The following is a 265680-nucleotide window of genomic DNA, read 5'->3' as shown; positions in this document are numbered from 1 at the left end:
CTTTAGACACACACCCCCCTCAGATACCACCCCCACAAGATACCCCTAAACCAGCGATTCCTCTCAGACACCCTGCTTCCCAGAGACCCCCCTCAGACCCCTGGAGCCCCACTGACACCCCATTCCTCCATCAACCTTGCCTCACCCTTTGGACACTAAACAAGACTTTTTAGCTACCTCATTACCCTTCAGGCTTGTCCAGTCTCCCCACAGACACCTCAAGTTTCCTTCAGCTCCCAAAACCAACTAGCACCCTGGCCCCCTCTACAAGATGTTCCAGCCCTCACCCAGGTCCCAGTGTCTCTTGAGGGTCTCCCCCACACACTCCTCTCCAGCACTCAGGCCCCAGCTGGGGGCCAGCACCCCCTCACCCCCTTAGCCCTGCCCACCCGGCTCTCCTGCCCCAGGCACAGCGCTCCTCCACGACTTCTCTCCCCACACCCCTCTGTCTCCCAGCTGTCTCACCCCATCTTCTCATCTCTCTTCTATCTCTCTGGCTCTCTCCACCTCTCCCTGTCTCTGTATTTCTCTCTTTATCTGTCTCTTCTCTGTCTCCATCACTCAGTCTCTCTCTTTTTTCTTCTGTCTCCTCCCACCAATTCTCTTCCATCTCTGTCTCACTCCTCTCTCTTTCCTACTCTGTCTTCGACCCCACCATGGTGTCTCTCTCCCCATCTTTCCACACCCCTGACCTCCACCCGTCTCCCTCCCCATCATCTCTCTGTCTCTATCTCCTTCACCTCAGTCTCTTTTCCTAGTTTTCTGTTTCCCACTCCATCCCCAGTTCCATCTCTCTCTTTCTTTCTCCCCACAATCTCTTATCTCTTTCTATCTCCCCAGTTCTCCCATCTCTAAGTCTCTTTCCCCATCTCTGCTATCTCTGGCTCTCTCACCCAACCATTTGTCTCTGCCTTTTCCTCCACTCTCTCACATCTCTCCGTCCCCGCACCCTGTCCCCCATATATGGGTCTTTCTCCACCACTCAGTCTCCCTCTTTCATCTCTCTCCATCCCTCTTGGGCCCTTGTCTCTCTGTCTCTGCCCCTCTCTCCCATCTCCCCACCTCTCTCTCCACCGTCCCTGCTCCCCACACCTCTCCCCCCACCGTCCCTGCTCCCCACACCTCTCCCCCATCTGCCTCTCTCCCACCTCCCCCTTTCTCTGCCTCTCTGGGTTCTCCTCCCTCCTTCCTCCCCTACCCCGCCCCCACCCCCCATTGGCCCCTCTCATTTCCGTGTTGGTTTTGATTTCTCTTCCCGATGCTTTCAACTCCCCGCCGCCTCCTCCGGACACGTTATAACGAGGAGCCGTGGGATCGGCGCTCCGGGCCCTGCTCCCACGCTCCCCCCGCCGTCTCTTGCACGCGTCTCTGCCTTCTCACAGTCTCTGCCACCACTTCTCCATCTCTGTCCCCTGCCTCTGTCCTTGTCCGGGCCCCCACAGGGACCTGGTCCCTGCCCCTCCTTCCCGGCTGATGTGGTCCACTTCCCCATCCTGCCCATTCCTGCCATGACAGTCTGAGCCCACTACCCCTCTCTGTGTCTCTCTGCTGCCCTGTCTCCACTTCTCTGTGTCCCCACGTCTCCACATCTCTGTTTTTACGTCTCCGGGTCTCCACATCTCTGCTTCTCCGTGTCTCTGTTTCCGTGTCTCCACGACTTATCATCCCACACCCGTCTCCACATCTCTCTGTCTGTCTCCACGTCTCTCCGTCTATCTCCACGTCTCTGTTTCAGTCCCAGTGTTTGTCTCTCGGGGCCCCTTTGATCTCGCCCTGCCCCTGGCTTCCCCCTGGCACCATTGATCGCTGATCGACTGATGGAGGGAGCAGGCGCCCAAGGGGCCCTGGGCTGCAGGGCTGGACAGGGGCCTGGCAGGACCACCAGACAGATGGACACACAGCCGCAGCTTCAGTGGCTGCGGCGGGGGAGCTGCTGCAACCCCCGCCCAGCCCCTCCCCACCCCGGCCAGCGCGGTGCGGATGGGGACTCCGGGCAAGCTTTAATTTTTAATTTTATTTTGCTTCCTCAACCCCCCCGCCCCCCATCTCCACTGCCCGCAGCCATGGCACCGAACCGAGTGTGTGTGTGCGAGCGCGTGTGTGCATGTAGCAGTGTGGAAAGGGGCCGGGCAGGCTGAGAGCTGCCTCCCTCCTCTCTTCCCTGAGCAGTCAGCCATAGGCCCACACACCAGGCCAGGCACACGCGGCTCCACTGTCACGGGCAACACACATCAGCCAAGCACACGTATCACCACGTCACACACAACACACATCTCACAGGTGCACGTCACAGCAGTCACATACACACACCACTGCTTGTACACACACATCATATGTAGACACATCAGCACAGTCACATTCACCCAGAAACACACCAAATTGTGGTACACACACCAATGACACACACCAATTCAATCCCACACAGAAACAGACACACAACCACAAGTCGGAGACAGACACACCAGCATCAACCACAACCACACACTGAGGCTCGCAATCAAATACAGAAACACAGACCTACAAGCATACAAACACATAATGGCACGCTGACACAGTGCCACACAGAAACCGAAACACACCCAGACGCACACACCAACACTGCCAGTCACATGTAAGCGACCCCAAAGCATGCGGAGTCACACAGACTGGCCCGAGACCCTCGAGTGGATGTAGACCCTGTCATGTGTGGAGACAGAGGGACACTCACACTGGCACCAGCACAGACAACCACATCCAGATAGCACACGCACACAGCCTCACGCACGCACTGTCACAGACACACACCCACACAGGAAGAGCACAGTCCCTAACCTGTGGACCTGCAGCCCAGCGTGGAGTCACACCAGGCCCACCACAGAGCACACTCGGCCACTCAGGCCAACTGGAGGCTAGGGGGGACTCAGAGGGAACCCCACCCCAGGTTCCCCACTGCTCCTGCTGCAGTCTTTCCATCTGTCTGTCTGTCTTCGCACCTCTTAAGTGCCTGCATATGTGTGTGTGTGTGTGTGATGCACGAACCTCCTGCTGCAGCTCACTCTCAGTCTCTGTCTCTCTCAGCACGCCTCTGGGTATCCGTGTCTCTCTCTTTCTCACTGAGGGTCTCTGTCCCACCATCTCTCTGCCTCTATCTCTGAACATCTCCGTTTGTCTATGTCTCTGTCCCTCTCCATCTCTGGACACCTCTATCTTTCCATGTGTCTGTCCCTGTCTCTGTCCGTGTCTCTGAATGTCTCTGTCTCTCCATGTCTCTGTCCTTCTCTGTCTCTGAACGTCTGTCTCTCTATGTCTCTGTCTCTCTCTGTCTCTGGATATCTCTGTCTCTCCGTGTTTCCTCCCCTCTCTGTCTCTGGGCATCTCTGTCTGTCTCTCCATGTCTCTGTCCCTCTCTGTCTCTGGACGTCTGTCTCTCCATGTCTCTGTCGCTCTCTGCCTCTGGACGTCTGTCTTTCCATGTGTCTGCTCCTCTCTGTCTCTGGACATCTCTGCCTGTCTCTCCATGTCTCTGTCCTTCTCTGTCTCTGAGTGCCTCTGTCTCTCTATGTCTCTGGGCATCTTTGACTGCCCATGCCTCCCTCTGCCTCCATCTCCTCGCCCCCCATCACCCCAGCCCCCTGGGCTGGGGTTTAACCAGTTGTTTTGATTTCTCTAAGCTGCACTGGCCGCCTCAGGAGCTGCCTCGGGCCGCACAACCCCCGCCCCAGCCCCTTCATCCCTCACCCGGCCCCCCACCCCCACCTCCCCTTAACACAATCTGCACAAGTGGAATGAAAATTGATTTTTTTTTTAAATTTCATATCTTCTCCGGGGCTCTGTCTAAAGAGGAGAGAGACGCAGCCCAAGACCCTTCTCCCTCGCTGCCCTGCACACACGTACGCACCTCACACTCAGGACACACACACACACACACACCCTGTCGCTCATTTGCAGCCGCCATGCTCACACATTCAGGCACCGTCTGTAACACGTCCAGGGAGAACACATCTGTGCACACGGGATACACACAGCAGCCACTGCACATTCCCCTGGACACCCACAGTGGGCACACACCAACACGGCACACCACATACCCCTGGACCACGGGCTCGCTCCGGCCCCTGCCATCAGCCTCCGCACAAATGAGCTCCCGCCCTGTCCCATCTTCGTCACACACAGTCTGCCTGCATGCCCACACATACTCCTGTCCACACAGATTATGGCCATGTCTGTGGGTACACAACCCAGGCTCAGAGACAGGTCACCGTGGCTGTCCTGGGAGGAGGGGTGATGAAGGGGACTTTCCTGCCTGGATGTGCCCCTCCCACCCCAGAGGCCACCTCACCCCTGCCCCTGCCCACATCAACCAAGGCTCAGGCCTGATCCCAGGTGGGGGGTGTCTCTGGTGCCTGGGATGTGTGCACGCGTGCTCACACACACACACCTTACCACTTCTCTCAGTGCCCATACAGTCCCCCTGACAACAGGCACACAAAACACACAGCCACCCATAACACTCCCAGAGGCACAGACACACGGTCCCAGAGAACACAACTAGAAGTACACACAGTGACAAGAGACACACAAAAACGCTCATGCCCTGTCACAGAAGCACAGCCTCACACATACATGTGGGCAGGCACTCACACAAGTTGCACATACATGCGCCATCCAACAGTCACACATAAGTATAAAATGTCACACATACAGCCACACACCCACACAGCCATCAGCACTGTTTAGGGTTGGGCACACACACTATTGCTCACCTAATTGTTATGAACCAACATCGCTTCTCCAGCCCATTATATTCAGCTCCCCACAACAACCACACACACACACACACAGAGGCCACAGATTCAGGGCCGTGTAGCAGTGGTTAAGAGCTCGGCTGCTAACCAAAAGGTTGGCAGTTTGAATTCACCAGCTGCTCCTTGGAAGCCCTGTGGGGTGGTTCTATGCTGTCCTATAGGGTCGCTATGAGTCAGAATCAACTCCACGGCAACAGGTAGAACTGGACCACACAGCCAAAGCAGAACACGCTGGGTGGAGCGCACACTTGTGTGTGTGTGTTTGTGTGTGGCCATGTGTGTGCTGTCTTGGTCACACACAGGCAAGCGTGAGCACATGCTTCACACCAACACACACCCACACAGGACACTGTCCACATTGAAACCTAGGCTCAGACAGAGCCCATGGGCTCAGACTCACAGCAACTCCTTAACACAAACATATGGCCACGCAAACCCCCACAGTCTGACGCACTGCCTGGGCAGGTTGGGGACCATGTCCCTCCCGTAGATCCTCCTTCACTGTGTTCCTCACTCCACACTCCCTACCTGGCTCCTGGGTTCCTGTCTGGGTGGCACACATGCCGTCCTCCCACCTTGTGTCTCCTGGAGGGAGCCTTCTCATCTCCTCACCCAACTCAGAGATGTAAGCCCTTTTGTCTGGGCCACACAGACACATCCTGTGTGGTCCCACCACATGGAAACACACAGAGATGGCACAACTTCAGGGTCCTGGACAGTCACCCAGGCGCATCCACACAACTGAGTGTCACACACGCGTGGACATGCTCCCAAATATGACACGTGTGCCTTTACTGGGCCCCATAGTCTCAGGCAGCCATGCTTAGTCCATTGAGCCCAGGTGTGCACACTCATTAACACAGCGTGTTCACATACGCTGCCACCCAAGTCACATGGTCACCGAAGAGACAGCCAAACCAGACACAGCACCACAAGCCACAGACACACACGTGCACAGTGTTACAAAACACACACACACACGTGCACACAGCGCCACAAACCACAAACACACGCATGCGCACAGTGCCACAAACCACACACGTGCATGCAGCACCTCAGCCACACACACGTGCACACAGCGCCACAAACCATACGCACACACGCACACAGTGCCACAAGCCACACACACGCATGCACACAGAGCCACAGACACAGACACGTGCACACAGAGCCACAAGCCACACATGCACACAGTGCCACAAGCCACACACACACGTGCACACAGAGCCACAGACACAGACACACGTGCACACAGAGCCACAAGCTACGGACACACACACACGTGCACACAGCACCATAAGCCACGGACACACTTATGCACACAGTGCCATAAGCCATGGACATACACATGCACACAGCACCACAAACCATACACACAAATATGCACACAGAGCCACAAGTCACAGGCACACACATGCATACTGTGCCACAAGTCACAGACACACACAAGCACAAAGCACCACAAGCTGGAGACATACACACACGTACACAATGCCATAAGCCACAGACACACACATATCCACAGCACCACAAACCACACACACATGCACACAGCACCACAAGCCACGGACACGCACATGCACACAATGCCACAAGCCACACACACGTGCACATAGCACAAGCCACAGACACACACATGCATGCAATGCCACAAGCCATACACATGCACACATGGCTATAAGCCACAGACATCCACACATAATGTCACAAGCCACAGCCACACATACATAATACCACAATCTACACACGTGAGTCACTATAATGCATGCATGCACACACACACAGTCACTACAGCACACAGTCACTATACACACACACAATCACTATAGCACACATACATACCATCACTATAGTACACACACAGTCACTATAGCACGCCAGTCACTACAGCACACACACACAGTCACTACAGCACACACACAGTCACTATAGCGCACACACACCATCACTATAGCACACACATACACACAGTCACTATAGCATACATGCACGTGCACACACACACACAGGAACCTCTGCTGTGGCTGCACTGTACAAGACAGAGGGACAGACTGACAGACAGATGGGGCAGTGGCTCTCTGGCCTGGAGAAGGTGTGTCTGTGACACCAGGCTTGGGTGGTTGGGAGGGACCAGTCCAAGAAGGCCCAGCAGAGGGCAGTGATGGAGACCCCACACCCACCCTCTCTCTGTCTCTCCCTCTCAGTGAGCGTCTCTGTCTGAGGCATGTGTCTCTCCAGGTATCTGTCTCTCCCTCCAAGTCCCTATCTCAGCCTGGAATGTCCCTGGGGCTGCGGCTGGCAAGTGGAACAGTGTCAGTAGGGGTGGTGGCGAGGGAGCGTCCCCAGGGAGGTGGGAGCTGCAGTGCCACGCACCCCGCCTACCAAACAGTGCTGGGGGAGGGGAGATGCAGGGCAGGAGGTACAACCTGCGGACTGGGCCCAGCGCTCAGCCCCATGCCCCCCAGAGGCCCGGAGAGATGGAGGGGGACACAGAGACACAGAGAGAAGGAGAGACACATGGAGAGGGAGAGAGACAGAGGAGGAGAGTGAGACAGATGGAGAGACAGACAGACGGAGAGGGAGGCAGCTACAGAGACAGAAGGGGGATAGATCAACAGACATAAATGGAGACAGACAGACACCAGAGCCAGAGACACAGGGAGATAGAGAGAGACATGCAGAGGTATAGACACAGAGAGACAGAGAGTGAGAGACTCAGAGAGACAAAAAGAGCGAGAAAGACATGGAGAGAAACACACACACACACACAAGAAAAGGAGAGAGGAAGAGACAGTGGGCCACCAAGAGGCAGAAACAGTAAATTAGAGAGATGGAGGTTATGGGGAGAGAACGCTGGAGCAGAGAAGGGCAGGGCAGGCCGGCAGTGAGACCCTGGGTCAGCGAGGAAGGAGAGGAGGGGGCAGAGATGCGGAAAATTGAGGGATTACAGAACAGGCAAGAGTGAATGAGGGCAGTGGAGGTGGGAAGGGAACGGGCCAGGTCTGGGCTGTCAGGGCAGATCTAGTGGGTTGATTCACCCTCACTGGGATGGCCATCTCTGCCCTTCTTCAGTCCTGGGGGAGGTCAGTGTCCTCTGGGGGGCCTGACTAGCCTTTTAGCTGCCACCCTGAGTCCAAAACCCACCCCAACCCTCTTCTTCCTCCTCTTTTTTACCCTGACCTGGCCCCAACCCAAACTGACCCCCTCTCCATATCCAATGTCCATCTCACCAACCCCTACCTCATCCTGAACCCCACCCTCTTCTCAACTCCACATCCCTCCTGATTCCAGCTCTGTTCCCAATGTCAACCTCACTCCATCCTCAATCCCAGCTCCTTTCTTATCTCGATTCCCCCATCTCTGCCCCAACCCCTCCCCTCACCCCCAAATCCACCCCCATCCTCATCCCCAATCCCCCCTCATCTCATTCTCACACCCTTTTGTTCCCAGCCCTTATTATCAGAAGGTCAGAGAGACAGAGGTGTAGGAGGACGACTGCCATTTTGTGGTGCTGGAGGTGTGGAGAAACAGGCCAGGGGAAGGACAGGAAGCTGAAGGAAAGCATCCACAGTACAGAGTACCAGCTGACCCTGGGAAGGGAGAGACCTAGAGGATCCTTCTAGACTGTAATGTCCAAAGGCAGGGCCTATCACCAAGTATGTCCTTCTTGTTGTTGTTGTTAGGTGCCTTTGAGTCAATTCCTATTCATAGCGACCCTATAGGACAGAGTAGAACTGCCTCATAGGGCTTCCAAGGAACAGCTGGTGGATTCAAACTGCTGACCTTTTGGTTAGCAGTCATAGCTCTTAACCACTATGCCACCAAACCTGTTGCCATCGAGTCGATTCCAACTCATAGCAACCCTATAGGACAAAGTAGAACTGCCTTATAGAGTTTCCAAGGGGCACCTGGTGGATTCGAACTGCCAGCCTTTTGGTCAGCAGCCGTAGCACTTAACCACCATGCCACCAGGGCTCCAGTATGTGTTTAGGAAATATTATTTATATGGAATTCGGACTGAACCAAGGGACAGCAAAACAGAGAGATGGTGAGTCAACAGGAAAAAAAAAGCCAGAAATCAAAGGGCAGAGAGATGGAAGAGGGGCTGCAAGGCCTGGGCAGAGAGACAGGGAACCAGAGAAGCAGGGGACAGAGGGACACAGGGGTGAGGAGGTGGGGATGGGGCAGAGAAACAGAGGGACAGATGAATGGGGAGCTGAGACACAGGTACAGAGAGAGACAAGCCGGAAATTAAAGGACAAGGAAATGGAGACAAAAACTGGGGAGAAATGGGGTGATTGAGGGTCAGAGAAAATGAGGAACAGAAAAATAGGGTTCAGAGGTGCTAAGAAATGGGGTCAAAGACTCAGGAGGGCAAAATGAGAAGAAAGAGGGGCAGAGAGTCAGGAGACGGGGAGAGAGGCACAGAGGAACAAGAAGCAGTGAGACAGAGGGCAGGCCTGAGTGCCCAGGGTGAGAGTTGGGCCTGGGGCTTGCAGGAGCTGGGTGCCTGGGCTTCCCGGGATGCCACAAGGGCCGGAGAAGGGCCAGAGTCCAGCCAGCCTGGGGGAGTCTCAGGGCTCCAGGGGCATCAGGCACAGTGCTAATTCAGCGCCATCGATCACATGGGATGAGAGCAATAAATTATTGTGACAAGATGCAATCCTGGCCTGTGTACTGCCGCCGAGCCGGATCGATCCCTGTCCCCAGCCCCACACCGGGTCCCATGCCCAGGCCTCGGCCAGGACCCCTCTGCCCACCTCTCCCATTCCCTCCCACCGCACACACTGACGCTGACAGCGGCGTGGGAAGGCAGCCCTTGGGGAGAGATGGAAACAGGGTGAGACCCATGGAAGAAGCTCAGCGCCAATCTGTCCCAGGCTCTCTCACTACCCTCAGCACTCATCCTCACCATGGCCTGCGAGCTAGCAACTGTCAGGATGCCCATTTCACAGATGTAGCAACTGAGGCTCAGACAGGGAAAGTAACTTGGCCAAAGTCAAGGAGACTTTGAGCCTCCTATTATTTGCACTGTCAGAGGAGAAAGCAAGGGACAGAGACAGACAAAGAGAAACAGAGACTGCAGGACAGAGACATAGAGAGTTAGAGAAAAGAGATATGGAGAGATACAGAGACCCAGAAAGACAGAGATGGAGAAATACAGAGAACAGAGAGATAGAGAAAAAGAGAGGTAGAGACGGAGAAAAAGAGGGAAGAAAGAGAGAGGAGGAGAGAGTGAGAAACCAAGAAATAGATATCGAGAAAAACAGAGACAGGCAGAGGGGCAGATAGGCAGATGGAGGCAAAGATGGAGGTAGAGAAAGGAAATCAAGGGTGGAGAAGAGGCAATGTGAGCTGGAGAACCAGGTGCGTGCAGAGATGGGTAGTTCAGGAGGCTCAGGGGCCTGGGAAGACGGGTGTGTTGGGATGGGCTGTGCTGGCTCCACCAGGCCGGAAGCTTAGGGGGTGGGTGGGAGCGAGGATACAGGATGAGAAGTCTGCCCTGGAATCAACGTCAGCAGGAGACAGGTGTGTGAGCAGGGAAGCTGGGATGTGCCTGAGGGCTGGGCAGGTTGGGTGAGTGTGCAAAGGACAGGGTGTGGGGGAAGGCAAGCATCATGTAGGAGGAGAAACAGGGTCCAAAGTGCAATAGGAAAGCCCCTTGCTTCGTACTGTTGAGGGTGCTGGGTATAAAAATGTGCACTCCCAGGCACCACTCCAGAATGACTGACTGAGTGGGGCCCAGGAATCAGAATATAACAGGCATTCCAAGAGTGTCTGGAACCCAGGTTTCATGGTGGGGCTGGGTGTTGGCCAAGAAGGCAGGAGTGGAGGGTGAGAAGGTGAGGCTGAGGTGAAGGGGGGACTGGAGGGGGTGGAGGAGCAAGCGTTGCCCCAGTGAACAGGTGGACAGATATGTCTGTAGGGGAGAGAGCTCACCTGAGGGGCATGTGTGGGAGGCAAGGAAACCCAGGTTACTAGGAGGGCAGGCTCTGAGGTCAGATGGCCTCGGTTTGACTCCAATATCTACCAGTTTCTGGGACCTCAAGAGAATTCCTTCACCTCTCTGGGCTGTTTCCATCTCTGTAAAATGGGGATAAAAGTACCTACCCCGTAAGGTCCTTATGAGGATTAAATGAACCAATATAAGGAGCTCAGAGCAGTGCCTGTTTAATGAATGATAGCTGTCATTATCTTCCTCCTCCTCCTCAGTATATATGGGGGAGGGCAGGGATAATACGGTCCAACAGATAATATGCTCCCACCCTCCCATGGACCACGCCCACATCTGAGTGCCCCAAGAGAGCAGAACGAGGACCAGCAGCATGAATGTACCCTGGAGCTTCTTAGAAATACAGATTCTCAGGCTCCGCCCCAGACTTCTGGGGCAGGGCCCAGGAATCTGTGTGTCAACAAGCCCTCCAGGTGTTTCTTATGTACGCTAAAGAACCTCTGACTTGAGGGGTTATGTGTGAGGCAAGCTGGAGGTATACAGATGGCTGGAAACAGGTGTCACATGTGTTTAACAAATGCTACAGGTGTTACTGAGGCCCACTGACAAAGGTGTTCCCTGAGGAAATAGACGGCCGGAGACATGGGCTATGAAAAGGGACAGGTGTTTCCAGAGAGAAGCAGGCTGGAGACAGGTGTGAGGGATCTAAAGGTTTGGTTCTAAAGGCATGCCTGTTGTGTGGACAGGTGGCAGAGCTCAGCATAACTGAGAAGGAGGTGGTTGGGAGGTGTGGAGTGGGTGGACGGATGTTTGCAAAAGGTGTGAAGGAACGAGGGTAACACGGATGTCTGGATGGAGATGGGGGGAAGCAGTGTTGGAGTCAGGTGCATGTCTGTGGGACAGGGTGTATCCAGGACCAGGTGTCCCGTTTGGGGACAGGTTGGGGAGGCCAGCGGTGTGGCAGAGACCCCTTTGAAGAGCTGTAAAGCAGAGCGATATTACGAGCAGGTGTGGGTGGGTGTATGGCGCTCTCAGAACCTGTTTGCTGAAGAAATGAGTGAATGTGGTACAGGTGGCCTCAGGTGAACAGGTAAGAAGCAGGCAGGTGTGTGAAACGATTGGGATCATCTTGTAGGACAAGAGAAGAGGGAGTGAGAAACATGGGAAATTATGTGTGTGAGAAAAGAGGAGTGGATATATATTACTTGAGGGACTGGTGTGGGGAAACAGGTATACAGGTGAGGCAGATACCTGTGGCCAAGGATAGACTTCCCGCCCAAACGTGTGTGTGAACGGGTGTGTTGTGAGAAATAGTGAGAGACAAAGTGAGAAGGAGTCAGACACCAGGTGAGCTGCAAGTATGTAGGTGGGACTTTTAGAGGACAGGGGCTTATGGGAAGGCACTATGGTAGGGGAAGGATATGAGGAAGAAGTAGACACATGATCAGGGCGAATTACCCAGTAAGCAAGGTAAGCACAGGCTTACTTGTGCTTACTAATCTGTAGTGAACAATTACTTGTGTTTATTTACTAATCTGTAGTGAACAATTTCACATGGGTTTCACCACATCTTTGATGTATTGAAAAACGTGAAATTGTTCACTACAGATTAGTAAGTAAACACAAGTAAACCTGTGCTTACCTTGCTTACTGGGTAATCTACCCCTGTCGGGGAGCGTAAATTTGAAAACAGGCTTGGATTCTGTAGGAAGGTGCTGTGGGGTTGGGACAGAGACAGGTGCCAGCCATACCTAGAAGCAGAATCTTTGTTGTGGTGGAAAAGTGTGACATTGTTTACTCCAGATGACCTGGTAAGCAAGGTAAGCACTGTGCTTACGTTGTCTATTGGATAATCAGCCCCTGCACATGATACTCAGGGGACCAACGTATGTGTGAGAGGGCAGACAGTGTTTGGGGCTAGGAGACAGGCGGAGCTGATATGTCTGTTCTCAGGGAGGAGTTACCTGAAGTGAGAAAGGTAGGTATGGGAGAATAAGCTGGAAGTAGGTGTACTTATGTAAAATGGTGGGATAGAACATGAGGGAGCCAGGTCTAGCAGAGTGGTGTGAGAGGCAGGTGTGTTCTTCAGGGACACGCTGTGTAGGAAACTCACCTGGACAGGACAGGTGTGGGAGTGGACAAGGAGGTGTAGCATTATAAAAGAAGTACGGATAAGAGCCAGCAGGTTAGGAGGAGACAGGCATCACCTGAGGGGACAGGTTAGAAGAATGGAAATGTGAGTGATTATGGGCAAGGGAAGGGGTGTGAGTTTGTGAGTTAGTGTGTGTATGTGTGAAGATGTGGGGAACACGTGCTGCTTGAGGGGAGGTAGAGGTGAAGCAATGTGAGTGTGTGAGGAACAAGTGTGTTTAAAGCTTTGAGGGACAGGTGGAATGGTGCAGGTGCGAGTAGAAAGGGAACAAGGTGGTAGGAAATGGAGCAGATGCAGGGGTTCAGGTGTAAAGGGTAGGTTTTGGGAAAGAGGTGTTACCTGGAGGGGCAAGTAGGGAGAACATGTGTTACCTGAGAGATCAGGGGCATCTCTGAGGGCAGGTTTCAGGGGGACAGGTGTTACCTGGAGAGGCAGGTGAGAGAAAACAGATGTTACCTGCAGGGACAGATGAAGGGAACAGGTGCAGAAGGCAGGTGTTACCTGCAGGGGACAGGTATAAGGAGACAAATGTTACCTGGAGGTCCAGATATGAGGACCTAAAGAAAGAACAAAAGTAACTGGTGGGACAGGTGTGTTGATAGACAGGTATGGGTGAAAGCTGTTACCTGAGGCCAGAGGTGTGTGCAGGGTGACTCTGCAGGGTGGTTTGCTGGCTCGGTTTCTCTCACTCCCCTCTCTTTCCTTCCCCAGGGGCCAGTTCCAGCTGTCAGATCCCTCCCAGGGCTCTGGCCCTCAGCACCGGCATGCATTTTGCTCTGTGAGGCCAGTCCTGCCCAGCAGCCCCAGGCTCCAGAGACTGCTTGGTGATGCGGAGCGCATCTGGGCCTCACAGGCCAGGCGGGTGGGGGGAGCGGGCGGGGCGGGGGGGGCCGTTTAGCCGTGATAGATCCGCGCGCCGCTTGTCTCTTAATCTCCGGAGCGACCGATCGATTCGCTATTTCCCTTTGTTGCCAGAAAATTCGATCCTGGGCCTGGAATTAGGTCCCGGGCTTAATCTGAGCGGAAACCAGCGAGGGGGAGACAGAGACAGAGATGCTGGGAGAGACCGAGACAGAGAGATAGTAAGAGCCGGAGAGAGGCAGAGACAGAGAGAAAGACAGAGAGATGCTGAGAGAGAGACACCGGGAAAGGCACAGAGATTCCGGGAGACACAGTCTAAGTTCAACCCAGTGAGGTAGAGAGAGATGCTTCTAGAGACAGAGTTAAAGAATCAGAGAGAGAGATACAGAGTGAGAGGGCCAGGTTCTGGGACACAGAGACACTAATAAAGAGACAGAGAGACAGTGAGGAGAAACCCAGCCAGGAAGAGAAGGCAGCCCAGCACTCGGACGTTTGTGCAATGAGGGGAACAGAAGAGGTATGCCACACACTAGGCCTCCTGTTCCCCAGGGGGACATGGCCTGATGAAGGTCAGGGCAAAGCCTATGCTCCCAGCCAACCTCACGCTGTGCAGACCCCAGACCTGGCCCAAATGTCCTTCCCATAGCCCCGATGACCCTGTGCACCAACTTCCCAGACCCCAAGTGTCCAGGCCCCAAATATCCCGATCCTCGCCATCCAAATGTGCAGATGTTAGGCTTGAACTCCAGCTCAAAATCCAGACCTCCCAGGCCCCATATCCAAACCCAGATGCTGACCCCGGGTTCCCAATGTCTGCCCCCCTCAGCCCTGACCCTCCGCCCCAAGTAGTCAGCTCCCAACCCAAAATAGCTAGATCTTCAGCCCCAACTACCCAATCTCTAGGTTCTGAGCCCTCTGGCCCCAAATATTCAACCCCCAGCCCTGACTTCCAAAGCCTATGGGACTCTAGTTGGAGATATGCAGACCTACCCTCAGTTGGGCCTGCCGCAGCCATCATTCCCAAATAGTCAGACCCAGGCTCTCACCGCCCGCGACTCGGCCCCTCGTCATCCCTCACATCTCGACCCCCGGCCCCGCGGCCGCACCTCCAGTCCTCTCCCGCTCCCACCTCGCCATAGTTGGGCTCACCCCCTCCCGCTCCCACCGCCGGGGCAGCGACCCCATCCACCTCCCTCCCGCCTCGGGCTCTGGGAGCCCAGCGCCGAAGGCCTCCGGGGACCACCTCCGTGCCCCGGCCCCCGCCTCGGGCAGGAATCCCCGCCCCCCATCCCCGCCCCTGTGCCGGCCCGCGGCTCTCACTCACTTTCTTGGCTTGGTGTATCCGCTTCGGTCCGGGAAGAAGTGTTTAAAGTTCGGATCCCGCAGCCATGGCCCCCGCGGCGTCCTGAGGAGGGGGCACCGGCGCGGGGGAACGGGGCGGGGGAGGTTCCCAGAGCCCCAGGGGGACGCAGAGACCGAAAGGGCGCGCGCAGGGAGCGGGAGTCACTGAGAGACCGTGACCGAGAGAGACGCAGGGACAGAGACAGAGACGAGCAGAGAGATAGGGAGACGGAGAGAGAGTCACCGAAACAGAAACGCGCAGAGAGACAGAGGCACCGACTGATGGGCACGGAGCTCCGAGCGGGTGGCCGGCGGCGCAGCGAGCAAGTCGCGGGGGCGCCGGGGCCGGCGCGGAGGGCGCGGGGGGCGCAGGGCCGCCCTGCCTCTCCGCCTCCTCTTCTGCCTCCTCTTCTTCCTCCTCCTCCTCCTCCCTCTGCTCCTCCTCGGCGCGCCCTGCGCCTCCCGCCCTTGCGGCCGCCGGGCCCCGCTCCGCGCGCAGATATATGGAGGCGGCGGCGGCGGCGGCGGCGGCGGCGGGCGGTGCGGGGGAGGGGGCGGGAGGCGCGATCGATGGAATATAATTTTCCTCAAACTCGGAAAATAAAGTTCAGAGCTGATCAAATTTGAAAACAGATGTCGAATCGCGACTCTAAATAAGGTTCGATCCCGGGGCTGAGGGAGTGAGGGTGGGGGGTGTGGGTGAGTGGAGAGGTGGAGAGCCCCCCCTCCCCCCTCCCCGCCCCCCGCCCTTCCCAAGAGGGACGCGCGGACAAACCGACAGCCTCAAGGTAGAGGTAGCAGCTACACGGTCAGGACCCTGGCTGGACACACCAAATTGGACTGGGACTGGAACAGGGACCCGCTGACACACTGTGCACACAGACCTGCAGACGGACACACATCCTGGGTGGCAGAGACAGGGACACACAGCCTGTCCACAGAGACATAGGGACACATGGGTACAGTAACACAGACCGTAGAAACACAAACACAGGACACATAGACTCATGGGCACATGGACACACAGCCATACACAGAGACACAAATACACATACACAGACACACAATCTGTTCACAGCACACACATGGATCTGGGACACAGACCTGTGAACACATACACAATCTATACACACACACACACACACAGAGGCACACACCCAAGCAGAAGGACACACAGCCTGCACACACACATCTACTGTGACCCACAGCCACTCCCTGATCCATTGACTCACAGACAGGACACATACACAGACACACGGATCCATGCTGACATATAGCCTGTACACACAAACCCTCGTTGACACATAAGTATATACCCCCACATGCAAGCCTAGGGCATGTGGACAGACACACGGACAATCACAGACAGAGCCCAGGGGGGACACACTGACACCTTCTTTCACATGCCGACATGGTCACAGGTACACAAGGCACACCTGCAGTGACGGGATGGGCCCAGCTCAGCCAGTTCTGCTACAGTTGAAATAACAAGTAAATATTACCCAACCTCAGGATCCTGAGAGCAGCATCTCCCCAGAACCAGTGCTCGGCACCCCTCCCTGGTCCCCTGGCCCAGGCTGACCCTCAACCTCTTCTCTTCCCCCTATTATTCCCTGTCTTGCCCCTTTCCCCTCACCCTTTCTCTCCCCCTTTCTGCTTCCCTCCCCCACTTTTCTCTCCCACTCCCAGGTCAGGCTTCATCCCCCAAGCCCACCTTCTAGGGGAACTACAGCTCTCTGGGGGACAGCCCCTGGAGCCTTCTGCCTTAGGAGGGGAAAGTATGTTTCAGGGCAAGAGAACAGTCCCCAAGTGGATACGCGGTGTCTGCACAGCTCTGTGGGACTTCACCAACCTCAGGGATCCCCAGGGGCTGAGATCCCAGTGCTGGAGGGATGGAAGAGAACTCCAGCCCCAGAACAGACAGGATCCAGCTCTACCCTCGCCACTCACCACTCATTTGGGCAAGTTGCCAAACACCCTTGAGCCTCATTTCTCATCTGCAAAATGGGCCAATAATGACAATTACCTCCTAGGGTTGTTGGGAGGCTCAATGGCAAGGGCACATGTAGAGCACGTGGCATCATGCCAAGCACCAAATAAACACGTTTGCTACTAGCATTGCTACTTAATCATATTTAAAATGCTTAATATTCCTCTAGAAAACTAGAATATCCTCACCTGTCTCTTCCTTCTCTCATTAGACTGCAGGGAACATTCTTTTGAGGAGCCGGCAAGAAGCCCTTACGCTGGGTGTCTATAGCATCTCCCTAGGTTGTACTTAAGGTCCCTAAAAAAACAGAGTCTAAATCCTCTGGGTGCCTATAACAACCCCTGAACTGTGCACAGCATCCTTGCTGTGGATATAGCCCACCAGCTAGACTGCCTTTAAGACTCCTGCCCCCTGGGTGTCTGTAACACCCACCAGACTGCAGAGGACACCCTCCCCGTTCCTTCCCAGTGGGTGGCCCCAAATGCCAAGAAGGAGGAATGGAACAGCCTCTGTGGAGTAGGATTCCTTTGCCTGCATGTGCCAGCCTTTGGGAGAGAGACTACAACCTCTAGGTGGCTATGGTTCCTTCGCCTGTTCACAACACCCTTCAAGAGAGCCAGAACACCGTCTGCATCGAGAACACCAACTAGAATATATTTTGTGGGCATTAAATGTGCAAGAGGACTCCTGCAAAGAAAGAACACCTTCTGAGAATCAAGAATCCAATTGACTGTTTATAACACCCTTCAGGACGATAGAACACCCTCTGAAAAAATACAGTTTATTACACTGTAGACAACATTCTTCTGGAAAATAGGACATCTTTGAAGTGTTAGTGGCACCCATAAGACAGCAAAGAACATCAGCCAAGGGGGCTTTAACACTCTTTATCTCTTAAACCACCTCCCCCCAGAGAAATGAATGCACCAGGAAGGCAGGAACACCCACGAGATTGTGTGTCACACCTTTGGGGGGCTTCCATTGCCCAGCAGAGAGCATAGAGAACCCCAAAGAGAGTGCTCACTTCCTTGGTGGCCAGGACCCCTTGGACTGTACATCGCATCCATGGGGAAGTGAACAATACCCATCTGACTGTTCAGAACGTCCCCAAACAGATGCCTACCTGGCGTCTGTAACACCGTTTGGACTTTGCACATTAGGGCAATTCACATCCCCTCTCTGAGCCCTAGGTTGTGGGAAAGATAAATGAAAGGCAGACCCCAGAGTGTGAAGTGTTGGGTGAGGCACACAGTAGGTGCTCAATATAGGCAAGCGTTCTTGCAGTCAAACACTTGGGAGGAGGGAGGGGTGTCACACCCACCAGGGGTTGTAGATCCGCTTGTTAGCCGTGTTGCCGACACCTACCTGACTGAGGGAACGGGCTCACCTGAGGGGGATCATTACACTGTAGTTAACAACCTCAGAAGGCTGCATAGCACAAGATTGTAGTTAACAGCCCACTGAGAGAGATCACCCTTGGGGTGTTTAATGCCCCCAAAAGGAGAGAGAACCTCTCACCAGCCCATAACACCCAACAGACTGAATTTATTGCCTTGAAGGAGGGTACCTCTCTGGGGTCTGTAACATCCATTAGAGACTTTCTAAAGCCCCAAGGAGCCAGAGGACCCCTCTGTGAAGGCCAGTACCCCCAGGGCATCTGCAATACCTTAGATTTTTTTAAACACCCTTGGAAGGACCCTTCAGTGCAGCTAACACCACTAAAGGTGACGTAAGGTGAAAGTAGGGTGGGTGCAAGCCAAGCCCCTCATCCCAAGAATTCATCTTCTTCTCCCCTGTTCCCCATGACTGCCCTCCCCGCTCTTCCCCCATCCTCCGCCCCACAGTCTTCCCTAAGCCACAAGAGTTGGGGGGAGAGCTGAATGTTGCAGGCATTACAATAGTCATGACAATTAACACTTAAATGGCATTTGCTGTCTGCCAGGCACTGGCTTAAGCCTATGGCTAGATGAGCTCATTCAATCCTCACAAGCCTAGGAGGTAGGCGTTATCATTAGCATCATCCCCATTTGACTGATGAGAAAACTGAGGCACAGCGAGGTGAGATCACTTGCTTACTTATACACAGCTAGTTAGCGTTGGAAGTAGGGGGAGGTCTGTGTTCTTAACCACCAGGCTATACTACCCAGCTGTATACCCACCTCCATCCCCCCTCACTAGACCTTGAGCTGGCTGTGGACAAGGACCATGCTGGACCCAGCTCTTCATCCCCAGTTCTGAACACACCCCACAGTAGAATCCTGCATGCAAATTCTCTGACCAGAGGGGGGTTGGAGGGGCCTTGCCTAGCTATCCCCCAGACTCAAGGCTCCCTGAGGGTAGGACCTGTGTCGGATTCACCTCTGGGTCTCCCCCAAGGGCAGAGCCCACCACAAAGGGGCCTGGGGGCGAAGGGAGGGAGGGAGTTGAGAAATGGAGCGATGAGGGATTGAGAGAAGGGCTCCTTGGGAGGTGGCTGAAGGAGGGCTGGGGGTGCTGGATTGGCCGTGGATGTTGGGGGACTCGATGAGGGGACTCGGGGGCAGTCAAGTCTGCTGCAGGAAGGGTAAAAGACCCCTAAAGAAGACCCAGACAGAGAGCGCCCACAGAAAATGGTGGAAGGATGAAGGTAGAGAAGGAAGGGCGGCCCAGCTTCGGAGAGAACAGACAGACAGCCACAGGGCAGACAGGAACCACGAGAAAGCAGGGGAAGGCAGCCACCTAAGATACCAAGCATGGGGAAAGGGTGGGGTCGGACAGATGGACAAAGGTGGGGCGGGTAGTTTCCAGGGAAAGGAGAAGCTGAGGGTGTTGGGAAGACCAATGGACAGATGGGGGGAGGGGAGTCCCAGGAAAAGGACAGACGGACAGACTTAGGACTTGGGGTTGGGGCCGGGAGGATAGACAGATAGCAGGGGTGAGTGGGCACGTGTGAGGGGAGGACGAACAGCGGGCATCCTGGGAATTGGTGGACAGATGGATGGACGATGGGCATGCAGGCACGGCCCACGAGGCCAGGGCCAGGCTGAGGGCGCTCGGTGGCGGCCGGCGCGGGGAGGCGGAGGCTGAGCGAGCGGGTGGTGTTTGTGGAGCTGTCGGCTGCGGTGGAATTATGAAAAATAGCAGGCATCGGAGCCGGCCTTCAGCTTCGATTAGGGGAGATGGGACATGACAGGTGCGATCAATACGCAGCCGTTCTATAAAGTGTCAAGTAATGAATCAATTTCGACTAAATTTTCCATTTTTCAGAGGCCGTTCTCCGAGAGAAGAATATCCTCTTTTGTAAAGATATTATTATCGATTTCGGCGGCAATTTGACATCAGGGGTAGTTAATTCCACTCAGAATAAAATTGAAAACACTTGAGAGAGAAAAGAGAGAGGCGAAGAGTGAGACAGAGAGGGAGAGAGGGGGAGGGAGGGAGGGGCAGGGTGGGAGAGAGAGATGGATGGACAAAGAGACAGAGACAGAGAGACGGGCAGACAGTGAGAGAGAGGCTGAGATAGATAGAGAGGCACAGAGATACAGAGACAGAGACATGCAGAGAGAAACTCAGGATGAAAAGGCTGGAGTTAGAGAAGCAGAGACTGAGAGACATTCAGAAAGAGACTCCGAGTTAGAGACCGGATGACAGCGGGGGAGAGAGAAGGCCAGACACTGAGAAAGTAACGACCAACCGAGAGACGCACTGAGAGTATCTCACTCGCGACAGAGGTGCCAAGAAATGAGCACAGACAAATTTCAGAGAAAGATGGAGCGAGAGGCAGGAGAAACTGACAGATAGAGGCAAGAGGCCCAAAAAAGTCAGAGAGGAAGAATGAGACGTGTAGGGAGTTGGGGAGAGACAGTGAGGGGAGGGTGAGCGACCCAGGGAAGGAGAGAAGGAGAGAGAGGCTGCTGAGCGCCGAGATGGAGAGAGGGGAGGTGCCCAGGAGAAGGGCAGAGGCTGAGGGTCCCAGGGAGAGTGCAGCAAGGGCAGAGACACAGAAGGGGGCCTGGGGAGACCCTCCTGCCTTTCCTGTGCTGTCCCCAAAGTCCCTCTAAAAGGGCTCAGTGTGTATGTTTGTGCACGCGTGTGCATGTGTGTATGTGTGACACAGCCCATACTGCAGGGCTGAGGCTGGACACGGTGGGAGTATGTGTGTGGTGTACCGATGAGCTTCCGAGCTACAGGGCAAGGGCCTGACCTAGGGCTCCTGGAGCAGAATGGGTTATGGTTTAGGGTAGGTGTATATGTGAGTGTGTCCCTGGGCATGTGAGACTGAGCTCTGTCACTGCAGTGTCCCCTGGACCTGTGTGTGTGTGTCTGTGTGTCTGTGTGTGTGGCTGAGTCATGGTATGCATGTGTGTTAACTGATGTCTGTGTGTGTCCCTGTGTGTTATGACTGGTCACTTGTGCCCCCTGGATTCCATCTCTGTGTGTCCCCATCGTGTGCCTGTACATACTGTGGGTCCCTGGCCTTATAGCCCCATGGGTTTCAGCAGCAGACAGTGGTGACAACAGCTCTGGATAGTGCCTGTCAGTCCCACAGCTAAAATCTTCATTTATCCCCCAGTAGGTCACATGCTGCCTGGGAGGACAAGAGGGAGGAGAGGGCTGTAGGATAGGACCCCTGGGTTCAGAGACAGAAAGGAGTTAGGGGCCTGACTCCTGGGTCCAAGAGAGAGGGGAGGGCTGGAGACCTGGACTCCTGGGGGGTCTGAGGAAGAAGACAGCTGGGGATCAGGACTCCTGGGCCTGAGGGAGGAGGGGCCTGGGAGCTTGGACTTTGGGGTTTGAGGGAAAAGGGGTCTGGGGGACTGGACTCCTGGAGAATCCAAGGGAGGAGGGGGCTGGGAACCAGGACTCCTGGGTCTGAGGGAGGATGGGATTGGGGGCCTGGACTGACTCCTGGGTCTGAGGGAGGAGGGGCCTGGGGACCTGGACTCCTGGATCTCAGGGTTAAGGAGTCTGGGGGCCTGACTCCTGGAGAGTTTAAGGGAGGAGGGGACTGGGGACCAGGACTCCTGGGTCTGAGGGAGGAGGGGAGTGGGGGCCTGGGCACTCCAAGAGTGAGGTGGTCTGCAAACAGGCAGTGGGGCTGGCTGGTAAGCTCCTCAGCCATCCTCTCCATCCACCTCCTCCTCAGAAAAGCCTGGACCTGCTGCCCTCTAGTGGACATGGAAGATCGGGCAGGCCCAGGGTCTGGGAGCTGAGGACCAAGGAACCCGGGGAGGAAAGCCAGAGGGACAGAGCAGACACAGGGGGACAGAAAGAGAGAGAGATGGGGCAGAGACATAGCAGAGAGAGAGAGAGAGCGATGGAGGGAGGTGCACAGAGAGGCAGGTGGACACAGACAGGGACAGAGATGAATACAGAACAGGGAAGTGGGCAGACAAAGGGGCAGAGGTCAGACAGACTGGACTGAGAGCCTAGTGAAAACGAAGAGACACGGGCACAGAGACAGGGACAGAATGAGAGAAAGGGAAAGGGAGTCAGACAGGGTCTGTACACAGACAGTGGTAGAGGGTGAGGGCAACAGGACACTGTTGTTGGACAGAGAGACTCGGGCCATGAGACAGGGGTACAGATAGTGCCAGAGAGGGAAAGAGGCATCAGGTAGTTACAGGTAGAAGGGCAGTTAGTGAGACAGAGCAATGGGGGTAGATTTAGAGAAAGGGAAAGAGAAAACCCAGGGAACAGACAGGCCGACAGAGAGAAGACCAGTGGATACACGGAGAGACAGGCAGACACAGAGAGGCAGGTGGGCAGGGGGCTACAGAGGAGCCCGGGTGCAAACAGCCGGGTGGACACCCCGAGGTGGAGCAGAGAGCGGTATGTGGGGAGGAGGCTGGCCCGGGGGAAACCAGGGTCTGGTGGGGGGTGTCCCAACCTGAAGGGCGTCCCCACGCGCAGCTCTCAGGAGAAGAGCTGGGGACCCGGGCTCCCCCCAGCCGGGGTCTCTGCCTGCCACCCTTTCCCAGCCCCCCCACCCGGCGGGCTGCCCGGCGGAGGCGACAGATTGAGCGATGAGACGCATTACGCACTTAATCCGCCTGATTGAATGTTTTGCTTTCGCCCAAATTGAAACATTAAACAACACGGGACGAGAAGAGGCGGCCGCAAATCACTCATGAAAGATTCATCTTCTCCCCGGCAGCCGCCACCGCCCGCCTCCGCTGCCGCCCGCCCCAGCCGGGAAGCCGCGGGGTGGGGGTAGGGGCTGGGGCGGTACCCCTGCCCACTCTGCGGGCCCCAGCGCTCATGGCCTAGAGAAGTTCTTTCCGCTGTCTGCCCTCCATCCCACAGGTGGTCTCAGAAACAAGGACCCCAGATCCCTGGCCAGACCTAGAGGCATGACCTTGGCCACATCTCTGTCCCTCTCTGGGTGGGGAGCCCTTTTGCCCTCTCTGGGGTCCACCTCCCCACCTCCCTTCTTGGACCCATCCTTTGGGATGGGGAGGGGCCTGCTCAATGCTGGAGTGGGTGAGGATTGGGAGTTTCCTCCCTGTGCAGGGGGCCACCCTGGGCTGTGGATCCAGGAGTGGAGGTGGAGCCTAGGAGGTGAATCAGGGGATCTGGCCCTTATGCTGGGCCAAGTGGAAATGGGGAAACAGGGAGTATGTGTGCATTCCCTAGGGCTCATTGTGTGTCTGTGCAACTTTCTGTCCTGTCTCCCTCTGTCTGTGGTAGTGTAACTTGCTTTGTGACTGTGCCTGTCTCTTTCTGCATGTCTTCCTCCCCTCTTAGGTGTGGCCGGGTATGTGACTATAACTCTGTGGCCTGTGAATGTCTGCCTGCCTGCCTGCCTGTCTGTGTCTGAGTGTGTAACTTTCTCCGTGTGCACCCTGTGTGTGCAACTTTCTCCGTGTGCACCCTGTGTGTGCGTCTGTCATTGTGACTTTCAGTGTGTGTGTAACTTCCTGTGCATCTGTGGGTCTCTGTGTACCTGTGTCTGTCCTTCTGCCTGCTTGGGTTTGTGTCCATGTGTCAGTTGCCCTGGGTCTGTCTGCGGGTCTGTGTTTAACTATTTCTGGGTTGGATGTGTTTGGTGCCTCAGTGTGTCTCTGTGCCTCTCAGTCTCTGGGTATCACTCAGTCTCTGGCTGAGAAGGCACTTGCTGGGTCCAGGGATGAGTGGCCAGGAGAAGGGGGCCGGGGTGAGGAGAAGCTGGGGAGAGAAAGACAGACAGAAAGAGAGACAGGACAGCGGTGTCGCCTGAGAGCAGGGGAGCAGGGAGCAAGTGCGCGCGGGAGCTGGGGGGGCCGTCGTGGGCACCACGGCCAGAGAGAGTGATCAATATTCGATTTAGGTTTTAATTCCGGGGCTTTCGGAGCCTGTCAGCCCTGATGTATGAGCTCACACCGGGGCCGCCCAGCCAGCCACCCCACTGATGCCCATGGCCTGGTGGCCTATCCTGGCTCCAGCTCCCTTGCCCCGCTGGCTGGCCGTGGAGGAGGGGGAAGGGAGGTGGACTGCGAAGGTGGAGAGGAGGAGGAGGCCCTGTCAGGGGCAGAGGGAGGAGTTCACTTGAGTTCTCAGTTGAGTTCAAGCCTGGTCACTGTTTATCTAGTTAGCCTGCAGCCCCTGCTCCTGCCTAATCTGCCGGTGCCCCTGCCATGTGGGATGGACACCAGAAAGGCACCCAGGGCCTGTCCCCAGGGGCCCCCAGAGATCCTCAAACTCAGACTTAGGGACACAGACACCCTGGTAGGGCCCCACAGCCTGCTTGCCAGCAGTGGCCACACACATCTAGACACACATATGTCCACACACGTACCCCCTGAGGCACACGCAAACCCTGACACACGTTTCTATACACATACCCCGACACACATACCCACATGTGTCCACACATAGGCCCACCCAAATATGTACCCCCAGGCTCAAAATATATAAAAAAAACACCCACAAATCCTGACACACACATGTCCACACACAGATCACAGTACACACATGTCTACACATGTGCCCCTGACACACATGTCAATACATTTATCCCCGGACTCACATATGTGTCCAAACATATACCCTTGTATTCAAACACACATGTACACTCTGGCACGTGTCCACACCCATATCATCTGACACACATGTCCACATACTTACCCTCTGATAGACACATCCACACATGTACCCTCTGGCACACACATGGGCACACAATACCCTGACACACGTATGTCATTAACGGGAGGTAGAAGCAACATGAGAGACAGCTCTCTGGCAAGAGACAGCCAGAGAGACACAGAAACTGAGAGGCAGAGACTGACTTAGTGGTAGATGAAGAGACACAGACAGGAGTATAAAGGGCAAAAAAGGGGGAAAAAACTCAGTAGAGAGAGGTGGGGAGAGAAATGAGGGGAGGCAGCTGGGAGAGTGGGGCAAAGCGGGGGACAGCCACTGGCTGTGTGAGGGGGTGGGGTGCTCTGCCTTCTCCAGATGCCCCCCCAAATCCCCTCTCTCTCTCAGGAAGATGGATCCACCGCCCTCCCTGATGACAATGCTGTCTGCGCAAACTTTAATTAACACTTTGAGTTAATTAGTTCGAGATCATTTAGGAGTAAAATGTTTTTATTAGGGAGGCTGCGAGCCTGTTGATGGATGGGGCGCGATTCGCTCTTCCGCCCGCAGGGACAGCCAGTAAACAGAAATCAATCAGAGGCCTCCCAACCCAGCCCCGCAGTGCCAAGCTCCCAGCCTAGGGCCCAGGAGTCCAGGCCCCCAGCCCCCTCCTCCCTCAGACCCAGGAGTCCAGGCCCCCAGCCCCCTCCTCCCTCAGACCCAGGAATCCAGGCCCCCAGCCCCCTCCTCCCTCAGACCAAGAACCCCGCCCCCAGCCCCCTCCTCCTCAGACCCAGGAGTCCAGGCCCCAGCCCCCTCCTCCCTCAGACCAAGAACCCCGCCCCCAGCCCCCTCCTCCTCAGACCCAGGAGTCCAGCCACCAGGCCCCTCCTCCCTCAGACCAAGAACCCCGCCCCCAGCCCCCTCCTCCTCAGACCCAGGAGTCCAGTCACCAGGCCCCTCCTCCCTCAGACCCAGGAGTCCAGGCCCCCAGCCCTCTCCTCCCTCAGACCAAGAACCCCACCCCCAGCCCCCTCCTCCTCAGACCCAGGAGTCCAGGCCCCCAGCCCCCTCCTCCCTCAGACCAAGAACCCCGCCCCCAGCCCCCTCCTCCTCAGACCCAGGAGTCCAGCCACCAGGCCCCTCCTCCCTCAGACCAAGAACCCCGCCCCCAGCCCCCTCCTCCTCAGACCCAGAAGTCCAGCCACCAGGCCCCTCCTCCCTCAGACCAAGAACCCCGCCCCCAGCCCCCTCCTCCTCAGACCAAGGAGTCCAGGCCCCCAGCCCCCTCCTCCCTCAGACCCAGGAGTTCAGGCCCCCAGCCCCCTCCTCCCTCAGACCCAGGAGTCCAGGCCCCCAGCCCCCTCCTCCTCCAGGACCTTGAAGTTCAAGCCCCACCAGTCCCCTTCTCCCTCAGACCGAGGACCTCGCTCCCAGCTCCATCCTCCGTCAGGACCCAGAAGTTCAGATCCCGAGTTCACGTCTCCCTCAGAACCAGATTTCCACACCCCGAGCTCCAGATTCCCTCTCAGGCCCCTCAAGACCCTGACTCATTCAGCCTCGGTCGGAACCCCCCACTCCCACTCCCGTCTCGGGCTCTTGGGGCACAGAATGAAGGGCAGATTCACTGTTGGGGGGCTCCCTAGCCTGTCGGCCAGACCCTTCCCTCAACTCCTCCCCCCAGGGTCTCTGACTCCGCGTCTCCGGGCCTTTCTCCCTGTCGTCTCTCGTCTCGCAGCGTCTCTGTGTGGCTGTCTCGCTCGGTCTCTGCCGAGGGCCGTGGCGGTCGCGCTCCGCAGCCCCTCCCGCCGCGGTGACGGCTTCATCAGGTGTCCGGGCGGGGCGGGGGGGAGGCCCGGGACGGGGGCGGGCCGGGGTTCCGGGGCCGATAAATCTTCATCAGGCGGCGGCGGGGGGGCCATTAGGCGCTAATGGGAAGATGGAGGGGCCTGTCGGCCGCGCGGGCCGGGCCTCATTTGTCCTGCTTCCCGCTCCATTGGCCGCCGCCCCCGCCGCCGCCGCGCGCCCCATTTCCGCTTCGAACCTTTGGAGGGGACGGGGTTGGGGGGGCGAGGAGAGAAGAAAGAGGGAGTTGAAATGCGGGGACAGACTTAAAAGCGGGGAGTCTGGGACATGGAGGGGAAGGGGGCTAGGGAGCCGAGCTGAGTTTAGAATGTCCGCGACTCAGACAGAACGCGGGGGTGGGGGGGGGGGCGCCCTGCCAGGGGGAGGGGTCAGGCGGCGAGAAAAGTAAACAGAAGTGCCCCGAGGGAGAAAGGCAGCGCGAGGGGGCAGATAGGACGCGGGAGGGACCTGGGATGCGGGAGGGGTGGGGACTGGCACAAGCCGGGGCGCGGGATTGAAATTAGGGGAGGGGGTCGGATCACCGGCCCCGGGCCTCGAGGGCGGGGTCCCGGGAAGGCGCGCAGGCGGCGTCCCTCGAGGCCGAGGCGCGGCCCCCGCCCTTCGCCGCCGCCGCCGGCTCCCGGACTCGCGCGCCCCGCGCGTCCACTCTGATTTCTCGGCCCATTTTTCTTCCTCTCCTGTCACTCCAGCGCTCGCCCTCCCGCCGCCGGCCGCCCCGCCGCGCTCCGCTTCCCGCGGGAACCTCCGCCACAGCCAGCACCCCCCCGCCCCCGAGCCAAAGCCGGGCTCGGTGCCGCGCCCCCCCCCGGGAACCCCCAGGCCCCACCAGAGCCGCGTATTTCAGGCGTGTGACCCCCGAGTCAGTGAGTCAGTGGTCACCAAAATGGGCCATCTTCCTGAAAACCCCCAGGAGGCGCCCAGTCTTGGGCTAGCAGAGCTAGAGCTGTGCTCGCCAGATCTGGGGGCCAGTCTCAAGGACTTTTGGACCCCAGTCTCAGATTCCACCAAAACAGGTGCCTAGATACCCACAAACCAGGCATGTGAACACTACCCCCCCTCAGGAACGCCACCCTCTGTCAGAAACCTCCATGCAGACTGGAGACCCCACGATCAGTCCCAGACCTTAGGGCTTGGTCACTCCAGGCCACATCAGTGGACTGGACCCCATCCCCAGATAACCGAAAATGAGGATTCTGGGTCCCATCCCTATTCATCCCCAAACAAAGCCCCCAGCCTAAGATACTCATAGAACAAGGGAAACGGGCCTTAGTTCAGTCACCCCCAAATAAACCTCAGTAACTCAACAACTCACCCCAGAATTAGGCATTTATTCCTGTAGTCAGTTACCCAGAAATTAGGCACCGGGGCCCCGAAGTTAGTACACCTAAGCTAGGCTTACCTCACTAAACCCCAAAGAAACATCAGGACCCCAAGGTAAATCACCCACGATCTGGATAAATGGACCCCAGCTGCTTTCACCCCACTCAGCATGTGACCCCCATTCTCTGTCACACTCAAAGTAGGAAATAGGACTGGAACTTAGTCACCTCTAAACCGAGCATTTAGGACTCTGTTGCCCTTACGCTTGACAACTAGATCCCCAAGACTCAATCAGCTCAAAATTGGGGTGTGGGCCCCAACTAGCTTAAAACTCCCACAAACTAGACATCTGAGCGCCTAGACTCAGTTCCCACTATATCAATGTGAGGAACCCCCTAGAAAATCACCCTGAAACTAATTAACTATGTCTATCATCGCCTCCAAATCTCGCAACAAGATCCAATTATTGGTTACCTTAACATAGGTATTTGGACATCCAGCTTAATAGTGTTCCGAGGCCTTGAGACTTAGCCCCAAATTATATGTAAGTACCAGGACCTCATAATCAGTAACCCCCAAACTAAGCATCTAGTCACCCCCTCTCAAATGTCCTCCCAAAACAAGGCTTCTGATACTCAAGAATGACGAACTCCCCAAGGGGAACATCAGAGGACCCACCCGGATGGGTGCCACCAAACTTGACTTTGGGGGTGTATTAGTGTCCTACCGAAAAAAACTAAACCCATTGTATCGATTCCGACTCACAGTGACCCCACAGGCAGAGTACAACTGCCCCACAGGTTTCCAAAGAACAACTGGTGGATTTGAACTGCCAACCTTCTGGTTAGCAGCCAAGCTCTTAACCACAGCGCCACCAGGGCTCCATTGGTGTTGTAGGGCTGCTGTAATAAAGTCCCACAGATTGGTGGCTTAAAACAACAGAAATTTATATTCTTACAGTTCTGGAGGTTAAAGGTGTTCGTGGGGCTTTGCTGCCTCTCTGAAGGCCCTGGGGGAGGATCCTCCCTTGCCTTTTCTTAGCTTCTGGTGGTTCCTGGCAATCCTTGGCGTTCCTTGACTTGTAGATGCATCACTCCAGTCCCTGCATCCATCATCACATGGTCTTCTTCCTCTGTCTCTTCTCTTTATAAGGACACCAGCCATATTGGATTAGGGCCCACCCAACTCCTTGTAAACTTAACTGATAACATCTTCAAAGACCCTGGTTTCCAAACAAGGTCACACTCACAGTACCAGGGTTAGGACTTCAACATATCTTGTTGAGGGGAGCAATTCAATCCATAACATGGGCCCCAGATGTCACCCCGAAACCTGGCATTTGGACTTCCAATTGGTCAATTCAACTTCAGCATCTGGGTGGCCCATATTGTTGTTGTTGTTGTTAGGTGTGGTCGAGTTGGTTCTGACTCATAGCAACCCTATGTACAACAGAATGACACACTGCCTGGTCCTTCACCATCCTCACAATCATTGCTATGTTTGAGCCCATTGTTTCAGCCACTGTGTCAATCCATCTTGTTAAGGGTCTTGATCTTTTCCTCTGACCCTCGATTTTACCATATTAAAAAAATTTTTTTTTTTTTTACCATATTAGGCACCCCAAACTAGACATCTGAGTGGTTCATCTCACCCACCCACAAACTAGAGCATCTGGGAATCTGTGCCCCAAATTTAGTCACCCCCAAACTAGGGCACTGGGCCTCCAACCTCAGGAATTCCCATCTAGACATCATGGTAAGTCACCTCTCATTTGGCTTTAGGGACTTGGCCTCAACCTCCCCAATTTGCAATACAGGCCCACAGTCTCACTCATCCCTAAATTAACCTTTAGGAACCCACAGTTAGTAAAGCCACAGCAAGGCATTCCCAAAATATGCACCTGAACCCCACAGCTAGTCACCCATCAACTCAGCATCTAGCCTGCCAGTCTTAGATAACCCCAAAACCAGGGCCTGGGACACTCAGGCTCAGTGATCCCCAGGCTAGGCATTTGGACCCCAAACCTCAGTTAGCCCTAAATTAATCAATTAAAAACAAACAGTTACCATTGAGTTGATTCCAAGTCTTGCAACCCCATGTGTAGCAAAGTAGAGCTGTGCTCCACAGGGTTTTCAAGGCTGGGACTTTTTGGAAGCAGACTGCCAGGCCTTTCTTCCAAGGCACCTCTGGGTGGGTTCAAGATCATGTGACGAACTGTCTACAAGCCAAGGAATGTCAAGGAATGCCTGGGGCTGCTGACTAGGAAGGACCCTCTCCTAGGACCAATCCCCTGATTTGGAGATCTCCAGAACTGTGAGAAAATAAATTTCTGTTCTTTTAATGCCACCCACTTTGTGGTATTTTATCATGGAAGCCCTAGCAAACTAAGACACACCCCAAAATGAAAAAGGAGACCCTCTGTCTCATCACCCTAAATTTTGTAAGCACAGTGCAAGTCTCTGTCCCCCAAGCAAGACAGTGCCCCCCATGTTGCCTCACACTACATAGCCAGACTCCTGGTCTAACATCTCAAACTAGGTTCTGAGACCCTACTCTCTGTCATATGAAACTAGGCTCCTAGACCCCCCATCATAGCCACCCCAAATCAGACAGCTAGATCCTCAGTAGGAAATCCTAAACAGGCTCTACAACACCATGTGTCACCACTTATTGGGCCATCAGATCCCCAGTTTATGTTCCCCCAACTTAGACAACTAGACTCACAGTCTGTCACCCCCAAAGTAGACTACCTGAGCCCTAGTAGCTGTGCTACTAAACAAGACACCTCTAGTCTCTGTCATTCACAAGAGACAAATAGACCCCCATTTCCTTCAAACTATCCACCAGGACCTCCAATCTCTGTCAATCCCATCCCATCACCCTCAAATACGCATATGATGAGAACCCCAACTCTATCATCCCACACTTGATGGCTGACCTCATGGTCTCTATCACCCCAAACTGAACCACTTGCTGTTGACACAAAAAACTGGCCCCAGGATCAAAGGAAAGGGAGTCTTAATCACCTGGAACTGGGAGACTGCGTCCCTTGTCTATGTCACCGCATAGCAGAGCCCTTGACATCTTGTCTCACCCCAGTCTAGTCTAGTCTGGATAGAGTCTCTCCCAATAGACAACTGAACCCCAGTCACTATCAGCTGAAATTAGGAAAAGAATCCCAGTCATTGTCATCCCAAACTAGAAAACACAATTGATGGATAATGCCTGCGATATCAAACTAGACAACCAGACCCCAACCTGTCACTACAAATTAGCGAGCTGAGCACCCAGTCCCCAACGCAGATGATACCCGGATACTGGGGACCAAACTTCCACTCTTAACCAGTTCGTCATCCCCAAAACATCCTGGGACACCAGTTTTTGTCCAAAAAACTAGACAACTAGACCCCTTGTCTTTTTTATCCCAAATATGCTGAAGGACTAATCTTTGTCACACAAACGTAGACAACCAGACCTCCAGTCTCTACCACTACAGACTCACCTGGGACCCCAACACTCACCCTGGGACACAGCATCAGACAGCGAGACCTTCAGCTTCTGACACCACAAATAGGTGCCTAGACTTCAGTCCCTGTTCCACAGACTAGACCCAGACCCCAACCTGTGCCGCCTCAAATTTTCTCTTGGACCCCAGTCTCTGTCTCACAAAACAGAGACTCCCTAATCTCTGTTACCCCAAATATACTCTGGAACCCCAGTTTCTATCCCACAAAACTACACAACCAGACCCCCAGCCTCTGTCACCTCAAGTAGTTCCAGACCCTAGTCTCTGTCATACAATACTAGAGCCAGATTCTTAGTCTCTGTTACCCAAAATACACCCTGGAGTCCAGTCTCTGTTCCCCAACCAGACCGCCAAATTCTGCCACCCTAAACAAGACAACTATACCTCTGTCTCTATCATGCCCACTGAGAAACAATGTACAAAATGTCACCTCAAACTGCAGACCTGCACCCATGGTCCCTTTAACTTTGATGTAGACAACCAGACCCCCATCTGTCATCCTAAACTATACAACCAGACCCCAAGCACCACTCACCCCAAACTAGATAAGCAAACTCCCATTCTATGTTACCCTAGACTAGACCTTGGAATTCCAGTCATTTCATCCCAAACTGGACAATAGATCCCTAATCTGTCATCACAAACTAGACAACTCTAATCTCCTAGTCCCTGTCACCCAAAACTCAATTTCCTAGTCTCTGTCGCTCTAAGGGGAGCCCTGGTGGTGCAGTGGTTAAGAGCCAGGCTGCTAATCTGAAGGTTGGCAGTTTGAATCCACCAGCCACTATTTGGAAACCCTATGGGGCAGTTCCACTCTGTCCTATAGGGTAGCTATGAGTCGGAATCGACTCGACGGCAATGGATGTCACTCTAAGCTAGGTCCTGGGGTCCCAGTCTCTGTCACATAAAATTAGAAACCAGAACCCCTAGTCTCTGCCATTCTAAGCTAGACAAGTGAAGTCCCACTTCTGATGTCCTAAACTAGACACCTGGACCCCCAGTCTCTGGTATCTCAGACAAAGAAACCCCAGAGTCTCTGAAATATCAATCATCATAGTCACACCCCTCATCTCTCTGGTTCAAGCCAGACTATAGGAATCCAGTCTCTGGCACCCCAAACTATTAAACCAGACCCCAGTCACCTGTCACCCCAGGCAGTCCACCAGAATTCCAGTCTCTATCATTTTCACTAGGAACCAGACCCATAGTGTCGACAGCCTCAGCCTAGCCAACTGGTCACCCAATATCTACCACTCCTAATCAAAACCACCTGCCCCACAGTGTCATTAGCCCAAACTAGATAATCAGTCTCCTTGTCTCTATTGCCCTAAGCTAGAAATTGGCTGCGTGGTCTCCGGCACCCCAAATAAGATAACCGGATCATAAATCTCTAATGTCCCAAAGGAGTCCACCAGACCACCAGTTTCTGTTGCTCCAAACTAGCCATTGAATTCTCAACTCAGCACCCCAAACTTGAATTTTTGATGTAAAAAAAAAAATTTTTTTTTTCTAACCTAGCAGCTAGACTGCCGTTCTATCACCCCAAAAAGACCATATCCCAAACCTGATGCCCCTAACAAGGCTCCCAGTCTTGGTCACCCAAATCTAGACAACCAGACCCCCAGCCTGTCACCCCAGACTGGACCTTAGAATCTCAGCCTTCATTACCCCAACTTAAACAAGAACCCCAGTCTCTGACACCCCAAACAACCCCAGCCCATCACTCCCAACCAGATAAAAGAATCCCTAATCTGTCACTTCAGACTTGAGGATTAGATCTACCATGTCTTCAACCACAAACTAAATAAGCAGACATTCCTCAAACTGGAAGACTGGACCCCCAGTTTCTAGATACTTGGACCTCCAGTCACTGTCACTAAGCAATAAGACCCCCAATTGTTTTCTCAGTTAGGCAACAGGACCTCCAGGCTCTGTAACCACCAACTAGACCTCCAAACCTTCCAGCCTCCAAAATAAACAGCATCCCATCTCTGCTGCCTTGAGGTATACAACCAGACCCCAATAGGGTTGCCTCCAGCCAACAGACACCCTACATTCCCAACCCAAACTAGGGCCCTGGATTCCAATATGATCACCCCAAATTTTTCACCTAGACATCCAGGTTTTGGGAAGCTCAATCTTGACACCCAAACCTGGCTAATCAGACCACTTCGTCTCTGTCACCTAAAAGTTAGTGACAGATCTCCAACTTCTACTTCCTTGAACCACATGCCTAGTCGGAAACCCAAAAGGAGGTCCAAGGATTCCCAGGCCCTGCCACCTTGCACCAGACCACTGAATCCTTTGTCCCTGTCACCTCAGACTGATACCTGGGCCCATAAGCTCCTTAACCACGAACTAGACAACCAGGTCCCCAATCTGTCCCTCCCAACTAGGCAACTGGACCCCCAGGCTCTGTCACCAAAAGAGACAACCATACCCTTGGTCTCTGTTCCCCAGTGAGACACAAAGCTCCCCAGTTTCTGTCACCCCAAAGCAAACCTCTCATTCCCATCGTTATTCAGGAGGGAATGGGGAAATACGCCCCCAGTCTTGTCATCCCCAGTGGAAGCTTCTGGTCTCAGCATCTCAATAACTTGATATCAGAATTAGGGACCTGTAGTCAGTCACCCCCAGTTTAGGCATCTGACCTGAGTCTAAACCTCCCCCCCACCTACTAGACCAGGCTGCTGACCACCTGCCTTAGTGATCTTAGTCCTGGGTGTCTGGGCCCTTGGCTTCAGTCACCTCCAAACAAGGCACCTGACCATATTCACTCCAGGTCCAGAATGTAGATGGATTCAGTGAGCACCTCACCCCCATCCCCATGTGAACCAAGACTCAGTCTCCCCTGGGAATGCTGGTAACTATGTCAACAAACAAAACTCCCTGGGGGTACCCCCAAGGTGAAACTGAGTAGACCCAGGTGACCTGACTCTGGGCCTCAGGTCTCCCAGGTCCCTGGTCTCCCCCTCCGGCTAGATAAAGTCCAGAGGAAGCACTTGTCCGCCCTCTGGTGGCAGCTTCTGGAAGTGCACCCGAGTGACTTGGTCAGGGGCCAGTGTGACCAGGCCCCCTGTTCTTCCCATCTTGCTAGAAGCCTTCTTTGAGGGTTTCTGCCTCCTCTCTCCCACTCCAGTCCCCCCAAAAGGTCAGCCACCAAGCCTTATCCCTCGTCTCCATCTTCACTGTCCCTGTCTTGGCCTCAGGCCTCATCTTCTCCAGCTTGGATCCTCCTCCCTGATCTGACCATTCTTATCCCCTGCACTGCCCCAGAGGGATATTTCTAATGTTCACACCTGACCCTGTCCTTCCCTGCTCAGAACCCTTCCGTGGCTCCACATCCGGGTCCCTTGTGATCTCACCCCCAATGATCTCCCCAACATCATCTCCCACGGCTGTTCCTTTCACTCACTTCACCCCAGCCACGACGGCTGCCTTGGGATGGAGCAGGTCTGACCTCATTTGCACTTGCTGTTTCCTCTGGCTGGAATACTCTTCCCCCAGACCTTCAAGGGGCAATCTCCTCCTCCCTTCCCAGCAAGGCTCTGCCTGACCACGCCCCTCCCCCCAAGCTCCCTCCCTCCTGTCCTGGCCCCTCCAGTCTAGTCCAGTCTTCTGTTTTATCAGCTTCCAAGTGTTAGCACTCTTGGAGAATTTCTGGCTTATCAGTTGTTTTGCTTGCGTATCGTGTGCCTCTCCTATGAATGTGAACTCAGAGAAGGCAGGGCCTTCCCTTTGCAACAGCGCCCTTCCCCAGCACCAGGCCGGTGTGCTCTACAGAAACAGAATAGGAGCTGTAGATGTAACTTTAAATTTTCTGCTAACCGTGTTTAAAAAAAAAAAAAGGTGAAATTAATTTTAATAATAATAATAATTTAACACAATGTTGTTGTTCCCGCTAAAACCCGCTGCCAATGTTGTTGTTAGGTGCCATCAAGTTGGCGCCGACTCATAGCAACCCTATATGCAGCAGAACGAAACACTGCGGGGTCCTGTCCCATCCTCACAATTGTTGTTATGCTTGAGCCCATTGTTGGCAGCCACTGTGTCAATCCATCTCATTGAGGGTCTTCCTCTTTTCGCTGACCCTCTACTTTACCAAGCATGATGTCCTTCTCCAGGGAGTGGTCCCTCCTGATAACATGTCCAAAATGTGTGAGACGAAGTCTCAACATCCTTGCTTCTAAGGAACATTCTGGCTGTACTTCTTCCAAGACAGATTTGTTTGTTCTTTTGCAGTCCATGTTCAATGTTCTTCGCCAACACAATTCAAAGGTATCAATTCTTTTTCTGGTCATCCTTATTCATTGTCCACCGTTTGCATACATATGAGGTGATTGAAAACACCATGGCTTGGGTCAGGTGCACCTTAGTGTTCAAGGTGACACCTTTGCTTTTTAACACTTTAAAGAGGTCTTGCAGCAGATTTGCCCAAAGCAGTGCATCATTTGATTTCTTGACTGCTGCTTCCATGGATGTTGATTGTGGATCCAAGTAAAATGAAATCCTTGACAACCTCAATCTTTTCTCCATTTATCATGATGTTGCTTATTGGTCCAACTGTGGGGATTTTTGTTTTCTTTATGTTGAGGTGTAATCCGTACTGAAGGCTGTAGTCTTTGATCTTCATCAGTAAGAGCTTCAAGTCCTCTTCACATTCAGCAAGGAAGGTTGTGTCATCTGTATAACGCAAGCTGTTAATGAGTCTTCCTCCAATCCTGATGCCCTGCTCTTCTTCATATAGTCCAGCTTCTTGGATTATTTCCTCAGTGTACAGATTGAGTAAGTATGGTGAAAAGATACAATGCTGATGCACACCTTTCCTGACTTTAAACCATGTCGTATGCCCTTGTTCCGTTCGAATGACGGTCTCTTGATCTATATGTACAGCTTCCTCATGAGCCCAGATAAGTGTTCTGGAATTCCCATCCTTCACAATGTTATCCAATTTAACCCAATATATCAAAAATATTATCCTTTTCATCCAGAATCAATATGAAAATTATTACTGAGAGATTTTACACCCTTTGCATGCTAAGCCTTGGAAACCTGGTGTATATTTTGCGCTCACAGCACCTCTCAATTTGGACTAGCCACCCTTCAAATGCTCAGCAGCCACATGTGACTGGTGGCCACCAGATGTGATGGCAGACTTCTAGCACAACGCTGGGTACTCAGTGGACACTTGATAAATGTGTGCTGAAAGAACAATGGATGGGCAAGTTTGGACAATGAGACACAAGGTGAGGAGGCTGGGGATCCCATATGGAGGCCCTTGCACCTGTTGTTCCTTTGCTTAGCACATTCAATGTCCCTCAGGGCTCCGCCTAGACCAGCGCCATCTAAAGGAGCTTCTCTGGCCCTCTCCATTAGCTTCCTTGGCTGTCATTATCACACAGCACTTTTCTCATCAGGCATGTTTTTCCCTGGCCCATCTGTTCCCACATGGTAGATAGTCTTTGTCTTCAAATAAAAATCAGACATACCCACAAGACTTAAAAGCAGGGGCTTGAACGGATACATGTACACCGGTGTGCACTGCAGCACTATTCACAGTGGCCAAAAGGTGGAAACAGCCCAAGTGGCCATCAACAGATGAATGGATAAACAAGGTGTGGTATATACTCACGAGGGAATGTTACTCAGCCATAAAGAGAAATGAAGTTCTGGTACGTGCTACGACAAACCTTGAAAACATTACACTTAAGGGAGTGAAGCCAGACACAAAAGTAGAAATATTGTACGATTTCATTTACATGAAACGTCTAGAATAGCAAATGCATAGAGACAGAAGGTAGATGAGAGGTTACCAGGGACTAGGGGAAGGGAGAATGGGTACAGAGTTTCTGTTTGGGGTGATGAAAAAGTTCTGGAAATAGATAGTGGTGATGTTAGCACAACATGGTGAATGTAATTAATGCCACTGAATTGTACACTTGAAATACTTAAAATTGCAAATTTGATTTTAGTACGTATTTTGTTGTTGTTAGGTGCCGGCGAGTCAGTTCCAACTCACAGCGACCTTACATACAAGAGAATGAAACACTGCCTGGTCCTGCACCATCCTCACAATCCTTGTTATGCTTGAGCCCATTGTTGCAGCCACTGTGTCAATCCGTCTCCTTGAGGGTCTTCCTCTTTTTCAATGACCCTCTGCTTTACTAGGCATGATGTCCTTCTCCAGGGACTGATCCCTCCTGGTAACATGTCCAAAGAATGTGAAATGAAGTCTGATAATCCTTGCTTCTAAGGAGCACTCTGGCTGTACTTCTTCCAGGACAGATTTGTTCATTCTTCTGGCAGTTCATGGTATGTTCAATATTCTTTGCCAACACCATCATTCAAAGGGGCAATTCTTCTTTGGTCTTCCTTATTCATTATTCAACTTTTGCATGGATGAGGAGACTGGAAACTCCGTGGCTTGGGTCAGGAGCACCTTAGTCCTTAAAGCAACATCTTTGCTTTTTTACCACAATAAAATAAAAATCAAATTGTGTCACTTTCACCTCACTCAGAGTAAAAGCTAAAGTCCTCACCATAGCCTGCGAGGTGTAAAAAAAAATATATATATATATATATGTTTTTTAAAATATCATCTTGACCCAGTTTTGAGGCCCTGGCTGGAGGCCAGTCAGTTCCCCTTCTGGAGCAGCTGATTTAGCCCATGCCCCAACCACTCCCCCTTAAGGATCTCTTACACTCCTAGACCACTACGCCCCTGTCCTAATGGCCCTGGGACCAGGTACCAGCCAGGGACAACACTTCAAATGAGCCAATCCACAGGGAGCCCTCAGAACCTAGATAATGCCATCTCGCTTGGTATACTTAAGCCACCTCCTACATCCCCAGCTTGCTGTCAGCCTGTCCCCAAATTCAACTCTCTGTGGGGCCCTACGTGGTAGCCTCTTCTGTTTAGGGCTGTACGTTACAAAGAGCTCTCCCTTTCACCTCCCCAAGTGTCTTTGTGTTGTGTCCCACCATCAAAGATACCTGTGACTGTACCTAGTATGACATGATTACAGAACACCAGGCTATGTGATCTGGCCCCTCTACCTCACTCCCACTCTTTATCTTACTCATCAGCTCCGGTCGTGGCCTCCCGGCCTTTGACCTATCTCCTGACCTTTGCACCTGCTGCTTCCTCTGCCCAGAAAGCTCTTCTTCCAAAGGACCCTATAGCTGCTTCTTGCCTCGATTCAGGTCTTTGCTCAGTGTCTCTCAGGGAGGCCTTTTCTGGCCACCTCCTTAAACCTGCAGCCCATCTCCAGTACTTTCTCTGTGCTGAAAAGTTATGTGGCAGGCCTGCTTGCAAGGCTGGCTCTTGGCTGGCATCTGGGAACAGGATTTCAGGGGTGGGGTTCCCACTGTTGCCCGATAAGAGTGGCTCACTGTGTCTAAACTGTGCAAATTGTATGGTTTATGCTGAACACCTGCTTTCCTTCAGGGAGTCTCGAGTATTAGTACCTGGTAGGCAGAGTGCCTATGTGGCCAACCCCCAATGAATTCCTGGGTTGAGTCTCTAATGAGCTTCCCTGGTAGACAACATTTCACACTTGTTGTCACAATTCTCTGCGGGAGGAGCAAAACGTGTCTCGTGTGACTCCAGGGAGAAGACTCTGGAAGCTTGTGCCTGGTCTCCTCTGGTGATTGCGGTGTGTGCTTTCACTGCAATGCATCTTAGTACAGCTGTAAGCCACATCGCGGGAAGTCTTCCCAGACAATCATCGAACCTGGGGGTGGCCACGGGGACCCCCTACGCTCTCCTTTCCCAATGTGTTCTTCCTCCTCAGCACCTGTCACCATCTGACATCCTATATCTTGCTTGTACATCTTTCTATTGTCTCCCCCACACCCTGAGCCCTGTCTGTCTTGGATCCTCAGTATGCCCAGCGTTACTCTGTACAGACCCACAGAAGACACTGGGACAATGTCTGCAGGACAACAACTGTAACAGCTTTATTTCCAAAGCTGGGAGGCCTCCCTGGGCTTGTGATGTGGGAGGGAGCTTTGTCCCCAGCAGGAGAGCCTTGCAGGATGGGGGTGAACCGGGGCAGAGCGGCAGGCCTGGGAGGCCCGCAGGTTCTTGAGGCCACTTCACACAGGCTCCATCTGCAGCTCTTCCCCATCCACTGCCTCGATCTGGTGGAAGGCGGCATGGGAGCCGATGACCACGAGGGTGGCTCCTGCAGGAAACGGGCAGCTCAGGGCCACGCTTCCTCACCTGGCCTGCACTGCCCACCCGCCACCCAGACCCTGTACTCACCCAGAACCCAGAAGACAGCCGAGCCTGCACCAGCCAGCCAGAAGAAAGGGAAGGAGACGCCTCCAGCCAGAGCGTACTGATGGGCTGGGCTCACCTCTCGGCCTGGGGGACAGACGCATTGGGCAGCTTTTCCAACACTCCATGCCCTCTCTCAGAGTACCCCCCCCACCACGCAACTGGTATCACAAGCTCCACGACCCTCAAGATCAAATCTAAACTCAAACCAAGCCCCTCTGAGCCCTGGCCCCAACTTCTTTCTCCCAGGTCCCCACTGTCTTCCAGAACACAGCACTCTCCTCAGGCCCCTGCCCTTCAACCCCGCTTCTGCTGCTCCAGACTAGGCCTCTGCTACTCCAGCCTGCATTCATGTAGACCAGGGGTCTCCAAGTGGTGGCCCACAGACCAAGTCTGACCAGCAGATGTGTGTTGTTTTTTTTTTTGAGTTTGCACAGTGTTTCACAAGAATTTGATTTGTGGCTGGCAAGTGAACTGAATGGTTTCCCAGAAAAACAGACTTCTGGCTTCTCATGGAAGACTGGAAGGTTGGGTCACACTGGCCTGCATTCTCTGGTGACACCAGTCAGCTGAAGCCAAGTTGTAGCTCTGTCTTAGATGCACCCTGGGTTGCCCAGCATGTCCCTCCCCCAGTCCACTTTTGTCAGGTATGTGACTTGTAGGCTTCTGAAAGAATTTCAATTGGAGCCCCATGAACAACTTTGTCTTAGAGCTTTCTGATTGTCTGATCCCAACTCCCCTCTGGCTCCACTCCAAACTTTGAGCTTCCCCTGGGTGGGGACCCAGGCCCCCCTTGTCATCCCAAAGGTGCATGGTACCAGGCTGGGACCACACGAGGTATTCTACAAAAGCCACAGGCCTCAGTTTCCCTCTCTCAGAAATCCTAACTTCCAGCTTCCACCGCAGGAAGGAGGAAAGCGAAGGGCGCAAGATCTAGGCCATGTACGGCTGCCACCTTGTGGCCAATGTGGGTACCTGCAGTTGATGCTTTCCAGCAGACAGGCTAGAGGAGGGTGTAGGGAGGGGAGATTTCAGGGACAGGAGAAGCCAGGTGGAGAATGAGTTCTGGGGTATCTCATTTTGCAGTTTAGGGGGCTGAGATGGGTGGGAGCATCTGGGATGTCCGGGATCTTAAGCCATCAGGCTTGAGGGACATAGTATAGTGGAAACCCTGGTGGCGTAGAGTTCCACTGCTAACCAAAATGTCAGCAGTCGGAATCCACCAGGCCCTCCTTGGAAACCCTATGGGGAGGTTCTGCTCAGTCCTGTAGGGTCGCTCTGAGTTGGAAAAGACCAGAACAGGTTTTTTTTTTTTTTTTTTTAAGTATAGATCTAGGCCCCGGGCGGACTTAGGTTCAGAAAGGCTTGGATTTGGGGGTCTGATGCTCAAGTTCCAAGAGACAGGACTAGAGGGCCGGGGCTCCGTCTAGGCAGGGGGCTTCTCACCAAAGAGCACGAGCTTGGACTGCAACGTGCGCTGATAGAGGATGTAACAGGCACCAAAGAAGACGGCCAGAGCTACCAACAGCATGGGGGATGTCACCCTGGAGAGAAGTGCGGGGAGACAGGGGTCAGGCAGCTGGGCTTGTCCAGCCAGGGGCCCTGATCCTTCTACACTGGGAGATGGCAGAATGGTTCCTTGACGGTACGCAAAGACGGGTCACCTCTGGTCACACTGTCCTGGCCAAGCCGATAAGGAAGTAGGGGTCTGGGCCTCTGGGAATAAGGTCTGGCCGGGCTGCCCCACAGAGGTGGGGCGTGGCCAGTGGGGGGCGGGAGGCGGCCAGAGAAGAGCGGGATCGACCAAGCAGGGCCACCTGGAGGGGCGATGCCGGGCCCGCGAGGCAAGGGCGGCGTCCCGTCCCCGGAGGCACTCACACGCAGTACAGGATGAGGCCCAGGAACACGAACACGTAGTTGCTCTGGTAGTGCTCCACATTGCGAACGAGGCGCTGGCACAGCTCGCCCAGGTTGCGGGGCCGCGAGAAGCGCCGCTGATCTACGAAGGGGCCCCAGGGCCGGATGGTCGCGCGGCGCCGCTCCAGCCACTCACGGCCCGCGCCGGATGGAATCAGCTTCGGCAGCAGGGTCCTGGCGGGCAGGGCTGGGTCAGCGGTGTACGGGGATGGCCGGGAGCCCCGAAGGAGGAGGCTGAGAGGGCGGGACTCCCGGGTTCTGGGCGGGGGGGCTCGGGAGGGGGCCCAAATCCCGGACCCCAAAGGAGGCCCAAACTCCAGAGTCCTAGAAAAGAAGGGGACCCGGGGTCTAGGCTCCCGTGTCTGAGAGAAGGAGGGCTGGGACCTGGACTCCTGGGACCCGAGGGAGGGGGAAGTTGGGGACCCTCACTCCTGAGTCCTGGGTTAGGGGGCTAAACCGGATCGCTCACGTGGCGCTCAGCCCTTCTCCCTGAGCATCCTTCTGCTGGTCCTTCTCCGCCGCCATGTCTGCGCGGTTAGGGGTAGAACCGCTGTAACGAGCTCCGGGCCCGGTAGACGCTGTCCGCCCGTCCCGAGCCCGGCCTCACCCAGCGGAGCGGACGTGGCGAGGCTCCGGAGCCGCGGGGGGCAGGAGTTCTGTCGCTAAGCATCGTGGGAGTTGTAGTCCTGATCGTGTCTGGTGCGATGGACGCCATGATGGCAGGGTCACTCGCAAAGCACCTTGGGAAATGTAGTCCAAATACGGCGACGGCGGGTGTCCTTCGAGCGTTCCGGAAGTTCTATGTTCAGAAGCTAGGCGTGTGGGAGTCAGGGTCGGGAAACAGGCTACTGGAAGTGGGCGTTATAGGAGCTCTAATGGTAGAAGCAGGTGTCCTGTACTCCCCCGCGGACAGTGCAATGACACTGTATAACGCGGTCATTCTCAGACTCTAAACCCACCCCCCCCCCCAAAATCAAACCCGTTGCTGCGAGTGATTCCAACTCAAAGTGACTCTATATGACAGGGTAGAACTGCCCAATCAGGCTACCAAGGAGCTACTGGTCGAACTGCCCACCTTTTGGTTGGCAGCCGAGCTCTAAAACACTATGCCGCCAGGGCGGGGTTGATTCCAACTCACAGCGAACCTCTACGGCAGAGTATAACTGCCCCTAGGGTTTCCAAGGGGCGGCTGGTGGATTCGAACTGCTGATCTTTTGGTTAGCAGCCAACCTCTTAACCACTTCTCCAAGTTGTTGTTAGGTGCCGTCCAGTCCGTTTCGACTCATAGCGACCCCTATGTACAACAGAACCGAACACTGCCTGGTCCTGCGCCATTTTCACAATCCTTCTTATGGTTGAGCCCATTTTTGCAGCCACTGTGTCAATCCATCTCATTGAGGGTCCTCCTCTTTTTCGATGACCCTGTACTTACCCAAACATGATGTCCTTCTCCGGGAACTGATCCCTCCTGATAACATGTCCAAAGTATGTGAGACGCAGTCTCGGCATCCTTGCTTCCAAGGAGCATTCTGGTTGTGCCTCTTCCAAGACAGATTTTTTTTTTTTTAGCAGTCCATTATATACTCAGTATTCTCCGCCAACATCACAATTCAAAGGTGTCAATTCTTCAGTCTTCCTTATTCATTGTCCAGCTTTTGAATGCATATAAGGTAGTTGAAACACCATGGCTTGGGTCAGGCGCACCTTAGTCTTCAAGGTGACATCTCTGCTTTTCAACACTTTAAAGAGGTCTTTTGGGGCAGATTTGCCCAATGCAATGCATTTTTTTTGATTGTTCAACAACTGCTGCTTCTATGGGTGTTGATCGTGGATCCAAATAAAATAAAATCCTTGACAACTTCAATCTTTTCTCCATTTATCATGATGTTGCTTATTGGTCCAACAGTGAGGATTTTTGTTTCCTTTATGTTAAAGTGTAATCCATAATGAAGGCTGTGGTCTTTGATCTTCATCAATAAGTGCTTCAAGTCCTCTTCACTTTCAGCAAGTAAGGTTGTGTCGTCTGCTTAGTGCAGGTTGTTAATGAGTCTTCCTCCAATATTGATGCCCCTTTCTTCTTCTTGTAGTCCAGCTTCTTGAATTATTTGCTCAGCATACAGATTGAATAGTATGGTGAAAGGATACAACCCTGACACACACATTTCCTTACCTTAAACCAGGCAGTATTCCCCTGTTCTGGTTTGAACTGCCTCTTGATCTATGTCCAGGTTCCTCATGAGCACAATTAAGTGTTCTGGAATTCCCATTCTTCTCAATGTTATCCGTAATTTGTTATGGTCCACAGAGTTGAATACCTTTGCGTAGTCAATAAAACACAGGTAAACATCTTTCTGGTATTCTCTGCCTTCAGCCAGGATCCGTCTGACATTAGTAATCCCTTGTTCTACATCCTCTTCTGAATCCCACTTGAATTTCTGGCTTTCTTGTCCATATCCTGCGGCAGCCACTTTTTTTTTTATTTTTATTTTTTATTGTGCTTTAAGTGAAAGTTTACAAATCAAGTCAGTCTCTCACAGATAAAGTTATATACACCGTACTACATACTCCCATTGAGTCAGCCCACTCCCTCCTTCCAGTCTCTCCTTTCATGACCGTTTTGCCAGTTTCTAACCCCCTCTACCCTCCTATCTCCCCTCCAGACAGGAGATGCCAACATAGTCTCAAGTGTCCCCCTGATACAAGTAGCTCACTCCTCATCAGCATCTCTCTCCAACCCATTGTCGAGACCATTCCATGTCTGATGAGCTGTCTTTGGGAATGGTTACTGTCCTGGGCCAACAGAAGGTTTGGGGACCATGACTGCCGGGATTCCTCTAGTCTCAGTCAGACCATCAAGTCTGGTCTTTTTATGAGAATTTGGGGTCTGCATCCCACTGACCTCCTGCTCTCTCAGGGGTTCTCTGTTGTGCTCCCTGTCAGGGCAGTCATCGGTTGTGGCCGGGCACCATCTAGTTCTTCTGGTCTCAGGATGATGTAAGTCTCTAGTTCATGTGGCCCTTTCTGTCTCTTGGGGTCGTAATGATCTTGTGACCTTGGTGTTCTTCATTCTCCTTTGATCCAGGTGGGTTGAGACCAATTGATGCATCTTAGATGGCCGCTTGTTAGTATTTAAGACCCCAGACACCACAGTTCAAAGTGGGATGCAGAATGTTTTCTTAATAGAATTTATTTTGCCAATTGACTTACATGTCTCCTGAAGCCATAGTCCCCAAACCCCCACCCTTGCTCTGCTGACCTTCAAAGCATTCAGTTTATCCCGGAAACTTCTTTGCTTTTGGTCCAGTCCAGTTGAGCTGACCTTCCCTGTATTGAGTGTTGTCCTTCCCTTTACCTAAAGTAGTTCTTATCTACTATCTAATCAGTAAATAACCCTCTCCCACCCTCCCTCCCTCCCCCATCTCCTAACCACAAAAGAATGTGTTCTTCTCAGTTTAAACTATTTCTCAAGATCTTATACAATATTTGTCCTTTTGCATCTGACTAATTTCACTCAGCATAATGCCTTCCAGGTTCCTCCATGTTATGAAATGTTTCGCAGATTCATCACTGTTCTTTATCGATGCGTAGTATTTCATTGAGTCAGAATCGACTCGATGGCAGTGGGTTTGGCTAGTATTCCATTGTGTGAATATACCATAATTTATTTATCCATTCATCCGTTGATGGACACCTTGGTTGCTTCCAGCTTTTTGCTATTGTAAACAGTGCTGCAGTAAACATGGGTGTGCATATATCTGTTCGTGTAAAGGCTCTTATTTCTCTAGGGTATATTCCGAGGAGTGGGATTTCTGGGTTGTGTGGTAGTTCTATTTCTAACTTTTTAAGAAAACGCCAGATAGATTTCCAAAGTGGTTGTACCATTTTACATTCCCACCAGCAGTGTATAAGAGTTCCCATCTCTCCGCAGCCTCTCCAACATTTATTATTTTGTGTTTTTTGGATTAATGCCAGCCTTATTGGAGTGAGATGGAATCTCATCATAGTTTTAATTTGCATTTCTCTAATGGCTAATGATCGAGAGCATTTTCTCATGTATCTGTTAGCTGCCTGAATATCTTCTTTAGTGAAGTGCGTGTTCATATCCTTTGCCCACTTTTTGATTGGGTTGTTTGTCTTTTTTTTTTTTTTTTATTAACTTTTATTGAGCTTCAAGTGAACATTTACAAATCAAGTCAGACTGTCACATATAAGTTTATATACATCTTACTCCGTACTCCCACTTGCTCTCCCCCAATGAGTCAGCCCCTCCAGTCTCTCCTTTCGTGACAATTTTGCCAGCTTCCAACTCTCTCTATCCTCCCCTCCCCGCTGCAGACAGGAGATGCCAACAGAGTCTCAAGTGTCCACCTGATATAATTAGCTCACTCTTCATCAGCATCTCTCTCCTACCCACTGTCCAGTCCCTTTCATGCCTGATGAGTTGTGTTTGGGAATGGTTACTGTCCTGGGCCAACAGAAGGTTTGGGGACCATGACTGCCAGGATTCCTCTAGTCTCAGTCAGACCATTAAGTATGGTCTTTTTGTAAGAATTTGGGGTCTGCATCCCACTGATCTCCTGCTCCCTCAGGGGTTCTCTGTTGTGCTCCCTGTCAGGGCAGTCATCGATTGTGGCCGGGCACCAACTAGTTCTTCTGGTCTCAGGATGATGTAGGTCTCTGGTTCATGTGGCCCTTTCTGTCTCTTGGGCTCTTAGTTATCATGTGACCTTGGTGTTCTTCACTCTCCTTTGATCTAGGTGGGTTGAGACCAATTGATGCATCTTAGATGGCCGCTTGTTAGCATTTAAGACCCCAGACACCACATTTCAAAGTGGGATGCAGAATGTTTTCATAATAGAATTATTTTGCCAATTGACTTAGAAGTCCCCTCAAACCATGGTCCCCAAACCCCTGCCCTTGCTCCACTGACCTTCAAAGCATTCAGTTTATCCCGGAAACTTCTTTGCTTTGGGTCCAGTCCAGTTGAGCTGACCTTCCCTGTATTGAGTATTGTCCTTCCCTTCACCTGAAGCAGTTCTTATCTACTAATTAATCAGTAAAAAACCCTCTCCCACCCTCCCTCCCTCCCTCCCCGCCTCATAACCACAAAAGTATGTGTTCTTCTCAGTTTATACTATTTCTCAAGATCTTAGAATAGTGGTCTTATACAATATTTGTCCTTTTGCCTCTGACTAATTTCGCTCAGCATAATGCCTTCCAGGTTCCTCCATGTTATGAAATGTTTCACAGATTCATCACTGTTCTTTATCGATGCATAGTATTCCATTGTGTGAATATACCACAATTTATTTAAACATTCATCCATTGATGGACACCTTGGTTGCTTCCAGCTTTTTGCTGTTGTAAACAGAGCTGCAATAAACATGGGTGTGCATATATCTGTTTGTGTGAAGGCTCTTATTTCTCTAGGGTATATTCCGAGGAGTGGGATTTCTGGGTTGTATGATAGTTCTATTTCTAACTTTTTAAGAAAACGCCAGATAGATTTCCAAAGTGGTTGTACCATTTTACATTCTCACCAGCAGTGTATAAGAGTTCCCATCTCTCCGCAGCCTCTCCAACATTTATTATTTTGTGTTTTTTGGATTAATGCCAGCCTTGTTGGAGTGAGATGGAATCTCATTGTAGTTTTAATTTGCATTTCTCTAATGGCTAATGATTGAGAGCATTTTCTCATGTATCTGTTAGCTGCCTGAATATCTTCTTTAGTGAAGTGTGTGTTCATATCGTTTGCCCATTTCTTGATTGGGTTGTCTTTTTGTGGTTGAGTTTTGACAGAATCATATAGATTTTAGAGATCAGGCGCTGGTTGGAGATGTCATAGCTGAAAATTCTTTCCCAGTCTGTAGGTGGTCTTTTTACTCTTTTGGTGAAGTCTTTAGATGAGCATAGGTGTTTGATTTTTAGGAGCTCCCAGTTATCTGGTTTCTCTTCGTCATTTTTCGTAATGTTTTGTATTCTGTTTATGCCTTGTATTAGTGCTCCTAACGTTGTCCCTATTTTTTCTTCCATGATCTTTATCGTTTTAGTCTTTATGTTTAGGTCTTTGATCCACTTGGAGTTAGTTTTTGTGCATGGTGTGAGGTATGGGTCCTGTTTCATTTTTTTGCAAATGGATATCCTGTTATGCCAGCAACATTTGTTAAAAAGACTATCTTTTCCCCATTTAACTGTCACTGGGCCTTTGTCAAATATTGGCTGCTCATATGTGGATGGATTTATATCTGGGTTCTCAATTCTGTTCCGTTGGTCTATGTGCCTGTTGTTGTACCAGTACCAGGCTGTTTTGACTACTGTGGCTGTATAATAGGTTCTAAAATCAGGTAGAGTGAGGCCTCCCACTTTCTTCTTCTTTTTCAGTAATGCTTTACTTACCTGAGGCTTCTTTCCCTTCCATATGAAGTTGGTGATTTGTTTCTCCATCACATTAAAAAATGTCGTTGGAATTTGGATCGGAAGTGGATTGTACATATAGATGGCTTTTGGTAGAATAGACATTTTTGCTATGTTAAGTCTTCCTATCCATGAGCAAGGTATGTTTTTCCACTTACGTAGGTCCCTTTTAGTTTCTTGCACTAGTACTTTGTAGTTTTCTTTGATAGGTCTTTTACATCTTTGGTAAGATTTATTCCTAAGTATTTTATCTTCTTGGGGGCTACTGTGAATGGTATTGATTTGGTTATTTCCTCTTCGATGTTCTTTTTGTTGATGTAGAGGAATCCAAGTGATTTTTGTATGTTTATCTTGTAAACTGAAACTCTGGAGGCCGCTTTTGAATGATCTTGTGATGCTTCCTGTGTCATTTAGTATTTTCCCCGTAGAATCCTTCATCATTGGAACTTGAAGCTTGAATTTTTTCTTCAGTTCTTTCAGCTTGAGATATGCTGAGCATGTTCTTCTCTTTTGGGAAGATGCGCCCCCACATGTCTGTCAGTTTGTTGTACTGTGGAAGCTTGCGTGTTGCTGTGATGCTGGAAGCTATGCCACCAGTATACAAATGCCAGCTGGGTCACTTCACCATAGTTGGCATAAAAAAACACCTGGAGGGCTTGATAAAACAGGATTCCTGGGTCCCAATTTCAGATGTTCTGATTCAGCAGGTTAGGGATGGGATCCGTTAATTTGCACTTCTATCAAGTTCCCACGTGATGCTGATGCTGCTTGTCCATGGACCATATTCTGAGTAGTGAGCTTGTAGAGAATTTGTGGAAATCTGTTCCTTCTCTCCTCAAGGGACAAAGGCTAGTGAGAGGGCCATGATTGCTGGAGAGGGTGTCTGAGATTCCAAACAGAGCCCACTCCCTCACTCCTTGGGCTCCCAGGAATGAATAGGTTAGGACTAGTCCCCCACTTTCACCCCCATGCTCTTTGGCTAGGAAGGAGGGAAGTTGGGAAAAAGAAAGAGTTGAGATTTTTTTTTTTTTTTTTTTTTTAAGAGGGAGCTGGTATAACTACGAGAGCTGGGGTTCTGAAGTCAGATTCAAATCTGGGTGCAAATCCAGACTGTGTGGCTTTGAGTAAGTCACCTCCCTGAATCATTGTCTTCATCTGGTCAAGGAGGATCCTAAGGGTACCACACTCATGGGATTGTAATGATTCATTTAAATGATACATATAAAGTGCTTAAAAGTCTTGACATTTATAGCTGCTCAATAAACTGTGTTGCCATTGTGTGCCGTTGAGTCGATTCTGACTCATACTGACCCCATGGACAGAGCACAACTGCCCTGTAGAGTTTTCTTGGTTGTAATCTTTACAGGAGAAAATCACCAGGTCTTTCTCCCATAGGGCTGCTGGCTGGGTTTGAACTGCCAACCTTTTGGTCAGCAGCAGAGCTCTTAACCATTGTGCCACCAGGGCCCCTTTCAATAAATTGTAGCTGTTGCTATTTACATGTCTGTCAGTTTGTCATACTGTGGTGGCTTGCGTGTTGGTGTGATACTGGAAGCTTTGCCACCAGTATTTCAAATACTAGCTTGGTCACTCTTGGTAGACAGGTTTCAGTGGAGTTTCCAGACTAAGACAGACTAGGAAGAAGGACCTGGCAGTCTACTTCTGAAAAAAATTAGCCAGCAAAAACCTTATGAATAGCAGCAGAACATTGTCTTATATAATGTTGGGAGGTGAGGCCCTCAGGTTGGAAGGCACTCAATAGATGACTGGGCAAGAGCTGCCTCCTCAAAGTAGAGTTGACCTTAATGAAGTGGATGGAGTCAAACTTCCGGGACTTCCATTTGCTGATGTGGCACAACTCAAAATGAGAAGAAACAGGCTGAAAACATCCATTAATAATCAGAACGTGGAATGTACAAAGTATGAATCTAGGAAAATTGGAAGTCATCAAAAAAGAAATGGAATGCATAAAGATTGATATCCTAAGCATTAGTGAGCTGAAATGGACTGGTATTGGCCATTTTGAATCAGACAATCATGCAGTTTTCTATATCGGGAATGGCAAATTGAAGAAGAATGGCATCACATTCATTGTCAAAAAGAACATTTCAAGATCTATCCTGAAGTACAACACTGTCAGTGATAGGACATTATCCATACACCTACAAGGAAGACCAGTTAATATGACTATTATTAAAATTTATGCACCAACCACTAAGGCCAAAGATGAAGAAATTAAAGATTTTTTACCAACTTCTGCAGTCTGAAATTGATCAAACATGCAGTCAAGATGCATTGATAATAACTGGTGACTGGAGTGTGAAAGTTGAAAACAAGGAAGAAGGAACAGTTGTTGGGAAATATGGCCTTGGTGACAGAAATAACGCCGGAGATTGCATGATAGAATTTTGCAAGACCAACTACTTCTTCATTGCAAATACCTTTTTCAACAACATAAATAGTGATTATACATGTGGGCCTTGCCAGATGGAATACACAGGAATCAAATTGACTACAGCTGTGGAAAGAGACAATGGAAAAGCTCAATATCATCAGTCAGAACAAGGCCGGGGCTGACTGTGGAACAGACCATCAACTGCTCCTATGCAAGTTAAGTTGAAGAAAATTAGAACAAGCCCACGAGAGCCAAAGTACAACCTTGAGTATATCCCACCTGAATTTAGAGACCATCTCAAGAATAGATTTGATGCATTGAACACTAATGACCAAAGACCAGGTGAGTTGTGGGATGACATCAAGGATACCACACATGAAGAAAGCAAGGGTCATTAAAAAGACAGGAAAGGAAGAAAAGACCAAAATGGAAGTCAGAAGAGATTCTGAAACTTGCTCTTGAAAGCCCAGCTGCTAAAGCAAAAGGAAGAAATGATGAAGCAAAAGAGCTGAACAGATTTCAAAGGGAGACTGGAGAAGACAAAATAAAGTATTGTAATGAAATGTGCAAATATCTGGAGATAGAAAACCAAAGGGAAGAACATGTTCTGCATTTCTCAAGCTGAAAGAACTGAAGAAAAAATTCAAGCCTCAAGATGCAATATTGAAGGATTCAATGGGGAAGATATTAAATGACACAGGAAGCATCAAAAGAAGATGGAAGGAATATACACAGTCAGTGTACCAAAAAGAATTGGCTGACATTCAAACATTTCAAGAGGTAGCATATGATCAAGGACTGATGATACTGAAGGAAGAGGTCCGAGCTTCACTGATGGCATTGGTGAAAAACAAGGGTCCAGGAATTGATCAGAATACCAGTTGAGATGTTTCAACAAATGGATGCAGCAATGGATGTGCTCACTCGTCTATGCCAAGAAATTTGGAAGACAGTTACCTGACCAACCAGCTGGAAGAGATCCATTTTTTGTACCCATTCCAAAGAAAGTTGATCCAACAGAATGCAGAAATTATGGAACAATATCACTAACATCACACACAAGTAAAATTTTGCTGAAGATAATTCGAAAGTGGTTGTAGCAGTACCTCAACAAGAAACTGTCAGAAATTCAAGCTGGATTCAGAAAAGGATGTGGAACAAGGGATGTCTTTACTGATATCAGACGGATCCTGGCTGAAAGCAGAGAATACCAGAAAGATATTTACTTGTGTTTTATTGACTATGCAAAGGCATTTGACTGTGTGGATCATAACAAATTATGGATAACATTGGGAAGAATGGAAATTCCAGAACACTTAATTGTGCTCATGAGGAACCTGTACATAGATCAAGAGGCAGTCATTCAAACAGAACAAGGGGATACTGCCTGGTTTAAAGCCAAGAAAATTATGTGTCAGGGTTGTATCCTTTCACCATACTTATTCAATCTGTATGCTGAGCAAATAATCCGAGAAGCTGGACTACATGAAGAAGGACTCAGCATCAGGATTGGAGGAAGACTCATTAACAACCTGCGTTATGCAGATGACACAACCTTGCTTGTTGAAAGTGAAGAGGACCTGAAGCACTTACTGATGAAGATCAAAGACCACAGCCTTCATTTTGGATTACACATTGACATAAAGAAAACAAAAATCCTCACAACTGGACCAATAAGCAACATCATGACAAATGGAGGAAAGATTGACGTTGTCAAGGAATTCATTTTACTTGGATCCACAATCAACAGCCATGGAAGCAGCAGTCAAGAAATCAAAAGATGCCTTGCAGTGGGCAAATCTGCTGCAAAATACTTCTTTAAAGTGTTAAAACACAAAGATGTCACTTTAAGGACTAAGGTGCAACTGACACAAGCCATGATATTTTCAGTTGTCTCATATGCATGTGAAAGGTAGACAAGGAATAAGGAAGGCTGAAGAAAAATTGGTGCCTTTAAATTATGGTGTTGTTGCTGGTGGGGATGTAAAATGGTTGGTGGGGATGTAAAATGTTACAACCACTTTGGAAATCGATTTAGCGCTTCCTTAAAAAGCTAGAAAAAGAACTACCATAGGATCCAGCAATCCCACTCCTTGGAATGTATCCTAGAGAAGTAAGAGCTGTCACACGACCAGATACATGCACACCCATGTTCGTTGCAGCACTGTTTACAATAGCAAAAAGATGGAAGGAACCAAGGTGCCCATCAACAGAAGAATGAATAAATAAGTTATGGTATACTCACACAATGGAATACTATGCATCTATAAAGAACAATGATGAATTTGTGAAACATTTCATAACGTGGAGGAACCTGGAAGGCATTATTGCTGAGTGAAATTAGTTAGATGCAAAAGAACAAATATTGTATGAGACCACTATTATAAGAACTCAAGAAATAGTCTAAACAGAGAAGAAAATATTCTTTGATAGTTAGGAGAGTAGGGAGGGAGAGAGGGAGGGAGAGAGGGAGGGAGAGAGGGAGGGAGAGAGGGAGGGAGAGGTGGACTCATTAATTAGGTAGTAGACAAGAACTAATTTAGGATACAGGATAGGTCAGCACAACTGGACTATACCAAAAGAAAAGAAGTTTCCTGAATAAACCAAATGCTTCGAAGGCCAGAGTAGCAGGGGCCGGGGTTTGGGAACCATGGTTTCAGGGGACATCTATCAATCAGCATAATAAAAACTATTAAGAAAATATTCTGCATCCCATTTTGGAGAGTGGTTTCTGGGGTCTTAAACACTAGCAAGTGGCCATCTAAGATGCACCAGTTGGTCTCAACCCACTTGGAGCAAAGGAGAATGAAGAACTCCAAAGACACAAGATAATTATGAGCCCAAGAGTTAGAATAGGCCACATAAATCGAAGACTACATCAGCCTGAGACCAGAAGAACTAGATGGTGCCCAGCCACAACTGATGACTACCATGACAGGTAGCACAACAGAGACTCCATGAAGGAGCAGAAGACCAGTGGGATGCAGACCCCAAATTCTAGTAAAAAGACCAGACTTATTGGTCTGAGACCAGAGGGGTCCCAGTGGTCATGGTCCCCAGGCCTTCTGTTAGCCCAAGACAAGAACCATTCTAGAAGCCAATTCTCCAGACAATGATTGGACTGGACTACAAGACAGAAAATGATACTGGTGAGGAGTTGGCTTCTTGGATCAAGTAGACACATGAGACTGTCTGGGCAGCTCCTCTCTGGAGGGGAGATATGAAGGCCGAGGGGGACAGAAGCTGGTTGAATGGACACAGAAACACAGGATGGAGGGAAGGAGTGTGCTGTCTCATTAGGGGAGAGCAACTAGGAGTATATAGTAAGACGTATGTAAGGTTTTGTATGAGAGACTGACTTGATGTGTAAACTTTCACTTAAAATAAAAAGAAAAAAAATTATGGTGTTGACGAAGAATATTGAATATACCATTGTTATGGATTGAACTGTGTCCCCCCAAAATGTGTGTCAACTTGGCTAGGCCATAATTCCCAGTATTGTGTGATTCTCCACCATTTTGTCATCTGGTGTGATTTTCCTTTGTGTTGTAAATTCTGTCTCTGTGATGTTAATGAGACAGGATTAGAGGCAGTTATGTAAATGAGGCAGGACTCAATCTACAAAATTAGGTTGTGTCTTGAGTTAATCTCTATTGAGATATAAAAGAGAAGCAAGCAGAGAGACAAGGGGACCTCATACCATCAAGAAAGTAGTGCCATGAGCAGAGTGCGTCACTTGGACCCAAGATCCCTGTGCTGAGATACTCCTAGACCAAGGGAAGATTGATAACAAGAGCCTTCCTCCAGAGCTGAGAAAGCCTGAAGCTGGCTCCCTGAATTTGGAGTTCTAGCCAACCAGGCTGTGAGAGAATAAACTTTTGTTTGTTCAAGCCATCCACTTGTGGTATTTCTGCAGCACTAGATGACTAAGACAACCATAGACTGCCAGAAGAAAGAACAAATATGTCTTGGAAGAAGTATGGCCAGAATGCTCCTTAGAAGCAAGGATGGCAAGACAGTCTCACATACTTTGGACATATTATTGGGAGGGATCAGTCTCTGGAGAAGGACATCATGCTTGGCAAAGTAGAGAGTCAGCAAAAAAGAGGAAGACTCTTGACTGAGACTAGAAGGACCCCGGAGGTCATGGTCCCCAGACCTTCTGTTAGCCAAAGGCAGGAACCATTCCCAAAGCCAACTCTTCAGACAGGGATTGGACTGGACTATGGGATAGAAAATGATACTGGTGAGAAATGAGCTTCTTGGATCAAGTAGACACATGGGACTATGTGGGCATCTCCTGCCTGGAGGGGAGATGGGGGGCAGAGAGGGTCGGAATAGACACGAAAATATAGAGTGGAGAGAAGGAGTGTGCTGTCTCATTAGGGGGAAGAGCAACTAGGAGTATATAGCAAAGTGTATAATTTTTTGTATGAGAGACTGACTTGATTTGTAGACTTTCACTTAAAGCACAATTAAAAAAAAACCTGAATAGCTCTATATAAAAAAAAAAAAAAAGAGGAAGACCCTCAAGGAGATGGATTGACTCAGTGGCTGTAACAAGGAGCTAAAGCTTAAGAACAATTGTAAACATGGCGAAAGACTGGGCACTGTTTTGTTCTGTTGTACATGGGGTTGCTATGAGTTGGAACTGATTGGACAGCACCTAACAACAGCAGCAACAACAACATTATGAACGTTATGATAATTATAATATCTGGAGTTCAGCCTCTTCAAACTTAACAGCAGCATATTAGCAGCTGAAGGGTGTGGGACTTTGAATTGGGGCATTTCAGGAGATGGGGCAGTGTGGGAGAGGGGACTCTAAGGCTGCAGGTTGGTGGGCAGGGAGTCTTTAATCAGAGGGATTATGGGAGATGGGGCCCAGAGACAGAGGGATTGTGGGAGCCAAAGCTCTGAGTCTGGGGTTTGTCAGGACCCCAAATAAGGGGGAACATTGGGACATGAACCCTTGAGTTAAAAGAGTGGGTTAGATGGGGTCCAGAGACAAAAGAGATTGTGACAGAGGGATTCCAAATACAGATACTAAGGGAGAGAGGCTCTAGGGCAGAGGAATTATGGGAGATGGGAGGATCCCTGAGACAGGAGGATTGTGGGAGATGGGAGGATCCCTGAGAAAAGGGGTTGATGGAGATGAATCCTGAATCATGGCAACTGTGAGATGTGGAACCTGAATTAGGGGTATGGTGGGAGATGAGGTGGTCCCTGAGAAGATCATGGGAGATGGGCCCTGGACCCTCCAACTTGAGGCTTCCTTCCTGCCTCTTGGATTCCTAGAGTAAGTAGAACTGGGAGGGTCAGGAAACCTTAACACAGACAATCAGAAAGCTGGGTTATAGTCCATTGTCATGGATTGAATTGTGTCCCCCAAAAATACCTGTCAACTTGGCTAAGTCATGATTCTCTTGTACGATTGTCTCCCATTTTATCATCTGATGTGTTTTCCCTATGTGTTGTAAATTCTATCACTACAATGTAATAGGATGGATTATCAGCAGTTATATTGATGAGGTCTACAAGGTTAAATAGTGTCTTAAGCCAATCTATTTTGAGATATAAAAGAGAGAAGTGAGCAGAAAGTCACGGGGACCTCATACTACCAAGAAAGCAAAGTGCGTCCTTTGGACCTGAGGTTCCTGCGCTGAGATACTCCCAGACCAAGGGAAGGCTGATAACAAGGACTTTCCTCCAGAGCTGACAGAGAGAGAAAGCCTTCCCCTGGAGCTGATGGCCTAAACTTGGACTTGTAGACTACTAGACAGTGAGAGAATAAATTTCTCTTTGTTAAAGACATCCACTTGTATTTCTGTCATAGCAGCACTAGATGACTAAGACATCCTTCCTGTGTGACCTCAGGGAAGTCTCTCCCCTCTTTGAGACTCTGTTTGCCCATCTGTAAAAAAAATGGGAGTAATTCTTACCTTGCACCAGATGAATAAACTGGCTTCACTGGCTTCCCTATGAGAGGTCCAGACTCATGTAGCCAGGACCAGGCTCTGTTCTGGATGTCAGGGGGCTGTCCAGTGCACACGGCGCCTGCCTTCCAAGCTGTCTTCCCATCCCCCCAGACTCAGGTGTCTCCGTTTCAGCTGTTGACTTGCTTCAGCGGGCACTGCACACACTCACCCTCACTCACATGAGCATTCCAGCCACTGAGTCGAGTCTGGCCCCAGCCTCTCCTCTGATTTGCATCTCTGACCTGTGTTAGAGACTGCCTCAAGGGAAGTGGTATAGCTGCCCCACCAGAAGGGCTAAAATTCAAAGACTGACAATACTGAGTGTTGGCGAGGATGTGGAGCAACTGGAACTTTCACACACTGCTGGTGGGAATGCAAAATGGTACAAGAACTTTGAAAATGGTCCGGCAGTTTCTATTAAAGCTAGTCTGTGCTATGACCCAGGAATTCCACTTAGTATATACCCAACAGAGAGGCATACGTGTGTCACTATTAACAGAATGTTCCTGTTCTTAGCTGCACCCATTGTAATAGCCAAACAACTGGAAACAATCCAATATCCATCAACAGGTGACTGGATTAACAAATTGTGTTATACTCCAGTATTGAAATTGTGTTTCTTTTCTTTTTTTTGGGGGGGGGGTTAGTGTTATGGTTGTTGTTGTTGTTAGGTTTTGTCGAGTTGGCTGCTACTTATAAAGACCCTAAGTACAACAAAATGAAATAGGGTTAAAGTTATGTTTTGGTTTAGGGTTAGGAATAGCTTTAACGCTAGGTTTAGGCTTCTTGTTAGGTTTATGTTTAAAGTTGGATTTTGGTTTTGGTTTAGGGTTATGGTTAGGTTTTAGTTTTGAGTTTAGGTTTTTTGTTAGGTTTAGGATTAGGGTTAGTGTTTAGGATTAGAGTTAGTGTTAGAGTTGCATTTAGGGTTAGAGTTAGGGTTGGGTTAATTTTCCATTAAAGTTCAATGTTAGGGTTACCTTTAGGGTTAAGTTTTTGTTTGGTATTAGGCTTAGGTTTAGGATTGGTATTTGGGTAAAGTTTAGGGTTAGGGTAAGTGTTTTAGGTTTGGATTTCAGGTGTAGGGTTAGGTTTAGGGCTAGGGTTCATGTTAGAGTTAAAATTGTTTTCCAATACTAGACAGCAGTGAAAAAGAATGGACTGCTGATACACGTGACAATGTGGCTGAATCTCACAGATGTAATGTTGAGAGCAAGAGGCCAGACACACAAGAGGACATGCTGTAAGATTTCATTTATATCAAGTTGAAGAACAGGCACAACTAACGTGTGGTAACAGAAGTGAAATCAGCAGTTGCCTCTGGAGGGGGGCTGACTGGGATGGGATGACAAGGAACTTTCCAGAGGGTTGGAAATGTGCTGGGTGGTGCGATATAGGAGTAATTTATGTAAAAAGTCACTGAGCTCAACACATAAGATTTGTGCACTTCACTGCATGAAAGTTTACCTCAATAAAAAGGGAGAAAGGGAAACAGAGACAGATAGAGATGGGAGGGGCAAGAGAGAATAGTACACAGGTGCAGCGGTTAAGAGCTTGGCTGCTAACCAAAAGGTTGGCAGTTGTAATCCACCAGCTGCCCCTTGGAAACCCTATGGGGCAGTTCCACTCTGCCCTATAGGGTCGCTGTGAGTCAGAATTGACTCAACGGCAATGGCTTTGGTTTGGCTTGGTTTAGTCCCTGACTTACAACAAGATTCGGTTCTGATGACTCCATTGTAAGTTGGTTCTGACATAAGTAGAATACCTCACTTCAAATTAACAACTGATGCTTCTTATGGTAGAAAATACTGAATAAGATCACTCTACAGGCCCGGTCTACAATGAAGTCAACGTCAGTGTTGTAACAATGAAGTTGGAGTTGTAATGGCTGTAGGATGCACGTGCAGTTCAATTGTTGTGTGTCGACAGAGTTGAACATTGCTCATCTTTCTATCCCTTACGACTCCCGACTCTGACTTCATTGTAGACCAGGCCATAGTCTGGTACACAGGAGTGTTTTGAACAGTAAATCATAAAATTGAACATCTGAAAGTGAACAAGTGAGAATGATACCACCAGCAAATTACATGCTGCAACATCATATATAGTACATATTACTAACAATAAGACAGACACTCTCACAGAAAAAAAGGGTAGTCGTAAGTGCAGTTGGTAGTAACTCAAATACGTTGTAATTCAGGGACTAGAGTGGTTTAGAGCTCTGACAGTCTGGCTTCAAATCCCAGCTTTGTCACCTCCCAGCTATGCGGTCTTGAGTAAGTCACTTCCCCTCTCTGAGCCTCACACCTTGTAAGGGGTAAATGAGCTAATGGATGGACACAGAGTGCTTTAGAAGACAGCAGGTCATCTTGTGGGAGCTCAGTCACCGTCATTATCATCATCACCATCATCATCGTCATCACCTCAATGGACCCTCCTCCAATACCAGAAGATCCTGAGTTTGATTCCCAAGTCTGAGTTCCTTCTTCTCCCCACCATCCCATCCCCTGAGGCATTCAAGCTGCTCTTGCTTTAACATCAGTTGAGTCTAAACCTCCGTGATTTGACCACTTGGAGATTCTCACCATTGAGCCAGGCTCAGTTCCTGGGGCTGCATGACCCACCCAGCAGCACGCCAGCCCAGGGAATGCCCACCAACCCACCTGTCCACCTGCCATCCTGCCCACACCCCCGGAGCAGAAAGCAAGCACAACACGCACACAGCTTCTCTCTGCCCACTGATATATTTGATAATTGTCCAGAATCAGAGATGGCATCAGCCGAGGGGTGAGGGGAGTAAAAAAGAGCCCTGGGAGGGGGCTGGGAGGGGAGGTAGGGATGGAAGGGCAAGGAGAGGGGGAGAAGCAGACAGGAGCAGAGAGAAAGAAACAGAGACATAGGAAAGAGCGAGGGAAGGGGGCGGGGAGAAGCCAGCAGAGGGAGGAGGGAGGGAGAGAGACAGGAGATCACTTGAGGGGTGGGGGCCAGGTGGGGCCACAGGAGAGAGGGCCCCTTCCCCAAGAATACAAAATGGGGGGACTGGAAGGGGCTGTCCTGGGCAGGGTGGGCAGGGAAGAGACGGCGATGAGGCAGGGATGAGGTCAGTAGTAGGTTTCTTTCTCCACCCAACCTGGAGAGACAAAGAGAGAGGCAGAGAGACAGTCAGAGACACAGAGAGGGACAAATCAAAGGAGACAGAGACACAGTCAAAGACGAGGAGAGGAGGCCCAGAGACACAGAGAAGGGTGAAGGGGAGACAGGAAAGAGGGAAAGAGACAACAGAAGCAGGTTGAGAGGGGGAGACAGAGAGTGAGGTTAGCATCACACAAGGCACCCACAAAGCTTCTTCCCGCCTCCCCACTCCAGCTGTCCTGGCCCTATCCCCCCAATCTTCCCCTTTCACCCTGTGATGCCCCTCACCCCCGGGGTTCCTGCGCAGAATGAGTTTGCGGATTTCGTCGTAGACAAAGATGAGGAAACTGTAGGGGAAGGCACAGAACCACCAGCTGGGCCTGCAGAGAGGGGGAGCGAGAGGGCGTCAGTGTGGGGGCCGAAGTAGAAGGCACAGAGGCAAAGTCCCCAAGGATGGGAGGGGCTTCTCTGTGAGAATTCCCCCAGGACCCCCCAGAAGATGAGTGAGGGGGGCCATGGCTGGGCATGGGGTCTGTAGAGTGACCCACTGTGAGGACATCCCATGGGGAAGGCTTGGTGGCATCAGAACAGGGGCTACAATAGGATCCAGAGAGGCGTGGGGAAGCATGGGGCCTGAGATCCATGGCTGAGGCCTGGGGGTTGCAAGGTGGGCCCAGCCTGAGAGGATGTTCTAAAGGGAAGGCTCTGTAGAGGACGTTGGAGTGGGTGGTAGGGCTGGCCCCAGTGTGGGGGGTCCCGGGGGTAGTGAGGGTCCCAGGTCACTCACTTGAGAGGGTACATGCGGAGGGCCACATCCATGCCAGGGCAGTAGGACAGGAAGGCAGCAAGGGCTGTCTCCTCAAACAAGCCGAAGATCAGGATCTTGTTCCTGGAGGCATAGGTGAGGCAGCTCTGGGCCCAACTAACCCCACCCGGCATCGCCCTCCCCACAGACAGACCCAGTGACACACCCAAAGGCAAACAGAGAGAGATGAAGGCAGAGAGACACACACAAAGATAGAGCCAGAGATACACAGAGACAGCAATCCATACACAGAGATAGTGAGAAAGACAGAGAGGCAAAGACAGGATAGAGACAGAGATACAGAAAGAGAGAGATGGGGACAGACATCCAGAGAGGCAGTGGTATAAAAAAAAGGGACCACTAAAATGGAAATAATGAGAATGTTCATACATTGTGAAGAATGTAACCAATGTCATTGAACTACTTGTGTAGAAATTGTTGAATGGAAACCTAAACTGCTGTGTAAACCTTTACAGAAAACACAATAAAATATTATTGAAAAAAAAGAAAATAATACAGTAGATCTGGACAGAGAAACCCAGACCTTCACACCCTTCCCCTCCCCATACACACAGGCAGGGGTAGAGACAAAGAGGCCGACAGAGACTACAAGACAGGCAGGAGTGACCATCAATTCAGAGGCAAAAAACCGAAAGCAGAGCCCAGCCCAAGTGGAAGAACCCAGACAGACACACAACAGCCCACTGCCAGCGCTCACTTCATGCCCTGCTGGAAGACTGAGTTCCTTCGGGTCTTGCAGATGATGAGGTCGGCCCACTGAACGACCACAATGCTCACAAAGAAGGCCGTGTGGCATGTGAACTCCACCACTTTCCTCTGCTCGTATGTCTGCAGGAGAGACCGCGGGGCCGACATCAGTGGGCCCGCAGCACCCCCAGACGTCTTTGCTAACCCCTCCCCACCACGGGCAGCCCAGAGCAAAGCAAGGCCTTCTTTTTTTGACTTTTTTTCCTTTTATTGTGGTAAAACATAAAAAAGCAAACGAGTAGCCTTTGAGTTGATTCTAATTAACAGCAGCCCCATGTGTGTCAGAGTAGAACTGCTCCATAGGGTTTTCAATGGCTGCTTTTTCTTCCAAGGTGCCCCTGGGTGGACTTGAACCTCCAACCCTGCAGTTAGCAGGTATAACCATTTGCACCACCCAGGGCCTCCGTGGTAAAATATACATAATACAAAATTTACCATTTTAACCTTTTTCTGATTCAGTGGCATTGAGTACATTCACAATGTGGTGTTGTCATCACCACTATTTAGTCCCAGGACATTCGTATCTCCCCAAACAGAAACCCTGAATGCATTAAACAATCACTCACTTCCCATTCCCCCTCACCACAGCCCCTGAACCTCTATTCTATTTTAAGCAGGGCCTCTTTACAGTTGGGGTCTCTCAGGCCCTCAGATGTGGCCTCCTTTTGGGACTCATAGCCCAGCGGGAAGAGTCAGGAGATATACTAGAACAAAGTCCCTGGTGTGGATGGAGCTGTGAGGAGGACAAGGAGGATGGATGCCAGCCAGGCTTTGAAGGGACAGGCAGAGTGGGGGAACAGAGACAAGAAAGAAGGCAGAGAAGGCATCTTGCCTGGCTGGGCTAGAGAGCCTGGGTGGTGGAATAAGAGGCCCACATGGGCTGGACACTGTGTGAGGAGGCCCCAGGCAGAAGGGAGCCAGCGAGGGCTTTGATGCTGCCCCTGGGGGCAGAGGCAGCATATGTATAACTGGGACACCTTGACCTCTGGCTCTTTTTCAGGCCAGACACTGATTCCGAGGCCCGCTTGCAGCTGCAGACCCCCTAGTCTTACTCACCCACTGCTGCCCGTAGCTGTCCTCCAGGTCATTGACAGTGCGGTCATCCCAGTTCAGTCGGATGCCCACCAGGTTGCCGGGCAAGAAGCCATTTTCTGCCAGGATCACAAAGTAGGAGAAAAAGCCACCAAGCGCCTGGATCATTCCTGGGGGGAGGAGAGAATGGAGATGAGAAGAGGCTCAAGTGGGGGGGCGGCAGCCAGCCCAAGCACTTCTGAGGTCTCTTGAGACCTCTACTGGGTGGAGGGGGGGCCACCTCAGTCTTCCTGCCTGAGACCTGTCATCCCGAGATGGCCTCCCAGATTGGTTACCTGAGGGTGCAACCTGGTGGCGAGCACCTGAGATAAGCACTGGGACAGGGGCCTTGCGGCGGGAGCTCTGCCAAGAAGGGCAGCCTGGTGGCTCTCTCCCACCTGACCCAGGTCACCTGAGAACAATACCTGGAGGACCACCTGGTTTGGTCTGACAGGCCCCCAACACAGGAATGAGCTCCCCCAGGACCCTGACCACGGGCACAAAGTCTTCACTTGCTGGGATACTCCCAGCGACAGGGAGCTTACCACATCTAAGGCTCTGTGCACATCACCTCCAGCACCATGGGGAGGAGGAGGTGGAGAGGGATGGGGCCCAGCCCTGGCCTCAGAAAGCTCCCAGCTGATCTTGTCCTTCTCATTATGGAGGTGGGCAGGGCAGTGGGCTCTGGAACTGACCAGCCCTGGTTACTCCACTCAATGTTCTACGTGCTCCCTCCAACAACAAGCAAGACGACTCATCCATCCTGAGGCCTGTCCTCACCAGTGCCAACCCCATCCCAGTGACCACCACCCATCTGTGGGTCAGCCTCAGCTCCTCTCAAACCTCCAACACCAAGTCCTATTTTTGTTCCAGTCATTCAACACATGTTTTCTGAGTGTCTGCTACGGGCCAGGCAGTGGGCATTCAGCCATAAGCCAGACAGACAAGAACACTGTCCATGGGGGAAGGGTTCCAGTCCCTCAAAGTTATACATTAAATTGTATCTTCCCAAAATAAGTGTTGGAATCCTAACCCTCTATACCTGTGGAGAAGTCCTGGTGGCGCAGTGCTTAAGAGCTTGGCTGTTAACTTAAAGGTCAGCAGTTTGAATCCACCAGCCGCTTTTTGGAAACCTTGCGGGGTAGTTCTACTCTATCCTACAGGGTCAGTAGGAGTCGGAATTGACTCGACGGCAACGAGTTTTTTTTTTTTTTTAAAACACCTATGGATATAATCCCATTTGGAAATAGGGTTTTCTTTGTTATATTAATGACGCTCTACTGGATCAGTGTAAGGAATAAGGAAGACCAAAGAAGAATTGATGCCTTTGAGTTTTGGTGTTGTCAAAGAATACTGAATATAGCATGGACTGTCTTGGAAGAGGTACAACCAGACTGCTCCTTAGAAGCCAGGATGGCGAGACTCCGTCTCACATACTTTGGACACGTTATCAGGAGGGACCAGTCCCTGAAGGACATCATGCTTTGTAAAGTAGAGGGTCATCAGAAAAGAGGAAGACCCTCAATGAGATGGACTGACACAGAGGCTGCAACAATGGGCTCAAGCATAACAATTGTGAGGGTAGCACAGCACCAGGCAGTGTTTCATTCTGTTGTACACAGGGTTGCTAGGAGTTGGAACCACCTCAACGGCACCTAACAACAACAATATCAGTGTAGGGTGTGTCCTAAACCTAATCACTGGCGAGTTATAAAGAGCAGCACAGATACAGTGACGAGTGAGCACAAACAGGGGAAGAGAGATGCCATATGAACGTGGCCAAGCAACCGAAGAATAGAAGCTGAAAGAGACAAGGATCTTCCCCCAGAGCCGACAGAGAGCCTTCCCCTAGAGCCGGCACCCTGAATTCGGACTTCCGGCCTCCTGAACCATGAGAAAATAAAGTTCTGTTCTTTAAAGCCACCTCCTTGTGGTATTGCAGTTACAGCCGCACTAGGAAACTAAGACCCTCACCAATCTGCCCGTAAGCCATGCTGATGAGCCTCTCATTGACCAGCTTGTCGGTCCGTGGGTTCCTGGGCTGTCTCTTCATGATGTCACTCTCAGCAGCCTCGTATGCCAGTGAGATGGCGGGGACCTGGCAGGAGAGACCAGGTGAGCCGGGGAGGGGAAGGCGCTGCCCTCCCAGGGCCCAGGCATGGCTGTGGCTCACCATGTCAGTGCCCAGGTCGATGCAGAGGATGGTGATGGTGCCCAGGGGCAGTGGGATGTTGGCCATGATGAACAGCAGGAAGGGCGTGATCTCGGGGATGTTGCTGGTCAGGGTGTAGGCGATGGACTTCTTCAGGTTGTCGAAGATCAGGCGGCCTGCGGCAGGGCAGAGTCAGACGTCGGAGCCCCGTTGCCTCTGCTCGTCCCTGCTCAGCCCACACGTCCTTTCCAACCCACCCCACACCTGCCCACCTCTCTACACACACGTCTCACCACGTTGCTCCCCGTTCAAACGTTCTTGGAATACAACCATTTTGAAAAACAGTTTGGCTGTTTCTATTAAAGTGAAAGAATTCCTGGGTGGTGCAAAGGGTTAATGCGCTCAGCTGATAACAGAAAGGTTGAAGGTTTGAGTTCACCCAGAGGCATCTCAGGAGCCCTGGTGGTGCAATGGTTAAGAGCTCAGCTGCTAACCAAAAGGTTGGCAGTTCAAATCCTCCAGCCGCTCCTTGGAAACCCCATGGGGCAGTGCCAACCTGTCCTCTAGGGTCTCTTTAAGTAGGAATCGACTCGAGGGCAAGGGGTTTTGGTTCTGAAAAAGCAGCCACTGAAAACCCTGCAGAGCACAGCTCTACTCTGACACACATGGGGTTGCCACGAGTGGGAACTGGCTCGGTAACAACTGGTATCCAAGTTAAACATCCCTCTACCCTGTTGAGCCAGTAATCCCACTCCTAGGTTTATACTCAAGAGCAGTGGGGGCTTATGTCCACCAAAAAACGTGTACAAGTATGTTCTCAGCTGTGTTACTCATAATAGCCAAAGCTGGAACCAAACCCGCTACCCAGCAATAAGTGAGTGGAGATAGAAACCACTATCTCCACACCATGGAAGGCCACTCACCCACCTCCATGGAAAACCTCACAAATGTCACATTGTATGAGAAAGCCAGACACAAAAGAGTTCACTCCAAATGACTCCATTTATATGAGGTTCAGAACTAATCTATGGTGCTGAAAGTCTGAGTAGTGGTTATTTCTGGGAGGGGGCTATATATTGGGAGAGGGCCTGAAGAAATCCTACTTGGGGGGAGGTTCTGGGAATGTTCTCATTCTTAGTCTGGGTGTGGTGGTTGCTTGAAAGTATTTAAAAAAAAAAAAAAAACCTTGGCTGTCAGGTCGATTCCAACTCATAGTGACCTTATAGGACAGAGTAGAACTGCCCCATAGGGTTTCCAAGGAGCGGCTGGTGGATTTGAACTGCCAACCTTTTGGTTAGCAGCCAAGTTCTTAACCACTACACCACCAGTGATCTGCATGGAAATATACAAGTGTAGAAATACATCGAGCTTCCCACTTACTGTCTATATGTCATAAAACCAAAAAACCAAACCCAGTGCCGTCAAGTCGATTCCGACTCATAGCAACCTTATAGGACAGAGTAGAACTGCCCCATAGAGTTTCCAAGGAGCGCCTGGTGGATTCGAACTGCCAACCCTTTGGTTAGCAGCCATAGCACTTAACCACTACGCCACGTCACACTCAATAAAAATTCAGGCAGTATAGTTTGAAGTTCCTGGGCGTAACAAAACAGTTAAAGTGCTTGGCTGCTAACCAAAAGGTTGGCGGTTCAAGTCCACCCAGAGGTACCTCAGAAGGAAGGTCTGGTGATCTATTTCCCAAAAACCGGGCGTTGAAAACTCTGTGGAACACAGTTCTACTCTGACACACATGAGTTGGAGTCAATTTGACAACTGTTTTTTTTTTTTTTTAAATGGTATGGATAAAGTTAAAAAAAAAAAGTAAACATTAACCCAGCCTGCCCCGCCCTCTACTTTCCCCCATGTCCTGAGAGGCCATGAGCAAAAAGGAAAATGCAAGGTGCATGGTGGTATGGATGGTTTGATCTCCTTTGTGTAAAAATAAGACCCCATTCCAAGGTCGGAGCCCTGGTAGTTCAGTGGTTAAGAGCTCGGCTGCTAACCAAAACAAAGTTTGGTGGTTCGAATTCATCTGCCATTCCTTGGAAGCTCTATGGGACAGTTCTACTCTGCCACCTATAGGGTCACTATGAGTCGGAATTGACTCGATGGCAACGGGTATGGGTATCCCAAAGTAAAAAAAGGGGAGAGTGTTGACATATCCTGGGGTTGGCAACCAATGCACAAAAACAATGTGTATTAATTGTTTAACGAGAAACTTAATTCATCTAAAGTACAATTGAAAAAAAGACCCCTATGTGTTCACCGAGCCCTGGTGGTGCAGTAGTTCATAGCTGGGCTGCTAATCGAAAGGTCAGCAGTTCTGCTCTGCCCTACAGGGTCGCTATGGGTCGGCATCGACTCCCCAGCAACGGATTTGTTTGTTTGTTTTGAGGAGTTCATACCTGCTCTTCACTTTCCCTGTGATGTGCTGTCCACACACTACTCCTAACTAGTTCTTCCTCACGCAAAAATCTTTGTGGAGGAAACGAAATGGTGAGTGTGTGGCAGAGGGTAGAGATGAAACAAGGTGAGTCGCGAGCTGATCACTGTTTGGGTGAGCGTAGCATGGGGGCTCACTTTGGGGCATGTGTCTAAAATTTTCCCGTAATAAAAAGTTAAACTTTATTTTTTTTGGAAACCCTGGTGGTGTAGTAGTTAAGAGCTACGGCTGCTAACCAAGGGGTCAGCAGTTTGAATTCGCAAGGCACTCCTTGGAAACAGGCGCTGCTTGGAAACTCTATGGGGCAGTTCTAGTCTGTCCTGTAGAGTTGGAATCGACTCGACAGCAGTGTCTTTTTTTTTTTTTTTTTTAACTTCAGAGAGGCCTGCCTGGTCCATCTTGTCTGAGTAGCACCTCCTATTATCTATCATAAGGGGCCCTAGTGGCACAACCGTTAAGTGCTCAGCTGAAAAGTTGGAGGTTCGAAATTTCTTTGCAGGAGAAAGACCTGGCAATCTCCTTCTGTAAAGATCACAACCTAGAAAACCCGATGGAGCAATTCTACTGTGTCACACGGGGTCACTCTGAGCCGGAACCGGCTCAATGGCACCCAACAACATTACCTATCATGATGCCCTATTTATTTTCTTCCTAGTCTCACAGTTTGTAATTTTGTATTTATTTGCTCTGTGAGGGCAGGGGCCATGTCTGCTCTACTCCCAGCCTTATATCCAGCCCCTGGCATGAGGCACAAGGTAAACAACAACAAGACAGGTGCCCTTTAGTTGATTCTGACTCATGGCAACCCCGTGTGTGTCAGAGTAGAACTGTGTGTGCTCTACAGGTTTTCAGTGGCTGATTTTTTGGAAGCAGACTACCAGGCCTCTCTTCCGTGGTACCTCTGGATAGATCTGAATTGCCAACGTTTCAGTTAGCAGCTGAGTGCATTAATCATTTGCATCACCTAGGACTGCTGGTGCACGAGGTAGGGGCCCAGCCAATGTTTGGAAGGAAGGAACACATGTATCCCCGAGAGTGTGTGCACGGTACAGGCACAGAGGACGTCTTGGGGGTAAGAAAGTGTTAACAACCGTTTCTTCTGGAAAATAGGAGACAAGGAATAAATAAGGGCATTTAATTTGTCACTTTCGGCTCTGCTTTGCTGTTTGAATTTTTTTTTAAAATCATGATTTATTTTTTTATCCTATTGTGATTTAGAAAGGGAGTGAGAATCTAGAAGAAAAAGTACCAAAACATGAACAGAAATTATTTTGCAGCTGTGTGATTGTGGGTGAGTCCAACTTTCTTCTCACTGCTTTTCTGAATTTTCTAGAGTGATCCCGAATTGTTTTGATGATCAGCATGACATTAAATACGGACAAGCCCCTTCTCTGGCTGCCTCCGAGGCTGGTCAGGAGGGGCTGCCTGCCGGCTCTGCAGTCTGGGTCTTGGCTCACCTCCCGACAGCTCCTCCCTCACACCTCCTTGCCTTTGCACACACAGCTTCCTGTCCCTGGGACTCCCTTCCCTTCACTCCTCTGCCTGCAAGTTCCTTCCGGCCCTCAGGGCTCAGCTCAGCTATTTCTGTCCTAGTCTACTGGACTACATGCGGGGTCAGCGGCCTCCTGAGCGTCCCACAGACCCTCTGCTTCCCCATGGTTGCACTCATGAGTATTTTAAAAAGGTTTCCAGGTCAGCCTCACCCACCAGACGGGGCCTGCGCTGGATGCTCAGGGAAGCCAGAAGTGGGTCAAGCCTGGCCCTGCCTGCAGGAGCCTCCAGCCCCAGGGAAGAAAGACTGAAGAGGACGAGGCTCAGGCCCCATCAGGGACCAGTGGGGCCCAGTAGTCTCCCTGCTGTGCACCCTGCCACAGTCCTGGCCTGCTTCCCTCACCCTTCTCAGGCCTCATGCAGTGGCCCCAGTCTCAAGGGCCACCCCATCCAACTCACCCTCCTCCACACCCGTGACAATGGAGGCAAAGTTGTCATCCAGCAGAATCATGTCGGCTGCCTGCTTAGAGACGTCTGAGCCAGCAATACCCATTGCCACCCCGATGTCAGCCTTCTTCAGAGCAGGGGAGTCGTTCACACCATCTCCAGTCACGGCCACAATTGCTCCCTGGAGGGATTGGGGGTGAGGATGACACCACAGACCAGGCCCTGGCCCCCTTCTCCCAAAAACACAGGAGTCCGGGCCCCCAGCCCCCTCCTCCCTCAGACCCAGGAGTCCAGGTCCCCAGCCCCCTCCTCCCTCAGACCCAGGACACCAGGCCCCCAGCCCCCTCCTCCCTCAGACCCAGGAGTCCTAGCCCCAACCCCTCCTTCCTCAGACCCAGGTATCAGGCCCCCAGCCCCACCTCGAAGGCCTCCACCCAGCCTACCTGTCTCTGACAGCCCTCTACAATGATGAGTTTCTGCTGGGGGGACGTGCGGGCAAACACGATCTCAGTGTGGTTCTGCAGAATCTCATCAATTTGCTCGGAGGTGAAGTCCTTGAGGTCGGTGCCGTGGATCACACAGGCCTTGGCGTCCCTGAGAAGGGCAGAGGGCAGATGGGAAAGGCTAGGATGTGTAAGGGATGGTGCAGCACGCCAGTGGACAGAGAGCCAGATAGGCCAGACCCAGAGTCAGGAGGACCAGGGTTAAGACGTTGGAGAGGCTGTGGCACCAGAGACAAAAGGAAACAGGGAAAGAGGGGGCTGCAGCAGGACAGAGAGAGGGCAGACCTCAGGAAGGACTAGGGGCAGTGGATTTAGAGGGACAGACATGTACAAACAACCAGGAAAGGGAGAAAAGTACAGAGAGGCAAAGCGGTGGGGAAGCTGAGGAAGTCAGAAAAACAAAGAGATGAGAGAGAGAAACAGACAGATAGGCAGACAGGTGCACAAGGACAGGCAGGAAAAGCGAGGGATAGACACAGAGAATATGGAATTTCACCTAATCCTCTGAGGTGGCGGGTATTCATAGCCCCATTTTAGAGAAATGGAAACTGAGTCTCAGGGAGGCTAAACGACTTGTGCAAGCTCACATAACTGGCGAGTGGCAGAGCCGGGATGTGAACCCATGCCTTGATGACTCTAAACCCCATACGCCTGCAACACCAGCTAGCCATCCTCACATGTGGAGGAGGAACGAGATCCAGGGGCTGGGTAAACACAGAAGGCACTGAGCTCCAGACTGGGAATCCCAGGGAGGCTGGACAGAGGTTGACACCCACTGTGATGCCCTGGCTGGGCAGGGCTCACCGGGGGTTGACTTGGCTGACGGGGATGTTGAGCCTGGCAGCGATGTCCTCCACCGTCTCGTTGCCCTCTGAGATGATGCCCACACCCTTGGCAATGGCCTTGGCGGTGATGGGGTGATCCCCCGTGACCATGATAACCTGCAGGCATTGTTGGGAGAAGGCTCAGCCTCATTCACTGGCCCCTGGGGCCCCAGCCCTGCCTCCCCGAGCTGTCCCAGGCCGCACCTTGATGCCTGCACTTCGGCACTTGCCAACTGCATCGGGGACAGCTGCCCGGGGTGGGTCGATCATGGACATGAGGCCCACAAAGCAGAGGTTGTCCGTGGTGAAGTTCACGTCGTCGCAGTCGAAGGCAAAGCCCTTGGGGAACTGTTCCTCAGGCAGGTAGTAATGGCAGAAGCCTAGGGGCAGAGACGAGGTGGGGGCATGAGGACTCCACCTGGGGACCGCCACAGCTCCCAGCCACAAGCGTCCCCGCAGTCAGCCAGACCATCTGGTCAGCATTCATTTTCTAAAGCTGTCTTCCCCCTCACTCATTCATTCATTCATTCACTCATTCCCAATGCACTGTGGGAGTCCCTGCTCTGAGCCAGGCCCTGCTCACGTCACACCCAACCTTGCTTTCAAGGGGCCCCCAGAGCTGGCCTGGCCCTCTTCCCCAGTGCCCTTGTCCCAGCCCAGCTCCAGCCAAGATGCACACCAAGCACGCGCTCGCCCAGGCCGCCGAGTTCGAGGTAGGCATTCTGGAAGGCCTCCTTCATCTCCTCATCTAGCGGCTGCTCCTTGCCCTGCAGCAGGATGGTGGAGCAGCGGTCCAGGATGCGCTCAGGGGCACCCTTCATCACCAGCAGGTACCGATTGTCGTTGGGGTCCTCGGTCTCGTGGATGGACAGCTGAGGACAGAGCAGAGGATGAGCGCGCCTGAGAGAACTGCCCCTACCCACCTGGAGCCAGGGGTGCAGGACAGACCGCTGCTGGGCTCCCCCAGAGAGCTCTGCCCAAGTCTCTCCATCCCAGGAGGATCGGTTGTCTTTTTTTAATTGTGGTAGAATATATATGGAGTCCTTGGGTGGTACAAATGGCTAACACTCCTGGCTGCTAACTGAAAGGTGGGATGTTCGAGTCCACCCAGAAGTGCCTTGTAAGAAAGCCTGTTGATCTACTTCTGAACAGTCAGCCATTGAAAACCCTGTGGAGCCCAGTTCTACTCTGACACACATGGGGTCACCATGAGTCAGAGTTGACTCAATGGCAGTTGATTTAAAAAATATATATATATAACAAAACAGCTGGGACTTCAGCCATTTGTCCATGTACACTTCAGTGCCATTCATTACGTTCATCATGTTATATAACCACCACCACCGTCCGTTTCCAAATTGTTCAGTCACCGTTAAAAGCAACACAGTGCCCCAGGGAGCTCCTTATCTGTGTCTCTGGCTCTCTCACAGAGATCTCTGCCCATCTCTGCCCCCTCGGGCTCTTTATCTCACAGATAATTTCTGTCCCTTTTGTGTCTCTCCCACAGAAACCTCTGCTGTTCTGAGGAGGCATGCCTCTCTCTCTCATCTCATATCTGACCCACGTTCAAATCAGGCCAGCTCACTTCTGAAACACACCCAGGATCTGACCCCTTCCCAGCCCTGCACGGCTTCCTTGGGTGCAGCCACTACCATCTGGCATAGGGAATATGCTGCAGCTCCACACACACATTCCGTTGCCGTCGGGTCGATTCTGACTCATAGCAACCCTATAGGACAAAGCAGAGCTGCCCCACAGCGTCTCCAGGGAGCGCCTGGCAGACTGGAGCTGCAGACCCTTGGGTTAGCAGCCTTAGCACCAGGATTTCCCAGCTCCACACAGGAATCATGTTTCCCCACGTAGAGTACTTCCTTCCACGGCCGCCAGGGGGCGCCTTCAAAAAAGTGAGGCCGTTGAAAACCGTGCAGCCACTTTGGAAAACACCGGCGGTTCCTCAAAAGGTTAAACGGTGAGTGACCATAAAGCCAAAAAACTAAACCTGTTACGGTCGAGTCAATTCCGACTCATAACAACCCTATAGGACAGGATAGAACTGCCCCATGGGGTTTCCAAGGTGGAAATCTTTAAGGAAGCAGACTGCTATGTATTTCTCCCTTGGAGTGGCTGGTGGGTTTGAACCACCAAACTTTTGGGTAGCAGCTGAGCGCTTTAACCACTGTGCAACCATGGCTCCTGTGACTGGCCACTAAAAAACAAAACAAACAAACAGACAAAACCCATAGCCCTCAAGTGGATTCTAACTCATAGTGGATCCCGACTCATAGTGACCAGAGTAGAACTGCTCCATTGGGTTTCCAAGGAGCACCTGGCGAATTTGAACTACCAACCTTTTAGTTAGCAGTGTAGCTCTTAACCACTACACTACCAGGGTTTCCATAGGACCCAGCAATTCCACTCCTAGGTGTATACCCAAGAGAAAACATACATCCACACAAAAACATGTACGTGAATGTTCATAACAGCACCATTCATTCTGGCCCAAAGGTGGAAATAACCCAAATGCCCATAAATAGAAAAATGGATAAACAGAACGTGGTGTATCCATACAATGGGATATTATCCACCCACAGTGAAACGAAGTTCTGAAATATGTTGTGACATGGATGAACCTTGAAAACATTATGCTGAGTGCAATAAGCCAGACACAAAAGGGCAAACATTGCATGACTCAACTTCTGCGGAATCTCCGGAGTAGGTAAATGCGTAGAGACAGAAAGTAGGATAGAGGTTACCAGGGGCTGGGGAGAGGTGAAGGGGGTACAGAGTTTCTGTCTGGGATGATGAAAACGTTCTGGAAATAAATAGTAGCAATGGTTATGCAACATTGTGAATGTAGTTCATTTAATGCCATTGAATCGTATGGTTAAAATGATAATATTTTATGTTATGGATGTTTTACCACTTTAAAAACAATTTTTTAAAGGAATCAAGTACTGATAGATGTTGCAACATAGATGAACCCTGAAAACGTCATGCTAAACGAAAGAAGCCATTCACAAAAGGCTGTATAGTATATGATTCCATTTCTATGAAATGTCAAAATAGGCAAATCCAGAAAGTACATTAGCTTAGGGTTGGGGTAGGGGAAAGGGGTTGAGGGATCTTTTTTTTGTCTGAGGTGATGAAAATGCTCTAAAATTGACTATAGTGATGGTTGCCCAGTTCTGTGGCTATATTAAAAACCAGTGAACTACATACTCTAAATGGATGATCATACGTTAAGTGAACTGTATCTCAGTAAAACTTAAAAAAAAAAAGTGTGAGTTGGGTTCTGCTTCTCTGCTCAGAGCCCTCCCGCGGCCCGTGTCTCCCTCAGAGTAACAGCCAAGTCCTCTCCACGCCCCTGAGGCCCGCCATGATCTAGCCTGCCACCGTGGCCCTCATTTCCCATCACCCTCCCTCAGCTCACTGCCTTGCTGTTTTTCAGGTGTGCCAACACATTCCTGCCACCGGGCCTTTGCACATGCTGCCTGGAACACTTTCCCCAGTCACCGGCATGGCTTCCTCCCTCAGCACTATGACCTGCAGACGTATTGTGTTTCCTTGTTTGTTTTTGTATCTTCTAGCACTAGAGCGTTAAGTTCTATGAGAGGAGGGACTTCACTGTTTTACTCACTGCCATATCTCCAGCCCCTAAAACAGGGCCTGAGACATGGTAGCTTGTTGAATGGATGGATGTCGCTGTCTCTGCCCCCAGAGATCTCTGGCTGTCTCCCACTCTCTGCTGTAGGAAGACCTGGACTCCCCTGCCTCTCTCTCCAACAGAGATCTCTCTCTGACTCCGGGTTCTGCCTCTTCCTCTTCTCATACCAGATGGGTATTACCAGTCCCATTTTATAGGTGGAGTAACTGAGGCTCTGAGATTAGTAACTTGCCCAAAGCTGGAGGGCAGTGGGGCAGAGGTGACAACTTTACAGACATCATAGATGGGAGAAACTGAGGTCCGGGAACAGGTCAGTTTTTCCAGAGAGCCCAGGATACCTGGTATTTGTTGGTGGAGTTGAAAGGAATCTCAGCCACCTTCTTGTTGCGTTCGCGCATCAGCTTCACAGAGCCAGAGGACAGCTCAATGCACTTCAGCAGGGCAGACTCAGAGGCATCCCCGGCCACATCCCTCTGGGAGGAGAGAGGGCCATGAGAGCAGGCGGCGCAGAGGCAGGCACAGGCAGGGCTCAGGCGAGGCCGGCGGCCAGACCCACCTTCAGCACAGGGATGTTATCTTGGCCACCCTTGAAGACGGCGCGATTGCAAAGGCCGGCGATGTGGGACAGGGCCACCCATGTGTGTGAGCTCTTGTCAAAGGAGGTTCCTGAAGGAGGCAGATGTCAGGGCTCTGGACACCTGGGACCAGGCCCCTGTCCCAGCCTCTGTGATCCTACCCTGGGCCCTGCCCTCACCTGACTGGTCCTCGGTGGTGTCGGCCTCGTGGATTTGGTTGTCAAACCACATGTGGGCAACCGTCATGCGGTTCTGGGTGAGGGTCCCTGTCTTGTCTGAGCAGATGGTGGACGTGGAGCCCAGGGTCTCAACAGCCTCCAGGTTTTTCACAAGGCAGTTCTTCCGGGCCATGCGCTTGGCGGTCAGCGTCAGACACACCTGGGGGCAGAGGAAGGCCAGGTAAGTTACGGGTAGGAGCCGGCAGCAAGGTTGGATGAACAACCTGAGTGTCAACAACCCAGAGAGAACCCTTGCTGGCCTGGAGAAAATGGGGTACCACCCCACAATTCAAACTCTAGGGACAGACCTACAGAAACAGATTCAGATACGTCCCCAAAGGCATGTACTAGAATGTACATCCGCCACCCGCCTGTCAGCGTGTCATACTGTGGTGGTTCGCATATTGCTGTGATGCTGGAAAGGAGCCCTGGTGGTGCAATGGTTAAGCACTAGTCTGATAACCAAAAGGTTGGTGATTCAAACCCACCAGCCCGTTTGAGGGGGAAAAGACCTGGCCATCTGCTCCTGTAAAAATTACAGCCTAGGAAACCCTATAGGGCAGTTCTACTCTGTCATACAGGCTCGCTGTAAGTCAGCATCAACTCAGTGGCGCCCGACAACAACATGATGTTGCAAGCTATGCCACCGGTATTTCAAATACCAGCAGGGTCACCCAGAGTGAACAGGCTTCAGCAGAACTTCCAGACTAAGACAGACTAGAGAGAAAGGCCTGGTGATCTACTTTAAAAAATGAACCGGTGAAACCTTATGGATGACAACAGAACACTGTCCAATATAGAGCTGGAAGAGGGCACAGGACTGAGCAATGTTTCCTTCTGTTATACGTAAAGGTCGACTCGATAGCAATTAACAACAGCAGAATGTACACAGCAGCAACACTGATAATCGTCTAACGCTGAAAACAGCCCGGAGTCCACTAAGAGCAGAATAGGTAAATAAACTGCAGAATGATTATAAAACCCGTTGCCATCGAGTCAATTCCGATTCATAACAACCCTATGAGGACGGAACAGAACTGCCCCCTAGGGTTTCCAAGGCTGAAATCTTTATGGAAGCAGACTGCCACATCCTTCTCCCAAAGAGCAGCTGGTGGGTTCAAACCACCAACCATTTACTTAGCAGCCAAATGCTTAACCACCGAGCTACCAGGGCTCCTCACTTATGATATGGAGTACTATACAGCAAAGAAAAAAGAAATTATTGCTGCCTGCAACTGTACACATGAATTTCAAAAACATAATGTTGGGCAAAAAAAAAAAAAATAGGAAACAAAAGACCTCATACTGACCTATTCCCTTGATGTGAAGTCCCAACATAGGCAAAATCTATGCTGTGAGAAGCCAGGAAGGGGTTACCCTTGGGCTGGGGGTAGGCACTGAATGTAGTCATGAGGGGGTTTCTGGGGGACCCAGCCTGGTACAACTGACACAGGTGTGTTCAGTTTGTCCAAATTCATCAGGCTGTACCTTAGCAATATGTTCGGCCCTGTGTGTATTATACCTGAATGAACAGCCGTTAAAAATAAGGTAGCTTTGAGCATGCTAATATGGAAACGTTTGCAGAATAATTTAAAAAACAAGGAGCAGAATAGTATCCCCAGTGGGGGCCTCCTGGGTCCCCCGAAAAGGACATTATGTACACACAGCTGCTATGTGCACACCTTCCTCAGGAGGTGTGAGGAGAGGGGGCTTCTGGAGAGGAGCTAAGGGCCCCCCTTGCATTTGAATTTAAGGTATTCTTTAGACTTTTCACCATGAGTGTGTACCACTTAATTGTGTAAGTTAACTTAAAAAAGTGATAGTGTTATTAGCCCTGTATGTCCTTCAGTGTTTTTTGAGGTTTTCATGTGTTCATTTCATACGTGAGGGCCTCCGAGTTCCAGGACCCTCCTCGTTGAAGATCTAGCAGGCTCAGCCCTCAATGCCCACGTTGTCCTTGTGAAGAACACTGGAGTCCTGGGCCCCCAGCTCCCTCCTGCTTCAGACCCAGGGCTCTGCACCCCCAGCCCCCTCCTCCCTCAGACCCAGGGCTCTGCACCCCAGCTCCCTCCTCCTTCAGACCCAGGGCTCTGCACCCCCAGCCCCCTCCTCCCTCAGACCCAGGGCTCTGCACTCCCAACCCCTCCTCCTTCAGACCTAGGCGTTGAGCCTTACAGTGACAGTGGCCAGCAGACCCTCTGGTACATTGGCCACGATGATGCCGATGAGGAAGATGACGGCCTCGAGCCAGCTGTACCCCAGAATGAGGGAGAGGATGAAGAAGGAGACGCCCAGGAAGACGGCCACGCCGGTGATGAGCTGGATGAAGTGCTCGATTTCGATGGCAATGGGTGTCTTGCCCACCTCCAGCCCCGAAGCCAGGGTGGCTATGCGTCCCATGACAGTGCGGTCCCCGGTTGCCACCACCACACCCCGAGCGGTGCCTGTGAGCCAGAGAGGATGAGGCCTGAGGTGCGGGTGCGGGCCCACTGCGTGGACTGAGGCTGGGGTCAGGGGACGGGGTCAACGAGGCCCTGCAGGCCCCCTGTGCCCCACGAACTTCAGAAGGCAGCAGGCCCCCATTTCTGGACCTGCCCAGGCCCACTCTCCCCTCCCTGAGTGCCTCCACCAGGCCCACCTCACCTTCCACACAGTTTGTGGAAAAGAAGGTGATGTTTCGAGTCTCCAAGGGGTTGTCATGCGTGCAGTCGGGAGAGCGGGTCTGGGGCTCTGATTCGCCAGTCAGGGAGGAGTTGTCCACCTGGGGTGGGGGTGGAGGAGGGAGGGCTCAAGTGGGGCCAGGGACACTTGTCCAGGGGAGACAGGCTAGAAGCCTAGGGTGCCCAGGTGTTAAGTGATGTTTGGGAGGCAGAGGCTGGGATCTCAAAGTTGGGAGAGAGGGGGAGTGCAGGGCTTCCTGCCAAGGTCTAAAGGATCTGTGGGTCTCTGAAAGGTGAGAGGTAGTGACTCTGACTCCTAAGTCCTGGTGGGGTCTGAGGGAGGAGGGGGCTGGGGGTAGGACTCCTGGGTCTGAGGGAGGAGGGGGCTGAGGGTTGGACTCCTGGGTCTGAGGGAAGAGGGACTGAGGGACAGGACTCCTGGGTCTGAGGGAAGAGGGACTGAGGGACAGGACTCCTGGGTCTGAGGGAAGAGGGACTGAGGGACAGGACTCCTGGGTCTGAGGGAGGAGGGGGCTGGGGGCTGGACTCCTGGGTCTGAGGGAAGAGGGACTGAGGGACAGGACTCCTGGGTCTGAGGGAGGAGGGGGCTGGGGGCTGGACTCCTGGGTCTGAGGGAAGAGGGACTGAGGGACAGGACTCCTGGGTCTGAGGGAGGAGGGGGCTGAGGGTTGGACTCCTGGGTCTGAGGGAAGAGGGACTGAGGGACAGGACTCCTGGGTCTGAGGGAAGAGGGACTGAGGGACAGGACTCCTGGGTCTGAGGGAGGAGGGGGCTGGGGGCTGGACTCCTGGGTCTGAGGGAAGAGGGACTGAGGGACAGGACTCCTGGGTCTGAGGGAGGAGGGGGCTGGGGGCTGGACTCCTGGGTCTGAGGGAAGAGGGACTGAGGGACAGGACTCCTGGGTCTGAGGGAGGAGGGGACTAGGGGCTGGACTCCTGGGTCTGGGGGAGGCCAGAGCCGGGACCCCAGGCCACAGACGCACTTTGCAGCCGTGGGCTGAGATGATGCGCAGGTCGGCAGGAACTCGGTCTCCACCCTTGATCTCCACCAGGTCGCCAACCACCACCTCCTCAGCATTCACCTGCATCTTCTCACCTTCCCGGATCACCAAGGCTTGCTGGGAGTGGGTGAGAAAAGTGTCACCTCTGCCCAGGGGTCACTTGGCACAGCCCCCTACTGTCCATCCCCACCTGACCCATCCCTGAGCGCCCCTCACCTGGGGAACCATGTTCTTGAAGGATTCCATGATCTTGGAGCTCTTGGCCTCCTGGTAGTAGGAGAAGCAGCCGGTGATGATTACCACGGCCGCGAGCACGATGCCCAGGTACAGCTGCGGGGGACAGCAGGTCTCTCAGGCCCTGCCCAGAGCCGCTCTCCACCAGCCCCACCCTGAGTTTCATGGACTCTGGGAAGGGGACCTTTGTGTCAATGGGGGTCTGTCTTTGTCTGTGTTTGAGCCCAGGGTTGTGTCCACATAAGGGTCTGTGCATCTACTTAAGCATTTCTGTCTGTCTGTCTGCTTGCCCATGGTCAAGTCCCTCTTTCTGTACATGGGCGTGTTTGAGTCTCTGGGGCTATCTCTCACTCTCTCTATTATGTATGTGTGTCTGTCTGTCTGTCTTCCTGCCTGTGTTAGAGAATCTGGGTATAGGTTATTGTCTGTCCATGTGTCTGTCTGCATGCCTGGCTTTTTTACCGGTCTGTTTGTGCTTAAGTTTCTGGGTGTACATCTGTCTCTGTCGGTCTACTATGCATGAGACTCTGGGTCGGTCTGTCTGTCTGTCTGCCTGTTCAGGTTTTAATTTCTAAGAATACTGTCTGTGTTTGATTCTCCTGTCCCTCTGTCATCTGGTATGTCTGCAACTCCTCATGTGTTTGTCAGTCCATGTGTGAGTGCCTGTGTCTGTCTGTCTACCAGTCTCTGTGTGACAGTCTGTCTGCCTGCATCTGTGTGTCTCTCTGTGCCTATGTGTGGGAACTAGGTGGCCATATTGGAATTGTGCCCATGAGTGGCTGTCTGCTGACTCTCGGCATGTGTGCGTGCATGTGAGGCTCTGTGTGTAGCTGGGGTGTGGGTCTGTGTTTATTGGCATGGGAGTGCTGAGACCGTGTGTCCATGTGTGTCAGTGGGTCCTGACATAGGAACAGGTGGGCGTGCTTGGGTCTCTCATGAGTACACTCACTCTTCAGGTACCCTTCAGGCCATGACTGCCTGGGGGTGTCTGTCCCCAAGGCCACTGATGCCATACAGCTCTAGGTCAGAACCCCAGCTCACCCATCCTGCTGTGTGACCTTAGGCAAATTACTTGCCTTTTCTGAGCCTCAGTTTCCTCATAGCTGCTCTGATTCTCTCGCTGGGTGATTGTGAAACTTGGATGAGAAAAGGGAGGGGAGTGGGCCATGGACAGCATAGAGAGATGGGGAAACATGAGTGTGCATGTATCCCTAAATGTATGGTGCAGGACAGGTGGGTAGAGAGCCCTCACATTATCACGAGATGGGTCGTCCTCAGTGCCAGCCTGGATACCATAAGCCAGGAAGCAGAGGATGGCTCCAATCCACAGCAGGATGGAGAAGCCCCCAAAGAGCTGGCGGCAGAACTTGACCCACTCTGGGGTGGTAGGTGGTGGTGTGAGCGCGTTGGGCCCATCTCGGGCCAGGATCTCCTGGGCTTTGCTGTGGGTCAAACCCTGGGGGACACAGGATTCACACAGAACCGTCCTTGAGGAACCTCGGCATTCCACCCCTTCACAAGTGTCCCCAGGCACCCAGCCCCTCCTCCCTCAGACCTAGGAGTCCGGGCCTCCAGACCCTTCCTCCCTCAGACCCCGGAGTCCAGCCCCCAGCCCCCTCCTCCTTCAGACCTAGGGGTCCAGGCCCCAAACCCTTCCTTCCTCAGACCTAGGAGTCCAGGCCCCCAGCCCTAGTCAGGCCTGGCCGCACCTGCACACAGTCCGTGTTGTACTTTCGGCAGACCTCTTCCACGGACATCTTGTGCTCTGTCTGAAGGACAGGAGTTTGGGGGAAGTGTGGTGAGTGCTGAGGCCCTGCAAGAGGCAGGGCGGGGGCTGATCTGGGAGGGTGTGATGGTGTGGGAGGGTGGGCTTACCATTGCCACCTCCTTCTTGAGGTCATCCAGATCCCTGCGGTCTTTGGTGCCCTTGCCCTTCTTGGGCGAGCCCTTGTCATCTTTCTTGTCCTGCGAGGTGGCGACACGATAGCTGTCAGAGCGACCAGACTGCGGGCGAGAAGGGGTTAAAGGGGGACACCGGCCCTCCATGCCCCTGGCTGTAGCTCTCCTCTCTGTGTCTGCTCCTAGCATGTCTCTGGGCAGGCGGCTATCTCTGTGGATCTCTGTCTCTCCCTGTGTCTCTTGGTGAGTTTCCATCCGGCTCTGGGTGTCTCTGAGAACCTGAGAGTGTGTCTCTGGCTCCCAGTCAGTCTCACTGCCTCGGACTCTGTATCTCTGGGTCTCTGGCCCTGAGAGTCTCTGTCGGGGTCTGTCTCTCTCTGTTTCTGTGCTTGTCTCTGCCCGTCCCTCCCATTTAGTCTTTAAAAGTCTTTTTAACTCTGTCTCTCTGTTTCTCTCTCTCTCTGGGCCTGTCCGATCTCTCTCTGTGCCTGCCTTTTGCTCTTTCTCTCTGTCCTTATCTTTCTCTTTCTCCGTCTGTCTCTCTCGGTCTCTCTATCTGTGTGTCTCTGTCTTATTGCTCTGTTTTGTCTATCTTTATCTCTCTATCTCTGTCTCTCTCTGAGTCTCCCTTTCTCTCTCTGTGCCTGTTTCTCTCTCATCACTTTATTTGTCTCTGTCTCTGCGTGTGTCTCTTTGAGCTCTAGCTCTTTATGTCTCTCTGTCTCATATGATGTCTGTCTCCATCTCTTGGACTCTCTCCCCAAGTCTGGCTGAATTTCTCACCACCCCTCTGGGCTCCTATCTCTCCCCCCTGAGTTAGCGTCTGTTGAGATTGAAGGCTGTCTCCAAGTGCCATTGTTTTCTCTCTCTGTCTTCCTCCATCTTTATCTGTGTCTCTCTCTGTCATTATGTCTCTATCTTCATCTCTTGGGTTCTTGCCTTCTCTGTGATGCTCTGTGTGTGTCTTTCTCTATCTAGCTCTGCCTCTCTCCTGTCGCTTATCTGTCTGCCAGTCTGTCTCTCTCTCACTGGGATCTTTCTCTTTTTGTGGGTGTGTCTTTCTCTCTGGGTCCATCTCAGTGTGTCATCTCTGCCCAGGTTTCTGTCCTTCCAGCCCCAGGTCTTCCTGGGCCCCTCTCTCTGGCCCTGCCTTCTCAGCCCAGCTTGTTCTTCCTGGGTCTCCCCACAGCCCTACAGATGTCTGAGTCACTGTCTTGCAAAAGACTCAGCAAATCTTTGCAGACTCCACAGGCCTGGCAGGAAAGGAGGAGAAAGGGCTCTCCAGGTGGGGGTCACAGCTGGGACAGAGGCCTGGGAGGAGCCAAGTGCACAGGGCAGTGGCCTGGCTGGAGCACAGGCCAGTCCTGAGGGCCTTGGCCTCTCTGCTGGGTGCTGGTGGGATCTGTGGGCACATGAGGAGGTGGGTGCAGTCAGATTGGAACCAGGCAGGAATTGGGGTGCAGAACAGCAAGAGGCAGGACCCTGGACCTGGTCTGAACTGACCCCAGGAAAGGGAGTGACTGGCACTGCGGTTTTGGGGCCTGGGCCTGGGCAGAAGAGGTGAGATGAGGTTGGGTGCTGTCAGGGGCCGCTGACCGATCCTGCAGGCCCAGGGCCAAGCTGTGATCCAAGGCTCAGCGCAGCTCAGCGCTAATCCCCTCGTGACCTTGTCCAGGGACTGAGCTGCCTGCTGCCTGCCCCCAGAACCAGGGGCAGATGGGTGGGCACAGGGAAGGGCTGCAGCCAGGAGACCTGGGAGCAGGACAAGGGGTGCAGGGTGGGCGGGAGGCCTGGCCCCGGGCCAGCCCTGCGGCAACACTGCGTCTCAGACAGGAGACAGGCTGGGGATAGGAAGCCCCTCCACCTGTACCTCCACATAGGGAAGTTTCCACCTCTGCTGATGGCCAGACTCACAGATGGTAGGATGTGGAGACAGAAAGTCCTGGGGTCAAGGCTGAGAACTGAGGGGGAGAGGAGGCAGGAGAGTGGGCCTGGGAGGAGTGAGCATTGGCTGCCCACCTCTGAAACCTTAGGGAAAGTTGGGAAGCTGAGGCTAGGGTCCCCAGCAGGGATAAGGGTGGAGGCCCTGACTCCTGGGTCTGATGGAGGAGGAGGCTGGGGGCCTGGACTCCTGGGTCTGAGGGAGGAGGGGGCTGGGGTCTTAAACTCTTGGGTCTGAGGGAAGAGGTGGCTGGGGACTGGACTCCTGGGTCTGAGGATGGAGGGGACTGGGGTTTTAAGCTCCTGGGTCTGAGGGAGGTGGGGGTGGGGACACCCCAGTCTCTGGCAGGTTCCTGCTTGCCCTTGCCATGACCAGACCTCTTGGGGGCAGGTTTCCATCTGGCAGAGTGTGGAGCTGAGGCTTCTCCAGTTTAGGCAGGAGGCCCAGATGGGTGCACTGTGGGGTGGAGGCATCTCCAAATGTGGGGGATATGCCTGTCTTGCTGTCGCCCGCCTCTGCGGCTCCTCGCCATTTCCACGCTGTCTGCCTCTCCCTGATGCCCGCACGCCAGCTCACGCAGCCTCTGCACCTCCCTCCCTCTCAGGGTATCTGGGTCTGTCATCTCTGAGTATCTCTCCCTCAACCGTCCCTGTACCCCCAGCCTCCTGTTCCTGTCATTCAGGCTGGCTTGGTTGTCTCTGGAGAAGAAATCTCTGTCTGTGTCTCTTCCTCTCAGCCTCAGTTTCTCTCTTTGTCTCTATGTCTTCCCATGTCTGTGTCTCACTCACGTCTCTTTCTCTGTCTCTGCGTATGTCTCTTTGTCTCTATCCATTTCTCCTTCAGAATCTCTATCTCTCTCTGTGTGTCTCTGCCCATTTCTATCTTTCCATGTGTCTCTGTCTCTGTCTGCCTCCCATGTCTAAAGCACCTTTGCTGCTCCCCCGGCTCTTCTTTTCCTAACTGCCCCCCCTTCCTTTTTTCTCTAAGGCATTTGGCTTCACCCCCCTTCCCCAATCTGCCCACAGCTTCTCCTTCTCCATTCCACTTACCTGGAAGCCATCACTGATTCTCTCATCCACCTTCTCTCCCTAGTCCTCCCCCTCCCAATTCTTCTCCCCATTCCCCCTCATCACCACGGTCCACAGATCTGCAGCCCCACCCCCATCTCCATCCCTAGGCCCATCAACCTTCCTCTGCCACCTTTCTCCCCTCCCTCTTCATCCAGCTACCCCAACCCACCGCCTCCTTCCCCTTCCCACTCCCCACCCCAGACACACAGGGAGGAATCCAGGGCTGCAGTGGGGGTCAGGTGGTCAGCCAGGGAAGGAGGTGGCATCTGCTGGAGAGACCCACAGACAGACAAGGACACATGGACACGGAAGCAAGGGCATAGCCAGGCATGCATGCTCTCCCCTCAAACATGCACTTGCACACGTATACTCTCAGCCACACTCTGTCTCCCTGCCATTGCTCTGTGCTTCCTTCTCCCTCAGCACCCTGTCTTTGTCTGCTCCCCCCATTAGGGGCTAGACACATACCCTGCAGCCCCAGGCTGCACTGCACTGCAGAGCCCCCCCCCCCCCCCGCCAGCTTGGAAGGAGAAAGATAGGTCACCTGGCTGTCCATCTTACAGCCTGGACCTGTCCCCACCCTGGCTAACACCCCAGACACACAAACACAGGCTCACAGACACACCCAGATACTGCAAATGCAGACAGACACACAACTGCAGTCACACAACCACAGGCAGAATGTGCTGACAGGGCCTAGCAGAGCCAGTACTGCACACATGCACACGCACATGCACACATGCACCCAGGCACACGCGCACAGGCGCACACACGCACACAGGACTGAGCACGGAACCGCACAAGGTCAGATTGAAGTACTGAGGGCTGGGCCATGTTCCCGCGGACCCCGCACACAAAGCCAACATACGCAACAGACCCCCGCAGGCCCAGGCGGCCTGCACACCCTCCCGTCAGCGGCACAGTCACACGGACGGCCCGGTCAGCCGGCTCACAAAGTCCCGCAGGCCTGGCTCCGGAGTGCAGAGTCCCCGGAGCCCCCCACCCCCGCAGACACCCAATGTCATCGGACCCACAATGTCACACACACGCACTGCCCAGCCTGCCCGAGCACCTACCCCCATCTTGGCGGCTCCGCGGGGAGAGGGGCGGGCGGGCGGGGGGGGGGGCCGGGGCAGGGGCCTCAGGGCGGGCTCAGGCGCGGGCTCTAGCTGGGGCCTCTGCAGCGCCCGCGCCGCGATCCGTCCGTCCGTCCGTCCCTCCGCACAGAGGCTGCGGCGGCCGCCGCCTCCGCCTCCTCATATGCCCGCGCCCGCGGGGGGGCCGGCGCGGACCAATCAGCGGCGCCGCCGCGCTGACAGATGGCCCGCAGCCCCGCCCCCGGTACTGCAGCTGTCTTGCCCCCAGTCTCCGCAAAGTGGCGGTGCCGCGGAGAAGGGGGAGCGCTGCGGGAGGTGAGAATCCCCGAGACCCCGCAATAGGGGACCCGAAGACCCCCGCAGTGCGGAATGGTGCCTCCATGGAGGGGCACCGAGGGAGTAAGAGCTCCGGAAATACCCTCGCTGCGGGGGTGTGCCACCACAGCACACCACGGGGTGGGAAGAAAGACTAGTAAATCTCTGCAATGAATCAGGGGGCCCAGAGAACCCGCTCAGTGAGACAGGGGGCCCTGGAGACTGTGGGGAAGATGCTGTCCAGGAGGAAGATGTTATGGGAGGGGGAGTCAGAAAGGGGCAAGAGAGAACAGTGAAGACCACCAAAATGAGGAGGGGTACTGCAGAGCAGGGAGGAGCCCCAAGACCACTCATTGTGTGCATCCCTTCACATATACTATGGTAGAGCCACCCAGTGAGTCAAAACTACACAGGGACACATCACAGCCAGAGGGTCTCACCGGGAGGCCCAGGAAAAGCTGAACATGGTGATTATACATGACCATAGCCCAGATGTTCATGGACACACAGACCACCACAGACTCACAATCACATTCCACCACACCATCTTGTACACACACCCACTCACCCACACACACACACTACACGGCCCATCTCACAACCCCACTGCCCATTACATATACATGTGTAATGAAACACACAGAGAGCACACACCTCACACACCCCATCACACACTACAACAGACTCATTATCACAGGCATAAAGTGCTGTATAGATTAGCACAACCCTACATCACAGGCTTCCAAATCGCATACTCCATCACACCTGGCTTGTACTGCCTTGTGCCGCCTCACATGGTGACCCACATCATGAAACCCATTCACCAACGCACATCCTCACTCAATGCCATTGCACTCACACAGGTCTCACATTGTCCCCGCACATACCACAAGGGCCTTGTGGACACTGTTGCACAGTCACACAGCAGCCTAGACACTGTCATACACGCTCCTCTGCAATATATCTGGGCATGAGCGAAGGCCCACAGTGCAAACTTACTCAATGGTTGCTAATTGTGAATGACAGACCAAAAGTTGCACACAGGCTTACACACACCATGATCATTCTCAGACACAAATCACATGACACCATCCCACACACCTCCCACACATGCACACAGCGCGTATTGCAACACTATCACATACCCCTTGTCACTCCTCTGTGCTCACCCCAATGACCCCACACATCATACACCCATCACAGTATGTGGATGGACATACACAGAGTGACAGCTGGCACCCACACCCCAGGCCTGCCGCATTCACACAACTCCCCATCAGCCTCACTGGAGCCTGAGGAGTTGGGGGCTCCCACCCATACCCCAACACCAGTATGGTCCACAAGGAACACTCCTTAGGCATGGTAGAAGGAGCAAAGTGAGAAGTTGTCCGTATAGTTTTCTCCAATTGTGGATGTCCTCCCCACCTATGGGAGTGGAGGTGTGGGGGGCACAGGCAAGGGATGGGGGTGATCTTGGTGTTGCAGGGTGGGTGAAGGCTAAGAATCTGGTCAGGGAAATGTGTGAAAGGCTGAAGGCTAGGGTGAAAGACATAAAAACAGAGGGAGAGAGAGAGGTTGACCCAGAGCCACAGAGAGATGGCCAGGAACAGAGACAGTGCCAGAGAGCAGAGGAAGGCAGGGAGTCTTGGGTTCCCTGGCTTCCCCCAGAGCCCAGAGCCTCATCGCCTGCCAGCCTGCACTCTGACTGTCCTCATCCCTTCCGCTGTCCCTCGTTGCCATGGTAACAAGGAGGCCAGGCTGTGCAGCAAAGGCGGCTGGGCCTGCAGATAGGGCCTGTTACCATGGAGACTGGGGGAAGGGGAGGAGCAACATTGTCTAACACAGGTGCAAAGCCCCCAGGGGCCCCCCTTCCCAACTCCGCCCACTTCCCATGGAAGGGAGGGCCTGACAACTTATCATCCCTCTCCTCTCCCAACACCTTGGCCTGGAGGGAGGGGCCCAGGCCAGGGAGAAGGGAGTTGGGGAGACAGAGAAACCTGGGCACAGGTCTGGGCCCCAGGAGATTCTAGGGTCTCTCTCTCCTGCTTTCCGTCTGGGCTGTGGAAGGCCTCAGCTCCCACAACCCACCCACCACAAACCCAGGCTCACGTCCTCTCTCAGGCACTCCCTCTTCAGACACCAGCCGGTGAGACTGATGACTGAGCATTGCAAGGCCCTGCAGAAATGGCAGGGAGGGAGGGAAGACTTAGGAAGGTCACAGGGATGGATGGGGACAGGGGAGCTCAGAGTAGGAGACAGAAGGAGAGACATGAAAGGAAAAACAGACACATTGTCCAGAATCAGAAAGAGGCAGATAGAGACAGACACGGAAAAAGACAGGCGGGCGAAAGTGGAGATGAGAAGAAAGAGATAGAGCAGCAGAAGTACTTAGTGAAGGTGACAGAGACACAGGGACACGGAGAGTCAGGCAGAGAGACAGGGCTGGCAAATTAGGGAAACAAATAAAAATGAGGCAGAAACTAAGAGCAGAAGTGGGCGGGGGGGGGAGGACTCAGAAATGGGGACAGACCCCAGAAAGAGATCAGGACAGAAACCAGGAATGCCTGCAATGACATTCTAGCCATGCTGGCAGGCAGAGTCCAGCCCAAGGGCAGAGACGTTGATGGAAGTCTGTAAAAGGGACCTGAAACCAACAGAGAAATGCTGAGAGAAGCTTGCCCCTATGCCTGTCCCTGAGGGGCACACACACAGAAGTGTGTGAGGCACAGAGGAGGCCCATGTGAAGACCCTGGCGCTGTTTGAAGCGATCCGGAGTCGGGGGACACTGTGTACCAGTAGTGCTCTCGGGGCGTGGGCCACCGAGGGCCGCGGAAGTCCCTCGAGGGAAGGGGAAAAGAGACGGAGCTGCTGCGCGCAGGCCCTGCAGGCCGGTGCTGAACGGACAGCTCCCTGCGCTGAGCCCCTACCGGAGAGCCGGCCGAGCCTCTTTCCCACCTCTCCCGCTGTCCCTCCTCCTCAGTCCGGCTTTCCTTATCTCTCCAGGCCCCTCCGGTCTCCATCTAGCTTTCTATGGCTTCTCGTTTCTCACCTGTCTCTTCCTGTTCCATTTCCATTTCTGCTTCTCAGTCCCCAGCCCAACTCTCCTGTCTCTTCTCGTCTCTGCTCCATTATCTCTCACCCTCAGCCCCATCCCTCTTGACCTTCTTCATTTTCTCACCCTTCTCTGACCTCAACACGGTATTTCTCCGTCTCTCCCCCTTTGCCTAAAACTCTTTCTCTCCCCATCCCTCTCTGCCCCTATCATTGTCTCTCCTCCACTCCGCCCCGTCCTTCTCACTTCTCCCCCTTCTACTCGGCCTCCTTTTGGCTCTTGCTGTGTGACCTTCACTCGTCCTTTCTCAGCAGCAGTTTCCACAGAAACCTCCAGCGGGGCGGGGGAGGGCGGAGACAGAAGGCATACCCACTCTTCTCCCTGCTTCACCAGCCCTTCAGCCTCTCCCTCCCCTTTGGCTCCCTCCCTCTACTGGGATTCCTCACTTTCTCTCATGGGGGTGGGGGAGCTACGTTTTCAGCAGAAACTCAGGGTCCCAGTCAGACAGCTGAAGAATGCCTTGCGGATGCACGCACACATACATGCAGGCAATCAAAGTCCTGAATCACCCTCGCCCAGGCACACACGCCACCATCCGTGCCACCCCAGACACCACCACACTGGCGGTTCACTAGCCCTCCCCTCACCCAGCCCCATCTGGTCTCCCTCTTTCTGTGTCTCCATTTCTCCGTGTCTCCACCTCTCCAGGTCCCTCCATCTCTTTCCATCTGTTTCAGGGTCTCTGTTGTGAGCCTCCCTCTGTCCTGAAACAAGGTCAGCGGGGAGGGGCCAGCTGCAGGGACCTGGGCTGACCTCCTAGCTGTGGGCAGGTTTGAGGGTGCAGAGACTGCGGGAGTGGCCACGGATGCTGCGCGTTGTCTGGGCCCCAGCTCCCAGGAAATGAGACCCGGGTATCCCCGGATTTGGGGTTTTGTTCTTTTTTTATTCCAACAGGGACTGGGGTGTGGCAGGGGGAGGAATGGGGGCCCAACTGACCCCCTCCCTGGGGGGCTCATAGAAATTCCGAGGTTTCTCCCCAAAAAAAAGAGAGAGAGAAGAGTCAAGGAGTGCCAGGAGACACCCATCCGCCCGGAGGCCCTCCCCTCCTCCGGAAGTGGGGAGGGCTGCATCAAGTCTTGGGGGCCTGCGCGGTCCCAGGATGGGGTCCTCCCCGCGGACTGCTTTCGGTGTCGGGCTCGGCTCTTGGAGTCCTAGGTCCAGCGCTCCTCTCGCCCGCAGTGGAAGGGCAGAGTGCGGGCGTTTGCGGCACCTTCTCGCAAATCCACCAGGGGGCGCAGGCAGGCTCCGGAGCCGGGCCTCCGGCTTCCCCCGGAACCAAAGGCAAAGTCGCGGCGTTTCGCGCACCGCGACGTAAGTTCTGTTCCCCGCCTGACGGGGGCGGCCGAGGCCTGGGCCCTGGCCCTGCGGTCAGTTCGGGCGTCCGCCCGTGGTCACTCGTGCTCCGCTAGCTCGCGGGGGCCGGCGGGGCCGGGCCGCTGCCGGGGCGGACTGGTGGCCTCGGCGGGGGCGCCCAGGCCGCGGGGGGGCGCGCCGGCCCCGGAGCCCCGCAGCGCCTGGATGCGCCGGCACTCCTGGCAGACGCGCACGTGGGTGCAGGGCGTGGGGGCGGCGGGCCGGGGGCCACCGGGGGGCCCCGGGTCGTCCAGGAGGCGCTGGGGGCCCCCGTGCGCGCCGCCGGGATCCCCGCCCGCGCCGGCCGAGTAGAGCTTGCCGTTGCTGAGGCGCATTTCGCGGACTGCGCGCAGCGACAGCAGGGCCCGGCTCGGACCGCCCGCACGCCGGCGCCGGCGGGAACGCGACGTCTTGCGGCAAGACACGGCGTGGCGCAGCTCCTGCAGCATCTCCTGGCACACCGACACCTGCGGGCGGCGCGGGGGGGCGCGGCAGGCAGTCAGCGGCCGCGCTCCTCGCCCGGCTTCCGCACCCGTCTGTGACCTCCTGCCTCATCCCTCTACCCCTCCCCTCGCTCACCTCCTTTCTTCACCTCCTGACTTGCTCCTTCCCCACGTGTCCTTTCTCCTCTCTGCCTCCACCCTCTCCTCATTTCCCACTTCTCTTCCCTCATACCCCCACCCCCTTCTCTCTCACGGCTCTTTTCTTGGATTTTTTCCTCAATCTGCCTATCTGGGCTCCTCTCTTCCTTGTCTTTCCACTCCCTCTCAGTTTCTAACGCCCTCTAGTCCTTCCTACCTACTCGTTTCTCCTCTTCAGCCTCTCATTCATGCAAGTCATTATTTCAAGACACAGTCATTGAGCACCTACTGTATGCCGAGTACTGTCCTGGACACTGGGCTTACAGCTGTGAACCAAACAGACCAAAGTCCCTGCCCTCATGGAGGTTATATTTGTGCACAGACAGTAATATGTAAATATATAGAGTATGTTAGATGGTGTGGAGTTTACAATTAACTTGACCCAAAGAATTTGGTCTTTGTCCTTAGTTCCTGAGAGATGACCTCTAAAACCTTGGAATTTGCCCGTGATTGGAGTCCATTATCCATGAGGGATTCAGACCACACTTGGGCATTTATGGTAATAAGGCGGGGAGGCGGGGAGAAAGACCCACCCTGTGATTGCAGCTTGACCTCAGAGAGGGGATGGGTGTTTGAGATTGAACTCAATCAGTGATCCAATCAATTCAATCACTCATGCCTACATAATGAGACTCCAGGATAAAAACGCTGGTTGGTGACAGGCATCGATGCATGCGGGAGGGCAGTGCATCCTTCCCGGACATGGAAGCTTCCTGTTGGAAGCCCTTCCAGACCTTGCCCTACACATCTCTGATTTTATATCCTTTTTGCTCTAGGACAATTGTAAGCAGCAACTTCCTGAGTTCTGTGGGTCATTCTGGCAAGTTTTCAAACCTGAGGGGGTAATGGAAACCTCCAGCCAGCAGTTCAGAAGTGGGGGTGTCATGGGAACCCCCGTGTCTGAGGTCTGGGGCAGACTTGGAAATTGGAGGACTGTGCCCTTTAACTTGTGAGGTCTGACCTAGCTCTGGTGGTTGAGTCAGAGGAAGAAGTGCTGCACTTGTGGATGGTGTCAGAGAGTTAGAGTCAGCCTTGGAGAAGGCAGGCAGAGAGACACCCCTTACAGACAGTGATGGATTCATTGGAGAAATACAAAGTAGGGAAGCGAGGTAGGGAAGTGAGCTGGGGGCATGCTGAATTTTGAGACAGGGTGGTCGAAGAAGACCTCATTAAGAACAGGACCTTTAGGTAAAGACAGAAAGGAAGTGCTGGGTTACCCACATGGAGACCTGGGAGAAGAGCATGCTGGGTAGATACAGCAGGGGCAATGGTGTGGTTCTGGATTGAATTCTGTCCCCCCAAAATATGTGTTGGAATCCTATCCCCTATACCTGTGGATGCGATCCCATTTGGAAATAGGATTTTCTTTGTTGTGTTAATGAGGCCAAAATAGATATAAGGTGTGTCTTAAGCTTAGTCACTTTTGAGATATAAAAAGAGCAGATTAGGTACAGAGATAAGCAAGCACAAAAGGGGAAAGACAGATGCCATGTGGAGATTGCCAAGGAACTGACAGAATATGGCTAGGTCATAAATGACATTCTGGCTTCTGCCTTGTTTCTCTTGGGTCACTTGCTCTGGGGGAAGTCAGCTGCCATGTCATGAGGACACCCAGGCAGTCCTATGGAGAGGTCCGTGTGGCAAAGAACTGAGGCCTCCTGCCAACCACCATGTAAGCGAGCCATCTTGGCATGGATCCTCCAACTCCACTCAAGCCTTCAGACAAAAGGAGCCAACAACTTGACTGCAACTTCATCAGGGACCCTGAGCAGCCTGACCCACTCAGCTAGGCTGCTCCTGGATATCTGACCCACAGAAACTATGATATGTTTGTGGTTTTAAGCTGCTGGGTCTTGGGATAATCTGTTACACAGCACTAGATAACCAATATAGGAGTCATCAGCATATTAAAAAAAACAAAAACCTGGTGCCATGGAGTTGATTCCAACTCATAGCAACCCTACAGGACAGGGTAGAACTTCCCCATATGGTTTCCAAGGAGAAGCTGGTGGATTCAAGCTGCCAACCTTTTGGTTAGCAGCCGTAGCTCTTAACCACTATGCCACCACGGTTTCCCATCAGCATATAGTTGGTCTTAAAAGCCATTAGTCTGGCTGGCATCACCAAGGAATGGTGAAACGCAGAGAAGTAGTCCAAAGACTGAGCTCAGGAGCCCTCCAACAAATAGAGATTGGGGAGAAAGAGGGACCCAACAAAGAAGACTGGGGAGGAGTGGCCAGAGAGGTAGGAGGACAACAAGGACAGCGCGGTGTCCTGGAACCCAGGGGAAAAAGGGTTTTGAGCTGTGCTATTGATACTTCTGCGTGTGAAAGCTGGACAAGGAATAAGGAAGACCGAAGAAGAGTTGACGCCTTCGAATTGTGGTGTTGGCGAAGAATATTGAATATACCATGGACTGCCAAAAGAACGAACAAATCTGTCTTGGAAGAAGTACAGCCAGAATGCTCCTCAGAAGCCAGGATGGCGAGACTGCATCTTACATACTTTGGACATGTTGTCAGGAGGGATCAGTCCCTGGAGAAGGACATCATGCTTGGCAGAGTACAGGGTCAGCAGAAAAGAGGATGACCCTCAACGAGGTGGATTGACACAGTGGCTGCAACAATGAGCTCAAGCATAACAACGACTGTAAGGATGGCACAGGACTGGGCAGTGTTTCGTTCTGTTGTGCGTAGGGTTGTTATGAGTCGGTACCGACTTGATGGCACCTAACAACAACCTAACAACAATTGATACTTCACATACAATGAGGACTGAGACTTGGCCTTGGATTTCAGAACAGGGAGGTCACTGGTGACAAGGGTAGCTTCAGTGGAGTGGGTGGGTAGGGGGGACAGAGCTGGATTGGAGTGGGCCCAAGATTGGTTCGGAAGCAGCAGGGAGAGACAAACCTTTCAAGGAGTAGCTGTAAAGGGAAGGAGAGAAGTGGGTGGTAGCTAGAAGGGGAAACAGACCAAGAGAGGGTTTCTTTAAGACAGGAGAAATAGAAGCACATTTGTATGCTGATGGGATTGAGCCAATGAGGAGAGGAAGACTGGTGTCCTTGGGAAGGAGAGAGAGGAGGGAATCTACCGCTTGGTTGGGGGTGCCCTTGGCCAGAAGCATGGATGGATCCTTCAGAGCAACTAGCAGGGGCAGCAGAGTGGCAGGGGACAGATGAGGAGTAGGATGCTGGACCATGCTCTCTTCTGACTCCTTTACTTTTCTCGGGGCATTAGGAAGTGATTTCATTGGGTGAGAGTCAAGAGGGGAAAAGGGGATGGAGGTTGGCCGAGAGAGAAGGTAGGAAGGAGCTGTCTAGGGGCCCCCGAGCTCAAATGGGCAGGGAGATGCAGTGTGACTGCTGGGAACATGGAGGGCCCCCTTGAAGGCAGTGATCCTGAATATGGCGGGAGACAGCAAGTCTGTTTTCTTCCAGCTTTGTCCACCTGCATTTGCACCGCACCCCACCCTTGTTTCTCCTCCTTGCTTCTCTCTTTGCCACTTCTGTCACTCCCTACATCCCCTTCTTACCTCCTTCCGGCACCATCATCTCTCCCTGTGCCCTCTATCTTTCCTCCTCCTTCCTTATGCCCCTGGATTCTCTCTGCCCTTCCTGTTTGCCTCTCACCTTTCTGGAACCTCCTTTATCTTCCAGATCCTCTTTCACCTCCCTGGGTCTCCAGGCCCCTCCTTACCTCTTGTATTTGTCCTCCACCCCAGTTATGGCTCCAAATGCCACCACCTCCACACCCCTTAGCCCCAGGGATCCCACTCCACCCATTTCCTCCAACCCACTGCCAACCTCCTCACCTCTTCGGACTCTGCTGACCTTCGTGTGGACCATATGAACTCCATGACCGCCACGAAGACAGCAATGATGAGGCCACAGATGAGCACGACAAAAATGCCGCCAATGTTCTCCATGCCCAAACCTGGGGGCGAGGGGGACAGTCACGTGATCGGGGCTCTGTGGGCACAGGGCTGCAAGGGGAGGTTCTCAAGAATGCGCACATGATGGGGGCTGACCTTTAGCTCGATGGTCTTCCTCCTTGGGGCACCGGCCCCCCTCCCACCACTTGCGCTTCAGGATCTCCAGCCGGTTGTTCTCCTGCAGCTGCAGGATGGCCAGCGTGATCTCGTCCCGGAATGGGGAGCCTGGGCCGGGCAGAGGATGGGGGATGGACCATCAGGGCCCCAGAGCCTCACCGACACCTCCCTCAAACTTCCCCTCACCATGGCCATTCTTCCCACCTCAGCTGCTTCTCCAGGGTCTTGCTGGTCCAACCTCCTCAAGTCGGACCACTGCTTGCCACCTCCCCTGCAGCCCCTTGGGGCAGGCTCCCACTACACTGCAGCCTCACCCTGCTACTGCCTCCTTGTCACGTACCACATCCCCCACCCCAGCTCTTCTCAACATGGCAGCTAGAGGTACGGCTTCAGACACACAGTCATAGCTCACGCCACCCCTGTGCTTAAAACTCTCCAGTGGCCTCCGCTGCAGCACACAAGATCCTGCAGCCACTGCCGGTAACCCCTTTGGTTTCTCCCCGCCCCTCACCACTCTCTCAGCTCTAGCCACACTGGCCTCCTGGCTCTTCCTTGAATTCACCAAGCACGATCCCAATTGAGGACCTTCGCGCTCAGCCTGGAACATTCCTCCCCTCACTTCATTCAGGTCTATGCTTAAATGGGGGTCTTCTCTGATGACTTTATTTAAAATAGCACCAACCAACCCTTACTCCCCGTAAGTCTCTGCCCCTTAATTTACTTCAGAGCAGTTGTCACACCTGACATTATATCTCTAAGTGTTTATTGCCTGTTTGCTGTCTGTCTACTAGAAGGTAGAGGCGGGTACTTGGCAGCATGTCCACTGTGGTATCCCCAGCATCTAGTGCAATACCTGGCACCCAGTAGGGCATCAGACATAGCTGTTAAGTGAATGAATCCCCATCCACACGTCTCCTCTGCTTGGCCCCAAGCCTGGACCACCTCTCTCCTGCCTACCCTCAGATCTGCCCTTTGAAACCATTCTCAGGCCCTGGCCCCCCAACAACATATCGCCTTTTATACTCATTTCTTCATTCACTAAGATACTTGATGGGCATGTACCACAGGCCAGGAACTAGGGATATGGTCAAGTGAGGGTGATCAGTATTTATCGGGCATCTACTATGTGACAGACCTTAGTTTACAAAAATTTATTCAGGTCTCACAGTGATCCTGTGAGGCAAGGATTAAAAAAACCAAACCTGTAGCCTCCAGTCGATTCCAACTCATAGTAACCCATTAGGACAGAGTAGAACTGCCCCATAGGGTTTCCAAGGAGCAGCTGGTGGATCTGAACTGCTGACTTTTAGGTGAGCAGCCTAGCTCTTAACCACTGTGCCACCAGGGCTCCGAGGCAAGGATTACCATCCTTATTTTCTGGATGAAGAAGGTGACACTCTTGCCTGAGGTCACAGAGTGAGTCAGGGAGGACCTGGGATTTGAATCCAGGTTGGGGTGACTCCAGAGCCTGCCCCCCAAAGCACCAGGCTGTACTGTTCCCCTGACATAGCACTGATTCTACTGCAAAGCTGATAAGTTTTAAGGTAGTTTGTTATGTAGGAATAGTTAATTAGCACAGGAATCATTCACATATAGATGGTTTTCAAAGCCCAAGTGCCGTTGCCAAAATTTCATGACAAAATTTGATAATTGGTTTCCGACACTGAACCCTGGACAGCATGTCCTGAAGTATAAATAGGCACGTCCACATCTCCATGGCAGATCTGGCCATCCACTCATCCAACCACCATTCATCCATCCACTCGTCCATTCATCAATCCATCCATCCATCCATGCACCCACACACCCATCCATCCACCTGTCCACTAATCCAAGTACCCATCCACCCATCAACCCATCTATCCACCATCCATCCATCAACCCACCCATCATCCATCCATCCATCCATCATCAATCCATCTACCCAGCCACCCACCCATCAATCAGTCCATCCACTCATCCACCCATCCACCAATCCATGCACCCATCCATCTATCCGCTCATTCGTCTACCCATCCATCCACCCACCCCTCAATCCGTCCATCCACCCATATGACCACCAATCCATCAACCCCCTTATCCATCCACCAATCTACCCATCCACCTACCCATCCAACAAATATTTACTGAGTCCCTACTATGTCCGCTCATATACGCATCTACCCATCCACCCACTCATGCAACAAATATTTACCAAGTCCTACTACGTCCATCCACCTACCCACCCATCCATCCACTGACCCATCCATCCATTCACCCACCCATCCATCCACCCACCCACCAAGCACTTTCTGAGCACCTGCATTGAGGCGGGCTATGGGTTTGGTGCAGAGAATATAAAGGAAAGAAAACCAGGTCCTCACCATCAGGAGGCCCTCAGGCCAGTGGGAAAAGACTGCAAGTATCATAGCCCACAGGCACTGAATTTTACACTGGATTCTCCCAACAGACCCCCAAGGCTGGGAATGATTGCTCTTAGGCCCATTTTCACAGGTTGAGGGTACAGAGACTCAGGGTGGTGAAATCACCTGCCTGAGGCCAAATACAAACGCACAGACACAGAGTTTGCCTCAGAGAGGGCCTGGCCCAGTCCCTAGCCTGCTCCCACGTCTTGGTTTCTGATGCACGGGGCCCCACCCCCTTCCACACGAGCTGCCATACCAAGCGGCATGCCGATGCCATAGCCCTTGGTATCGAGGAGGCCCCCGATCTGGGTGAGGTTGCAGTTGAGGCGCCGGTGGTACTCATTCATGGTGGACTCAAGCAGGAAGGCATAGCGGGAGTTGAGGACACGGGCGATGCCCTCTTCCGTGCTCTTGACGAACACACTGGGCTGCTTCGACTGCATGTAGTTCCACATACGCTGGTACGTCTGGTACCGCGAATTCTGTGCAGAGTGAACACGGATGAAGAAACGTGAGGGTCTCTGTACCCTCTTCCTTTCCCTTAGCCTGTCCCCTGCCCTTCAAGAAGCCTCCCTCAACTCAAGAAAGAGATGAGAGAAAGACAGAAAGAGCCAAAGACAGAGCAAATTAACGACGGTCCAAGGCCAGATCTAAGTCATGCTCACACCCACCAGCCTGGCGTGGACCCCAAGAACTCAAGGCTTGGGAAAGAAGGGTCCATGGTCTATTTCACAATCTTTCCTGTCTTCACCCCAAGCCTGGCTCAGCCTGACACCAGCCCTATCTTCCCAGCACTCCCAGGCCGTAGTCACAGAAGATGGGAGCAGATGCTCAACCCCAAAATCTACTCAGGGCCTAGCATGATTCAGGGAGACCCACATCCATACCAAACAGGGCAGCTCACTTCCCACAGGCTCAGTGGAAACTTCCTACATAACACTCAACCCCAACACCAGCTATAGTCCCAGGGTTTTGCAAGCCCTAAGGAGTAAGGGGTGTGGAGGCCAGGCTGGAAATGACTACTCCACACGCCCTCTTCCACCTGCCTCTCCCTGCTTGACTTGAGGTCCAGACGTTACTCTTCCTAGATGCCCTAGAGGTCCCTCACAGTTGTTCAGCAACTTCCCAAACCCATTCCCACCTAGTGATGGTCTCAACACCCTACTGGGAGACCTGAGAGTTCACCTGCTCTCCCTTAACCCTTCAACCAGCAGTCCCTGCCCAGCGCCAGCCTCCTCTAGACTGATCCACACCCAGCCTAGACCCAGAGGGAACTTCCAGCTCCAAGCAGGTCACCTCTCTGCTCAAAAACTATTCACATTTCCCCACTTGTTGGGGGCCATCGAGTTGATTCCAACTAATAGAGACCCTACAGGACAGAGCAGAACTGCCCTATAGGGTTTCCTAGGCTGTAATCTTTACAGGACCAGATCACCAGGTCTTTTCTCCTGTGGAGCTGCTGGTGGTTTGAGCTGTCAACTTTTCGGTTAGCAACCAAGCACTTAACCATTGCACCACCAAGGTTCCTCTTCCCATACTTACAGGGTCCAGTCTAAGTGTCCTACGCCCTGGCATTTGAGGTTTCTGTAGTTTTTGACCCAAACTTCCTTGCCAGCCTTGTTTTCCTGTTTTCTCCCCAATACCCCAAAATACACAGGGACAAGCTCCTTTCACCTTGAAGGGTTTCCCTTCCTCGCTGCTGGCCTATTCTCCCAGACCTGACCTCCCAGAAGCCTGCTTGACCCTCACTGGCCTATATGGCACTGATTTGACATTGGATACCACACCTCCTCCTTTCTCCCATCTTCTGAGTGAAAAAGTCCACTTTCTCTAGACAGACATCAGCACTACAAGAGTGAGAATGTGTCTTCTGCTCACAGCCTCCCTGGCTGTCACTGACAACTAGTCCCTCTGGCCCAGGAGCTGTGTCCAGTCACAGCCAGAGCTTCATAGGAATCCCAACACCAAGCCTGAGAGGTTCCGGGTGGCCCCACCTGGAAGAAGGTCATGGTGGAGCCAGCATGGATGGTCCCATACTCAATGTTGGTCTGATCTGCCAGGTCGTCGGCCGACTCCACAGGCACCTCCATGCGCTGCACGGTGAGGAAGGCGGCCAGGTTGGCCGTGTAGGAGGAGATGATGATCAAGGTGAAGGCCCACCTGAGGGGTGGGAGGGGTGAGCTACACGCTGGAGCCACCCTTCCTCCCTGCCCCAGTGGCCATGCATCTAGTTAGTGGTGCTCCCCGCTCAGTGACCCCAGTATCCAGAAGGCTCAGTGATTGCTGACTAGTGGAGAGGCCAGAACATAGATTCTGGAGTGGGACTTCCTGGGTTTAAATCTTGCCCCGAGAGACTTCTACTTCCAGCTACAAGAGAATAAGATGGTCTGGAAATACCCTGCCACTGGAAACAACTAGAAAACTGGACAAAATATAGGAAACAACTATTTAAAGATATAGAGCAACAGGCATTGCAGGACTGTGATCTCTGAGAAAAGGAAAACAAATGACGTGTATTCTAACACTATCCAGGCTATCTGGGGATTTAATGCACAAGGGTTGGAAAGGATTTTACAGTACAAGGACGGCAAACCCAAATGGAGGCCAACAATTGTGCTGAGTTGCAGAGGTGGAGATCAGAATTCAAAGAAGTCAAGATGGCTGAAATCTGTGGGACAGAGTACTCAAGAGGAGGGAGCTGCACATACAGAGAGTTTCAGAAATCTGCATGGTGTTCTCTTGAGTACTTGGCTAAATATCAATCTGTCACGCTTTAGGTGAAACTCCGTAGGGCTAAACAAGAACAACTTTCAGGGAAAGAATAATTCTAGGGCTCACACTGGACTAGAAATATTTTGAGCTCCTTCCAGCCAGAGTAGAGAGACTGCACTCAATACATGAGGCATTTAGTAGAGATTCAAAAGAGCAAGACCTTAGAAATGGGCCTAATTAGCCCTCAAATAAAAGCTATGCTAGACCTGCCCTAAAATAACTTAAAAACAGACCAGGAAAGGACAAAAAAATAATCCATAAGTAACTTAAGTGATTGCCACAAAAAGTCCAAGACTCATTAAAGTAATTCACTCCAAACGATGTAAAATCCAATGTGAACAATGTAAAATTCACAATGCCTGTCATCCAATAAAAAATTACCAGACATACAAAGAAGCAAGAAAATATGACTAATAACCAAGAGAAAAATCACTCAAACAAAACAGACCCATAATTGACAAAGATGATGGAATTAGCAGAAGAGGACATTAAAACAGCTGTTATAAATATATTCAGAATGCTTAGGGATGCAAAGGAAAACATGAATACAATGAGGAGAAAAATGGAAGAGCAAACGGAACTTCTGGAATGAAAAGAACAACATCTAAAACAGAAACCGTACTAGAAGGAATTACATAGATTAGACACCACAAGAGAAAAATCATGGAATTTGAAGACAGCAACAGAAATCAACCAAAATGATGGACCCTCTGAAAATGAACACAGGGCCTCGATGACCTGAGGAATACTATTAAGTGGTTTTACGTACATGTGATTGGAATCTCAGAAGGAGAAAGAGAATGGGGTAGAAGAAAAATACTCAAAATATATGTATTTTAAGTAATGGCTGAAAAACGTTCAAACTTGATGAAAAGTATAAATCCATAATCAAAGAAACTCAGTGAATCTCAAGCAGAATAAACACACATATACACCAGGGCACATCATAATCAATTGCTGAAAGCCATAAAAAGAAAATCTCAAACACAGATAAGAGTGACAGTAGACTTCATGTTGGAAAGTATAAAAGCTACAAGACAATGCAACAAAGTTTTGGAAGAAAAACTAAATCTTCAATCTAGATAGGAGAATTAACTTCCAGCAGACTGGAAATGTTAAAGGAAATCCTTCAGGCAAAAGGAAAATAATACTAGATGGAAATTCAGATGTAAAGAATGAAGGGGACCAGAAATGGTAAATGTGTGTGTAAGTATAAAAAACATTATTCCTCATTTAAAAATTTCTTTAAAAGACATTGATTTTTTAAAGTACACACACACACAAATTCACAAAAAGAACCTAATGTATCGAGGCGTTCATAAGACATGTAGAACTAAAATATATGATAACAATAGCTCAAAGGATGGAAGGGAGAGATGGAAGTATATTATTGTAAGCGTCTTACATTTTATGTGAAATGGTATAGTATTGAAAGTATTTCGTAATGAATTAAAGATGCATACTATAAACCTAGCACAACTACTAAGAAAAATATAACAAAGAAGTCCAGCTAATAAGCCAATAGTAGAGATAAAAATGGAACTTGAAAAATCTCAATAAACTCAAAAGAGGGTAGGAAAAGAGGAAAAGGGAACAAAGAACAGATGGGACAAATAGAAAACAAATAGCAAGATTGCAGATTTAAATCCAACCACATTAATAATTACATTGAGGGCAAATGGTCTAAACCAGGGATTGGCAAACTATAGTCCATAGGCCAAACCTGGCCCATTGCCTATTTTTTTTCATAGCTCTCAAGCTGAGACTGGCTTTTACATTTTTAAATGGTTGAAGAAATCATAAAAAGAATCACATTTCATGACACATGAAAATTATATGAAATTCAAATTTCAGTGTCTACAAATAAAGTTTTATTGGAATACAGGCATACTCATTCGTTTATGTATTATCTACAGCTGCTTTTTCGCTACAATGGCAGAGTGAGTAGTTGCGATAGAGACTGTATGGCCAGCAAAGTCTAAAAATATTTACTATCTGGCCTCATATAGAAAAAGTTTGCCAACCTCTGATCTAAACACTCCAACTTAAAGATTATCAGAATCGATTAAAAAGCAAGACCCAACTATGTGCTGTCTATAAGAAACCCAATTAAACGTAATCATGTAGGTAGGCTGAAAGCAAAAAGATAGGAAAAACCTAGGCTATGGGGAAATTCAGCAGAAGAAAGCTGGAGTACCTATATTAATACCAGACAAATTAACTTCAGAACAAAGGAAAGTTACCAGGAACAAAGAGGGACGTTTACATAATCATACAGGGGTCAATTCATCAAAGGCACCTATTAGTCCTAAACATTTGTGTGTCTAATTACAGTGCTTTCAAATTCATGAAGTAAAAACTTATAGAGCTGAAAGGAGAAACAGACAAATCTACAATTGTAGGAGATTTCAACACTCCTCTCTCAATAACTGGTAGGACAAGTAGACAGAAAATCAGAACGGATATAGAAGACCTGAACAACATCATGAACCTCCAGGACCTAGCTGACACTGTAGACTACTGCACCCACCACCAGCAGAACACACATTCTTCGCAAGTGCACGTGGAACATTCTCCAGGACAGATCCTATGCTGAGTCCTTAAACAAGGCTCAATAAATTTAAAAGGATTAAAATCCTACAGAATTAAAGTAGAAATCAATAATAAAAAGGTCCTTGGAAAATCTCCAAATCCTGGCTCCATCCATGTGACCGTGGACTTCATGTCTGTTTCCTCACCTGTGAAATAATTATGGCCCCTTCCTCATAGGCTGTTGTGAAGAGTAAGTAAATCTGTGAAAAGGGCTCAGAACAGGGCATAGCACAGCCTAAATGCCACGCTAATGTCTGCTCTCATTCTCTTGGTGACAGGGCTGGCTCAGGAAATGAGGCACCCATCCAGCCCGGCTTTAGGGCCCCAGGGTGGCCACTTGTCACACCCTGGCCCTCTCTGTCTTCCCTAGCAATTACAACTTTTCAGACAGGGATTGGACTGGACCATAACACAGAAAACGATACTGGTGAGCAGTGAGCTTCTTGGGTCAAGTAGACACATGAGACTGTGGGCAGCTCGTGTCTGGAGGCGAGATGAGAAGGCAGAGGGTGACAGGAGCTGGTTGAATGGACATGGGAATACAGGGTGTCTCATTAGGGGGAAAGCAGCTAGGGTTACATAGCAAGGTGTGTATAAGTTTTTGTATGAGAGACTGACTTGATTTGTAAACTTTCACTTAAACCACAATTAAAAAAAAAAAAAGTGATTTGGAGCCCTGGTAGGGCAGTGAAGAGCTCAGCTACTATCTAAAAAGTTGGCAGGTCAAATCCACCAGGCACTCCTTGGAAACCCTATGGGCCAGTTCTACTCTTGTCGTATACGGTCGCTATGAGTCAGATTCGACTCCATGGCAACAGGTGCTTTTTTTTTGGCTCCCTGCAGATCACAGAGATCTGTGGGACATGAAGAGATGCTTAGAGGACTTCCCAGGACCCTTACCACAAGCAGATGCTGAGTGCGTGTGAAAGCACTGTGCTAGTCCTTGGAGAGGGGGTGGGGGCGGATAGAGGGATGAATGATACAGCCTTCTACAAAATAAAACCAAAACCACAATACCCAAAGACCCAGGGTCTGACATAACCCCTCTGGAAACCAACTCTCTCCAAATCCACCTTATGAATCAATGTTGTCATTCACTCTTGCCAAAAGCATGCATGCACGGCACACACCAGGCCCCACCTTAGGCCCTGGGGATACAGCAGGGAGCGAGACTCAGTCCTCAGCCTCCAAGAACCACCTTCAGCTGAGTTGGGGGAGGTGGGACAGACATGCAGGTGACCTAGTATGGCGAGTGTCTAAGAGCAGAGGGCCATGGGAACACTTGGACCCAAGGTAGTTTGAACCAGCCTTGGAGCATCACGGGAAGCTTCCTGGAGGAAGTCTTGTCTATTTAAGCTTAGGAAAGGGAGGAAGCTGGTGGGGTGGAAGAGTATGGCAGGAGATACATTTGGGAAGAGGAAAGGCATATGGGAAAGCCTGGGAAGTAGGAAGAAGCGTGCTGCCTTTCAGTAACTGCAGAGCGTGGCCTGATCAGGCCACAGCAAAATAAGGGGACGGACCACGGGCTGAAGAGAGATTGGGACTTGAGATGCCAGCTGTGGCCAGACCATGCAGGCTGGAAGCCTTGTTGAGGAGCGTGGACTTGATCCTGAGGTCACTGGGGAACCAATACAGGGCTGAAGCAGGGAGGGATGGAAACCAGATGTGGGTGTTTAGAAGACCCCTCTGGCTGTTGTGTGGAGAAGACACTGACAACGATGAGAGTGGGGCACGGGGAGGCCGGTGAGGAGCCTGCTGTAGTGACCCGGGGCTGTGGGAGTGTGGGCCAGCCAGGTGGGCAGTGGGTGCAGAGAGAAGTGGGTGAATCCATCTTGGAGGCAGAATACATCAGATGGGATGACGGATGGGATGACGGATGGGATGTGGGCAGGGGGAGAGGATGCACTCTCGGTCAACTTCGGGTGTGACACAACGCCTCCCAAAACCAGCTGTCTCCAAACCCGCTCCATGGATCAGTGCCCCATTTGCTCCTGAAAGAAGTATGCCTGGTACACACCAGATCCCCCTCCAGGCCCTGAGAATATGGCGAGGCTGACTGGGTGGGGAGGGAACCACTCACTGAGTGCAGAAGAACACAGCGAGAGCCAGATGTGGGAGTAAAGATGACGGGCTCCCATGTGGACAAGTTGAGTTTGGGATGCCTGTCGGCCACCCAAAACGGGCAGCCCAACCAGGCTGGAAATTCAGATGCCTGGATACCAGGCTTTGGGAAGTGTCAGTATGTGAACAGCAAGGAGAGCCTGGGCAAGGAGAGGGCCCCGAGGGTAAGGAGTATTGGTCTCCCAGCAGGGAGTGCCCCTAGGAGGTGTTTGGGGGAAGATGCTCGGGAAGGTGTGGGGCGTTATGTTGGCCAGAGTGATTGAGGGGTACTACGGATTCCAGTGGCAGGGCAGGTACCCAGCACAGTCTGAACGACAGTGACCCCAGTGTATGAATGGTTAACACACTCAGCTGCTGACCCAAAGGTTGGAGGTTTCAGTCCACCCAGAGGTACGTCAGAAGGTCTGGTGGCCTACTTTCAGAAAGTCAGCCACCGAAAACCCTTCGGACACCCAAAACTATGGTCCCCGGATGCTCTGTTAACTCAGAACTAAAACCGTTCCCAAAGCCCACTCTTCAGACAAAGATTAGATTGGGCTATAAAACAAAACAATACTTGTGAGGAATGTGCCTCTTAGTTCAGACAGATACGCAAGACCAAACAGAGGCAGGATAGAAGGCAAGAAGGGACAGGAGCTGGTTGAATGGACACAAGAAACCTGGAGTGGAAAGGGGGAGTGTGCTGTCACATTGTGGGGACTGCAATTAATGTCTCATAGCAATACGTGTATAAATTTTTGAACAAGAAATTAACTTGAGCTGTAAACTTTGACCTAAAGCACCATTTAAAAACAAAAACAAAAAAAGCTCTACAGAGCTATAAGGGAGGAGGGAAACTAGTTTAATGGAAATAGAACAACCAGAACATAAATAATGAGAAAGCTGACCATTGTAAAGAATGTAACCAATGTCACTGAACAATTTGCATAGAAATTGTTGAATTGTTAAACTGCTGTGTAAACCTTCACGGAAAAGACAATATTACTAAAAAAGAAGAAAACCCTAGAAGCACAGTTCTACTCTGACACACATGGGGTCGCCATGAGTCAGAGTCAATTTGAAGGGAAATGTTTTGTTTTTTTTATGGTTCTAATATAAGCTGAAATATCCAGAAATGTACCTATCGTTTAAATGACGAATGACTGGATTTTGTTTTGTTTGAAACTTTGCCAAGAGCTGTTCACCATTTTGGGAAACCAAGTCTCTGACAGCAACTCCACTCATGGTATTTGAGCCACTAAGTCGAGGCACCTGGAGGAGTCTACATTAGTAAGTTGTCATGTTCACCACTCATGGTGATTTGTATTTATATAAACATACTCATTTACCAACTATTTTAAAATGTCAAATATGAAGTGTCAACCAAATTCTATTAAATAGTCTTACTTCTTAAAATTCCAACCGTATTCGTTAAGAGTAGGTGCACCACCTGAATGTTGAACCACGTCTTCCAGCACAGGCCTGCCCAAGCATTTACGTATGGATTGCATATTATTTCACCATAAACCACTGCCCTTCTTTTTCTCTTCTGTCTTGCAATTAGGGCATTATATTGATTCGTTGTAAATTGATTTCTGTGTAGGTAGACTATATTACCCTTGAATTTTCACCTCAGGGGGATAAAAGGGGAGTGCTACAAACTATATTTGTTATAAAAAGAGGGTGTTAGGGGAAAATGCAGAACAGAATTTCAAATTCTCATGGAATCCAGACTTTCTGGGGCCATGGAGGTTGGACAAACCCCTGAAACTACTGCACTGAGATAATCTTTAAACCTTAAATCAAAAATGTCCCCTGAAGTCTCCTTAAAAACCCAACAACAGTTTAGCTTAACTAGTAAAAAATGTCTGCCTTGAGCATTATGCTCTTTTAAGAACTATCTATATGGGATCAAATTGACAACAGCAACTCAAAAAATTAGATAGGAAGCTTAGGGGGCAGTGAGTTTTATGTTAATGGGGAGCCAGAATGGCTGCACAACTCAAAGAATGTAATCAATGTCAATGAATTGTACGTGTAGGAACGGTTGAATTGGTGTATGTTTTGCTGTGTATATTCTCAACAACAAAAACAAAAGATTTTTTAAAAAGGTGGTGTAGTGTCTGTGGATGCTGAAAATCACTGGGGTGGAGGAGTGGGTACCACCATTTGGGGGATGGCAAGGCAAGGGAAGCCAAAGAAAAATGAAACAGAAGATCCAAAGAGGTGAGAGGAAACCAGAAGGACACAGTGGCCTGGAGGCAAGGGAGAGCTTCCAGATGAGGGTGGCTAACAGGGCGCGTGCTGCTAACAAGGTAAGACAGGGATGGATTTACCAACAAGGAGGCCACATGTCACCTTGGTGGACCTGGGGGCTGGGGAGAAGGGTGAGCAAAGAATAGCCTGGGGAGGAGTTGAGGACATTGGTCTAAAGAGCTCTGGAGATGGACAGAAGTGAAAGCAGGCAGGGCTCCAAGAACAGGAGAGGAGCTCAAAGGGATCACTGCCCAGAAGTGACTGCGGGAGAGCCTGGGAGGGACAGTGGCTGTGGTCAGAGGGAAACCTCGGAAACTTGCACCTCAGAGCCAGAGCTCTCCTGAATGATGACCGACCACAGATGTGGCAGCCAGAGGCTGTGGCCGCAGTAGACACTGGAGCTGAGGGGCCAGGAAGCAGGTTCTTGCCAGGCTGCTGCTGTTCATACGGCAGCCGAGTTCCCTAAGATGATGGCGCCTAACCCCCCGCCGCCCCACCACTGGAGCTTGAGTCCCATGAGCGTGGGGGCTTTGCCTGCTGAAGCTCGGTGCCTGGGTCACATTTGGAGATTAATAAACATCTGTTGAAATATTTGTTGAATGAGCAAATGTGGGGGGACTTGGGGTACAGGAGAGAGAATCACAGGTGCCAAAGGCTCAAAGGAGGAGGGGGCATAGTCAGGCTGCACAGATGGCAGTGATGAGAACTGGCAGAGACCACCAGTTGGACAGCATGATCCCAGAGGAAGAGGGTCTCTGACTGAGGTATAGAAGGGGTGGCCTGCAGAGAAGCAATCACTGGTCCCCCCAACTGACACGGGGACTTGGCCAGATTTGTAAAGGCAGGTCTCCTCAGAGCCCTCTCAGCCACCTCCTCACACCTGAGCTCTGTCTCCTCTTCCTGGAATACCCCTCTCTCTCCTTGGCATGTTTTAGGCTTTGGGAAGCAGCCTAAATGTCACCCCACCCCATTCTCTGTCACTGCACCCTGTTGTCTTCAATAGCACATTTTACATGCATCTGATCTATCATTCAGCCCAAGCCGACTGCTGTCGAGTCAATTTCGACTCATAGCAACCCTATAGGACAGAGTAGATCTGCCCCATACAGTTTCCAAGGAGCACCTGGTAGATTCGAACTGCCAATCTTTTTGGTTAGCAGCTGTAGCACTTAACCACTAGGTTGAAAATATTAATAAGTTTCATTTGGGGTGTGTGGTAGAGAGAATAATGCCCCCCCAATGTACACACCCTAACCCCTGAAATGTGTGAATATGTTGCCTCATGTGGCAAAAGGGCATGGCAGATGTCATGGATCGAATTGTGTCCCCCCAAGTATGTGTCAACTTAATTAGGCCATGATTCCCAGTATTGTGTGGTTGTCCTCCATTTTGTGATCTGATGGAATTATGTTCTACATGTTGTAAATTCTAACCTCTATGATGTTAATGAGGCCGGATTAGAGGCAGTTACATTAATGAGGCAAGACACAATCTACAGGATTAGGTTGTATCTTTAGTCAAACTCCTTTGAGATATAAAAGAAAGATGTGAACAGAGAGAGAGAGGGACCTCCTACCACCAAGAAAGAAGGATTAGGAGTAGGGCACGTCCTTTGGATCCAGGGTCCCTACACTGAGAAACTCCTAGAGCAGGGGAAGACTGATGACAAGGATCTTCCCCCAGAGCCAACAGAAAGAAAGCCCTTCCCTGGAGCTGACACCCTGAATTCGGATTTCTAGCTTCCTAAACTGTGAGAGAATAAATTTCTCTTTGTTAAAGCCATTCACTTGTGCTATTTCTGTTACAGCAGACTAGATGACTGAAACAGCAGATGTGAATAAATTAAGGATTTTGAGATGAGGAGACTATCCTGGGTTATTTGGATTGGTCTGGTGTAATCACAAGGATCGTTATAAGTAGAAAAAGGAGATCAGAGTCAGACAGAGAAGATTCGAATATGCTACATGGATGACTCTGAAGAAGGAGGAAGGGGCCATGATCCAAAGAATGTGGGCAGTCTCTAGACGCTGGAAAAGGCTAGGAAACCACAAGGAACCGGATGCTCCCCTACAGTCTCCAGAAGAAACACAGCCCTGCCAACACCTTGATTATAGCCCATTGAGAGCCACTTTGGACTTCTGACCTCCATAATGGTTAAGTTAAAGACCAGAGCCTTCAGTATGGATTACACCTCAGCATAAAGAAAACAAAAATCCTCACAACTGGACAAATGAGCAACATCATGATAAATGGAGAAAAGACTGAAGTTGTCAAGGATTTCATTTTACTTGGATCCACAATCAACACCCATGGAAGCAGCAGTCAAGAAATCAAATGATGCATTGCATTGGGTAAACCTGCTGCAAAAGACCTCTTTAAAGTATTGAAAAGTAAAGATGTCACCTTGAAGACTAAGATTAGCCTGACCCAAGCCATGGTATTTTCAACCGCATCATATGCATGTGAAAGCTGGACAAGGAATAAGGAAGACCGAAGAAGAACCGACGCCGTTAAATTGTGGTGTTGGCGAAGAATATTGAATATACCATGGACTGCCAAAAGAATGAACAAATCTGTCTTGGGAGAAGTACAACCAGAATGCTCCTTAGAAGCACGGATGGCGAGACTGCGTCTTACATATTTTGGACATGTTGTCAGGAGGGATCAGTCCCTGGAGAAGGACATCATGCTTGGCAAAGTACAGGGTCAGTGGAAAAGAGAAAGACCCTCAGCGAGGTGGACTGACACAGTGGCTGCAACGATGGACTCAAGCATAACAACGATTGTGGGGATGGCGCAGGACCAGGCCGTGTTTCATTCCGTTGTGCATACAGTCGCTATGAGTCAGAACTGACTTGACGGCACCTAACACCAACAACAACATAACTATTAAGATAATAAATCTGTGTTGTTTCAAGCCACTGAACTTGTGGTAATTTGTTACGGCAGCAATTGAAAACCAATACAGTTGAAATGATGCAAATCACAAATGGTAAAAGAAAAATCATCGAGAATCTAGAATTTGAAGCCAGTGCACCATCTGAATTGCCAATGATTACCACATGGCAGATAGTTCCACTCACCGGGAAAGAGAAAAACCTGCCACCCATTAAGGTTAGCCTTGACGTCAACAAATTTTGAAAGAGACAGTGTCTTCGGGAATAAAACTTGACGTCCCTGTATTTATTTGTTTCCTTGTCTGTTCTTGGCCCCTCTGCCTCTTGAGGGCAGGGACAGGGCTGGTTTTCTTCACCCTCATGGCACATGGAGGGCTCCATAAGCATCTGTTGGATGAATGTTCGGACTCAAGAACTCTGATGGGGTGGAGGCAAGGAGGAAGCGCTCCTTAACGGGAGGATTAACCAGGAAGCGAGGTACACACGGGAGTTTCTCAGAGCAAGGTATGCCCGGGCTTACTTGTGCTTACTTACTAATCTGTAAGATTACACTACAGATTAATAAGTAAACCTGTGCATACCTTGCTTATTGGGTAATCTGTCCCTGCTCCTCAAGAGCACCAAATGCCTGAGATTGCTATGCAGAGGTTACCAGGGCCTCAGGAGCAGGCAGGGCTGGGCTCCAGCTGGGTGCATGGCATGGGAGAGGGAGCCCCAATTCTGGTCACGTCCTGCCTCTAACTGAATGCATGCTTGTAGGCAAATCACCCGCTCTCCGGGTCTCAGTCTTCTAATGGATAAAGTGAGGAGAATGTTCTCTGTCTGAAGTATTCTCCTGAGCTTTCTGTGGTTCTAATGAGGAAAGAATGTGAAAACGGCTGTATGAACTGCAGTTCAAGCCTGGGGGTTATTTAAAAGACCGGGGTAGTGTTACTGGTTGAATTGCGTGTCCCAAAAAGATAAGTTCAATTCCTAACCCCCAGTACCTATGAATGTGACCTTGTTTGGAAATAGCATTTCTGCGGATATAATTACTATCACACGCCGCCTAATGTCCGTTCGGGGAATGTCCAACCACGTATACAACCGTGGTCCCAATCCTTGTGAAGCCTATTATGTTAATAATTTGAGGTACATACAATGGTTCCTAATAACAAACGGGCACTCACATCAAAACGTTATGTTGTTATTACCGTATTATTACGTTAAAGATGTTCCAGTGTATCTGCAAGTGTTTCTTCAATATTTTTGATGCATAGAAAGGTACACTATCTACTATATACTAAAACAAACATTTGACTGACGTTAGACACGAACTGTACTTAGCTGTTCTGACTTACGTACGAATTCGACTTAAAGACAGACCTGGAACCGAACTTGTTCATAACCCAGGGACTGCCTGGATGTAATATGGTGTGCACACAACAGCCAAATCACGTAACTTCCTATTTCACAGAAATATCGCGGACATCAATCGACACATGACTGTATTTAAGCAAGCATGAGGTCATACTGGAGTAGGGCGGGCCCTAATCCACTATGACTAGTGTCCTTTCTAGAAAAGGAAAGGAGACACAGAGGGCAGAACATCTTGTGACGATGGAGGCAGAGACCAAAATGATGTGTCTATAAACCAAGGCCTGCCAAGGATTGCAGGAAACCACCAACCGGAAGCTGGGAAAGAGGCATGGAACAGACTCCCCCTGAGAGCCTCCAGAAGGAATCAGTGTTGCCCACATTTATGAACTGAATTGTGTCCTCCAAAAATATGTGTTGTAAATCCTAACCTCCACACCTGTGGTTATAATTCCATTTGGGAATCAGTTGTCTTTGCTATGTTAATGAGGCTGGATTAATGTAGGGAGTGTCTTGAGTCACTCTCTTCCGAGATATAAAAGGAGCCGATTAAGCAAGCAGGGACAGAAGAAGATAGATGCCAAGCCACATGGAGATCTCCAAGGAACCAGGAACAGAAGCTGAAGAGACAAGGACCTTACCCCAGAGACAACAGAGGGAGAAAGCCTTCCCCTAGAGCTGGCACCCTGAATTTGGACTGATAACCTTCTAAACTGCGAGAAAATAAATTTCTGTTTGTGAAAGCCACCAGCTTGTGGTATTTCTGTTATAGAAGCACTAGATGACTAAGACACTCACACCTTGATTTTGGACTCCCAGCCTCCAGAACTGTGAGACTAGAAATCTCGGTTGTTTCAAGCCACCTAGTTTATGGTACTTCATAACAACATCCCTGGGACACCTCGTTAGTAAATGCAAATGGTACAGTGGCCAGGTCGGAAAGTGACTGAAGTGAGTGAGAGGCATCAGGTGTGTGGGGACTGAGGCCAACGGATAGGCACGCCCACAGAGGGGGCAGCTCAGCTCCAAACACGGGTGGACGCCAGGTGGCAATGCAGGCCGAGTGTTAGCAGATCTGAACTTTCAAGAAGGGCAAGAAACTTGGGTCCATGAGTAAATCTGCCCACTTTTTAAATGTCAGCAACTGATTCAAAATTTTCAAAACCTGTGGGCCAGGCGCCAAATGAGGTGGGTGGCTTTTCTCTGACAAGTGGCTTCTTAGGGCTTGTCTCAGGGGCAAAATAAGTTCTGTCCAAGATTCAGGTCCCTCTGAGGCTTCCAGGGAGCCCGTGTTCCTGTCTGGGCCTCAGTGTCAACCTCTGGACAGTGGAGGCTCTCCCAGACTGAGGATGCTAAGTTGTTGTCACCACCAAGGCCATGACCCAAGAGAGCAAGAGCAACATGGATCCTGTTATGATTATAACCCTTTGAGCCAGCAGAAAGCTGTTGTGGGCACAGAGCACTTCCCATACATAACTTCACTGAATTCTTCCAGCCCTGAGTCACAGGCCCTTTTATCCCTGTTTTTTAGATGAAGACACTGAGGCATAGAGGGGAGACGGCAGGTCACCAAGGTTTCATGGCTGACTGCCCTATTCCCTGTCACACAGGTAACAGTTGGGACAGGGAACCTCCCAGAGGACCATAGCAGCCCCTACCCTGTCCACCCCGAGGCAGTGGGCTGACCGCTGGGCCTCTCACCAGACTCCGCTGACGCAGCGCGTGGACAGCGCCCGGGGCATGATCTCCGAGCCCTGCTGCATGAAGCCCCCCACGGGAAACCAGAGGCTGTTGCCCAGCGTGTACTGGTTCTCCAGGATGTGGGGGCGCGCCCGCAGACACGGATGCGGGTTATACCACTCGTAGGGGCTCAGCCTGTGGGGAGACGCAGGGTGGGAGGTGATGAGGTAGGGAGGAAAAGGAGAGAAAGAGAGGCTAGAGACAGAGCCACTGTGAATGGAAGCAACGGAGAGAGAGAAAAAGGAGGGGAAAAGAGAGATGGACACGCACAGAGAGACGGATACATAGCAGAGGCAGAAAGAGACACAGAGGAGCCCGTGGGGTCAAAAGTTGCGAGAGACAGAAAGAAAGGAAAGGCCCAGAGAGAGAGGGCCACAGAACACGAGTCAGAGCCACAGGGGGAGAGAAGAAGGCCCTGAGACAGAGCAAGAAAGGGAGAGAGGAGGGTGTGGGGAATCTGAGGTCCCGTAGCAGAGGTAAGCCGGCCAGGCCAGGAGACAGAACATGCTGGTTAACCATAGAGGCTCCTGGCTCATGGGCCCCCACTCTCCTTCCCAGGCAGCCAGTCAGGACTCACCTGGCGGCCAGGAATAGTACACAGCTGACAGCCAGGTAGGCGAGAAGCATGAAGAGCCACACAGCAGGGGAGAAGGGGTCCAGGAAGGAGAAGTAACCAGGCTTGCGGCCCTGTGAAGAGAGGGGGTGAGACCCAGAGCAACCCTGACCTGAGCTGCAATCCCAGCCCCTGGCCCCACCCGGGATCCAGGAGCCTGACTCGCCCTTCCCAGGTCCCTGAAGAGCAAGGCCATCAAGCCTGCAGTCCTCATCATGCCCTTGGGAGCACAGGAACCAGCCCCCTACCATACACTTGTCGGCTCCCAGCCCGGCCTCCATGCCAGCCAATGGCCGAAGTTTCCAGGGGTGACTGACCATGTGCACGCGGTAGAGGATGCTGATCCCCAGGGTCATGAAGGGCTTAGAGAAGTCGATGACCTTCTCCCGCTCGGCCGTGATGGTGAACGCAGCCACAGCCAGGTCTGCCTTCTGCTGGAGGGGAAGCAGGGCAGAGGCAGGGAGTGGGCCGGGGAGACAGAGATGGGTAGTTAGAGGAAGACGGACCAAGAAGAGAGGGACAGAGAACAGATGGGGACAGAGCCTGGACTGATACCAGGAGCCCACTCAGGCCTGAAACCAGCTGTCATCTTCTCCGTCTGCTGTAAGAGGCCTTTTTGGCCGTCCTCCTGCCCAGCTGCCTTGCCCCATCCAATCCTCCCTGTCCTCCCGTCAAGTCAGCATTAAGGCCCAGTTTTGATCCGGACACAGCCCTCCCCCTGCCCCACCCCCTGGCCCCATGCAGAAAGCCTGAATTGGAATGCCTGGCCCGGACCCACTCTGAGGTCCTCTACAGGCCTTGGCTTTCTCGTCTGACTTCAGTAATCCCCCCCTTATCTGAGGTATCGCTTTCCATGGTTTCAGTTACCCACGGTCAGTCGTGGCCTGTATCAAGTGTGTACGTAGTGTGATGAAATTGCTCACTGTCCTGCTCTGTCATTCACATAACTTTTATTACAGTGTATTGTTACAATCGTTCTATTTTATTACTAGTTATTGTTGTTAATCTCTTACTGTGCCTAATTTATAAACTAAACTTTATCATACATATGTACGCATAGTACAAAACAGTACATATATGGTTCGGTACCATCCGCGGTTTCAGGCACCCATGTGGGGTCTTGGAACATATTCCCCTCAGATAAGGGGGACTACTGTACCAACAGGTAACATGCATTAAGGTGGTACCAACAGTTCAGCACTTGACTCAGTTACTAACCAAAAGGTTGGTGGTTCAAACCCACCGTCCTCTCTGAAATGAAGATTTGGGCCACCCACCATGGAGGGCTTTGCCAGGACAGACCTTCTGTGAGTCCACAAACACACCAGGGTTCCTGTATTAGCTGTGATTAGTCCTAACACAATTCACATATTAGTCGTAACAGTGGCGGAAGTCAGGCCTGACAATCTGCTTCTAAAAGGTCACAACCATTGAAAACCCGGTGGATCATAGCTCTACTCCACAACACGCGGGTCACCATGAGCCGACGGGAACTGGTTGGTTGCTAGTAACATTCATTAAGCGCCTACTGTGTGCCGGGCCTCATGCTATACAGCACTTTACGTAATCTCCTATACTTTTCCCAACAGCTCTGGAGGGTTACTATGCTACCCCTACTTTATACATGGGGAAACAGTCTCAGAGAGGAGGGGTAAAGACACTAGCCAGTAATGGCAGAAGCTGGGGACCGTAAAGTGGGGATCTGACCTGCACTCTGAAAAGACTCAAACAAGCAGTGAGATATGTGGGTGAAGGTACCCCCAGCTCACAGCATGGGGTGTATGGTTCACCTGGGAGAATGGCCTCAGGGAGGTCCGGGGTCCAGGTCTCAGGTGGGAAAGGGCAGGGAGTAGGTGAGGAGGGAGAGAGAAAGGTTTGGACTGGGGCTGGCAGGCACACCCAGAATCCTTTTCTGAATGCACTGCCTGATCCATAAGGGCCATCTCAGCTCTGGCCCAGTGGACATGAGCTGGCCTCTAGCTGTGGGCTGGACACAAGGCTGGGAGTTCTCCCAGTGTGTGCACTGCACACACACACCACACAGATGCATATACACAGCACACCACCACCGATGGTCACAGCCACATCTACACCAACACCGGAGGCCATGACCACACACACACACACCAAGACCCAGGCTGCCCACGACACATGCCATCTGTGCAGAGGCAGATGGGACACACGCATCAGCACATGCGTGTGCAGAGGAGCAGACACATGAGAGGTACGGTACACTCACCCACGCATTTGTACAGGCATGACAGAGGAGGCAGGCCAGGGAGTGGGAGCCCTGGCAGCTAGCCCCCACTCCCCCTGAGTGCATGGGTGACCTCGGGCAGTGGCTTTTCCATCTCAGGGCCTTGGTTTACTCATCTGTACAATGCGGTGGATGGGGACGAGGTCTCCCAGCTCTCGGGGCCCTGGTGTTGGAGCCCAGCTGCTAGAGTGCCCCCTGCAGGTATGCTGACTCCATCCCCCAGGGCTCCAATGGGCCCCAGCATCAGGGGCTGGGGGTGGAGGGGACCCCCAAGCCCAAATTCAAGCAGAGGCCTCCCCATGGGGCTGACATAAGAAGCCAAGGCCGTAGAACTGCCATACAATCCAGCAATCCCACTCCCTGGAATATATCCTAGAGAAATAAGAGCCTTTATGCGAATAGATATGTGCATACCCGTGTTCACTGCAGCACTGTTTACAACCGCAAAAAGATGGAAGCAACCAAAGTGCCCATCAATCGATGAATGGATAAATAAATTATGGTATATTCACACCATGGAATACTTTACATTGATAAAGAACAGTGAGGAATCTGTGAAACATTTCATAACATGGAGGAACCTGGAAAGCATTACGCTGAGCGAAATTAGTCATTTGCAAAAGGACAAATATTGTATGAGACCACTATTATAAGAACTCGAGAAATACGTTAAACGGAGAAGAAAATATTCTTTGATGGTTACAAGAGAGGGGAGGGAGGGAGAGGAGCACTCACCAATTAGATGGTAGGTAAGAACTACTTTAGGTGAAGGGAAAAACACACAATACGGGTGAGGTCAGCACAACTGGACTAAAGCTAAGAAGTTTCCTGAATAAACTGAATGCTTTGAAGGCCAGCGTAGCAGGGGTGGGGGTTTGGGGACCATGGTTTCAGGGGAAATCTAAGTCAATTGGCAAAATAAAATCTATTAAGAAATCATTCTGCGTCCCACTTTGGAGAGTGGCATCTGGGGTCTTAAATGCTAGCAAGCGTCCATCTAAGATGCATCAATTGATCTCAATCCACCTGGATCAAAGGCGAATGAAGAACACCAAGGACACAAGGTAATTACGAGCCCGAGAGACAGAAAGGGCCACATAAACCAGAGACTACATCAGCCTGAGACCAGAAGGGCTAGATGGTACCCAGCTACAACCGATGACTGCCCTGACAGGGAATGCAACAGAGAACCCCTGAGGGAGCAGGAGAGCAATGGGATACAGACCTCAAATTCCCATAAAAAGAACAGACTTAATGGTCTGACTGAGACTAGAAGGACCCCGGTGGTCATGGCCCCTAGAACATCTGTTGGCCCAGGACAGGAACCATTCCCAAAGTCAATTCTTTGGACAGGGATTGGACTGGACAATGGGTTGGAGAGGGATGCTGGTGAGGAGTGAGCTTCTTGGATCAGGTGGACACTTGAGACTATGTTGGCATCTCCTGCCTGCAGGGGAGATGAGAGGATAGAAGGGGTTAGAAGCTGGCAAAATGGACACGAAAAGAGAGAGTAGAGGGAGGGAGCAGGCTGTCTTATTAGCGGGAGAGGAATTGGGGGTATGTAGCAAGGTGTATATAAGTTTTTGTGTGAGAGACTGACTTGATTTGTAAACTTTCACTTAAAGTGCAATAAAAATTAAAAAAAAAAAGAAGAAGAAGCCAAGGCCCTGGATCACTTGCCAGTAGGAGACACACAGCTGCCATGAAGGGGTTGAGACAAGAGCACACAAGGTAACCAGGCCCGTAAAGGACCTGCGCAGGGAGAAGGGGCGCAGGATCAGAGCACGTCCCCAGCTAGTGGAGAGGTAATCCACACCTAGACCCAATCTAGGATCCGGTAGAAGGCACAAGCCCAAGACAGAACCCATGTTGGGAGATGACACAGCTTATCAGGGTACAACCTGGGTCAAGGAGAGATGCCACAGGCCCAAAAGACATCCAAAAGGGAGAGAGAAGTGGCCCAGGTCAAGGAGAAGTCATGAGGGCACAGAAGGAAATCCAGGGTCAGGTAGAGAAGAAACAGACCCCAGAGAAAACTCAATGTCAGGAGAGAGGACATAGGCCCTGAAGACAACCAAGAGCAGAGAGAGATGGGCTAGGATGGAAAAACTAGCCCAGGTGAATAAAACCAAAGTCACGGGGAAAATATGAGTCCAAAGGGCTAATGGACTACATGAATCAGAGCCACCACCAGCCTGAGCTCAGAAGAACTAGACGGTGCCCGGCTACCACTGCCAACCGCTCTGACAGGGATCACAAGAGAGGGTCCTGGACAGAGTGGGAGAAAAATGTAGACCAAAAATTCAAACTCACACAAAAAAGACTGGACTTAACTCATCTGACAGAAACTGGAGGAACCCCCGAGACTATGGCCCTAGACACCCCGCTAACTCAGAACTGAAGCCACTCTTGAAGTTCACCTTGCAGCCAAAGATTAGACAGGCCTATAAAACAAACAAACAATAACACACGTGAGGAACGTGCTTCTTGGTTAACCCACGTATATGAGAACAAATGGACAATGCCTGCCCAAAAGCAAGACGAAAGGGCAGGAAGGGACAAGAAAACTTGACGAATGGACACAGGGAACCCAGGGTGGAAAGGGGGAGAGTGCTGACACATTACAGGTATTGCAACCAACGTCACAGAACAATTTGTGTATAAATTTTTGAATGAGAAACTAATTTGCCCTGTAAACTTTCACCTAAAGCACATTTAAAAAAAAAAAAAAAAACTAGCTCAGGGTGGCAAGTGCTGTCCCAGCCCCAAAGCAGAATCCAGAGGCTGTGATGCGGGCAGGTCCAGACCAGGGCTGGATTCAGGGAACAGCCCAGGAATCCCTAGGTGTTGAGAGAAAGGAATTTTTTCCCTTCAGCCAATTTAAGACTAGTAAGTGAACTGTATTAGGACTAATAGCTAATACAGGAACCTCGGTACTCTTATGGACTCACAGAGGTCTGTCCTGGCAAGGCCCTCCACGGTGGCCCAAGTCCCTATTTCAGAGAGGAGGGAGCAGTGGCCTTTCAGGTGGGCTTGGGAGGGCCCTTTTGGCTAAAGGTCAGACCCCACCTCCTGCCCAAAGCCTGCGGTCTGCCCTGTGCCTTTCCCTCTACCCCTGCTCCACACACCAGCCTCCTCACCTACTCCTGAGGCCAACCGCAGCCACGAGCCCTGCTTCTTCTCTGGGTATTCTCTGCACCTCCCCCGGGAGTAGGGACAAGACACTCAAGTCTGCCCACCCCTCTCCACCTCCACCACCTAGGCCCAGCCACAGGTATCTCTCTAGCAACTGCACTAGCCTCCTCACTGGCCTCCCTGCCTCCTCTGGCCCCCACTGCACAGCCCCCCAATCCCTCCCCACATATAAGCCAAAGGGATGTAATTCCCCTGTTTAAAACCCATCCATGGCTTTCCACTGCACCTGACAAGCCCTTTCGTGGCTGAAGCGGTCCTACATGATCTGAAAGCCACGCACCTTGTGGCCTCACTTCATGCCCACTCCCTTCCCCAGTTGGCTCCAGCCACAATGGGAGGCTTATTCCATACCTCAGGGCCTTTGCACTTGCTGTCCCCTTGCTCTTCCTCACCACTGGAGGCTTCGCTTATGTGCCACCTCCTTAGAGAAGCCCACCCCAAAGTAGCTCCCAGGCCCATCCGACCACCACCCTAGGGTCCTCTCTCTCACGTTGTTATTGTTGTTAGCTGCTTTGGAGTCAGTCCCTGACTCATGGTGACCCCATGCATAACAGAGCGAAAAGCTGTGTGAATCATAGGGTTTTCATTGACTGATTTTTGAAAGTAGATTGCCAGGCCTTTCTTCATAGTCCATCTTAGTCTGGACGCTCCACTGAAACCTGTTCAGCATCATAGCAACACACAAGCTCCACTGAAGACAGGTGGTGGCTCCTCATGACGTGCATTGGCCAGGAATCGAAACTGGGTCTCCTTCGTGGAAGGTGAGAATTCTACCACTGAACCACCCAGCAACCCACTTCTCCACATTACCCTGTTTTAAATATCCTTAGCACTGTTGGGGAGTCCCTGGGTGGTGCAAATGGTTAATGTACTTGGCTGCTAACCAAAAGGTTGGTGGTTCAAGCCCACCCAGAGGTGCCTCGGAAGAAAGGCCTGGCAGACTACTTCCAAAAAATCAGGCATTGAAAACCCCATGAAGCAGAGTTCTGTTCTGACACACATGGGATCACCATGAGCTGGAGTCGACTCAACAGCCAATTAGTTTTGGTAAGCACTACTGGAGATTCTCTTGCTTATTTCCAGGCTGTCTTCGCTACTAAATTACAAGCTCCTTGTCTGCCTGGATTGAGGTACATCCCGAGCACACACAGTAAAGGCTCCCAACAAATGCTGGTTGAACAAATAAAAGAATGACTGCATCGTTCACTGCCTTCAATGGCTTCCCGTCGCCCAGGGTTTGCACCAAGTCCAGCCTCTCTAAAAGGCCTTTAAGCCTGCCTCGGCCTCTCTGGCCTTGCCCCCACAGCACCCCGAGGCCACCTGCTGCCCCTCCCTCCAGCTTCTCCGCACCTCTGTGCACCTATGCCCTGTGTCAAGGCCCCCACTCCACTCTGCTGAGCTGGATCCATACATCCCCCAGGGCCCCCTGCACCGTCCCTACTCTGAAGTTGCTTCCCTGGACATCCCTTGATCTCAGCACTTGGCTCAACTTGGGAATGATCTGTTTGTTTCTGTTCCTGCCACTAAACATGGGCCCTTCAAGGGCAGGGACCAGCGAGCAAGGGCAGGGACCAGTGGGCAAGGGCAGGGACCAGTGGGCAAGGGCAGGGACCAGCGGGCCTCTCATACGTCCCCGGCATTGCCCGGCACAGACAGGCTCAGAGGAGATCTGCCGAGCACTCTGTCCCATCCTCCCTGTGAAAGCCTGGAATGATGGCCTTTTCTCTGGTGGCCACACAGACGTTTCCCAGACACACAGACTCCCTCTCTGGTGCCACAATGGAACCTTTCACAGGTCCACACACTTCCTCTGTGCAACTGCTGGTCAGAGGCTTTGCATGGATGAGCTCCTTGGTCCTCAGAGCAACCCTCTGCGGAGGGCCCTCATTCTCACTGTTCACACATAATGAAACCAAGGCACAGAGAGGGTAAGTGCCTCATTCTGGGTGACCCCGGGATGCAAGCCCAAGCAGCCAAGCTTCAGGGTCTATTTTGTAACTACTCCCTCTCTGAGATGGCTATACCTGTCCGTTGGCCTCTCTCCATGGCTGGGGGCATCTGAGGTCATGGACCAGGGTGTGACTCATCTCTGGGCCCCAGGTTCTCACCACGTGGGCCTGGTGCAGGGCAGGGGGTTCAGGAAATGAGTGCTGAGAGAGTCCTTGAACACCCAATAACAACAAACTCGGCCTCCACTCTCTTCCCCAACACTGCTTTGCTGGCCTGCGCCCTTTCCCCACCCCAGGTTCTGTCTGGGGCTGCGTCCTCTCCCTATCCTGGGGGCTGTGTGCCCTCTCCCTGCCCCGGGTTCAGTGTGGCACTGCGTCCTCTCCCCACTCTGGGTTCTGTGTGGAGCTGCGCCCTCTCCACACCCTGGGTTCTGTGCAGGGCTGCGCCCTCTCCCCACCCTGGGTTCTGTGCAGGGCTGCGCCTTCTCCCCACCCTGGATTCTATGTGGGGCTGCGTCCTCTCCCCACCCCGGGTTCTGTGTGGGGCTGCATCCTCTCCCCACCCCAGGTTCTGTATGGGGCTGCGTCCTCTCCCCAGCCCGGGAGCTGCACCCTCTCCTGACCCCAGGTTCTGTATGGGGCTGTGTCCTCTCTCCTCAACATCATGCCAAGCAGAAACCTGGTGGTTATCCTTGATACCTCCCTCACTCTGACTGTACTCATTCCCAAGCCCTCCTGACTCTGCCCCCGAGCATCTCTGGAACAGATCCAGTTCTCTCTGCTGCACTGACCCTGCCCCAGCCCAGCTTACCACTGTCCCTCAGGCCTGGGAAGCCTATCCCCGGGGCCCCACCTTTGGGGATCATCTGCTTAGCAGCCAGATGGATCCCAAACCTGTGTTTGCAAACCTGGTCATATTACCCCCTGCTTAGAGCCTACAAAGACTTCTCATTGATATTAACTATCACCCCCAATTCCTCACCTGGCCCCCAGGAGGCCCAGCCCCGTCTCGCCCTACTATCCCACTGCCTTACCCTGTCATCTCGCCACATTTCAGCTGCACCGTCCTTTCATCCATTTGCCACTCAACAGATATCTAGTAGCATAAAAAACCAAACCTGTTGCTGTTTAGTCAATTCCAACTCATAGCGACCCTATAGGACAGGGCAGAACTGCCCCATAGGGTTTCCAAGAAGCTGCTGGTGGATTCTAATTGGCCAGCAGCCGAGCTCTTAACCACTGCGCCACCAGGGCTCCATGTGGTACCATAAAGCCAAGCATAATTCTAGCCCTGGGGATACGATGGTGAATAAACATATAATGTCAGGTAGTGACAAGTGGGGACATTAGCGGTTCAGTGGTAGAATTCTCACCTTCCATGCGGGAGATCCAGGTTCAATTCCTGGCCAACACACGTCATACGCAGCCACCACCCACCTGTCAGCGGAGGCTTGGGTGTTGGCTATGATGCTGAACAGGGGTCAGTGGAGCTCCCAGACTAAGATGGACTAGGAAGAAAGGCCTGGTGACCTAATTCCAAAAATCAGCCAATGAAAACCCTAGGCCACCAGGCTCCTCTATCTGGGATAGACAGATGTATGAGAGGGCACTATGGTGGCTATTGTTAGTTGCTGTTGAGTCGGTTCTGACTCATGGTGGCACGTGTAACAGAGCAAAATACGGTCCTGTCCTGCGCTAGCTTAGTGATTGCTGGTATGTCTGAGTCCATTGTTTCTGCTATTTTGTCAATCCATTTCATTAAGAGTTTACCAAACATGATGTATTTTCCAGTAGTTGGTTTTTTCCTGATAATCTGTCCAAAATAAGGAAAATACCAGCAGGATCAGCCATGGTGGACAGTTTCAGCAGAGTTTCCAGACAGAGAACAACCAGGAGAAAAGACCTGGTTATCTACTTCTGAAAACTGGCCAATGAAAACCCTGTGTATAACAACTGTGATGGTACAATCAGGTAAATCCAGAATTGGAAGTTCTATAGGATAAATGACTTGATTTCCTAAAACCATAAAAAATGGTATGAGATAAAAAAGGGAGTAAAAGCTGTTATATATTAAAAGCGACTTAAGAGCTGAATTGAACAAATTTATATAAAAGACTTTTTTTGATGCCAATTAGTGACATTTAAATGAAGACAAGTAATGGATGTTACTGAAGAAAAAGTTCTTAATTGTTAGAAATACATACTAACGTACTTATGTGACATAACAGACTGAGATATGCTTTAAAATACTCCACAGGTGGTGGGTACGGGTGAGTCTGTGTGTGTGTGTGCACCCACTTGTGTGTACAGGTAAAACAAGACTGGCAAAGTGCTCATGATCATTTAAATTTGTGTTGAGTACATGGGGACTCATTATACTCTACTCTCTACTTCTGAATATACTGGAAATTTTCCAGAATAAAAAGTTAAAAAAAAACCCTATGGATCACAATAGTCTGATCTCCAATGGATCGTGGGGATGACACAGGACCGGGCAGTGTTTTGTTCCATTGTACAAGAGGTCACCATAAGTCAGGGGCCTACTTCATGGCAGCTAACAAACACAACCGTGACAAGTAAAACGAAGAAAAAGAAAGTTGGGCAATGGGATAAAATGGGACAAAAATACTGCTTTGGACACACCCTGCTGTGAGGAGGTCTTCTCTGAGGTATGGGAGTGAGGCATGAGAAGACCTGGGGTACAGCTCCCGGCTGAGGGGCCGGCAGGTCCGTCCCTGAGGGAGAAGTGGCTGGCCGTGTCCAGGCGGCCTGGAACAGAAGGGGAGCAGTGGGAAATCAGGAGAGAGGGACCAGGCCATGGTCAGGAGGTAGATTCTGTGTGCAAAGGTCAACAGAAGACATCCGGGGTGTGAGCAGGGCAGTGACATGTCCGAGGAGAGCAGACCTCCAGGGCAAGAGTGGATGCCAGAGCCAGGGAGACCAGCGAAGACATCGTGGAGATGCTGTGGTGGAACTAGGTGATGCCGAGAGGCGATCAGACTTGGGGTTCACTCTGAAGGTGGGGCAGACAGTTACCTGAACACTGAAGGCTCCTTCTAGGATCCTCTCAGGAGCCCCTTCCCTCTCCTCCTCCTCCCCTTCATACCTCAGTAGACACATTTAGTTCTTAGAGAAGATTGTGCCGCTCCTTGACATACCCCACCACCCCGCACAGGCACCTGACAGAGATTTCAATCTCTGGAATGAAATCAGAAGAATTCAAATGATGAGCTGCCTGAAGAGGTGAAGGGGGTTGCCTCAATTCCTTGAAGCTAATAAAAACACCTGTGGTTGCAACTGACGGCACTGGGGTTGGGGTTGTCTCTCAGCTCCAAACTCACCCTTCTGCACCCACTTTGTGATGCGGGGACGGCTCTGCAAACCACACTTCGGCTTCACCAGCTGCTCCCAGTGAGGCTCTGCCAATAGGGGGAGCCAGAGGGGAGGCCGCAGGCTTGGGGAGGGAGGATGGATTTGCTCCTTCCCGTGGGCTGTAGGTCCCCAGCCACGCTCTGCACCCCTGACAGGGGCAGTTTCTCCCCATGGCCTCAGATGCCTCTAGTTCGCAGCTTCCCAGCACCTGAAGAATGGGTGTCATGGCACTGCTCCCAAGGGACCAGCACCAGCCGGCAAGCGTCCCCTCCTCAGGACCTGAGTTTCAGCCCCAAAGGGCCCTTCCTCTAAGTTTTCAGTAATTTCAGTTCTTCCTTTTGATTCTTCAGAAGTAGGGATGTAGTCACTTCTTGCCTTGCTACCTCTGTGAAACCTTAGAGCAAGGGCAGGCGGACTACAGCTCTTGGGCCTAATCCAGCCCATCTGCCTAACTTTGTAAGTAAAGTTTTCCTGGAACACAGCCGCTTGTCTACTGATCGTCTGTGGCTGTTTTCCAAATAACAGCAGAGTTGAGTGGCTGTGACCGTGTGGCCCAAAAGCTAAAAACATTTACTATCTGACTCTTTACGGAAAAAGTTTGCTGGTTGATCCCTGCCTTGGAGTTCTCCTTTCGTCCTTTAGTTACCTGGTTAACAACCTTATATCTAGTAAACAATTCTTTCCATTCAAATGGTTGGCTTATCTCCCAGCAGGGCCCTGAGACCCAGAAATACATCATTCGTAATAGGAAGCTCAGGCCACGTCGTCACCTGCTGTACCACAGGCAGATACTCTGCCTAGCCAGGGCCCAGTAATGAGCCAGGAGCTATTTCTCAAAAGGAGAATAGTTATCTCAGAGGTGGGCATGGATTTGCTCCAAAGTCCTCAAGGTCTGCGCTGTGAGTCACCTCTTGGTGCCTGCCCAGGGCTCCATACGGCACCCCTATTGGCCACCAACACTTCTCGAGTCACTGATCTGCTGGGTCACGGGGCAGGAAAAGGAGGTGGGCCAGCCTGCACACAGCCTGGACTTGCCACAGAGTTTTCTCATGCTCTGGACCACACTCAAAATGAAAAGCCTTCCGAGGTGTTTGACAAATGGGTTGAAACCGCACACTTCAATGTGGTATAAGTTGCCTCCAAAAAGCCACCAAATGTCACCAGTACCAGCCAGACAAGGGCCCCTCCTCAGAGGCCTGAGTTTCAGCTCTGTGGGGCCCCACCTCTGAGTTTCTCGGTTTTAATCATTCAAAGCTCTTTCCATTGTCCCTTTGGTGCCAGCAGAGGGTGCTATCTCCAGCCCCCGCCCCCCTACCGCCTCAATTCTCGTATGTCTTACTAAGGTAACTAGAAGTCCTGCACCATGGAAGCAGCCAGCAGGAAATCAAACGATGCACTGCATTGAGCAAATCTGCAGCCAAAGACCTCTTTGAAGTTTTTAAAAAGCAAAGCTGTCATTTTGATGACTACGGTGCACCTGACCCAAGCCATAGTCTTTTCAGTCCCCTCATATGCATACAGAAGTAGTGAAAAAGGAAGAGAGAAGAACTGATGCATTTGAACTGAGGTTTTGATGAAGGATACTGAATATACTGCTAACTGCCAAAAGAATGAACAAACCAGTCTTAGCAGAAATATAGCCAGAATGCTCCTTAGAAACAAGGATGGTGAGAACTTCGTCTTGCTTACTTTGCACACATCATGAGGAAAGGCCAATCGCTAGGAAAGGGCATCACGTTTGAGATAATGACACTGGTGAGGAGTGAGCTTCTTGGCTCAAGTAGACACATGAAACTATGTGGGCAACTCCTGTCTGAAGGCAAGATGAGAAGGCAGAGGGGGCAAGAATTGGCTGAATGGACACGGGAAATGCAGGGTGGAGAGGAAGAGTGTGCTGTCTCATTAGTGAGCGGGCAGCTAGGAGTACACAGCAAGGCGTGTATAACTTTTTGTATGAGAGACTGACTTGATTTGCAAACTTTCACTTAAAGCACAATCAATCAATAAAAGATTACAGCCAAGAAAACCCTACGGAGCAGTTCTACTCTGTAACACATGGGGTTGCCATAAATCGGAATCAACTCGATGGCAACTGCTAACGGCAACAATGTGGTTCAATGCAATTGGGCATCTACCACAAGCCAGGTGCTGGGGGTATAAGGATGAGTTGGGCATAGGCCTTGTCTACTGGGAACTTCCAGTTCATATAATAGAAAGGACAGGCATCTAAACAGAATTTTAATATAGAATGGTAATTAGTGTACGGAGGGTGCTGTGGGAAGACAGAAGTGGGCTATCCTGAGGAATGAAGATATGGTTGTCTGAACCTTAGAAATGTTTGTTCAATAAAAATGTGCCATCATGTATTCTTAAAAAAAAGGACATCATGTGTGGTAGAGGGTCAGCAAACATGACGGAAATCTTCAGTGAGATGGACTGACACAATTGCCCAACAATGGACTCAGACATACCAATGATCATGAAGACGGTGCAGGACCAGGCAATGATTTGTTCTGTCATACATTAGTTCACCATGAACTAGAGTCAACTCAATGGTGACTAACAGCAACAACACTTCAGATCCAACTAGCATCATGCCGTCAGTGTAGTGGACCGACATGATGCTGTGAGGACCGTCAAGACGATCAAGTTCTCTGTGGCCTGTATCATGGCAGAAAGGGGGACAGCTGATGCTGCCCAGAGGCAAGACTATGAAGGTGTGTGCTTTTGGCTTCTGGTGGTCCTCGCAAACTGGTATGGAGACAAAAGCATTTGTCAGGTCAGTAGCTCATACCAGGTGCCAGGGGCTATGTTGATTTGCTTCAGTAAAGATACTTCATGTGGGACGGCAGCTGCAATTGGAGTCATCACCTAGCTAGGTTTAATATAACCCAGTCATTCTCCAAGATCCCCCTGCTTTCTGCACAGATCAAACAGGCGAGTCGAATAGGGATTGGACCACTAGTCATGCTTCTTTCAAGCAGTTAATGGTGGCACTAATCTCTGCAATTCCCTCAGAGGATGTGCTATTGCTATTTAATTACTGTCCTGAGAAAGACAGGGAGGTCATAGAGCCTCCACTTGGCTCTTTCTACCATAATGGCCCTCACTCCATGGGTCAGCGAGCCAATGTGGGATTCCACCAGCTGCCATATGAGTCTATTCCAATTATACAGTCAGGAACTGGGGAAACGCAGAGGAGGTCTGTGGCCCTGTCAGGCTCATTCCAAGTTGAACTTGGGCTAAGGCTCCATCTTCTACCTGACCACATAATCCCCCACTGTAGCCCAGCAGCCAAAGCAGGAAGAATCACAATGATTAGCCATCTGTGAAAATGACACAGGGTTGTCTAAATACCTAAAAGCCAGTCAAAACTGGTGTAGTCATTCTGCAATGCAATTCACCAATATACAACAAAAGAACCAAACCCGTTGCTGTCGAGTTGATTCCAACTCATAGCGACCCTATAGGATAGAGTAGAACCGCCCCATAGAGTTCCCAAGGATTGGTTGGTGGATTCCAACTGCCGACCTTTTGGTTAGCAGCCATAGCTCTCAACCACTGTGCCACCAGGGCTCCAATAAGAGCTGTGAAAAGGCTCTTCCTCTTTCCCTCAGCCATTCCGTTCAGAGAATGACCCTAAGAAAATAAACTGCAATGCAGGCAAAGCTTTTTGCGTAAAGATATTTGTTTATGGTTGTTGATAACAGCACGAACAACAAATCTAAGAACACCAGAAACAACTAAGGAGTCCTGTTGGCGCAGTGGTTAAAGTGTATGACTGCTAATCGAAAGGCCAGTGGTTCGAAAACCACCAGCAGCTCCACAGGAGAAGGATGTGGCAGTCTGCTTCTGTAGAGATTTATAGCCTTGGAAACCCTATGGGGCAGTTCACTCTGTCCTATAGGGTCGCTATGAGTCAAAATTGACTTGGGGGCAGTGGGTTTGGAAACAATTAACAATAAAAATGGCTAAATGCAGTACTGCACATCCACCTGGGGATTAATATGCAGCTGGGTAACATTCTCTTTAGGTTAAAACAATAAGATATTAGTTTTGGCCTTTCGGATTGGCAAAGAGATCTTTTAAAGATTGATAATATCCATTGTTGGCAAGTGTGTGGGAAATTTGACATTCTCGTGCACTTTCGGTGGGAATATAAACGGGTAGAACCTTTTTGAACAGCCATTTGGCAGTATATACTTAAAAAAAAACTGTACCCTTCGACCCAGCACTTCCACTTCTTAGAATTTATCCCTCCGGAACACTCGGGCAAATCCACAGGCCAGGTTTATGGGGGCATTGTCTACACTGGCAAAGAACTGGAAACCACCCAAATATCCATCAACAGGGGATGAGCTAAATAATTTATGCTTCAGCCACACAATGAAATACGTACATCTCTACCTGGATTTCAAACAGGCATCACAAAGACCCCAGGTCCAGAGAGAATTTTCTGTCCCTACCAAGCTGCTCCCCCAACAAACTCCCCATGGTGGAAACCAGCCTCACCATTCACTCAGCTGCTCAAGCCAAGCCTGAAGTTACCTTTGATCCCTCTCTCCCCCTCACCCACCCCCCACCCTGTGGCACACTTGATGCAGCTACCATCCAAGCCTAAGCCCCATCACCTCCATCCGCATCCTCCAACAGCCTCCTAAATGGACCGTCCTGTTTGTACACTTGCCCGTCTACAGTTATTTCTCAAGAGAGCAGCCAGGGTAATCATTCTCAAAGGATTAACATTAGCTCAAGGTGGTGTATCCGTCCACACAATGGAATATTATTCAGCCATAAAAAGGAATGAAATGCTCTCATTCTCTAGATAATACACTTTTTGTTTATGGTGATTGGAAAGGTGGCATCAGGTGTGAGTGAGGCTTACACAGCTTGACTCATGTAACTGATGCCCCTAAGTTGTCCACAAAAAAACAGATGAACTGGTCAATGCTATGTTATATATAATTTCGCAACAGCAACAACAACCAAAATATGTAGGCATAGATATAGGTATAAGTACAGATACAGGTATAGATAACCTGTAGTGGCACAATGGTTAAGCACTTAGCTGCTGACTGAAAGGTTGGTGGTTCAAACCCACCAGTGGGAATTTCTGTGGGAGGAAAGACCTGGCAATCTGCTCCCATCAAGATTTTAGCCTGGGAAGCCCTATAAGATAGTTCTGCTCTGTCATACAGGGTCTCCATCGACTCGACAGCACACACAACAGCAACATATAGATAGATACTTATCTATATTAAAAAACAAACAAATGGGCTACAGATGTGGATACTTCTTAGATATAACCAATCATCTCAAAAGATTAGTCGTTTTGGTTTGAAGTTTAAGGGTTATAATCTCATGGGTCAATTCAGACAATCAGCATAACAAAGTTCATAAATTCAAGCTCTACATCCTAGCATGGTATCATCTGGGGTCCTGAAAGCTTATGAATGGCCATCTAAGATACAATTATTGGTCTCTCTTCATCTGGAGCAAAAGACTATGAAGAAAAAACAAGAATCAGAGAAGGAACCAGAATAAAGGACTAATTCCCCCATGAACCATAGCCTCTTTCACCTTGAGACAGAAGAATCATATGGTGCCCGGCTACCACTGTCAAACATTCTGATTTGGGTCACAAGAGATGAATCTTGATAGAAAGGGGGAAAAATGTGGAATGGAACTACATATTCTCAAAGAATCCCGACTTACTGGACCCACTGAGACTGGACGAATCCCCAAGACTATCGTCCTGGGATACTCTTTAAACCTTGAACAGAAATTATTCCCTGAAGTCACCTTTTAACTAAATACCAGGTTAGTAAAGAGTAAAGAATTTCGCCCTTGAGAACTGTGCTCTTTAAAAAGTGATCCACGTGAGACCAAATGGACAACAGTTACTCTAAAGCACAGATGAGACATATAGGGGGCAGTGAGAATTAATGAGAGTGGAACAATTTGATTGGAAATAATGAGAGTGTTAACACAAACCGAAGAACGTAACTAATGTCACTGAACGTTATGTGCAGAACTTGTTGAACGGAAACCTGTTTTGCTGCGTATACTTTCACCAAAAATACAATACCTTTTCAAAAAAAGGAATTTAGTACTGATACATGCTACAACCCGCGTTATGCAGATGACACAACCTTGCTTGCTGAAAGTGAAGAGGACTTGAAGCACTTAATGATGAAGGTCAAAGACCACAGCCTTCAGTATGGATTGCACCTCAACATAAAGAAAACAAAAATCCTCACGACGGGACCAATAAGCAACATCATGATAAACGGAGAAAAGATCGAAGTTGTCGAGGATTTCATTTTACTTGGATCCACAATCAACAACCATGGAAGCAGCAGTCAGAAAATCAAAAGACACATCACATTAGGCAAATCTGCTGCAAAAGACCTCTTTAAAGTGTTGAAAAGCAAAAAAAAAAAAAAAAAAAGGCAAGGACTAAGGTGCACCTGACCCACGCCGTGGTGTTTTCAATCATGTCATATGCATGGGAAAGCTGGACGATGAATAAGGAAGGCAGAAGAATTGACGCCTTTGAATTGTGGTGTTGGCGAAGAATATTGAATATACCATGGACACGCAAAAGAACGAACAAATCTGTCTCGGAAGAAGTACAACCAGAATGTTCCTTAGAAGCAAGGATGGCAAGGCTATATCTCACATACTTTGGACATATTATCAGGAGGGATCAGTCCCTGGAGAAGGACATCATGCTTGGTGAAGTAGAGGGTCAGTGAAAAAGAGGAAGATACTCAACGAGATGGACTGACACAGTGACTGCAACAATGGGCCCAAGTATAATGATTGTAAGGATGGCGCAGGACCGGGCAGTGTTTCGTTCTGTTGTACACAGGGTTATCATGAGTCAGAACTGACTCGATGGCACCTAACAACAACAAAGTTAATATCACCTCAACAAAAGAAAAAAAACTAGTGAACATCATCTAGTGGCTTCACAGCACACAAAAATAAAATTCAAACTCATTACTGGGGTCTGCAAAGCCCTACTCTCAGGCCCTCCACCTGGAAAGTATGCCTCCACAGACCTATTGCTACTCAGCTGGTACTCATTGAGGGCTGCGGTATGGCATGCCCTGTTCTGGGCACTGGAGACCCAGCAGTGAACAAAACAAACCCCTGCTCTCATGAGGCGGCTCTCCAGTTGGGCACCTTCTCAGCCTGTCTTCCTGGCCTCACCCAGCCCTCTTCTCCCACAGGCCAGACAGATGAACTGAATGGAGCTGGCAGCACGATCCCTGCTTCTTCCAAGCCTTCGATGGTGGCACTAATCTCAGCGACTCCCCCAAAGGGTGAAGAATTGTGTTTGAATTGCTATGCTGGGAAAGACAGAGTTCTAGGGGCTCCGGCTTGGCTCTTTCTACTATAATGGCGCTTGCTCTACGGGTCAGCGAGCCAATGTGGGATTCTGCCAGCTGCCTCTCAGTGGAGAGACCTTCCCTGACCATTTTGTCTAAAATAGCACCTGCGTCTCAGGCGTGTCTTATAGTCTTACCCTGCTTTGCTTCCATCCACAACGCTGACTGCCTCCTGCCGTGAAATTAATGTATATGCTGTTGGTTTCCCCAATTGGACGATCAGCTCCCCGTGGATAGGGCATGTCTGCTCTGTCCCCTGGAACAGAGCCAGGCACATAGTAGGTGCTCAATGAATATTTACAGACTAGGTGAATAGCTCAACTCTGCGCCAACAGGTTTGGTTTTTGGTTTAGGGGAACAGCTAAATGCAGCTGTTTTAAAAAATGAGGTAGGTCTATGTGCACTAATAGGGAAAGGGGTCAGGATACACGTGGAAAAAAAAAGCACACTGCATAGTGGTATCACGAGTATAAAAAGGAGCCCTGGTGGCGCAGTGGTTAAAGTGCTCAGCCACTCTGAGAGAGAAAGATGTGGCAGTGTGCTTCCATAAGGTTCACAGCCTTGGGAACCCTATAGAGCAGTTCTACTCTGTTCTATAGGGTCGCTTTGAGTCGGAATTGACTCGGTGGCAGTGGGTTGGTTTGGCTTATTATATATCACAGGATGCCATTTGTCCAAAAATAAAGTTAAACTAAATATGCATATAAGCATAGCAATATATGTTCTATACCGATCTGTAGAAAATCAGCTGGAGGAACTTGCCCCACACGCATCACCACGGTCATCTCTGAGATGTCAGGCTACAGGGGACTTCTGTGTCCGGTGCTCTGACCATCCGTACTGCTGGACTTTGTGTCACATTATATTGCATATGCAATCAGAGACAATAAAGCAGATATTTTTAAATTGCTCTGAAAGATTTAATGGCTTGCAGAAATCCTTATCACTTTTCTTTGAACACACATACACATATGCACGCTATTTTTGTACAAGGCAGGATTATCCTTAGGCCAGACACTGTTTTATAACCTAAAACACTTCCAATAGACTGCAGAATTTGAAAAATCAAGATTCAAAATTCTATGTACAAAATGAGGTTAATTTTTTCAAGCATGAATAGAAGTATCCTGTAGCGATATCCCCCTTCTTCTCTGCATCTATCTGTGTTGCTCATAATGAGCAAAAATGAGCACTTTTAGAATTGGAAAACAAATCCCACATGCCATTTTTGAAATGCCAATCTGGGGAACTTGGTGCAACCCCAGGAGAGAGGACTGGGATCCAAGAAAGCTGGAATCCAACCAGCCGCTTGTGCTCACTGAAGGAAAACTGCACTAATGGTTGTGTGTGTGTCTGTGTTAGTGTGTGTCAACGCAAGTATGTGTCTGTGTGTGTGTCTGTGTGTGTCTGTGTGAGTGCGTGTCTGTGTCTGAGTATGTATGTCTGTGTGAGTGTGTGTGTCTGTGTGAGTGTGTGTGTCTGTGTGAGTGTGTGTGTCTGGGTATCTGTGTGTGTCTGCATGTCTGTGTATTTGTCCTTGTGTGTGTCTGTGTCTGCATAAGTGTGTCTTTGTGTGAGTGTGTGTCTGGGTGTCTGTGTGAGTATATGTCTATGTGAGTGTTGTGTGTCTTTCACTAGATGGAGAGAATTGGGGTACATTTCTGCAGAACCCTTGACAGAATCACTCAATAATCCCTCAATCATTCCTTCAACACTCATTTATTGGGCACCTACTATGGAGTTCCTGGGTGGAGCAAACGGTTAAGTGTTCAGCTACTAACTGAAAGGTTGGAGAGTCAAGTCCACCTAGAGGCACCTCAGAAGAAAGGCCTGGTGATCTACTTCTGAAAAATCAGCCACTGAAGACCCTATGGAGCACAGTTCTATTCTAACACACACGGGGTCGCCATGAGTCAGACTTGGAACTGGTTTGGCTGGTTTGGCAACTGGTCGGGCTTTTTTGGTTTCTAAAACCCTGGTGGTGTAGTGGCTAAGTGCTACAGCTGTTAACCAAAGGGTCGGCAGTTCGAATCCACCAGGCGCTCCTTGGAAACTCTATGGGGCAGTTCTACTCTGTCCTATAGGGTCGCTATGAGTCAGAATCGACTCGACGGCACGGGGTTTGGTTTGGTTTTTTTATGTGCTGGGCCCTGTGCTAAAAAGACAAGGGTCCCACCCCAGGGTGAGCATGCCACAGGTGAGGTGAGTGGGCTTGCTCTTGGACATGAGGGCACCTGTATCCTGGGCATGCTATGCTGATCTCATCTGTCCCTCAGGACAGCCCTCCAAACCAGGGGTCATTACTCCCCATCTTAGGGGACACTGAGACTCGGAGGACAGCCACCTGCCCACAGGTCACACAGCTAGTGAGAAGCAAGTCCAAATTCAGACTGGGCTCTCTGACTCCAAAGCTCTGACCACGCTTCTAGACTGCCTGGCTACGACATCCATCATAGCAATCACCTGGGCACCACCTAATTCTCACAAAAACCCCGGGAGGGAGGTAATATCATCCCCATTTCAACAGGGGAGATGGAGGTTCAGACAGATAAAGGGACTGGCCAGGGATCATGTGGAAACACGAGGAATCGGAAATTCTGGCTGACCTTTATTCAGTGTGCTGCTGGGCTGGACGCTGCGGTGGCCCAAGACCCTCCGTCAGGGTTGGGGTCCTCATTGCCCCGGCTGCCAAGTGTTGGCACCTAATCGCCTTAGTTTCATCAGTGGGAGAAAGCTCACTTGCCCAAAGTTCCGACCCTCCCCAAGGATAGCCCACATCCAGCAATGGGTTGGTGGAGGGCATAAAGGCCTGGCATCTTTACCTCAGGGGGATGACTTTGGTGGCCATCGCAGCTCCCAAGCTCCCTGTGGGTCAGCCAAAGCCCAGTTATGACTACACTGCAGCTCAACACCTCCCTCTGCCCAAGCCTGTCCTTCATTCTGTCACAGGAGTGGCTTCTGAGGGTACCCCATACACAGTTCCTGCCTGCAAATCTCTATCTCAGGGTCTGTTTCTTGGGAACCCTATCTAAGACACTTGCTCTGCTCTTGGGCGCCAGGCCAGAGTGAAGACTTTATCCTAAGGGCCCTGGGGGGCTGCAGCTAAAGCACGTGAGTGACAGGCCAGACTGGCACCTGAGAAAGAGCCTCCTGGGACAGACCAGTGGCCAGGAGAGCAGTGAGGAGGCTGGTGGGAGGGGGCGGGGCCTGTGTTCTCACCAGTTCCAGCAGTGACCACTGGGTGGAACAAATGGGTCAAAATTAGACTGCTGGCCAGCCACGCCTGCCCAGGAGGGACTGGGGACAGAGGCACCTCAGGCTGTCTTCCATCTGGAAGGCTCTCCAGCTCCAGGGCCAGGCTGTTGGGTGCCAGCATTGGCTCTGCCCCACACTAGTGGTGTGGCCTGACTATGGCGCCTCCCTCAGGGCCTCACGTTGTTCATTCAAGAAAGCAGGGCTAATCCCAGTGCCTCATGGGGTGGCTGCGAGGCCTCAGGAATTAACGTTGTTGTTGTTGTTGGGTGACGTCAAGTCAATTGTTACTCAAAATGATCCTACAGGACAGAGTAGAACTGTCCTATAGGCTGTAACCTTGACAGAAGCAGATCGCCAGGTCTCTTCTCCTGTGGAGCTGCTGGGTGGGTTCAAGCCGCTAACCTTTCGGTTAGCAGCTGAGTGCTTAACCATTGGGCCACCACGGCTTCTCAAGAATTAAGTTCCAAAAGTCTGGACCAGCTCCTGGCACCAGACTTCGGAGTAACCTGCCGGGGTATGGACAGGGCGGGGCCTGGGCACAGACACACCAGCTGCAGCCCCGTGTGCTGGGGGCAGGTGCCTCCACCACCAAACCCAGGCCTCTCCTCTGTAGAAGGGAGATGGCACTCTGGGCCATGGAGGAGTGCCATGAGGCTTAAACTAAACGACATTTGGAAAGCTCCTGGCACGTGGTGGGAATCCAACAAATGGCAGCTGCGGTGGTGGTGGTGGTGCTGACAATCCCATGAAGATCAGTATGCTGCGGCTGCTCAGACTTGGCAAGGCCAAGCCCCAGCCCCTGCCTGTGTTGGTGCTCCCAGCCTGCTCCTCCTCCACTGTTCCCTTCCGAAATGTCATCGCCATTACCCAGCTGCCTGTGCCAGAAACAGGAGGACATGGCCTCTCCTGTGTCCCATCCTAGGCAGTTGCCAAACCTGGGCGTCCTCCAGCACCTTCCCTTGTCACCATCTCTGCTGTCTCCCAAGACCCACACCTGCCAGCTCTCCCCTTGCTGCCCTGCCGCCACTGTTGCCCCTGGCTGATTCTTTGTCCTCACTTGAGCCGGCTTGGAACCTCTCGGAGGAGCCAACTCTTCAGACAGAATTGGACTGGACTATAAGTTAGATAATGATACTGGTGAGGAGTGAGCTTTTTGGCTCAAGTAGACACATGAGATTATGCGGGCAACTCCTGTCTAGAGGCGAGATGACAAGGCAGAGGGGGACAGGAGCTGGCTGAATGGACACGGGGAATACAGGGTGGAGGGAAGGAGTGTGCTGCCTCTTTAGGGGGAGAGCAGCTAGGAGTATATAGCAAAGTGTATATAAGTTTTTGTATGAGAGACTGACTTGATTTGTAAACTTTCACTTAAAGCACAATAAATAATTAATTAAAAAAAAAACTTTTGTGGGGGTGGGGTATACCACCAGACCTCCTGCTGTGGCCCAAACTCTTTGATCCGTGCTCAGTAAAAGCAAGGCCAAGTCTGGCTTGTTCGCGACCGCAAACACAGGGGCTAGCATAGGACCTGGTATACAGTAGGTGCTCAATATATACTGGGTGGATGGAGAATGAATGAACGCTGACAGGAATGATAATAATAAGAGAAAGAGAGCGCACAAATATAACACTCACTGCAAGCCAGGCTGGGTACTGAGCCCGAGACACAGATCCCCCCGTTTCATGTTCACAATCACCGTACACGCTAAACCAGTTAACCGGTTGCTGGGTAGTTGATTCTAACTCAAGGTGACCCCATGCGTGTCAGAGTAGAACTGTGCTCCATAGGGTTTTCAATGGCTGACTTTTCAGAAGTAGATTGCCAGGCCTTTCCTCTGAGGCACCTCTGGGTGGACTTAAAACTCCAGCCTTTAGGTTAGCAGCTGAGCTCATTAACTATTTGCACCACCCATGGATCTACCCTATGCGCTATTTCCCTAACTTTACAGTTGAAGAAGGTATGTTACAGGGAGGTGAAGTAACTTCCCCAAGGTCACACAGCTAGTGAGTGACCAAGTCAAGATTCCAGGAGAACCTGAGAAGGACCCTAATCACCAGCAACTGGCCCAAACCTGGCTCGTCCCAGGTATCATCTAGTGGGAGTTAAGACTCTTGCCCAAGGTCATGCAACTGTAACTAAGACTATTCTAGACAGTCCCCTTCTCTTTATGGGCCAACAGCTTGACATGGCCCAGTTTACAGTGACCTTCATTGGGGGCTATTCCTTGAAAAAAACCCAAACCAAACCCGTTGCTGTTGAGTCAATTCTGACTCACAGAGACCCTATAAACTAACACTTGTTGCCATAGAGTCGATTCCGACGCATGGCAACCCAGGAAAGATCACTTCTTTCTTGACTACTGTGCCACCAGGGCTCCTTGCTACTGCCCTCGAGCCTGCTTATTTCTGAGAGCCTTGATGTGGTTAAGAGATCGGCAGCTGACCCGAAAGGTCAGCTGTTCGAACCCACCAGCTTCTCTGTGGGAGAAAGAAGTGGCAGTCTGCTTCCATAACGATTACAGCCTTGGAAACCCTATGGGGCAGTTCTACTTAGTCCTACATGGTCACTATGAGTCCAAATCGACGTATGGCAATGTATGTTTTTGGGTTTTTGATGAAAAAAGACTTCCTGTGTCTCCGTGGCTGAGAAACAGAGGCCATGGGGAACGCTGACAGTCAGTGGGGTGGCGCCGGGGCACCAGCTCTGGTTCTCCTCTCCTCCTGTCTCATTAGGGATCTTTTCAGGCATCAGGCCCTTACAACCCATCCCAAGGCAGAAGCTTTCAAACCAGCAGGTGGCCTTCTGGGGCAGAGCCTCAGGGCCTGACCGTGGGGTGAAGTGGCAGAGACCAAGCAGCCAGGACTCAAGGGACCCCCTGCCTCCACTGAAGTGGCTCTGTCTCTGTTTCAGGGTTCTGAGGCAGACTTCAATCGGAAAAAAAGGTTGTGCTGTCAAAACCGTTTCTGAAAATCAGTGCCCTAAGGGATAAACGTCCTTGTCAAGAAAAGCAGCCTTTTTGTGTCTACCCTGGTGACATTCAGGGGCTTGGATGTAGTGATCACTAGGGTGGGAGAGACAAGAGGGTGAGAACTCCAGTACACCAGCCAAGTCCAAACTCAAAGTTGCCGAGACTGCTCCTGGCCATGGCTCCCTGCTCCGCACACCTGCTCTGTGTGGGGCCGAACCTGGCGGCCTGTCTCCCTCAGCACAGTCCTGCCTTGGGGCATTTGTCCACATGGTTTCTCTGAAGAACTGCATATCGGACCCCTGATCCCCCACAAGCAATGTGCTAGCTACTTGCCCTGTTCTCTGTAGCCCTCACTATAAACCTATAAGAGATTATCATCTTCATTGTGAAAAAGCCAGTTGATGTAGAACTGTGCTCCATAGGGTTTTCAATGGCTGATTTTTCAGAAGTAGATTGCCAGGCCTTTCTTCTGAGGCACCTCTAGGTGAACTTGAACCTCCAGCCTTTCAGTTAGCGGCCGAGCACATCAACTCTTTATACCACCCTGTGACACCCCATCTCAGGGTAGGGGGAAATTGAGGCTCAGAGAGGAGAAATGTCACACTTAAGATTCAAACCCAGCTTGGTCAGACTCCAAAATATTCTTTCCACTGCACCCCTGCCCACCTCCTCTCAGGCCCCCCTGCCTCCATCCAGACCCTGCCCACGCCCGGGGCCCAGCTGGTTCTTCTAGAACATTCCACTCTCTCTTACGCACATCTTTGTAAATGTTGTTCTCTGCTCGGATTGTATTCCCCTCCTCCCAGGCCCCCTTCACATTGCTGACTCCTTTGCCCCATTTGGGAGCCAGCTTGAGTGTCACCTCTCCTGCGGAGCCCTCCCTGGATGCCCCAGATGGGCCAGGAGCCTTCTTTGGGCCCCTCCTCTGAGCTGCCCCCCTCACGGCTCGGAATGCTCTGTGCTGTGATCATTTGCTTTTTAGCATCCTAAGGAGGCTAGACTCTTGGGGGCAGGGTCCAGGCCTGCTGTGCTCACTGCTGTATCCCACACCCAGCATGGCACAAGGCACCTAGCAGGAGCTCAATAAGCACCTCCTGTGTGAGTGAACAGAGGGGCCCTGGTGACACAGCGGTTAAGCACTTGGCTACCAACAGAAAAGTCGGTGGTTCGAGCCCAGTAGCCACTCCCTAGGAGAAAAGACCTGGTGATCTGCTCCCATAAAGACTGAAACCCCATTGACCATTGCCATCGAGTCAATTCTGACTCATAGTGACCCTACAGGACTGAGCAGAACTGCCCTGTGGGTTTGCAAGGCTGTGATCTTTAAAGAAACAGACTGCCACATCTTTCTCCCTCAGACCAGTTGTGGGTTAGCAGCTCAGCGCTGAACCACTGTGCCCCCGGGGCTTCTTCTGAAAAGCCTTGGAAGCCCAATGGGGCAGTTCTTCTCTGTCCTATTGAGTCGCTGTGAGTCGGAACCAACTTGACGGCAATGGGCATGAGTGAACGTGTGAGTTCAACGGGCACCGTGTGACAGCTGCACTTGTGCCCTCCCTGGCAGGTGCTGGGTACAGGGCACAAAAAAGGTGCAGTCCCTGGGCTCCTCACCCTAGCCCTGCCTCCTGCAGGAAGCCTCCCTTGACCACCTCGGGCTGTGCCCGATTTCCACTCCACGTCTCATTCCCACACTCAATAAATCTTGGAGCACTAAGTGCCAGATGCTGGGGCCAGGTGGTGTGAGGGGAGGGTTTGGCAAAGCTGGACATAGGAGGTGGTGGGTCACCTCTCCCCTCCTCTTCCCACCTCACGGCACTCGCCAGGCGCAGGCTCGCGGTGCACCATCAGTGTGGCTGGTGTGAGGAGCCCTGAAAGAACCCTTCCTCCTTTACCCTGTGCCAGATCGATCCTGAGGCTGGACTGGCTGCCTGCCCGCCTCAGCCGTGTGCTATGTGACCCACCCCCTCCAGTCCTGACGCAGCCGTACCCGGTTGATGAGCTCGCCAACCATGCCCGTCCAGGAGCCATTGGGCTCGGGCGCTCCGTACAGCCCGTCCTCTACCAGCCGCAGGCGGTAGCGAAAGCGCAGCAGCTCCGCCAGCTCCCGCAGCATGTCCACGCAGAAGCCCTCGAAGCGCTCGTTCCCCGACAGGGCCTGGAAGTTGGGCCGGCGCATGACGTAGGGGTTCTCCTGGTGGGGGCAGAGGGGACAGGGTCAGAGGCTGGGCGTGTGGGGACGGAGCCCCAGACAGGGCGGCTAGGTCAGAACGCAAGCAGCTCGCAGGGTGGGGACAGCGGATTCACTGCACACACTCCCCGACCTTGTGCAGTGCAGGAAGCCAGGGAGAAGCCCATGGACCTACCGGCCACGCACAGATCAGAGGGTGTCATTTTCACCTCACCAGCTAACTCGTTGTTCATTAGTCTCAAGCTCAGATGCCTCTGATGGAGACAGTAACTGAGGAGTGAGTCAGACCGGTTGGGGACTGTGCCAACCTGGAACAGGGGCTTTCACATCTTTTGACTATGACCTACGGTAAGAGATACCTTTTGGTTTGTAGCCCAAGTCACACACAGGTATGCATGTACTTAACTGGAATTACTTCCACAAAGGTCCTTACCCTTAGCGACTATGGTCAACATACTCTGATGTTTTCTGTTCTGCCGGACTTTGTTTTTTTACATGGTGGGGAGCAACCCACTAACCTGACTTCCTGAGCCACCCATATGTCTACCATTTGACAAGCACTGAAGAAAGTGTCCCCTACCCTGATGTACTTCCAGCCGAGAGCTGCCACGAGGGAAGTGGGCCTGGGATGCCAGATGGTCCAATCTTAAGGGAATTTGAAAACCTGGATTGTTTTATAAAATCTGATTATAAATGTTAGTTACTAACTCAAATTCCAATACCAATTTTTTTTATTTTTTATTTTCAGGCTTTGCAGGCCAAACAAATATATCTGTCAGTTTGCCATCACTGGTCTCTAGCCTATGGTTTGCTATGTTGACGCTTACTTCTGAGGGGTTTGGGCAAATCTGACTGACCCCGCTGTGCCAAGGAAGCACAAAAGCAGAGAGAGCATTCAAAGAGCAGTAAGGGGAGGCATCTGAAGATGATGGAGACAGAAGGGAAACTTAACTTGGCATAGTTATTGCCTAAACGATCGTTTGTGTTACTTTGGATTTATGAACAGAAGGACTTAAGAGACAGCCTTGCAGAAGCCAGAGGAGAAGAACTTGGATACCAACGATCACAACAGTGATGGACGCTGAGCACCGGCTGAGGGTCAGGCTCTGCCCTGTGTGTATCCTCTCAATTGTATCACTTACATCCTCATAATGACCTGAACTGGGAGATATTAGACTCACTGTGCAGACACGGAAACTGAGGCTCACATGATGTCTCTTTCCAGAGTCCTCTGATTCATTCGGCACATAACTTACTAAGCTCCGTGGTAGATACATGGTCCCTGAGTGGCACAAATGGTTTCCTCCCGACTACTAACCTTAAGGCTTGAACTCACCCAGCTGTGCTGTAGAAGAAAGGCCTGACACTCTGCTGCCATAAAGATTACAGCTAAGAGAACAGTATGGGGCAGTTCTACTCTGTAACACAAGGGGTTGCTGTGAGTCAGAATCAACTCGAAGATAACAGGTTTGGGGTGCGTGTGTCTGTGTGTCTGTGTGTGTGTGTGTGTGTGGTAGACAGGCTTGGCCTCAATATATTGCAGCTCCTCCCATCAAAAGGTAGAGTCGATGGAACTATTCCCAAAGCCAACTCTTCAGACAGGGATTGGACTGGGCTATAAGATAGAAAATGATACTGGTGAGGAATGAGCTTCTTGACTCAAGTAGACACATGAGGCTATGTGGGCAGCTCCTGTCTGGTGGGGAGATAAGAGGGCAGAGGGGGACAGAAGCTGGCTGAATGGACACGGGAATACAGGGTGAAGAGTAGGAGTGTGCTGTCTCATTAGGGGAAGAGCAACTAGGATTACATAGCAAGGTGTATATAAGATTTTATATGAGAGACTGACTTGATTTGCAAACTTTCACTTAAAGCAAAAAAAAAAGTAGAGTCGACTTCCCCACCCCTTGGATCTAAGCCAACCTTGTGGCTTGCTTTGGCCAACAAAATGTAGTGGAAGAGATGCTGTGTGGATTGCAGAGCCCAGGCCTCCAGAGCAACCTCTACTCTTGTCCTTTTGAATTCTTCCCAGAGACCACCATGCAAGGAAGCCTAGGCTAGCCTCCTGGAGGATGAGTGAACTGTGGCATGCCAACCAACAGCCGCACCAACACCATTCTGGGCCTTCCAGCCTAGCCTAGCTACCAGCTGAATGTAGCCACATGGGTGAGCCCAGGCAAGGCCAGTAAAGAACTCTTCGGCCAACCCATGGAACACTTGTGAAAAAGAATAAACTGATACTGTTTTAAGCCACCAGGTTTTGGGGTGGTTTGTCACACAGCAAAAGATAACTGATAGGATCTGCTACCATGAGGCCAGGTCCTGTTAAAGGCCCTGGCCTCCAGGGCCCTGCAGAGCCCCCAGCTGAGGGGCAATGGGATGGGGGAAAATCAGAGTTTTCTCTTTCTACCAAGCTGCCTTTCCAAATCCAAAACTGTGGAGCTGGGAGCAGGAATGTGAGACAATACTAATAATAGCAGCATCAGCTAGCATTTCTCGTGGGCTTGCTGTGTGACAGCTATTGTCAGCGTGGGAGGCCAGTATTATTACCTCTCTTCTCAAGATGAGGACCCTGAGGTACAAAGAAGAGAAGTATTAAGTGGTGAGATGGACAGGTCTGACTCCAAAGCTAGGTTCTTAAGGGCTGTACAGGACTGAGCTCAAGTGGACGGAACCAGAGGGCAGACATTGGAAGAGCCAGAAACAGAGACGGGAGATCAGCGCTGGTACCAAACATGGAGAATCAGAAATCTAGAGACAAGACCTCAGTGTGACAGCTGGAGCGTTCCGGTACAGCCCTCTTGATGACAGAGAAGGAAACCGAGGCTCAGGGAGGTCAAGGTCACATGGCTGAGTCAGGGCAGGGTGGATGGGAGACGTGGGCAAGGTGGGATTGAAAAACCAGTCGCTGTGCACGCCAAATCCCTTGTTCTTCCCACTGTGACAAGCTGTTCCCCAAATTCAAGACTGAGAAATTTTGATGGTGGATTTGGGTTCAAGACCCCAGAATCAGGGTCTGAGCTTACGGAGCCAGAAACAGAGATGGAGGCTGTGAACAGGACTCAAGATCAGAAGACAAGGATCTAGGACTCAACTTAGAGCTGCAGGTTGTTAGAACAGAAGGATTCTCAGAGAGCCTCTAACCCAGGGTTTCCAGGCTGCTTCAGAGAGAATCCTATGTGGGAGCTCAACATAGCAGACAGACAGTAGGATGCTGCAAAGTCCGAGTCTAAGAATTCACCCCACAAATGGCTGTGCACCTGTACTCAAAACTGTAGATCCAAAAGAGTCATTCAGCATTGCTTGCAGCAGGAGCAAAGACTAGAAACAACCTAATTTGGGACAGGTTTAAAAAGATTATCAATGTCATAAAAGAATCCCATGCAACTACTAAAATAACAAGATCTGTGAGTTATATTAAGAGGAAAGAAGCGAGCTACAGAACAATGTGTACAAAATGCTTTTCTTTCTAAAAGAAAGAGTGGGGATGTGCTTGTCTACACATAGGTATTTCTGGGAGGATGGTGGCCTCTGGAAAAAGAAGGTGGGGGACCAGGTAGGGAAGGAGACTGATTTTTTCACCCCTTACCCTATTTCTATCAGTCTTAGAAGGGATATAGTCAAGATGTGAGGTTGGTGAGACTTTGGCTAGCTAACATTGGACATGTCATCAGGAAAGACCGATCACTAGAAAAGGACATCAGGTTTGGTAAAGTAGAAGGTCAGCGAAAATGAGGGTAATGCTCAATGAGATGGATTGATACAATGGCCACAACAATGGACTCAAACATACCAACAACCACGAAAATGGGCAAAGGACCAAGCAATGTTTCATTCTGTTATACATAAGGTCGCCATGACTCAGAGCAGACTTCATCACACACAACAACTATGACCCTATGTCTGCTTCTTGAATTCTATTTTATGTAGGATTGTACTAACTTATGTTACTCTCTCTACACAACAAATTTAAAAACATGTAAAATGCATATAGAAATTTAAAGGGTCAAATGAGGCAAGGCGATCCAGAAGAACAACAACAAAACTGGAGGATTTAGTCTACCAAATATTAAAGCTATGGTATTTTCAGACAATGTGGTATTAGAGCAAGGATAAACAAACAGACAACGGAATAGACCATCCAGACACTCAAACACAAATGGTTACTTGATTTGTGCCAAAGGTAAGACTGCAGTGAAGACAGAAAAGAATGCTTTAATAAATGGTGTTGTTTAATTAAATATCCTTATGGAAAAAAAATGTATTCCGACCCTTCTCTCTCATAATACGTAAAAATCACTTACGGGCAGACTCCAGGTCTCAATGTATAAGGTAAAATAAATAAATAAATAAAATGTAAAAAGTAAAATAATTAAGTTTTTAGAAAACTAGTAGGAGGATATCTTCATGACCTTAGGATAGGCAAAGAATTCAAAAGTCCTAAATGAAGTAACCATAAAGTGGGGGGAGGGAAAAAAACTGATAAACTGGACTTGAGTAAAATTAAAAATAAAATCTTTTCATCAAAAGATACCAGTGAGAGTGAAAAGGCAAACCACAAATTGGAAGAAGATATTTGCAATACCTTCATCCAACTAAAGACTTGCATCCAGAATATGTAAACAACCCCCAAATCAATAATAATAATAAAAAAAGCCATATACCCCCTATTTTTTTTTTTAAACAGAAAAAGGCTTCAGCAAGGACTTCTCAAAAGAGGATTTCCACATAGCCAATAAACACAAAAAGGTGGTCACCTTCCCTGACCATCAGAGAAATGCAAATGAAAACAATATGATTGGTACCTTTATACACTCACCAGAATAGCTAAAGCGAAAAAGACAGTCAAAACTAAATGCTGGTGAAAACGTGGAGCAACTGAAATTCCCACTCATACACTGCTGGTGGGAGTATAAATTGGTACAACCACTTTGGAAAACACACCCCATCAACAGATAGATACACAGCCCATGATTTAGCAGTTCCACTCCTGAGTATATTCCTGGCCGGTGGAAATGCCTATATGTATTCACCAAAAGACATGTTAACAGACTGTGTATAGCAGTGCTATTCTTAACAGCAAAAACTAGAAACAACTCAAATGTCCATCTGCATTCGACTGATAAGTAAATCGTGGTACATTCATATAACAAAACACAGAGCTATCGCAATAAACTACTTGCAACATCAATGAATCTCATAAACACAATGCTGAGCAAAAAAAGCCAGACACGAGAGAGGGCATATAGCACAATGCTACTGACAGGAAGTTCAAAGGCAGACAAAACTAATCAGTGATGATAGAAGTTGGGGTAGCAGTTCCCTTGGGGAGGTTAGTGACTGGAAGGACCATAAGGAGGCTTCAGGGTGGGGGAGCTGGTTACACAGGTGTGTTTGGTTTGTGAAAATTCAATGAGAAGTACACTTATGATTTATACATGTTTCTACGTGCATGTTACACTTTAATACAAATCTCGAAACTAAAAACAAAAAATCAAAGTACAGTGCATTCTAGAACATTCCTCATAAGCTTGTCTGGGCCCTTTCATGAACCCAGGACTCAAATCCATACTCAGGACTTCCTGGAGTACAATTTAAACAATCCAATCTACTCCAACCACCTTGCTTTATCATGACTATTTTAATCAATCTCTTCACATGAAAAGAGAGAACAGAGAGGAAAAGAGACTTGCCCAAAGTCACACAGCATGTGGATGCAGAGCTAGGCCTAGAATGTAGCTCTATGGGCTTGGATAGAAGCAGAAATCAAGGCAGTGTGGGGCAAAGGTGCTGGATATCAAATTCACTCTGTCACCTCTAGCTAGGTGACCTTGGACATGCCACTTAGCCCTCCTGGGTCTTAGATTCTTCATCTGAAAAATGGTGGTCATAATGGTACCAACTTCAGGGCTGTTGTGAAGATCAAGTGAGTTAACATGCGTCCAGAGCTTAGCACAGTGCTCGTGGACATTAGCCTTGATTATTGCCATTTTATCAAAGATCAGGAACAAGAAAAAGGGACAGGAGCTTACACTGAGCATGTCTTCCAGGCTAGGCTCTGCAAGGCGGCTTTCTTGTCCCCTGCAATCTTCCGAATTGCCCTTCAAGTGGGCTCATTGGACCCATCTTACAGATGAGGGTAATGGAGACTGCAGTTAAAGAACTTGGACTGGCAGAGGGCAAGTTCAGGAGTAGGACAATATCTGTCTGGCTCCAGAGTAAGGGCTCTGACTGCTGCACCAGTCACCAAAGAGTAGGATGAGAGGTGACAGGTTCATGAAGGGACTGAACTAGGGACCAAAAGGATGCTCTGAGAAAATTCACAATGACAGAGCAGGCCCGATGCTGAGGACAGAAGGCTCCAGCACAGCCTCTGCCTCCTAGGGCCTGCTCTTGCCCTCCCACCTCCCCCGTGGGGGCCTTGCTCAGTCTCGGAGCCAGCCCCATGCCCTCCAAGCTCCAGACCTATAAAGCTCCCCCCCCCCGGGGGCAGCCCACCTGGCACTCTGTCCCCTGCCTCCTCCTGCTCCCTCACTCTGCCCACTCCACTGGTCACCATGCTGTCTGTGCCACTTCTTAACAGCACATCTGACTCCCCTTCTCCCTGCCAACATCCCCAAGCCTCGTCCTCTTCCACTGGGACCACCTCTCCTCTCCCCACAGCTTCCCTCAGGGGGCTCGAGTGCTTTCCTAAATCCAGATTGGGCCCTGGCCCTTCCTGCTCAACACCCTCCTTAGTTCTGTATGCCCCTAGGCTAAAGTGGAAGCACAGAGAGGTCCTTCAGAGGCCTTCCCCCGTCTGCTGCCACAGCCCCAAGCCCCCCATCACACCATTTCCCCTCTTCCCCATGCATGTTCTGTGCCAGGCATCGTCCTAGGCTCTGGGGACAGAGCAAGGAATAAGACAAGTCCCAGCCCACATCTTGGACCAGGGACCCAGTTTGCTTCACATCTGAATCCCCAAGTGTCTGACACAGGCCCTGCCCAGAAACACGTTCGTGAATGCATGGGGCACACTCAGCAGTGCACATCAACTCTCCGCTGCCTCCTCACCCAATATAACAAACACCTCCTGAGGACTCTGTGCCTCCCTGCTGCTCTGCTCCCCAGGATACCCCGCCCTCCTTCTCTGTGCACCCAAACTCCTACACAGCTTCTAAAGCCCCGCCTGATACCACCTCTTCTGGGAAACCTCCCTTGGGCCTTCTAAAGCTGAGCCAGCTCCTTCCTTCTCTGGAGGCCCCTCAGCCCTCGTCACCATTTTGGGATGTTTGTGTCCAGGTCTGTCTCCTCCATCAGACTGGGAGGCCCTCCCCCAATACCACTCAAGAGCAGGGAAACAAACCACCAGACCACCAGTGACTCACACCTGTGTCTCTGGAATTTGTGGAAGGCCCGGCACACAGCTGCTTCAGTAAATGCTTGTGGGATGAATACATGAATCAATCTACCACAAGAAGAGTGAAGGTCAGGAAGAGCTAACCAACACTGGCTCTCAGGGCTTGGGGAGATGAGGAGAGGAGTTTAAGAAAGAGATCGAAGCCCCCCAGGATCAGGGCTCAGCTCTCCTGATGTCCCCACCCCTGCCCCTGCCCCCGACCCAGGACCCCGTCTCCCTGGCCACACACCCATGCAGTGCTGGCTTCCCCCAGCCAGCACGGCCCGCCCCAGCCCTCGGGGCCCCTTGGGAGGCTGTTACTGCACGTCTGGTTTCCCTTCTGCAGGCCATTTGTCCCCCAGCAGGACACTGGGCCTTCTCCAGAGGAACACGAAGTCCCCTTCAGATCAGGAATTCCCTAGGGACTGAGGGGACGGCTCTGCGAATCCCTGCTTTAGGGGCCTCTAACATCCTGTGGAACCCTGCGGTAACCCTCTCTGAACCTCAGCCCACAGCCACTCCCGGCTCAGCTCACAGTCACCAAGGATCTCCCGAGGATGCTAGATGCTAGAGGGCCATGGATGGGGGTGACTCATGAAGAGTGTGGCTGCCTGGCATACCCAGCCCTGACAGGAAGCCTCCTGCTCACCAGGCCCATGGGCATCACCCCCTCCCTGACTCCCCCAGTCCTGCTGGCCCACTGTGCCTGGCGGGAGGCAGCAGGGCGCAGTGGAGGGGATGCGGGCTCTGGGGCCTGGCCCTCACTCCACCACGGACTGGCTGTGTGGCTGCTTCCTGAGCTTCCCAAGCCAGGCACTGGGTTTGGCCTATGGGACAACTGTGAGGTTTAAAGAATGACCCAGGAGAGGTCCTCACACAGCGCCTGGTGCAGGAGAGGTCCCCAAAGAGCATTTGCTGATGCATGAAGGGCTCCTCCGTCTCTGATTTTCTGTACCCTGTCCTCTTCAGGGCCTCAGCTCCCAGACTGGTAAAATGTGGGCACGGCCACACCAGGGGCTGCAGGACGACATCCTCAGCTGGTATTCAGGTACCAGGATTGGAACTTCAGAGCACAGTTGTTATTACTAAGGCTCTGGAGCCCTAGAGACACAGCTTCTGGTCCTGGCTATACCACCTTCTTGCTGTGTGACCCTGGGCAAGCTGCTTTACCTCTCTGAGTCCCAGTTTCCACACCTTCCAAATAGATGTTAAATAAGTTGACATACTCAGTGGGCAAGTGTGACAAAATGATCATTCCAGCGATTGTGGTTTCCACAGCCTCCTGGGGGCCAGATATGGCCCCAGGAGCTGTGTTGCCCTCCCCGCTGCTCGATGGCAGCTCACGGGGCAGAGACCCATTCTCAGGCGGTGCAGAGCCGGGGCTGCACCTGGGCCAATGGCACAGCCTGTGCCCTCACTCTGCAGCCAGCAGGCAGCGTAGCAATTCAATGGCTATAATCTGAGGCTGCCTGGTGCACGTGTCACGTCCCCCCGCTGGCCTGTGCAGCTTGTATTGGCCATGGCATCTCTCCACTTCCCAGGGGGAAGAGGGCTGGGCTCAGGCACTGATCGGGAAAGGCACGGCACTCAGGCCGCCCACCCTCAGCTCCCCAGCTATAGCTACTCACCAGGATGGTGGTGACCACCAGTGTCTTGTTGGCCAACGTCTGTGACAGGTTGATGTCCAGTGTGGTGGCATTCATGGCTAGGGTCCGGTTAGAGTACCACACCCCAATCTGGGGACAGAGAGGGTGCCATCAGCACAGGCCCTGCATGAGAACACAGCCATCCCTGGGCCGCCCCAGCCCTCCTGTCAGACTGAGGCGTTGCCATGGGCCTACTCACCTCGCGGTGGCCCTGCCGGGACTTCTCCAGGATGCGCAGGGTGTAGTTGGTCCTCTGCCCTTTGCTGTTGAATTCGACCCGCCCGGTCAGCCCATCATACTCTACCTAGCAGGGCGGGGAGGTGGGACAGAGGGAGGGGTGGCAGGGGCCCAGAGGGGCAAGGCCCCCGCAGAGGAAGGTGCAGAGACAGGTGGAGGGGACATGGGCGAGGGACCAGGAAGGACAATAGTCAAAAGAGCAAGACAACACACAGAGGGTCACATGCAGGAGGATGAGGAGAGATGGGAACAAAGGAGCAGAGAAAGAGCGAGCCCCAGAGAGAGGGGTTCCCCAGGTGGTGGAGGAAGGGCAGTGTAAAGCCCAGGCGGTGAGTGGGGTTGGAGGTGGCAGGAGAAGGCAGAGAGGGGCCACGGGGGGACACAGTGAGTGTCCCATCGTGGGTGGTCGCTGCCCTGCCCCCTCCGCTCTCCCCCACTCCCAGCTCACCATGCGCAGATAGTTCATGAGGCTGGTCCCGTGGGGCCAAATGTTGGCAGATGTACAGGCCAGAGGTTTGACACCAATCTCCTGGCTGCGGTTCAGCTCTCGGACAGCATTCACTACCACATGCACAGCGTCGAACATCAGGGCAGCTGAGAGCTGTAAGTGGGGGAGAGGTGAGGGGCAGGAAAGAGGCAGCCAAGCCAGGGGAGCCCCCCATGCCCTCAGACAACTCGTCTCTCCCCAGGAATGGGAAATCAGGTGGCTGAGGAGTGAGGAAGGGTCCCTGGGTGTCTTTCTCAGTAAGTGTGGATGATGGGACGAAAGGTGGACCTGCTACCCGTGCTTTTGTGGGCGCAGCTCTGTCTGACTGGGTGTGGCCATGTGTCTGTCTAGGGAAGGGCATGGCCATGGGAGTTCACCTGCACGACCAGCTGCTTCGCCCACAGGGAGGGTATTGTAGGCCTAGGGTGTGCTGAGAACCTGTGTCTGTGTGGCCGGTGCAGGCAGGGGAAGACAGCCATAGCCTGTCTGTGGGTCTAGGGCACGTTTCTGCGCACGGGGCTGGACGAAGGTGCCTCTGCATTATACACTGGGTGGCCGTGATGCTGAGGGAAGCAAGAAAGCATGACGGTCATGAACCTGACCTGGGAGGTAAGGCAGCTCTGAGCAGAGGCCCGACTCTACTATTTCCTGACTCTGTGACCAAGACTGAGTCCCTGTGTCTCTCTGAGCCTCAGTTCCTTCCCCATAAAATGGGGATGGGAAGAATCTCTGCCTCAGAGTACTGTTGGAAGTATTAAATGAGGTAACATACGTATGGTGGTCAGGACAACGGTTGGCACACGGGAAGCGTTTGGTCTACACGGGCCATTGCCCTGTGCCCAGAGACCATGTGGGCGTGCATGTGTGTAAGAGAATAAACTGTAGTTGTTACTTTGTGAGAGTGGAACGTCTGTGTTCTGTAGGTGTGCGCAGGGGTGCACATGAATGAGCCTGTCTCATGTCGGTGCATGTGACGTGCCTGCCTGCACACTTCTGACTGCACGGCTCCATGTGCTGGGTCTTTCTGTGAACAAATACACATAAAAATGCAGTTTTCTATGTCTGCATTTATTCAACATATATTTACTGGACACCCTACAATGCTGCTTTATGGTAGGTGCTGGGGATACAATGGTGAACAAGACAGACAGACAGACAGACACCGCTGCCCTCATGGAACTTACAGTCTGTGTGTATATATACAAGCAAAATACAGAATAAGCCACGTGGCAAACAGATGAACAGAGATAGGTGCTAGGAAAAAAAGAAGGCAGGGAATGGGGCTAAGACACAGGTTGTTATTGTTAGGTATTGTCAAGTCAGTTCTGACTTATAGCGACCCTCTAGGACAGAGTGGAACTGCCCCATATGGTTTCCAAGGAGTGGGTGGTGGATTTGAACTGCTGACCTTTTGGTAGCAGCCAAGCTCTTAACCACTGTACCACCAGGGCTCCTACATGTAGGTAGTTTGAGATTTTTTTAAACAGGAGGCCAAGGAACAATAACCAAAGACCCAGTGAGGTGGGATCAAGCCACTGGTTCTCTGGGGCAGTGTCTGCGGCGGGAAGAGCAAGTGCAAAGCCCCTGAGGCATGCACAAGCTTGGGATGGCAGGGGCACATCGAGGAGGCCAGCGTGGCTGGGGCAAAGGGGGAGGTGGAGAGGAGGACCACAGCAGTCAGGCCTGTCTCAGGACCCCATGTGAGGCCTGGTGGCATTTATGCTGAGAGCGACTGGAAGCCCTCAGGGTCCTAAGCATGATCTGACCAAGGTTTTAAAGGGGTTCTCGTGTGTGTCTCTGGGTGTGACTAAGGGTCTGTGTGTCCGGGGCCAGGGCGCGTGCTCACCGCAGGGCCCGGATAGGTGCTGGCTTCACAGTTCTCCCTCCAGGACATGTTAAGGCTGCGCACGAACTCGGGGTAGAAGGGGTGGGAGGTGTTGAACATGGAGAAGCCCAGGATGTTGGAGGAGTCCTCCACGATACCGTCCAGATGCAGGATGGGGAAGTCCTGGCACCAAGGAGAGGCGGTGAGGCCTGGGCCAGGACCCAAGAGGGCAGACGCTGTGGGAGGGAAGTGGGGGCAGGAGGGCTGGAGGGGATACGCACCATGGTGGTGAGGATGTACTTGTAAAACGCTGAGGTCATTCCCAGCTCCGAGGCCTGGGGGACACAGGAGATGCAAAGAGGCCACGCGAGAGACAGAGACCCACAGACCGAGGTGGGGAGAGCTCAGGAGAGGAGGCGCAATTACAAGGCGGGTCCGGCAAGCAGACACCCCGTTGGAAACACAGTTAAGAGACCCCCGGAGACAGGGAGAGACGAGGAGAAGGAGATTCGTGAGGGCAGAGGAAGAGCTGGCCCCTCATGCCCCACCCCGTTGACTGGCAACTCAGGCAGAATGGAGATTTGGTTGGAGGAGAGACTGGGGCCCTGGAATGCCCCCGTCCCATATTAGGGAGCCCAAAAGATCTTCCCGGTGGGAAGGCAAAACCTTAACCCTCATCCCACCTAAACCCAAGTTTGAGCAGCCAATATGGAGAGCTCAGCTTGCTCACATGGTCAGAAAAACTACCCCCGCCATCTTTAAAGACACTTTGCAACGACCGAAAGGCAGCCAATTTGAATTTCAAGATTCAATTTTTGAGTCTCCTTTTCTCACAGGTCATGGCCACCCTCAGTGTGTCAGAGTAGAATAGTGCTCCACAGGGTTTTCAGTGGCTGATTTTTCAGAAATAGATCACCAGGCCTTTCTTCTGAGGCTCTTCTGGGTAGACTCGAACCTCCAACTTTTTGGTTAGCAGCTGAGTGCTTTAACATCAGGCTGCCATGAGTCGGAATCGACTGAAGGGCAACTGATTGGTGGTTTTCTCAAAGACCTCGAGGAGAACAAAGCTGGAAATCTTTCTAGGCCAGGAGGGCTCAGTCCTGTCTCCCCTACAATAATCCTAATATTAAATGATGCCAGCTTCAAGAATCCTGGCAGCATCTAGGCTCAGCAGTATCTCGGGGGTTACAGGCCCACTCAACAGAGAGGGAAGCACAAGTTTGGAGACAAAAATGACAACTGGTCACACAGTCCGCAAGGGAGGTGCCAGGATTCCAGCCCAGGCCGACCTGTGCCCCAAAATCTTTTCCACAAGCCCTCCTACTTGACAACCCTATGGATTCCATTCACACTTCTTTCTGTAAGCTACGATCAGCAGTAACATATGGTTTTAATAAAAAAAAAAAAAAACTGGAGAAAAATAAATAATACAAATTTGATTAAGAAGAAAAATTTAGAGCAGGGAAGCCTATTAATGATTAATGAACATGGGTCACTGGCAGACAGAACATGTCGGGCCCTGGAGGATGGTCCTGGCACCGGTCCCTCCTATGTGAACTGAGCCAGGCTTCTCCCCTCTGAACCCCAGCTTCTCCATCCACATAGTATCATCATAGTTGCCACACAGGGCAGGGCAAGAGGCAAATTAAATAATACATGCAAAGCGCCTCAACACAGAGCCTACCACAGAATGGGTTCTTGGAAAAAATAATATAGCCACCGTGCAGCTGGAGTCCCTGAGTGGTACAAATGGTTAACATGCCTGCCAACTAACCAAAAGGTTGGAGGTTTGAGTCTACCGGGAAGCACCTCAGAAGAAAGGCCTGGCAAGCTACTTCTGAAAAATCCGCCACTGAAAACCCTACGGAGCATAGTTCTACTCTGACATATATGGGGTTACCATAAATCAGAATCGACTCCATGGCAACTGGTGCTGGAACCAACTAGCCAGCATTTCTTCCGGCCAGGCCCCATTACAAGTTGTTTACACGCCATCGGCTCATTTGGTTCTCACAAGAACCCACTGAGATAGGACTACAATTTTCTTCACTTCCACAGAGAGGTGAGGTGACTGCCCAGGGTCCTAACCTGAGTTGAGGGACCAGCTTCCTGGTTATCATCTGCACATCTGCTCTGAGCAGAGGGTTTCGAGGCCCATATTTAACCCCTGGGGCAACTGCGGCCCATGGGCAGTGGGTAACTTGCTCAGTTACCCTATGTTTCTGCCCCCGACCCTCCAGGGAATCAGAGGCAAACGGGGGGGCACACCTTGCGGAGGATGAGGTGGGAGATGGACGCGTTGGCATCGATGATGATGGTGGACACCTTGTCGTCGCGGATCTCCTTCAGCAGTGGCGTGGGGTCTCGGCTGTCGTCCAGCATCCTCACCGACAGCGTCTCCTTAGAGATGAGGAACCCGCGCACCAGTTCCTCCAATCGCAGCAGGCCTGATGGAGAGGTCGGTCCTCAGGGTTAGAGCCTTCCATGTGCCCAAGCATGAGGCAGAGGCCCCTTCCTCATCCCCCGCACAGGTGCTAGGGAGAGACTGGAGATGGGGGGTAGTTGTCTAGAGCGCAGCTGGGTCCCTCTGGGCATGGGCTCTGGGACCTGGTCCCTAGGTCCTCCCAAATTAAAATCTCCAGCCTAGACCTCTTCCTAGAACTCCAGACTCCTGCTGCTTCCTGGCCTCCCCGCCAGGATGCCTGACAGGATCTCAGACTTGACACATCCTGCTCCTCTCTCCCAAACCACCACCTCCAGCCTTCCCCATGGCATGGACAGCGGCTCCATCCTTTCAGGCACTCAGACCACAACCCCTTATGTCAGCCCTGCTTTCTCTCTTTCTTTTACACTCACGCACACAGCATCTACAAATCTTGTCGGCTCAAAACATATCAGACACAAATGGACCACAGCACCACAGCCTCCACCAGACTGAGTCCAGCACAACTAGATGGTGGCCGGCTACCACTATCAACTGCTCTGACAAGGCTCACCATAGAGGGTCCTGGAAAGAGCTGGAGGAAAATGTAGGACAAAATTCTAACTCATAAAAAACAAAACAAAAAAAAGACCAGATTTACTGGTCTGACAAAGACTGGAGAAACTGCAAGAGTATGGCCCCTGGACACCTTTATATTTCAGTAATGAAGTCGTACCTGAGGTTCACGTTTTAGCCAAGATTAGACAGTCCATAAAACAAAAGGAGACTAAATGGACACATCAACCCAGGGGCAAGGAAGAGAAGGCAAGAGGGGACAGGAAAGCTGGTAATGGGGAACCCAAGGTTGAGAAGGAGACAATGTTGACATGTCGTGGGGTTGGCAACCAATATCAAAAAACAGTATGCGTATTAATTGCTTAATGAGCAACTAGTTTGCTCTGTAAACCTTCATCTAAAGTACAATAAAAAAAATCAAATACAACAATTGTTGTGCCATCCAAGACATAACAACTGGTCTCTATTTACCTGCAGCAACAGAGGAAGGAGAGTCAGGAATAAGAGGAGGAAGTGGACTGTGTGGCTAATTGCCTCCACGAAAAACTGCCTCCTTTGTCATGACACCACAAGAACTGGATGATGCCTGGCTACCATTACTGAAATTTTGATCAAAGGGTGTATAGACGAATCTTGATCAAAACAGGGAAAATGTGGAACAGAATTTAAAATTCTCATGGAATCCAGACTCTAGACTTTCTGGAGCCATGGAGGCTGGATGAGCCCCCAAAACTATTGCCTTGACATAATTTTTAAACCTTAAACCAAAAATATCACTGACAGTCTTCTCAAAAACAAACAACAGTTTGGCTTAACTAGTAAAGAGTGTCTGTCTTGAGCATTACACTCTTTTAAGATCTATCTATATGGGATCAAACTGATAATATAAACTCATAAGATTAGACAGAACCTTAGGGGACAGTGAGTTTATGTTAATGAGGGAGGGACAACTCAGAAAAGAAGGTGAGAATGGTTGGACAACTCGAAGAATGAAATTAATATCATTGAATTATACACGTAGAAACTGTTGAATTTGGTGCATTTTCGCTGTGTATATTCTCAACAATAACAAAATTAATAATTTAAATATACATATATCAGACCCCATCACATAACATCACTGTCACTACCCTTGTCCAGGCCACTGCCATCTCTTGCCTGTTGCAATAGCTACGGTTGCTCCCTGAGTCTATTCCCACACAGCAGCCAGAACGATGTAGATCAGACACGTTCCTCCTCTGCTCCAAGCCCTGGAATGGCTTCTGATTTCACTCACAGTAAAGGCCAAAGCCCTCACCAAGGTGTACAATGCACCGAACAACCTGCCCGCCCACCCGTTATCCTACAGATCTCATCTCCCCCACTCCTCATTCACTCACTCCAGCCACACTGGCCTCCTCACTGTTCCGCACACACGACAGCCATGCTCCTGCCCTGTGGCCTTTGCACTGGCTGTTCCCTCTACCTGGACACTCTTCCCCCAGATATACGCATGGCGCCTTTCCTTACTTCTTTCAAGTCTTTGACCAAATGTCACCTTCTCAATGAGGTCAAAGCCAATCATTCCATTTAAAACTGCATCCTACTCCAGCACTCCTTGGAGCCGTGGTGGCGCAGTGGCTAAGAGCTTGGCTATTAACCAAAAGATTGGCAGTTCAAACCCACCAGCTGCTCCTTGGAAACCCTATGGGGCAGCTCTACTCTGTCCTACAGGGTCACTATGAGTCAGAACCAACTTGAAAGCAATGGGTTTTTTTGAGTTTTCCAGCACTCCCAATTCTCATTATCCTGTTCTATTTTTTTCCATAGAACTTATTACCTCTAAATATATAATTTACTTATTTATGATGTCAGTTGCCTAACTCCTCTTATTAGGAACCCTGGCAGCACAATGGTTAAGTGCTCTGCTGCTAACCAAAAGGCTGACAATTTGAACCAACACAGCTGCTCTGTGGGAAAAAGGCCTAGCAATCGGCTTCTGTAAAGATTACAGCCAAGAAAACTCTATGCGACAGTTCTACTCTGTCACATTGGGTCACTATGAGTCGGAATCAACCTGTCAGCACCCAACAATTGCCTAAGTCCTCTCATTAGTATATAAGTTTGAAAAGGGCAGGGATTTTTGTCTGTTTCATTCACTGTTGTGTCCCTAACACCAAAAAAAAAAAAAAAAAAAAATCCGGCACATAGCAAGTGTTTAATAAATACCTTCTGAAAGACAAATTTCTTCTAGAAGCGACTGAGCATGGCCCTCTCTCTCTCTCAAGCTCCACACCCACAAATCCACCAGCCAATTGGACATCTCCACTTGAATGTCTCAAAGACACATCAAACCCAATGCATCCCCACTGAACAGTTTTCCTCCTCCCCTAGCAAAACCTGGTCATCATCCAGGACCCCGCCTTCCCCTATCCCTCCAACCAATCCCTCAGCATGGGCTCTCTTCCTCAAGCCCTCCTGGCCTCTCCATCCTGACTCAAACCCACATCCCCTCCCCTGCCTGGCCACAGGTCCTATCTCCCTGCCACATATCATGCCCCTCACCAGTCCCTTGTCTACATGGCAGCTAAAGAGATCGTCCCACGGTGCAAATCTGGTCGCACCCCCTGGCCCCACCCTGTGAAGAAGCCTCCTACAGCTCCCCACCATCTTCAGAAAACAACACGAGGCCAAGCTCCATGCCCCCCAACTCCAGCTGAGGAGAGCAGCTTTTAGCCACGCTCCCCTAGGCCCCTGCCCTGCTCAGCCCCACACCTCAGGTCCAGCTTAGATGTCCCTTTCTCTGGGACACGGGCTTTGTACGTTCCCTCCTGTGTGCGTACCCCGACAAAGCACACATGGCTCCACATTACAACTGCTCAGCTGCCTATGTCTTCCATTAACTTGGAGTGCTGTGAAGTCAGGGGCCACGCCTAGCACTACTCACCACGAGACCTCCAAGGCTGAGGAGAGGGCCCTGCACACAGTAGGTGCTTAGTAATCACCTGTTGACTAGATGGGTCTCCTCTGAAGGGGCAGGGTTGGTCTGTGGAGCCCGAAGAGGGAGGGCTGATGGGAACTAGGAGAGCCTAGTACCTGGGCCCCCAGAGGTTATAACCAGGGGCCTAGACGGCTGTCAGACACCTAAATCCCTTGGGAAGGGGAACTTGGGGGAAACAGAATACAGAGCGTCTAGCTCTTTGCCCTCACACTCAGCCTTGGCGCAGATGAGGCTGGCCGAGGGATAGTTGAAAGACTTGAGGATTCGGGAGACAGCCAGGCTGACGTCCTCGTTGCTGGGGTACAGGCTGACAGACGCAAAGCGAAGGTACTGAAGGCGGGGTGTCTCCTCAGGGCCCACCTTGATATGAGGGATCTGAACAGAGAAGGAGCCTTTGCTTCCATCCTGTTCCCTCCTCCCCTGTCCTCACCTCCCAGGGGCCCACCCACACTCCCCACCTCACCTCCTTCTCCCCACAGATATGGCTCACGGTAGATGCAGATGCAGGGCTGGACGAAGGTCCTAGGACAGACACGACCCCCTTGGGCAGGATCTGACACACTGCGGGGGGGACGGGAGAGACCACAGGGTCAGTGACCTTCCCCCTCCTCACCTTCCCTACCCCAGGGGACCACCTGGCCCAGGAGAAGATCCAGACCCTCAGAGCTGCCTCATCCTCCGCCACCATCCAGGACTCAAAGACCCATTCCCTGACCCTATCCAACTCAGTGGACAAAAGGAGGGGGCAACAGACAGAGACTGGGAGACATAGCAACAGAGGGACAGGCAGACCAACAGGGAAACAAAGGAAGGGATGAGAAGACACCAAGGCCTCCTTCTGTCTGAAATCCAGTGCTGGGTTTCTCAGCCTTTATCCTTCTCCACCTTTTTAACCATGATGCACCCAATACCTAACCCTAAGCTGCCACACGAACCCCATGCTGAGTTCCCCTGGACCCTCTACCACTCTAAACACCGCTCTTCTGTCACATTTACTTGCTCCTCTTCCTTCCTTTCTCTTCCCCTCAAACGTGTGGGTGCCTCAAGACGGGGAGGTGGAAAGCTGTTGGTTTCGCCTGCCGGAGCCCTGATTTTTCCTCCAAGAACTGTCTCTGCCCTTCAGCCCAGGTGGTTCCCAGGATTGACTGGTACACGCCCCAAGCCTGGCCAATCACAGAACCACACCCTCCTGGTCACAGTGATTGGTTCAGAGATGGGTGTGGGCCCCAACCAGACCAATGAGAGCTTTTCCCAGGTCTTCTGCTACAATTACAATTGGGTTTGCTAATCTGGTGAGATGGGAGCACTGAGCTGCTAGGGGGCCATCTTGCCGCCAGTTGGGAAGGGCATGCATGAAAATATAGCCAACTCAGAGAAAAATAGGACCAAAAGACGAAGACAGAGATTGCTGGGACATCATTTGAGCACCTGGATCCAGCCATGCCTGAAACCGATGCTTAGGCCTTTTAGTTACATGAGCTGATTTAAGTTTTTTTTCCCTTAAGTCAGCCTGAGTTGGACTTCTCCCACATCCACCTAAAAGTATGATAACTGAATAACTCATCTTCCTCCGAACTTCCTCCTTCCATGTCCTCCACGTTGGTGAGGACCCCACCGTTCCCACAGACCAGACACCTGAGAATGATCCTTGCCTTCTCTCTCTCTCCTTACAGCCAATGAGTCACCCAGTCCTGTCCCTTCTTCCTCCTCAAATTTTCTCACATCTGTCCCCTTCTCTTCAACCCCTCTGTCCCTGCCCTACTTTAAACTTCTCAACTCAAGCAAGCACCAGCCTCATCACTGAACTCTGTGTTTCCAGCCCCCTGCCCCATACCCCACCATGCCTTGCCTCATATACAGCTTCTAGCCTCACCTTCCTGAAGCCCAGCTTTGACCACACTCCCTGGTCTAAGCCTGTCTATGGCTCCCCACTGCCCAGGGGTGAAGGTGGCATCTTTACCCTGGCACCACAGGCCTCCTCAAGCCAGCTGCCAATTTCCCCAGGCATACCTCCCACTGCCCAGTCACGTGCCAGCCCAGAAGTCTCTCACGATCCCCCTAAATATTCCCCAAGTCCAAATGGCCAGGAGAGGTCCAACCCCATGCCCTCTGCTCCTTGGCTCTTAGCATCCTTCCCCACCAGCTCTCAGACCACAGGCCCAAGCCTAGAATGCCACCTGCCTCTTCACTCTCCATCCCAGCTTCTCCCAAATCGGGTTCTGCCTGCACCAGTCAAAAAAGTCTGAGAAACACTGCCCCATTCTCCTTCGCAGTGACTTGAAACATGTATGGATACAATAACATTTCTGAAAAGGCCTACAGGAAAGAAAACTGTTCAAAGCACTTTCTAAGGCAGCATTTCCCAAAAGTCTATGACCCCAGGACATCTGTGCAATGGATACTTACTAACATTCATGCAGTCAGCTAGTATCCAACAGCTATTTCTATGACTCTGTGTGGCAGGTGTTCCCACGGCAAACTCAGCAATGTTGCTCCTTCTACCTCTGCTCACCTGTCAAGGCTCAGCTTCATTCTCGCTTCTCCAGAAAGTCTTTGTTGACCTCGCCCCTGAGTTCCCCTGGCCTCACTCTCCAGCCCTGTTGCTCAGCTCTAGGGGCTGACAGCTGTCCCCATATGAGGCTCTAAGCTCCCCCAGGGCAGGGCTGGGGTTCACATTCTCAGCACCCACCCAGCCCAGCAGCTACCACCTAGGGGAAGGAGAAAGGAAGGGGGAAGATGGAGCTAGAAGAGAACAAGACCAAGCTGAGCGGTCAAGCCAGAGGGACAATCTGAGGGCCATAGGAGGACAGGCCTGAGCAGAGCTGCAGCTTGCCCCACCTCACCCTTCCCCCCACCCCCTATGGCCCCACTCACTGGTGTCCGTGGTCTCGTACTGGCTGTCCCGCTGCAGCTCAAAGATGTCTACTTCCACTCGGGCTTTGGCTGGGACCTCGATGATCCCGTTGATCTGCTCCCGGGCCAGGGCCAGGGCCAGACGCTCACCTCGGCCACACACTGTCTGGTCGTCCAGGATTGCAGCTGAGGGGACACAGGGGCTGGGGACCAGACTCCTGGCTCCCCAAGGGCAAAGGGGGCTGGGGACCTAGACTTCAAGGTCCTGAGGAAGGGGGGGCTGGGGCCTGGACTCCTGGGTCTGAGGGAGGAGGGGGTTGAGGGTGCAGACTCCTGGGTCAGAGGGAGGAGGGCTGGCAGCCTGGACTCCTGGTTCCTGAGGAAAGCTGAGAGCAGAGGCCCAGATTTCTGGGTTCTAAGGGGCTGGCATGCCTGGGCCCCCAAAGAAGAGCCCCAGGGCCAGACGACTGGGTCTCTGAGCGGGCAGGGTAGGGTGATTTCGGGCCTCACCCATGCGCAGTGATGAGAGCACCTGGCAGCTGGGGCTGGCGAAGGCAACAATCAGCAGCAGCAGCAGCTCAGCCGGCATCTTCCTCCCCTCCTCATGGGGACGCAGCTGCCGCGGCCCCCACTCGCCACCTGTAGGGAGACCCCCGGCCCAGGGGGTGACTGAGCCCTCCTGGAGGACAGCTGGAGGGGGCGGTAACTCAGGTAGGGGCAGACTCCAGGACATTGTGGGTGAGGAGTTTGCAGCTCTGAAGGGCCCTGCCCTGGTGAGAAGCTCACAATACCAAGAATACTGCTGGAAGGGTGGCTCAGGCTCTGAGGGGGCACTGCCTGAGGGAAGCCCACAGCACCAGGGGCACTGTTAGGGAGAAGCACTGCTAGAGGATGCCTACGGCTATCAAAATGGGAGGAGGCATTTATGGCTGTCAGGTAGGGGCAGAAACCCAAGAGCCATCCCTACCCCAATAGGGAACCAGAAAGTACCACCACCACCCCTCACCCAGTCCCACCCCTGTCTTTGGGCAGGCGGCCGTTACTAGGCAACAGAAACCAGCTGGAGAGGATGCAGTGGTTGCTAGGCAACCCCATCTCAGGCCTCACTTGCCACCTTTCTGACGTCCCTGGTTCCCACAATCCTACATCCCTGGTTCCCACAATCCCACTGGGACAGAGGCCTGGACATCCGGGATCTGGAGGGGGGAGTATCCGGGAGTGAGGAAACTTGGGGAGAGAGACAAGAGAGATGGGGAGTGAGAGAGAGACATGGAGACACAGATGGAGACAGATGGATGGACCCAGGATGGCAAAGGGAGTTAAAGAAAAAGAGTAGACAGACAGAAAGAGTAAAAGAGGCTTAAAGGGAGGAAAAATGAGAGACTCAGAAAAAGAAAAAGGACAAATAGGCAAAAACCAAACGGGATGAAAGATGATAAGTGGGGAACGAAATGGAGAAACAAAGAAAAAGAGTTACAGGGAGTCAGAGAGAGGGACCAAAAGAGAGAAGAGATTGGAGAGAGGGAGACGTGGAGATGGAGAGAGAAAGGACAGAAACAGGGACAGGAGGAGAGGAGGCAGCCACAGAGGGGGAAACCAAGATGCAGGAGAGACAGAATGAAGACGACAGAGGATGGAGGGAGAACACAGACCCAGGATGCAACCTGAAAGAGCCGGAGGGGACAGAGTGGGGACCGCAGGGAGGAGGCTGCCTGCTAGAGTGGGAACTACACCGCGGTTCTGATCTGGGGAGCTGAGGACAAGGGGGAGAAGATGCATCTTTGCTCTTCATAACTGCTCCACCCCTGGGGAGTTAGGGATGCCTCTGAGTGCCCCTGACCTGCTGCAGGGCAGCCTCTGGCTTCTCACCCCACCAGGCATAGATGAGTGTGGCCAGATCCAAGCCTTCCCCTGGCTGAGGACCGTGCCCCAGGGGAAGGCACACTAGGTTTGCATGGGAGAGGGTTACTGTGGAACCTGGTATGCTGTGAGTTGAGCTTCCACCCCAGCACCCCGGCCCATGGAAGGAGGACTTGAGACGGTGAGATGGCAGAAGGAGAACTGCTGGGGAAGGGCAGTGCCACAACTCAACACTTCAGCCTGGCTCATGGGGCCAGGCCAGGCCAGCCCAGGCCAAGGCGGCAGGAGCCCCCATCAGTCCCTGCTCTGCCCCAGGCTCACTGCATGACTTTGAGCCCTGTCTCTCTCTCTTTCTGACAAAGGTGCTGGGGAGTGGGAGAGCCTGGCAGGCTGGCCAGGAGCTGTGGCCTGTAGCTTCTTTTGAAGGTGAGGGCTTGTCAAGAGAGGCAGGGAAACTGGAGATGTGAAGATGAGAACTCACGGCCTGACGGTGTGGAGGGTGGGGCCAGGAGAGAGGCCAGTCATCCTGGGACACCAGGGGCTACTGGGGGCAGGTGGGCAAGTAGTGCTGGGCAAATCTGGGAGCAGAGACTAGAGGGCACAAAGACAGAGAGAGAGACACCCACAGGTGGCAGGCACACGTGTCAGGGAGGCAGAAGGGCAGAGACAGAGTGCGCAAGGACAGAGGTGGGGCAGGCAAATGACACAGAGGCACAAGAAGGTACAGACTGACAGACCAAAAGGAAGTCACCAGGGCTAAATAAGAGAAAAAGACAGACAGACACGGTCTAGAAATGAGACACCAAAGGGGCCAGAGACAAGATGGAGGGTGTGACAGAGGAGGGGAAGGGAATGAGACCAACCTGAGGCTGAGACCCAGAGACATAGAGAGCCCCAGCCCGGACTCAGGCTGACAGAGGTCAAGGTGGGAAAGAGCAAACAGCTGAGTGGAAGGGGCAGAGCCAGGGTCCCAGCCAGAGGCCAGACACAAGTGGGTGACTGAGCGACTGAAGTGACAAAGCTGAGAAGGCAAACAGGGTGAGTGAAAGGCAAGGGGGTGAGGAAGGGGGGAAAAGATAGCAGGGACAAGCATCGAGAGGAGGAGAAAAACAGCCGAACTCTGGAAAGAGAGACAGAATGAGGCGGCTAGTCTGAAAGAGAGAGCCGGAGAGAAAAAAGTACGTCAGAGCTGCACAGCAAGACCTGTAGCAGAGGAAGGGGCGAAAGTGGCAGAAGCCATGGAGGAAGCACAAGGTTCCCAGAAGCACCTGGGGAGAGGGCGACGGAGAGAGCAAGAGAGAGTCAGGGAGGGAAACTGAGGCCTCGAGGAGCAGTGAGCGACCTGGAGAGAGGCAAGCCGCCATGGAGGTGCATCTACCTGAGGCACGCAGGACTACAGTGCTGGGGAGAAAAAGAGCCAGGAGCCCGCCAGCCCAAGAGGCACAGGGAGGAATGGGGACAGAAAGTCCAGTGGGGGTAACACAGAAGCAAGGAGAGGATGAGGAAGGTGGGAAAAGAGAGACCACCAAAGTAAAGACAAAGTGATTGAGGGTGCAGGCAGGGCTGAGGAACGAGGGATGGAGGAGACGGGGGACTCAGAGTGGATCAAGCAGGGAGGGGCTTGAGGGGGCCCTGAAAAGTGAGAGAAGGAAGCCGGTCTACAAGCCCAGATTCAGAGTGGACAAGGACAGGTGAAGAGAGGTACAAGCAGAAGCAAACAAGGGAGAGAACGTGGAGAGACAAAGAGACGGGGTTCAGAGTCTCTGAAATAGAGAAACAGAGGCAGAGGAGTTCTGAGAGCTTGAGAGCAGTATCAACAGAGACACACCAAGAAAGGGTAGGCTAACAGCAGAGAGAAGTTGGGAAAAGTCAGAAAGAAGCCCAAGAGACACAGAAAAGGGAGATTTGAAAACGGAAAGGCAGATCCAGGAGATAGAGACTGGACCTGGACGAGACGGGGACAGGCCCATGGCAGGAAGGGAAGTAGGCTCAGAGGAAAAAAGACAGACTGAAAGACAGCGAGCCAGAGACAGTCACAGCTCACAGCGGATGGACGGAGGCACCGAGAGAGCCAGAGAGCGGGCGGAGACATGCCAGGAGCCACAAGTAAGAGGTGGGCAGCCCCTCAGGATCCCAGGAAGCTGGAGGACTGGGGACTGGGGATGGGGGACGGACGAGCTATGCACCCAGAAGAAAGGGGTGAGGAAAGGCTGAGGGGAATGGAGGTTGGAGAGATGGAGGGCACAGGGCAGGCCCCTGGTGGGGGAGAGCATTTGCTGGCCCAGAACATGGGGGCCTGGCCAGGCCAACAGTGGTGAGTCCAGCCTTCCAGGACCCGGGCCGGGCCCCAGCTCAATCCCCGCCCTGCAGACACTCACGGATCCTGGTGGGATGGAGGGCTGGGCTCCCTCGAGGCCCGCAAACGACAATGGGAGATGCTCAGGCGCTGGGTGATGGTGTGGCTGGGGCGGGGGGAGAGGGCAGTCCAAGGGGCCCCCTCCCCCGCCGCCGGCGATGGCCCCCAACTAATCCAAAACGGTGGCTCCCGGGAGCGGGGAGGAAGGACAGGTGGAAGAGGAGAGGGCGGGCCAGGGAGGGGAGGAAGGGGAAAGGAGAAAATGGAGGAGAGAAGGGGAGAGGAGAGGGGGAAGGAGCAAATGGAGGGGAAGGAGAGAGGAAGGGAGGAGAGGAAGGTGAAAACGGAAGGGAGGGGGGCGAAGGCAGAGCCGGGGGAGGGGGAAGCCGGCCCAGGAAAGGGCCCCCGCCCCCTCCCCTAGCCTGGCCGGCCTGGGGGGGCCACAGGGGGCGAGGACTGGGTGGAGAAAAGAAAGCTGGCCATCAGGAGAGGTGGGGGAGGGGAGGGCCTGATGGGGGGAGGGGGTCACCCCCTTCCCCCCTCCCCCCTGGAGCCTTGGCCCTGCCCTGGCTGAGGCAAAGGCCTGGAGTCCTCAAACCTTCAGCCCCCACGGGAAAAGCATGCCGGGGGCAGGAAGAGGCCGAGCAGTGGAGGGGCTGAGAGGATGGGGTGCTGGGAGACCCAGAGAGGCCCGAGGGGGCAGGCAGGGTGGAGAAATGGGGAAGAGGGGGAAGTGGGGGAGGAAGAAAAAGAGGAGGGAGGGGAGGATGGAGAGGAGCAGGTGGAAGAGGAAGGCAGAGGAGGGTGGGGTGTCCAGGGGTGCCGGCGCAGGGCCTCGGTGGGAGGGCCTGACCACGGACTTCTGGTCCCCTGCAAGGAGCAGCCACCGGTTCCAGGTCCCCAGCTGGGCCTGTCTCCCCGCTGCTGGCTGCCGCCGCCGCTCCTTCTCCCCTTCGAGGCCGCCGCCTGCCTGCCTGCCTGCCTGCCTGCCCGCCTGCCCGCCACCCGCCGCCCGCCTGCCACCCGCCCGCGCTGGGTCCTGGAGCACAGGGGGCGGGGGGAGAGATGAGGGAGGGAGGGAGGAAGACAGCGAGGAGGGCGGGCTGGAGGAAGGGAGGGAGGGAGGCAGGCAGGGAGCGAGGAGGGAGGGGAGTCGGGGGAGGGGAAACCGTATTGGTCGGGGCTGGGGGGCCGCGAGGAGAATGCTGATGAGAGGAAGGAGCTGCATTGGATGGAGGACCCACCCCCGGGGCCACCCCCTCCACCACACCGTGCCACCGCCCTGCCCAGGCAGCCCCAGGCACAGGAACCCAAGAAGCTGAGAGGTGAAGAGACCTCAAGAGAAGGCCACGGAGATGGGGGGAGATGAAGAAAAATGCAAAGAAATAGAAAGACAACCATTAAGACCTAGGGAGGTGGGCCAAGGCCCACAAACCCACAAGGACAAGCATAGGAAAAACCCCAGAGATTGGACAGAAAGGCCTGTCCAGTCAAGGGAGCAGCCCAGAAAGATAAGCAAGAGGACTTTGGAGATAAGGGACAGCCCCCTTGGAAATGAGGGAGGTCACGGAGAGGCCTGTGGAGACCAAAAGTCTGCCTCATCTCCTTGGGCATGGGGAGCTGTTTACGGTGCCAGGAGAAGGCCACGAACTTGAGAAGAGGGCTACAGAAATGGGGAAAGCTCCACAGAAATGGGAACGAGGAGGCATACCACAGAGGCAGGGAGAGGGCCACAGAAACAGGGTGGCCATGGAAACGGGTGCCCACAGAACCAGGGGACCCACAGACACAAGGATGTGCCTCATGGACGTGACAAGAGGACCAACTTTGTGCACACCTCCTCCCCCTGAGGCAACAGTGGCTATTCGTGGAGAAAAGGGAGAAGCCTCCAGAAATTGAGGCCCAGGGAGGTGAGGGTATGGGTGGTGAGTATAGGAATTCTCCACAGAGATTCCCAGGGACCCTTAAAGATGTGTGGGTGGGGAAAAGACACCCTCATCCTCTAGTCGCCAAAGCAGAGAGGCAGCGTGTAAAGGCAGAACAGACCACAAGGGCAGAGGAGCTGGAGGGCAGAGCCTGGAGAAGTGGGAGACTCTCTCCCAGGGAACACTCCTGCAGAGCCTCAGAGAGAGCTGAGCAGGGCAGGAGGATGGAGGAGTGAAGCAACACAGATCTTGGAGTGAGGGTGGGTGGTGCACGGCTGGGTGGGGGGTGAAACTTGAGGGAAAGGAACATGACAGTTGGCGCTGAAGGCTGAGCCCATGACTCACTACCACCCCCACGCTCGTGATGGGGAGGAGACACAGACATACTCACGTGTGGCCTCCAGCACACGTGACTGAATGCCTCGCGCGCACACATCCAGCACGTGGCAACTCTCAGGCCATACACCGGCCTGGCATGGGAAGCCCTCCGCAGCTGGCAGGTGGGGCATCCCCAACACATACACTGACCCTAAAGGACCGCCAACTTTGCACACGCCTCCTCCTATTTGGGCAACCAACACCTAGCGCACCCCATCCCCCTCCACCCCCATCCCCTAGTTCTAGCCAGGCCTGAAAGCCCAGGCTCACACCTGCCTCTCAGTCTTTGCAGATGCAGGGACCCCAGCATGGAGAGAACACACCTATCCTCTAAATTCAACCTGTCTCAGAAGTCCTAGTCCTGTGCCACCCCCAGAAAGACTAATAGAGGCCTCATCTCACTTTCGTGTCATCCGAAGAGAAGGTGCCTAGCCAACCCAGATAGATTGACAAGTCCAAGCGGAAGGTCCCAGCAGAAAGAGGCCTGAGAAACCAAGCTGGAACCTCTCATTTTACAGAAAAGGAAAACCTGCCCAAGGGCATGAAGGCTGTCAAAGATAGAGCTTAGTTTCTAGCTAGGTTCTCTGACTCCTGTACCCGTTGCCATCCAGTCGATTCCGACTCGTAACAAGCCTATAGGATGGAGTAGAGCTGCCCCATAGTGTTTCCAAGGAGTGCCTGGTCAATCTGAACAGCTGACCTTTTGGCTAGTGGCAGTAGTTCTTAACCACTATGCGCCCTGGGTTTCCACTCTGACTTCTATTTCACCCTGAGGGCAAGCCTAGATTGCCTTAGAGCAGGCTGGCCCTAGCTTTAAGCTGACTAATGCCAAGTTCTTTCCTCTACTTCTAGCATTCATTCATTCAACATGCATCCACAGAACATCTCACCCGCCAAGTATTAGAGCCTGAGGACCAAGAATGTGAACCTTGGAGTCAGTCAACTCCTGGGTTGAAATCTTGGCTCTGACTCAGGAATTCCTAGTTATGGGAACATGGACAAGTTACTTAACTTCTCCGGGCCTCAGTTTCTTTGCCTGCAAAGTCTGTATGATAGCTCCTTGCTCATAGGATTGTTGAGAGAATTCAACTGAATAATACATGTAAAGCACTGAGCATAATACCTAGCACATCATAACACACTCAAACATTATTATTATAAAGGTTCTTCAGATATTAAAATAACTTACATCAACTAAATTACAATTAAAAAAAATTACACCTAAAAAAAAAAAAAAAACTCTTACACATCTTTTGGGAGCCCTGGTGGTGCAGTGGTTAAAGCTTTTAACTACCAACCAAAAGTTTGGTAGTTTGAGCCCACCAGCCACTCCAAAGGAAAAAGATGTGGCAGTCTGCTTCGGTGAAGATTTACAGTCTTGGAAACCCTATGGGACAGTTCTACTCTCTCCCTATAGGGTCGCTCTGAGTCTCAGTCGACTCCACGACAGTGGGTTTGATTTTTTGGTTACATAGCTTTTACTCTGCACCTCACAACTCTGAGACAGGGGCTGCTATTATACCCATGTCACAGATGAGGATGCTGAGGCACAGGAAGGTTGACTTGCCCAAGGTCACACACAGGAAGTAGCAGGTCCTTCCAATCCATGCAGCCTGGTTTAACCACATGGATCTGGTGTTAAGGAGTTAAATCTATTGCTCATAACTAACTTGTTGCCATTGAGTCCATTTCAACTCATAGCGACTGCCTCATAGGGTTTTCAAGGCTGTAAATCTTAACAGAGGCAGATTGCCACATCTTTCTCCTGTGTAATCTAGTGCAGGACACCCTTAATAAAGGTGACAGGTCTTACTTCACTCCGTTGGTCCCCTCATAGCAGCTTTTTGGCCTTGGGTAAATGACTCAACTCCTCTAAGCCTAAATTTCCTTATCTGAGAAATAGGAGGGTTAGACCAAGTTAATCTCTGCATGCCTTTTGCAGCACCCCTGTCCTTGGGTTCTGGAAGTAGTTGTGGAAACATTTCTAACAGTGGTGGGGCAACTTGCTCCCAAGGCCCTGAGGGCCAGAGCCCCTTGGACACATGGGGACCCCACCCTCCTTGAGTTGTGGTGGGTCAGCCAGGGTCAGCACCACTGTGAAAATATCAGAGTTGAGTCAGATGCAGGGTCACTTCCTTTAGGCTCTTATTCCTGAGTGTCCTTCAGGTCCTCTACACCCCTTACCACACACACACCCACACTCCGTTTCTTCAAACGAAATTGCCTGTCCCCGCTTTTCCTCTTCCTCCACTTTCCATTTCCTCCCTTATCCTTCAGGTTTCCCTTGTTCCCTCAGATTGCCTCTGCCTCATTTTCCTGATTCCCCTCCCCCTCGGAATTCCCCTGTTTTTAACCCCCTTGCTTCTTGCTACCTTCATTCCCTCTCCCATGAAGTGAGTCTGTATCCTTAATTTCCCCTTTTCCTCCCTCTATGTGTTTGCTGCACCACTTTCCTTTCTCTCTCCTAGACGCTGGCTGGTGCTTCACTTTCTGCCCTCCGGGGTTCCTGTGCCTCAATTCCCACCACCCCTGTCCCCGCCCTCCAGGTGTCGAATGCCTCAATTCCCCGACTTCCCCTCCAGCGCCCCAGACACCCGAGTCCCGCCCCGGCGTCCCCAAGATGGCGCCCGCAGCCTCGTTTTCCCGTCTGACGTCATCGCGCTGCCCTCCGCTCTGTGCGCCCCTCCCGAGCCGTCAGTCAACAAGGAGGTGGAAAAGGAGCATCCTCCAGAGGGATTAAGGGGGCGGGACCATCAACCCGGGGGGCCGGTCGGTGAAGGAACGTCGCTAGAGGATTGGTTAGGTGCTGCGGAGGCTCCCAACACTCCGCAGTATTGGCCCAAGCCTCAGAGGCATGAGCGTCGATTGGCCGAACGGCAGGAGCCAGACGGGCGGTGATTGGGTGCGTTTGGCCGTCCGCGAGGCGGCCGAGGAGGAAGATGGGAGGGGCGTTGATGAGGGCGGCTAGGGGCAAGAGCAAGGCTGCCGAGCAGGCGACAGGCGACGGCGCGAGCTAGAGAGGGTGCGGGTAGAGGGTGGCCGCGCGAGGGGACCGGCGGCCCGGGCCTGGGCCCGGGGCGCGCGAGACGGCGGAGGCGGGTGAGTGCGATCGAGTGCCCTGAGAGTCAGCCCGGCTCCCCCCCCCACGCCGCGGCCTCTCTCCACCCCGCCTGCGCACTGAGAGCCGGGAGGGGGGCGCCCGCCGGGCGTTGAGGCGGGGCGGCCCCCAACGGCCGGCGGGGCGCGCGGGTGGCCGGGCGGGGGCCGGGCGGGCGGGTGGGCGGGCTAGGGGCGAGGGTCGAGTGAAGGGCTGAGTGAGGCGGGACGGAGCTTGGGCTGGGGGCTGGGAGCCACCTGGATGCCAAGGGAAGGCATTAGGGCTGCCCCCGAGAAGGGCTCCAAGGCCCCACGGGGTATCCAGGGGCAAAGGGCTTGGCGGTGGGACGAGTCCAGGGACGACCTAAGTGGGGAGGTTAGATGGCGCTATGTGCCGAGGGGAGGGGTTCAGGTCGTGGGAAAAGAGAGAATAATTAATGTAAAGAAAGTATCTAGTTAATGCCTGGACTAGGACGGTGAGAGGGGTTTGAGTGTGGAAAAAGAAGTATTAGGAAATGTGGTAGTCCTAAAGAGCAGGTTTAGAGCTGAGGGAGAGGTCTAGGTGTGGGGATTAGGGTTAAATGAATGTCAAGAGGATTTAAACCAATTTTTAAGGTTTTTAGATAACTTTGGGATAAGTAGAGGAGAAGACTCTCTATGCAAAAAAGAAGGGGTTATGTAACGTGGAAGTGGTGTCTGACTATCTTGAGAGTGGGCTGGGGGAAGGTATTCGTTTTTAAAAGTGTGGGGCATTGGGTTTGAGTGTTCCTGGAGTGAGAGTGAGATGTTAGGTTGATAAGGTGGAGGTTTGGGTATCCCCAGAGGAATAGGCTGGTGAGAGGGGTCTGGGTGTGAGAAAGAGGGGTCTGGTTATCCTCTGGGTTAGGGTGGTGGGGATCTTGCATGAGAAAAAGAGAGGGTCTGGGTGACCCTAAAAGGGATTTGGCCAGTAAGAGGGGCATGTGTGAAAGGAGGTTAAGCCATTGTGAAGTCTGGATGTCCCTGGCGTGGGTTACAGCATGTGCAGAATCTTTTTACAAAGAATTTGATAGGAAGAGGGGGTCTGGGTATCGCTGGAATGGGTTAGGATGGGGTTTGGTCTTTTTGTTAAGAAGAGGGGCTTAGGTTGATAGGAAGAAAGAGTTTGGACATCCCTGTAATGGGTTAGACTGGGAAGGGGGTCTTTTTGCAAAGGGAAGAAAGTTATGTTAATAATGTGGGGGTGGGAGGTGGGGAAAGGCATTCTGGGTATCCCTGGAAGGGGTTAGGGTGTGAAGAAATGTTTCAGTCAATGGGAAGAAGGGATCTGGGTATCTCTGGAATGGCTTAGGGTGGGGCTGGGTCTTTTTGTAAAGAAGAGTGGTTTAGGTTGTTCTGAAGGAATGGGTATTCCTAGAATAGGTTAAGGTGGTTGGGACCTTTTTTCGCAAAGAAAAGGTTAGGTTAATGTGATGGGGGGAGTCTGTGTATCCCTGGAATGGTCGTTGGGAGTGGGGTTTGTCTCTGAAGAAGAGTCGTTCAAGGGTATGTGAAGAGGGAGCCTCGGTATCCCAGAGGGAATTAGAATTGTAGGTGAGGTCTGGGTGCAAAGAAGGGGGTGATTAATGTGAAGAGGGTATGGGTACCCTTGGAGAGGGAGGGAGGGTGGGGGGGGGCGTAGGTATGAAGAACGGACTAGGCTTTTGTTAAGACGGGTCTTGGTATTCTGGAGAGGGAGCGAGGGTGGTGGGAGAGGGCCCCGATTTGTAGAGGGGTTTGAGTCATTGTGAAGAGGGGATCTCGGTACCATGGGGAAGTGGTTAGGGTGGGGAAAGCCTGGGTGTGTAGAGGGGCTAGGTCAACGTGAGGTAACTTGACTAGGGGAAGGGTTAGTTTGATGTGAGGAATCTGGGCACCAGAGGGAGAGTTAGTGGGTAGCAGGAGAGAGGCTTGTCTGTGTGAGGGTGCTGGAAGTGGAGTGGCAGGACATTAGGCCAGTTGGAGTGGTCTGGATGTAAAAAGAGCGTGAGAGGAAGCAAGGCCTAGGTGAGAGGACTCTCCTGGGTACCTTGAAGAAGGGAGTAGGGCATTGTGAGTCCATAGAGAGATGAGTCAGTGGACAGCAGTCTGAGTGGAGAGGAGACAAGTTCCTGTGAGAGGTGGGGTCGTGGGCTGTTTGTGAGGCGCAGGAGTATGGGGGATTGGACAGATGACAAGGATGGGGTGGGTGGAGTTTGATGTGAGTTGATTCAGAGGTGAGACTTGGGAAGGGACTGCTGGGAAGGTTTTGTGTTTTTGTTTTGTGTGTTCAGGAGAAGAAGGATCATTAGGGAGGGAGATGGATGTGGGAAAATTGAAGCAAGAAGTTAGAGAGGGAAATAAACCTAAGGATTTGGATGGAGGGCGTGGACAGGGTAAAGAACTGTCCCTGGAAGGACTGAGGAAGCAGCGGCTTAGAAGTGATTTGCCCCAACCTCTTCCCTTTTACCAGCCCAGGGCCTTGCTGCCGCCATGACAGAGGAGTCAGAGGAGACGGTCCTGTACATTGAGCACCGCTATGTCTGCTCTGAGTGCAACCAGCTCTATGGATCCCTGGAGGAGGTGCTCATGCACCAGAACTCCCACGTGCCCCAGCAGCACTTTGAGCTGGTGGGTGTGGCTGACCCTGGAGTCACTGTGGCCACAGAGGCAGCTTCAGGGACAGGCCTCTATCAGACCCTCGTTCAGGAGAGCCAGTACCAGTGCCTGGAGTGCGGGCAGCTCCTCATGTCACCCAGCCAGCTCCTGGAGCACCAGGAGCTGCACCTGAAGATGATGGCGCCTCAAGAGGTAGTGCCAGCTGAGCCGCCTTCCAAGGTACCTGCTCTGAGCTCCAGCACCATCCACTACGAGTGTGTGGACTGCAAGGCTCTCTTCGCCAGCCAGGAGCTCTGGCTGAGCCACCGGCAGACGCACCTCCGGGCCACACCCACCAAGCCTCCATCCCCAGTTGTCTTAGGGCCCCCTGTGGGCCAGGCCCGTGTGGCTGTGGAGCACTCCTACCGAAAGGCAGAAGAAGGTGGGGAAGGGGCGGCTGTTCCCTCTGCTGCTGCCACCACCACTGAGGTGGTGACTGAGGTGGAGCTGCTCCTCTACAAATGCTCTGAGTGCTCCCAGCTCTTCCAGCTGCCAGCCGACTTCCTGGAGCACCAGGCCACCCACTTCCCTGCTTCCACCCCAGAGTCTGAGGAGCCTGCCTTACAGCAAGAGACCCTGGCGCCATCACCTGCAGAAGTACCTGTGTCTCAGCCTGACCCCCTGCCGGCCTCTGACCACAGTTACGAGCTGCGCAACGGTGAAGCCATTGGGCGTGATCGCCGGGGGCGCAGGACCCGGAGGAGCACCAGTGGAGAGCCAAGTGGGGCAGCCACCCAGGAGCTCTTTTGCTCAGCTTGTGACCAGCTTTTTCTCTCACCCCACCAGCTGCAGCAGCACTTGCGGAGTCATCGGGAGGGTGTCTTTAAGTGCCCCCTGTGCAGTCGTGTCTTCCCTAGCCCTTCCAGTCTGGACCAGCACCTTGGGGACCACAGCAGTGAGTCCCACTTCCTGTGTGTGGACTGTGGTCTGGCCTTTGGCACAGAGGCCCTCCTCCTTGCCCACCGGCGAGCCCACACTCCAAATCCGCTGCATTCGTGTCCGTGTGGAAAGACTTTTGTCAACCTCACCAAGTTCCTTTATCACCGCCGTACTCACGGGGCAGGGGGTGTCCCTCTGCCCACGACACCGGTCCCACCAGAGGAGCCTGTCATTGGTTTCCCAGAGCCAGCCCCAGCGGAGACTGGAGAGCCAGAGGCCCCGGAACCCCCTGTGCCTGAGGAGACCTCAGCAGGGCCTGCCACCCCAGGCACCTACCGCTGCCTCCTGTGTAGCCGCGAATTTGGCAAGGCACTGCAGCTGACCCGGCACCAGCGTTTTGTGCACCGCCTGGAACGGCGCCATAAGTGTGGCATTTGTGGCAAGATGTTCAAGAAGAAGTCTCATGTGCGAAACCACCTACGTACACACACGGGTGAGCGGCCCTTCTCATGCCCTGACTGCTCCAAGCCCTTCAACTCACCTGCCAACCTGGCCCGCCACCGGCTCACCCACACAGGGGAGCGGCCCTACCGTTGTGGGGACTGTGGTAAGGCCTTCACACAAAGCTCCACACTAAGGCAGCACCGCCTGGTGCATGCCCAGCACTTCCCCTACCGCTGCCAGGAATGTGGGGTGCGTTTTCACCGCCCCTACCGCCTGCTCATGCACCGCTACCACCACACGGGCGAGTACCCTTACAAGTGTCGTGAGTGTCCCCGCTCCTTCTTGCTGCGCCGGCTGCTGGAGGTGCACCAGCTGGTGGCCCATGCTGGGCGCCAGCCCTACCGCTGCTCATCCTGTGGGGCTGCCTTCCCCTCTTCACTGCGGCTCCGGGAGCACCGCTGTGCAGCTGCTGCTGCCCAGGCCCCACGGCGGTTCGAGTGTGGCACCTGTGGCAAGAAAGTGGGCTCGGCTGCTCGGCTGCAGGCACATGAGGCAGCCCATGCAGCTGCTGGGCCTGGAGAGGTCCTAGCTAAGGAGCCCCCGGCCCCTCGGGCCCCAAGGGCCACTCGCATACCAGTCACCTCCCCAACGGCTCTTGGAGGCACTGCCACTGCAGCCCCTTCGGCCCCTGCCCGACGCCGGGGTCTGGAGTGCAGCGAGTGTAAGAAGCTGTTCAGCACAGAGACGTCACTGCAGGTACACCGACGCATCCACACAGGCGAGCGGCCATACCCGTGTCCAGACTGTGGCAAGGCCTTCCGTCAGAGCACCCACCTGAAGGACCACCGGCGCCTGCACACAGGCGAGCGGCCCTTTGCCTGCGAAGTGTGTGGCAAAGCCTTTGCCATTTCCATGCGCCTGGCGGAACACCGCCGTATCCACACGGGTGAGCGGCCCTACTCCTGTCCTGACTGTGGCAAGAGCTACCGCTCCTTCTCCAACCTCTGGAAGCACCGCAAGACCCACCAGCAGCAGCATCAGGCAGCCGTGCGGCAGCAGCTGGCAGAGGCTGAGGCCGCTGTGGGCCTGGCCGTGATGGAGACTGCAGTGGAGGCACTGCCCCTGGTGGAGGCCATTGAAATTTACCCTCTGGCAGAGGCAGAAGGTGTCCAGATCAGTGGCTGACTCAGATCCTTTTCCCTCTTCAGCACCACCATGCCCTGTTGCTGAAGATAACCCTTCAGTGTCCCTTTTAATCTCTATACATAGCATAGTGTGCCCCGTCCCTCTCCCCTCTCACCCACCATGTAGTAAGTTCTGTAACTGGATTTATTCTCTCTCCTCGAGGGGATGTTCTGGGGTCCTTGACATGCATAAAGGTGCCCCTGCTCCTCACCTTCCACCTGTTAGCACCAGGTTGAAGCAGTCAATAAATAAAGACTTAGCTGGACATTTATGTGCTTTTGCCAGGCCCTTTTGTGTAGAGTGGAATTTTGGAGCTGTAAGGCCAGGTACTGTATCTGACTTCACAGCTGTGTTCCCAGTGCCTAGAACCAGGCCTGGCAAATAGGAGCTCCGTAAACCTTTGCTGAATTGATGTCCTGAGAGCATGGCTCTCAGAGCTGGGAGACAAGTCTGGTGCTAGATGAAGGCAGCATGGCTACTTTGCCACTAGAGGTCTCCATAGCCCGGCAGAAACGCTCAAAAGCTGTCAAATGTTTGAAGAGCTCTTTTAAGATTCTCCTCACCACCCCTGTTGCCCCACTTCCTGCCTGATGTGTGCTGTGCCCCCCAAGGCCATCTCCTTTTCTCACTGGATGCCTGAGGGCAAATGCATGGTAGGAAAGTCACAACCTCGGGGGCATCAGAGAGTGGTGGTTCCTTGGACCAGACCCAGCGGTGGAGCTGGAGAAGATTTTGAATACTGTGTGGATAGAGTAGGAAACTGCATACGAGGAGGTAGCGTGAAGCCCACCTGCAGCTGGACTTCAGCTCAGCTACTAGATTTTTGTTATGTGGGAGGGGTGTGGCAGTGTCTGGCCAACATTGGAACATTTAGTTTGTCTCAAGTGCTTTCCTACATTGTTTTGTATAACCTTCACACTGATCGTGTGAGGATGAAATTTCGTAGGGAAGAAAACCTGCAGTTTAAAGCCACAAGGTCACTTAGTAAGGCCATTCAACCCAGATGAGGTAAAGCTGGAATTTAAGCCTAGCTTCATCTGGTTAGGTCACCATTACACTTGCTGCTGCACTTTCTGCCTTCAGATACTTGCCGGGGAGGGGATGGGTGGTAGAGAATGGAGATAGCGGATGGCTGGTGGGAATGCTTAGTTGCCATGCTAGTCTTATCTCTAAGACCCGTAACCAAAACACCAGTTCCCAGCGAGTCAGATCCTCAGCTATGACTCATGGCTATCCCGTGTGTATCATCAGTAGAACAGTGCTCCGTAGGGTTTTCAGTGGCTAAGGCTCATACCCAGAGAAAAATAAGCGTGTCCCCTCCCATTACTCCAGATCATTTTATTGGGAAGAATTATCTGGAAACCCAGTAGATTAGAGCTAAAAGGGAAGCTATTTGTACTGAAACCAGGGAAAAGTGAGGCCTAAGGACCTGCCCACTTATCCACTCTTTACTCCTCTCAGCAGCCCTATGGCCCTCTGTGGGCCCTAGGGCTCAAACAGTATGAAAAATCACTGCTTTAGCTACGGATCAGATGAGAAGATGAGGGTTCACGGAGGATAGAGACTTAACAAAGTCACACAGGTGGTAGAACCAGAGTTAGAAATCAGATTTCCTAACTCCGTTGATAGAGAGTTTGTCTTCTTATTACGTTATGTTTATTTTAAGGAGCCCTGGTACTCCAGTGGTTAAGCACTTGGCTGCTAACTCAAAGGTCAGCAGTTCAAACCTAGCAGCCATTCTTTGGGAGAAAGATGCGGCAGTCTGCTTCGGTTAAAGATTACAGCCTTGGAAACCTTCTGGGGCATTTCTACTCTGTCCAGTAGGGTCACTATGATTTGAAGTTGGACGGTTAAGAGTTTTTGGTATGCTTATTTTAATCACTTTTTAAAAGAAACAGCATACACCCATTTGATAAGATGTTTTAACAGCTCCTAATGAAGAGAAAGCATCTATTAACCTGGTTTTGATGCAAGTGTGTTGATCATGGGCACCATCTTTCAGTAACCTAATACCCTGCAGAATAGACTTAGCCTGTTATTGTTGTTAGGTGCAGTCAAGTCAGTTCCGACTCACAGCGACCCTGTGCACAACAGAACGAAACAGTGCCCAGTCCTGCGCCACCCTTAAAATTGTTACGCTTGAGCTCATTGCTGCAGCCACTGTGTCAATCCACCTCGTTGAGGGTCTTCCTCTTTTCCGCTGACCCTGTATTCTGCCAAGCATGATGTCCTTCTCCAGGGACTGATCCCTCCTGACAACATGTCCAAAGTATGTAAGATGCAGTCTCGCCATCCTTGCCTCTAAGGAGCATTCTGGCTGCACTTCTTCCAAGACAGATTTGTTCGTTCGTTTGGCAGTCCATGGCATATTCAATATTCTTTGCAAACACCACAATTCAAAGGCGTCAACTCTTCTTTGGTCTTCCTTATTCATTGTTCAGCTTTCACATGCATACGATGTGATTGAAAATACCATGGCTTGGGTCAGGCGCACCTTAGTCTTCAGGGTGACATCTTTGCTCTTCAACACTTTGAAGAGGTCCTTTGCAGCAGATTTGCCCAATGCAGTGCGTCTTTTGATTTCTTGACTGCTGCTTCCATGGCTGTTGATTGTGGATCCGAGTAAGATGAAATCCTTGACAATTTCAATCTTTTCTCCGTTTATCACGATGTTGCTCATTGGTCCAGTTGTGAGGATTTTTGTTTTCTTTATGTTCAGGTGTAATCCATACTGAAGGCTGTAGTCTTTGATCTTCATTAGTACTTCGTGTCCTCTTCACTTTGAGCAAGCATGCTTGTATCATCTGCATGATGCAGGCTGTTAAGGAGTCTTCTTCCAATCCCGATGCCCCGTTCTTCTTCATATAGTCCAGCGTCTCGTATTATCTGTTCAGCATACAGATTAAATAGGTACGGTGAAAGAACACAGCCCTGATGCACACCTTTCCTGACTTTAAACCAATCAGTATCCCCTTGTTCTGTGCGAACAACTGCCTCTCGATCTATGTAAAGGTTCCTCATGAGCACAATTAAGTGTTCTGGAATTCCCCTTCTCAGTGTTATCCATAGTTTGTCATAATCCACACAGTCGAATGTCTTTGTGTAGTCAATAAAACACAGGTAAACGTCCTTCTGGGATTCTCTGCTTTCAGCCAGGATCCATCTGACATCAGCACTGATACTCCTGGTTCCATGTCCTCTTCTGAAACCAGCCTGAATTTCTGGCAGTTCCGTTGATAATACTGCTGCAGCCGTTTTTGAATGATCTTCAGCAAAATAGACTTAGCCTAACACGCCCAAAACAAACAAACCCACTGCCCATTGCCATCGATTCCAACTCATGGCGAACCCATTTACAGAGCAGAACTGCTTCATAGGGTTTTCTTGGGCTGTAATCTTTATGGAAGTAGGTCATCAGGCCTTTCTTCCGTGGCACCACTGGGTGGGTTCGAACTTCCAATTTTTGAGTTAGTGGTGCAGCACAAGCCATTTGCATCACCCAGGGACCTTTGCCTAGCATGCCAGATCCCTTTAATTCCCAGGTAAATATCTTTCCTGAACAATGCCCACGCAAGAAGAGCTAGAACATCCCAGAGAGTTGTTATCTAATAAGGGCTCAGATAATTGGAGGATACATCCTTGCAAAACCAGATAAAAATCAGACTGAATCAAGAAAAAGGACAGGAATGGGGAGAGGAGGGTGCCAGTTGACCCCAAGATACTGGTGCTTTAAGCAGAGAAGGAGGCTCACTGGCAGTGGGGTGATCATCGTTCCTCTTCTGTGGTTTTTTTCTTGGAGATCTAATGGAAGCTTTGCACTTCCACTCAGAAAAGTTTATGTGCACAAATACAAACAAGTTCAGGGGATTCGTTATTCATCGCCCTGCTAAAACGTCCATGATCCTCAGTTAAAGAACCATGGTCCTTAAAAAAGATGGCTCCTATTAAACCCTTGTTGCGTGCTGTGTATAGGTTGGACAGGCAAAGGTTCTCAAGCTCTAATGTGTGTTAGGATCACCCATTAAAGACAATTCCCCCAGCGATTTGGATTGAGCAAGCAGATCTGAGGCGAGACCCAGAAATCTGCACTTTGAACACATGCCAAGTAATCTGACAGAGGTGGATTGCAGATTCCCTGAGAGGCTTGCATTGCCCGTTTTTAGCTGGATATGGAAGTCGTGCAAGCCAAACTGTCAAGGGAACAGAACAGTGGTCCTCTAATGATAGGAGGATGCCCGAGTATGGCTACACAGCAGAGAATGTGGAGTAGTTGTACCCATTCACTGGGGTGTGTATGGATGTTTCAAGACAGCCGGTGAGCTGGAGTCCTCTGAGGTGCGCTAGCTGTCCACTTGTCAAGGATGGCCTGGATGAGAAGGAATTTTTGGGTCTGGTTTTGACTGTACCAGCCTGAAGGCAGGAGCTGAACCAAATGACCTTCCTCAGGTTACTATTCTGAACCTCCATCCCAAAATCCCACTCCCCCCATCCCTACTGACATGTCTTGAGAGTTGAAGAGATGCTTTTTTTTTTCTTCCCAATCTTGCCGAAATGATGCAGTCCCAATACTTGTTAAACAACCAAACCCGTTGCCATTGAGTTGATTCTAACTCATAGCGACCCTATAGGACAGAGTAGAACTGCCCCCATAGATTTTCCAAGGAGCACTTGGTGGAATTGGATTGCCTTTTGGTTAGCAGCCATAGCAGTTACCACTGTGCCGCTAGGGTTACCAAATACTTGCTGGCTTATTAAATTATCAGCTCCCTCTCCCACTATGTCCCTTTTCCTTGTTCCCCTGCACTCCCACCCTTTGCTGTTGAATTTTCAGAATCCCAACAACTTCTCAGTGCACCATTTTTGACTTCCAGTGGTGAGGTGCTTCACATGGCCTGGCATGTGAAGCTATCGTTCCTGCCAAATGACTTAGTCAAGTGGGCACAATCAGGTCAGTGAATGAGAGTTAGTGCCACTCTCAAAAGGGGGGAGGTGTACATGGTATGGAGCCCTGGTGCTGCAGTGGTTAAGAGCTCAGCTGCTAACCAAAAGGTCGGCAATTCGAATCCACCAGCTGCTCCTCGGAAACCCTATGGGGCGGTTCTACTCTGTCCTATAGGGTCGCTGTGAGTCAGAATTGACAACGGCAACAGGTTTTTGGTACATCGTACTACCAGATGACTTCAAAGTCAGCTGTCGTTTTATATGGTCGTCTTAGTCCTCCAGGGAAGCATCTGGGGATAGAGGTGAAGTATTCACAGGTCTCCTGGCTTTCTCAGAGTCATTCATTGAAGACAGCGTGCTGGAGATCTATCCTAAGCACTTTACGTATATCATCATCTCATTGACTTCTTACAACCTTATGAGGCAGGTATTGTCCCTATTTTACAGATGAGGAAACAGCTCAGTGATTTCTCCAAGGTCATGTATGTATAAAATGGCAGAACTGAGATCTGAATTCAAGCCAGGGAACCAATTATGCTTTGTAGAACCGACTCCACACTGCCCTCAGTGGATGATCTAGCCCCAGCCTCATGCCCAGGATATCCTAAGCTCCGACACCTGGTTTTCCGATTGGTGAAACAATCGTTCAGGCCTCACTATTTGAACTGAAGTAAAGCCCTCCCCTCCCCATTACAGACATAGCCACCCCATAGCCTGATTTTCCTACCACCCTTCCCAGGACAGAGAGGAGACTGAGGAAGAGCAGGCATCGTTTCTCTGTACAGTTTTTACTTTTTTATTTTTTGATGTTTGTTGTTCAGATGATGACACACTCAAGTTACAAAAATGGGGCCTTAAAAGAAGCACATTGTACAATGAACAAGCAGATTGGAGTTAAGAACACGGAAACACTAACCCGCTACCACGAGAAGAGACAGGGAGGGGGGATAGGGTGGGAAGGGAGGGACTACCAACACAGGGGTCAGACAACTGAAAGAGGGGCCAACTTGGTGAGAATGGAGGAGAGGCAAGTCTACTCCAGGGCCTACTCACTTTCTGGGTGCCACTTCTCGGTCTCCCTGTCCAACTACTTGCCACCCCCTCCAGTCTACGCTCACCCCATTCCATCCTGGTCATTCAGGTGAGGAGGTGAGAGACAGCCACCCCAGAAAGGGCCAGGCCAGTCAGATCTTTACATGGTGGGCTCGTCACCTTACCCTAGTGCAGCCCTGGATCTGGAAGGTGATGGTGGCAGCAGCGGGATAAGAGGCCAGAAAGGAGCTAAGAGAGAGGATCTGACCAAAGATCAGGCCTCTGCGTTTCCCCCAGACTCTCTGCCCTTTCCTCACTTTACCATGATCCAAAGGCCCTCTCTACAAGTTACGGAGAGAGGCCCCCAGTCACCCTGCAATTATATAAATAAATAAATATTGAGCCCCTGGGTTTGGGGGGACAGGCTGGGGGGCAGAAGCAGGGATAGAGGAGAGGAAGGGGAGGCAGAAGGGAGGGGTCACAGACATAGTAAATAGTTGTCTCCGTTCCAGCAACACTTCCCTCTGGAGTTTTTCTCTCCTTTTCTGTTTGTTTAACAAGGAGCTAACATCTCAAGAACAAATACTTAAAAATATACATTTTTTTTTCTTTCTTTCGCCTTTGTCATCGTCATCTTGCTTTGGAGACTGCTGAGGTCAACATTCAAACCGCACCGGGGGACTGCGGCTTGGAGTTTTTGTGTTTTTTTTTTTTTTAATTTTAATTTTTTAATTTTTTTTCACTTTTTTTTTTCCAACGTATAAAAAGGTAGCGGAGTTGTCTGTGGTTTTTTTTTTTTTTTTTAAATGGTTAAATCTTTGGTTTGTTTCTTTTTTCTCTTGGAGGTCTTTATCTCTCGCACTTGCCTTTCCCACTCAGAGACCAGTGGGGGCCCGCGTGTCTCAGTCTCGCTCAGTCTGTCTCATTCTCTCGCTCAGTTTCCCTCACCCTGGGCTGGAGGAAGAGAGAGGCACCCTGGGATTTCAATGAGTGAGGAAATCCAGTCAGCTCAGGAGATCGCTCCGCACCTGACTAGTCCCCATCTCATCTTACCAAGGTGTGGGGCTTGGAGACGCTCTCTTGGCCCTTCCCAGGAAGGAGATGTATGTATGGAAAACTAATATCCTTCCCCCAGCCCTCCTGATCTTAGCTTAAGCTCCTACAGGGGCTTGGGTTCCCCACCTCTACTCATCCCCACATACACCCCCTCCCCCACCCCTTCCTCCCACTTTCAGCCCCTACCCACCAGAAGAGAACAGAGAGAGGTGGTTTAGTTACTGGCATAATTTTTTGGGTTTTTTTGGCACAATTAAAAGGCCCACCATTAGGGTAGACCCAGTAGGAGGTCCCTCTTAAGTAAGAGGTCAGGGTTGGGGAGAAGAGAAATTCAGAGGGCTCCCCCTTCCTTCAATCCACTCATCTCTCTTTCTACCCCAGGCCCTGGCCCCCCAACTCGGACATCTAACCTATCTCAGAGCCTGGCCTGGGGTCTCCCTCCCCATCCCCTACAAACAAATCCCCAACCCCTCAACTCTCTCGCTCACACACACGGACACACGGACACAGGCTCTGTACAGACCACAAAATAAAAACGATGAGATAGTTTTGTTTCCCGGAGTCGAGACGGGGGACTGGAGTGGAAGGGGCAGAGGGGGGTGGGGGGCCTGAATTCCCCCATCACCTTCCCAACCCTGGCTCCCTCCAGCCCCCCAGCCCCTTGCCCTGGCTGGCCCCCAGCCAACGATATTTGGTTTCCTTTTTTTTTTTTTTAACATTAAAGTTCTATGAGGTATTTGGTGCCTTATCTCGAGTCCTCGGGGGAAGGGAGGCCCAGGGGGGAGACCTGGGGCTCACCTGCCCCTCCCTCCCACCCCCTTCCCAATATTTGGTTTCACAGCTGTAGTTAAAGCTTGGGATTTGGTTATTTTCCCCCCTCCCAGGAATTTTCTTTTTTTCTTTTCCCAGTGTGGGGGGTTGAATGGGGAGGGTCCCCACTACCCCCGGCTGCACGGGGGTCCCTCCACCAACGTCAGGGCATCTGCGCCATCCCTGCCCCCTGCTTCCTCCTCTGCTCTTTGCCCCACTCCCCCCACACTGGGGTGGAGGAGAGGTCCCAGGTGGCAGGACTTGATGGGGAGAAAGCAGGATGAAGTGGGTGGTGGTGAGTCCTGGATTTTCTTTCCTTTTTTTTTGGTCTAGAATCATAGTTTCTGTTTGAGTCATCTCCACCATGCCTTCTGTGCTGCCTGTCTTCTTGGAGGGGTTTTTGGTTGTACTTCCTTTCATTTTGCTCTGCTCAGATGTCCTTCCTATCTGCTCAGGAGCCCTCAGCCTCCTCTCCACCCTTGGGCTGGGGCCCAGGCTCTCTTGTTAGTCCCTTCTCTCTTCAGGAAATAAAAATGGACAAACTCAGAGGTAGGATAAGGGCAGGGAGTTGGTTCAGTGGAGATGCTTACATTCCAGCGAGGATGGGTTGCTGACGTGCCAAGCCCATCCGTGCCAGGGGTGGGAGGGGCAGCTACTCCATCACGGCCCAGACCAGGCACCTGAGGCCCCTGCTGTGGCCCAGTGTCTGTTGCCTCCGTGGCCCAGCCCAGCAGTTTCATTCCCCAAGTGGGAGAAGGGAGACAAGGAAACAAGAGAGAACGCTGAGGCCTTGGGGCCCAGGGTGGCATCAGAGGCTCCGTCTGCCTCTCCTCGAGCGAGCATCCAGCAGAAAGTCGGGGAGCCGTCGGGCAGCGGCACTGCCAGCTCCAGGCGCTCCCTCCCTCCCGCTGCTCTGGCCCACTGAGGGCAAGTGCCACGCGGTGGCGCTGCCAGACTCCGCTCTGATTTCAATGGCTCGCGTCCTTCACAGCAACACTTTGGTTTGAGGAGAGACACAGAAAGAAAGAGGTTGAGAGAGATGAGAGAAGAGAGCAAAGAGGGAGAAGAGCAGAAAGGAGAGAGAGAGAAAGACCAAGAGAAGGGACAGACAGAAAAGAACAGAAAAAGAAATCAAAGGAGGAATCAAACCACTGGAAAGTTTGTTAGTTTTCCTTCGTCCATTCTTTTTGCTTCCTTACTCCGTTTTTTTTTTTTTTTCCTGTTTTTTTCTTTAAAGCTTTTTCAGTTGATTGGGGGGGCGGGGAGTTTGGGGCTGTTCACCCCAGTCCCTGACACCCTCTCTCAGCCCTGCCCCCCCACTTCCATCACCTGGGCTGAGGGACAGGCCCTGCCCCAGCCGCCCCCCTCCGGCTTTCCCGAAGACGACGTCCATGAGGTATTTTGTGAAGAGAAAGAAGCATCCATCCTTCCATCCGCCTCGGGGACCAAGGGCCCGGACCACTGGTGCAGGGCTTGGCTCCACCTCGCGGTTCCTTCTTATTCTTGAAGAGTCCTAATCTTCTTTCCCTTAAATATATATATATATATATAAATTCTTTTTTTTTCTAGTTTTAATTTATTGTTTGCTTGGTTTTTTGTTTTTGGTTCAAAACTTCGTTGGCCTCCACAATAGCAGGAGGGCAAGGTGGTTCCCAGCGACGTCTGTTCTCTGTTGTCAAGATGTATCCAGGCCTGGGCAAACACAGGGTTTGGCCAAGACTCCAGGGAGGTCTTGTGGGAGTGGTGGCCACCAAGGCGCCCTCTCGGATGGGGACCACAGGTCATGGCACTGTCCCTACCACACAGACCCTGATGGGGAAGGCATCTCGAGGAAGCCCGCCACTGGGGTGCATGCGTGTGTGCATGTGGGGGGGGGGGTGGTGAGGAAGAGGCATCTGCCAGTATCAGGGGTACATGGGGTAGGAAGAGCGAGGTGAGTTCTCTTTTTGGTTTCTGGTTAATGTCAAAGAACGTGAAGAAGGATCCCACGGATAGGCACTGGAATATGAATTTTTTTTTTTCAGGGAAACTGACAGAGGAGGATGGGAAAAAAGACAACTCGAATGCCCTCACCTATCCCCTCTTGCCTGAAACTTCACCCTCCCACAGGCTGGGGAGGGCAGTCACTTCCAGAGCAGAGGAGGGTGACAGAGTGGGGTAAGGACGTTTGAGAGCTAGAACTTGGCAAATAGGCCTAGCCCACCCTTCAAAGGGAAAAGTGGGGAGGTGCAGGGGGTGAAAAGTCATCCCCAGGCTTTCCCCTGAACTCTCCCCTGGCTGGGGGGAGGGAGGAGGCTCAAGCAAGACCCCCTGCCCAGGTGGGGAGAGCTCAGGGCCAGGGAAGAGGGGGACACAGGGGAGGGACACATTCTGTTGAGCGCAACGCTAAAAATTCTGTACATCCTTTGGATGAAGCTACTGAATATTTGGTGTAAGGTTGTTCAGGCCCTTTCTCTTTCACCTTCTGGAAAAGAACATTTGGTGGGTGGCTCTGAGCCCTACCCCATCTGGTCCGGGCTGTGCCCTGTCTTCGCAGGCCCAGGGCCAGGGCTAGGACCAGGAAGCTGGCACATTCTCTCTTTCCTTCTCTGGCCCCCGCTGGGGAGGCAAAGCTGGGGGTGAGCCCCACAGCCAGGGGCTCAGCATGAGGTCCACCCTGCCAGAGGCTTCTCCCCCCGCCCCCGGCTGGGTTCGTATTTGGTGTCGTAGCGGTGAGGCTGAGCACGCTGAGGTCTGGCTCGCGACTGGTTTTTGGCTTGACTGGTTTTGTAAAGGTTATTTTGTTTTTGTTTTTCACCTCAGGTTCCTTTGGGCAGCTGGTTTCTCTTGTGATTATTTTTGGTTTTCTTTGTTGATTTTTTTTTTTTTTTTTTTGGTTAGTTGGTTGTTTTTTTGGTCTTTCCTCCCTTGTCACTCCTGCTCCAGGGACCCCCTGTGTCCCCTCCACTGGCCACCTCATCCTTTTCACAGGCGGGGGACTGAGGTGGGGTCAGAGGAGTAGGAGGGGAGGCGGTGGCGGGTCCTCACTCGGGCTTGGACCCAGCCTCGGGCCCCGCTGGGCCTCCGGGGGTCTGTGCTGCCACCTCACTGCAAGTGGAGGAGGAGGAGGATGAAGACGAGGAGGACGAGGAGGAGGAGGAGAGGCCAGGAGACTTGCTGGAGATGGAGGCCGCCACGGCCGCAGCGGCTGCAGAGACCAGGCCCACACCAGGCGGGGCGCTGAGCAGGGGCAGCCCAGCGTGGTTCAAGAAGAGTGGCGAGGTCACCAGGCCGGGGCTCCCTGGGGCCGCGCCGGCCGCCCCTAGCACCAGGTTCCCGCTGCCATCAAGGCTGGTAAGGGGCAGGGTTCCACCAGAGGCCAGGGCTGGCGGGGAGAGAAAGAGGCTGGGCTGGGGGCACGCCGGGCCAGGCGACACCTTCACCTTCCAGCGTCCTGCCCAGAGTGCCCTCCCGCATCGTCCCCTCGGCCCACTGATCCCCAGCAGCAGCCCTCACACCCTCCCCAGGGGTGAGATGGGTATGAAGAGGCAAGAGACGCAGTGAGCAGGGGCAAGATGGCCTGGCTGAAGCAGCAATGGGGGGGGCTCGAGGCCCCGGGGGGGCAGGGCTGGTGACGATGGGGGTGACATGAGGCAGCACCCACCTTGGATGGTGGCCAAAGGGTTGTTGCTCATGAGGGCTGGACTCAGCCCGGAGCTCAACCCCACCATTGTGCTTCTGCAAGAGGCAAAGCAGAGGCGTTAGCAGGGGCGGAGACTCGCCTGCGGAACCGGGGTGCAGCTTCCCGCCCTGGAAGCAGCTGCGGCCCTGCTTCTCCCCACAGCCCCTCCTCCCCACCTACAGCTGCCCACTTACCCCGTGCTGGGGTTCAGGCCCGACAAGCCGATAGCCGAGTGGCTGCCTTGAGGGCTGGGATTTGTGCTGTTGGTGGTGGCCGGGGGTGGGGGAGTGACAGAGGGGATGGAATTGAGAGGGGGCGCAGCCCCGCCCCCGCCCCCGCCCCCTCCGGCTGTCCGGCTGGGGTGGAGCGTCCCCACAGCTGAGGATAAGGTAGTAACTGCCAAAGAAAGACAGAGAGATGGAGACTTCAGCTTACACTCGTCCTCCGCCGAGAAACCAGGCTCAACTCCCACTTCTTCCGGGCCCGGCTCACACAGGCCCCCTCAGTCAGAACAGACCAGACTTCCCTGCCCTCTCTTCCCAGAGCCATTTCTTGGTGCCATCTCCCATAGTGACAGTAATCATAATAATCGCAGAGGGGACAGCTGCCGGCTACGGAACCTTGCCCTGGGCCGGGGCTTGTGCGCGCTCTCAGCGCTACCAATGGCCACAGCACACCCCCGCACTCACACCTCAAATGCCCTTAGAGCGGATTACCATTGAAGAAGCGGGGGCGCCCCGAAGACACAGGCCTGTGGCTCCCTCTAGGGGCGAGGGAGGGGACGGTGCGAGGCACACTGCTGGAGGCCAGGTTGAGAATTCCCAGCTTTTGCCAGGATCTGGCTACGCCCCTGGGCAAGTGCCTTTACCTCTCTGACCTCAGTTCCCTCGTCTGGAAAATGGGGATGATAATAGAACTTATCGCAAAATGGGTGTGAGGATTAAATGAATGAATGAAGGTACTTTATAAAGGGCTTAGAACAATGTCAGGCACACCCTGACTATATCGGTTGCCATCCAATCGATTGGAACTCATGGCGACCCTATAGGACAGAGTGAAACTGCCCCCCATAGGGTTTCCAAGGTTCCAGTCTTTATGGAAGGAGACTGCTGCATCTTTCTCCCACGGAGCACCACCAGGGCTCCTGACTATAAACCTCTCACTTATTATTTCTTAACCTGAGTAGGGGAACATGGTGTTTGCTTTTATACTATTCTTATATGTATATATATATACATGGTGTTAAACATGCCCCATTCCTGAAGGGGGGAAGAGGGGACTCTGAGTACAAGTGTGTGTGTGTGTGTGTGTACATTCTTGTGAATGTATAATACATACCAAACCAAATAAAACAAACGCATTGCAGTCGAGTTGATTCTGACTCATAGCGACCCTATAGGACAAAGTAGAACTGCCCCGTACGGTTTCCAAGGAGCAGCTGGTGGATTAGAACTGCCGACCTTTTGGTTAGCAGCCTGGATTCTTAACCACTGAGCCACCAAGGCTCCATAATACATACAGGATGTATAATAATACATAATTTGAGTAGACTTCTCACTGATAATGACCTTATATGACAGAGTAGAACTGCCTAATAGAGTTTCCCAGGCTGTCATCTTTACAGGAGCAGATTGCCAAGTCTTCTCTCCTTCAGAGCCGCTGGTGGGTTCGAACTGCTGACCTTTCAGTTAGCAGCCGAGCGCTTAACCATTGTGCCACCAGGTTGTCAGCTGTGGTCAAGTTGGCCCCCAACTCATGGTGACCCCTTGCACAGTAGAACAAAACACTGCCCAGCTCTGTGCCATCCCCATGATCAGTTGAGGATCAGACCATTGTGCTCCATAGGGTTTTCACTGGCTGATTTTTGGAAGTAGATTGCCAGGCCTTTCTTCCAAGGAGCCTCTGGGGGGGTTCAAATGCCCATCCTTTGGGTTGGCAGTCGAGTGCATTAACCATTTACACCCCACAAACATATACATGTCTCCCGTATGTATTATACATTCACAGTAATTTTATAAAAACTGAGGCTCAGAGAGGTAAAGTAACTCCTTGAGTTCACACAGCTTATAAGTGACAGAGCTGGGGCTAGTACTCAAGTGCATCAGCTCTTAGCAACCCAACACTTTTCTCAATGAAACTGTGGAGCAGGTTGCAGCTGAGATACTCTGGCTGAGGAGGGCTGGGGCTGCCCTCCCCTGTCCATCCCCGCACCCCTCACCCCAGGCCCCCAGGCACCTAGAGTCACTGAGAACCCCAGGTTCCAGCCTGTGCCATGTCCTCCCACGCCCCCCTCACCGTCTTCTGTCCTCCCTGACCTGTTGTGCTCAGACTGCTGGAAGCTTGGGACAACGGCAAGGTCCCCGCGGCCCCTTGGGGTGTGACCTAGGGAGAGAGAAAGGAGGCACAGTTAGGCCACTACCTCTTGGCAGCCCCCTGGTGCTCCCCATGGATAGGTTCCCCCAGGACGGGGAAGAGGGACTCAGGGTACAAGGCTATATTGTGTATATGTATATTTGTATTATGCCATATGCCTTTCTTCACTTTGAGCCTAAAACCCGAAAAAAAAAAAAAAACAATCTCATTGTCGTTGAGTCAATTCCGGCTTATAGCAACCCTATAGGACAGAGTAGAACTGCCCCATAAGTTTTCCAGGGAGTAGCTCATAAATTTGAACTGCCGATCTCTTAGCTAGCAGCCTCAGCTCTTAACCACTGCGCCAGAACCTAGGTAATCCTAAATCACAAAGAGGAAGAAATTATTCTCTCAATCAAGAGTGGTTCCCACCCCGTCATGTGACACCTTCCTGTCTAGTCCAAGCCAGCCAGTCAGCCACCACACCAGCATCCTCTCTGTGCGCTGCTTCCCATCTGCAGTGACTGCACACCTGAAGCGCGGGCCGCTCCACAAGCACCTGGGGTCATGCGTACTGTGAGAGCGAAAATCCTAAACACAGTCCTTCGAAGAGTGGTGTTGGCAGGCAGCTCAGGAGAAACTGCTCAAAGTGACTCAGGCAAGAGAGGAGCAGGTCTGGTGCGTGCGTGCACGGCATGTGTGCACGTGCACATGTGCGTATGTGTGTGTGAGAAAGAGACAAGTACGGGAATGAGCGATGTCTCCGTGTCAATGCTGGGATGTCAGACCGCTGGATTTCCTGGGACCAGCCCACTGCGTCCTTCTTGGCCTGCCTGCCTACAGTCTCACTCAGGAGCCTCACTCGAAATTTGATCCTGTGCCTCCGCAGCTCAAAAACCCTCCTTAGTTCCTCATGGCCCGTGGTTCAAGTCCAAGCTCCTCAGCCTGAAACTTGGGGTGTTTGGTCCCTGTCCCCTCCCCCCAAAAAACCATACCCCTTTGCCATCGAGTCGATTCCGACTCCTAGTGGCCCATTTCCCTCAACACGCGCACACATATTCACTCATGCGTTCTGGCTCCAGCCACACCATATTGCACTGGGGCTCCTCAAACTGGGGTTCCTCAGTCCATCTCGGACTTCGAGCACACTGCCTGTCCACCTACAGGCCCTTCTCGCCCTCCTTCACAGGGCTTGCTAGCTCTTTCTTGTCCTTTAGCACTTAGCTGAGACAGCACCTCCTTCCCCACACCACGTCCCCATCAGCCAGGGACAGGCTCCTCCGGGCCCCTTGCTTCTCTGTGCCACAGCCCTTTCCACACTCATTAGATAAAGGGACTCCCGGTGTGTCTGATACTGAGTGGGTCTGCATGTGACCGTGGACCTGAATGCACACCCATGGGTGTAATGATGTCCAAAACCAAACCCGTTGCGGTGGAGTTGGTACCGACTCATAGCGATCCTACACATCAGAGCAGGGCTACCACGTATGGTTTCCAAGACTGTGACCATTACAGAAGCAGACTGCCACACACTTCTCCCCAGGAGCGGCCGGTGGGTTTGAACTGCTGAACTTTCAGTTAGCAGCTGAGTGCCTAACCACTGTGCCACCAGGGCTCCTTGTAATGATGTCACCACCAGGTCAATAAGCACTGTATCTGAGTGGCTGTGTGCCTGTGGAGTCTGTATCCCCTCCCTGGACACGTGTCTCCATCCCCATGTGGCTGTGTCTCTGTGGCTATGTCGTCGTGTGTCTGTGGGTGCCTGTATCCCCGACATGGGAAATTGGTTGTCCCTGTGTGACTGTGCTTCACCCTTACGAGAGTCTGTCCCCAGGGGTGACCTTCCCTGTGTCTGTTCTAGGCACTGTGGACCACAGGCAGGTGGAGCTTCACACAAGGCATCTGCTGAAGGGTGATGGGGAGGGGGCCTGTGGACCGGTGGAAGGGGGGCTCTTGGTACCAGATGGGGGCTGTAGCTGGCCGGCTTCCCCGGGCTGGGCAGCATGGGGGCCGCACTGCAGGGGTTGATGCGTTTCTCCTTCTGGCGTCGGTTGCAGAACCAGACGCGGATCACTTCCTTCTCCATGTGCAGCTGCTCGGCGATCAGCAGGATCTCCTCTGAGGTAGGCTTCTGGTTCTGCAGGCAGAGGGTTCGTCAGCCTGGCTGCTCCTCCCGCCACCCCCAAGGCCGCCCGGCAGTCACTGGCCTCACCGCTAGAAAGCTCTTCTCTAAGGCGAAGCGGACGTTTGTCTCGATGCTGGTCCTCTTCTTGCGTCTCCGGCCAGGGAGCCCGTCGAAACCCAGGCTGGGGCTGCTCAGCTGGTTGGGGCTGGGCAGGCTTGAGTCCACAGACATAGTTTCTGTGCCCGGGAGGAGATGAGGGCGGCATGAGGGGGTGCCTCTTCCAGCCCGCCACCCACTGTGTGCCCAGGAACCCTAGCCCAGTCCCACCTGCGTCGTTGAGCCACTTCTCCAGGAGGGGCTTGAGTTTGCACATGTTCTTGAAGCTCAGGTTGAGGGCCTCGAAGCGGGAGATGGTCGTTTGGCTGAAGTCATTGCCATACAGCTTGCCCATGGCCAGACCCACATCACCCTGGGCCAGTGGGGTGGGGATGGGGGCAGAGGTCAGGGCTGGGCCTTCTGGCACTGTGCCCACTCACGCCCACCAGTTGGCCATGCCCCTCCTGACCCCCTCTCCCCACGCCCGCCTGGCCTGCATGGTGGCCCAGACCTGCGTGAAGCCCAGCTTGATGCGGCGCTGCTTGAAGGTACGGGCAAACTGCTCCAGCTCCTCCAGGTCACTGGGCTCCTCGGGGTGGGACGGTGGCTCCAAGCATTTGGGGGGCTGCGGGTGCGAGAGGTGCGGGTCGGGCAGCGTGGGGCGGGTCACAGCCTGGTGGGGTGGGGAGTGGGTGGGATGCAGGATGGAGGGCCAGGATTGGGCCCAGTGATGGCTGGGCAGTTCCCCCCTCCCTGTGGTCCCAGCCTCTTCCTGCAGATGCCCTGCCACTGGCCACTGGCCCCCAGGAGGTGCCTCCACATTTGCGGTCACTTCCTGTCAAGCTTATTACCCGGATGCCTCATGTCCCTCTCTTGGAGCCTGCAGACTCCCAGAGGAGCAGCCAGCTTCCTCTGCCCAGCTGCCCACCACATGCTCAGGCCACAAGGAATGAAGGGCTCTTTCTCTGGAGCTAGGGTGGTGGTCTCATCCTCATCTCAGCCAGGAAAGCCAGGCCTGGCTCTGCCACCATCTTGCTGGACAACTCAGGGCAAGATTCCCAATCTACCTGGGCCTCAGTTTCCCCTTCTGCAGGGTGGGAACAATCACTGCTGCTCTGCCTATCCCATGTGGTTATTGGGAGAATCATGCTAAAAATGAGTAAGTGGCACATAAAATAAAAGTAGAAAAAATGGACAGGGACAGTGATTAGGGGGATTTACAAAGAACCAACTTCTCTCTCTGGAATGCTTCATTTCCGTAAAAATAAAAGGTCTGAAAGCAAACATGGTAAAAGGGTGGTGGGTGCAGGGACATTTGCTACATGTCCTTGACCCCCTGAAATCCTGGAATCAAATGTGTTTTGGAATTCAGAATTTTTTTTATTTTAGGAAGCCCACATGGGGGAAACCAAAGTCTCAGAGAAGAAACTAGTGTACAGGCTTGATAGCCTACACAAGCCATGGCCTCACCTACCCTGAGACCTGAAGAACTAGATGGTGCCCGGCTACCACTACCAACCATTCAGATCAGGGCCACAATAGATGAACCCTGATAGAACGGGAGAAAAACACGGAACAGAACTCAAATTCTTAAAAAGTCCAGACTTACTGGGCCAATTGAGACTAGAGCACTCCCTGAGACTATTGCCCTGAGACACTCTTTAAGCCTTGAATAGAAACTAGCCCCTGAGGTCACCTTTTAGCAACATAACAGATTGGCACACAAAATAAAGGATAATACCCATGAGTATGCTGTGCCATTAAAAAACCATCTAGCAACGAGGAGTATGTAGCAAGGTGTATACAAATGTTTGTATGAGAGACTGACTTGATTTGTAAACTTTCACTTAAAGCACAATAAAAATTAAAAAAAAAAAAAACCCATCTATATGAGACCAAAATGTCAACAATTACTCTAAAACAAAGATGAGAAGATAAGAGGGTAGGGAAACAAGAGCGCTGGAAATGGAACAACCAGAACACAATTAAAGAGAATGTTGACAAATTGTGAAAAATGTAACTAATGTCACCGAAAAATTCATGTTCAAATTGTCAAACGAGAACCTAATTTGCTGTGTCAAAAAACAAAACACGTTAAAATATTATTTAAAAAAAAAGTCCATGTGGGGCATGTATCACAGATCATGTTGACACCTGCTCCATCAAGGCCAAGGGCACCACTCTACCATCAGATACAGCAGCAACTCTGTGCCCAGATGTCACACCAAGAAAAGGCAGAAAGACCGCTGCCTCACCTCAGTTCGGGTTTTGCAGCCAAATGCGCTCTGATGCCAAAGTTACAAGAAAAGCTTGACTTTCAGAGCATTTTCAATTTCAGATATGCTGCTAAGACCTGTATTAGTCTCGAAACTTCAGTCTGTCTGAAATCGTTCATGTATTTTTGAAAGGGCTGGAAAAAGAAAAAAATGGGTAGGAAAGAGCTTTGAAATCCTTAAAAGAGTTGTGAAAGATCACTATGATGAAAGTGTAAGATGCGGGCAGCAAACTGGAAGAAAGTCCTGGGGGCTGGGCAGGTGACATGAATGAGCAAAGTCAGCCAGGTGGCCCCCGAAGTGGCCAGGACAGCCTGCCTTGGAGCAGCTGCTGTTCACTGCCCGCCAGGCAGACCTCGTCCTGCCAGATCGCCTGGTTTCTTAAGAGAAGCTGGGACTCTGGCCCTTTCTGGGAATTTAGCTGACAACTAATTCAATTACAAAAATACTGTATGGGCCAAATAAGACACGTCTGTGGTCCCTACTTTCAATCTCAGGTTTAGTAAGTGAACGTGAATTAGTACCCAACAGCCGCCTTCCTCAGAGAACCTTCCAGTTGTGGTGCTGGAGGAGCCCCGAGGTACTCTGTCATAGATTGAATTGTGTCCCCCCAAAAATATGTGTCAACTTGGTTAGGCCTCGATTCCCAGTATTCTGTGGTTGTCCTCCATTCTGTGATTGTAATTTTGTGTTAAAGAGGATTAGGGCAGGATTATGACACCACCCTTACCCAGGTCACATCCCTAACCCAATGTAAAGGGAGTTTCCCTGGGGTGTGGCCTCTTGAGAGATAAAAGGAAAAGGAAGTAAGCAGAGAGTTGGGGACCTCATACCACCGAGAAAGCAGCACCGGGAGCAGAGCACGTCCTTTGGACCTGGGCCCCCTGCGCCTGAGAAGCTCCTAAACTAGGGGAAGATTGAGGACAAGAACCTTCCTTCAGAGCTGACAGAGAAAGAAGCCTTCCCCTGGGGCCAATACTCTAAATTTGGACTTTTAGCCTATTTAACTGTGAAGAAATAAATTTCTCTTTGTTAAAGCCATCCATTTGTGGTATTTCTGTCATAGCAGCACTAGATGACTAAGACTCACCCTTAACCTAAAAGCTTGCGAACCCCCTGAAGTCCGCCGTGTTTGTTCACATGTGCTTTTGGGGGTGAGACAGGGGTCAAGTTCAAGGCTTTCATCAGAATCTCAAAGAAGCCCATGTGCCTGAAAAGATTAGGAACAACTGGTCTGGTGCTACTCCCTCGCTCCCAAAAGGAAAGAGGTGAGCTGGAGAGGAAGAGTGGCTTGCCTCCGGTCCCACAGCAAATCAGTGGCAGAGCTGGGCAGGGGGTGGGGCCAGGACTCCTGTCGTGGGCCCTGGTAGCTGTGGGCTGGGCCCATTCACCAGCCTGCGCCAGACCCTGCTGCTGGCCCATCCTCGGTGCATAGACTCACCTGTGTGGGCAGCCCGGCCCGGGGCTGGGAGGTCAGAAGAGCCCCCTGGGTTTGCTGAGGTAGCTGGAATAGATTTGGTGTCGGTAGCAGGCCTGGAGAGGAAAGGAGAGACACATGGAGTGAGGGGGAGGCAAGTCAAGTTCTGTGGAGGTGTCGGGAGGCCATGCGCTGGGGGCCTTACCTGGCTGACTCTGCTGGGTCTGCGGCAGCAGGAACTGAGCAGGTGGCTGGAGGTGGTGTCCTGGCACAAGCACCAGCTGCTGGAGCTGGAGGAGCTGCTGTATGTCCTGCAGAGAAGGGGACAGACAGACAGACAGCCTGAATCCCAGCCTCATGCTGCTGTCTCGGCATCACCCTGAGCCCCAAGGGGCTGAAGCCAGGAATATTATCTATTAGTATATTATTATTATTATTAAAAAAAAAAAAAAGTCCACGTGGGGCTGTTGGGCATGGGGCAGTGAGGGATGGCCCACGGGGTCCCTGAATGGCATACCTGAGCTTAGGGCTCCCGGGAGCCTTCTCCCAACCTTGGGGACCAAAGAGTTGGATCTCTGGTCCCAGGAGGGCTTGCTCTTATTTACCTTTTCTTTCTTGATGAAATATTTGCCTTGTCTTACATTCTTGCAGAACAAATAGAATCATTTAAGAATGTAAATCAGACCAAATCTTTCCTCCTTTTAAAACACTCCAAAGGTGAATAGACATTTCACCAAAGAGGACACACGAATGGCCACCAAACACTTGAAAAGATGCAAAGCATCATTAGCCATCAGAGAGCTGCAAATCAAAACCACAATGAGATACCATTTCACTCCCACTAGGAAGGCGAAGATTAAAAAAATAATAATAACAGAAAATAACAAATGTGGGCGGTGATGTGGGGAAATTGGTACTCATATCCATGGCTGGTAGGAATGCAAAATGGTATAGCCATTGCAGAAAACAATGTGGCGGTTCCTCAAAAAACTAAAAATAGAACTACCATACGACCCAGCAATTCCACTCCTGGATATATACTCAAAAGACTTGAAAGCAGAGACTCAAACAGAGACTTGTACCCCCAGTGTTCACTGCAGCACTGTTCACAATAGCCAAAAGGTGGGAACAACCTAAATACCCATCAACAGATGAGTGGATAAACAAAACATGATACAGACATACAATGGAATACTCCTCAGCCAGTAGAAGAAATGAAGTCTTGATACATGCTGCAATATGGATAGAGCTTCAAGACATCATGCTGAGTGAAATAAGCCAACAAAAGGACAAATATTGTATGACCTCACTTATACAAAAAGACAAAAAAAAAAAAGGCAAATGTATAGGGACCAAAGTTTATCAGTAATTACCAAGGGCAGGAAGGAGGGGGAAAAGACAGTTTAATGGTGATGGAAAAATCGCATTGATTAAGGGTAGGGTTGCAGAGCCAATTATTGTAATCGTTGTCAATAAGTTGTACACCTGTAAAAAGTTGAATTGGCAAAAGTTGTGTGATAGATACATTTACAACGATGACAAAAAAAAAAAAAGATAGCTGTTGAGGCTGCTTATGTACAATCAAACACCTCATGGGATCTGGTTCCTTGGCTTGAAGGTTTAGGGTCATGGTTTCACGGGACATCTCAGTTAACTGGACTAATAACGTGTTTAGTGCTTCCGTCCTACCTCCTAGTTCATTCAATAGTGCCTGGGGTCTTAAAAGTTGGCAAGTGGCCATCCAACACTCAACAATTGGTCTCTATTCACTTGGCGCAACAGAGGAAGAAGAATCAAGAATAGGAGGAGGCTTTGGAATGTGTGGCTAATTGCTTCCTTGAACAACTGCCTCCTTTGCCATGAGACCAGAAGAACTGGATGGTGCCTGGCTACCATTACTGAACATTTTGATCAAAGATTCCATAGAACAGTCTTGATCAAAAGGGGGAAAATGTAGAACAGAATTTCAAATTCTCATGGACTCTAGACTTTCTGAAACCACGGAGGGTGGATGAACTCCTGAAATTATTGCCCTGGGATAATCTTTAAATGGTAAACCAAAAATATCCCCTGAAGTCTTCTTTAAAGCAAACAATAGTTTAGCTTAATGAGTAAAAAAGTTCTGCCTTGAGCATTATGTTCTTTTAAGAACTATATGGGATCAAATTGACAATGGCAATTCAAAAGATTAGATAGGAACCTTAGAGGGTAGTCAGTTTATGTTAAAGGTGGAGGAACAACTCAGAAAAGGAGGGTGAGAATGGCTGTACAACTTGAAGAATGTAATCAATGTCACTTAATTGTACATATAGAAATGGTAGAATTGGTGTATGATTTGCTGTGTATATTCTCAACAACAACAACAACAACAAAACATTCCAAAGGCAATTTCACAATATCTGGAATGAGCTTTAAAATATACCCACTCCTCACTTATCGACACGGTTAGTTTCCAAAGACAAGGTCATTATGTGAAAATTGGTGTTATGGAAAAATGGAGGATGATCACATTAGATCACAAAATGGAAGATGACTACATCATTACACAACTGCCAAAGCACTGAGAATCACTGCCCAGCCAAGCTGACACATAACCATCACAGGCAGTGTTATCCTCGTTTCCCACCTTGGTATTCGTCATTGCCGGATGTATGTTGTTAATGCTCTAAATAGTCAGATAGTAGATTTTTTACTACTGTCGGAAATTCGAAATGTCAGATAATGAGAGAGTTGATAAGTGAGGAGTGGGTGTCCTCCAGCAAAGAGTGGGAGTGTAAATGGTTCAACCACTTTTGGAAAACTCTTTGGTATTATCTACTGAAGTTGAATATATACCTGCCTTATGCCCCAGCAATTCCGCTCCTGGGTCTAAGCCACCATAAATGCATACATGTGTTCACCAAAAGACGTGCACTGTAATGTTCACAGTAGATCCATTTGTAATAGTCAAACGTAAAGGCAGCCCAAATGTCCATCACTAGTAGAATGGGTAAATAAACCTTGACTCGGTGGAATGCTACACAGCAATGAGAATGAACAATCTACAGTCTACACTTACATGCAACAGTATAAACTTTCCAAACATAATTAAGTGAAAGGCGCTAGCCATGGTAGAGAACATCCTGTTTGATTCCATCTGTTCTATTTGCATGTTCAAAGTCAGGGCCGTAGTTCCCCTTGTGGGGTAAAGACTGAAAGGGACAGAGGAGGCCCTGGGAATCTGAGGGGCATGTTCAGTTTCTTGATCTGGGTGCCTTTACGTGGGTGTGCACAGCTTGGCTATTCATTGAGATGTACACTTACGATTTGTGCACTTTTCTGTATTTTATATACATCAATAATAATATACTTTTTAAAAGGAATGGGGCAGGGAAAGAGGGAGAGACAAAAAAAAAATCCAGAAAAAAAAAAAGTGAGGTGTATAGATGAAACAGGACTGGCAAAATGTTGGTATCTGTTCAGCTGGGTGATGGGTATATGGGGTTCATTACATCATTCCCTCTGTTTTTATGTGTTTGAGCACTTCCAGAAGAAAAAGCAAAACGCCTGTACACACACACACCCTGTGGTGGGGAGAGGAGCTAAAGTGGGGGCGACATGATCAGAGGGAAGGTGACGCCCCACAGGTGAGTTCAGGGAAGTGGGCGCTGGTTTGCATGTGAAGGAGTTGGTAAAGTCCTATAGAGTCCTTCAAGTAAAATAAAAATTAACAACAACACCCACACACACTGTATAAACTTTAGGCCCCACAAACTGGACCTACTCTCCTCTAAGCTTCATTTCTCACAATGCAATGGATTTGCTTAGGTGTATTTTTCCTCAGAGACTTGGTGGAGCAGTGGTTAAATACTCGGCTGCTAACTGAAAGGTCGGCAGTTCGAACCCACCGGCCCTTCCGCAGGAGAAAGACATGGCAATCATCTTCCATAAAGATTGTGGTTAGATGCCGTTGAGTCGGTTCTGAATCATAACGACCCTATGTACAACAGAACTAAACACTGCCCAGTCCTATGCCATCCTTGGCGACCTGGTGGCAGAGTGGTTAACAGCTCGGCTGCTAACCAAAAGGTTGGTAGTTCAAACCCACCAGCCGCTCCTTGGAAACCCTATGGGGCAGTTCTACTCTGTCCTATGGGGTCACTATGAGTCAGAACCGACTCGACGGCACCTAACAAACAAAACAACAACATGCCATCCTCACAACCATTGCTATGTTTGAGCCCATTGTTGCACCCACTGTGTCAATCCATCTCATTGAGGGTCTTTCTTTTTTTCGCTGACCCTCTCCTTTACTGAGCATAATGTCCTTCTCCAGGGACTATTCCCTCCTAATAACATGTCCCAAGCACATGAGATGAATCTCACCATCCTCATTTCTTAGGAGCTTTCTGGCTGTACTTCTTCCAAGATAGATTTGTTCATTCTTCTAGCAGTCCGTGGTATATTCAATATCCTTTGCCGACACCATAATTCAAAGGCATCAATTCTTCTTAGGTCTTCCTTATTCATTGGCCAGCTTTCACATGCATATGAGGTAATTGAAAATACTACGGCTTGGGTCAGGCACACCTTAGTCCTCAAAGTGACTTTTTTTTTTTTTTAACCCTTTAAAGAGGTCTTTTGCAAATTTGCCCAATGCAGTAAGTTGTTTGATTTCTTGATTGCTGCTTCCATGGGCACTGATGGTGGATCCAAGTAAAATGAAACCCTTGACAACTTCAATATTTTCTCCATTTATCATGATGTTGCTCATTGGTCCAGTTGTGAGGATTTTGTTTTCTTTATGTTGAGGTGTAATCCATACTGAAGGCTGTGGTCTTTGGTCTTTATCAGTAAGTGCTTCAAGTCTCTTAACTTTTAGGAAGCAAGGTTGTGTCATCTGCATATTGTAGGTTGTTAATAAGTCCTTCTCCAATCCTGATGCCACGTTCTTCTTCACAGAGTCCAGCTTCTTGGATTATTTGCTCAGGGTACAGATTGAATAAGTGTGGTGAAATGATACAACCCTGATGCATGCCTTCCCTGATTTTAAACCACACAGTATCCCCTTGTTCTGTTCAAACAACTACTTCTTGATCTATGTACCAGTTCCTCATGAGCACAATTAAGTGCTCTGGAATTCCCACTCTTCACAATGCTATCCATAATTTGTTATGATCCACACAGTCGAATGCCTTTGCATAGTCAATAAGACACAGGTAAACATCTTTCTGGTATTCATTCTCTGCTTTCAGCCAAGATGCATCTGATAATAGCAATGATATCCCTGGTCGCACGTCCTCTTCTGAATCCAGCAGTTCCTTGTCGATGTACTGCTACAACCATTTTTTGAATTATCTTCAGCAAAATTTTACTTATGTGTGATATTAATGACATTGTTGGATAATTTTTACATTGTTTGGTCACCTTTCTTTGGAATGGGTACAAACATGGATCTCTTCCAGTCTGTTGGCTAGTTAGTTGTCTTCCAAATTTCTTGGCATAGACGAGTGAGCACTTACAGCCCTGCATCTGTTTGTTGAAACATCTCGGTTGGTATTCCATCAATTCCTGGAGCCTTGTGTTTCGCCTTCAGTGCAGCTTGGACTTCTTCCTTCGGTACCATCAGTTCTTGATCATATGCTTCCTCCTGAAATGGTTGAATGTTGACCAATTCTCCATAAAGATTACAGTCTTGGAAACACAATGGGGCAGTCCTACCCTGTCCTATAGAGTTGCTAGGAGTCGGAATTGACTCAGTGGCAATGGGTTTTATTTTTCCTCATCTAGTCTGAGCCTCTAGAAAGCAGAGGTGGCGTCTTCTCTTTGTATCCCCAACAGGGCCTGGTAAGCACCCAGTAAATGCCCACTGAATTGAACTGAAATTAGTATCAGAAATAAAGCCTTGTTAGTATTTTTCTGATGTCCTATAACTCTTTTTTTTTTTTATAACTCTTAACTTGTTGATAAAAATATTTGTTAACTCCTGTCTCCCTCCCTAGCATGGCTCTCAGGGCAAGTTCCCCTTCCCCCCACAAAGGCCTAAAAGAGAGGTGTGCGCGGGTTTCTTTTTGAAACATCAGGGAGAGGAAAAGGATGGGGGAAATGCATGCCAGTGTGCAGCAGGTGTGACAACAGCAAGTCCAGATGAGAGACATTACATCCCTCCCCATCTCCCGGTTACTGGAACCAGAAACTTTAGGGTCAGCCTTGATTCCCACCTTTCCTTCCTCTCCCCCTGTTATAGACTGAATTGTGTCCCCCCAAAATATGTGTTGTAAATCCTAACCCCTATACTTGTAGTTATAATCCCATTCAGGACCGGGCTTTCTTGGTTATATTAACGAGGCAGTATAGGGTGTGTGTCTTAAATCAATTTCTTTTGAGATACAAACTGAGCAGATTAGAATAGAAAAAGAGAGCAGAGATAGGGGAAGATCGATGCCGCCCCACATGAAGATCACCAGGACACCAAATAACAAGAACCTTCCCCAGAGTCGACGCAGAAAGAAAGACTTTCCCTAGAGCCGGCACCCTGAGTTCAGACTCGTAGCCTCCTGAACTGCAAGAAAGTAAATTTCTGTTTATTAAAGCCACCCACTTGTGGCGTTCCTATTATAACAGCACTCGATGGCCAAGACACCCCCTTATATCCAATCCATCGGCAAATCCTCTGACTCCTTCCATGTCTCTCCCTCTCCACTGTCACCATCCTGGTCCAAGCCCCCATCCCCTTCCACACTGACTATCCATTCTCCCCAAAGCAGTCAGAGGGGTGTCTAATAAAATGGGGTTCTGAACTTTTCTGTGCCCTGAATTCTTTGCCAGCTGACAAAACCTACTGTCCCCTCCTCAGAATGTAAAAAAAGAAAATGCCTAAAAGAAAATATGTAGGATTTCATGTAGAAACTGTTAAATTGGTGTCTGTTTTGCTGTGTATACTCTTAACAACAACAAAATAAATAAAATCACATTAAAAATACATCGGATTTCAAATGAAATCAATTTTGCTGAAATACAGTTATCCAATGTATTTCAAATTGTGATATAGTCATCTATGGGCTTCTTTACTAACACATTAAATAACAAGATCGAGTAATAGGTCTGATGACTATAGGCAGCTCTTGGGTTATGAAGGTCCAACTTGCATACAACCAATAGTTATGAACCAACCCCCATAAAGCCTATTATATTAAAAATTCAAGGTACATACAATGTTTCCTAATGACAAACGGGCACTACTTTGCAATGTGTGTCAAAACATTACCATTATTACTGTACTGTTACGTTAAAGATGTTTTAATGTATCTGCAAGTGTTTCTTTAACCTTTTTTAGGCATAGAAAGGTGCGCTATATACTACTATATACTAAGACAAACATTTGACTAACTGACGTTAGATATGAACTACCTAACCGTTCCAACTTATGTACAAATTCAGCTTAAAGACAGACTTAGGAACGGTGCTTGTTTGTAATCTGGGGACTGCCTGTATTGTAATTTTAAAGCAGTGATGAGTGAAAACAGAGGTCTGCAACAATTGTAACAGATTATGAAAACATCTGTGCTTTCTATTGGTGACAAAGCCCAAGGATCGCTAATACTACTGTGGTCCATTGTCTATGTTCGTAATTAAAGGAGGTGCTACATTTTCTGTTAAACCCATCGCCTTCGAGTCAGTTCGACTCATAGCAACCTTATAGGACAGAGCAGAACCGCCCCATAGGGTTTCCAAGGCTGTAAACCTTTACAGAAGCAGACTGCCACGTCTGTCTCCAGTGGAGCTGCTGGTGGCTTCTAACCTTTCAGTTAGCAGCCGAGTGCTTAACCACTGTGCTAGCAGGGCTCCTTCATTTTCCCTTAAATAAAATATATATATATATATATATATTTTTTTTTTTTAGAGGTTAGTAAAAATTGAGATGTCATTTGTTTTCTACCCAGGTTCATGGACCTTCTGAATTCTATCCACCAGGGGTCCAGGTGAATTCCAGGTCCCTGTTCTAAAATGTAGGTCAAGCCATAAACCCTCCAGTGGTTTCATTACATTTCATGACACTTGCCATGGCCTGCGCAACCCAGGCCCCTGCTTGTCTCTCCTTCCTCACCTCCCACGACTCTTTCACTTCCTAACTCTGATCCAACCACACTGGTCTCCCTTCTGTTACTGAGCCCAGAAAGAAGACCTCACCTCAGGACTTGGACGTACAGTTCCCCCTTCTAGATCTGCACAGGGCAGGCCCCTCCTCATCATTCAAGTCTCTGTCAGATGCCCCCCCCCCGCCAAGAGAGGCCTCCCTGGCCACCGGCTCTGATAAGGGTCTTCCTTTCCCTCAGTCATTCTCTATTACACTACACTTTTGTCCTTCCTACCCATTATCTGCTTCCTGTCTGTCTCCCCGGTTAGAGGGGGTGTCAGCTCCATGAGGGCATGGACTTGTCTGCCTTGTTCTCCACTATAACCCCTGCCTAGAAAGGTGCCTGGGCATAATGGACGTTCACTAAATTAATATTTGCTCACTAAAGGAATGAACGAAGGAGGGAAAGGGAAGATATCTGGCCCAGGACTGAGGTTGGCCAATAGGAGGCACCATTTCTCCACAATCTAGAGGAAGCATGGCGATCTGCAACCACTTGGGGGCGTGTGGCGATGGCGCCCCAGCCCAACACCGAAGTTATAGTTGAGTGGAGAGATGCTGGGAAGGGCTCCAGACCAGGTTTCATGATTCAGCAGCTCTATCCTCAACCCGGGAGAAAAACTAGAACGGAGGGCTGGCAAAACCCCACTAAATCTGAGAAGGGAAGGGACCAGTCTTGATCATCACTGTGTTCTGATCACCTCCCAGTCCCAGTGCAGGTAAATGAATGAGGCAAAACCCAGGACAGGCTGCACTTGGCCGCAGCTGGGATTGGGGGCAGAAAAACTGAGGTATACAGTTTATATGATACATGGTGAACTGGAGGGTAGTTGTCCACTTTCCCATCTGGGCTAAATTCCCCCTGGGGGAAGGAGAAAGCCCTGGGGAGCAACTTGAGTCGGCCTGGGCCCCAGAGCCTGACGGCCCTGAGGTGGCCCAGCTGTGCGGCCCAGGTGTGCGCTTCACTCCAGCGCACAAACACCCCTCCCCTGTGGCTCTCACCCCCCAACAACAGGGTTGGTGTTGGCGTGTGGGTTGACACTCATTTGCCACCCTGATGTGGCCAATTATGACCAACTCTGGACACCCAGCTCTAAGACATGGCCAGCCCAGAGTAAGTCCAGAGTGGGGAGGATAAGAAGGGGAGGGACCTGGGGTCCGTGTAAATCATGCCTTGATAGATTGTGCTCAACGTGAGGACAGGCTCTCTGACTTTTGGCGGTGGGATGGGCGGCCAGGAAACAGGGAGCACCTTCATGGGAGGCAACTGGGTGAACTGCACCCCCTCCTGCCGAGAATGGTGTGGAGGGGGCTGCTGCATGCAGTGGGAGGTTAGACAGTGGGGTGCCAAGGTCCTTTCCAGCTGGGAAACTGAAGGGGTTGAGTCTTGGCCCTTTTGCAGGTTTCTTGTTCGGTGACATGAGGAAGCCAATTCTCTTTTCTGGGTCTTGGCCTCCTTGGCTGCGCAGGATGACTATGGTGCACTGAGTACTCTCTCCCCAAAACTCAGGTCCATCCAGAACCTCAGAATGTGACCTTGTTTGGAAACAGCGCCTTTTTGGATGTAATCAGTTAAGGATCTCAAGATGAAATCATCCTGGATTTAGGGCAGGCCCTAAATCCAATGACCAGTGTTGTTATAAGAAGAAGGGGGGACACAAAGATGCAGGAAGAAAGCAATGTCAGAATGGAGGCAGAGGCTAGAATAATGCCGCTATAAGCCAAAGAATGCCAAGGATTGATCGCCAAGGATTGCTGGCAACCACCAGAAGCTGGAAGAGGCAAGGGAGCATTCTCCCCTAGAGCCTGCATGGAGAGCACGGCCCTACTGACACCTTGATTTCAGACTTCTAGCCTCCAGAGCTGTGAGAGAGTAAATTTCTGTTGTTTTGAGCCACCCAGTTGTGGTAACTTGTATTGAATAGGAAAATTAATAACAGACATCTTACTTTGATTTAAAGGCTTTTCTTATCCACAAAGCCAAATACAACCATAAAAAGCCTGACCCAAACTACAAAAGCCTACTAAAAACTGCTCTACAGCAATGTACATTTGTCCTGCTAGAAAAGGATAGTCGTCAAACCACTACCTCCTCATTTAAATCTCAAAAAGTCTCATGGCTGCAGGTGGGTGGAAGGCCAGATTATTAGCAGACAGGCCACAAGTAAACTGGCATCAGTTGATCTCAGTAAAGGAGGAAGACAGGGTTCCATCAATCAGGTTAAGATTAGCCAATGGTTGGTCTTCTATATTTCTCCCTCTTCTCTTTGTAAGTATTGTACCTAGCTTCACCAAGCCATTTGCTTTTTCTGGAATCGAAATGGCCTCCCTATATGCATACAGCCTTGGTGGCCAGTAGTTAAGAGCTCGGCTGCTAACCAAAAGTTTGGCAGTTCGAATCCACCAGTTGCTCCTTGGAAACCCTATGGGGCAGTTCTACTGTCCTATAACAAAAAAAACTTTGGTTTTGTTTGTTTTATTCTGTATGCATATCCCCAAACTGCTGAGGATAAACCTTATGTTCAAATTCTGGTGAGTTTTTATTATTTTTAGCACTTGTTACAGCAACCCTACGACACCGAGACAACGATGGCGCACAGTGTCAGGGACAGACCGAGGCTTTGGAGCCAGCTAGAAACTTGACTCTGACCCTTCCACAATGAGGAGTCTCGGACGGTTCCTCACCCTCTTTCAGCCCCAATTTCCTCAAGTGGCATCACACTCTTACCTCATGAGGCTATTAAAGGTATCAAAGGAGACAATGGGTGTAAACGATTTTGGGTGATCCCTGCTGACATAACTGGTCCTCTGTAACCGTAGCTTTATAACTGAGCCATTTCTCTGCCAAAGCCCCAGTTTCCTTATCTACAAAATAATAATGTCCAGCTCTTCACTGGAAACCCTGGTGGCATAGCGGTGAAGTGCTACAGCTGCTAACCAAAAGGTCAGCCGTTCGAATCCACCAGACACTCCTTGGAAACTCTATGGGGCAGTTCTACTCTGTCCTATAGGGTCTCTATGAGTTGGATCAACTTGACGGCAACAGGTTTGGTTTGGTTTTCTTCAGCTCTTCACTGGGTTGTTCTGGGGACTGAATAACATTATCCTGCAAAAAACAAACAAACAAACCCATTGCCGTCGATTCCAACTCATAGTGACCCTCTAGGACGAGCAGAACTGCCCCATAGAGTTTCCGAGGCACGCCTGACAGATTCAAACTGCCAACCCTTTGGTTAGCAGCCGTAGCACTTAACCGCTAGGCCACCAAGGTTTCCATTATCCTGCAAAAAAAAAATTCCATTATCCTGCAAGCATCCTGGAAATCACAACATCCTCCTCAAACAGGAGTATTTGCCACCACCGTGCCCTCACGTCAACCCCGTCAGCCGTAAGCTCTCTGAGGACAGGCGCGCCATCTGGCTATCCATTTCATCCTCTTCCTCACAACTCACAACTTCCAGCTCCAGCCCACACTCTCCGTCCTGCTTCTGCCTTGAATATCCATCTGCCTCTTTGATGTCTTCACTTGGGTAATGAATCGTTGTTGTTGTTGGGTGCCTTCAAGCCAGTTCTGACTCACAGCTACCCTATGTACACAACAGAACGAAATTTCCAACCCTAACACGTCCAGAATGAAACTCCCGGCTCCTGACCCCAGCCTTCCAAAACACCCTGTTCCTCCCCTGCCTCCCCACTTTATTACCACCACCTAGTTGCTGAAGCCAAAAACCTAGGGATCACCCTTGACATACCCAACCCATACAAAACAGCATCTTAAACCCCCACCATCACCCTCCTAGTTCAAGCTGCTCTCATCTCCTACCTGGGTGCCCACAAGGACTTCCTCCTGGCCTCCTTGTTTCTATTCCCTTCCACCCATAGTCCATTCTCCCCACAGCAGCCAGAGGGAGCTTTTTAAAGGGTAGATTGGGTCATGTCATGCCCTCGTTTAAAATCCTCCAACAGGTTCCCATCTGCTACATCCCAAACTCCTTGCTCTGGCCTACAAGGCACTGCCTACCTCTCCCCCTCACTCACTCTGCTCCAGCCAGAGCAAGACAAGCAGGTTTCTACCTCAGGACTTTTGCACTTGCTGTTCTCCTGCCCTGCAATGCTCTCCCCCTGGCTTCTTTCAAGACTGACTCACTCAGGCTTCAGCTCTCAAAGGCCATCTTCTCGGTGAAAGTTTTCCCGACCGCCCTCCTCCCTCTATTAAAAAAAAGAAAAAAAAAAACTTGTTGCTGTTGAGTCAATTCCGACTCATAGCGATCCTATAGGATAGAGTAGAGCTGCCTCGTAGAGTTTTCAAGGAGCAGCTGGTGGATTTGAACTGCTGACCTTTTGGTAGCATCCAAGCTCTTAACTACCGTGCCACCAGGACTCCCCTCCCTCTATAACCCCCCCCAAAAAGCCTATTGCCATCTAGTCTATTCCAACTCATAGTGACCCTAAAGGACAGAGCAGAAGTACCCCATAGAGTTTCCAAGGAGTGCCTAGTGGATTTGAACTGTCGACCTTTTGGTTAGCAGCCACAGCTCTTAACCACTATGCCACCAGGGTTTACTCTATAGCACCACCCTATTTCATGTCCTTCATCACATGTACTCTGAAGCCGTCTTGCTCACTTGCTTACTGTCTGTCTCCCCCTAGAATGTAAGATCCTCAGGGAAGCCACCTCTGCCTCGTTCAAGGCTATCCTCTGGGGCCATGAAGGGGCCTGGCACACAGAAGGTGTTCAATAACTGCTGGCTGACTGAATCAATGCCTATAATCACTTCGTTCACTCCTCAAGGGGAGGTTCAAAGGTGGGGAGGTGGTGAAAAGAGGTGGCTGTCTCTAGTGTGGCCTCTGTCTGCATTCCGTCTCCTCAGGTTGGCCCTGCCATATGCAGCCCAGGAAGACCCGGAGCTTGGGAATCATTCAACCAGACAGAAAACCTCCCCTTGGATTTTGTTAGGTCAGATACTGCTTTATCCTGAAAAACCAGCGTAGACGAGCAGCTGCAGATTCCCACCCAGGGAACACTGGAAGTGATTGGCAAGCCTCGGCTCGGCCTGGAATCAGCAGTCTGTGGGTGTGCTGAAGACGCCTCTCCATCTGTGTGGTTTTGGCTGGCCTGGCACCCACTGCTCCTTACTCAAGAAACAGAGTCCATCTCTTCCTTTGAGGTGGCTTGCCCTCCCCACTCTCAGGCCATGTGGTTCCAGAGGGGCTTGCCCCCAACCTTCTTCTGGACGCCTCAGGGTCTGGGGCACTGACTCAACCCTGGCCTGTGCGCGTGTTTTAGCTCCCCAGGCAGGGTGGCTGCAAATCTGGAAATGCTGGCACCTGTACTGCCCGATGGAAATGAAACAGGAAGACAGACTCCTGGTGTCAGGCCCAGCATTCTGGCTGGGCTTTTCAGTGATCTGACCAAATGTCCTTTCTCTTTTTAAGCTGTATGGGTTGGCCTGACTGGTGCCCCCTCCCAGCTCACTCTTCACTGTCTTCCATCGTACCCCTGGGCACCCCCTCCCCAGCTCCCTGAGTCTGTGTCTCTGCTCTCACCTCTGGTTTTATACTCATTCTTCCCATTGCCTGGAATGCCTTTCCCCAGCTCATTCACCTGGCAAATTCCTAGTTGCCCCTTCTCAGTTCCGATACTGCCTCCTCCTGAAATCCTTCCTTGACTCCCTCAGACACATGTCATTTTTTTCCCCACACTCCCACCACATCCAGTAGGTTTCTCTGGGAAATCTTTATTCATTAGGTTCTACCGGGCCGAAAATTTCCTGGGTGGCACAAACGGTTTGCTCTCAGCTACTAACCTAAACATTGGCGGTTCAAACCCACCCAGTGACACTGCAGAAGAGAGGCCTGGAGATCTGCTTCCATAAAGATCATAGCCAAGAAAACCCTATGGAGCAGTTCTGCTCTGTAACACGTGGGTCGCCATGTATCAGAATCAACTCGACAGCAACGGGTTATTTTCGTTTTGTTTTGTGTTGTTTTGTTTTACCAGCCTAAAAAAGTTTATCAAGCTTTATTTTCTGTGGCTGAATTATGAAAACTGGGATTTTCTTCACTCTCCAAATACAAAATGATGCTTTAAGAGTTGATGTAAATTTTCAATCAATGTCTACCCCTCTCCCAGACATTCTGAAGTACTTCCCCCAGGGGATGTCTTCTCTACCCTTGACTGAAAAATACAACAAAGCGTTGCTCATTGGCTCAGTAAATGTCCACAGGCCTCCTTGGCGGAGGGAGCGGGGCCAAGTGCTGGGCATACAAATTATTCAATCATGTTATAACCATCCATTTGTCAGTACAAGCTAGGAAATGGAAGGAAAGGTCCAGCCAAACTGTTTAAGTGTCATTCTCTTGGGACGATGGCATTAGAGGGTCAGAAGGAGGACGGACTAGCCCTTCGTACTTTATATCATTTTGAAATGGTAGGGTTTACAGGTGCTTCTCACTGTCTTTCCTGGGTTTCTTAGTATTTTCCAAGTAAAAGATTTCTCAACAATGGTTCACTGATGTGTGCGTTTCACTACAAGACTACGAGCTCCTGGGAGCAAGGAGAGTCTGATTCGCGTATAAGATCATGGCTTCCTGGAGCCTGTGGGCTTGGGAAGTGTTTGTGGATAGAACGAAGTGGACTAGGCACAAGAGTCCCCCAGGGGCCAGGAAAGGCTGTGACTGTGGGCAGCGAGGGCAGGAGGGACTGGATCCCCACTGCGGCCTGGGCTCAGTGCAGCACTGGCACGCAGTGACTCAGCCTGGGAGCACAGAACTCCCAGAAAACAAACTTGGCCCCGCTGTGCACATGCTGAGGACAGACAGGGAAAAATCAGAGCTGGAGGATCCACTGAGGCAGGCAGTGAGAAGAGAGGGCTTGGCAGGAAGGGGGTTCCAGAGACCTCGAGAATCTGGGTGGGTGGGAGACAGTCTGCTGCTGGGGGGTCGTGGGAGCCTGGGCAGGTGGGTCTAGGGTCGTGTCTGCTGCTCACAGGAGGGGAGGGCCTTGCTGGGTCCGCACTAGGCTGCCTGGTCCCTCCTCCTTACTCAATCCTTTCTTCTTCATCAAACATTTCCTCAGTGTATTCAGAGACAGCCCTGGGTGGGAGAGGCATGGGCTGGAGCCGCCAGAGGAGGAAGGACCAGGAGAGGTTCAAGGGAGGGAAGTCAATGGGACCCCGAGCTGGGGCTTAAAGAATGAGGAGGTGTTATCCGGGCAGAGGGAGGCAGCAGACTTGACTTCCAGGCCAGGCGGGAGGGGGAGCAAGAGCAGGCACACCGCACCGAGATGCAAAACAGCCCAGCCCAAGCAAAGGGCCCAAGCCCTCTGTTGCTCAGCAAAGGGCAGTGTGCGCTTCGAAGCAAAGGGAAGACCTGCGACTGGAACCTTTGGTGACCGAGTGAGAGAGGTTGGAAACCATGTCCCATGAAGGGCCGTGGACTCAGCAGGTGGGCTCTGCCCCTTTGACTCACTGTGTGGCCTGGGGTGAGTCACTTCACTCTGAGAAGAACTCGTGAGTTCCAAGAGGTCTTTATTAGCACAGTGCCCGGTACAAAGGCAGCACCCAGTAGACTATGGTTGTTATTATTGGGGTGAGCCGGGCAGCTGGAGGCCATGTTTAGGAGAGCTGTCGTGGGGCAGTGGAGACAGATGGCTCTGTGTGTCCCTGCAGAACCAAGCACAATGGCAGGAAGTTCTAAGGGGGCAGCTATCAGCTCCGTGTTGAGGAAAGACCCAAAAGGGAAGCACTGGTCAATAATTGAACAGCCTGGTCATCCAGAGGGGTGAACCCTGTCAAGGGAAATAGCCTAGAAAGGGCTGGATGGCCTCTCCTGCCAGGGTGGACAGAAGGAGAGGAATGTGCCTCATGGTGCCTGAGCATGGGAAACGTGGGGCAGCGGGAACTTCAACGGTTCCTCACTGCGTTAGGACATGGGCCACAAGCTCGAAGTCTTACAGAAGCCAGGCAGAGACCTGGAGCCAGTGACTTGGGCAGGTTGGCCAGAGTGGCCTGCAGAGCATGTCCCTGCCTGAAGGGGAAGCCCACTCAGCTCCTACTCTGCTCAGAGCCACTAGTTCACCATTATATATGCTCCAGGGATCTCCAGAACAGGGAGCAAGGACATGGCACTTCCTAACCCACTGGATCACTAGATTATTTTCTCAAAGGGCGTCTTGCCAGGTGAGCCTGGTTCATGATGCAGGGTGTGGATCCTGACTCTCACCCTTTCATTGGCACCCACATGGGTACCACTCACAGGGCTGACTCCTGGTTTCCTCACCTGTAAGTGGAGCATAAAGACACCAACCTCCTGGGCCCTCACGACCCTCAGCCACATGCACAGAGGCACCTAGCCTGGTGCTCCAGAGTGGAGGGTTGCCATGTGCCTGCTTCCTCTCTTAAGCCTCACTCTACCCCTCTGTACGATGGGGTGGCAGCATCTCCCAAGGCTTCCCAGACTTGCTGGGAACCATCTGGCCGGTCGGAGTGGCGCACGCAGACCAGCTGGCCCCTCCAACACACTCCTGGGCTCCTGGTGCCCTGTGGAGGGAGCGTGGTCGGCACGGCTGCCCTTACCTGCGCTGTGAGCTGGATGGGTTGGGAGAGAGTGAGCTGGGGGGTTCCGGGGGGCTGGCTGGCAGGCTGTGGTGGTGGTAGGTCGCCTCCCCCAGAGGAGGCTGGGGGCTGCGAGGTGGAGGAGGAGGCAGAGGAGGAGGAGGAGGAGGCGGAGGCGGAGGAGGAGGCGGCAGCAGCGGCGGCGGCGGCGGTAGCGGCGGCGGCGGCACTGGACTGCTGCACGGCGGCGGCCAGGAGCTGGGCCTGGGCTTGCTGCAGAAGGAGCTGCTGCTGAGCTGGCATCAGCGCCGTTAGCTGTGGGCGGCGGGGGCAGTGGGGCCAGACGAGGGGACGGGCGGAGGGGGGAGCAGAGAAGGCAGAGAAGGGTTAGTGTCCGAGCCAAGCAGATTAGGGGGCAAGTCATACAGGAGGACAGAGGGGGCGAGAGGCAGGCATGAGAGAGCGGCCGTGGCCCTGGTGAGACATCCTGTGCCACCCATCACGACACAGACGGCAGGTGGCTGGTTTGCGCCCCCCACCCCCATCCTCCCCCAGTACTCACCCCAGCTAGCTGGCTGCCGGTCAACATGAGCTGGGCCTGGGGCAGATGAGGCTGAGCCGGCTGGGGGGGCGGGGGTGCTGCTGGGGCTGAGTCACCACTGGGGTCTTCAGCCTTGATCTGGGGGGGAGAGAGGCAGGGTCCGGGACCCCAGAATGTTAAGTGGAGGCCAGAGAGAATGCCCACCTGTGAACCAAAGAGAGGGCATGTGTGGGGCGACAGCAGCCTGGGTTGACACAGAAAGGGGACAGGCGGCTGCTAGTGACCCTGCCCTGACCAATGGCGGGGGGGGCCTAGGGCCACCCCTCTGGCCTCAGTTTCCTCATCAATCAAATGGGCTAACACACCCCCTGCACCCAGACTTCTTCCAGGAGCAGGTCTCCCTTGGAGAGCTCATTTCCCCTCCTGGGAGTCAATTTCCCCGTCTGTAAAATGGAAAGACTACAACTGTGGGCCCTGGGTCCCCCACCCCTTGTCTGCTCCAGCCAGATACACTCCTCTCATAGTTGTCCAATGGAGCCAGACTTTGTTGGAAGAAAGGGCCTTAGAGTATTAAAAAGTTTGGAAAATCACTACTTCAAAACATGGGCCACCAGCTCAAACGCCCAGACAGAAAGACAACACAAATGGGTGACATGGGCAGATGGGGGGTTGCTGATGCTGACAGGGAAGCCTACTTAGCTCCTACTCAGCTGCCGTTGACTGTTCGTTTCAAAATCTAAAGTGAAATGCTGGGCAGGCCAAGCGCAGCACCTCTGCAGGCCAGATGTGGCCCCAGCTTTCAGCCTCCACCCTGCAGGTCGGCTGAGCCCCTTCCTGTCTCTCTGAGTATGAATGTGGGTGCATCTCACATTATACGCATGCAACAGATCTGCATTGGGCTGTTGCTGCCTTCTGCCTCTCCTGGGTAAAAAGCCAGACAGCAGCAAGCTTGCCTGAAAGGTGGGTCGGCTACGGGGTGGGGAGGCATGGCTTGTGAATCACAGACTGTCAGGCCCAGACACATTAGGGACTGTCTTTCAGCCCAATGTTCTGGCAGCGTTTTGCAAAACATAAAAAAAAAAAAGGGAAACTGAAGTCCAGAGGGAGAAAGTAACTTGCCCGAGGTGACGCAGCAAGTTGGCGGCGGGTGGCATATGGAATGCAGGCAGAGACGCACAGACAGACAGAGGCCCAGGAAAGACCAAATGACAGAGCGTGGCATGTCCCAAATCATGGGATCCAAATGTCAGAAAGTTTAAGGGCACAGGGACACAATGTGAAGTAACACGGGGTCACGAGAAGTCAGGGCCTGGCTATCCCTGGCAGGGGCAGGAGGGGCTCCCAGTCGGGTTTAGCTCTGGAGACAGGGCGTGTTCAGTTGGTGAAAACCCACGGAGGTATATGCTGAAGATCTGTGTATGTGTTTCTAATGTGTGTTGTATTTTAATAAAAAGTTTTAAAAATATGACATTGAATGCCCTGGTGAGAACACTTTCTTTTTCTATGCTCTTTCATCCTGTCTGGTTAGTTTAAGGAGAACGTCTCTGTTTGGCACTAGGATGTTTTGAACACCTCTCCCACACTGGCTAATCTCCCCTTTGAACAAAGGGAAACCAGCTGCAGGCTTAGACCCTTCAGCAGTCAAGAGTCTCTGAGTAAATTTTAATAACCATTGTATTTGTCTCTATGGCAAGTGATTCTGGTTTTCCATTCATAAAATTTCCACTTACGAAACTTTTATTTAAGCTGCTGAAAAAGCGAAATCAATTTATTAAGGTCTATCCATATAGAGCCCGGAAACCCTGGTGGTGTAGTTGTTAAGTGCTACAGCTGCTAACCAAAAGGATGGCAGTTCGAATCCGCCAGGCGCTCCTTGGAAACTCTACAAGGCAGTCCTACTCTGTCCTATAGGGTCACTATGAGTCGGAATCAACTCGACGGCACTGGGTTTGTTTGTTTGTTTGTTTTTAATATAGAGCCCAGAAGCCCCGGTGGCATAGTGGTTAAGAGCTTGGCTGCTAAACAAAAGGTCGGCAGTTCGAATCTACCAGGTGCTCCTTGGAAACCCGATAAGGCAGTTCTACTCTGTCCTACAGGGTAGATGTGAGTCAGAATCCACTGGACGGTAGTGGGTTATATGGAGCTCTGGTGGCACAGTGGTTAAGAGCTTAGTTGCTAACCAAAACGTCAGCAGTTCAAATCCACCAGCCACCCCTTGGAAACCCTATGGAGCAGTTCCACTCTGTCCTATAGGGTCGCTATGAGTCAGAATTGACTCGACACAGCAATGAGTTTATGTGGGATCGAACTGACAACAGCTACTCGAAAGATGAGATAGGAACCTTAGGGGGTAATGAGTTTACGATAATGAGGAAGGAACAACTTGGAAAAGGAGGGTTTTCTTTTTTGCACAACTCGAAGAATGTAATCAATGTCACTGACTTGTGTGTGCAGAAATTTGAAACGTATGTGTTTTGCTGTGTATGTTCTCAACAACAACAACAAAATAGAAAAAATTATTTTAAAAAGAAAGAAAAGTGAGCTATTTCATGAGCTGATTGTTGAAGCTGACTGATGGGGACCAGGGGGGTGACTGTCATTGCATTCTGCTTTTACACCTGGTTAGAATTTTCCATAAGAAAATGCCGTTTTTGTAGTTTTAATTAAACCACTTAGAAAAAAATGTGATGTAAATACATGCACAAGGTGGGCTGTCGATCTGTCTGAAATCTCGAGGGGGGGTACATGAATCACTGTATCTTGGGAAACACTGACTGGAAGCGGTGGAAAGAGGGTGAGAAGTAAAGAGAATAGGGCAGAGGAGTGAGGGTGGACAGAGACCTGGGAGTGAGGACCTTTCTGCCTCAGGCTGTCCCTGGGAACCAGGCCCAAGCTGGGGAAGGGGAGGGAGAAACCTTCATACCCTGGTTTCCCCAGAAAGAAGGAGGGGCAGCTGCTGGGGAAGAGGAAAGACAGCAAAGGTCAGATTCAGCTAAGGAGGGAGTGGGGGGGGCGGGGAGGAACTGACACACCCTCCCAGGGGCCAATGCAGGAGCTAGGTCAGAGGATCAGAGTCAAGAGCCTGAGCCCTTGTGCCCTGGGCTCTCTTTCCAGTGCTCAATACAGAAGAGAGGCCATTTGCTTACAAAGCACTCTGTCCTGCCACAGCAGCATCCAAGCGCCAGAGTTGGACGGGACCTCAGAGGCCATCCAGCCTGCCGACCCACCATGTTGGAGAGGAGGAAACTGAGGAGCCCAGAGAGGGGAAGTGACTGTCCCACGGTCACAGAGCAAGCCTGAGGCAGGGCAGGGAGCAGGTCCCCAGCCTCCCACCCATCCCCCTACTACTTTTGTTCAGAGATCGGTGGACCCTCATGCCCCCTCTGCCCCCACGCCTGGTGCTGCCTTCAGGCCTCTGGACCTGCCAGCTACCCCAGACCCGGCTGGAGGGCGGCCTGCCAGCAACCTGGCTCAAGAAGCACCTATGCAGCCCAACAGTGCCCAGCAGCCTGGCCCGTCGGGGTTTGGAAGCTGCACTGTCTAGCCGATTCCACGCCACCCCCACATCCCATCCTCTTCCCTGTGTACCGACACTGCAGACCCCTCACTGTGTCTCTGCCCCTTGCCCCCTCCCCCACCCTGGGATGGCCCCTGAGTGTGTGTTGGGGGGTGGCACAGGCCCCCGTTCTGTCAGGGAAGTCGGGATGGGGGCGGGGCCCTCAGCTTCCTGTTGTTCATCGCCCTGGGGCCCTGGGGGGGATTTCCCTGGCCACCCCCACCCCCCAGGGAAGGGGAAGGAGCCCGGGTGAGTCACAGGCCTGGGGCGGGAGCCAGAGGGTGAGAGGGGTGGAGGGACCTTGCCACCAAGGTACCAGTGCACATGCTATCTCAGGCTATGGGGCCGGGGCGGCCACGCCAAGGACACTCTCCCAGGCCCCACCCATGCCAAGGACACCACCACCTTTCCTGGCTGTTCTGACAGTGCTTACCTTGGTGCTGGGGCCAGTTGGGGACACGGAGAATGGGGAGGTCTTATTCTGGGGGTTCTGAGAAGAGAAAGTTGGGGTGAGGAAAGGGGAACAGTGACATGAAGCAGCTCTGACGCCCCCCTGCTCCTCCTAGCCTGGTCCTGCCCAGAGCCCCCCTCAGCCCCCTTCTTCTCTCTCCCACCCCCAGCTCATTCACCCCTTCCTGACCTGATGGTTAGTGTCTGGTCCATTTCTTTCAGTGTCTGCAACGAGAGGGAAAGGACAGAGTTGGTACCAGGCCCCCGCAAGCCCCCGTGACCAGTGGTTTTCCCAACACACCTGTCCCCTCCCTGTCCATAATGACCCTCTGCCCTCCCAGCTCCCTTCCCCACCTACCTGTGTGCTCTGACGGGGAGTCCAGACCTTGCTTCTCGGCCTCCAGGGGCTTAGACATTCTTATTTCTAGGGACAGAGGAGGGATGGAAGGGGGTGAGGAAGGGGAAGCCAGGGGGGCTCTCAGGCCCCTCCCTCAGCCTTTCCCCAAGCTCCCCCTCGATCCTGCCACCTTGGAAGTGCCTCCTCCCAGGAGACATCCCTCGTTCTGCCCTTGTCCAGTAGGACCCAAGAGGGGCCCTCGGGCCTCGGGGAATCTTATCCTTGTCACCCTTCCTGAAGGCAGTATGCTGGTGTCACCCTGGGGCAGGGTGGGAGGTAGGAGGTGGTCACGAGAAGGCACTGGCTGCCCGGGAGGCGGCTGGTGATGTTCCAAAGGAGTAAGTGCAGCCTCGGCCCTCCTCCACAGCTGGGGAGCCTCGGCTGTCCTGCCCCTCCAGGTTTCGGGTGAGACATGTTTTCCACTCTGAGCGGGGCCTGAGGGGTGTGATGGGGCTGCATCTCCCCAGTGAGGCAGTCATCAGATCTCCGAGTGTGATTCAGCCGCTCTCTGACCCCCGCATCCCCGGCCCACCATTTTCCCGTCCACACCTCACTCCCACCTGGCCTTCTTTCTTGTATTCAGCAGACAGGCCTAGCAGCCCCATCCTGGCTCCTCTTTAACCCCAACTCCATCAGCTCTGCCTTTGATTTTATCCCCCAACCTAATCCTACACTTTACCTGGAGCTTTAGCCTTGAATCCCACTGCACCTCAAGCTCAACCTAAATACCCTGCCCCTAAAAATATGATTCCATCCTATAGCTCCTGGACCCAGGACATGAACAAAGGCCACCGAAGGAAGGTACCAAGCAGCAAGCTGGGCACCAGGGGACACAAACCAATGGAAATAAATCTCTGTCCTCAGAGAACTCCCATACCCAAAAGGGAGCAGTTACCAGAGTCAAGCACCGTGTGAATTGTGATTCAGAGCTCACACTAGTGGTTGGTGATAATATGACTCCCATTTCACAGAGGAGAAAACTGAAGCTCCAAGAGGAGGTGTCACCTCCCCAAGAGCACAGCAAGACAGCAGAGGTGGCCTGATTAGACCCCAGGTCTTTGTGACTCCAGGGCTCCTGCTTCTAACCAGGACCAAGGTGGGCCCCGATCCTGACTTCCCATCCCATCTCCAATATCTCCCAACCCAAACTCATCTTGATGCCAACTTGATCAAGCCCAACACCTCCCAGCCCTGAACCCCAACACAACACCAGGCTTCAATCCAACTCACTCTCGATCCCCTTAAAAAACAAAACCAAGCCAGTTGCCATTGAGTCAATTCCAATTCGTGGCAACTGTGATGTGTTGCTGAGTAGAACTGTGCTCCATAGGGTTTTCAAGGCTGTGGCCTTTCAGAAGCAGTTCGTCAGGCCTTTCTTCTGAGGCACCTCTGGGTGGGTTTGAACTGCCAACCTTTCGGTTAGTAGTCAAGTGCTTAAATATTTGCACCCCCCGGGGACTCCATTCAATCCCCAACTCCTGTCCAGATGGTCCAAGTCCTTCACGTAACCTTGACTCCCAACTTGGCCTCAGACCTTACTCATGACCCTGACTCTGACCTAAACTCTCCCCAGAACTCACTCTATTTCCACCTAAACCATGACCCCACTCCTCTCAAAGGAGCTGTCCAGCTCTGGCATGCTCTGAACCCAAAACATGTCAAGATGATCAGCTAAAGTGAGCAATGGGAAGTCCTCAGCAACATAAAAATAAATAAATGAATAAAAGGTCTAGAAAGTTTACAATGAGAATTACTTGACATGAAATGCCATTCAGGTTTTAAATTCCTAATTAAAAAGTCAAGTCTTACGTTTCGGGTGGGAATGTAAACTGATACAAGCACTCTTCACTAGAGCTGAAGTAGACCAGCACATTCATCACCCAGCATGTCCACTCCTGGGCACCTACCCAAGAGAAACAAATGTCTGCCTACCAAAGGGCATGAGCACAAATGTTCACAGCAGGTTTTCATAATCGCCCAGAGCTGGAAGCAACCCAGTGTCCATCAAAAGGTGAATGGGTAAACAACATGTGGTACGCCCAGGCAATGAAACTCTGCACCATAACCAAGGACAACCTCCCGCTTCACACTAACTACTTAATCTCACAGACATGATGCTGACAGAAAGGGACCGAACACCTTGGAGCACATGCAGTATAATCCCAATGACTTGGGAATGGAACCCCGGAGTATTACGTTCAGATCAGAGGATATCTTTGGTGAAGTGGTTAAGAGCTCAGCTACTAACCAAAAGGCTGGCAGTTCGAATCCACCAGCCACTTGTTGGAAACACTCTGGAGCAGTTCTACTCTGTCCTATAGGGTCGCTATGAATCAGAATTGACTTGAAGGCAATGGGTTTGGTTTGGTTTTTGGGGGGGGGGCGGGCAATGGGAAAGGGTACAAAGAAGCCTGCAGGGGGGCTGGAAACGTTCTGTATCTTGATCTGCTTGGTGGTTTCAAGGGTCTACAAACCAAACCCACTGCCATCGAGTTGATTCCGACTCATAGCAACCCTACAGGACAGAGTAGAACTGCCCCATAGGATTTCTAGGGAGCACCTGGTAGATTTGAACTGCCAACCTTTTGGTTTGCAGCCGTAGCTCTTAACCGCTGCGCCACCAGGGTTACCTCAAGGGTCTATACATATGTAAAAATTCACCAGGCTGTACACTTAAAATTTGAGCTATTTACTGTATGTAAATTATATTTTCACAAAAAAGAAAAAAAATTAAAGTTAAAAAAAAAAAAAGCCAGGTAACGAACACGAGCAGAGTCCTATTAAGGTGATGGCTGGTGAAGGGTGGCGAGCAGGTGTCAGGACATCCTGGGAACATAGGCTCCATTTCAGGGCTTTGTAGATGGGGCATTAACAGGCTAACAGTCATGAGAAAGCTGGGAAGGCTTAAAGGGAGCCGGGCAATGAGGCTCCGCTCCTGATCCTAGGGCAGCTGAGGTAGGAATCCTGCCAAACAGCAAACGGTAGCCTGATTTCAGCTAACTTAACCCTAGAGCAGCCCTAGTGGAGCAGTGGTTAAGCGCTTGGCTGCTAACCAAAAGGTCGGCGGTTCACACCCACCAGCTGTTCCACTGGAGAAAGATGTGGCAGTCTGCTTCAGTAAAGATTTACAACCTTGGAAACCCTATGGGGCAGTTCTACTCTGTCCTATAGGGCCCCTGTGAGTTGGGAACAACTCCATGGCAGTGGGCTTTTTGGTTTAACCCTGTCCTAAATCCTACCCTTTCTCACCACCCTAGAAACCCCCGCCCAGCTCAGTTCTTCTTGGCCCCCGTCCAAGGCATCCCCATGTTGCCCTAGGGCCACTCTTCCTACACCCAGCTCTCCCTGGCTCTAAACCCTCTCTGGTTCCCCATCTCCCCAAGAAAAACTAAGCTCCTCACCAGGCCTTCACGGGGTGGCCCCTGCCCTTTTCCACTGCCTGTCTCTTGCCCCTTTCCCCCATGTACCCCCATGCATCCCACTCTTCAGCTACATCAGGCAGCTCCCTCTGTGTGGGACCAAGATTCTATATGCCCTGCCTAGTGAAGAATGCCTGGCTCTCCTGCCCGAAGACCAAGGAAGTCTCTGACCTCACCTCCACCCCAGAAAGCCATCCCATGGCCCTTGCCTTCCCCTGTCTCAAGGCCGTGGGCGTCTGTGTCCAGGTCCTTCCCCTAGCAGACCAGGAGGGCAGGTCTGCTCTGACTCATCTCTGAGCCCAGAATGGCTGATAAATGGCTGAACGCCCCTTCCTGCAGCTCTCTCTGTCTCTTACTTGCTTCTGCCTCTGTCTGCCTGTCTCCCTGCAACTTAACAAACACTTTCTGAGGCGCTGGCATAGGCTCGCCCCTCTGCCTCGAATGTTGTTCCCTGCTCTGTCCGTCTGGCGACATCCTACTCATCCTTCAGGACCCAGCACAGGCTCCATCCTCTATGAAGCCACCACCCCTGATGCCTGCCCCTCTCCCTGGGCTCCCAGGCAGAGGTGTCTCCCCCACGACCTGCCCCATCACTGCCCTGATCACCTTGGAGTCTGGAGTCATGTTGGCCCCAGTAGGTCTCCCCCACCCCTCACACCGGGACCCCTCAAGGGCAGGTCTGGCTCATCTTGGGGTCCCCCACCGTGTCCAGCACAGGACATCTGGGTCGGATGGACAAAGGCAGCCCCGAGGCCCTGCTCTCCCGCCTCCAGGCATTCACCTCTGCTGTTCTCTGCCTAGAGTGACCCTCTCCTCCTCTCTGGGCAAACTTCTCCTCTTGGAGGCCCTGGCTCAAACATCACCTCCTCTGTGAAGCCCTCCCTGACTCCCCAGGTGGTCAGTATCTCCCTCCTCTGGGCTCTCCCTACCCCTGCACCACCCTCTATCACACCCTGAACACTCAAGACCCAGACTGTGTGCTCCTTGGGGGCCCTGGCTTGAGTCATTGCTGCCCAGGCCCCAGACTGTGTCTTTGGAATGAATGAAGGCATGAAAGACCCCAATCTTGCTGTCACCCAACACCTTAACCCTCAGTCCCCTAACTGAAACCTTTAAGTTGTCCTTCTAGGGGGATAGCAGCTGGAGACGCAAAAGTGGTTTGAGGGAAACTGGCACCATTCCCTTGTCGTATTCTCCTCCATTCTCCCCACCACTCCCACATGGCCCCCTCTTACTCTGCCCCGCCCGGGCCAAGCAGCCCTTTGTCCAGCTCTCTGCCCTCTCCTCCTCCCCTATTGCAGCCCAACCCCAGGAAGGGATCTCATCAAATCGTGCCCAGCAAAGGCTTTGTTTAAAAAACAAAAAAAAAAAAACATTGCTGTCCAGTCGATTCTGACTCATAGCGACGCTACAGGACAGAGTAGAACTGCCCTATAGAGTTTCCAACGAACTAACAGCTGGTGGATTCAACTGCCGACCTTTTGGTTAGCAGCCGTAGCTCTTAACCACTGTGCCACCAGGGCTCCAAAGGCTTCTTAGGGGCCTCTGTTTTCACTAGGGACAAAAAGCCATGGGATGCCTTAATGGTGGACTCTCAGGCACAGGCAGCCATTGGATTGGAGGGTCCCTCAAAAGGCCTGCTAAGCTGGCCCACCTGGCAGGGTCTGCCCCCATCTCCATCTCTCAGCCTAGGCAGGATGTCCACTGCCCCTTTCTCTTGCCTCTAGGGAAACGCAGCTGCCTTCTCCCACACACACATCTGATGTACTGGTTTCCCTGGCCCGGGGGGTGAGACCTGAGCACCTGGGTTTTTAAAAGCTCCCCCAGGTCATTCTGACAGGCCCCAGCCCTCTGGCACCTTCAGAAGGCCCTCCTGATGCCTCATTTGCACAGAGAGTTTGCTGTCAATTATGGTTAGTGGGTCAACTCCCTCCCCCACCCCAGGTGGTATGTGACATTTAAGAGGAACTGACAGGGAAAAGCAGCGCACAACCCGGCAGGGCACTTGAATCCCACCATCCTTAGGTCGGGCCCACCGGGGCTGCCCAGCCCTGGGCTGCCACTCACTGATCCGCCTGCCCTGGGTCTGGGACTCGGAGTCCTCCCTGGCCTAACCGCCCCGCCCTCCCTGGACTTTCACTTCTCCTCTGCATTTCCCCCAGCCTGTTTTAGCAGACTTGGGCCAGCTTCTCATTAGCACTTACCGAAAATGGGACTAAATTTAGAGGGCCCAAGGGCTGCCCCTCACCCCCCCGGCCCCGCTTGGCCTGTCCCCAGGGTCCCCTGCCCCCGCAGCCTGCCTCAGTCAAGGCCATGGCCTGGGAGCCCCTGTGGGCAGGGTCTGTGCTGCCTGGAACCTCTGTGGACCAACTGGCCCAGCCCCCGACCTCCCCAGGAGTGACACCTCACACCCCCTAACCTCCCCCCACACCCGCCCAGCCCTGCAGCTGGCCCTGGGCGGTGCTGAGGGAGTGAACACTTCTGAGATGTCAGAAGGGAGAGATGGAGGTACAGGCAGGGCAACAAACACAACAAGAGAGGTGGCCCCACAGCTGTGCCAACAATAGGCAAGAGCCAAGCAGAGCCCAGACACTGCGGGAGACCATGGAAACACACACGGGATACAGGTGTGTACAGATCACAGGCCCAGATGTGCACAGGTCTACAGATAAAGACACATGGCCAGGCACAATGACACAGCAGGTATGCAAAACACACACTCAGACACACACCACCCAGAGTCACACACAATCAGCCAGCCACACAGACATGCACACAGAGTCAGGCAGTCAGCCAGACACTCACATAAGTCATCTACTCATTAAGTACACACTTGAAAATGAGCTTTTGTTAAACAAAGCCAATTTAGACTCATTATACACACTGCCGCCATTAATATATAGCCAATTTGGTTTTCCTTTCATGTTGCCCCTCACCTATTAATTCATTTTGTAATTGGGCTTTTCAAGACTAGAAAACTAGCAACCATCGGTATATAAAGCCAGGTTACTTTAATATCCAAAACAGTAAACTACAGCCACACTGTGAAAAATAAACTTGGTTCTAAGACCACTGATGTCCAGGAGCAGATATGCACACACACAGTCAGACACAGAGAGACATACATATGCTCGGAGTCATGCAGTCAGCCAGACACTCACACACACACCCATACACCCAGAGTCACACACAGCCAGCCAGACACACACAGACATGCACACACTTACACACACTCAGCCACACACACAGACAGACATGCACACACTCACTCAGTCATGCACACAGCCAAACATGCACACACTCAAACTCACACACACACACAAGAGACACACACACTCACACACTCTGAGTCACGTACAGCCAGTCAGACACACATACTCACATGCTCAGAGTCACACACACAGCCAGACACACACAAATCCCACATACCCAGAGTCACACAGACATGCACACACTCACACACCCAGAGTTACCTCATCCTAGAGGACAGCCAGGATGGACCCATGAATCCATTTCAAAGCCTGAGACCAGTCAGGACCACACAATGTATCAATTCACACCCAGGCAGTGAGAACCCAGGCCAGGCCTCCCAGGCCAGGGCTGCTCTGTAAGAAGGGGTCTAACCCAGAGCCTGGCATATACAAAGCCCCCATTCAGCCCCAAACAAGAAGTGAGTCAGTGGTGGAGCAGACCCTGCGCGGTGCCAACACATGTGTCTGATGGTGCTGCATGGACACACACAGAGCTAGCTGCATATACAGTCATCTCAATAAACGAATGCATGCCATCTCAACCCCCTCCTCCCCTCCTTGCCTTGATCACACCCACTCATCCTTGAGATCTCAGCTTAGACATCCCCTCCTCCAGGAAGCCCTCTCATGCTAAAACAGGCATGTATCTGGGCTCCTACAACCCGCTGGGCTTCCACCATCCCAGCCCTGACCCCTCTGGGCTGTCACTGTCTGGTGACAGGTCTGTCTCCCTGCACTGGACTGAGGACTCCAGGACGACAGGCCTAGAGCTGCCTTTTTTAGTTATTTTGCCAACACCCAGCACAAAACTGCTCAGTAAAGTATGGTGGTGAAGGATCATGGGAATGCCTGCACACACTGACGCACACAAGATGACAAACACACACCATGCCAGGACTCCTACCCGCAGACACCACAGTCCTGTCTATACGGCCACAAATGCAAAAACGATCATGAAGTACAGGGTGCTTATCAAGTCCCCGGCACCACGCTAAGCATTTTACATATATTATCTCACTTAGCCCTCCCACCAACGCTGCTGAGTGATCATTATTATTGTTACGCAGCAATATTAATTGAGCTGACAAATATAAACTTTGCCTTGTACAGTGCCTGGCACACAATGTTCGCACAATCAACTGAAATTTGGTGGAGGAGGCACTTTATAAACACACAAACATACAGTAAAACGTCATGCGGTGATAAGTGCCCTGAAGACAAGAGAACGCAGGGAGAGGGGCCGGAGAATGATGGGGTGAGTGTTGGTTTAGATGGGGAGGCCAGGGCTAAGGCCACCCCCACAACGCTGCACACAACAGCCCCCCACACTCATTCACACACGGGCACATGACAGTCACGCTCAAAAGACTCAGAAACTACTACTACACACACACACTCTACAGGAGAATGCTGGCCCCAAGTCCAGCAGCTCATCTTCCAACCCCTTTGCAGTCCTCATCCAAGGATCACCCACATGTCCCAACCCACTGGTCCTCCATTTAACGGCCAGACACCCACACCTGGCTCCATCCCCTCCCCATCCCTCAGAGCAGCACAACAAAGATGGAGGTGGGGTTGGAAGCTGGGGAGAGGTGCCTGATGTGAGGAGGGTGGGTAAAGGGGAGCCGGGGGCAGTGGGGACTCAGGGCAGGAAGGGGGGGTTGCTAAAGCGCAGAGTGAAAGGGCAAAGAAGACAGCTAAGAGGAAAGACAGGGAGGGCCAGCGGAGGTGGTGTGGAAAATGAACCCAAAAGTCCTGCCTGTCCTTTCCATCCCTGGAGCAGGTGCGGCCCCCCCTTACCTGGAGCCCCCATGCTGGAGTGAACCATGCTGCTTGCCCGGCCAGGGCTGGGGGAACAACTGTGTCATCTCCCCGCCTTCTGGGGGCCGATCCCTCCCTCCCTGCCGGAAGTCACCCTGGGAGGAAACCACAGGGCCGATCCGCCCCCTTCTGAAGGGAAGATACCCTGCCCCTGCCCCTACCCCAGCAGGCGACCCCAATTCCTGTGGAAGGCGTAGTAGGGTGGAGGGGAAGCAGGCTGCAAGAACTGACTCCTCCAGCTGAGCCCCCTCCCCAGGTGCCGGCAACAGTTGCCCAGTCCTTCGGCCGCCCCTGTGGGGGCAAACGTATCTGGAAAGGGCAGCTGAGTCAGGGAGAAAAGGGAGGCCCACACAATAACGACAATAAAACCCTTGTTAACATCTTTGGGGAGCGGGCGCTGCTTTCCCAGTGCTGGGCCCTGCACCTCGCACTTGACAGGCATCATCTCCCCGGTGCCTTACGACAGCGCCGCGAGGTGGGTACTGTTACTGCCCTATTTTACAGACGAAAAGACTAAGGATCAGAGAAGTGAGGTGACTTTCCCAAAAGTCCACAGACAAGAAGTGTTTAGACCAAGAAGCACAGCGGAAGGAGGCGTTCGCGGCGGGTGACCGGCGCGAAAGGCAAGACCGAGCTGCGCACCTGTCTGCAGGTGAGGCGTCTGGGAACACCACTGGGAAGAATTGGTGCCCATGGCCAGTGGCAGGGCGGGCGGCGGGTCGGCTTTGGCCGAGGGCGGTGAGAAGTCTGCCAGGGGCCGATGCGGAGCCCGCAGGGATTCGGGTGGAGGGAAGCACCAGGACCACTTGACAGCGGGCCAGCCTGAGGCGCTGCGGCGCTCCCGGACCAGTACTTCCCTACGCGCCCGCCAGGGGGCGGCAGCGCCCAGCCAATGGGCCGGAGGGCGGGGCCGGCTGCGGAGGAGGCGCCCCTCCCTCCGCTCCCCGCCCCGCCCCGCCCCCGCGCGCACACCTGCGAGGGTCACACAAAGGCACAGCACTCCCGGCACACGGCGGCGCAGACAAAGGCGCGGCCCTCGTCCTCCTCCAGGCCACCGCAGCCGAGCCTGCCGGGCCGCCTGGAGCCAGCCAGGGCCCCCCAGGACAGGCTGCGCCCCACGCTGAGAGCTCCCAAACCATATGCGCACACACGGACCCCTGGACTCACGCAGACACACACATACGCTCAAACATTTCCACACATTGATCCAGCACTTCACCCACACACGTGTGCACACACGGACACCTATGAACACACGTCTAGTGCACAGGCCAACATCAACCTTCTCTGCCTACATTGGGTCACTCCGGCGTACAGACATTCCCTACAGATCCTCACGTGGACCCATGGGCTCAGGGCACACCTACACATGTGCGCCCAGGCACGCGTCCCTGTCCTTGTGTGCCCGCACTCACACACGCACACTCACGCAGGACATAACACAGGCTGACCTACGTGAGTGTTTTCCCTCATCCGCGCCCGGGGTTCCCGCTCACCCAGACAACCCACGCAGGCAGGCCCACAGAGGGGACGTGCGTGGGGCCTATCTGCACATAGAGGGGCGTTTCCAGGCGTCTACCCTCCACATCCCCTGTTGCAAAGGCCCTTTCACAGAGGAGGGCCAGAGACCACACAGCAACCGGGCTCCACTCAGACCTCCCCTGTCTTGGTCCATCTCTCTCTCTGTGTCTCTCTAAACGGGTAGCTGCAGGATTTCTATACTCCAGGGTCTTCTGGACAACAGTCCGGTGGGCAGAGGGGGACTGGAGCTGCCTTGAAGCTGCATTTGCCCACTAAGCTCTGTTTTGATTTAGGATTGTTTTTGGGAGAATTGAAATGGGGGGGCATAAGGACATCATGGGGGCCAAAGCCCTTTCAAGCCACCCCTATGCTCCATCTCGGCCATATTCAATGCCATCTATGTCAGGAGCTTGCTTTGGGACATGCTCCATGCCAGCCCCTTAAGGAGCAAGGAGAGAGGGATCACCCATTTGGGGAGCTGCCCTCCCAGGTCTGCGGTTGAACCGGCAGCTAGAGAAGGCCTTACAGGCTTGATTCCCTGACTCCCTCATAGGAAGAACTCCCTCATAGGAAGAAATGTCCCACCCCACCTCCTCCCATGCTGGCTCCCTAGACCTGGGTGAAGGGATCTTGAAGGGGTATGAGCCTGAGGCCTCTCTGCCTGCCTGCCAGAGAGAGGAGGGAGGACCAGAGTTTGGGGCACACTGGGCACTAGGACCTGGCAGCCAAAGCAGTGAGGCTCAGGCAGGGCAAGATGGTGGGCTCCCAGCCAGAGAAGTGGCCTCGAGCCGTGATGAGCAAGGCAGGTAGGGCATGGGACCTGGGGAGCAGCGGGGGCCACTCGGGGTGCGGGGAGCCCGGGAGGGAGACAGCACAGGGGAGGCCAGACTGGGCTCAGGGCTGAGCGGTAATTAAAGGAGACGTAGGGGGCTCCCCAGGGCCAGCGGGGCTGGTAACTGACACGCGGGCCCCATTGCTCCGCTCATATTTCTCACCAGATCGATACGTTTGACTCCCGACAAGACAATAATCGCTTGTACGCGGCCGGCGAGTCGATCAAATACATTATTAGAGCGAGGTCCCCCAGGGGCCCGGCAGGGAGTGGTGGGGGGGAGCAGGCGGCCCACCGGGGACAGCAGAGCCAAATTCCTAACCCCTCAGGGCCCCCCAGCCGTGGCCTCTTCCTCTTGGCTGCGCCTGGGGACCCTCTCTGTGGCTCTGTCCCCAGCCTCTCTCTGGACTCCTGCTGTCTCTGGCAACCTCTCACTCAGCCCCCCACCCAACCCACCTCCCCGCCCACTGTATGTCCCTGCTCTGCCCAGGGACCCAAGGGGTCTTTTCCCCACAGGTACTGCCCTCATCTGCAGGGCGGCAGCATTTGGGGGCTCAGAGAGGCCCCCCGGACCCTCAGCTTGGCAAAAGATCAGGAGACTGGGGCATGGGCCACATTGTGAGTCAATGGCTGGGCCACGAAGTGAATGCGGGCCTAGGACTCGTTGACACCAAGCTCCCTCTGCCCAGCCTCCCTCCTGCATCTGTCTAAGCATGGAGCCAGGCCAGGCCCAGCCTCAGAGGGCTCAGAAAAGGCTGGCTCAGGGACCCAAGCAGGCAGAAAAATGGGAGTCAGGGGTGACAGACAGAAACACAAAGGGATGTGTGACTGGTCTTGCTCATCCCCAGACTCAGCCCTGGCCACCGCTTGCCCACCTCTTCCTCATCTTCCTGGCTTCTAGCCTCGTGCCTCCATTTCCTGTTTCCATACCTGGCTCAGGTACCCTCAGACTTGCCTCCCCAGCAACCCAGAATCAAGGTCGAGCTTCAGCCACTCCCAAGTTCTGCTTAGGAGCACGCAACATTCAGAGACGTAAAATGTTTCTTCTTTTTCTTCTTCATCATTACCGTCAACATCAGCATCATTGCTGCTGTCTACTCTGTGATATTTGAGCCGATACATTATTTCTCATCTTCGTGGCAATCTGAGGAGGTTAAGGTCTATGATCATCCCAGTTTACAGATGAATTGGGGCTCAGAGAGGTGAAGTCACCTGCCCCAAGTCACACAGCATGTGCGTAGTGAAGGCAGGAGTCAAGCCCAGACCCATCCTCCTCACGGCTTGTGCTGTCTCTATTTTGCCATAAGCCTCCTTCTCAGAGCCTTGAAATGCTCCCTGCCCTCAATGGGCTGCAGATAGCCAGTCCTGTCTACTCAGGTCCATCAGAATCCCCCCACAGCCCACAGCCCAGCGCCCACAGCCTTCAGAGTCTGTGTCTTGATACTCAGTGGTGCACTGGACACCTGATTCTCATCGGCTCCTGGCTAAACACGGGCCACCCTTCCCCATTTCCTTTAGCTCCGACATTCCCCGCCTGCCTCTTGGAGCCATGCCTGTGCTGGGGCCGAGGACCTAGACATACACTAGATCGGGAACCTACCCTTAAGGAGCTCACAGACCAAGGGGAAGGCTGGAGGGGATAAAAATACTCCCATAAACCATCACTGAGTCTGGCTCGTGGTAGAATTCCCACCTTCCATGACGGAGACCTGGGTTCAATTCCTGGCCAATGCCCCCTCTGTCACTGGAGGCTTGCCTGTTGCTGTGATGTGAACAGGTTTCAGCAGAGCTTCCAGACTAAGATGGGCGAGGAAGGAAGGCCTGGTGACCTACTTCTGAAAATCAGCCAATAAAAACCCTATAGATCACCATTCAATCTGCCACTGAGCACGGGAATGGCGTAGGACTGGGCAACATTTCGTTGTGCACAGGGTCACCATGAGTTGGGGGGCCAACTCAATAGCAGGTAACAACAGCAACATGTGTTGGCCATTGTTAGGCTCCTAGAATACAGTGGTTAAAAGTAAAGCAAAGATATGTTTTTCTCACCACTGAGGGCTTACAGTCTTTTGGGGTGAAATAATTTTTTTTTAATTGTGCCTTCAGTGAAAGTTTACAGCTCAATTAATTTCTCATTCAAAAATGTATACCCATACTGTTTTGTGACATTGGCTGCAGTCCCCACAATGTGACAGCACACTCCCTCTTTCCATCCCAGGTTCTCTGTGTCCATTCGACCACAGTTCCTGTCCCTTCCTGCCTTCTCACTCTGCTTTTGGACAGGAGCTGTCCATTTGGTCTCGTACATCTGGTTGAACTAAGAAGCACGTTCCTCACGTGTATTATTTTTGGTGGGGGTGAAATAATTTTTTTAAAAAAACCATCAAATAAGTACATAATTCCAACTTGGGACAAGTGCTTTCAAGAATAGGAAGAGGGTGATACTTGATGGAAGAGAGAGGATGGCACGTTGTGCAAAACCATTCTCAGGAGGTGGCATTTGCGAAGTAACTCAACCATTCATGCATGATGCAAGGAATGTGGGGGAGGGCACACCAGGGAGTGGGAACAGAGGAGGTGATGGCCCTGAGGTGGCAGGCAACACAGCAATTCTAGGAGTGGAAAGGAATCTTGTGTGGCTGGATCTAGGAGATGAGGTGGAGAGGTGGTAGAACCATACCACACAGGCCTTGAAGGCCATGGTAAGAATTTTAGACTTTATTCCAAGTACATGGGGGCTCACCAGGTTTTAAGTAGGGGAGCAACATGATTTGATAAATATTTTAATGGATGACTCTACTTGCTGTGGGAGGCTAGACTGGAGGGCGAGAGTGTGAGAGGGGTCAGCTGCAAGGAGGCTGAGAGATGGTGGTGGCTGGGGCCAGGGTGGTGACAGTAGGGATGGAGAGAAACAGGTGTCCCCAGAAGCAATTTTGAGAGTAGAAGCAACAGGATGTGGTGATTGGTGAATGTGGGGTATAAGGGCGAGGGAGGAGTCAAGAATGAGGGCCAGGTAGGTGGGAGGATTGAGGGAGGAGAGCTCAAAATGGGATGAGAAAGACAGGGCAGGCATCAGTGGGTGAGGCTGGATTTGATGTTGTAGGTGGAAGGATTCTGAACAGAAAGATTCAGTATAAGGAAGCCCCATCAGAGGCTGATGTGGAGGACAGACGTGTGGGGGTGGACTCTAGAGACGCGATGACCAGTGGGGAGCCTTGGATAATAGTCCACGCAGTGGGGGACGGGCCAAAAGGATGAAGATAAGGGCACAAATTCAAGAGACAGCCTACGGGAATGGGAGACTGGAAGTGGGGGGTTGGACCAGCATGGCTGGGTGAATGCTGAGGCCCTTACTGATGGAGAGCGGGGATCCATGGAGCAGATCCTGGAGAAGATGCTGGGGCCAGTGCCCAGGAAGACCAGGAAGAGGCATCTCGGAGGTAGCAAGGTGCTTAGTAAATTCACACTGACACAAACACTCCTCTTTGCATTCTCACAATTTCCCAAATCCACCAGAATTTCCAGGTTTCCACTTCAAGCAAGAAGAAATTGAGAAGCCAGGTGAGATGGCTCAGAGAAGAGGGTAAAAGTCAGAAAACCAACCAGATCCCCTTCTGAAACTGGGCAGTTGGTGACCTAGGGCCAGCCACCTCCACTCTCTAGGCCTCAGTTTCCCCACCTATAAGTGGGGAATGGAGAAGCTGGAGGAGCACTCTAGGACCTTTTCCAGCTGTAACGTTCTATGACTTGAGAAAAACAGGGAAAATGGACTGATGGATCGCTACCTGTAGGAGAAAGAAAGAAAAAGAGGGAGACCAAGATCATGGGTTCCAGACTTACTCTAAGGAGGACCTGGATGAGTATACTTAGGATTTCCCTGACTCCTCACCGCCACCTTAGGAGATAGGGACTTTTATTAACCCCATTTTAAAGATGAGGAAACTGAGGCCTATGATCACACGGCTAGGATGGTGGGGACCCAGAGCCTCACTAACCCCAAAACTTGTGCCTAAACTGCTGCACTGAGCTCACTGCCATTCATCTTGGCTTGAACGTGTCTCTCTCAGACTGTAGGTCTTCCAAGAACAGTGTCCCTGGCATCCATCGCCACGTACTCACCAGGGCCTCCAAAGGAACCAAGGGAGCGGGCACCTGGCCCTCGGCTTTCCCCTGACGAAGCTCTGCCCTCGGCCCAGGAGCTCCCATCTGCCCCCACACCGCGCCAACCCTCTCCACAGCCCAAATACCTCTGTGCTGCAGCTCTCAGACTCCAGCTCTGACTTCCCACTCACCTAGCACTGACCTATAGGCTCAATGGCCACCGTCTGGCCAGCACAGGGAGCTGTCCAAAGGCTGAAACTCAAGGGCCTTTGCCTCCTATCCAGATCCCTCCAGTAATTCCCTGCTGCCCCTAGGACAAACTTCATCCCCTGCAGGATCTCACCGCTCCTCACAAGACGAGTCCGAGCCCCGGAAGAAGCCAAGTTTGTCCCCACCTTGGGACCTCTGCCCTTGCTGATCCCCCTCCCAGAATGCTCTTTCCCACCTCTTCCCATTCCTCTCATCCTTCAGAGAGGCCCTCTCTGAGTCACTCTTTACTCCCGTGCCCAGTTTTATATTCTTCATAGCACTCTCCAGAATCTAATTACCGTCTACTTGGTTTGCTGCCTGTTTCCCCCTCTAAAAGGTAAGTTCTCTGAAAGCAGGCATCCTTTTCTGTCTTGTTCATTTCCAACACCTGGAACAGTACCTGGCATATGAAAGGTGCTCGAACCGCATTTGTTGAATGAATGAATGAATCCCTCCAGGCTCCCTTGGCTCACAGAATCGCATCCAAGGCTGGCTTCCCAAGCCCTTGTGGATCTGGCCCCTGCCGACCTCTTCAGATATTTTTGCCCTCAGAGCTCACCATTTCCCTCTGCTCAACAACATGGGTTCCCCTATATGCTCTGTCTTTCATGCCTCCTTTGTCTACTGCACACATTCTACTCACCAGTCTCTACTCAAATCTCTCATCTCTGGAAGCCTTCCCTGATGCCACCGGAGGCCCAATTAATAGTAATGACCTCAGTCTTCCCATGGCTTCAGGCAGCATCCCTGGGCTTTAGCACTAATGGTTGTTGTTGTTGCTGTTGGGTGTCATCAAGTCAATTCCAACTCATAACACTAATGGTACTGCGTTGTAATCAGTGACGGTGAGCTCCCGAGGGCAGGGCTCGGTTTGCTTCACCTTTGTAGAGCTGGAGCCCTGCATATATCTGGGAAACCAGGCATGTTTGTTGAGTTAGGACCTCTGTCCCGTAGTTATCTATACTGGTGTATACAGCACTAGTTTTGGAGTCAGCTAGATGAGGGCTTGGAAACTGCTTCCTCCACTCGTTTGCTGTGTGACCCCAGGAAAGTGACTTCACCTCTCTGAGCCTCGGGCTCCTCATCTGTGAAACGGGACAGTAGCACAGACTGAGAGGAACTTCACTAATCTTAAATATAATACTTGTCACTATGCACTAGGAGATAAGTACGTGGTGTTCAGTGCATCAAGGTTCGAAATAGAAAAAACCAGAAACAACCTAAAGGACACCAACAGGACAGTGGCTAAAAAAAATTACAGTATGCAGGTCATCCCCAACGTATGACATATGTGAGTTACAACAAACTGCACTTAGGACCATCCTTTTTTTCATCATTTGTGTATTTTTTATGGATGTATGTATTAAAAATATATCTGTAAGTTTATGTGCAATGTTTCCAACTCCCAAGACAGAGATCGGATTTATAGAGATACTCATAATAAAAGGCAATAATAGTGAAAACTAAAAAAAAAGGTATCTGACCTACGTCAGAATTGACTTGTGATGGAGTCATCGGAACTGAACCCCACTGTAAGTAGGGGTGTACCTGTATTTATATAGAATATTCGGGAATACTATATGGTTCTGAAAGGAAATGCGACAGAACTTTGAATACAGACCTGGAAAGTTCTCCAAGACACTGTTGAGTGAAAAAGCAAATTGCAGAATGGTTTACACAATTTTATATCTTTTGTAAAGCACATACAAAAACACTATACATTTCCTATAACTGCATATGCATTGAGCAAATACCGAGGAAAAAGTTCAGAGAGTGAATAACTAATGACAGCTACCTTTGGTGAAGGCACCAGGACTAGGGAAGCAGAGAGGACTCAAAGGGGATTTCTGCCTTTTTTCTAGTGATTTTGGTATTTATAATGAGATTGTATTCATTACTGAATTAGAACACAGTACAACCTGCAAAATCTGGAACCCATGTAAGGTGGAAACCCGTCAGTGAAGGAAAACTCAAATATTTTTCACTAATAGTGATAGAAAAGTGGTAAGACTGCTCCCCGTCAAAGGTGGAAAATTTGTGAGATCTGGAAAAACAAGACAGTCCCGCTGAGTTCCAGCTCTCACAGGGTTCACTGTATACTAAATGATACGTAGAGGGCCGACTATAAAGAAAAGCAAAGAAATGATTATTCCGAAAGTGAAGACAAAGGTTTCCTCCAACAGGGAGGGAGAGGTGTGTTCAGGAAAGGACACACAGGGCAGGAGCTTCTGGGTGCTGGCCGCTTCTACATCTCCACCTGAGAGTGGTTACTCAGATGTTCGCCTGACTCGCCTGATAATAATACATTAAATTGTACATTTATGTCTTGTCCACTGAACTGTGCGCTTCCTGCGGGCAGGGGCCAATGTGTACTCATTTTGTTATCCACCACCACCTCACTCCCGGTTCGCTGCATCGAAACAGAGCTTAAAGTAAGTCGGAGTTTGGCAGGGTGCACCCCATTGCTGCGCCTGCTGAGGGGCTGGGGCCGCTGTCCAGGGTACTAACAGCCCAAGGCTGGGAGGACGCAGGGGAGGCTGGCCAAGTAAGCCCTGTCCCAAGCTGGCTTCAAGACTCCTCATCCCAAACTACTACCCCTGGACCCCCACCTTGTGACCTGGCCCCTGCCCACCTCTACGGGCATCTCCCAGATGTCATCTCCTGTCGCTCCCCACCTCATTTCCTCCATGCTGCCTGCTTCTGTTCCCGCAACCTGCTCACAGTCCTCTCTGCCTCAGGACCTTTGCTTTTGCCGTTCCCTCACTGGTTCCAGGATTCACTTAAACATCGCCTCCACAGACAGACCTTTTTGCTCATCCTATCTGGTTAAGACCTTAGTTGCTAACCAAAAGGTCGGCAGTTTGAATCTACCAGGTGCTCCTTGGAAACCCTATAGGGCAGCTCTACTCTGTCCTGTAGGGTCTCTATGAGTCAGAATGGACTCAATGGCAAGGAGTTGACTATCCAACATAGTCCTTCCTCTCCCCATCTCTCTATCCTTTGTCATACTGGATTTTTCTTCCTCGCACTGTTCACCACCTGACATTCCAGTTTCTGTGTATTATGGGCTTGTTTGTTATCTATCTCCCCCCTCCCCGGGAATGTACATGCCAGGAGGACCGAGCAGTCTGTCCTGTTACATTTTATTTCCCTTTTTAAAAGGACCTCAGGTACACAAAAATTGCATTAATCCTTGGCTCATGACATGGCTCCCATCACAGGGCTGGGCTGGGCAGAGTCCTCTTTTATTATTCTTTAGCTAATTTATTTATTTTTATTTTTTTAAATAACATTTGGATATGAATCCGCCAGTCAACATTAAAAGTAGAACCCACCTGTGTCTGCTCTGTTCACCCCTGTGTCCCCAACACCTGCAACATAGGAGACAGAGACACTCAGTATCTAGTTGCTGAAGAAGCAGCTGGCCAAGGGACCATGACCTCCTCACAGTACAAAAGCAAGCTAATGGAAGTGTCCGCCTGGCCTCACAGGAAGTGGATGAGGTGGAGGAGAAATCAAAGGCTAGGTCCTTCACTGAGCTCCCCTGTCCTCCCCTGGTGGTGCCTTCAGCCAGCCCTGCTCACCCTCGGTTTGGTCTGGCCAAGAGCCTCTTCAACATAATTCAGTTCTACACCTTTGCAGAGGATTCTCTGTGTCAGATCCTGTGCCAAGAGTGGGAGACACAGGAGTGGGTCGACCTTGGGTCATGCCCTTGAGGAGTTCTCAAACCTCTGTGCCCCTGGACCCCCATTACTATCACTCTCAGTGATGAGAGCAGCTACCGGCGCCTGCGTAGGGCAGGCAGTATGCCAAGATATCTTGAAAACTATCCACAAAACCAGGTGGACTGTTTTCAGAGGAGCCCACTGAGGTGTCCCAGAGACCTCAAAGACTTTCTCCAGGGCCAGTAAAGGGCAAGTGGGTTCCAGAGCTTGGGCTTTCCCAACCACTGGACCGCACTGCCCATTACACCAACAGCATGCACCCTGGGGTCCCGGGCCTCTCCCATCTCTGGAAAAGCAACTGAGATGGTTGGAAGGGTGTCAGCTTTGGAATCCATAAGCAGGTGGTTAGGGCTTGGTGAGGCTTGGGAGGGGGTGTCGCTTAGCCCAGGTGTCACATTCAGGAGGTGAGGAAATTAAAACAAGATATACATTTTCAACTTTACAGTTGGGAACCACTCCCAGGCCTCTCTACCTGTGGGGCACTATGATTTTTTTTTTAATAGATCCTGAAATGATCTTGTAAATATCAGTTATATGGTATTTTGTTATTGTTGTTAAAAGCACAAGTCCGTAACTCCATTTTGGTGTTTCTTCATTCTTGGTAAACTAGAAAGCTCAAAAATTAGAAGTGTGGGGAGTGGCTGCTTCATGGGTATGGGGTTTCCTTTGGGGTGATGTTCAGGAACTAGATAGTGGTGATGGTTGCACAATATTTAGATGTACTAAATGTTATTACATTAAAAAAATTAAAAATATATATATTTTTATTTTTTTATACTTTAAAATGGCTAAAATAGTAAATTTTATGTTATGTGTATTTTATCACAGTAGAAAAAGTCAGAAGTGGCCGCGGCCTCCCTCAGCCTCTCTGAAGACTGCTGAGTCCTCCCTGTGTGACTTCAAGCAAGACATTCAACCTCTCTGTGCCACTCTCCGGAGCAGTACAGACTCTGAGCTGCCATCTGAAAAGGGCTCTACCTGCAGGTGATGCTCCACAAACATTTCATTCTGAGTTTAATGTAGTGGAATTGGATTGGTCTAGATCGGAGAAGATATAGTCCCTGCCATCACAGAAGCAAACTCTGAGTTCCGGACACTTGAAGAAAAGCGAAGTACCAAGAGAGATGTCTAGGTTTTCGGTATGACAACCATTAACTGAGATGGGGGAGCTTGGAGGAGTTTGGGGACAGGGAATCAAGAGTGTACTGCTTTGGACAAGTTAAAAGAGGAATGCTACACCTACACAAGAAGCTAGGCTGTATGAAGAACAGATCACCAGGACTGTAGAAAGACTCATTAAGCACCTGAGATATGCAGATGACATAACCTCGCTTGCTGAAAGAGGACTCGTAGCACTTACGGATGAAAATCAAACACTACAGCCTTCTGTATGGATTACACCTCAACACAAAGAAAACAAAAATCCTTAAAACTGGACCAATAAGCAAAATTATGGTAAGTGGAGAAAAGAATGAAGTCATCAAGGATTTCATTTTACTTGGATCCACAATCAACATCCGTGGAAGCAACGGTTAGGAAATCAAATGACCTATTACATTGGGCAAATCTGCTGCAAAAGACCTTTTTAAAGTGTTAAAAACCAAAGATGTCATTTTGAGGACTAAGGTGTTCCTGACCCAAGCCATGGTGTTTTCGATCGCCTCATACGCTTCTGAAACTGGGCAATGAATAAGGAAGACCAAGGAAGAATTGATGTCTTTGAATTATGGCGTTGACAAAGAATATTGAATATACTGTGGACTACCGGAAGAACGAACAAATCGTCTTGGAAGAAGTACAGCCAGAATGCTCATTAGAAGGGAGGATAGCTCAGGAGAGGCCAGTCCCTGGAGAAGGACACCATGGTTGGTAAAACAGAGGATCAGTGAAAAAGAGGAAGACCTTCAATGAGATGGACTGACACAGTGGCTGAAATAATGGGCTCAAGCATAACAATTGTGAGGATGCCGCATGGCTGGGTCGCTATGAGTCAGAGCTGACTCGACAGCACCTAAAAACACCACCACCACCTACTTGTCAGAAGCATGTTTCATGCATTTTCTCACTGAATCTTCTCATCAGCCCTATGAGAAAAGCATTGTCAACATTCCTATTTTACAGATGAAGAAACTGAGGCTCAAGAAGGTTAAATCATCAGCCAGGGGTCACACAGCTGGAACCAGGATTCACACTCATGCTGTTCGACTCCAGAGCCCATGTTCGCATCCACCACTCTTTCTCTCACCATCAGCCCCTTTCCCACCTCTTCCTTTCAACTTAGCAGGAAGCTCTGGGCTTTGCTTTCTGAGACCCCTCCACCACTACCACAGGTCTCCCACCCCTGTCGCCAGTTATGGTTTCTTGCCAATATGAGCCATTTGCTAAGGACTTTCTGACTGACAACAACTCTGAGAAGTAGACTGAATAGTATCCACCATCCCTACTCCTTTCTCCAGCCCCATGTTATGGGACCCTATCAGATTCTCCAAGCTTACACGGCAAGCCCAGTTGTGATGGGAGCCAACATCCTCAGATCTACCTGCTCCCTACTCCACTAACTCACCTCCTCCAAGGAGTTTTCTAAGGGAAGGACTCTCACTCACCTCTGTGCAGGATCTGTGTCTGGCAATGAACCTCTCCTCAGTACCAAAGATACCAGCTACATTGGGGTTCTGGGTGGAACACCAAATAATGGCAATCCAGGCACCTGCCTCCCGGAAGCTTACCTCAGCCCCTTAGAGAAAGCAGCACCCTTTCCTGCTGAGAGGACAAGATCAGATGTACATGGGTTCAAGCCCTCTCTCTTCACCTGGCCAGCTGTCTGGCTCTGGATGTGCAACTCTGCTTCTTTAAGCCTTGATATCTTCACCAATTCCAAAAGAGCTCTCAGAGCCCTCCACTGCCCCTGCCACAGTCCAGGCCACCACCATCTCTACCTGGGTGACTTTAGCAGCCTCTTTCTGCATGTCTCCCTGCTGCTGTGCCTGACCCTGATTGTCTTGTCTCCACCTGGCATCCAGAGAGTATCTTTTGTCCCTCTGAAGCTTAATCAGGTTCTGTCACTCCCTTGCTCAAGACCTTCTAGGGACTTCCCATTGAATTTGGGAATAAAATCCAAATCCCTTAACCCAACCCACAAAGTCTTAAATGATCTGACCCTGCCGACATCTCCCATCTCTTCCCTCATCATTCTTCCCTTCACCTACCCTGCCCCAAGCCACAGTGCCTCCTCTCTGTTCCTCAAGCAGAGCTCTTCCCAAACCCAGGCCGTTTGCATATGCTATTCCCTCTGCCTGGAACACTCTTCCCCATGCTCTTTGCCTGGTTAAAGCCTACTCGTCATTCAAGACTCAGCTTTAAATGTCTTGCCCTGTCTCTCCTGACTCCCTAGTCTATTCTATTTTATTCTGTAGGGAATTTGTCCCCATTTCTTATTATGTACTTAATTGGTATTTCCACTTAAAGATCTGTATCCCCTCTCATTTGTCAGCTCAGTGAAAACAGGCGGTGCCAGTTTTACTCACTGCTGTATCTCCCGTGCCCAGTACAAAGTCCAGCACATTGCAAAGGCTCAACGGATGTGTGGAAGGCGTGAGTGAAATGGATCCTCCATGAGAACAAGATTCCAAGGCAAAGTACTTGAGTATTATAGCCTCAGTTTCCACTTCTGTAAAATTAAGATGATAATTCCTTCCTCGAAAAGTAGTGATGAGGTTTCAAGTGGACAATGAATCCTGACGGCGCTTTGGGAAAAAAAAAATGCTGTATAAATACAAAATCTTGAAAAGGCTAAATCTACAGGACGGGCAGGATTCAGAAAAGAGAACATTAATTGAGAAGGGCATGGCCATTTGTCAGGTAACCTTAATTGCCGAGCATTTTACATTTCCTATTTCAGTCCCTGGAAAAGGACATCATGCTTGGTAAAGCAGAGGGTCAGCAAAACAGAGGAAGACCCTCAACGAGATGGATTGACACAGTGGCTACAACGATGGGCTCAAACATAGCAATGATTGTGAGGATGATGCAGGACTGGGCAGCGTTTTGTTCTGTTATATGTAGGGTTGCTACGAGTTAAAGTTGACTCGACGGCCCATAACAACAACCACAAATTTCACTGACTCCCGTGAGGTAGTGGTTATGACCTACCCGAAGGAGAGAACTGAGGCTCAGAAGGGAGGAGTCATCTGCCCATGGTGTCACGGTGAGTACATGGCAGAGCCAGGATTTGAACCCCTCACATGGAGGCAGGCATGTTTTCCAAGCATCTCCAACGGTCGGCTGTAGTCATGGGCACTAGACAAACTGAACCAATGAAGAGGAACAACCAGAGTCAGATGGGCCTGAATGGCAGTCCTGGCTCCACCACCTACTGCCTGGTGACCTTGGGCAGGAAGCCACTGCCCTTCTCTGAGCCTCAATGTCCCCATCTGCAAAGTGGGCATCATCGTAATGCCTTCCACGTAGGGTGGCCGGGGCATTCCTTGACAGCACAGAGTAAGCAGTCAGTAAGCAGCTGCTGTGATTGTTACTCTTCCACATGGGGGACCAGTACAAACAAGAGCCTGGGGGCAGGCTTGGAAGATGAGTAGAGGCCAGTGGAGAGAAAGAGGTAGTCAGAAAGAACTCTCGGAAGAGGAGCATCTGAGCCAGACAGAAAGGGAAGGGAGTCCCAAAGCTGCACCCAGCTGCAAAGACACAAAGTGGGAAGCCTTGACGTGCCCCACATTCCAAAGGGTGGTCTTGGTCCAGAGGACAGTCCTCAGGCAGCCAGGGAGGTGGTGACATGGTCACTGCAGGTGGGAGGTCCCTTGATCTCCTGCCCCTCCCTCCACCCTCTGCCCAGATCCCTCACCTCCTTCCAGGGTTCCTGGGCCTCAGCCAGAATCCCATACTCCTCTGCCAATCCCCTGCCAACCTCCCCTCCATCCGGGGCCCAGCCCCGCCCCACCTCAGGCCTGGTCCTAGCTCCTGTCCCTGGCCTCCCTCACACAGCCCCAGAGGGAGCTTTCTCTCTTTTGCTAAGAAGGCCTTTGACTAGTTGGAAAACTAGGATCTGAAGGTAGTACAGAGCCAGTGAAAAGTAAGAACTGTTTTAGGCAGAGACAGCGTGTGACACAAGGGTAGATCTGCATGTAGACACGCAATCTTTTTAAAACAAATGGCTTCTTCCCTCATGTCAGAGGGATCTTTATAACACAGAGTTCCTCACCCCCCTTTGTAAGGCCTCCCAGGCTCCTCACTGGTAAGCCAGGTAGCCCAAGTAGCTGTGAGGCCTCAGAAGAGGATGTGAAGGTCTGTTGACATGGAGTGGGGTGTCTGGTTGAGTCACTGAATCCTAGTTGAAAAGGAGACTCCGAGTCATGCTGGCATGCTCCTCCTCCCAGATGTCCCCCAGCTGTCAATTTCCTATCAATTCAGCCCAGAGATGTCTGAGTCCCCCAGCTCCTTCCCACCCGGGGCCGTCCCTCAAACCATCTCACTGCACAGCCTCTTCAGCTCTCACTCACTCACTCACTCCACAGCTATTTCTTGAATCTGGCCCACCAGCTAGGGCTGAAGGACACGGCCCCTGCCCTCAGGAGACGATGACGGTGGTAGGGCCCAGGATCTTAAATCCATTCCTATACTCCTCCCTAAAGCATGACCCTGGTGGGGTCACTCCCCTGCACAGACTGACAAGAAAAATCTTGGCATCGAAGACCTGACCCAGGCAAGCCCCTACCCACATCTCCAGGTAAGAGGACAGCCCGAAGTCTTGAGCTGGATGGAGGGGATGAACATGTTCCCCAGGTGAGGATCCTGCTAAGAGCTGCCCCTACTTCCTCCCCAGAGACAAAGAGAAGCCAGGCCTCCAAGGCACAGGCGGTACACATGAGGGGCTGTGAACATCATCTGAGCAGCTTCATTTTAGAGGACAAAGAAGGCTTGGGACAGGTAAGAGACCTGAGCAAAACCCCATGCTCACATCTGTGGCTGGCACATGGGCACTCGGTCCTGGCTGTCCAGCTCTATCTCTGCAGGTGTAGCCACACTCTAACTCGGCCAGACACGGACACCCCCACGAGGTGGGGAGAGAGGGGCTGAAGACCTTTCCCCTGTGCTTTCTGCTGGCGTTCCAAGGATCTGGACTTGTGTCTACCTTTATGACTGTGGGAGGGGGGGATGATCCAAGAGGGGGGGGATGAATGGGACAAGTGATATGTGTGTGTGCGGGGGGATAGACAGGGTAGAAAAGGACTAAGGGAAACCTATGTGGGGGGCAAAGAAAAGAGGGGAAGAATACATGGGGATTTCCCTCATGTCAGAGGGATCTTTACAACACAGAGGGAGAACAGAGAAGGATATGGAGGTTTTCCAGTCTCAGGAGGGGGAGGCAGCGATAAAGGAGAGTCAGTAAAACAGACAGCAACAAAGACAGAAAGACAGAGAGAAGCAGAAAAAGAGAGTCAAAAAGAAAAAGAAAGCAGAGCTGGGACTGCAGACTGACCATCTGTAAATTGTTTCCCGACACCCTCTCTGCTGCCCCTCAAACTCCCAGTCCTATGGGTGCCAAGTGCTGTCCCCAGTCCTTAAGGGGCCACTGTAGGCAGAGCTGAGACTGACATATGGGAGGGTGTCCAACCCAGAGATAGGGGCCAAGTTCCATGCAGAAGGGCAGGGACAGGCCCTGCAGGGCGGACAGGCTGAGGAGCTGCAACAGGGCCAGGGGTGGAGGAGCTGGGCAGCTGTGCCCCTTGGGGGCCTGCGGAGGCCCCACCTGTTCTTGTCCCCGCAGGCACCCGCACTCCTGACTTCTGCCAATGCCTTCCTCAACCTGTGGCCATCGTCTCCCTGCTGCCCACCCTAGCATCCTCCTGTACTCTTCCTGCCATCTGCGGGCCCCCCAAGATCACTGGTCCAGAGCTCACCGCTCCGCCCCCTCCAGGTCTGGGGTTAGAGGGGAGCATAGCAGCCTAGATGTGCAGGGGGCTTGGTGGATTACTGAGGATGTAGACAGGGACTGCAGCTGACATGGATGAGGAGGAAGAGGGGGGTCTCAGTGACGGACGATGCTGATTCTGGGGGGGGCAGCAGGGGAAGGGGTGGAGGAGGGCTGGGGGAGGGGTGGTGAGGAAGCAGGTTGGGGGGAGCAGGACCAGGCTCACATTTGGCATTCAGGGCAGCTGACAATAAAAATGCTTTATTGCCAAGAAACTGGATCGATCGGGGCTGGAGGGGGCTGGCAGGGGGGACGCGGAGGGCTCTGCGCAGAGGCCGGCGGCCGGGCCTCCGCAGCGACCAGGGCCCGAGCCGCCCTCCCCCCTGCGCCCCCCTCCCCGCCTCCTGCCCTTTCTCTCTCCTGCAGCCACCGCTTAGTTCTTATTATATTTTTTCTTATATATTTTTTCCCCCAGCTTCTCCTGCTCCTGGTTTTTTTTTTTTAATTTTTTTTTTTAACTCGCTGCACTCCCAATGCCGCAGGCTGGGTCGGGGCGGGGTGGGGGTGTCTGCCCAGGCCAGCCCCCTACCCACAGGCGCCCAGAGCTGCTGGCCCCAGAGTGAAACCCACTTTGCCCCCATGTCCCCCATTTCAGTCAGGCTCCCCCAGAGCTTGTCCCCGTGGGTGCTCATCTGCCCCCTGCTACCTCTCCTAAAGGCCTCCCTCCACCCATGGAACTGTCCCCTCCCCACACCCACGGTGGGCTCAGGGCCCAGACTAGGCCTTCCTCCCCTCCCCCCTACCTGGCCCCTGCTCTCTCCCAGAGCCATTTGGCTGATGGTCAGAACTGTCCGTCAAGGGGGCTCTGAGCCCCTGGGGACCCAGATGGGAGGGGGAAGGGGGAGAGGTCGGGGGTCAGGCCACGTCCCCTCAGCTCAGCTCTTTCCCCTCCCCCTTCCTAACAAAGGGACCAGCAGCCCTGACGCTGGGTGGTGGGGGGTCAGCCTCGTACTCAGGGAAGCGGGGAGCAGAGGGGCTGTCAGGATGGCCAAAGGCAGGAGGCAGAGGTGGGGGCTGTCTGCTCCTCCTCTGCCCTCCCCCTCAGGTCAAGGCTAAGGTGATCCCTCAACCTCTCTGAGGCTGGGCTGGGAGGGGAGGAGGGTCTGACAGACAAAGAACTGGAGCCTTGGGGAGCTGGGGGCTGGGGGAGTGCACCTGGGACCCAGGGCAGTCCTGGGCTGAGGGAGGGGCAGCAGACACCCCTCTGGCCTGGTTTCGCCCTCAGGATGGCCCTGCCTCCGATGCCTCCCATCTGTACCAATCTCTGCGGATCCCAGAGCCATACAGAATCTTTGAGCTTGGGCAGGGTTGGGTGGGGGTGAGGAGAAACTGAGGCCTAGAGGGGGAGAGAAAGCCAGGATTGGGATCCAGGATGGAGGCACAGCCCTAGGGTTCTCAGTGCTGTCCTGGAGGCTTTCCCCTTACTCCCCTTCCTGCCAAGAAAGATACCTTCCCGGCCCAGGTCAGAGGAGGCTTAGATAGGGGGACAGGTGGTGGAAGAGTCTATGGAGAGGGAAGAAGAGGCTGAGAGGGAGAGGTTGAGGACAGGGAGAGGCTAAGAAGATGGAGAAGCTGAGGACAGGGAGAGGCTAAAAAGAGGTAGAGGCTTAGAAGAGGGGAGGGTGAGGACAGGAAGAAGCTGAGGAAAGGGAGAGGCTGAAGAGAGGGAGAGGCTAAGAGGAGGGAGAGGCTGAGGACAGGGAGAAGCTAAGAAGAGGGAGAGGCTGAAGAGAGGGAAAGGCTGAGGACAGGGAGAAGCTGAGGAGAGGGAGAGCTGAGGACAGGGAGAGGCTGAGGAGTGGGAGAGGCTAAGGAATGGGAAGTGCTGAGGACAGGGAGAGGCTGAGGACAGGGAGAGGCTGAGGGGGAGAGGCTGAGGAGTGTAAGGAGCTGAGGACGGAGAGAAGCTGAGAACAGGGAGAAGCTGATGACAGGGAAAGGCTGAGGAGAGGGAGAGGCTGAGGACAGGGAGAAGCTGAGGGCAGGGAGAAGCTGAGAAGTGGGAGAGGCTGAGGACAGGGAGAAGCTGAGAAGAGAAGCTGAGGACAAGAAGAGGCTGAGGACAGGGAAAAGTGAGGACAGGGAGAAGCCGAAGAGGGAGAGAAGCTGAGAGCAGAGAGAGCGTGAGGACAAGGAGAAGCTGAGGAGAGAAAGTAGCTGAGGAGACAGAAAAGCTGAGGACAGGGAGAGGCTGAGGAGAGACTGAAGCTGGGGACAAGGAGAGGCTGAGGACAGGGGGAGGCTGAGGAGTGGTAAATGCTGATCTTTCCCCTCTCCCAGGCCAGGGGGTTGGGTGGGGGAGGAAGAGAAAGAAATTCTAAATGTGATCCGTTTCTAGCACTGGCCTGGTATAGCGATGGGGAGGAACCTAAAACTGGAAAGGACAGGGCCCTCCTGAGTGCCCAGCTATTGGTGGCTAGGGAAGAAGGCATTCGGAGAGGTTCCATCTCCTGTCCACAGTCATACAACAAAGGAAGAAGACTCAAACTCTTGTTTGTCCAGAAGCCACACAACACTGCCCCAGGGCCTCTTGCCTGGCCAGCGACTGCGGAGGAGCGAGGGGGGCTGAGGCATTGAACAGTGCAGCCCCCTTACTCATGAGGGATAAGGGACGGCCAGAGAGATAGGCAGAAAGGCTTCAGCTCTTCTACCAGGCTGAGGCGGCTTTCTGGGAGAGGGCCGCAGCCGTGAGGGAGAGGGGGAGGACAGGCGGCCTCTGTTTTTGGGAAGGGTGGCCGGGCTTGAACATGCCCCCACAGCCTGCCAAGAAAGCCCCAGATGGGCCAAGGACTATAAGGGTCCCGGCTGCCCTCCCCCAAACCTCCCCTCCCTTCTCTCCCTCTCTCTTTCTCGGCTGGCTATCGACCGGGGCTGTGACATGGTAGATCAATACAGCAGGGATATAAAGCCGGCTGGCTGCCTGCCTGCCTCTGCCTCCCTCTATCCCTCTGCTTGCCTTGCTTCCCTTTCCCGCAGTCGGACCCAGGCCCCCCACCCCTGTGTCCCCCTTACCCAGGCCTCTGAGGGGCCAGGGGACCCCTACCACTCCCCTACAGCGGGGAGCTTAGAGAGGTGAGAGCTTGGACAGCCAGGAGAGGGGGTGAGTATGGGAGTGGGCAGGGAAGCAGATGGGGACGGGGTCACACATGCAGGTAAGGGGGCTGGGATAAATTGAGAGACAACCCCCGGGAGAAAGCAGACACCCCTCAGTTGGAGCAGCTCGGGGAGATGGGGCCCTTTGGAGGTAGGAGAGGGATGGACCTCTGGGAGGTAGACAGGGGATACATGGTGGGGGATGGGGAGACATTGTCCTGAGTCCAGAGGGCTAGACAGGCCTGGGGGGTGCTAAAGACCAGTGTGGCAGCCCCCCAGGCAACTCTGCTGCTCAACCACAGAGCCCCTGGCAGCCCCATTCCATGGGTCCCTGGGGCAGAAGCTGCCTCGGTCTCACCCTAGGACCTGGCCTCTGTGTGTGTGTGTGTGTGTGTTTGCGTGCTATGGGGGAGTGGGCTTGTGAGGCTCTGGGCAGGGGTCCTGGGAGGAGGGCTTTGTGTCTGAGTTGCCATATGCGTAAAGTGTGCTTGTGGCCCCGGGTGGCCATGTGTCTTTGAGTCCTTAAGCTCTGTTATAGGACTTGGGACTGTGTGTCCCTGTATGTCTTGGCGACTGAGTCATGTCTGTGGGTGTGTCCCCGGGAGCTCAGCAGCTGTGTGTGTGCTTCCATGAGTATCTCCCGGCCCCGAGTATCCCCAAATAACTGAATATGTGTGTGTGTGTATATATATATATGTATATACACATGTATATACATACATATATGTCCCTGGGAGAAGTGAGGCTGTGTCCCATAAGCACCTCAGTGACGGCTGTCCCCAGGTAATCTGATGGCAGTGTGTTCTGTGTGTTCCAGGAAACTGCCTTTCCATGCAGTGTTGTGTGCTGGCGTGTGCTCGCCCGAGTGTGTCTGAGCATGTATGCTTCTGTGAGTGTCCAGGGACCGGGAGAGTGAGTCTCCATGTGTCCCTGTGTGTGGATTCTGTGACTGTGCTGGTGAGTGGCTGGGTGTGTGTCTAAGGCTCTGTGTGATTGTCTCTGTGTGTATCTGTGGCTCTTTCTTTTTACGAGTGCCAGAGGTTCTGTGTGGTTGCTCCATGTGGCTACGTAACTCTGCATGTCCCTCTGTGCCGAGCGTGTTTCACGTGTGGCTGGTGGCTCTGGGTGTGTCCCCATGTGTGACTCTATACGTACACCTGTGTTTGAGGGGTGCTGTACCCCCAAGTCTCTGGGTGTGGGGGAGGGTGGCAGGGCAGTAGGGGCAGCCACCACAATAGTAGCTGGCCTGCTTTATTGCGACATAGTCTCCAAAGATGAATGTAAAGGCAGGCCTGCCTTCTTTCCCTTCCCTGCCAGAGGCCCCAGACCTCTGCCAGGACAAGCCCAGGCCCCCCTCTCTCCTCCCACCTTGGGCGGGCAGCACCTCTGCTCCTCACCACCCCGAGCTTTGGCAGACGCCACCTCAACTCCACCAAGCGACCTCCGTCCCTCCCAAACCCCCCAGCGCCACCCGCTCCCCCCGCCCTCCCCCCACCACAAGTCCAGTCCAACCCAGACAAAAGCAATTACTCCTGAGGTAGGATGTGAGTGTGGGTGTTAGAAACAGAAAAAAGGGGGGGGAAGGGAGGGGGAGCCAGAGAGACACACACAGAGAGGCAGAAGTGGACAGCCAGAGACCCAGTGAGACAAGGAATGTGAACGAGACCAACAGAGAGTGAGAGACAGAGGGACACACACAGAGACACACAGAGAGAAGCAGAGACAGATGGGGAGAGACAGATGAAAGGGACTAGAAGAGACACAGACACAGAAACCAGGAGGCAAAGGCAGAGAAAAAGAGCAGAGAAGGGCAAATGGAGAGAGAGACACATGGAAACAGAGTGACGGAGAGACAGCAGAAATCCCAGAGATGGAGAAGACACAGATAAGGAGAATGTGAGCCAGAGGCAGGGAGAACCGAAAACAGAGACAGCAAAAGAGACAGACAGGGAGGGGTCGGGAACTATATCTTAAGGGGAACAGAAAGGCCAAGTGAAAGAGAACGAGGCAAGACAGAGAGACAAAGAGACAGAGGGAGGACAGCCAGAGAGATAAAACACAGAGGGGGACAAGGAGAAAGACGACTGAGGCAAACTGAGAGGCAGAGTGGTGAGAGAGACCGTGAGAGACGTGCAGACGGTGGTGGAGGGAAGTTGACAATTTGCAAGGGAAGAGGAGAGGGGAAAGCTACACAGAGCTGAAGGGAGACTAAAGTGAGAGCCCCTTCCTTTTGCTGGGTCTCTCTCTGTCTCTCTGTCTCTCTCTCTCACACACACACACACAAACTCAGTTTTCAGCCCCACCCTACCCCACCCCACCACCAGGCCAGAAGTCAGCCCTTCCACAGTCCTTCTCGGCCCCTGTAAGCCACCGTAGGAGGGAAAAGGCTGGATGACAGAGACAGTTCAAGCAGCAGCAGGAAGGGGATGATCACACTGGGCAGATGGGGTCAGGGCACCCCACACAGACCTATCACCCTCACCCTCCTCACAGGGACACACACACACTCACAGGGACACACACATACACACACACACACACACACACACGGGTCTTGTCCAGGTTCCTTACTTCCTAGCAGCACAGACAACGTGGTGGGGGTATGGGAGTCCCAGAGACCAGGTGTGGGGTGCTGGGCACTTCCTTCCTGCCCCCCAGTCATGCCTACCTGCCCTCCACCCTGTTCTTTCTCCTGGCCCCCCACCCAAGCCCGCAGCCTTGTCTTCTCTCAGCTGCCTGCACTCTCTCTCTCGTTTCTTTCCAACGGTCTCTGAGCCCCTTCCTCTGCTCTCCCGGCTGGCTGGCTCTGACTTTTCGCTGATCTCTGGTTCTCTTTGTCTGCCGACCTCAGTTGCGTGTTCTCTCTCTATGCATTTCTCCGATACGGAACATCTCAGGGGTTCTCCGGGCCTCTCCCTCTCCACTCCTCCTTCCACCCTCTTTGATGTATTTCTGGGCGCCCCCTTCTCAGAGGCTCCCTCTGGCCTCCTGGCCACCACATGCCAAGATGAGAGTGGGAGGGGCTGGGAGGGGGCACTTCTTCTCTGGTCCCCCTCATCTCCTTTCCCTTCTCTCTTTCCTCCTCCCCGCTCCCTGCCCCTGCCAGGTCCTACATCTCGGTGTGGCTCTCTGGAGACAGAAAGCTAGACACGTACCCCTACACAGCCCCTAGAAGACTTGGAAATAGGGATGGAGGCTCACAGGAAAAGGAGGCAACCAGGGGGAACAGAGAGGCCAAGACTTAGATGAAGACCAAGAGAAGGGAGAAAGAAGAGGACAGGACAGAGCCTCTCGGACGGAGAGGAAGGAAAACAAGAAGTCGAGCCACTCAGGACGCAGGATGACATGCGCTAGACAGTGGGGGTGGGGAGAGGTGCTTATTATTATTTCCAACAAATGTTGCTGGAAACTGTGAGGATCAAGGCTCTGCTCTCCGCCTACGAGCTGTCACCAACTCTGGGACGAATCCCAAGGAATGTGTCCCTCTACCAGGAGCCTGAGCCAGGTGCCTGCTTCTGCCCAGGCTCCACGAGTGCCAGGATGGGGACACTTTGGCCTTCACTTACTGTGGGACTGTCATAGAGGCCAGGGACCAGAGGCCTAACTAGTGGGGCAGGTAGGGCTCTGCATGAGATGGGGCACCAATTAGCAGTTTCTATTGGCCATTACAGTTTCAATCACCAGCTGTGAGAGATCATTCAGCAATTGAACACTAATGGCCCTAGGCACTATTTTCTGTAGTTAGGCCCATACCAGGGACAAAGCAGTCCCAGACCAGCTGAGAGATGTGAGCCATTTTTACCTCCTCCACATTTTTTTTTTTTTTTTATCTGTAGGCCCTGTCTTGTGGCTGACAGACGCTCCCAGTCCAAAGCTGTCTCTACCCACCCAGGGACAGAGCAAAGGCAGCCAGAGGGATTAAGTGCCCCCCAAATTGTAAACAGCCCCTGGCACCTGGACTCCCATCTGGTGAGGAATACCACTGCCTGCAGCCCAGCCAGCATGCCCACAGCAACACAACCCCTGCCCGCTGCCCAGCTCACCCAGCTGCTGTACAGACCACATCTGTGGTTCCCACTCCACGGATGTCACCCGGCCCCACAACCATAGGGAGCTGCCCCCACATTGAAAGTATCCCATTCTACCCACCCCCCTTCACCAAAGTCACATCTGTACAATATACACCCTATTCCTGTAGCCAAAGACCCAGCTCTACAGCCCCCCACCCGGCACAGCTCAGACAGGGCCCCAGGGGACCTGGGCAAATCTGTGATCCACCTATTCCGCTCTTGGTTCTTGTCTGCAAAATACCTGCCACTGCCATGCACACCTGTATTTCGGATCCAGCATCATCACACTGCCACACCTACACTCTCACCTGAGGGAGTGTGTGCCCACCTTGGGGCTCAGCCTCCCTCCTCCTTCACAGCCAGTGAACCCCTTGGGTTCTCTCCATGCCTCCTAACCAGACCCAGCAACGAAAGTCTTTCACCCGAAGCTAAGTTCCTGGATTCAAAGCACTCAATACTTCCCCTAGGTGGGCAGGTACCCTGGGACACACCCCCAGTGCTTATGTCTGAGTTGCCTCTGTGACCCTGGGGACCCTGGACAGGGCCTGGCGCCCTCACAAGGATGGACGGATAGAAGAACAGACTGGAGAGGAAGACACGGCCTAGGGCACTGGGAGGGCAATGGATGCTGAATGGACTGTGGGGAGTCTGACACAGGACAGCTTCCACCGTCCCCAATAGTGAAGAGCCCAGAGCTGAACCACCGCATCCCCCTGACCGGAACTGTAACTTGCTCCTTAGCTTCCATAAAAGCCCCCCTCCCGGCCTCACCACTTCCTCCCCAAGACCTCCCGAGGCCCCCCAGGGGGGTCAACCTCACCTCTCTCTCTTCTAACCCAACACCTTGTAGCCCCCTTGGCTCAGGTTTGTATCATCTACGCCATGTCCCCACCAGCCCAGGGCCCTCAGAGGCCAGCCAGGCTCCTTCCTCTCTGTGTCTACAGGCTGCAGCCCAGGACATGTCACACAAGAAGCCCCAGAGAATGCTGGCTGAAGGAATAAACGAATGGATGTAGGTTTATGTGTCTGTTTGTTTATTAATTCAACAAATACTTATAGAACATTCACACTGTTCCAGGGCCTGAGCGTAGACGTGTTGGGTGAAAGAGAGACGTCCCCCACCACGAAGCTTAGATTACACTAAACACATAGTATATAATCAGATATGGTGACAGCTCAGGAGGGGCGAAGGGGGGTGGGTACGATCAAGTCTGGAGTTGGGAAGGCCTCTCAAAGTGGGGAGACATCATGGAGATCTGGGGCGGGGTAGAGGACGAAGCTCAACCAAGATGGAGAGAAGGCCCTGGAAGGCCAGAGGGGCTTCATGAAGGAGGGGGAGGACTGAGAAAGGGTCTCCCCCATTTGGGGGACTCCAGCTCACGCACGGGGCGTGAAGGAGGCCTCCAGACATGTTTGGAAAATCATTCATCTTCCAAGTGTGGCTACAAAGAAAGATAGTAGGCGGGGAGCGGGGGCGTTGTATGTTGTAGTTGTTGCTTTGTAGCAAAATTATATACCTAAAGGAGTGTGGCCTCCTAATTCAAAGCTGCCACCCTGGGAAGCTGAAGTTTTCCTCGAATGAGCTTACTGAGGCCACTGGGATATTTTGGCAACAGCCTTCCAGGCCGCTTTACAGACTCCATCAGCAAAATATACTCATTATTGTATAACTGCATCTAGTTTCTATTGAAAAAAACAATAAGCAGCCCCAACATTATCCGACCCCTTCGCTGCTAAATTTATCAGAGTTAGCACTAAATATGACTTCAGATAGTCCCCCAAATCAAATTCACTCCCCAAGCACAAAGATTTGTCATCCTGAAGAGAGTCCAAAAACCGTGGTAGGTGCGGCAAAGTGAAAGCACGAGAGCTTTGAGTTCAGGCAGACCTGAGTTCAAATACCGCTTCTACCACCTACTTGCTGGGTGACCTTAGGCAAGTTACCTTTCTTCTCTGTGCCTCAGTTTCCCTCTCTTATAACAGGTGACAAGTCCCCACTTCATTCACAGGGCTGCAGTGAGGATGAAATGCAAAGTGCCCAGGACAGGGCCTGGCACACAGGTGGTCCCCAAAGAACACTGGTTTTCTCACTAGAATGTAAGAGTTCTCTGGCCTGTGTTTCCAAACCTAACGTGCACATGTCTGTGAAACTTTGGATATTCAGCTGGCATCTATTTCAACACGAAGAACTAAAATCATAGACCTGACTAGTCTCCACCAACTCCAAAACAATTCCTTTTAAACCCCTCTGTTCCTTTAGTCCAACTTTCAGGCATCCCTCAAAGCCGACCCCCACACTCACTCGGCAGCCTGGAAGTGCCGTGGCCTTCTCTTCAACCTTAAGAGCCTCAAAGGAAACCTACAACTCTGGCTCCCTGAAGAAAGAGAAAGGGCACGTCCTGTAATCTGACTCCTACCTTCCTACGAACTAGAACAAGCAGTCCGGTCCATGGATCAGCTTCAGGGGGTTGGCTCTGTGAACATCCTGAAATGGCCGCCATCATTGAGTAGGTGGAGCCCTGATGGTGCAGTGGTTGAGAGCTCCGCTGCTAACCAAAATGTTGGCAGTTTGAATCCACGAGCTGCTCCTTGGAAACCCTACTCTGTCCTATAAGATCACTATGAGTCAGAATCAACTCGACAGCAATGGGTATTGAGTAGGTATGTGTTTTCCCGGGAGAGGGTCAAGACTAAAGGTTGTACCACTAGAAATCTAGGGGCCAAAAGTTGTCTGAAATATGTGGTTTAGACCACTGGGTTTTTTGTTTTTTGTGGTTTTTTTTTTTTTGAAAGTTTGCATTAGTTGCCGACATCTAGAAATTGGGAGATTTCACATGAAAGCCTGGGTGGCTTCTCTTGAAAAAATCAGTAAATCTAGCAACTCTGGCTTGCATCCCTGAGTGGGAACAGTCACTGCAGATGAAAAGCAGCTGCCTCTGCCCCGTGCATCTTCCAGACCACCACGGTCCCTCCCCCCACCCAGTTTGCAAACCCTGGGCTGCAGCTTTGATCTGCTTCAGAGTATGAGTCTGTGACTCCTGGTCCAGTAAAGGGCTCCTGGGTAGGAGGTCTAGGAGGGCAACCAGAGGCTTCCCAGGTCCCGAGGGCTGTGGATGAAACTGCTCTGGTTGGAAGAGGGTAGGAGCATGGGGGACCCACCCCAGAGGCCCTGCCCCCCCAGATGCTTACTGCCAAGGCCCCACTACTACAGACGCCCGAGCAAATGCCCACAACCCTGCTTCCTTTAGCACTGAGCACCAGAAAGCTCCGGCTTGACTTCCCTTTGGGAGTCTCACTGGGATCCGAGGAGAGGCTTCACAAATCCTCCCTTGTTCGGGGCAGCAGTTCCAGCTGTATTTCAAGCTCCCACTTCCTAAGGCTACATGTTTTCTTAGAGTAATGTATTTCACCCTCACAGCATCCCTGGGCGGTGGGTGCTATTTGGGGAGACTGAGCATCACACAGCTGGCACAGGGCAAGGGGGCCACCATCTGGCTCTGGAGCAGAATTCTGAACCACCTCATTATCCTTCCACTACCTCCTTTTGTCCTCAGGACAGTCCTTAAGGTGGATACTGTTATTATCCCCATTTTATGGATGAGGAAATGGAGGCTGGGAGAGCAACTTTCCCAAGTAACTCACAGTTAGGAAGAGGCAGAAAAGAGATTCCAGCCCCAAAGCTGTGATGTGAAGCACTGATGGTCCCCAACTCTCCTTGAGAGCCTAACACTCCTTGGCGGAAAGCCCCATGGTCACCAATACCCAGAACCACTGGTTTGGTCATGAAGCCACAGGACACACAGGGGGTGAAAACACAAATCAGTCAATTGCTAACCTCAAGGAGGTGAGGGGCAGAACGAGGAAGGTCAGCAAGCCTCAGGTCTGGGAGCCAGGATGAGGATGGGAGAGCCCTGCCCCCAGTAACAAGCATGACTCTCAGGCCTTGGCCCTTACCTCTTGGGCAGACGCAGCGAAGCTAGTACATTCAGGGCACCAACCCGGTCCAGTCGAGAACCTAGAAAGAGAGAATGGAGTCAACATCCTGGGGAATCAAGGAAGCGGCTCTACCTCATACACGGTGAGGCACTCCTGTGGAGAAGGACCCTTTCCTGACACATCACCTGGGGTTGCAGGGAAGTGAACTGCCAGTCATTTACTGCCTTCAGGGATCATTTCCTGGCTCTGCCTCGGTGTCCCATACTCTTAAAGGGGTATACAGAATGCCTGCCCTTGTTTACCGTCTGTTTTTCCCATCAGACTGGAAGCTTCTTGAAGGGCAGGGATTGTGTCTGTCTTACAGCTTTAGCATTTGGTAGAGGGCCTGGCAAAAACAAGCTGCTCAATAAGTACATAGTGGGTGGGTGGGTGGATGGGTTGGTGTGCGGGTGGATGGGTGGATGGATATAGGGACAAAAGGATGGAAGGGTGGGTGGATGGATGGATGGATGGATGGATGGGTGGGTGGGTGGGTGGGTGGGTGGGTGGATGGAAGGAAGGATGGATGGATGGATGGATGGATGGATGGATGGATGGATGGATGGATGGATGGATGGATGGATGGATGGATGGATGGATGGATGGATGGATGGATGGATGGATGGATGGATGGATGGATGGATGGATGGATGGATGGATGGATGGATGGATGGATGGATGGATGGATGGATGGATGGATGGATGGATGGATGGAAGGAAGGAAGGATGGATGGATGGATGGATGGATGGATGGATGGATGGATGGATGGATGGATGGATGGATGGATGGATGGATGGATGGATGGATGGATGGATGGATGGATGGATGGATGGATGGATGGATGCAGGGACAAAAGGATGGATGGATGGATGGGTGGATGGGTGGATGGGTGGATGGGTGGATGGGTGGATGGGTGGATGGGTGGATGGGTGGATGGGTGGATGGGTGGATGGATGGATGGGTGGATGGGTGGATGGGTGGATGGGTGGGTGGGTGGGTGGGTGGGTGGGTGGGTGGGTGGGTGGGTGGATGGATGGATGGATGGATGGATGGATGGATGGATGGATGGATGGATGGATGGATGGATGGATGGATGGATGGATGGATGGATGGATGGATGGGCTGATGAGTGGGTGGATGGATGGGTGGATGAATATAGAGACAAAAGGATGGATGGATTAACTAACAAATTGCACATCTCAAAAGACTTCTGGGAGGACCACATGAGAAAGACATTAGAAAGAGTTACTCATTATCAGGTGCCTGTGTGCTGTGGGCGGATGACGATTTTTCTGACTTGCATATTTGTTCATTCTATTCATTTAGTTCATCAACAACTATGGAGGCTTCTGAGCTGGGCTCTGAGCCAAGTATAGAGATCCAGAGATGGACTAGACATGATCCCTGCCCTGTCTGTCTACTCGGGGAGTTGAAGCCAAGCGGGAGAGACAAGATAAAGAGCCCTGGGAGGTAGAAGATGTAGTGGGAATCCTAGGGGAGCCCAGGGAAGACTCAGGGAGGATGCGCCACCTAAGCCGAGAGCAGAAGACAAATAAACTTTAATCAGGCAAAGAGCCAGGTGGGAGGAAGGAGAATGTCAGGGTTTCTCTGGCCCAGGGTTCAAAGAGAGAGTGGGGAGGGATGAAGTTGTGGAGGTGGCAGGGGTTGGCCCCTGCAGGGCCTTGACGCCTGGTTCAAACAGCTGTGCCTTCATCTGAGAGGCTTTAAAAAGGTTCCCCCACATACTGTGTAGAAGGTGGAGGGGACAGAGAAGTGACAGGAGGTGCGGAGACCCATCTGAGAAGGGTGAAGACAGTACCATGCCCAGTTCACAGGTGTGGCAGGTGGACTTCCCCAGGATCCCGTCCAGATCAGGGAGGGGCAGAGCTGGGCAGAGAGCTCAGGTCTGCATGCCTCCTACTGAAATTGGGTTCCTGCCTTCTCGGGGAGCCGGCTACTTGGAACAGCTGCTGGAACCCATGCAAGGACTACCTTTGCCCCCACTTGCTGTGAGCGAGGGAGGGACTTTCAAGAGGACACAGGAGTAACAGGGGACCTTCCCACCAGGCAGGCACTGATGAGTGGACAGCAAGGACCACTAGTAGCCATGGCCCAGAGAGGGTGCATTATGTGGCCCAGATCACCAAGTGGTACCCCACATCCGTCTCTTTCCAGGATGGCAGAGAGTGGGATGGACAAGACCCATCCGGGTCTGTGAAGTATGGTGACCACTCTTCTATCTCACAGCAAACCTGCTGGCACAGATGAGGAGACCAAGGCCCAGGACCAGCCCAGGACACAAGGAAGTAGTGGGGGCAGGAAACAACGGGGTTCAGGAAGAGAACAGAGAAAAAGATGGTTGAGGTGGAGGGGAAGAGAGAGACAGAGACAGACAGAGAGCGAGAAAGAAAAAAGGGACAAAAAGGGGAAACAGACACGCAGAGGGGAAAGAGGAGGCATGAAGGGAGCCACAGGCTGAGAGACCAGGGAAAAGCCCAAACGAGAAAGAAAACTGGGGGGGGGGGGGAGGAGCAAAGGTCTGCCTAACTCCTCACCCCCCACTGCCCCCTCTACCCTCTCTGAAGCTCTTGCTGGGCCTCCATCTTCAGGGGCAGAAGGGGACCAGGAACCCGGACCCTGGGGCAGGGAGATGGGGAGATCTGGGGGGTTCTTCCCCCTCAGGGGCTGACCACCTACCCCCATCCCTACTCCCACCCCTACCCCCTCCCCAGAGCTAATCAGCGGCTGTCATCTCCACGGTGAGGTCTTGGTTAAGGAGATTTAGGGCTGGGATCAATAGGAAATTTAAAAATCGATGCAGCGCGCAGGGCAAAATCGATGGCGTTTAATCGCCTTGCCGATTCCCAGTCAAAACAATTAGCCGCGCTGAGTGTTGAACACGGTGGCGACACGGCATTAACCGTCAATATTGGTGTAAGTGATGGTGGGGGCGGGCGGGGGAATCCCCGCGCCTCTGAGGGGCTTAGAGGCAGCGCCTTAGGGCTGGGGTCTTCCCCGAGGCAGTGCCCCGACATCCATGTCAGGACCTCCTACGAGCAGCGGCCCCATACTTCAGTCTATCCCCTATACCCTTTGCCCCCTCAGCTGGGGTGTCCATGGGGCAGTCCACCCTAGCCCCTTGGCCTTTCTCCTCCTCATCCCATCTCCCAGACCCCCGTACCTCCCTCTGCTCTCTCCCACGGAGGTGTCTGCCCTGCTGCAATGACCCCTCTCCCAAGAGGATGGTGTCTTCCTGGGCTTCCTTGTGGGAGCTGGGAGCTGTAGTCCCACCAGTGCCTGGAGCCTGGGAGATGCCTGAGAGTAGGAGCTATTTACCAGCTGCCTTCTCCCCATTTTTCAGATGGGGATTCTGAGGAACAGAGAGGGGAAGCAGCTGGCCTACAGCTACCCAGCACAGGAAGTGGAAGAGTAGAGATCCAAATCCTGATTTGCCTACTCTAAATTCTCTGTTCTTTGCAGCTGTGTCACAGAGACGGGGATCTGAGGCTCCAAGGAGAAGGGTTTGGTCCTGGCCCTTCAGCGTTCCTCACAGCTGGTATAAGGTTTCCTGTGTGCCAAGTGGGTCTGCCACCCATCTGTGGGCCTGTGGGCTCCTTGGGAGCAGGTTGGAGCCTGGCTCCTGGGTGGGGGTGCCCAGCATCACCCAGCACAGAGTATGGCCCTGAGCTGGGGCTTAGGTCAGATCTGTGGATGTCAGTGCCCCTTGTGGCCACAGCACAGGCTGCCCACGAACACCCCCACGGAGGGACAGACAGAGTGACTGACACCCACAAGCACGTTGCACAGAGCAGTTCAGCAGAGCAGCCCTGAGGGAGTGCAGCTGGTGTCTCTGGAGCACTTGCTATGTGCCAGGCGTGTTTGTCACTTTGCAGGTGTAACCTGTGGTACCCTCACAGCCCTATGATACAGATGAGGAGATGGAGGCCCCGAGAGGAGCAGTGACTTATCCAAGGTCACACAGCCAAGAAGGGGCAGCTCTGTCTGAGTGGGCTCTGAGGGGCACAAGATACAGGGCAGACAGGCTCTAATGACTGCAAGGAAGACAGTGGAGCACAAGAAGGGGGTGCCAGGGCCTGGAAACTCAAGGGAGGGCCAGGAGGGCCACACGGAGCTGGGGGGCGGTGGGGGGTGGTGTGTGAGAGCATGACAGGCACAGACCAGAGACCTCAACTCTGGGCCCTGGCCTGGCAGGGCTGGGCCGGGAGGCGGTGAGGCCACAGCTGGCTCTCATCTCTGAACTGGGTGAAGGGCTCTGGTTCTGGGGTGCTGTGTGGGGAGGGTGGAGGCTTCTGTGATCACCTGCTCTCTGCTGCGGAGGAGCTGGAGGGGTGTGTGGGAAGGGGAGGAGGCCCTCGAGATGAGCCAGGGATTGATCTGACAAGGTCCTAATCAAATGGTCAATATCGCTGACCTGACCACTTAACCTATTGATAAGCTGGCAAGGACAGAGCAGACAGCGTGTGGGCTCAGGGAGGGGGCAGCGTGTGGGATAGGAGGAAGCCTGACTGAGCCAGGACTGGGCCCCACAGGCTGGCATCATGCCCAGGTCAGAAGTCATGGAAGAGGGGGGCTCCGCCTCAAGCACCCCCCCTTCTGACAGTCACAAGACTTCTGTCTAAGTGGCCTCCTCTCAGAGTGCCACAGCCCCTCTTCCTCCTCAGAGTAAGGCTGGGCACCATCCCCAGCACCCAGGCCACACCCAGCGCTCCTCAGGTTGTTCCTTAGTTTCTGACACACAGGAGGGACTTCTCTGAGCTTCAGTGTCCTCGTTTGTCAACTGGGGAAAATTGCAACAGGGAAAGCCCGAGAACAACCTAGGCGTCCTACTATGGGGGACCGGTACAATAAATGATGGCAAAGCAGCCACACGAAGGAGGGTTGCGGAGCCGTAGAAAATATTTTGGAAATAAATTCATGGACAAGCGGGAGGTATTCGTGATCCATTGTGAGGAGGGAAAAAAGGTGGGTTAAAAATCGGCATATAGCATGCGATCTTATGTTTATAAATTACACACACACACACACACACACATTTCCAGAAAAAGGCTTAGAGCAGAAATCAGAACGCTGAGCTTGGGTCCCAGGCATCTAAATTTTAATAAGTTCCTTGGTAAAATTGTTGGCATAAGTTTGTTTGAGAAAAAGCCATCTAGAAGAATAGATGTCAAGGAATTACGTTATTTTTGTTTACTTAACTGATTACGGTGGTCACTTTTATCTAATCTGTTTGAATATCTCTATTTTCCAGTTCTCAACAACCAACAGGGGTTACATCAGTTAACGTCTGTAATTTTAGAAAGTGGGGCTTACAGCGCCCTGTGGGCAGGGCACTGTCTGGGCACTGAGTGGGGGCGCCGCGAGTGGTGTTCCTGCTATGCTTACCTTGCGTCTCCTCCTCAGTCCAAGCCCAGCTGAGTTCAACACCCTCAGATATGGGGATGAGTTGTAACTGCCGAATGCAGAGGAGCTTACTCCTCTGGTTTCTCCTCTCAGGAGAGAAGGCAGGGTAGGACCCAGCTGAATTCTGTACCCTCTCCCCTCTTCAGGAAACTAGGTGAGGCCTTAAAGACAGGGAGCTGCTGGAGGGGAAACCAAGGCCTAGAGAGTGGGAAGAGATTTTCCCAAAATCACACAGCTGGCTATGACAGAGCTGGGGCTCCAGGGCCAGCCCTCTGCTGGGAGGGAAAACCAAGAGCAACTGTGCAGATAGGCAGGCAAGAGGAGCATGAGGGTCAAAAACCTGGTCTGCTGCTTCCTTGCTGTGTGACCCTGGGCAAGTCACTGCACCTTCCTGAGCAGTAGTTTCCTCAAATGTAACATGGCGAAAATAATAACATCTGCCTCAGTGTTGATGTGTGGAGTCAACAGGACCATGCTGATAGCAAATTTAGCACAGGGCCTGATGCAAAGAAATGGGCAAGTGAGTGGTAGCAATGTTCTCTGTGAGCACAGGGGGTAGGAGGGAACGCAATGAGAGGGAAGGCAGGTGTGTCCTTGTGGCCTATCTTGGGGTGACCTAACGCAACAAGGACACCTGACTAAGTTAAGTTCCTTTGCCCATCCATCCATCCATCCATCCATCCATCCATCCATCCATCCATCCATCCATCCATCCATCCATCCATCCATCCACCCACGCACCCACCCTACCATCCATCCATCCCTCCAGCATCTCCTGAGGCCAATTCTAGGCCAGGCTCTGTGCTGGGCCTCTTACCCATACATGATCAATGAAAGTTCCCATCAGATTAGGAGAAGGGAATTAGAGACGGCTGGGGCTGGTCTGGAAACCCTGGTGGCACAGTGGTTAAGAGCTACGTCTGCTAACCAAAAGGTTGGCAGTTTGAATCTACCAGGCAGTCCTTGGAAACTCTACAGGGCAGTTCTACTCTGTCCTATAGGGTTGCTATGAGCTGGAATCGACTTAACGGCAATGGTTTTTCTGTTTGTTTTTCACAGGACTGGTCCAGAGCCCTGGTAGCACAGTGGTTAAGAGCTATGGCTACAAACCAAGAGGTTAGCAGTTCGAATCTACTAGCTGCCCCTTGGAAACCCTATTGGACAGTTCTACTCTGTCCTATAGGATCACTATGAGTTGGAATTGACTCGACAGCAATGGGTTTGATCTTGGTGGTTTGGGGCTGGTCCCTTACCTCTGAGAGTTGTTGCCTCAGTGGGCACCAAACTATCCCTTAGTGCTTCTGCTGGAAGAGGCCACGTCCAAACAGTGTGATGTGTGCGGTGCATGTGCATACGTTGGGAGAGCAGGCTCTGTGCAGATGCATCGTGCTTACCTTTGTAATCCCCATACCCAGCCCAGGCCTGATATTGGGGATGCTCCACGTTCGTTTGTTCGTTTGTCTCTCCATTTTTTAAATGAAAATTAAAAAAGTTAACGGCACCCAGCATAATGTCTAACACCTGGCAGGTACACAATAAATAACCCTGAAAAACCCACTGGCATGAAGCCAATTCTGACTCCTAGCAACCCTATAGGACAGAGTAGAACTGCCTCCACAGGGTTTCCAAGGCTGTAAATCTTTACAGAAGCGGACTGTCACATCTTTCTCCCACCACGGAGCAGCTGGTGGGCTTGAACCACCAACCTTTCAGTTAGCAGCTAAGCGCTTTAGCCACTATGCCGCCAGGTCTCTTTATGCAATAAATAGCAGCTTTTTTTTTATATATTATCATCATCACACATGCAATCACTCTTCATCCCCCCCCACCCCACCACCACACACACACACAAAACCTTATTTTATCAATAAGGAAACTTGAGGCTTAAAGAAGCTGTGATCTACTCAAGGCCACACCAAGCCAGGATCAGAAGCTCCACAGTCTGTGGTCTTCTGTCCTCCCTGTCTGAGGTGCAGGCACTGTGGGAGGTGGAGGTGGAAGTTGAGAACCAGGGAAAGGGCAGCAGTGTGGCTCGGTGGGCAGACTTGAAGATGGGGAGGTAAGGATGAGTGTGGCTGGGGTGAGGGGAATGTTGGGGTGAGGGAGTGTTGGGGTGAGGCAGTGCTGGGATGAGGTGAGTGTTGGGATGAGGGAGTGTGGGGTGAGGGGAGTGTTGGGGCGAGGGAGTGCTGGGGTGAGGGAGTGCTGGGGTGAGGGGAGTGTTGCAGTGGGGAGGGTGTTGGGGTGAGGGAGTGTGGTATGAGGGAGTGTTGGGGTGAGGGGAGTATGCTGGGATGGCAGAAGCGCTGTAGTGAGGGGGGTATTGGGGTGAAGGGAGTGAGGGGAGTGCTGGGGTGAGGGGAGTATTGGGGTGGCGGGAGTGCTGTGATGAGGGGGTATTGGGTGAGAAAAGTGCTATGATGAAGGAGTGTTGGGGTGAGGGGAGTGTTGGGGTGAATGAATGCTGGGGTGAGGGGAATGTTGGAGTGAAGGAGTGCTGGGGTGAGGGAGTGCAGGGATGGGGGGAGTGTTGGGGTGAAGAACTGCTGGGGTGAGGGCATGTTAGGGTGAGGGGAGTGCTGGCGTGAGGCAGTGTTAGGGTCACAGGAGTGCTGGGATGAGGGAGTATTGGGGTGAGGGGAGTGTTGAGAAGGAGACAGGGTGCTGGACAGAGGTGTACAGGCCCAGGATGATGGTTTTGGGCTCTGGCTGCTTCAACCTTAGGCAGGAGGTAGCCTGACCTGCCAATGTCCCCACAGCTCTGAGACATCTATCTCCACCGTTATACTAAGCAATTAGGCTAACAGCGAAATCATAACAGTTCCCATTCATTCAATACATATCCACTGAGCCCTGTTCTAGGCACTGGGGAATATGGTCATGAACAAAACAAAGTCCCTGCCCTCATGACGTTGACCTTCCAGCGAAGGACAAGCAACAAGAAAACATACTGAAGGGCTAAGAAGGAAAAGAAAGCTGGTTAGGGGGTGGAGGGTTATAAGATGATGCTATTTGAGACTGAGTGGTCAGGAAGGGCCTGTCTGGGGAGGTGGCTTTTTGAGCAGGGGCCCATATGAAGTGTGGAAGTAAGAGCTTTCCTGACAAAGGAAACAGCAAGTGCAAAGGCCCTGAGGCAGGAACATGGTTGGTGTGTTTGAAGAACAGCAAGAAGGTGGGAGTGGCTTGAGCTTCCTAAGCCAGGCAGAGAGGAACAGAAGAGTACAAGCAGTCAGGACCAAACCATGGAGGGCTTCTAGGCAAGAAAGATGCTCTTCCTTGAGTGCCAGAGCACTGACAGGCTTCTTACAGGCATGGTGGGTCCCTTTAGACCCAGGCTAGAGGAACAGGTTGGTGAAGAATATTGAATATACCATGAAAACAAATCTGTCTTGGAAGAAGTACAGCCAGAATGGTCCTTAGAAACAAGGATGGCGAGACTATATCTTACATACTTCGGACATGTTATCAAGAGGAATCAGTCCCTGGAGAAGAACATCATGCTTGGAAAGAGAGGGTCAGCAAAAAAGAGGAAGACCCTTGAGGAGATGGATTGACACAGTGGCTGCAACAATGGGCTCAAGCATAATAACAATTGTGAGGATGGTGCAGGACCAGACAGCGTTTGGTTCTGTTGTACACAGAGTTGCTATGAGTCGGAACCAACTCAATAGTACCGAACAACAACAGAGGAACAGGTTATGGACAGAGTTATGGAAAGAGGGGAAATAAGTGTTTGTGCAGATGTGGGAGGTGAATGCTGGTCTCACCAGCACCCTTCCAAGCCAGGTTCTATCCTTACCCTTCCCCATACATCCAGTGGGGACTTCCAACCCATTCGTTCTCTAAGGACAAGCTCAAAAAGCCTCCAATGAGCCCTTGAAGTCCTTGACGGGACTCTGTCAGGGTCAGTCTCCCAACTCTTCTGGGACAGGGAAGGGCCTGACTCATCCATGTGCCCCAGGCACCCAGCCCATGCCTGGCCACAGGGGGCCTCAGGAATCGGTAGAGTGTTGGTGGTCACTAAGAGGGACTGTAACCCCTGACTGCACCCTCCAGCAAATTTCAAGTCATATTTGTTCAACTCTGCCCAGTGGCCAAGAGATAGGGCTGAAGACAAAGTCCGGGGTTCCCAGAGCAGACAGGGAGGGCAAGAGGCCCAGTGATGGGTGGCCTGCTTCCCCCTCCCTGCCTCCAGGGTCTCCCCATCCTATCCATCCTTCGTGCCAGACTCCGAGGGGTCTCTGACTTAGCACCTGGCTAACGCCCTGCCTACTTCCTCCTCAGAGCCCTTCTGTGGCTACATGGTGCGCCTAGAATAAATCCCAAGCCTCACAGCCCTTCCCAATAGTGTCAAACCTCATCTGTCAACACTCCCTGCTCACATCTGACAGTCCAGTGACCCCCGAGCCTCTCATGACTGTGGCGGACAGCCCACGCTTGTTTACACCTTCGTGTCTTTGCACGGGCGAGCCCCTCCATTTGGAAAGCTCTTCTGCCCCCTCTTCCTGGTGCACCCTTACGCATCCTTCTCCATGTCACCTCCTCAGCCATGCCTCCCGGGCTCTTCCAGGCAGCTCAGCCTCCCGCTGCACGCTTTGTGCAGCTCTGTTAGAGTCCAAGCCTTTGGGCCCCAGCCTGAGGACATGCTAGAGTTTTCTGGAGAGGCAGTTAAGGCACGGTGGGAGGGGAGAGGGGCATCAGTGACTTGCATTATTTATGTCTGTATGGCCTCAGTGCAAAGGAGCCCTGGTGGCACAGTGGTTACACACTCTGCTGCTAACCAAAAGGTGAGTGGTTTGAACCCATCAGCTGCTCCATGGTGGGAGAAAGATGTGGCAGTCTGCTTCCTTAAAGATTTACGGCCTTGGACACCCTATGGGTCAGTTCTACTCTGTTCTGCACACTCACTATAAGTCGGAATCCACTGGGTGACAATGGTTGAGTTTTTTTGGTTTTTTGGCCTTGGTGCATTTCGGGAGGGATCTGCGTGTACATTTAGAAGCTGTGTGCTGCTGTGTCTAACACTCAGCTTAAATGTCACTTCCTCAGGAGTGTTACACCTGACCCACCAGTCTAAACCAGATCCTTCCGGGAGCCACTCCCACAGCACCTGTTCCTTTCCTGCCCAGATGTTATCCCCGTTCCTAACCAACTACACGCTCAGGTCCAGTTGGTGCCGATCCTGTAGGCTGGGAGCTCTTGAAGGACAAGGCCCAAGTCTCTCCTGTAGACCACTGTTCCCCAGCATCCAAGACAGGACCTAGCTTGTAGCAGGGGCTCAGTCCATGTGTCATGAGTGAATTAATTCTGTGACCATCTTCAAACTTGAGCATCTACCCATTTTCATCTTGCTTGGATAGGGCAAGTCTAGAGTGGGGAATGTCCCTATGACATAACTCCCGGCATGTCCATTTGCTCCTGCTGGCATGGGCAGCTTCCCTTTGGGATCTCTGAGCACGCGCATGTGCACCTGCATGTGTGTGGACCTGGAAGCTGTCACATTTTACTATCTGTATTTGTACATGTTTTGCTGAAAAAAGTCTCCAGAGGAGGAGCACCCTAGGGTTTTGGTATTGCCTTGCCCTGTGATGTCTCTGTGCCTAGGTGTCTGCACAGACAGCTGGGTTCTGTACGTGTGCGTGAGTAGGTGCTTGTCCTGGCGTGCCCACTTCAGAGTCTCTATAGACATGTGCGCAGATATCAGTGTGAATGTTCTAAGGACACCTTTGACCCAAGGGAATGTGTACCTGGGTTTCAGGGCCTAGGGTGCACATGTGTTTCCAAATCCATGTGTGTCGGGTTCACTGTGTGTCTGGTGTACATCTATTTCAGTATTTGTATGCGCATCCATTCAAGACTTAGGTAGCCTTTGTAGTTTGGAGTGTGTGTGTGTGTGTGTGTGTGTGTGTGTGTGTATGTGTATCAGGGGGTTGGTATGGATATGTGTACACCTGTGTGTCTTTCTTCTCCTGACTGCTGCCTACCCAGTGGGTGAGTATCTATTCTCTGTGTCTCTCTCTCTCTCACACACACACACCAATGCTCATATGTGCTGTGCAGATGGGGAGGGGGCCGGGGTGTCAGCGAGCTCCTGTGTCACAAGGTTAATTTCTCCACAGCCAGGCAGGCAGGGCCCTGAGGGGAGTGGTGGGGGAGGGGCTGGTCCCCACAGCCCCTCTGATAAATATGTATTTGGGGTTGCTGTGCTCAAAGGTCATGGGGTAGGGGGAAAAGAAGAGGAGGGGTGGTCCGTGCTGTGGCAGGCCCAGCACGGGCTGTGTGAGCCCCTCCAGAGGGATGGTGAAATTCAGGGAGATGCCCCCCTCATCCTGGTCTGGCCCACCCCACCCAGAGCCATGCTCAGAGGAAGATGCTGTTGTGGACACACCGATATTCAAACTCTGGAGCAGGCAAGCACACAAGCACACACCTGCTGGTGCCAGACAGAGGCTCAAACGGATGCACAAAGACCACCTCGTGGGCCACCAGATGCACGGGTAGCTGCAAGTCCAAAGCCAGACCACTCCTCCCCCACCCAACCTGCACCCCAATGCCAGTATATATATATATAAATTATAAATATGTATATAATGCCAGTATAAGTGTACATATAAAAACACAAGGGCATATCGCATCTCACAATAAGGCCCCTGCACACTCAACATACACGCACACGCTCAGACACAAAAGTGTACAGAGCCAAACGAGAAAGGCCCCTGAACTCTTAGTGGGTGGGCACGTATACACAAACACACAAAAAAGGCACACACATGCGCACACCAAGAGGCCTGAAGACACAAAGTTCCATGGAGGTTGGTGCACACTGATAAGTGCAGAACACGCAAACACGCACACTCACACATACAAAGGTCCCCTAGACACACGCCAGGCGGGACGCAGGGCAGAGGGAGCCAGGCTGGGGAACTCATCCTGCTGTACCACAGCCCACTCGGACCCACCGAGGGGAGAATGGCTGGCCGGTCTCTGGCTGGTGGCCCCCCAGCCAGCCCCAGTCAAATGCGCCATCATTTGTCCAGCTCTGAGTCA

The 265680-nt window shown here is 51.7% G+C and overlaps 5 protein-coding genes across 18 annotated transcripts; 1 reads left to right on the top strand and 4 right to left on the bottom strand.

The window, feature by feature from the left end:
- Positions 1–39765: 39765 nt before the first annotated feature.
- On the bottom strand, positions 39766–42679 carry RABAC1 (Rab acceptor 1). Its single transcript, XM_049901590.1, has 5 exons — positions 42498–42679; positions 41990–42202; positions 41558–41655; positions 40097–40198; positions 39766–40016 (listed from the first exon to the last, which is right to left on the bottom strand). Exons 1-5 carry the CDS (start codon positions 42551–42553, stop codon positions 39928–39930), a joined length of 558 nt encoding a protein of 185 aa, XP_049757547.1. The 5' UTR covers positions 42554–42679; the 3' UTR covers positions 39766–39927.
- Positions 42680–59555: 16876 nt separating this feature from the next.
- Positions 59556–84834, bottom strand: ATP1A3 (ATPase Na+/K+ transporting subunit alpha 3). The gene is made up of 23 exons (XM_049900520.1): positions 84811–84834; positions 80699–80827; positions 80533–80592; positions 80076–80279; positions 78806–78919; positions 78572–78706; positions 77552–77669; positions 77084–77352; positions 74870–75068; positions 74672–74781; positions 74454–74588; positions 71131–71323; positions 70656–70831; positions 70432–70568; positions 69568–69718; positions 69137–69305; positions 64765–64919; positions 64566–64689; positions 62577–62722; positions 61471–61601; positions 60735–60836; positions 60236–60327; positions 59556–59945 (listed from the first exon to the last, which is right to left on the bottom strand). Exons 1-23 carry the CDS (start codon positions 84814–84816, stop codon positions 59917–59919), a joined length of 3084 nt encoding a protein of 1027 aa, XP_049756477.1. The 5' UTR covers positions 84817–84834; the 3' UTR covers positions 59556–59916.
- A 4293-nt stretch (positions 84835–89127) lies between these two features.
- Positions 89128–165191, bottom strand: GRIK5 (glutamate ionotropic receptor kainate type subunit 5). 4 transcript variants are annotated; one of them, XM_049900677.1, is made up of 20 exons: positions 164255–165191; positions 160527–160655; positions 160038–160202; positions 157627–157724; positions 157373–157538; positions 153454–153632; positions 151467–151520; positions 151207–151368; positions 149322–149474; positions 148836–148940; positions 148619–148726; positions 139412–139615; positions 113351–113467; positions 112998–113107; positions 112382–112555; positions 98702–98867; positions 96964–97189; positions 94282–94410; positions 94066–94187; positions 89128–90078 (listed from the first exon to the last, which is right to left on the bottom strand). In XM_049900677.1, the coding sequence occupies exons 2-20, from the start codon at positions 160603–160605 to the stop codon at positions 89650–89652; spliced, it is 2946 nt and encodes a 981-aa protein (XP_049756634.1). In that variant the 5' UTR covers positions 160606–160655; positions 164255–165191; the 3' UTR covers positions 89128–89649. The 4 variants fall into 4 exon arrangements, with proteins under 4 accessions (XP_049756634.1, XP_049756635.1, XP_049756636.1 ...); XM_049900678.1 differs by having other exon boundaries at positions 113351–113464; XM_049900679.1 differs by lacking the exons at positions 151207–151368; positions 151467–151520.
- On the top strand, positions 163911–177194 carry ZNF574 (zinc finger protein 574). 2 transcript variants are annotated; one of them, XM_049900681.1, is made up of 2 exons: positions 163911–163989; positions 172102–177194. In XM_049900681.1, exons 1-2 carry the CDS (start codon positions 163926–163928, stop codon positions 174792–174794), a joined length of 2757 nt encoding a protein of 918 aa, XP_049756638.1. In that variant the 5' UTR covers positions 163911–163925; the 3' UTR covers positions 174795–177194. The 2 variants fall into 2 exon arrangements, with proteins under 2 accessions (XP_049756638.1, XP_049756639.1); XM_049900682.1 differs by lacking the exon at positions 163911–163989 and adding an exon at positions 169491–169634.
- A 7431-nt stretch (positions 177195–184625) lies between these two features.
- On the bottom strand, positions 184626–224706 carry POU2F2 (POU class 2 homeobox 2). 10 transcript variants are annotated; one of them, XM_049901043.1, is made up of 16 exons: positions 224643–224706; positions 216134–216199; positions 215966–216000; positions 215759–215815; positions 211791–211973; positions 211250–211543; positions 194763–194868; positions 194582–194673; positions 191379–191492; positions 191099–191240; positions 190859–191007; positions 190607–190783; positions 188610–188676; positions 186489–186690; positions 186277–186350; positions 184626–185997 (listed from the first exon to the last, which is right to left on the bottom strand). In XM_049901043.1, the coding sequence occupies exons 1-16, from the start codon at positions 224668–224670 to the stop codon at positions 185657–185659; spliced, it is 2127 nt and encodes a 708-aa protein (XP_049757000.1). In that variant the 5' UTR covers positions 224671–224706; the 3' UTR covers positions 184626–185656. The 10 variants fall into 10 exon arrangements, with proteins under 10 accessions (XP_049757000.1, XP_049756992.1, XP_049756993.1 ...); XM_049901035.1 differs by lacking the exon at positions 211250–211543 and having other exon boundaries at positions 191379–191540; XM_049901036.1 differs by lacking the exon at positions 211250–211543.
- Between the last annotated feature and the right edge of the window lie 40974 nt (positions 224707–265680).

Source organism: Elephas maximus, chromosome 11 (genome assembly GCF_024166365.1).
Source record: "Elephas maximus indicus isolate mEleMax1 chromosome 11, mEleMax1 primary haplotype, whole genome shotgun sequence".
In the NCBI taxonomy this organism is placed as follows: Eukaryota; Metazoa; Chordata; class Mammalia; order Proboscidea; family Elephantidae; genus Elephas; species Elephas maximus.
The sequence above is the reverse complement of the archived record's forward strand: the minus strand, read 5'-3'. Positions and strand labels throughout refer to the sequence as shown.

What these genes read in the sequence shown, in the direction of transcription:
- ZNF574 (XM_049900681.1), top strand. Translation starts at nt 163,926, where the DNA reads ATGGACGGAGGCACCGAGAGAGCCAGAGAGCGGGCGGAGACATGCCAG. An exon ending in CCAGGAGCCACAAGTAAGAG is followed by an intron (nt 163,990 to 172,101) that starts GTGGGCAGCCCC and finishes CCCTTTTACCAG; the next exon opens with CCCAGGGCCTTGCTGCCGCC.
- RABAC1 (XM_049901590.1), bottom strand. Translation starts at nt 42,553, where the DNA reads ATGGCGGCGGAGAAGGACCAGCAGAAGGATGCTCAGGGAGAAGGGCTG. An exon ending in GGCCTCATCCTGTACTGCGT is followed by an intron (nt 41,656 to 41,989) that starts GTGAGTGCCTCC and finishes ACTTCTCTCCAG; the next exon opens with GGTGACATCCCCCATGCTGT. An exon ending in GGCTGTCTTCTGGGTTCTGG is followed by an intron (nt 40,017 to 40,096) that starts GTGAGTACAGGG and finishes CGTTTCCTGCAG; the next exon opens with GAGCCACCCTCGTGGTCATC.
- POU2F2 (XM_049901043.1), bottom strand. Translation starts at nt 224,670, where the DNA reads ATGGTTCACTCCAGCATGGGGGCTCCAG. An exon ending in CCATCCAGCTCACAGCGCAG is followed by an intron (nt 194,869 to 211,249) that starts GTAAGGGCAGCC and finishes CCTTCTCTGCAG; the next exon opens with GACATACAGCAGCTCCTCCA. An exon ending in CCAGCTACAGCCCCCATCTG is followed by an intron (nt 188,677 to 190,606) that starts GTACCAAGAGCC and finishes CTCTCTCCCTAG; the next exon opens with GTCACACCCCAAGGGGCCGC.
- GRIK5 (XM_049900677.1), bottom strand. Translation starts at nt 160,605, where the DNA reads ATGCCGGCTGAGCTGCTGCTGCTGCTGATTGTTGCCTTCGCCAGCCCC. An exon ending in ATATCTGTGGGGAGAAGGAG is followed by an intron (nt 157,539 to 157,626) that starts GTGAGGTGGGGA and finishes TTCTCTGTTCAG; the next exon opens with ATCCCTCATATCAAGGTGGG. An exon ending in TGGCATCGGCATGCCGCTTG is followed by an intron (nt 94,411 to 96,963) that starts GTATGGCAGCTC and finishes TGCCCGGCCCAG; the next exon opens with GCTCCCCATTCCGGGACGAG.
- ATP1A3 (XM_049900520.1), bottom strand. An exon ending in TCGACCTGGGCACTGACATG is followed by an intron (nt 64,690 to 64,764) that starts GTGAGCCACAGC and finishes CTCTCCTGCCAG; the next exon opens with GTCCCCGCCATCTCACTGGC. An exon ending in TCTGCGCAGGAACCCCGGGG is followed by an intron (nt 59,946 to 60,235) that starts GTGAGGGGCATC and finishes TTGTCTCTCCAG; the next exon opens with GTTGGGTGGAGAAAGAAACC.